Below are 252,016 nucleotides of genomic sequence, written 5' to 3'. Positions count from 1 at the left end.
AGTGTCAATTTATATGCCAACTTTGAGTTTCTTTCACAGCTTAAAGCCTATCCAGCTGACAAATGTTTGGATCTATATCTAGGAACATAAGCGATGGAGTGTAATCACGGCTCTATGCCAAGGATTGTCCTGGCGAGGTTGCCGTAGTTAGTCATAAAATGGTCACAGAGATAAATGCTTCTACACATGCATGACTCACATCATCTGGAGACTCACATCATCCCTTGACAGGTTTCTGAGCACCTTCAATGTGCACTTAATGCTAATGCTAATGCTAATGCTAGGTGCTATATCGGGGTGGCCAACCCTGGTCCTGGAGAGCCACAATCCAGCATGTTTTAGATGTTTCCCTCTTCCAGCACACCTGATGGTCATTATCAGGCTTCTGCAGAGTTTGATGATTGGCTTATCGTTTGAATCAGGTGTGCTGGAAGAGGGATACGTCTAAAACATGCAGGACTGTGGCTCTCCAGGACCAGGGTTGGCCACTCCTGCACTATATATTAGGATTGGTAAACTGTAGAGACTGAATTTCCCTGCATGGATAATAAAGTGAGTTAACATTTATCATAGAAATTAGTTTACAGTGGCTGTTATCATGTATGCAAGAGAACAAAGCAAGCACTTATTTTTGACCCTTTATCGGCAACTGACTATTTTTGGTCATTTCCACATACATTACAAGACAGTGACAGTAACAGTGAGGACAGTGAGTCAACAATCTCAGGTCCAATGTGGTCTACAGGGTCTGTAAGGTCCACCGCTGCATGAACAGTGAGTGTACCTGCTCTGTTAGGTACCATGAAGTAATGGTACTAATGTAAGGAATGAGGTTCAAAGGGAGAATGTGGATGTGACAGGGGTCTGGATCAGCACTAATGTTGGTCTAATGTTCTAAAAGTGATGTTCTTTTCACCTTACATGTTTTTTTCTTGTATTTTTTATATACTTCATGGATTTTTTTTTTTGGACGTCACTTATGGGTAAGGAACCAAATATGGTAACTTCACTGACCTTGATTTTCTATGTAAAAATAAACATTTTGAAAATTTTCACAAAATGAATTTGGGCTGCACGATATTGGAAAAAACTGACATTGCAATTTTTTTTCAACCCTGCATATATATTACGATATGAAAAATACTCAGCAGTGTATAATAGCTGTGTGGTGCCGATGTAAATGGTCGAACTAATAAGTTGTGTTTCCTCTCGTTGTGGCAAAGGTGGAAAGACTGTCGACACAGAACATATATTTCAATATCTTCCTTGTAGCTGAAATAATTCCAGATAACTGACGTTGCTTTTCTTTTTGGCACCAAGTTTTCGTTTACGGCACAGGTGTCAAACATGCGGCCCGGGGGCCAAATCCGGCACGCCAAAGGATCCTTTGGATGAATTTGTGAAATACAAAAATTACACTCAAGATATTAACAATCAATCGTTTTACTTTAGGGGCCATATAAAGCCCTACTTTAGTCTCAAGTGGGTCAGATCAGTACAATACTACCATAAAAACCTACAAATGACAATTCCAAATTTAGCCTTTCACAAAAAATATGAAAACTAGAGATGTCCTAAGAGAAGTAAGTGCAATTTTGCTAATATTCTGCCAGTTACTAAAATTTTTGTATTTGCAGATCCATTGTGATTTGTAAGTTGTAATGCACATTTACAGACGATAAGCAGAGGCATAATATTATTAAAATTGCACTCATTTTTCTTGATAAATTTCAGTTTTTTCATGGTTGTTCATGTTATTCACATTTTTAAAAGGGCAGTTTATAGATGTAAATGCTTCCATAATGTAATTTCACTTTTTTCACTTTAAAACACATTGAAATGTTTGGAGTTGGCATTATTTATACATTATTATGTTATTAATTTACTGGTTCGGCCCACTTCAGATCATATTGGGAGGATGTGGCCCCTGAACTAAAATGAGTTTGACACCCCTGGTTTACGGTGATTTTCTCTTGTTCGTTGCTCATTTTTCAATATTGTTACCAGCGACTGATTAAGAACAATTGTGATTGGTGGATTGCTGCATGCAGTGTGGGTCAGGTACCCTTGAAATTAGACACAAACATGTTGAGTTCATTTGCCTCCTACATTGCAGGACCTGCGATGTGACTACTGCGCATACGTACATTGCGATGTTGATGCTCAACGATATATATTGTGCAGCTCTAAAATGAAGACATTCTTTTGTCCTCAATAACACACTAAGGTTAAAATTTTTAATTTCAGGGTATTTCTATTAGTGTTCTATAAAGGGTTAAGGTACATTACAATCCATTCACAAATCAGAAAAAACAGGAATTAAAACATGCATATTTGATATTATATCTGTTGGAGGGGGTTTATACGGTGCTGAAGATGCCTGTCTGATTTCAATAGACTGTGTGTTCTGATGCTCTAACAGTTAAGGCCCAGCCAGGCTCACAAGCTGGATTCGAGGAACAACCAGCTGAGCAGCACATACGGATTTAATAAATCTTTTATGTACTTTGGAGCAAGGCCATTTAAAGCTTTAAAAGATATAAAGATGGTAATGAAACTGTCTTCTGAAACCACAAACTGTTGGTTTAGCTCACACCACCACCCTCTTCATAGGCACTTTTTTCTTTTTAGGATTATCCAGTAATTTTTTTCATATATATATATTTTATTTTCATTCCTTCAGTCAGTGCTTTCCCTGATGTGGCAGCTTTACATGTGTTTGTCTGAGTGTTATCTGTAGGAACTAAAGGCTGAGTGTTAATATTCCTGCAGCATCCCTGGGTGGTGATGTCTGGCTGACTCAGCACTTACCTTAAGGCTGTAAAGTGTGCTTGTTTACCTGCAGAGACAGGAGAGACGCCTGCTGTTTGATCTCACTCTGCGGAACACAAAGATCTGAATGCTGTATACATAGGCCATCTGTTAAACTCTGCACATTCCAATTTTTTGGCCATATTGTCTTGTTGTCTGCTCACCAGTAACAGGAAACCAATGAAATTAGCACTACATGAAGGATTATGAGATAGAGGAGTTTTCTAGCACTGCAATTAGATTATGAAAAGAACCTAATTTTGACTGATTTCCCATTCTTTTTTATACATTATAACATTTTGATTATTGACAACTGATTGCGTAACATTCACTAGCATCCGGTGGGGGATGTTGCAGATTAAAACTATTTCGGTATTCATCATCTCACCTTTAAAAAAATGTCTAAATGAATAATAAATGAATAATATTCAGATCTAAGGGACTTGTCATATATTCTGCTAATAGGAAGCTAAAGGATAGACTGTTGTGTTGAGAAGGGGTGGGATTAAACAAGTTTTCGTCCTCCCGCTCCTTTTCGAATGCGCAGATGAAGTCATGTATATGTATAAGTTTTGATTTTGTTTTCTTCCATGACTTCTTACTACCTGTTTTATTTCTAAGGACTAAGTAAGATTACTTTGTCTTGTTGCATATTCGAATAAACTAAACTAAAAAAATGTTTAGCCAGTATTTGGTTTGTTCATTCTGACCTACTGTGTTAAAATAATAGGACCTGTTTCCTCTGCAGATATTAAAGGCACATAGGCTGTGTTGTTTTTTGTTAATATATCCCCTAAATCCTACATGCAGCACAATTAAATGAAAATGAATGCCACTTAAACACATTTTGGCTCAGGGAAGTAATATTTTCTAAAATTTGATCAGGCGTGATAATCTGTTGCAGTCATAGCCAAAAGATTTGGCAGTGACACAAATCAACTCTGGAAAAATGTGATTTATTTGCCAATAAAAGTCTTTGAAACTTATAAAAGGCTTATAATTGTTCTGCATTGTAACACAGATATGTGCATCTGCCAGAACTGTTGGCCATGACTGTTGTTTGTTGGTCAGTGTGTCAGCACGGTTTTCACAGTCTGAGTTCCTCTGATCATTTAAAGGAGTGATATTTTGTTTTTTTAGCTTAGGCCGTAACCTATTGTTGTCATGTGGCGTCCGGCGTTGTCGTCTGTCGTCCGTTACAAAACTTTCAATTGTCTTCTTCTCCGAAACTACAATTCTGATTGACTTCAAACTTGGTATACAGCTTCTTTATGATGATGTCAACAAAAGTTAGTGAAATTATTTGGATCCGGATCTGATTCGGGATTTGGTGCGACTTTGAAAAATTTCCCCATTATAAGAGATAGGAAGTGGATCGATGCAATAACTCAGTAAATATAAATGATATCCAGTGTAAATTTCTACAGTCCAGCCCTGATGGGAGATGACCAAAACATAATGTCCACATGCTGATCAGGATCTTCTTCTGGATCCGGGAACTTACGGAAAATTTAACATGGGCTGTTTTGGGGAAAACATTTCAATCGTCTTCTTCTCCCAAACTACAGTTCTGATTGACTTCAAACTTGGTATACAGCTTCTGTATGATGATGTCAACACAAGGTATTGAGATTATTTCAATCTGGATCTGATTCTGGATTTGGTGCAACTTTGAAAAATTTTCCCATTATAAGAGATAGGAAGTGGATTGATCCAATAAATCAGTATCAATGATATCAAGTTGGAATTTTAATTTTTTACAGATCTGATTGGAATATGACCAAACATGGGCTATTTCTGTAATATAACAAGTACACATAACTGGGTGATAATAAATGGCATCTGGATACATTTCCCAAAGCTTTTCATTTGGCCGGTAAGCTACCCAGTGGTCCTATGTTTTTTTCTTTAGTTATAAGCTTTGAAATGTGGTAAACAGGCAAAAATGTATAAATTAGTGAGAAGGAATATGCTAAAGGCCTTTGTACACTGGGACATACTGAATAACACACAAAAGTACAAAATATTCACCAGCAAATATTCTGTGTCAAAACTACTCACACTAGTGGTGATGCAAGCGTGGGAAAGTTGTGACAATGGCCTCATGTGAATGTATTTAATGGACTCAGAATCACCTTGAGTCTCGTTTGCAGCCTGCGCAGTTTCTTTTTTCTTTGGTTTTCTATCCAGTGTCAAGGTGAAAAGACACACACACGGTGCAATATTTGATTCATGAGACATTCACCTGTTCATCTAGATGTCTGCTGATGCTGTCTTTATCATTTATATGTGTCAGACACAACAGAAATCAATACGTCTGGTTCCATCATTACTATTGTCACATGAGGTTAGTCCTGTGATGGATCTGTGACCTGTCCACCGTGTTCCCCTGCCTTTGCCTGATTCCACTGGTTTGGGCTCCAGCTCCTCCATGATCCTCCAGAGGATTAAGTAGTTACAGAAGATGAATGAATGATTGGTTGATGCCCTTCGTCACCCTGTGAAAATGTAGAAAAATCAACCTACTTCTGAGGAAAAAACATAACTTTTTACACAACACAGTATTTAAATTCTATCTAAAAGACGGAAATTAACAATGGCTGGGAAAAATTTGACATGTACATTTCAAAAATGGGGGAAAAAAACTTGTGTGTAAAGACTTTAACCCTTAAAGACCTAGAATTGTTTTTGTGGTGACTTTCAAATTAATTTTTCTCTAATCCCACATTTTTTTTTTTATACTTTATATTTCTCTGAAAATGAGATATTTTCCTATATTTATTTCATGGGTGCATTTTATTGAATACTTGCTGGAATCTTTATCCCCTCAGCTATTTGTGTGGTGACTTCCAAATGACAACTTCCTTACATTTAACTTTGTGTCAGTGATTTATCACAATTTATTACAACATTATTAGAGTTATCAAAATTAATGCGGTAACGCAAATCAGTATATCATCATGATTAATCTGATTAAAAATTTTAACACAATTAACTCATCTGCAGTGTAGAATGACTCTGAATGTCTCTGCTAACGCATTTGGGTCAGTTTGTGCAAGTAGAGTTAGCATCACACATGAACAAATGGGCAGTTGATCCGGTAGTGACAGGCAGCAGAACCAACCCATAAAGATGGACGAGACTAAACAGTGCATTGGCCCTCTGGATGGAAATATGAGGACAAAAAACCCAAGATGGAGCAGTTGTTTCATGTTGTTTTGTTGAAACTGTTGAAGTGTTTAATAAGCATCTTAACTGCATGTATATTCCCTTCTTTCTTGAGTCTATTTGTAAAATGAAATTCAATTAATATAGATTACACACACACACACCATATATATATAGATTTTTTTTTTTTTTTTTTTTTTTTTTTTTACCTTTATTTACCCAGGTAAGCAATTAAGAGCAGATTCTTATTTACAAATGCAGCCTGATCAAAGAGCAGTGGTTCGTTGAGGGATAGGGGGTGGGAGGGCTAGAAGTAAAACAAGATTAAACTAGAAAAGCACTCAGAGAGCACAGACCTCCACCAAGGAAGATCAGCCCCCCCCCCCCCCCCCCCCCCCCCCATTGCCACCAAAGTTTCATTATTTGTTCATTGTGCCAGTATCAACATTTCCTGAAAATTTCATCCAATCCATCCATAACTTTTTGAGTTACCTTGCTAACAGACAGACAAACAAACCCCCCCCCCGATCACCACCAAAATTTCATCATTTGTTCCTTGTGCTGATATCGACATTTCCTGAAAATTTCCTGAAAATTCGTCCATAACTTTTGAGTTGTCTTGCTAACAGACAGACAGACAGACAAACCCTGATGAAACATAACATCCGCTGTGTCACTTGGCGGAGGTAACATATACAGAAACAAACAGTTAATAAATAAGTATATTACAACAATAGCAGTGAGACATGTTAGCAACAAATACTCAACAGGTGCAACAGTCAACTAAAATTTGTTGCAGGTTTTGCTTAAAAACAGTTAAAATTGATATTTAATCATGATTAATCAAAATTAATCCAACACCCCCTGTGATTAATCTGATTAAAATTTTTAATCATTTGACAGCACTAAATATTATCGACTGCATTTATGCTTTTTCAGGGAAAATCAGGTATTTTCCTGTATTTAATTTACTGAACTTGTAGATGCTCATAAAACCTGAGTAAATTCAGAGGTTGTTATATCAAAACTGACAAAACCAAAGGGAAAGTGATTTTTTTTAACAACATATATCATTTACTGAACTCAAAACAAACATTTACAACTGCTGTCATTTGTCAAATTATGTGGGTTTTATTGCTGAATCAGTTTTGCAGGATATAACGGTGTTTCCACGTTCACTGTGGAGCCTCTGAACATCTAAATGAATCATATCTGATGACGATGAAAAGCTGAGAAACTGCATTTTACCTGAATTATTTGAATATGTTGGTGTGACTGGTGGCTCAGAAGTCTTTTTCCTTAGTAATAGTCAGTTAAATCAACTAGTGCACGAAGTGATAAAAATGTGGAAAGCATAGTTGATCATTTGTGGTTAGTTTGTGGTTTATTAATAACGTGCAATGAGAAGCAAAGTGTTCTTGTTGAGTTCTGCTCCGTCCAAATGCCTCTAGTTCCTAGTGTTATTGTAGAAACAACTGGCAGATTTATAATTAATTAATTATAGCCTGAATGTTTAATATTCAGTGACTTTTATTATTCTGTTTACTAGAACGTCTTGTTCTCGATTTAATATTTGATTGAATGACTGAATACATCTAAGCTTTGATTTCTTTCTTTTTTTTCATTCTGCACATCATGGAAACTAGAATCCTGGTTTGAAAGCATTTCTTTTGCTTTTAGGTCAAGCAAACTCCCTAACAATGTCCTGAGCTGAGTGGGCAGTAAAGTTTAACAGCAGGTCATTATTCTCTCAAGTGCATTCACAGAGTTTGCACCTGAGCTAATCATTAAACTTTAAGTATGTGCAGAGTACGGAGTAAGTGCATGTCCTGGGAAAATGCCTTAAAAGTCAAGACCAGGCTGGAGCATCTGAAGTTACATAAGTGGTTTTCTGGGTTAAAGTATCAGAAAAAGAAAGAAGCATATGGAGAAGTAAGGCATATATAGAGATACGAGAGAACCAGCTGTTTTAGGTTGGACATTTGTAATATATTCTTTTTTGAAGAAGTGATTCGTTTAAGTACTTTAGTTTTTCATATGTTATTAGAAAAGGCTAGATGTATAACCAGTATGACATGAACTATGATTTACCTATCAAAGTTCCATACTGAGCAAAGTCATTTTATTCTTTTTAGTCTTCATTTTTGAAGACCTAGAACTAGGATAAAGACTTCGAAATGATTTTTTTCTCAACATATAACATTTTCTAAATGATTCATGACCATTTATTATAATATTATCCTCTGCATTCTGCATTTTTTTAGTGAAAATCAGGTATTTTTACCTCTGCTAAAGAACGGCGGAGGTTATGTTTTCATCGGGCTTTGTCTGTCTGTCTATCTGTTTGTTTGTTTGTCTTTTAACAAGGTAACTCAAAAAGTTATGGACGCATTTGGATGGCATTTTTAGGAAATGTTGATACTGGCACAAGGAACAAATGGTTACATTTTGGTGGTGATGGGGAGGGGGCCTGATCTGCCTTGGCGGGGTCTGCGCTCTCCAAGTGCTTTTCTAGTTCTGTATTTAATTTACTGACCGTGTAGATGTTCATAAGAGGTCAGAGTAAATTCAAAGGTTTTTGTATGAAAACAGAAAACTAGAAAAGCACTTGGAGAGCGCAGACCTCCGCCAAGAACTCATCGTGTTCTGTTTTATGTGCAGGGGTTCGGGGGGGGGGGGGGGGGGGGGGGGGGGTTATGTTACTGTTTTATTACTTCTGCCAAGTGTAACAGCGGAGGTTATGTTTTCATCGGGGTTTGTCTGTCTGTTTGTCCGTCTGTCTTAGCAAGATAACTCAAAAAGTTATGGATGGATTTTCATGAAATTTTCAGGAAATGTTGATACTGGCACAAGGAACAAATGAATAAATTTTGTTGGTAATGAGGGGGGGGTCTGTGCTCTCCGAATGTTTTTCTAATTTATATCTGTTTACAGTGTTTTTGGCCTTTTTATTCATCCATTCATTCATTTTCTGAACCCACTTTATCCTCACTAGGGTCACTGGGGTCGCTTGGAGCCTATCTCAGCTACATAGGGGTGAAGGTGGGGTACACCCTGGACAAGTCGCCCGTTCATCGCAGGGCTGAAATATAGAGACAAACAATCACTCTCACACTCTCTGGCCTTTTTATGTTTATTTTTATTTTTATTAAAATGACACCATGAGTCAGACCTGTAGGTCCAGCAGTCCTTTACCTGTTTGCTGCTGTCAGTCTGTTTTTATGCTGCATTAATGACACCTTTGCTCTTTCAAAGTAAAAGTACTACTTATGCATCTTGAAAATGTCAATATCGTTCTTGTGGTATACAGGTGTAACAACACTGCCCTGAATCAGTTTTAGTTAGCTATGTCAGGGATTACATCAAGAGGTTTCTGAAATAAGCTCCCGACCCTCACTTTGGGAACTCCTGGTATAAACTATCTTCATTTACTGTAACTCAGTTATTAGTACATTCAACTTAAATGTTCTATTCCCTTCCATTGCGGGCTCAAGTACAGGGTGTCCCATAAGTCTCCATACATAGGAAAAAAACGTTTCTTGACATAAACCATTTTTATTTATATAATATGCTCTATATGACTGCCATTTTGTCTGGAACAAATTGATCCAAAACACTTCCTGTTTTTTTGAACTTGACAATAAGTTTTGCCACAGTGTCGTGTGTGATACTCGTCCCATGTTTTCTGTTAAATGCGCTTGCAACCATACGACTGCTTGCTGAACCGGCCATCAGGATGATTTCAATTCGTTGCTCTTTATTCAAATGCATTCTTTGGGTTATCTGAAATATAAAGAAATACATGTTAGAACCATATATGTTTGGAATGTATTATGTCTCCTATGTATGGAGACTTATGGGACACCCTGTACATTGAACAAAGTCCACTTCTCTTATTCAACTAATGCTCCATTACTTAAAAATTTAAGGCCAGGAGTTACCTTGATTTTTTTTAAAGCAGATTCTACTTATCCCAGTTTACAGTGTTGCTGTTGGTTTATTACAATATCACCAAATACTGGCACCTCTAAACAATAATATTTCCACACACATCGTTATGCAGCATCACCCTTAAAAACCATAATATGTCTATTTGATGTAAGCTGACTTTGCTTCTTCTTCTTCTGCCAAACATAAACGTGCATCACCACTGGTTGGCCTTTTCAGCATCACCCGTCAGCCTCATTTCCATTTCACATAAACCTGCGTTGTGCCCATTGTCTTCCTCTCTCCCTGCATTCATTACCTGGTTTTCCATCTCACATGAGCTCCTCATAGCTTTGTTTTAATGGCAGGGGATAGCTGTGATGATTAGAGTCATTGTAATTTCTCTGCTCACCTCAATTTTATGAAAAGGAGACACACACACACACACCACTCTCACACACAAAAATCCTCCTGGTGATTTTAATAATTCATCCTTAACACTATAAATGGAAATCTAAATGGGAGCCCTTACTGTCAGGGCTCTGATGTAGCATATCAGATAAACAAAGACAGAGTGGAGTGTGTGTTGCAGAGTAAATACAGTACTGACAGAAGTAGATTCTTTGGATTTGTGTGGAAGAAAAAAGACAAATAAAGCTCCTGCATGCATGTCGGTTCGTGCTTGTAATTTCAGCGTGTAGATGCGCATGTGCTCCAACACATCACCGAGCACGAACGCACGCATGTTTATTTATACGAGAACGAGGGCGAGGCTCAATCTGGGCTATTTGTGGATTTAACTATTAACCGAGGGCTTAAAACGCAGGATGATATTGACGTAAAATGAGGAGCGCCCGTTCAAATTACAGACAGAGGTAGATCTATCATGTCACCGCAGTTGCTGGGTGTGTGGAGATGCGTCACACACAACGAACATGTCGGTCCAATTAACACCTGAATGTTCCGAAACAGTGAGAAACACAACGTGACATTAATTAGCATTGTAAGCCAGATAACAGCGACTTGAGCGTTTTCATCCAGGCCTCTCAAATTAAATTTCACTGAGGCGACTGGCTGGGTTTTAGCATTAATTTTGTGCCTCCTACATAACACAACAGAAAGAAAAAAATCTTGCACTGAATCTTTTAAGGACAATAATGTCATTTTGACTGATTTATATTACATTAAATGCTCTTGAGTCTGTCAGAACAAAAATCCTGTACTAAAGTTAATCTTTCAGTTAAACAAAGACTTGTCTCCGCTGTGTTGGCATGACAACTGATACAGAATGATGGAATAATTAAGTCCTTTTACTTCTGCATCCTTATACCTGTACTCCACTAGATCTCAGGGGGATAAATATTGTACTTTTTATTCCACTTTTTCTCTCTTAGACTGTGTTTCCCAAGCTTAGGGTTAGAACCCAACATGGGCTCCAGGGCTGTTTTATTGGGTCACCATATGTCAGGGGAATATATAGCAACAGCATGATATGTGAGTTACTGTTTTTAATTTATAAATGTAGAATACTGACTAGAAGGCTCAAATGTAACAAGACTAAAATGTTTTAATGGATAGTACTAAATTAAAAGGGTATTATAGATAGAAAAAGTAAAAGAGACATTAGAAGAGTCAGTAAAAATTCAATTCATTGCATATTTTTTTGCAAGTTTTGATCCCAGTGAAACACACATTTCTCTTTTTGGTATTTAGATGAAAAATTTTAGCACCTGTTGGCCTAAGAGCTTTAGTTAGTTTTTATTGTACAACTTTTCAACCCCTTTCTATCCATTGAAAACCACTGATCTCTAAATGTGTTTGCCATAAACTGATGAATGAAGTTTTTTTTTTATAAGTTGAGGAAAAACATCTTTAAATACCCTCTTGGATTTGCTGGAAGGCACAGAACTGAAACTGGCTAAAAATGACATTTGATTTTCATTAGATAGAAAAAAAATTGACATGTTCAAACCATACAAGTAGCGTTTAATGGACATTTTAATGGATTGTACTAAATTAAAAGGCTATTATCGATGGAAAAAGCTAATGAAAGAGACTATCTGAGACATAAAATTCAGTTCATTGCATATTTTTTTGCAAGTTTGGGTCCCAGTGAAGCTTCATATTTCTCTTCTTGGTATTTAGACAAAAACATTTAGCACCCATTGGCTTAAGAGCTTTTAGTTATTTTTTATACTATCGACTTTTCAACCCACTTCTATCCATTGAAAACCACTGATCTCTAAATGTGTGGATTTTAAATGTTTGCCATAAACTGATCAATAAAGTGTTTTATAAAGTTGAGAAAAACATCTTTGAATACCCTCTTGGATTTACTGGAACAACAACAACAACAACAACATAAAAAGCACATGGGGTCTGTTTGAAATCCCATAATATGCATCACTTACACCATTCAGCATAGTTCAACATCAGTAGACTATATCTCTGTGGACACACTGTTCATGGGGGCACGTAACCTTCGCATTTTACCTAATTTCTTCATCATCATCATCATCAATCAATCTTTCCCTGTAAGTTCCTTTGGAAAAAAGCGTCTGCCAAATGCATAAACATAAACAAAACATCAATCAGAATGTGTGTGATACTATGGACTCTACTGGTATCTGTGCACTATTACAGACTATGTTGCTAATGCTGTCGAAATCGGCTAAAAACGACGTTCGATTTAAAAAAACTGACAGGTTCAAACCATATGAGTATTTGTTTTTGTGCATTCTGTCCATAAGACATAAACCAATTAAAAGCAGTGGTGTAGATATGTTTATTTAAATATCTTAGACCTGTGTCGACACATTACAGAATCAATTAGGTCGATGTCATCACCCTCACATGTATCAGTGTTGTGCTGAAATCTACATTATATACAGGATACACTTACACTCAGGGTGTGATTTGTTAGGGGGGATGGGGGGAATGAATTTCATCCTTGGGGGGGGGACAACCAGCCAATGTAAATAACAGGCAGGTGTGACAGTTTTCTTCACATATATCCTACATTACCGGCACTAACGTTCACTTGAACCGAACTGTTGGCAGTGTCAGAATTCAAGAACGTCCCCATGTTTGACATTGAAATATGTTAAGTTTCACTTTTGTTTCACATCAGCGTTAGTTACCTTACTTATGGACCGCACCCCTACGGATATTGCTGCTGCGCCCTCCCCCCCGGTCTGACAAAAAACCATCTCCCTCTCTGTTTTTGTTTTTTTGACAAATCGCACCTGCTTACACTCTAGTACAGTGTTTCTCAACCTTGGGGTCGGGACCCCATGTAGGGTCACCTGGAATTCAAATGGGGTCGCCTGAAATTTCCAGTAATTGATAAAAATAAAAATAAACTTACTAATAAACAATATATGGTGAGTTGAGAGAGACAGTCACAACATAAAAGACATGACAAACTGTGAGTCTGAAACTGAAGCACTGTGGTTCTGTTTATCTGTCAATGTTCATTGTGGTCAGTTTCAGATGCTGCAGCTCTTTCATAATTCATAGTTTGAGTTATTGTTTGTTCAGTATTAATTGTCAGCCTTGTAAATCCAAGCTGGACTGACTGTACATATCCTGACCAAGGAAAATCCAATTCTCACTTTGTGCAGTAATCTACACCTGGCTTTTCTGCCTCCATCCTAATAATATACATTATATAGACTAAATGTGGGAACGCCCCCCGGAAGAGCTGGAGGAGGTGTCTGGGGAGAGGGAAGTCTGGGCATCCCTGCTTAGACTGTTGCCCCCGTGACCCGGCCCCGGATAAGCGGTGGATGATGGATGGATGGATGGATGGATAGACTAAATGTCATCTAAAATTAACATTTATTTGCATCGTAGTATAGCAAACTATTACATGATCAAAAACAAATTAATTTTAGCAAAAAAAATGTCTCTGGTTTGAATGTCTGGGGTCACCAGAAATTTGTGATGTTAAAATGGGGCACAGGCCAAAAAAGGTTGGGAACCATGCTCTAGTATTATCTTATCAAGTCCATGCTTTAAAGTCTATTAGTCGAGTCAATGTTCTGAACGAAGGTGAACAAAAATGTAGAGATTTTTTTTTTGTGGTTTTACTTTACTCTAAATCCCATCTTTGTCTCATACCATCTTACATGCTCATTCTAATTTCTCCTGCAGGTTTTGTGCTAGTCATTATTCTACCCTGCGTAACTCCAGTGCCTATGAATCGTTAAATTGATGACATGTAATTCTCTCATGTAGTGTCATAAAATACCCAATTAAGACATACTTTGGGGATTTACAGGAACTACATATCTGCATGTGTAAAATATATTGTATCAGCAACTCGACCTTTTCACGGCATGCATCTTATTCCGTCTTTGCTGACATGATACAAGTGTTTTCTTTCTTATTCATCCTTTTATCTGCAGCACCTACTTGGCCCTGCCTTCTTAAAAAAAAAAAAAAAAAAAAAAAACAGAAAGAGGTTCATTCATGCCTTCATTGCCTGCAGTCTGCAAATTTTATGAAAGGATCAAATACGCAGATTATATTTTGTGGACATGACATTCCTCCTCTGGTCTATCTAGTAATGTGTTTGCGATATAATCCTTTCGCAATGAGAAAATCCCCTGTGTTTTACACAAAAGCAGACGTAAATTGTGAAATATGTAAAAGGACAAAAACATGATTTGAGTCGTGCAGTACATTCTGCTATAAAAACACCCCTGATATCTTAAAATAAATATCAGACCTCCACTAATGAAATTTTCATGACATTGTGACTGATTTCGCTCCAGTTGCGTTCTAGAAATAGTCCGATCGAAAGGATATGTTGTGCTATTTTTGACATGCAGGTGCTTTTCCCCTCATTCTCTCATCCTCCCTTTCTCTCAAGTGAGCCCGTTGCGATTACTATTTTTATTTTCCCTTTTTAGTTCAGCAGAGTGGGGGGGGGGGGGGGGATTCAGAGGGGGTTCGGGACTGTGTGTATGTGTGTATGTGTGAGTGTCTGTATTGTAGATGTGCTATCGCTAATGTTAGCACTGAAGTGGGGAAAGAGGACAGCATGTAGAGAAGGGACAACAAGGGGATGCCTCACCTGTCTCTGAAAAGCACTGAAAAATATATGTTCTCACCGGGGCTGCCATGGAGATAATCAAAAAGCTCCTGGAAACGTATTAAAGGAGTGTTTTTCTTTTGTATCAGTTCAGGTGTTGTAATACCTCGAGGCTAGAAAAGCAGGGTTTTTGAGCTGCAGCCTGGGTAAAGCTTCTGATGCTGTTTTTTCTTTTTTTTTTTTTTTCTTTTGACCACTCTGAGTATGGATGTGTGTAATGGCATGAATGAAAATCTGGCTGCTGCTCAACGCTGTGCGCCTGCTCACTAAGCCCTCCGCAGATTAGTAGCGGCTGAAGTAAGTGAGTGTACAGTTAAGGTTAATTAATTTCTGCTAATTTGATTCATGATACATCTCACCTTTCTTCCCGTCTTCATTTAATCTTCTACTCGCTACCATCTCCATCTTTTTCATCCGTCAAACCTTCCTCCTCCCTCTTTTTTTTTTCTTCCCTCCCTCCTCCTCCTCCTCCTTCTCCTCTCCTTCTCCTTCTCCATCGCCATCTCCACCCCCCCCCCCCACCCCCCTCTCTTCCTCCTCACTGGCAGAGACTCAGCTGGCCTCCCTTGACACGAAAACAAGCCCGGTTGTCATGGCAACCTCCTGTAGTCCACATGAAGTGATGCACGTTTATTTTAGATGCCTCCCATTCAAGACAATCAGCAACGGGTTAACGGGTACACTTGTGCCAGAGTTGCAGATATTTCTGACTCTGAAGCACGGCACGAAGCAGACTAAAGCGCTTCGGTTCATGAGTCTGTCCAGGAAGGTTAACGAAAGAGCCGGATTTAGAAATCTGCATAAAAATCTTTCACTCTTAAGAGCCTGAGCTTAGTTGATCTGAATAACACACACTCGATGTTAGCGGCCAGTTGCGATAGTCTTCATAATATGAATCTGCATTGTAAATAATTCATCTTTTTATACTCCTACACTGTTGGATATCGTTAGCTGGCGTTGGTTTCATTCCCCTTAATGGCTCTCAACGTCGTCAGGGAGGTAGTTCACGCACACTTCATTAAATATGGGCTTAGAGTCATATAACGAGCACAAAAGGACTGATGGTGATTTAGAACATGTGTCTTTTATTTGGCACTGGGACCATTTTACCTGAAACAGCTGTAGTTGAATACGCAGTGTGTAATTTCAGCTGCTGGGTGCCTCTCAATCAAAACAATAATAAAAGATGGAGCAGTGGATCATGTAAAAGAGCGTAGGATCATGGAAGGTGTAATTTTCACCGTAACTGCTGATGAAAATATATATGAACTGAGTCATGTTACAGAACAGGTAATGTGTATATTCATATTACCTCATGTTATTATGATTAAATAGTTCACACTGAATAAAATAACAGATTGGTACTAGAGCTGCACAATATATCGTTTGAGCATCGTCATCGCGATGTATGTGTGTGCAATAGTCACATCGCAGGACCTGCAATGTAGGAGGCAAATGAACTCAACGTGTTCTCATCTAATTTCAAGGGAATGTAACACACAATGTGCACAGTGATCCACCAATCACAATCATTCTTAATCAGTTTGGAGTGAGTCGCTGGTAACAACATCAAAAAATGAGCAACGAACAAGAGAAAACCAGCATAAACAAAGACTTGGTGCTGAAAAGAACAGCAATGTCAGTTATCTGGAATTATTTTGGCTACAAGAAGGATGATACTAAAAAAAAATGTTTTGATACTAAAAATTCTAAGAAATTTCTAATGCCTAGTTACTTTTCACCCACCCTGTAGATTTAGAAATACTCATTTGAATGGTAAATAAATGATACTTTAATACCCACTGTTGGATTTTGCTACCTTACTTTACCTTACTCATTCTCCATAATAAGTTAAAAGATTCAAAAAATGTATTTGCCATTTGTGCATACATATACACATAGGAACTTTTGTGCGGTGTCGTCGGGGAGTCAGATAAAGGATTAAATATCTATATCTAGATAGATAGATAGATAGATAGATAGATATAGGGGTATTGATTTTTTTTTTTTTTGGGCAGCAATACTATTGTTTGAATTCATAGATTGCCAGGGACCCAGAATATATATATCATTACATTTTGGGAAAAATAGTTCAAAGTTAGAATTTTTTATACATTTTTTAAAATCTTCTTTCCCCCCCATTTACATAGTATAATGGGTGAAATTTCTCATGTCTGTAACAGCAAAACTATAGGTTGAATTCATATATATATATATATATATATATATATATATATATATATATATATATATATATATAGATATATATATATGTATGTATGTATGTATGTATATATATATATATATTGCATAAAAACCCACCCAGGAGACAATAAAATGAAATAAATAAATAAATCCCAAGGAGGTAGTCAGTCTACAACGAGCTCATATATATACATACACACCTACACACATGCATATACATAATACACATGTACGAGGGCCGTTCAATAAGTTCATGGCCTCACCCAGAACAGAACAACACAGACTGATAATTTATATTTTATTTTTCAACATAATCTCCATTTACAGCAATGCACTTGGTCCATCAATGTTCAAGCATCACTATCCCATCACAAAAGAATGTAACATCCTGTATTATAACAACCAGTATTTGGGTGAGGCCATGAACTTATTGAACAGCCCTCGTACATGTACACATACATTATATGTACTATGCCCAGTTTATTTTGCATTGGCCAGGAGCCTCACTGTGGCAGGGAAGAAGCTGTGTAGAAGTGTGTTGGTGTGATGATGCTGTCCGCTGGTCTGTGTCTGAGGTTGTATGTGCAATGTTTGTGTTTGAGCAGAGAATGAGCTGGAGGTCGTGTGTCTCTGATGATTGTCTCTGCTCTTTTTTGACACCACTGTGTATATATTGTGTTCATGGAGAAAAGTTCAGTTCCAATGATCCTGGAAGTTGTAGCAATTCCACAGAGATAGTTCACTTACATGTCATTAAATATGGTCTAAAAGTCATATAATTAGGGTAGAAGTGTTTAGAATTGATGCTGATTTAAAACATGTCCACATAAGTCGATTTTATGTGTCATTTCAGCAAAAGAAACTGCAACACTTACATAAACTATATACTTTTCTTAAACATTGCACTTGTTTTCACTTTTTCATAGCTTTAGTATTGTCCAAAATGCCATCCTTTGTATTATATCTATTCCTTCTTTCTCTGTCACACATATAGTTGAGTGCTCACACTGTTTCCGGGCCACAAAGCCGTTCTTTTTCTTGAGCAGGTTGCTGAAAGCCTCCTGCTTCTATTGAGACTGTGGCATTTGGCAGTGCCACCAATGCCCCGTGCCCACTCTAATAACAGCTTGTGCCAATACAAAGGAACCCCTCAGGCATTTTGCTGGCATTATCTGAGCCAGTCCCTTTTGAGGGCCTTGTCCCTTTTCCAAGTGTAGCTCATTTGTCACATTTCATTCATGTTTATCTAACGAACACGCCGCTCATCAGGTGAAACAGCTGTTTTTGGCAGTTTGACACGACACCAAGAGTGCTCACTTTGTCTTGGAAGACAACAATGAAATGAAATATTCATGTCTGTGTAGTACAGTTTGTTCCGACCTCAATTTTGTTCCATCTTTTTTCTTTGAAATGTGATTTGCATCATCTCAACAACTTCTTGATATCACAGAAGAGAAAATATAATATAATAATATAATAATAATAATAATAATAATAATAATATATAGAATAATAAATATTAAGCCTTGATGCCACGTTTAGATATTTAATATCTAACAATATAAATATTTAAAACAAGTGGTGGGAAGAACGACAAAGCCCGCCCCCACACATATTGTAGGTTATTTTGGCATCAGTCCAGCTCATGTCATCATGTCTATGTGTGTGCTGATGTCAGTATATCAATTACCTCTATATATGTGCCAAGTTTGAAGTAAATTGAAACAAAATTGATGTTTTTATAGACATGTGAAATTTTGCCCATTATAAGTAAATGGGAGGAAAAAAAAAAACTTAAAAATTCATCAAAAATATGAATTTTGACCTACTTTCCCCAAAATGTAACCATATCTATTGTGGGTCACTGGCGATCTAACCCAATTTGGTATGAATTCAACCAATAGTTTTGCTGCTACAGATATGTGAACTTTTGCCCATTATAAGTAAATGGGGAAAAAAAAAAAACTACATTAAAAAATTCATAAAAACTTGACACTTTGACCTACTTTTCCCAAAATGGAATGACATCTATTCTGGGTCACTGGCAATCTATCAACCCAATTTGGTATAAATTCAACCAATAGTTTTGCCAGTAGAGTGTTATAGACATGACATTTTATATATATTTATTCGCAAATGGGAGAAGGAAAAAGATTTTAAAAATTCATAAAAATTTGAACTTTGACCTACTTTTCCCAAAATGTAATGACATCTATTCTGGGTCACTGGCAATCTATAAACCCAATTTGGTATGAATTCAACCTATAGTTTTGCTGCTACAGACATGAGAAATTTCGCTGATTATAAGTGAATGGAGGAAAAGAAGATTTTAAAAAATGTATTAAAAAAATTCTAAATTTGACCTATTTTTCCCAAAATGTAATAACATATATTCTGGGTCAATACCCCTTGCCTCCCATTTGGTGGACGGGGTAAAAAATATACAGCACCATGATACTATATGATAGTCCTGATTCAACATTAGGTTTGTTGGTTTCTCAGTTTCTGTAAAAACAATGAGTAAACAAACAGTTTCAGGGGGAAAAAAAACAGTTTTTAGTGGTAGTATTTAGTGTGACCTCCCTTTGCACTTATCATTTTTGTTCAGACGATATGAGATTTATTGCATTAATTTTCTGTTGTTTTGTACCAGGTTTCATTCAACACTTGTCTAATGTTTCTAACTCTTTGTGCTGTTTCTTGTCATGGGGTCAAGGGTCACACTAAATAGTGACTTTAACCTTTACAACCCATTTAGTTCAGTTTTTGTGTCTTTTAGTGCTGTGCACATATTTCCTGTATTTTCTTGCTGTATCTGAAAAAAGAGGATAAGAAATAATATGTATGTTAATTTCAAAACCTGCAAAAACTGTGAAGCTAAAGGTGATTTAAGACTTTTCCACAGTATTGCATATAAAAAGTAAAATCTTATCTGAGTTTTTAAAGAAAAACAACTGCTAAGAAGACATCAAGTCCGGTAAAGTGCATAACGATCGTTGGACCTTTTATATAAAGAAAACAATGACTAAAACTTGTAGCAAGAAATTAAAAATCACAGAAACTAATTGAAAAGAGCAGTGTATTTTTGTTTAGTCCTTATTTCTACCTGAATCTTTCATCATAATACCTGAAACACTAAAGAAAACCTCAACTAAATTAGTAAATTCCTTAAATAAGACACTCATTATTTATGCAGTAAAACTAAAACCAAACTGTGAGAAGACTAAAAGTAAAGAGAAAAAAGTTCAGAACTGTAATTACTCAGCCTTTACAAAATGGAAAACAACTTGTCTTGCTTTCATATCCAAGCCAAATTGATCCTAAAATTGGTTTATCAGCTAAAATAAAGCACAGCTTATTTTCAAACAATGTAATTTTACACGTTTGGTTCAAGAATTACAGATTTTCTGCATGAGAATGAGCATGACTGGAGACCATCAGTTTAAAAACAAATAACCATGTGGTTTTCACAAGGTTGGGTCTGCATCAGAGAGTCACCAGCCGAGGTTGATGATCCTGCATAATCATTGTTATTAGACTGTAGCCTCTGTGGGAATACAAATTACATGGGGACGCCAAAAGGACACTCTGAGCCCAGCACTGAATTGTCTCATTAAGTTATGTAAATGTAATCCACATTAACATATGTATGCATGCATGCACGTCCACCAGGAATGCACACAAAGTATAAGCTGCAAACAAGTATTTGCATACATACATATACATTAAAATAGTCCATAAGCCAGTGTTGGATAGATACGCACCAGGAAATGACAGGATCCCCTGGCAGTCGAGATGAAATGCCACGGAATTTAGATGGAGTAAATTTAAAAGAAAATCAATACAGAAATCTAAGTGGGACATAATTGAATCTAAATCCTTATCAAAATAAAGAAAATCCTCTCATGTAATGGACCCACTTTACTTCAAGTGTCAGAGCAAACAAAGCATCTTTACGCTGGCTGTGGAAGCTCTGGAGAAAACTGTTTACAAGAACATTTCCATCCAACCTGAGCAAGAGAAATCCATCTTACAATAAGGCAGTGTTTTTCAACCTTGGGGTCGGGACCCCATGTTGGGTCGCCTGGAATTCAAATGGGGTCAACTGAAATTTCTAGTAATTGATAAAAAAAAAAATTAATAAAATAAAAACTACTAATAAACATATATGGTGAGTTGAGAGAGACAATCACAAGACATGACAAACTGTGAAGCTGAAACTGAAGCACTGTGGTACTGTTTATCTTTCAAATGTTCATTTTGGTCGGTTTCAGATGCTGCAGCTCTTTCATAATTCATAGTTTGAGTTATTGTTTGTTCAGTATTAATTGTCAGCCTTGTAAATCCAAGCTGGACTGACTGTACATATCCTGACCAAGGGAAATCAAATTCTCACTTTGTGCAGTAATCTACACCTGGCCTTTCTGCCTCCGTCCATAATATACATTATATAGACTAACTGTGTCTAAAATTAATGTATATTTACTACATAGTATAGCAAACTATTACATGATCAAAAATAAATTAATATGAGCAACAAAAATGTCTCCGTTTTGAACGTCTGGACCCAGAAATTTGTGATGTTAAAATGTGGTCACGAACCAAAAAGTTTGGGAACCACTGAAATAAGGATTTTACAGTACTTTTAGGGAGTTAGAAATGATTAGATTAGATTAGATTAGATTAGATTAGATTAGATTAGATTAGATAGGTTTAACTAAATTTAGCCAATTCATCAAACAAGAAGGTCCTGGGCTTTAATGCCAGTGGGAGTCTTTCTGTGTGGATTTTGTGTGTTTTCACTGTTTTCATTGTATTTGTGTGGGTTTTCAGGTTTCCTCCCCCATCCAATGGCCTTAACCCAGTGATTCCCAACCTTTTTTGGATTGTCTTAATAGTTTGCTATACTATGTTACAAGTAAACGTTAATTTTAGACACATTTAGTCTATATAATGTATATTATTATGGACGGAGGCAGAAAAGCCAGGTGTAGATTACTGCACAAAGTGAGAATTTTATTTTCCTTGGTCAGGATATGTACAGTCAGTCCAGCTTGGATTTACAAGGCTGACAATTAATACTGAACAAACAATAACTCAAACTATGAATTATGAAAGAGCTGCAGCATCTGAAACTGACTACAATGAACATTTGACAGATAAACAGTACCACAGTGCTTCAGTTTCAGCTTCACAGTTTGTCATGTCTTATATGGACTGGGATTGTCTCTCTCAACATATATATTTTTATTAGTAATTTTTTAAAATTATCTTTATCAATTACTAGAAATTTCAGGCGACCCCATATGAAATCCAGGCAACCCGACATGTGGTCCTAACCCCAAGGCTGAAAAACACTGCCTTAACCCTTTAGGTCACTCATAGAAATACTCTGAAATTCAAAATTTCAACCTCAGTGTGTTATTGGAGGACATAACAAGATGTTATTACTTGTGTGAAATGTTCCTAAATGTTTTATTGCTATGCAGAAAATCAGGGTTGTTAATAATAATAATAATATAATAATAATAATAATAATAATAATAATAATATACTATTATAAATTCTAAAGCGCCTTTCAGGACACCCAAGGACACTGTACAGCAGAGGATAAATAGAAATAAGTAAACAAATAATAAAAGAAAAAATGCAATACATAAAAATGAGAATGCAAAATGGAGGGTAAAACTTGATAAAGTTACCGTATTTGGTACACTGGTAATGAAAAAATATGTAAATAATTACAGTGAAGATGTGTTAATTTCCATAAAATTTGCGTATAAGTGTTTTTAGTTGCTTGGTGCAATTTTAAGACAGTAATATTATTTTAATGTCAGTAAAATGAATCCGTGTTCTTTACGCCTGTGGATACAAGTCAGATTTGAGACAACAAAAGTGTTTTAGTTCAACTCAATTAAGCATTGATGCATTTAGATATTTAGTAGTGTTTAATTTTCTCCGCTGAGATAGGACTGATATAATATGAAACCAGATGGCAGCGCACAACACTGAAATAACTACTCCTCCACCTCACAGACCGTCTCATTAGAAGTGAGAGAGTATGTTGAGCCGATAACAAGAAATGACTCAAAAACCCAGGACAGCGGGAGAAAGCGCACTTCAGTAAAGTTTAAATGAAAGCGGCCAAATTAACGCCAGTGAGTGTTCACAGTCGGTGCTCAGATAAACCACTCACACTTTCTGCTGCCAAAATGCTCTGGTTCTTCTGTCTTAAAAAAGGACGCACCATGTCTCATATCGTTATTAGCTGTCGTTATTCATTAGAATTAGTCCGGTTTAATTGACATGTTCATTAAAACACCTCGAAACTGTAACTCATCGTGCTTATTAAGGTGAAGTTAAATAATAGTAAGTGATTAAAGGATCTCAGTAGAGTTGAGGAGGGAAAATAAGAGATAAAAACCCACTTTTACCAACTGGAGGAAGATAATCAGGGTTCCCATGCATCCTGGAAAACCTGGAAAATGATTGACCAATTCTCCAGTCCTGGAAAACATATGGAAAATGAGAAAAAAGGTCAGATGTCCTGGAAACAGTTAAGTTATACTGGAAAATAATTTATCCTCCCCGTGCCTTCTGACCTTGTGTGCCTAAACTGAGATTAAACCAAGGGAATTGTTTTTCAGTGATTTATTGAAAACACAAATATTTTTGGAGGAAGTAAGAGAAAAAGAAAGTTGAGTTGGGAATTGTCTAATTGAACATTGTAACTCCAGTTTGTCAGGCTGATGAAGTGCTACGCTGTAATCTGTGGGTGTCTTTGCATTATTCTATGATACATTTGTCATAATTTTTTTCATAGATAAATTATAGCCATAGACTGCACATCAAATGTCTGAGTAATAAACATAGAAACAATTCGGGTAAATGCAAGTTACAACTGGAGAAAAGAACACTTCCAAAGAATGAGGGGAATGGATTAGTGTATGATGTGATAACGTGTCTCTGTAGCAGCTGAAAATGTCCTGGAAAAGAGTTTCAGGGAAAGAGTGGCAACCCTGATAATGTGTGCTTTTTGTATAATATGTATACAAATATGTGTCTGTAGGTGGATTTTGGATGTTTACTCCTAATGTTTAAGAGCTGAACTGCATTTGTTCTTTTTCTCAATCAACACATCTCACAAATTGATTTGATCTCATGATCATGTCTCCTAATGTCCTTGTATTTCATTGTATCTATTCTATTCTATCTATTCTATCATTTATTTTTTTTATTTATTTATTGTATTTCAAGCATTTACAGAATACATGCAAATTCAAAATTCCACAATCATTCATCTACACTCGAAAAGGAGTGGGAAGAAGAAAAACTTATTTAATCTCACCCCCATTCTCATCATTAAATAACTTAACATGATAACGTTTTAAATACTCACTCCTGTCCTTTGACTTCAAACCAGAGCAATGAATAAAATAGGTCTATACCAAATTAGAATGAACTCATTCGACAGTATTAACATTATAGAACCAATATGTGTGTGAAAAATAGAAACAAAGTACATTCCTGGTGGTATTACCACGGGTAACAGTTAACCGTCAACTTACATTATAATAATTACATACCAACAATGGTAGGGGAAAAAAAAAAACCCTGCAGTACCATTAATGGTAAAGAACAGCACACACCAGCAATGGTAAGAACAATACCTATCTATTCTATTCTATTCTATTCTATTCTATTCTATTCTATTCTATTCTATTCTATTCTATTCATTCTAAAACCCCTTTAGACATTTAGCTGTGGCCAAAATCTTTGTTTTTAAATTATTCCCATGTTTTTCTGAGGTGCAGTTACAAGCATTTTATAAGTTTCAAAGACTTTCGTTGGCGAATAAATCATATTTATGCAAAGAGGATTTGTGTCATCGCCAAAACTTTTGGCCAAGACTGTATTTAGACTAAAGCTGACAGATTCCAATCTGGTCTATTTCACTGTTGATGAAAATCTAATGGCATTCATTTCCCTGTCACAGTGCTATGGTACAGCAGAGTGGATTTCTAGTAGAATAAAGAATAGTTTTTTTGTAATTTTACTCATGATTTCACATGATTGCACAACGAAACTGTCAGAGAAATCTGAGAGGTGCACTTAAAAATACTAAATATATGCAATAAATAAAATAACAGCAAAAGGAAATATAATGGGAAGTTATAATCATAATAAAACTCCACTTCCACTGATACTGCATTTATTCACCCAATGGGAGGTTAGAAGGGGTGTGTATTGGCAGGAATCTGGCAATGAGATACAAATCACAATACTAGGATCACGATATGATATATCACATATATCATGATACTGTTAAAATCCCAATTTTTTGTTTGTTTCTTTTTTTTAAATGATTATTTCCTTGAAGAATTGAATTACACCAGAAATATGCACAAATACTAAACACATTTTTATTTCAACAGAACAGGATCTAATGCTATATCACTAAATTTCCCTGTTAAAACTTAAATTATGTTATATAGACATTATAGTTTAAGATTCTGCTCAAATGTTCATATTCCATTAGTTCATAACTATCATCAGAACATTTTTGTGCAATCCCAACAAAGGAACAAACATTATTAATAAAAAAAAAAAAAGTGTTAAATAATAATGAATAAATATAAACAAAAAAGAAAAACAACAAAACAAAATTGAACCTCCACAATATCTGCATTTGAATAAATACCTAAAAATATCGATAGAGTACTTTTTAATATCGATACAGTATCGTGAAATGAATATCGTGATATATTGCAGAACCGATATTTTCTTACAGGTTAGTGACATGTTGGTGAGTTTGGATAGTTTTTTCTTTTGATGATAATAAGAAAAAAAAAGATATAAAAATGCACGTGTGTGTGGTTTAGATCATGTTTCATCTTGGTGACAGATTGTAGAGCTGCTGTAAATGTCGTAGCACCTCGAACTGTCTCACAAAACGATCCATTTTCTAATGTCAGGTCTTATCTGGTGCCATTGTAGCTCAGTGTGGCCGAGTCCATGGATAGGATGTTAAAGGTCATCACAGAGACCGTCTGATTGAACCAGCAGTTTGCACATAATAGGTGTTTATTCAGGGGACTGAGCCTCTTCTCCCATAGGACTGCATTGAAACGGATCAGCCTCTGGTTTACCTTCAAAGACCCTGAGGATGTGACATGGTTACATTTAGTCACAGTATCACTGAATAAACAAACTCTGATCTAGAACATGTCAAATATCTAATTTTGTAAGTTTATAATACTTTTTTTGGCATAATTTGGTATGTTAAAATCAAATCTATATATCGAATTCTTTTTACACGAGCCTTAAGACCATGTGTACTTTTATAATGCTATGCTTAGAGGCTTACAGATATGGGATGGCAGCCTGGTTTGGTTTTCTCACTGTTCAGTCCAAGACTAAGACTGAGAAGCTGCTTCAAATTACTGTGAAAATAATACAAAACAAGGAATAACAGACATTTCAAGTCATATATGAGAGAACTATTGTCTGTCAGACCATAGACATGTAAAAGATGCATTCAGTTTCCTTTATTCTGAATATGAGTTATCGTCCTCAGGGAAACATTACAAAACAAACACTACAAGTGCTGTTTCATCCTAACTTCCATAGCACTGTTAAATAAGATACCAGATTTGTATAATAGTTCTTGAGACTCATTTAATGGCAGTTTAAGTGGAATTATTTCAACTTTTTACATGTATAGTCATTATTTTTTATCTTTGTTTACTTACCAGTTTTATCACCTGTGTTTTAGCATTAATTACCTCCACTAGGAGGTATTATGATCACTTTGCTTTGTTTGTTTGTTGTTTGTTTGTTAACAACTTTACGGAAAACTATTACAACCATCTTTTCCAAATTGTACCCACAGATAGGCCTAGGCCCTGGGACAAACCCATTAAATTTTGGGCCAAGTAGGCCAAAGTTCAAGGTCACAGCAAGGTCACAAAATCTCACATTTTCCTATCTCTCATCATTGAGCAATTTTTGAAAATTCATAAAAAATTCAAAACGACTCTGATTAGCCTCCAATTTGATACACCTGTAACTTACAAAAATATCTTGTATCTGGCACAAAATTGTCCACATCCACTGTGGAATGTGGACTCTGTGGACATTTCAATTTAGCATTGAAAATCCCATTTACAACAGATTTTTCATTATAACTCAACAAATACTGATTGGAACTTAATATAATTTGACATACACATGACTGGTACCAAGCTTCAAGTTTTTCTGCTGTATGGAACAACGTTGAAACTGTTTAATTTAAAAAGAAATAGTCGATCCACAACTGCACACCGTTTGGGGTGCTTGGTGGAGGTTTGCACTCTCTGAACACTTGTTTATTGTAATATTTATCATGTTTCTCAGGGATTGATTCATTACGCGTCTGATTTTACAACAATTTGTGTTCTTTTATTTTGCACTGAGATTACAGACCGAGTAGTCTAGTCTAGTCTATCTTGTCTATTTTTACCCTGCCCCCAAAGGGGAGGCAAGGGGTATTATTTTTGGTTTGGTTTGTTTGTTTTTTGGTAACACTCTACTGGCAAAACTATTGGTTGAATTCATACAAAATTGGGTTTATAGATTGCCGGTGACCCAGAATAGTCATTCCATTTTGGGAAAAGTAGGTCAAGTTTCAATTTTTCCTGAATTTTTTAAATCTTTTTTTTTCCCCATTTACTATTAAGGGGCAAAATTTCACATGTCTGTAGCAGCAAAACCAGTGGTTGAATTCATACCAAATTGGGTTTATAGATTGCCAGTGACCCAGAAAAGATATTGTTACATTTTGGGAAAATAGGTCAAAGTTCATATTTTAATGAATTTTTTAAATCTTTTTTTTTCTCCCATTTACTTACAATGGGCAAAATTTTACATGTCTATAAAAACATCAATTTTGTTTCAATTTACTTCAAACTTGGCACATATATAGAGGCAATTCATATGCTGACATCAGCACATGTATAGATGTAATGACATTAGCTGGATCGATGCCAAAATAAGCTACAGTACGTGCAAGGGGCTGGGTTTGTTGTGCCTGGAACCACTTGTTATTATTATAACCTGTAATTAACCAGGAAAAAAAAGCTCATTGAGATTAAAAATCTCTTTTTCAAGAGTGGCCTGGCCAAAACAGCAGCAGAAGTTAAACAAAATAGAAATCACAGCCATACATCCACACTAAAATATACATAAACACAATAAAAGTCAGTTCTAAAACCATATAACACTAAAGAAAGAATATACATATAAATGCCATCATTAATTTAAAAAGTACTAAAGGTTTTGTAACAACAATGTTCCTTAAAAAAACATCTCAAAGCAGAACCTGAATAAATCAATTAGAAAAACATTCAGATTTATCTTTTCTTTTTTATACGCCACCAAGGAGGTTATGTTTTTGCTGCGTTGGTTATTTGTCTGTCTGTCCGTGTGCAAGATAACTCAAAAGTTATGGACGGATTTGGATGAAAATTTCAGGAAATGTTGATACTGGCACAAGGAACAAATGATTAAATTTTTGGTGTGTGATCGGGGCTGGGGGGCGGGGCGGGGGCACTGTTCTGCCTTGGCGGAGGTCTGCGCTCTCGAGTGCTTTTCTAGTTTAGAATGACTTACGTAGAATAATTAGAATGATTAATTATTGTAAGACATTGACAATTCAACCACGAGATTCATTGGTGATTTTTATTATTTTTCATGGGTTCTTTCGGTCAGAAACTCTCACCATCCAATGCACTAATGTGTTTACGTACCTTTGGCTGCAGCCCTCTGGAGTTGCCTTTGTTCGTAATGAAATGCCTTTAAGTCAGTCTTGTGTGTTAAATGATAAATGTTCTTTGTGGAGTAGTTACCTCGGTTAAATGAGGATAATTTATAAGCAGCTGTTTAGTGTCAGGGTTACTTTACTAATACTGTAATGACTGGCGCACTGCAGCCGCAAGAGTGATAATGTGGATAACATCGACAAAATCAGCAGTCCCACAGTTAGTTTCCACCATTAATATAAGAACAATCAATTCGCACCATATTCAGAAAAACATGCCGAGTGTTAGTTGGTAGCATGTAGAAAAGAAATGATTTAAAGCAGGGGTCTCAAACATGCGGCCCGGGGGCCAAATGCGGCCCGCCAAAGGTTCCAGTCTGGCCCATGGATGAATTTGCAAAGTGCAAAAATTCCACAGTCAAGGCTGTTGAACCATTTAGTTCGGTTCCACATACAGACCAATATGATCTCCAGTAAAATAATAGCATAATAACCTCCAAAAAATAATGACTCCGTATTGTCTTCTTGCTTTGATGTGAGAAAAATATGACATTATGCCTATAAATAATACAAACTTCAATTTTTTTCTTTGTTTTAGTGCAAAAAATAACATTAAATCATGGAAATATTTACATTTACCAACTATCCTGTAACAATAAAATGTGAATAACCTGAACAAATATGAACAACCTGAAATGTCTAAAGAAAATGAAGCACAATTTGAACAATTTTCTGCCTGTTATTAAGTGTTTAGTGTCTTTGTCGATCCGAGCCATAATGCACATGTAAGAAATGATAAATTGAGGCATAATATTGTTAAATTGCACTTAATTTTCAAATTTTTTTCAATTTAAATTTCAGTTTTTCTCAGGTTATTCAACTTTTTTTTGCATAGTTTATAAAAGTAAGTATTTTCATAATTTAACTGGGTTTTTTGCACTAAAACAAGACAAAAATTTGAAGTTGTCATTATTTATAGGTTATTACGCTATTATTTTACTGGAGATCAACTCGGGCTGAATAGCAAACCCTGAAAGAAAATGAGTTGAGACACCTGATTTAAAGCAAAGAAATACACCTTTGTCTGTTTTAGATTCTCAGTTTTACGATTGTATTTTTACTACTGTTTTTTTTTTTTTTAAGTTTGTGGATACTGCTGGAACCTGTAAATTTCCCTATGAGATGAATAAAGTATCTATCTATCTATCTATCTATCTATCTATCTATTATCTATCTATCATATCTATCTATCGATATCTATCTATCTATCTATCCATCCATCCATCCATCCATCATCCATCCATCCCATCCTCCATCCATCCCATCCATCCATCCATCCATCCATCCATCATCCACCATCCATCCATCCATCCATGTACTAGCATGCCTGTTTTGTAAATGTTTTAACAATACCGCAACTACTGTATGTAGAAAGTCTTTTTTTTTTTGAAAGTCAATGAACTGTAATTATCCATTACTTTCAGCTGAATGGCAAAAGCAAAATTGACTGAGCAGTATGTTGACGGTTATATAACCAGCATACAACAAACAGACCAATACTACAGCTGGAGGTTTTGTTTTTGTTTTTTTTCCTAAACCTGCTTCTAAGTCGACATATTCCATCGCTGCTGCGTTTTCCAGCTCAGCGTCACCATTTTAGTATCTCATCACATTTGATTCGTGACCCCTGGCCCATCTCTGGCACGATGTTTTGTCATATCCGTTACCACCCTAAAGTTAAGGTGCCATCTGTCAGCTTTTGCGCTCGTGGAGTACGGCTGAGAAGCAGGTGCACTTGAGTCTGCCAACCACCTGGTGTGTACAGAACCAAGTGCCTGTATCTGAACATGCCATTAAAACAAGTCTTCAGTCACACACACAAGGTTTTTACATGCAACAAACAAGCATACGTGCGCGCGTTCACATACGACACATGCTTTTGTTTTTGGTGAGATGAAGGAAGTGGGAAAGCAGCCGTATCCTAAAAGTACATGTTGACACTGTCAGTGGCGCTGGTATTGTTGTGTAAGTCACGAGGTTGTCAGGAAGTCTAATTAAACTGTGCCACATAGCGAGTGTTTCCTCCCACAAATCAGCGACAGCCAGACTGAGCTAAGTGAAGCTGAAAGAGAGGATTTGTTCTTCACAGGCTTGAAAGTGCTGCGCCGAATGAAAACAAAAGTGTACAAGTGATCAGAGCATCTGTATATCCTGCAGGCTTCCCCGTCTCACCTCCACAGTAAAACAGGATGTAAATACTGTAAATGTATGACAGACTCTTCTGGAAAATCAGGATCATGCTGAGTGGTGGGTCATTCACTGTCCAAGGGGGTTTTGTTTGGGTTTGGAAGGGCTCAGATATTGAAACTGGATGTTTGTGGAATGTGTATTAGTGCTTCAACTAACGATAATTTTTTTCTTTTTTTTCTAACTTGTCTTGTCCAGCATCATAAAAGCAGAATGGTAATCTGACTGCCTTTTGGTGCTGAGCACATTTGCTTTGCCAGGGAAACTCATAAAGTATATGAGGCTCCCCTTATATTCTACGTCTTATTGTGAGTTTTGTAAACCACATTCAATGACCAGACCTGAATGGAGGAATGGGGGGGGGGGGGGAGACAAGGAAAGAAGAGATGGCGAAGACCCTCACAGAGAATGAACGATAATTTAACAATCAATTAATCGGTAGATTATCTAACTAATTGATTCATCAGATAAACACAAAAGATTCAATTCTCAAAGCAATATAGGATGCAGACAAGTCATAATGATTACATTCATGCAAGGCTTTTGGTATGTTAGTGAGCCCTAGACTTGTTATGGGTAAAGACTAGCAATAGTTATGTCTTCAACCAGCTCCATTTATAGGCTATCAACTAGTATTGATAGTATAGTTCCAGTCATGATAAGTAATGTTAGTCCGGTGGCCTGATAAATGGAGATGGATGAAAATGTTATAATTACAACGATAGGTCTACAACTAGCTACTGGGCTAAAGTAATCCGACTCGTAGACTATCTTCAAGCTGCGGGAGACTTTCGCGACCAATTTTTCATCAAATCAGTAAAACCCCAGTCATATCTCCAGTATCTGTAAGTCTTTCTGTGATTACTCACCTGAATCTCTTCCCTCATGGTGAACAATTTCTTAGTGCCATCCACCTTAAACAAACCATGTGTTTACAATCACAGCCAGGAGGTAAATCAGGCATCTCCTGGAATTGTGTCGCAACGTGGCATTGTGGAAATGGAGGTTCGCGCAGCACCTGATAGTGGCAGCTGCTACAGACATTACGCGGAAACGGCAGGAGCTCCCTTCCTCCATGCATATGCTTTTCTTGTTATTACTACTATTACTATCTCTAGTATATTACTACTACTACTACTACTCCTATATTATTACTACTGTTACTTACTACTACTACTGTTATTATTACTACTACTATACTAGTACTATTATTATTACTGCTACTACTGTTATTATTACTATACTATTACTAGTACTATTATTATTATTACTAATGCTAATACTACTATTATTACTACTACGACTACTATTACTACGATTACTAGTACTATTATTATTACTGCTACTACTATATTTATTACTACTATTACTATTACTACGACCATTACTATTATTATTATTATTCCTACTACTACTACTACTCCATACTACTACTATTACTATTACTACTACTACTATTACTAGTGCTATTATTAATTCCTGCTACTACTATATTATTACTACTATTACTACTACTACCACTATATATTATTATTACTAATACTACTACTACTTTTATTACTACTAATACTAATACTAATACTACTTTTATTATTATTACTACTATACTACACTGTTACTACTACTACTAACTACTACTACTACTACTTACTATTATTACTACTACTACTCTAGTATCATCATTATTACTCCTCCTACTCCTCCTGCATTTCAGCTGCTGCTTTATGGTCCCCAGCATATCATCCAACTTCCATCTAACCCTGTCTCTCTCCTGAATCTCCTTTTTCACTCCAGCTCCTGCATGTCCTCCTTCACCACATCCATAAATCTTCTCTTCGGTCTTCTTCTATTTCGCCATCCTGCCTGGTTGCTTCCACCTTCATCATCCTTCTCCCAATACATTCATTATTTCATTACAGAGCCAATTTCTAGAAGAAAACAGATGAAAAAAGTAACATTTAAACACTGTGGAAACATTATTTACAATGGAAGGAATTAAAACTCAAATAAATAAATTCAGGAAACGTTTTTGGATGAAATTATGTTTTAAGGCACGTCTTCCAGATCTGACCCCTGACTGAAAAATCTCAGTGCTTTTTAGTTTTCAGTTGGACTTATGGAACTGAGAAAAGGAAAAAAACAAAAAACTGCATACAGTACGGAGAAGTCAAGATGCAAGAAAAGAGGCCACAACGAGCCTTGAGAGTAATCAATAAACCTTCTAATCTTTTCCCAAAACCAGTAGGAGCCAGAGTGAAGAGGCTAAAACTGGAATGATGGGATCATGACTTTTGGTTCTGGTTAAAAGAGAGAGTTCTGTTCAGTCTGGAGTCAATCGGATAGCTTGTTCAGGGTCTGCTCTTACTTCCTGTTGTCACACACTTTAAACAAACACATCATGCAACATCTGTCAGATCATCTATGCACAAATACTCAGCTTAGTCAAAAATAGAACGCCAAAAGTTATGATAAAAACAGATAAAATAGGCAAACATGAGGGTACATTATCTCAGAAAAATGTAGTACATCCTGTCATATTTCAGGAACTATTTAATTATAACTTCTCAAGACACAATACTACAGAAATGAAACTTGGATATAACTTAAAACAGTCAGTTTACCGCTTGTATGACAACATAGATTTTACTATCCACTGAAAATGGACTCAACAAACAGCCATTATTGTCTAAATAGCTCGCAACACAAGCAGACATGTACAAATTGTGCTCAAAGTTGTCAAGGTTTTTGTCAGCACCATTGTTATCCAGCATTTGTGCATCTGTTTTTTGAAGCCCACTTCTGGATATGAAGCAGAGCATGAGTTTTTTCAGGGTGTTTCCTGTGGCCTTGGCCATCTTTAGGAGAGCAACAATTCTATTTGGGTGCTTCTATGAAACTGGTTCCTGAAAACAGGACTAAGGGCTAAAAATTCAAACTAGATGTAGACTAATGTTATGAAGCAAGTTTGAAAGCACTTTGGATCTATTTTAAAAATAATATTTGCTGAGATATAAGAGAAACTGTTTTTTTCAGATAATATGCATTTTTATATGATTTTTCTACAAAAATCCGCGTGTAACACAGTAAAAAAGGAACACAGAAATTATGCGCTACTATGTTTTTTTTAAATATCTTTTTATTCTCTCACAGGTACGTTTGGGGAATTAACTAATTAGGCAAGGTAGAGTGTTTCACAAAAATGACTGCTGTTGCAAAATCACTCACGATTTATTTGTGTTTAAATGGGCAGGTTCTGTATGTAACATCAGTAGACACCGATGGGTTATGAAACCTGGAATGAGACATGTCTGGATTAGAAAACCCCTAGGATCGTCAAATTTAACAGAGTCTCTTTATTTTAGTGGTTTGTAAGACCATTTCAAGCCATGTATCAGATCAAATGCGCTGACACCTAGGTAGCTTTTCCTGTCCCAATTCTGTCCTATTTTTGGCCCCATTATTTATTAAAAATTCATTAATTTTGGGATGGCTCAGAGCAAAAGTATAATTTTTTTTTGCAGTTGTCTGAGGTCATCATTAGGTACATCCTGGGCAGAAATATGTCTGAATTCCTCTTTATTATTGGGTCTACAAAGCTGGAAAAGTGCCAGATACCAAAATGAGCCCAGTTTCATAGAAGCATCCATTTGTCAAATCCTCTCTTGCCATGAGGTGCCATGTTGACATACAGTGGCCAGTATGAGTGAACTGTACCAAGGCACCAAATGTACACAGCCTTTAATCCATGATAAATGAATTTATGTGGACCTGTAAAGTAGCAAAAGCATGAATAGGACAGGTAGCTTTGCATGTTTGAACATGTACAGGTACAATAATGGCTGTGTTGAGTCCTTTTCAGTGGATAGTAAATATAGACCACCAATGGGAATGAATGTTTAGTGTTCTCATGTGCAATATCCTTAAGTGCAATTGTGGATAATATTTATTACAAGTCACTGCGCTACTATCTTTTAATTGATTTTATACTTTGATTATACTTTTATACTGCTTATATATCTGACTTCTGTTTTGATTGGATATTTTATCTTTTATACTTGCACCCTGAGAGACCTCTGCATGATAATTCCTGTGTACCTGAATGTGTACAAATGGCAAATAAAACTATCTTTATCACTATATAAGCTGTACTCTGACTGCTTATCATGTTTATTTATTATTATTATATTATTATTATATAGTAGTAGTAGTAGTAGTAGTAGTAGTAGTAGTAGTAGTAGTAGTAGTAGTGGTAGTAGTAGTGTTATTATTAACAATAAACTATTGGCAAATAAAACTATCTGTATCACTATATAAGCTGTACTCTGACTGCTTATCATGTATTTTTATTATTTATTTATTTATTATTATTATTATTATTATTATTATTATTGGTGTTATTATTAGTAGTAGTAGTGGTGGTAGTAGTAGTAGTAGTAGTAGTAGTAGTAGTAGTAGTAGTTGTGTCATTACCAAATAATAAACTATTTGGCAAATAAAACGATATCACTATATAAGCTGTAGTCTGACTGCTTATCATGTATTACTATATATTTTTTTTTATTATTATTATTATTTTTATTATTATTATTATTAGTTTTATTATTATTATTATTATTAGTAGTAGTAGTAGTATTGTGTCTTGTATGAGATATATTAAAATAGTTGCTGAAATGTGGAAGATGTACTTATTTTGTGAGATACTATATATGAGAATATGTCATCAAAAAATCTTGCATGTTTTTTCTTATTTTCCACAGATGAAAGCGAGGATGAGCAGAGACGCTTCGATGAAGGCAAAGCGCGCTACCTCCAGAATAAGGCAAAGAGACTGTCTAACAACCAGGGCCAGCAGTGACACCATGACGACACACCATCTACCCCAAACAACACATGATGGAAATAAAAGCCCTCTGTTTCTTGTTCCATAATTGTAGCCTCCAGTTAAACCTAAACCTGTGATTATTTCTCTTGTGTGCTACGCACCAAAGTATCTGCCTATAGCTGTGTGTAAAACAGAGTACATATTTTATTTTCCGGATATTTTATTGATGTATGAAGACTATTTATGAACGCTGTCAGCGCAAGGTGAGTTGGACTGTATTTAGAAGTACTACTTATGAAGACTTCGCCATGAGTGTCAGTGCCAAGTGATAGTCTGAACGCAAGGAAAAGCAATGAATAAGTGAGTGAATAATAATGAATAAAAGATTCAAGCGTGAGTCTGTGGCTCTCGCCTCATGTCCTTGCTTGTTTTGATGATGATGATGATGATGATGATGATGATGATGTCACAGTCTTGGACATGCCTTGGCAGAGAGGGCACACGCTATCCGTCTTTTCAGCACTGTGTCTTTCACAGAGATTTCAGGGGGGCTCGGGGGCTTTGACTCAGCTCACATCGCTCCCACGCCTGCACCCCATCCCCCCCTCAGCTCGCCGTGCTCCTCCTCCTCTGCTCTGTCCGTCTGTCGGTCACACTACGACTCCACTGTTTGCTGTCACTCTGCTCCCCCTTACCACTCCTGCTGCGTTGTTTGTTTGTTTGTTTTGTTTTGTTTTTTACATTGTTTCCTCATCGTCTCCATTCACTTCTGTGGTACCATGTTTCTTGCTCTTTTAGTTCCCTTGGGCTTTCTCTGCCCTTTTTTTTGACTCCTTGCAGCTTAATAGAAGAAAGAACTAATAATAATAAGACGGGTTTATCTCTGAATGCGACACTAAAAAACACAGGTAGTTGTTCATAGTCAGGAGCAAGTAAGTACAAACTAATCATTGGGGGAAAAAAGTTTTAATTATACTCTCCTGCAAACAATGGATATGCATAAACTTAATTAATTCCATCACTGAAGAACTGATTACTTTTTGGTTTTCCTCAATGAACATAAAGTGGTCAGAATATGTGATAAAAATAAAATATTTTGCCATTTAGGCAAGAGTTTACATGAAAATGGCAAATAAGACACTTTGTTTAGAGTCAGAAAAATGATGTGGCTGGGTTAAATATTATTAAATATACCGGAAAAAAAAAAAAAATCCCATTGTTTTTGCGGAAATAAAATGGCAGCTGTGGTTACCAGCACAATACTGTAAAAAAAAAAAAAAAAAAAAAAAACATCAAACCATAAACATTTATGGAGTAACATATATTTAACATTTTAAACATGAATATTTAACATTGGATTTCAGTGATATTACATGTTTAAAATGTTAAATTTACTTTTTCATTAATGGGCTGTTATTTCAACATTATGGTCTTGCAATTTAAACGGCACCACAATGTTTTTCAATTTACAGTTTTATTTTCCCAAAACAATAGAAATACATAATTCCTACATACAATCCAGTTTTGTTAACGTATACTTCCTGTAAAAACTACAGCTATATTTGATTTCCTCGTTAACACAAAAATCTTTTCAAATAAGCGACTTTGCATTGTATTTTCAGTGACCAGTTTTTTTATGTTGCAAGTTTTCAACTTTTTGGTGTTAATTCTATGGTCATTTTTAACAGTGTACAATACAGTGCAAAAATCCAACATTAGGTTTGTTGGTTCAGTAAAGTCCATGACCATATATTTGCAATTTTTCAGTCTTTGTATTAAGATCCAATCTGATATATGTGAAGTATGTACAGCAGCAAAAACAAATGTTTCAGCCAAATAACACGCTTCTATAAACAAGAGGTCATATTTTTGTGAGCTCCCTTTTGTTCAGACAAATATGAGATTTATTGCATTCATTTTCTGATGTTTTATACCTGGTTTCATTCAAACACATGTCAGATGGTTTCTAACAGTTTGTGCTGCTTCTTGTCATAGGGTCAGGGGGTTGCACTAAATAGCGACTTTAACCTTTCGAGCCCATTTAGTTGCGTTTTTTGTGCGTCGTTAAGGCTGTGCATCATTTTCTGTATTTTCTTGTTGCATCTGAAGAAAAAGAAATGAGAAATAAATAGGTTTGCTCATTCCGACCTGCTGAAGACAACCCAAGGCTTTTGCAGGTTACTGTTTGTTAGGGTTAAGAGATGTAATACACTATTTATAGCTATGTTTTTATCAGTTTCTAATTAACGAAAGAGGATAAGAATTGCAGTGCTTTTTTTTTTCTTTATCTCAAAATGAGGCTTTTACATCAATAGAGGAGCTAATGGGTCTGTATGACGAAGCAGACTAAAGGGTTTATAAGTGAAGTAACCTCTGGTTCAACCCGAGGTTTTCAGAGTCCCAGATGTGGTTTTTTCTTCATCTGCCTCCTTTAAACCTAACCTGTTCCGCAGCAATTTATATCTAAGATCGTCCTTCACAATGTATAAAAAAATCATGAGTAACTGACCATTTTTTTAGGCTATAGGCTAGGATTGTTGTTTTTGCAAGAGTATAATTATATAGTAGAATGTACATGTGCATTTCTCAGCTCTGTCATAAGATGGTAACAGCATTTACATTTCTAGAACAGAATTTGAAAACAAAACAAAAATGTATTATCTGGTGTTTAGTGTAACCTTCCTTCATACTTAAAATGTCTTGAACTCTTCTGTGCAGATATATGAGACTTACTGAACAATTTTTCTAGTATTTACCAAGTTTCATTCAACACATCCAATGTTTGTTATTTGGGGGGACAGAGATCACACTAAATCCTAATGCCATGTAATTTATGTTTTTTAGTGAGTTTTTAATGCGGTGCCAAAATTAGTTTCCCTCTTTTTTGTTGTTGTTGTGTTTTATTAGAGAGCCTGAGAAATTGATATTATGCTCATAACAAACGTGTAAAAACAACATCATGAGGGTGGCCTAAGACTTCTGCACAGCATCGTAACGGATAAAAGGGGAGAAATGGTTGATGCTGCAGATAGTAAGGGTGTCTGAAGGACAAGGGTTAGGCAGACATCTACAGCAGGTTTTTTATATGAACACACTCATAATCACAGGTGTGGATTAGCATGATATGATGGTTTGGTTTGTTAAACTTAAACCGGTGCCTGGTTTGTTGAACTTGCTTAGTGACATAGGCCACAGATCGTCCTCAATGAGGTCTGCCGTGTTTCTACAGTAGCTCAGAATGATTTTTTTCCATTTATGTTGTATGGTGTCTAGTGTTACAGAGTGAGGCAGGTAAATTTCACCTTAACCATGCAGCGACCAAAACTATCTACAGATCTACTACTGGTCATTGCACAAACACTAAAATAAGATAAGATAAGATAGACGGATAAATAAATAAAGCAGACAAAAACAGCATTTTGACATAAGAATCAATAAATAGAGTGTAATGTCAAATGTATAATAAATGTAAACATTTCAGGTTATGTGTCTTGTTAAATCACATAAAGACCCAAACATTCACCATCTACCAAAACCATCTACTGACCTAAACTGTTTAATACCTGTTGATCCACTAATCCTATCAGTACATGCAAATAATTGGTGTAAAATACAGTTTGTCAGCTTTTCGTGGTCATCAGATATGACTCATTTGGACATTCAGAAGCTCCGTAGTTACCATGGAAACACCGTCATCTTCTACAACATTGATTCGCCGATAAAACCCATGGAGTTGGATCAGTGACAGTGGACAGGGATGCTGTTTTTACATTCAGTTATTGATATACAGTATTTTGCTGAAAAAGTAACTTTTTCTTCAGGTTTCTCTGTTTTGATATAATAACCTTTAAATTTACTCAAGTTTTCATGAACATCTAAATTAAATCTAGTAAATTAAGTATAGGAAAACATAGGATGTACAGTGAAAAATGCAAAATACAGAGGATAATATTATAGAAATGGTGATAAATCACTTAAGGAAGGTTGACTCATTTGGGAACTGCTACATAAGTACCACTGGGTCTTTATGGGTTCAGTAAAAAGCAAACCAGCTTTTCTCATCTTTTGAGTCCAGTGAGAGATGAGGCTAGTTTCCACTACGAATACTGCACTGAGACTTTAAACCAGAAGAATTTAAGTTTTAGGTAATTAAATGAAATTGAATTGCATAAATTTCAAATCAAAAACAGTGACTTATGCAAATCTGTGGTTTGTAGAAACATAAAACAGCTAAATCTGTTGCAGGTCTGTTGGCAATAAAGACCGTATCCATATGATGGTAGGTGATTGTGAACCTCCAATGTTCAGACACTTGGCAGGATTTGTTTTCACTCATGCACCCCTGGAGTACTCTTGGAATCCCATCAGAGTGTTCAGGTGGAATAGAGAGGCTCTGCTCCATTCACATATGGAAGGAACTAACTTGAGATCAAACCCAAATGACATTAAACTATTAATGCGCGGTGAGTGAGCGCTGTGAAGTATCAGTCAACCGCCTTTTGTTTGGACCTTTGTTCTCCTCGTAGTGCTTTCTGTACACAGACAGAAACTGATTTGTCATTGGATCTTGAAGGTTATTGTTTTTGCCTCTGTCCCTTTAGCACAGTATGTGTGCTTTTCATTTCCCCCATGAAAATAAAGTTAGTCTCAAGCAGCACCGGGGGGATATATCTATTTTTAACGCCAGTGAAGTCGAGAGCGAAGGAGAGCACGGGGAGGCAGAACACAATACAGGGAGACAGGATCCATCTCAGATGGCAAGACAAGCCTTCTGGGAAATATGAGCTTATTGAAAACGTCTGCATAATGTACACATCAGCGCAGGCATGCTCGACTGCCTTTGTTTCCGAAAAACATTAAAAAATCATTTCTAATCATTCACAACAATGTTCATTACTGTCTTCAGCCATTTCAGCTGGTAGCAGCTGGCTTTTATACATAGAGACACAATATGGTAACCATGGTTACTTATGTGGAAGAACAGACTGGAAATGGAAGAGATGACATTATCAGAAATAGAGGTTTCTCTTGCAGGTAGAAGCAGAACTGAAATCTGTGATTCTGATCTACAGGGCATCATTTAATCTATCAGTTCTACATGTAAACACTGTTTGTGCCTGAAAAACATTTAATGTCTTTATATTCCATTATATTATTCATATTTCATTTGTATTATTTCTTATTTAGCTTGGAAGTCCTTCCACTGGTGCTGCTCCAGACACCAGCTCAAGCACTATCACATAAAACATTTATTACATGTAAATCACATACAGTATAAAAGCAACAGAACATGATTAATATAAATGACAGTAAACACAATGGCACTGAGGATGGAGCTGCATGTCAGACCTAATCCCCTCCTTCTTCAAAAAACAATGAAATAATAATGAAACAACAAAGGTCAAAAGATAATTTCATATTTGCTCTCGTGTCTTCGCATCTAAATGAAGGGACTAGGACTCGTCTTTGTCCCCGCACAGAGACACTGACAGAGCTACTTAGAAGATGAATGATCCCCTGATCCAGGAGGAAAACCATTAAAGACCGTGAAGGGAGCATAAACGCTAAAGAGAAAACTCTCAGCCTTTATCACCAAGTGACCCGTTTTGAATTTAGAACTCCTGGTGTCTGTGGCACTGGAGCGCTTTTCATCGTCAGTCATTTTCTGACAGCGTCGGCTTTATTTCCACACAAGAGACAAGACACAGAAACCTGATCTACGTACACATTATACATCAAGGTCACCGGTGGAAATAAGTATGTCAATATTTGTATGAGGCTACACTGCTGTTGAGTTTCTTGGCAGAAGTTGTAGTATGCTTAAAGGCTTCAACCACACACACACACACACACACACAGATAAACAGAGAATCAACTCACAGTCCCATTGTTTGTTTTTGTAACAGTGGTTTTATTTGTGCTTCCTGGAAACACCTTCAGAGAGCAGAGACACATTCAGGACTCCTCTGTTATCTGGGCTTGAAGCCAGCAGGGCTTTCCTCACAGAGGAGTAGGTGATGGGCCGAGCTTTAGTCTAGCCTGGAACCTCCCTTTTCTTCTGCCACAGGAGACCTAACTCAGAGTAGGCCACTGCTAAATTAGGCCGCATGGTCCTCTGTCGCAGAAAAGGTGACAACCCCGAGAGGACATGCACAAGAAGACAGTGTGTGCTGCTGTGTTGGGTTTATGTGTGTGTGATGTGATGTGTGATGGTGAAGCTGACGGTGGGAGTGGGGGCAGCAGAGCCAGTGGGCGGGAATGCCTTCTGTTAGATTTTACTTCCAGGTCACCTAGCATAACACAGGAGAGACAGGAGATGGGCAGTGGTGGGAGAGGAATTCACATCCTTTGCATGAGTAAAAGTACTAACACAGGTATGGAAGAATACTCCTGTTGTTAAAAATCAGACTTACAGCAACTGGCAACCGAAACCATCCACTGGTCTGACATATTTAACCCTTTCATGCATGAATTATGAGAACCTTTGTTGAGTTTTTTTCCTGAGTGTTTTTATTCCTCTTTAGGCATGAAAAACAATGTGATTGAATTTTTTATTGAACCTATTTTTATGAGGGTAGATTTTTTTCTTTATCTCTAACCATAAAAAAAAATATTTTCAATTTAAAAAAAACATTGCAATAAAAAAATTCCTTTTCCATCAAAGAAAAAAGTGTTTGAATGCAAAAAAATAAAAATAAAAATTAAGATCCAAAAATTTGCATTTGAACACTTTTTTTCTTTGAAAATGTTTTGGGGTTTTTTTTTTGAGTGAAGTGAATTTTTTTTTTTTTTTGATTGAAAATATTTGTTTTTGGTTTGTACTTGTAGCTTAGTAAATGTACTGTGGTTCATTCCACTACTAGAAAACAAAGTCAAATAAAGCAATTTGGGGTGATTTAACTGGTAAAATATTCATAAAATAATCAGAAATATCATTAAAAGTAACAAAATAAGACAAATGCAAAACATATTTAAGATCCGAAAAAATTGTATTTGAACATTTTTTTCTTTGACTGAGTAGGTTTTTTTTTTTTTTTCTCTTGAAGTGAATTTTTTATTGATTTTTTTTTTTGGGGGGGGGGGGGGGGCATTTCCAGCAATTTTAGCTGGCAGCAGCATACTGCACTTCACAGTCTGTCATGTCTGGTCACTGGTTTCCAGTGGTCTTCTGGTCCCCACTCTACCTGGAACACACAGACTAAAGCTGGGACAAAAGCAGCACAGTCCTGTCTGGGATTTACTTTAGTAATGAGTGGGGTCGGGGTTTTTTTTTTTTTTTTTTTTTTGCTCACTGTGTGTGCGCGTGAGTTACAGAGACAGAGTGGAGCTGAACGACAGACAATGTCAGACAGGGATTTGAACTAGCATCCAGGTAAAAAACTGGAGAGTTTATCACCATGAAAAGGCCTTCCAAGGCCTGAACTGCACAGTTTAGAAGAGGAGAAAAAAGGAGAATGAAAAGTAATCCAATTACAGAGGTATGGAACCTGTTAGAATGTTAAAAAACAAAACAAAACAAAACAAAAAAAAAACGTTTGATGTTACTAGCTACAGCTAGCTGAACTGAAATGAAGCAAAGTTGGCTAATAATGGAACTGGAGATGGTTAAGATATGAGACATCTGCTATGGTGTGGTTTACTGATGAGGAACTGGGTTATATATGTTTCTATATGTTTCTATCTGGTTTAACTGCTGGTTAGCTGGTTTATATATGTTTCTATCTGCTTTAAACTGCTGGTTAGCTGGTTTATATGTTTCTATCTTGTTAAACTGCTGCTGCTTTGTGCATTTCCTCTCACGCTTTGCACATCTTCGCATTGTTTTCACGTAAGTGACGTTGTGTATGGATCACACACACACACCCCCCAACCTGCTATAGGGAATTTATACATCATAATGAACATGTGTTTGTGTCTCTGCTCAGTCAATGAGCCGCCCTAACCCGACCCCCAAATAAGTGTCCAGGGTACCCACTGATCCGCGCCTCACTAATTTCTTTGAATAGGATGGTGAGGAACATAAATATATGAAATAACTAAAACTAATACTAAAACTAAACCAAAACAAAAACTAAGCATTCAGAAAAAAACGATAACTAATAAAAACTAGCAAACATGTTCTAAAAACTAATTAAAACTAACTGAATTAGAGAAAAAAAAGTCAAAACTAAATAAAACTAAACTATAATTAAAAATCCAAACTATTATAACCTTGCTCTTGATAAACCTGATCTGCAGTAACATGTTTTAGTGTAAATCAATTGCTGATTGTTATTAGACTGTAATTAACAGTTTTCTGAAACAAAAAGTTGTTTTTTTGTTTTATTTTGTTTTTTTTGCATATCCTCCTGAGACCCAGCAATGAATTTTGTCCTCTATAGGGGACAAAAGTTTGACAATTTATCTTAAATGCTATTCATTGCACAGGACATTCCATTAAAAAATCAATCAATAAATAAAAATGATTTTAAAAATGTATCTGAAAAAACTGTTGCATTATGCAGTTTCCAAACAAGACAATTCTTTAGTGTAAAAAGCTAAAATTGTCAATTTCCTGGGTCTCAGGAGGACATTATCTTCATGAAATGAGTAATAACTAGTATTTCAGTATGATAAAATGTGAGAAAACATCAGATTAGCGGCATTAGAAATGTTTTTATTTCATAGTTTTCACACATTATATCACTTTCTGATGATGAGTTTTAAATACATGTTCCTTTGCTTCAAAAATTAAACGCATGGTGTCCAGCTGAGTGGACATTTTTGTAACTCCATGAAAAATAGGTTAATAAACAAAAAATTCAATTGTATTCCTTTGTTCATGCCTGAAGAGGAATAAAAACACTCAAGAAAAAAATACTGACTAAGGTTCTCATAATGCATGTATGAAAGGGTTAAATATTGTCATTTGTAGTGTACAAGCGGCTAAAATAATCTGTTGAATGTGCCTTTCTAAATCACTTACATTTACCGATCTAAGTACTACTAGTTCCTGATTGGTTAGTTCAGTCATGTGAGACGATGTTTCAGGAAGTGTTGTGGCAGTAGTTCAGTATGTGAAAAGTAAAGCACTGTTTAAGAAGAAATCCGTCTCCATCCTGTTGTCTTGTTTTATAAAGAATGAACCATTAACCACCAACAAACCCTCAAGTTACACATGTAAAAAAAAATTGGTGTAAAATACAGTTTATCATCTTTTCATGGTCATCAGATATGACCCATTTGGACGTTCAGAGGCTCCATAGTTACCGTGGAAACATTGTCATATTCTACAGCACTGATTCACCAGTAAAACCCGTAGACTTGGATCAACGACAGTGGACAGGAATGCTTGTTTCTGAACTCAGTTATTGATAGATTTTGCTGAAAAAGTCACTTTTCTTCACTTTTCTCTGTTTTGATATAATAATCTTTGAATTTACTCTTGAGTTTTCATGAACATCTAAATTAAATATAGTAAATTAAGTATAGGAAAACACATGATTTACAGTGAAAAATGCAAAATACAGAGGATATTATTATAATAATTGGCGATAAATCACTTAAGAAAGGTTGATTCATTTGGGAACAGCCACAAAAGTACCACTGGGTCTTTATGGGTTAAGTAAAACACAAACAAGCTTGTCTATCATTTGAGTCCATTGAGAGGTGAGGCTAGTTTCCACTACGAATACTGCACTGAGACTTTAAATCAGAAGAACTGAAGTTTTCAGTAATTAAATAAAATTGAATTGCATAAATACAATTGATACATATATACATAAATACCAAAATGAATTGCAGCATACTCCTGTTAAAAATCGTACTTACAGCAACTGGTGACCAAAACCATCTACTCATCTAAAATATTGAATGCCTGTTGATCCATTAATCCTATCAATCCATGTAAATAATTGGTGTAAAATACAGTTTGTCATTTTTTCATGGTCATCAGATATGACCCATTTTGGACGTTCAGAGGCTCTGTAGTTACCATGGAAACACCATCATCTTCTTCAGCATTGATTCACCAGTAAAACCCATGGAGTTTGATCAATGACAGTGGATGGACACAAGTTTCTATGAACATTAACATGATCAGCAATTTAAATACAGGAAAATGCATGATTTACAATGAAAAAACACAAAATATAAAGGATAATATTATAACTAGAAAAGCACTCGGAGAGCGCAGGCCTCCGCCAAGGCAGATCAGCCCCCACCCCACCCCATCACCACCAAAATGTAATCATTTCTTCCTTGTGCCAGAATCAACATTTCCTGAAAATTTCATCCAAATCCATCCATATCTTTTTGAGTTATCTTGCTAACAGACAGAGGAACAAACACAAAATGTTCTGTATTTTGCCTTTTTAATCAGTGAAAATCATGTATTTTCTGATATTCAATTTACTTTCCCAAATACATTTTTCTTCAGGGATTTATTACAATTTATTTTAATATTATGCTTTGTATTTTGCTTTTCTAAATGAAAATAATCTATTTCCCGATACTGAATGTACTGATCATGTAGATTTTCATAAAAGCTCAGCATAAATTCAAAGCTTATTAAATCAGAAACACAGAAAACTGAAGAGAAAGTTACTTTTCAGCAAATCTATCAATAACTGAATGTTAAAACATGGATCTCCGTCCACTGTCCACTTTTCATACTCTATGGGTTTCACTGGTGAATCAATGTTGTAGAAGATGACAGTGTTTCCATAGTAACTACAGAGCCTCTGAACATCCAAATGGGTCATATCTGATGACCGTGAAAAGATGACAACGTGTGTTTTACAGCAATTACTTACATGTACTGATAGGATTAGTGGATCAACAGGTATTAAACATTTATATCAGTGAATGATTTTGGTCGGCGTGGATATTTGGGTCTTTATGGGTTAAACTGTAGGCATTTTTTACTGAACCTTCCTCTGTCAAGTTATTATCAGAAATATGTTGCTCTCAGATTTCTGAATGAAACAGCATCATTTCCTTAAAAAACAGGATTATAATTGTTTCCTTTCCCCCACTCAGCCTTTTTTTCCCCCTCACATACCTTTTGCTTGCGCACAATACCACCTTCTGTTCTTTCATCTTGTTTTCATCTTCAGCTTGTGTTGCATCAAAAGGAACTCCTCCTCTGATTCTGTTCTACCTTTGAGATTTCATGAAAACCAAAAATACTGGAGCTCCTCTAATAGTTTCATACCAGACCCTTTTAAAAGCCTCACAAGTCCAACAAGTGGGCCCTGACACAGCCACAACAGTCAGACATGGTTTGTCTGTTTTTGTCAGAAGAGGTTTTATGAGCAAAGTTTTATGAAGAAGTGTCATTTTTATAGAAACTTTGCTTCAGTAACTTTGATCTGTGGAGACCTTAGATCCGGGGTGTCAAACTCATTTTGGTTCAGGGGCCACATACAGCCCAAATTGATCTCAAACTGGCTGGACCAGTAAAATAATTTGAAATATCACTAAAATGTTTCTTGCTTTAGTGCAATTTTAACAACATTAAATCTCACCCTCTCATCTACACATTTGCATTACAACTTACAGATCACAGTAGATCTACAAAGGCATAAAACATTTAGTATCAGGCAGAATATTGTTAAAAATTTTCTGAAGATATTTTAGTGTCATCATGTAATTTTACTTTTTTCACACTAAAACAAAGACAAAAATTTGAAGTCATCATTATTTATAGGTTATTATGTTGTTATTTTGTCCAATCCACTCCCATAAAGACCCAAACAAGCACTGGCAACCAAAATCATATTGATCTAAACTGTTTAATACCTGTTAATCTACTAATCCTATCAATACATGTAAATATAATCCTACTATAATGCAAGTTCTGTGTCCGTCTGGCGTCCGGTGTCTGATCGATGTTGCAGCACGGGAGGGCGTTTGCACACAATGCTGCTGTTGCACCACAGAAAGGTGTTTTAGCCACAGGTACAATGCTGCTAGTTGTTGTAAAATGCAGTTTATCATCTTTTCATGGTCATCAGATATGACCCATTTGGGCGTTCAGAGGCTCCGTAGTTACCGTGGAAACATTGTCATATTCTATAACATTGATTCACCAGTAAAACCCCAAGGAGTTTATTTAATGACAGAGGTTGTAGATGTTTGGTTTATGTTCAATTAATGATATATTTTGCTGAATTTTTTTTTTTTTCTCTCTTTCTGATATGATAACCCTCAAATTTAATCTGATCTTTTATGGACATCTACATAATCACATAGATAGATAGATAGATAGATAGATAGATAGATAGATAGATAGATAGATAGATAGATAGATAGATAGATAGATAGATAGATAGATAGATAGATAGATAGATAGATAGATAGAAAACTTCATTATTCCAAATTCAGTATTGAGCAGCTTTGCATACAGCACAAAAAGACAAAACAAACAAAACAAAACAGACAAGTTAGTAACTCGATTATCATTAACATTAAGGTTAGTATATACTCTAAAAAACTTTCTAAAAAACCGTACTCTAAAAAACTTCCTGTACAATACTGTAAACAAAACACTGCTAATTTAAAAATCTGTAGAAACTAAATGTATCATCAGTGTACACTATTTACACAGTTCAGGGCACAGTGATTTAAAGTGGAAGATCAGTACATTAAATATAGGAAAATAGGTGATTTTTCACTTAGAAATGCAAAATACAAAGCATAATATTCCAAGAAATGGTAATAAATCCCTGAAGAAAAATGTATTTGGGAACTGCTACAAAAGTAACACTTGGTCTTTATGGCTTAAGATCTAATTGGGCTGAATGTGACCCATGAATTGAGATAAGATTGCACCAGTTGACTGTTAGTATCTTCAGTGTAATATTCGCACGTCAAAACTTCAACCCGTGGGCTGAATCGGACCCTTTTGGCGGGACCGGTTTTGGCTCGTATGTTTGTCAGTCCTGCCCTAGAGGGGGACATGTTTCATTGTCCTCCAGTCGCAGTTACCTACAGTCCTGTGGTATAAATAAAAGTGATGCTCGAAGGAATCAATAGGCATTTAGTGTCAGTCTTTCTCTGCTGTGCACCTTTCATGAGGATCAACCCCCTTGTAAAACTGTCAAAAAGGCTTATGTGTGCACTCCAATAATTTAGGCGAATAAAAAAATGTGTTTTGTTGCAGCCAGGTTTAGTGATTTGCATAATAAGAATAGTGCACACCTTGAGAGTTGCAAGTGTAGCTTTGGGTAACTATTGACTGGATCAGCTGAGAAGCCCAGGGGAAATTTCCTTCCCAGCTTTTTTTTTTTGTGTGTACTGAGCAGTCTGTCTGTGTGCATCATGGGCAGCTCCCAGGTGTGGTTGTGTGTAAAGCTCTCAGTTTTAATGAATGGGAAGTGTGGAGGGTCTAGGCTGCTCATCAGACCATCCAAGGAATTATTGAAAAGGGAAATAATCCTCATAATAGTGGCAAAAAACAACAACAAAAACCCCCCCAAAGCTTTGGGGACCCTTGTGCGTCTCTGCTCACATGTAGGGCCTATTAGTTTTCTCACTGGGTACAATCTAAGCCCTGAGGGAAGAAAGCCGCTCTTACAGAATCATCCAGGGAAAGAGTCTTACATAACAAGTCGTATAATGTCAATGAAAAAGGGCCTATTTAAAGAAGCATGAATAACATGAGAAAACAACCCACGTTAATGTGATTGATACGTGCAACAGCCCACCTATACACACACATCTGCACATTATCAACATAAATGGCTTTTAGAGAATATTCCATGCATATCCAGAGTCTTGTTCAGTTCATTAAATAATATTAGGTTTATTTGGAGTTGCAAAAAAAAAAAAAAAAAAATCCTGTTTATGCTCGTGCAGAATATGCAACATGCAGGCCCACTCTCTCTCTCTCTCTCTCTCTCTCTCTCTCTCTCTCTCTCTCTCTCTCTGTCGAAATGCCGACCTCGTTTTCCATGAATTATTTCTTATTGCGGTTCACTCCCACGGCTACGGAGCGTCTGAGCCGGGGACGCGCCTGTGCGGTCGGGAGCGCGCCGCAGTCATGCCTCGTCCATCGCTCGCATCATCAACACCAGTGTCGGAAAATACAAGAAGAAATCCGTCTTTTTCGCCTTAAAATTCGTCAGCTCTTTCCGGGGGTTGAGTAACTGATCATTTGACCTCAACTCGAACGTGATCTGTCATTTTTTTTTTTTTTTTTTTTACACCAAATGAGATAAAAAAAAAAAAAAAAAAAAAAAAAGGAGAAGAAGGGAACACTGGAGGAGTACAGCTGTGTGTGTGATGTGGTGTTTCTGCTCTCATCCTTCATCTCGGCGCTCATTTCTTTAACTTGATGCTCAAAAGGGTGTTTAGTTTTTTCTTTTTTTTTTCTTTTTTTTTCGGGGATGTTAATGCCGGAGAAGCGGCTTGGACGGATGTGAACTGATGTGACTAAACTAGAGTATTTCCATCAACCATAACGATGACAATAAACGTCTTGTGAAAGGTAAGATGACTCTAATAATCATTATTATAAGATGAATGATTAGAAGATGATTCTAAATTGATTTTTTTTTTTTTTTTTTTTTTTAAACTGAGAAACTCACAGCTTCGTCCAAACAGGTGGTGTCCTGCATGAGTAACCCCACTGATGAGAGGGAAAAGTAAATATTTAACTGAATATTCTAACATTCCTGTGGATCTATACCAACCGTTTAAAATCTGACCTATTTTGAGGAATAATCAAATTACATGCAGGATGAATGGGGATAGAGAAATGTCCTTTCTAAAAGGTTAAACTACTGATATGGCATGCCCCCCCCCCCCCCCCCCCCCCACACACACACACACACACACACACACACACACACTCAGATTGAACTGAATAGCATCTTTTACATTGTAGATATTTGTGTTGCTGGATTACTAGAAATGACCAAAATTAGACAATGAGTTAATATTTAGCAGCAATGACTGAAACAATGCACATGCTGCCATTTCTGCTTAAACTTTTTTTTTTTTTTTTTTAAAGCTGATATTTTCACCTGTATTATAAGGCAGTTTGGACATGTAAGTTTCATTTCCCTGTAAAGTAGCATGTATTTTATTTCAATAACTTATATTTCAGATACTGAAAAAGCTACACAAAGGACATTTTGTACATCTCAGACAATAACGTGGTTGCATTGTGTCACATGTGTTCCCCTCCACACATATTTTAATACTTTTTACACTAGAGATGAGATATTATAAATATTGGATCTGGTGGATTATATGCAGTCACAGGTCAGAAGGTGGCCATGCAAGCCAATAATTACGTTCACAGCTGAAGGGGGAAAAAAAAAAAGCTGCAGCCTGCATGTGACAGTTGGTGCTACACCAACCACAAAGCCTCACTCACATCAGATCTCAATGTTTCACGGGGCATATGTGACATTTTGTTTGTCACACATTTGGCTCTGTCATTTTGTGACCGCGTTAGCCTGTGTTCACACTAGTCTATTTTTTCACTTACCCACACACACACACACACACACACACACACACACACACACACACACACACACATTTGCAATTTACCCATAATGTTGTGCTATCAACAAGGAGGAGAATGTTTGGAAACAATAATCATGGCACAATCCCCTACACTAGTTTTGCATTTAAGTCATTTTCTAATACGGTGTTATTTATGCTCTCCAATGCTTTCCTGCTTCAGAGACTGACTCGAAACCCTCTGCCATATGGTGCCCAGTGATCCAGCTACAGTCATAGCTGGAGGTATCTTAACATAAACAGGAAGAGCCTCTAGGGTTACATTTGTGATGGAAAATTCAGCTACTTACTCTGTAACAAAACTGGTCGCTCAGCTGGAGAAAGTGCTTTCATTGTGCCTCAGAAATATCAAGCAACACGCCGGATTCGAGCTTGTGACCTTTTAATACCTTTAACGCCCTAGTGTTAATGTTTTGATTAAGCGTCCTGTGACACTCATAGGCACCGGTGCAGCTGCTAATCCAGGTGTTTGCTAAACTGGAAAATTAAGTGCAGGAAGGGGGCGATATGGAAATGCCATCAGTCTTTAGTCCTTTTTTTTTTTTGCATGTGTAAATTACCTTTAGCTAAGGACTGATCAGAATAAATGGTTGTTTTTGTGAATTTCTGCAAACCAAACTGTTTTTAAACCAAAAATATGTATCAGCCTTCACAGACAAATGCTGACAATGTTGTTTTTTTGTTTTTTTCAGACACTGTGCTCATATGTATGTGTGACTTGCATTGACACACTATGGCAACATTTTTATTTGGTGACTAGTTGGAAATTTTTCTTTCATTTTTGATTAAAAATCACCAGGAGGCTCTACAGTTACTAATCCAGCTGTTTACTAAACTGTTGTTGTCGTCTGTTAAGTGTTTAACTGTGGGACGAGGTTTGAAATATACATGTGAATGAACCAATGAATAAAATATTGCTATTGCACATTTCTGTAAACCACAGATATGCATTATCTCACTGTTTAAAAACCAAAAATATCTACAATCCGTCACATATTCGTTTTACTTTTTTTTTTTTTTTTCTTTTTTTTTTTTTTAAAAAGACTGAGATTGTACATATCTGTGGTGTGCATGAAAATACAATTTGCTAATTTTTTTATCTGCTAACTGGTCTGATTTGGTTCTTTCTGTTTTTTTGATGGTGCATCCTGTTACACTGGGACACCCTGCAGCTGCTAATCCAGCTGTTTGCTGAACTGGAAAATGCAGTGCAGCAAGGGAAATTTGGAAATCCTATCAGTCTTTTGTGAAAATTACACAATCTTTAACAGTAAATGACCTTTTGTTCTTTGTGCTGGTTGAATGATCAGAATAAAATATTGCTGTAGCGCATTTCTGCCAACCACAGTTATGTATTATCTCACTTTTTAGAAACCAAAAATATCTACAATCCTACAAACACTGAGCTTATACTTATCTGTGGTGTGCATGAAAATCCAATTTGATCATTTTCATCTGGTAACTGGGCTGATTTGGTTCTTTCTTTTTTTTGATGGTGCATCCTGTTACACTGGGACGCCCTGCAGCTGCTAATCCAGCTGTTTCCTAAACTGGAAAATGAAGTGCAGCGAGGGAAATTTGGAAATCCCATCAGTCTTTTGTGAAAATTACACTATCTTTACCAGTAAATGATACGCTGGTTGAATGATCAGAATAAAATATTGCTATTGCACATTTCTGCAAACCATAGATATGTATTATTTTGCTGTTTAAAAACCAAAAATATCTACAATCCGTCACATATTTGTTTTATTTTTTTAAAAGACTGAAATTATACATATCTATGGTGTGCATGAAAATCCAATTTGCTAATTTTCATCTGGTAACTGATCTAATTTGGTTCTTTCTGTTTTTGTGATGGTGCATCCTGTTACACTGGGACACCCTGCAGCTGCTAATCCAGCTGTTTGCTAAACTGGAAAATTAAGTGCAGCAAGGGAAATTTGGAAATCCCATCAGTCTTTTGTGAAAATTACACAATCTTTAACAAAAATGACCTTTTGTTCTTTGGTTGAATGATAAGAATAAAATACTGCTATAGCACATTTCTGCAAACCACAGATATGTATTGTCTCGCTGTTTAGAAACCAAAAATATCTACAATCCTACAAACACTGAGCTTATACTTATCTGTGGTGTGCATGAAAATCCAATTTGATAATTTTCATCTGGTAACTGGGCTGATTTGGTTCTTTCTTTCTTTTTTTTTTTTTTTTTTTTGATGGTGCTTCCTGTTACACTGGGACGCCCTGCAGCTGCTAATCCAGCTGTTTGCTAAACTGGAAAATGAAGTGCAGCAAGGGAAATTTGGAAATCCCACCAGTCTTTGCTAAAGATTACACACTTCCTGCAAGAAAATTATGTTCGAGTCAAGCTGGTAGCTGCAGTAACGACATAAGAGACACTTTATGTCAGACAAACTGATCTGGGTTAAACTTGTAGAGCTTTCTAACAGACCAGAAACATTACAAGTGTCTTTAATCAACTGTGATTAAGGTTTAACGAACCCACGGAGCTTGTTTTGATGGAATTCATTACCTCCACTCAGTAGGTTTGTGTTCACCTGCACCTGTTGGTTGGCTGGTCTGTCAGCAGGATCATGTTAAAACTGCAGCAGTTGTTTTCAAAAGGCCAGTAGAAAAGCTGAATGTGGGACAAGGAGGAACCAGTGTCAGCGGAAAGAAAAATCTTGGAATTGAACTACAGGTCTCCAAGGCTGTGGCTCTACCATATGGTCCTCTAGTTTATTTCCATTTTGGTGAGAAGAAAATAATCCAACTTTGCTGCAAAAGACAGTTGGAGCTGGAGTTTTATGTATCTTCTTTCATAGAGGTGCACTGTGTAGGATTCAGAGCCATCTAGTGGTGAAAATGGTGATTGCAACTACATCTGCAATGATTATTTGATAAATCAATTCATTTTCATTTACTTAATCACCAACTAGTTTGATAATCAGTATGAAAAAAAAGGTCTTTACTGCACTAATTTCAGTCTTTCCTCTTCTATTGAGCATTTGTGGGCTTAGGCTTTAGGAAATTCATCAGCATTAATCAGCATTTTCCTACATTTCACTGACCAAACAACAGATCGATCGACACATTAATCATAGTTAGTTGCCGGCTGAATTGCACCCAACTGAACACCGCTCACATCACCCCCCCTCCTCCTTTACAGAGCCTGTAGAGGAACCTAGAACCCCCTCTAAAGCTAGAATATGTTTTGTCCAATGCTGTAGACACAATACAGTGCTACATTATGGGGACTGTGGAAGAAAAACGGCTCCCTCTGTAGATATAAACAGCTCATTTTAACCTATTTTCAGGTGATTATACCCTAACAAAAGATAATTATGTATATTACACTCAAAGAGTTTCTGGTAAATCATACACACCGGACATTTAAAGTACCTTTGGACTTAAAAGTATTGATATAAACTGATGATTATTTAAGCAGTGGCTTAGTCTAATGCTGTTTATTCATGATCCGCTGGTATAATATGCACTTGAGCAACGTTGAGCACTCTAATCCCAGCCCTATTTAAATGAAGCTTGTAAGACCCAATGCCCAGTACATTATAAATAGTTTGTCATTAATTAATCACCTTATATTGCAAAAATATAGGGTGGTTTGATGCTCTAATTTCCATATATATGTATAAGAATGTATACAAATGTCATTTGGTTTATGGCTGGCTATCTGTTTTTGTTTTTTTGTTTTTTTTCTGTGATAGAAAAATCTTCATTATATACACAGTTGCGGAGAAAATTATTAGACCACCCATGTTTTCTTCAATTTCATGTTCATTTTAATGCTTGGTACAACTAAAGTTACATTTATTTGGACAAATATAATGATAACAACAACAATAGCCCATGAGAGTTGAATTTCAGAGCTGATTTCTAGATATTTTTAATGGGTTTTTTTATAATAACCAAAATCACTTCAGTTCTTACATCAATATCTACGGCATTGTACTGACAAAAACAGTGCTTTTAGGCATTCCATGTTTTCTTTTCTGTCTGTTTTAGTCACGTGATACACACAGGAGTTAGTACTTGATTGCATAACCATTGTTTTTGATGACTTTTGATGGTCTAATAATTTTTTTCACAACTATAAATACATAAATAGTTATAGCTTCACTATTTTGCAGTCTTTCAGTCTGAGCACAATTCAATCATACAAATTTTTCATATAAAACAAACCATAAATGTCATTGAAATCTTCGTCTTATATGCTGATACAGATATTGGTCACATGTCATATGATATTTGGCTGATATATTGGCGAATCCAGAGGTGGAATATTTATTTAAGTCCTTTTAGATTTTCTTACTTGGTGCTACCGCTGAGTTTTCCTGTTGCTACATTGATCATAGCGGCTGCACAGGAGCCATTGCAATTTGGATGAGATTAAAAAGAAAACACACACCAAAACCCTGCAGCAGTGAGATATCGATCCAGCTGAGAAATCATCTTGGCTCAGCTCCGTTGGCAGTAAAGGTCAGAGGTCAAAGGCTGGAGTTTATGATTTTCTAATGGTTATTGGAGCTGATAAAGTTCCACTGTCTTCAGGGCAGCGGAAGCCAACAGAAGCTTGGATGAAGCTCTGCAGGTTTAGGGGCTTTCTGCCAACTCACTTCACCGTCCCACTGTTCTTCAGTGAAAAGCTGTGATTAAAAAGACGGAGCATTTGTATGTGTAGTTAGTACTGTTTGCGTGTGCATAGTATGTGTCTAGGGATGTTTGCATCCAAGGAGACATTCTGGAAGGATCATGATGAAGTAAATGAACTGATAGTTGTTATGATTCTTCACGTCAGTCAGTGTGGAACAGACAAATGGGCCTTTTTGCTTTTACTGGCAGCTCAAATTTTAGAGTGACTTTACAAAACTATGAACCTCATATGACGCCAAATTACAATCATAACAAGTCTATGGTTGTTCTGTAGTCTTTAACCCATAGGGGTCTGAGCCTATTTTGGCCCTTTTTGAGTACTTTTGATTTTGCCTTTATATACTATATAAAGAAATGTTTATTATAACCATGTTTGGTATATTTTTTTCAGTACAACTTCATCTATCTCATCTGCCTATTATTTTTGCACTTTAACCTACTATATCAACACAAAAGGACAAAAAACACACAAAAAATATAAAATCTGATGTAAAAAATCTATATAATTTATTGCATAAATAACACAAAGATGCTTAACAAACCTTTTCAAAGACTTTAAAAGTGAATATTGGTTCCAAATATTAGGTATATAAAATCAAAATTGTAATAAAATAAAACTATACTCAAATATTTGACTTAACAAAGCATATCTTTATATAGGCATTTTCTCCGGTTTTCTCCCCCCCTCCCCCCACCACCCCACCCCTGGTCCTCCCAGTTTCCGCATCCAGTTCAGGTGGGGGTCATCCTCACCCTTACCTGGAATGCTAATGCAGTCTGTGGATTAGAATCTGCAGATTTGTCCAGTTTTTTCCGTTTTGAAAAAGGACAAAAAATTATGAAGATATGGTCAGAAATCTAACACTCCCCCACCTCATTTTCATACTTTTACTCACGTTTGTTTGCTCCAGTTTCAAACCGTCATATCTCGGGTTGTATTTGCTCTAACATCACATAAAAAGTGGGAGAGTGTTTCAAGTTTGCACTTTCGAATGCATTGTCCCCAGTGGTCTACGTGACCGACTTCTGACGCTACAACACGTTGAAAATGTCATGTGATTGAGTCACGGGGCCGTGACCGTGGACCCCTAAGGGTTAAAACACCTAAATAGCTACCGGCAGTCAAAAGCATCTACTGATACAAAATGTTTAATACGTGTTGATCCACTAATCCTATCAATACATGTAAATAATTCAGGTAAAATACAGTTTCTCAGATTTTCATGGTCCTCAGATATGACCTATTTGGACGTTCAGAGGCTCCGTAGTGAACATAAACAACACTGATTCACAAGTAAAATCCATGACACTTGTTTTTACATTCAATTTTGCAGAATTATCACTTTTTCTTCAGTCTTCTCAGTTCTGATATAGTAACCTTTGAATTTATTCTGAGCTTTTATGAACATACACATTATCAGTAAAATGAATATGGTAAAATATGTTGATTTTCACTGAAAAATGCCAAATGCAGAGGATCATATTCAAATAAATGGAGATATATCACTAAAGAAAGGTTGAATGTAGAGGAAAATGCATTTAGATGTCACCACAAAATGAGTCTTTAAGGGTTAAGCTCCACATGATGAATTGTAGGATTTAGGTGGATTTGATCAGAATAACATTTACAGATTCGTGTGTTTTATCCTTCTGCTATTTGTTTCAAAGATCAGACCTTTGTATGTGTTTATAATCTCAGTGCGATTTAACAGTTAAGGTTTAGGCAATAAAATAACTTTCCTCACCATTAGAAAAACATCGTGGTTTGACTTGAGCGTAAACACATTGTGATTTTTTTTCCTTCTTTTTAATCAAATCTTCAAAGTCTTTTTCTGTATAAAACCAATTCCCTGTAGAGCTGACAGAAGGGCTCTCAGAATACTGAAATTAATTGTGATTGATGATATTGCTATTGTCTATTCCTACCACTGTAGTCTAATAATAGTTACATTTTGCATATGCGCCAGATGAAGATGAAGAGACATTTATTGGCATGGAATTCTGAGACATAAAATTAATGATATATCTGTCTGTCTATGTTAATATAACAGATATGACATGACTCAGATAAGCAAAGCCCAATACGTTGCTACTGGACCAAGGTATGAAACCAAAATAAACCACTTCAGTGCCAGGAGAAGAAAGAGATTCAATAATGATATGATTTATTAAAAGAAAAAAAAGAAAGAACAATCACAGTGAAAAATGATGTGGACATAATGTTAAAATATCCTATTTGTATTAGTATTACAAAACTGCTTTTATACAAGTTAGGGAGGCAATCATCACAATCATTTTGACTAATCATTATTATTGCAAATAATTCTGCTTTGATGATTCTGCAAACACTATATCAGGCCCAACATGTAGTGCATAAATATAATCCCAGAGGAAGTAGTTAGAGTAATATCAGTGTAATTGGTGAGACACAGTTGAAAAACGCTGTGAGTTAATAGACGTTGATTAATTTGATATTTGGATATGTTAGAGACAATGGATTTAATGACTTACAAACGTGGAGGAGTGAGAATTCAACACTGTTTAATGTGGTTTGAACGCAGCAGCAAATTCTGTCCATGTATATTAAAGGGGTCATATTTTGCTAAACCCACTTTTATTTGTCTTTGGTTCATTTATTTGTGTGTTTGGACCCTAATAGTTCATAAACTTTGAATTTGAACCCTCCAAAGCTATCTTTATATTCATTCCAGCAAAAATAGAGTGGATTTCTACAACCCATTTCAATTCCTTCTTAATTTGTTTTGTCTATAACTAGTTACGCCATGACATTTGCACATATAAGGTCAAGACTTGTGATGAACATTTCTCCGAGTACGACATAATGGTTTGTCAGCAGCAGCGGTTGTAGTCCATACTGAAAATATGTCCAAACTTTGAGCCTAAAATGTTCAGTTGTTGGTTGTATTAATGAACACAAGTGGCTGAATGGGACAGAAAGCACAGTCAACAACCTGGAGGGGGCGGGGCCTGAAGTGGCTCAGTTACATTTAAAGGGCCAGCGCTCAAAACTACCTTTCTGGTGTCATTACTCAGAAATACATTTGAAGATGGACCTGTGGAGTTGAATTAATGAAGAATTCAGACCCAAGCATAGCATTTACAGTTTATGTAGACCACTGGAAATGTTTTAAAATGCATAATTCCATTTAAAAAAGCAAAATATCACTCCTTTAAGACATGACACTAAGAAACTAATAAGGTTTTATTCAAAACGGTTAAATCACATCCAGTCACGAATCTTTAAATCATTGTATTACTTAAAGTTAGGTTAAAAAGTTGGAGTGAGAAGTAAAAGTGGTGAAGGACTTTATGTTACAGTTGAATGTTTAGATGAACAGATTCACTGTGCAGCTCGTGTTTAAGTTGATGTGTGTTTCTACTGATGGTTGCTTTAGGACTAATGCAGTTGCTATGCAACATTCACAGTAAGAGCCTCAGACTGGTTCCAGTGCAGTGGAGCTGTGTGCACAGTCCTGTCACAGTGGTTCACAGTGGTTAAGATGGCCGGTCTGATCCAGGGATGACTGTGTCAGTTATTTGTGACACAGTAGCCTCTGGTTTTTCTGTTGAAAAAACAGCTGCTGGTTATGTTCTGAAGGATATTCACTCTGGTGGGATGGGCATATGTTTACTGGAGGATGGGCTTGTTAATTTACCACTGCTGGCTGCTTTTTAAACTTCCAACGCTGTCCAGTGTGAACACACTGAGAGGAGAGAGGCACCAGGAAGAGGAATATTGGAAGGAAGAGTTTATTTAATCTTCGGGTCATTTGAGGTTTTAATACCATGGCATGTGATACAGTACGTAAACAACTCAGAGGCCAGAATAAAATACTGCAGTTGTACATTTGTGCAGACCACAGATATATGTAATCACAATGTAGTGTGTCATTGATGGATCTGATACTTTTGTTCCATTTCCTGAACAGACAGGAGGTGGCTGGTGTTGAAACTAAATCCAAGGCTCAGCCACGAGAGAATGAGGTTCACATCCGATACACTTTTAGGTTTAGTCTATAAAAGCACTTCAGGGTTTGGAAAAGCTCATGGTCTGATTTAACTATTACTAAATACTTAGTGAACGTATCATATTTTGTAGACTTTTTCTGTACTAACCACAGCCTGCTATGTTCTCTAAACTGAGCAAGTGCTGTAAGTTTAAAATTCTATCATGACAATGAAGTGATACAAATGTAGTAGGTGGTTCTTTTGGTGGAAAACAAACAGAATGTGTTGTGATGGGATGTCTCACATGTGATGTTGTATCCATGCTTAAGAAGTTACAACACTATGAGGTTGATACATATGTTAGTCTGAAAAGGTGTTAATTTTTTAGATCAAACATGTTGAAATTATACATGTTTCTGGTTTTCAAAAACATTTTTTTCTGGCAAATAGGTTTAAACTGATTAGTTTTTAATATAAAGTAGTTTATTGTTATTTTTGCCCCTCTGTGATATTCGAATAAGTCAAATAGTCCCTATGATGTCATTCAAATCGGTAATTATTGTACATTGGCTTATATTTGCTTACATGTATACAGCTAGTATGAGCCAAAAAACAGAAAAGCACATTTAGGGACATCATTTAGTTTCTATGTTTATGTTTCTAGGGACCTGTTCTATCACATACATAACCCCCCCCCCCCCACCACCATATATAGGTAATCAACAAAAATCCCAATGCATTTCTCCTCTTCCAGTAAATCTATAAATCTCATGTCTTACATATTTAACCAGGAGTCCAACAGAGGTCATAAATATCCCCCTCCCCCCGCGTCTTTAACATAGTTAATCAACTGCCTTGTCAGGTTTTCCGTGACACGTCTGTTGAGCAGTCCTCCTGCTGGACGGTGGGTTTTTGTCGACCCCACTGATCATTTGTCACGCAAGAAGGAACCTCTCCAGGACTCTCATTGATAACTAGAAAATGAGCATTCACTGCTGATGAGTAAGATTGATAGTGTTTTGGCCTCTGAGGTTCCAACCTAATCCCTCATGAGGTGAAGGAGAGCTCTGCACCTTCACCGTCTGGGCGACAAAGTAAACTGGGGATAATTAAGTATGATACAGAAGAAAAGAGCATCATATTATACTGATTTTTCTTTTTTTGGAGCCAGATGCTGGACTCATCCATAAACTCATTATCTGTAAACGTCTGTGTCCTTTTCTTCTATAATATTTTCTGACTCCCCGACTGCTGATAAATTAATTCATGCATCTTTTACATTCACTTTCATCAGGAGGAAAGTTCACATTTTAAATGAGCATAGAAGCAGTAAAAGGCTTCCGTTTAATCATGCTCCTAGCCAAAATATCTTATGGCTCACTACAGCAGGAGAGTTTGCTTAGACTTAACAAATTACAGAATTAGTCACAATAATTAGTCTTACAACGGATGAATAGTAAAACGCTTCACCTGTGATGAATCTGTATTTTTTCCAGCTAAATCATCCCAAGACACACAACCTTGGATGTTTGGATATTCTAGATCACTTTAGTTCAGGGGCCACATTAGAGATGCACCGATATGACTTTTTCAGTTCTGATGCCGATACCGATACTGGGGTCTTGTGTATTGGTCGATACCCGATACCAGTCCGATATCATTGTTAATTTAGAGCAGAGTGACATTGTCATGTGTGCGTGCAGGTGTGTTAGCGACTACTGTTGTTCATCAGAACAGTATAAATCACTCGGCACATACCCCCCACCCTACTCACAGACCTCAATCTGGTCGGAAATGTGTTTTCAGGGTGGCAGCAGGTAGTCAATGATTCTCACTTTCACTTTCACTTTCTCACAGTTTTAACTACCGTGCTATAAAACCACCACGTCTTCCACATACAGGTCCATCACGTTACTTTTAGAATTACGTTCGGCATGCTCGTAGCCCGTATCGCAAAAATTTAAAGATGATAGATTGGTCTTATGGATTGGTTGCTTTTACCGAGCTCCGATTCAGCTAAAATCTTGGGCCGATATCAGATCTTAATATCAGATCGGTGCCACCTTAGGCCACATACAGCACAATATGATCTGATCTCAAGTGGGTCAAACCAGTAAAATAACATAATAACTTAGAACTAATGACAACTACAAATTCTCTCTGTGTTTTATTGCAAAAAAATAAAATTAACCTCTGAAAATTTGCATTTACAAGCTATCCTTTCATAAGACAAGTGAATAACCATGAACAACCTGTAATTTCCAAAGAAAAATAAATGCAATTTTAACTTTTTTTATGCCTCATCTTCTCATTTTCACATGTGCATTACAACTTACAGATCACAGATAGATAGATAGATAGATAGATAGATAGATAGATAGATAGATAGATAGATAGATAGATAGATAGATAGATAGATAGATAGATAGATAGATAGATAGATAGATAGATAGATAGATAGATAGACTGATTGATTGATTGATTGATTGATTGATTTACTTTATTAATCCCCTAGGGGAAATTCAAAATACAAAATACGGTCACCGCTCCACAAACACAGCCAAACGACATCAGCACACAATAAATAAATAAATCCAGAGTATAAGTAGCTGTGAATAACTTAGATTAAAAAGATGTAGACTTAAAAGACAACATTTGTTTTCTACCTGTCTCATAAAAACATAAAAACATAGAAGCATAAAAACATTATATTAAAAAGTGGATCTACAAAGGCACAAAACATTTAGTAACAAACAGAATAATGGTCAAATTTTAGAGTTTGGAACAAAAACACCCTTGTCTTAATATCTTCTGTGTGAAAGTTCATCCCACAGGCCAGATTGGAACCTCTGGTGGGCTGTATGTTTGACACCCCTGTTCTAGATGGTACTGCTTATTGACCTTAATTTGTCATGTGATCTGCTTTTCAGACTGATCATACTGGTCCTGTCATGAATGCATCACAGTGCTGTCCAAACTATTCTCTTAAAATTAGTTCTAACAGGTCTGTGTATGTGTGTGATAACTACGGAGGATGGGTTGTGTAGCATTAATGTTGCTAGGCTAGTCCTTTACAGTGACTCTTCAGCATTTATCTGTATTAAATTGTTGGGTTTCAGTTCATTTTAACGGGTGGTTTTTGTGTTACCATGTTATATAGATGCTGCTGAATAACTCATTATCTGCGAACTAATGTCTGGCAGTGCATTTGGAGTTACTGTATTTAGTTTATGTGAGTTTGGATGTGGACTGGCACCCCCAAAAAACCCCAAGTCACTCAAGACCACAAACTAACTTATCCATTTAGGCAATGGGAAACCAACATCTACTTTAACCCTCCGGTATCCGGGTGTGCCTTTTAGGCACACTTTGCACTTCATTTTAAAAAAACTTCATATTATTTTTCACAATTTAAATAAGGTTAGAATTCAAAAATTCTTCATTTTTGCATGAGCTTTTAAATTCTGGCCACCAACTAAAATTTGTACATTGTAAACAAAAGAAAATTACAAGACTAGCATCTGTCTCCCAAATGTGCCTAAAACGCACTATTTCTTCCATTTGATATGTATGATTAGGACTGACCTTGATTTACAAAAATGAAATCAAATTAGAGCAGAAAAATAAATCAACATATAATATTTAATAGTTTAATTTATAGGTGTGCATTTTACGCACACTTGGTGACAGATGCTAGTATTTTTGAACATTTGACCTTGTGTCAAAAATAATAATGCAAAATAACCAGTGTTGGAGTTAATCATTGACATATGCCAGGCTGCAAAAATCAAATAATACGTGATCCACTTTTCATGTAGTATATTGAAAAAAAAAAATTTTTTTTTGTTTTTGGCATCCAAAAAAAATGGTTTGTTTACATTACTAACGCGGCATTTAAAGGGTTAAAAAAATGTGACAATTATTGAGTATTTGGTATTTTTATTTACGGATCAAGTTGATGAAATAGAAAAAAGTGTAAAAGAATTAAAAACAAACTGTATGAAAACATTTTTCATATTATTCCACAAGTGTGCGAAAAAGGCACACTTGGTGCTTAGTACGGGCCTTGCTGGACAGGATACTGGAGGGTTAATCTGCAGGTGAAATGGTTGTTTTTTAGTATTTATTTATTTAGTTACAGGACAGTGTGTATTGGCATTAGTTACAAAGAACAAGATGCATGCACCAGATTTAGCACAGAAGCTAACTGATTGTTTTTGTCAAAGGAATCTGGTGGAAATGAAGAGGTTGATGTAACAGCTTAAGTTCTCTGTCAGAAACAGCTGACTGACTCCAAGGTAAAGCATAAAATATCCTGATTCTAGCGTAGGCAGCTAAAATACACCCTAATGGTGCTTCAATGCTTTGCTTCTGCATCTTTACTCCAGTCAGCTTCTGCAACCTGGAGGTTTAACACACTGACTATGGAAAAGAACCTCATTCAAGGGCTGAGTGGTGCAGCTAAAAATCAGCCATGAATAAAACTTTAACATCAGTCTTAAGTGATTATTTAAGCGATAAGGTGAAATCCTTATTTATACTTGTGGTTGATTTAGTCCTGAACGAAATAAACCACATGGTTGTTTATGGTTTTAAACAAAGTTATGGTCAGGACATGACAAACACTAGAAGAAATAGAGTTTATTAACAATTATAGTGATAAAATTGGTTTTAACTGTAATGTATGCATGATTATAATTAAATATAAATATATGATTTAAGTAAAAATAAGAACTAAAGACACGAGAAGCCATTATATTGGGATATTTATGGCAATATGAAGATATATGATGATTTCTTTTTATTGTGCAGGTAACTATAGACCTTTAAATTAATCAACATCTCTTAATTTTTAATGGATTATTGGATTTTGTACATTTTAGAGGAAAAAAGAGGAAAGAATTCCCTGATACTGCTTCTTAAATTTGAATATATATCGGTTTTCTTTGGGTTGTGAACATTTGAGGACATTAACTCGGACCATTGAAAATATTTTCTGCCCATTTTCAGATTATTTATGGACCAAACAGTGAATCATCAATGAAAACAGTCATTCGTTGCAGCCCTACTTCATACTACTCTGAGTGGGGCTGGTGAATAGAATAAATGCACGTGTACAAAGTGTTTAACCTCCACAGCTGCTCAGGGCTGTTCCTCTGCTGCACAGCTCCTTGGCGTGACTGTTTACAACTGTGTAGATGTGAAGTGAGTGCTGCTGCAAAAAGCATATCTGCTGAATCAGCTTTGAAAGTAAAGCACCTGTCATGGGTAAGCATCAGGGATGAAAAGTTAAGCATCAGGGCGGCGCTCTGGGTGAAACGGTGCAGCCTCCCAGGGCACAGTATTTTCCTCTCAGACAGCTCCAAGGACGACGGGCTGTGCCGGCCAATAAGAGCTCATACATCACACCTGTCAGCAGGGAGCCTATGATGGAGCCCCCCACCACCACCCACCCACACATGCCAACACTGCAGCCGCTGTCATTTCACCAAAAAGGGATATGGGTCAGCACCAGTGTTGGGAGTAACGTGTTACAAAAGTAATGCATTACAGTAATTGATTACTTTTTGCTGTAATGCAGTAGAGTAAGGCATTACTAATCAATTTTCATTCGTAGTCTAATATTTTTCTTGGTATATGTTCAATAGCGCTTGCATTATAACACACTTTTTGCCCATAATTTAATTGCTCAAATGAAAAAAAAACAAAACAAAAACAGCAAACCGTGACCCTGCTTTCAAGAAGCTAGTTAGCATGATCCCTGTGATCAGCAATGACAAGTTAAGCTAACATTTCCATGACCAGTTAGAATTCTTTATCAATTGTGGATTTATCTACCAGCATCCTCAGTGCCACGCCCCCTGTTTGAACATTGTTACAACCCTGAGGTCGTATGTGTTCATGTGTTCATGTAGGTATTGTGTGTTGCGCTGCAGTAGTTTATTAGTTTGATGTCTGACTTCATTTGTGAAAGAGAGCGCTTCTGTTGTTCTGTATCTGTAAATATTGTAAATAACCTGTACATACTTATAGAGGCACCAGGTAAGGGTGAGAAGCCTAGACCTGTGTATTTTAGTTTTTTTTTTGTGCTTTTTTTGTTAGGGAAGTTTAGAGTTCTTGGACTGGTTTTGTTTATTATTTTGGCACCGTTCACCCTGAAGGAAATAAATTGCTGCTTATTTTTGGATTTAAAAGTCTTGTCACGGTCTTCTTTGGAAGTGGGATTCAAGTGGGAGTCACTTTTATGTTATGTTATGTTATGTTATGTTGTTATGTTATGTTGTTATGTTATGCTATGTTATGTTATGCTATGTTACATTATGTTATGTTATGTTACGTTATATTATGTTATGTTACGTTATGTTATGTTACGTTATGCTACATTATGTTATGTTATATTATGTTATGTTACGTTATATTATGTTATGTTACGTTATGTTATGTTACGTTATGCTACATTATGTTATGTTATATTATGTTATGTTACGTTACATTATGTTATGTATTATGTTATGAGTGATTTAATTGGTTTTCCCCTGTAAGTCGCTTTGGAAAAAAGCGTCTGCCAAATGCATAAACAAACATGTTATGTTATGTTATATTATGCTATATTCCGTTATGTTATGTTATGTTATGTTACGTTATGTTACGTTATGTTATCTTTTAGTACCCCTAGACTAGGTCGTAACAACGTGTAAAATGTTGGAAAAAATACAAGCGTTCTTGCTAGGATTCGAACATGGTTGACTGTAGTGTTACTTACTGAGCTATCCGTCCACATGTACTTCACAGCCCTAATTTATGCGTCCCAAGTCTCTCTTATCTCTTGTATTGAGGGTGGGGGGGTGGGGCATGCACCATTTATGAGGACAGTTTTTATGTAGCTCAGAAGTAATAGAGGAGTCATGTAATGCATTACAATTCTGAGGAAGTAATTCTGTAAGGTAAAGAATTACTTTTAAATAACAGTAACAAGTAATCTGTAATTGATTACAGTTTGGAAGTAATTTGCACAACACTGGTTAGCACCACAAGGCAATAGCAACTCAAATCTGAACCACACCCAGAACACTGACCAGTGTTTAGCTGAGCCCAGTTTGATAAAACCTTGAAAATCCTCCTGTTCCTTGGAACATGTTTTCCTGTAATTACTGGTCTGATCTCATTCATGCACACTGTCATCCATTCTGGTCTTTGCTTTACCACATGACCGGCTGCCAAATTCTGTCGAGGCACACTTCTCTGCTCCTGGCAGTAACTCAGCTGATTATATTTTGAGGAAAAAAAAAAAAAAAGAAAAGAAAAGAAAAGAGCCCAAAATGTGCCTGATGCAAAATGTGATAAGTCATCGAGGAGAGAAAAGGTACAGATTTGTGCAGATTTGCTCCAGGCTTTTCACGGCACTGATACACTTTCTGTAAGTGCATTTCTGCAAACAGTGTCAGCCTTGTACATTTCCATTGACAGGTACATTATGGTTTTTTGTAGTAGATGACTTATGTTGTACCTGGAAAAGAAAATGCAGTGCTAAGTAGTCTGAAACACACACAGTATATCATATACCCAAACAGAGTTGAAAGCTTTGTAATACAAGCTGTCAGGAATCGTGTAATATTATCTGAAGGCTTCTGCACAGAGCTGCAGATTTAATCATGTTGTGAAGGCTGTGTTGATACAGTAACTCTGAAGAAGCAGGCGTTAATAGGATGTTTTTCCTGATCTTTTATATGTATTTATACTCAGTCATATTTTTATTCTGCTGCACTCTCATGGTTGGTTTTAGAGATTTTGAAAAGGTTAGTTTGTGCTGTAAATATGAACGTATTATTAAAAATTGGAAGCATTGCAACTACCGTACATTATTATTATTTTTTTATTATTATTAGCAATTATAGTGATAAAGTCCTTTTTAACTTCAATGTGTGCAGGAGTATTATTAAATGAAATATATAATTTAGTTAGAAATAAAAACTAAAGACAAGAGAAACCAACCTGCGATTTCTTTTTATCATGCAGATAACTATTGGAGATTTTGAAAAGGTTAGTTTGTGCTATAAATATGAACATGTTATTAAAAATTAGAAGCATTGCAACTACCGTACATTATTATTTTCTTTTTTTTTTTTTACACTTTAATTTTATTGTTTGATTTCTGTACAATACAAAACAAACATAAGGGACATTTGGGATACATTGACCATAAAAAAACCTTTGTGACTAACAATTGGTTTTAGTAATGTGACGTTGAAATTCTTCCATTTCTTCCATTTATCATGACACTGCTTTTCTTGAGTCTTCAATCTGTGGGTCCGAATCTCCATCTCAAATATTCCATTCATTATTTGTAGCCAGTGGTTAGTTGTAGATGGTTCTAATCTGCACCATGTTTTCATACTAGCCTTTTTACAGGCTGCTAATAGTATTTTAAACAAATATCTATCATTTTTTCTTACATTTTTACCAATAATACATCCGAAATACATTCCCAAACATGTTTTAGGAATTGCATAACCCAGTATCTTAACAATTGTTGAATATGCATTATCCCAAAATGATGCAAGTTTAGGACATAACCAAAACACATGTACATGCTGTAAATTGATATCTCCACATTCTCTCCAAACTAGACACATATTTAGCTGTTATTTTAAATGTTACAAAAAATTGAATTATATTTTTCCAGCAATGTTCCCTCTATGTTCTTGAAGAAGTAGTGCATTGCAACTACATTCATATCATTTCTATTTTAAGCAGAATTGATTTATTTTTTATACCTGTGAGCATCACCTTACAATCCAGTCTTTATCTCTTCGGGTTCTCTTATTATTTGATTCACAGAAATCTCAAAAATTAATTATTTCTCGTGTCACGGCAGAATGTTCCACCGATTTTCTCTCCCTTTTCACTTACTTAAATAAATCTCGATCGTTGCTGAAAGCCCGTGTGAATGTGATGTTTACCTCATTCAAATGTATTTAAAGCCGCCATGATGCATTTCTTAATGAATCTGGGTCATTTTTTAAAACATTAAATATGTAGATGTTAGAGAGAGAAAGTCTTTTCAATGTGTGTGTAATTGTCAGCGCTGATTTCCCCTGTGTAGAGGACAGATTTGGCTTGAAGGCCCAGGGGATTGTGGGTGATCGAGCTGTTAGTTCCACTACGGTTAGGAGACCCGTCAGTCAAGCGTTTAAATAAAACCACCGCTGCCACTATTCCTGTATAACACCAGGGCTACAGTATCTCCTCTACTATGACTGCTTTCACTGGATTATTACGTTATTAGTGCACAATTTAACATTTTCAGGATGGATTTTCTTTTATAAACAATTATTTTCCTTCAAAAAAAAAAAAAAAAATTAAAATGGTGAAAGCTGTTTGTGTGAGCTTGCTGTTAGCATTGTCCTTTTGTGAAGACAGTAAGCGGAAATGCAAATGAGTCCTTTTTAATGTAGGAAAACAACAAAATAACAACAACGTATTAAACAACAGAACATTTGCTGCGCTCGGTCTTTGAAGGTTTACTAATGAGGCTTAGTAATGAGCAAATTGCAGTTGAAGTTTTCACTGAGGGTCTTTTAATGTCACTCTGGGTCTGAATAAAATCTCCTTAGTTGTTACTTTGTGTATTAAACTGCTGATTTTACACTAAAAGCTGCTCAAATTGGTGGAACAAAATGTGCAAGGAGCTTTTTAGCTTTATGCCTGGAGCACAGAGAATACTACGCAGATTTTAGAGCATTATGGTCGAGGTGGGTTGTGTATAGGAGTAGCTTTGTCTTTGCAATTAGTCCTGATGTGATACGCACAGATCCCGATCAAATACAACAGGCATTTCAAGTACCAGGTTTTTTAACCATTAGCTCCATTAATTGACCTGTGCAACCCCATCTAATTATACCGTATAATCACAGAAGGCTGCAGAATAAAGGTTTAGTGTATGTTTGGTGATAATCTGGGTTCAGTGACACTTTGCAGAAGGAGTTGCAGTAAAAAATATACAAAATGAAAACCACTTTAAGTGTTTTTTATTAGATAATATTTTAAATGTATGCTAGAAAATGTATGCATTTTAATATTATCAGTAAACAGGGAAATTTGAATAACAAGCATCCATCCATTCATCCATCCATCCATCCTTCCATCCATCCATCCACACATACATACATACATACATACATACATACATACATACATACATACATACATACATACAGTACATACAGTACATACATATAAATTCATCCATCCATCCATCCATCCATCCATCCATCCATCCATCCATCCATCCATATATACATACAGTACATACATACATATAAATACATACACACATACACACATCCATCCATACATCCAATAGACCTGAAACACAAATTATTTATGCAAAATTCATTCATTCAAACAAAAGTTCTATAAAATCTGCAAAAATAATATTATGTTGAAGTCTCTTTATTTGTCTTTTTTCCTTTCAGCTCAAAATTAGAGGCAAGTGTTATTAAAATTAGAGATTTGACATCTTGAGATCATATATTGCTGCCATAAATTAAGGTAATCTAGTTTAAATTGTAGCAAATTTAGGAGCGAAATTTGTCATTGCACAAACACTAAAATAAGATAAGACAGATCAATAAATAAAGTGGCCAAAAACAAATCAATAAATAAGAGGAATAAAGTAATGTATAACGTATTTCAGGTTGTGTGTCCTGTTTAACCCATAAAGACCCGAACATCCACCATCGACCAAAACCATCTACTGATATCAACTGTTTAATACATGTTGATCCACTAATCCTATCAATACATGTAAATAACTGATGCAAAATACAGTTAGTCATCTTTTCATGGTCATCAGATATGACCCATTTGGATGTTCAGAAGCTCTGTAGTTACCGTGGAAACACAGTCATCTTCTACAACATTGATTCACCTGTAAAACCCATGGAGTTAGATCAATGACAGTGGATGGACACACTTATTTCATGTTCAGTTAATGATATATTTTGCAGATAAATTGATCTTTTTCTTCAGTTTCCTCTGTTTTTGATAAAATAACCCTCAACTGTAATATAAGCGTTAATGAATATCTGCATAATCAGTACATTAGATATAGGAAAATACTGAAAATACAGGTTAAAAGAAGGTTAAAAATAAAGAAAAATTCATTTGAGAACTGACACAAAAGCAGCACTGGGTCTTTATGGGTTAAGATGATTTCTATTGTTGGTACTTTTATACTTAAAGGGTTCATCTTTGACCTTTGACCTATCCTTTCCAATGAATGGAGACACTCGGTTTATGTTCAGTTAATGATATGTTACTTTTCTCTGTTTTTGATATAATAACCCTTTACTTTACTCTGAGCTTTTATGAACATCTACATGATCAGTGAATTAAATATAAGAAAATGCCAGATTTTCACTGAAAAAACACAAAATACAGAAGATAATATCGGAATAAATGGTGATAAATCACTTAAGGAAGGTTAAATATAGATAAAAATTCGTTTCTCGTCTCTGTTTATGCAGTACAATGTGGAGCAACTTGTGGAAAGACTGTCAGAATAACAAATGTACAAATGTGCTGAAATTCACCACATGTTGACAGTAAATGTTCGCTTATGCTCGCCGTTTTCATAATGAGCAGTTTTACGTCTTGCATCATATACAGTAACACACAATGCCTGTCAACACATTTACTATTGTTTCTGAATATGTACAGGCAGTAACTGTTCACCAGCTGCAAGAAAGGTTTATTCTTCAAAAGCAGAATCATTCAGCAGGTTTTTTTGTTTTGCATTTTTAGAAAACCGCTGTCTTTGTCTGTGCTCTGTTTGTTTTAAGTCTTGCGGTTCCTCCCCCAGAGGTAGAAGAACAGTACTTGCTTGTCAACATCCTGGTATAACCCTGTTAGACCTCACTGCAATTTCTTGTATTTAATTGAAAGCTGCCATTGTCCCTCTCGAGTCTCATGAGGCACCCAAGCAGAGAGGCTTAGAGTTTATTTTCTGCAGCTCTCTACATCTTTCTCTCTACATTTGTGAATTGCAGACACAGGACAGACAGAAAGGAGAATTGTTTTGTAAGATGACTTATGTATATAACGGAGGCCACTGGCACTTAAGTGACATTCTCTGTTGTGTCTTTGTGGCTGCAAAAGGTACGATGCAACGTTATTTATTCAACGTGACATGTAAATGGATGAAAAAAAGCACCTTCATTGAAATCGACTGAAATGTGAGTTTATATTCTCTTTAACCAGCTGGATTTTTCATCAGAGCCTACACCAGCGTTTTTCAACCTTAGGGTCGCCTCAAATTCAAATGGGGTTGCCTGAAATTTCTAGTAATTGATAAAAAAAACAAAAACAAACAATAAAAAAACCTTACCAATAAAAAATATATGGTGAGTTGAGGAGAAACAATCCCAATACATAGAAGACATGACAAACTGAAGCTGAAACTGAAGCACTGTGGTACTGTTTATCTGTCAAATGTTCATTGTGGTCAGTTTCAGATGCTGCAGCTCTTTCATAATTCATAGTTTGAGTTCTTGTTTGTTCAGTATTTATTGTCAGCCTTGTAAATCCAAGCTGGACTGACCGTACATATCCTGACCAAGGAAAATCAAATTCTCACTTAGTGCAGTAATCTACACCTGGCTTTTCTGCCTCCGTCCAGAATAACGTACATTATATAGACTAAATGTGTCTAAAATTTGTGTTTATTTGCAACATAGTATAGTAAACTATTATATGATCAAAAACAAATTAATTTTAGCAAAAAAAAAAAAAGTCTCTGTTTTGAATGTCTGGGGTCACCAGAAATTTGTGATGTTAAAATGGGGTCATGAGTAAAAAAAGGTTGGGAACCACTGGCCTACACACAACACATATGAAGATCTGACAACATCAAATCACCCGAACTCAGACATCATGAATAGGGATGCACCGATACCGATACCAGTATCGGTCCGATACTGAACGTGTGTACTTCTACTTGTACTCGAAAAAGTGCTCCGATACAAACACACCAATACCACTTTGTGGCAGTGTGATGTTCACAGTTAACTTTACATTCTGTACATAATTCTGTCCATTTTCTGGGTGCTCGCTGATGTGTACACAGATAGAGAATTCAGAGCAGTACCACTGGGAACTGTGGAGGTAGCAGATCTGTTCAAAGAGCAACTGTGTGAGTTAGAGAAAAACTACTGACCAGAGGAGATTTCTCACAGACTGCAAGGGAAGCTCGGCTTCCCCTAAAATTATGAAAATTAAATGGTTAAATATGTTCGGTAGTGTTGACATTTTATTGACTACAAATGTGTTAGAACACATTCATCTCACAGACGAGTTCGTTCAGAATCAGCTTTATCACAAATCAACAGACTCGATGTAGTTCACTTCTCATATATTCCTGTTGCGCTGTTTTCTCATTCGATCTCTGCTTAGTTCCATTTGCCCGTAGACGCTCAGCGTCCATGCACTTCAGTGGGACTGAGTGGAACAGTTTTTTTCATTGTCTCAAAACTGGACGATTATTGGATAAATGCCACAATGTTGTCCCGCCCCCGGACGCTCGGCATCTCTGGGGGTGAATGGAGCTGTGGGTGGAGCTCGGCTGGGCTGGACGCTGGGCTTCCACACGCTGATTGGAGGATCAGTCGAAAGGCTGAATCCTGTTTGATTGACAGCTATTTTGAGATCTACTCCTTCACTGACACAGTTCAGTTTAATACCGTTGTATATTCTGCTTGTGAAATCAAGAGAGAAACCACTACGAAATTACTTGTTCATTTCTTGCACTGTAAATAAAACACACTCATTGTACTTCCTTGTTTCAATTTAACATAATTGTTACGTTTTCTTGTTTACTTGGTACAATAAGGTCGCTGACCATTTTCATAAAAAGGAACGGAGCGCCGAATTTATGTTTAAATAACTTGACTTTTTTTTTGATGTAAGCCGACAATGAGCTTCCCCTCTCTGAAAGACAAGCAGCCGCCACTGCTACTAACAATTTTATGACGATACCCTCATCAGTATCAACATTAGTATCCACATTAGTATTACCTCCTCTGTCATTGCCATGTTTGTTATTATTTACTTTCATCTTCTTCGTCTCAAAAAACTTTTCTCTTCTTTGTGATATTTGGCAAGTACGGTAAATTTAGAGCGGCGCCCTCTGGTGGATTAATTGAGAAACACTCATTCTAATGCATTAAACGTCAGTAGCAGCACGTTGTTCCAGTCAGACTAATGACAACGACGATAAAGCACATTTTCAAAAGGAACTAACAACTGGAATGAGATTATTAAGTATTCATATCAGTACTCTGTATCGGCAAGTAATCAGATGTAAACACTTGTACTTGTACCTGGTCTGGAAAAAAGTGGTATCGGTGCATCCCTAATCATGAGCCATGCCTGTTGACACTAGTCACTTTTCCATTCACCCTCAAATTGTGCGAATGTAACTTGCACATAAAAATTTGCCTAATGGAAAAACGACAATTTCGCCAAAACTCTTCATTTTTAATTAAAAGTTTTTGCACTGGCAAGAGGTGGTTTTTCAGGTGTAGCGCAAATGATATATCACACAAAACTGCAATGGAAAGACCTTTTTCTGCAACTAGAGTCACGTGAACAAAAAAAAGGATGCTAACAGATGTTACGACAACAGAAGAAGAAGAGTATGTGTGGTATGTGTGGACACACCAGGAAACCAAATAATTTTTAAATTTTGTACAGGATGGAGGAGTAATATATAATAATAAAGAATATATCTGTAAATCAACATGATTTTTACGTTCGTCGCCATGTTTATGGAATGACTTCTCATGTCACCTTGCTATAATAAATAAACAAATCATCACATTTTTGATTTAATGAAAAAAACGATGTTACGCACTTCTGTTTTTTTTTTTTTAGTAAATATTGGTAAAGTTTTGCACAGATGTCCAAGAGAAAAGCCACGACTGTAACTCTCTGATAACTTTAGTTAAACTGACTCAGATAAGGAATAAACCATGCTTTCATGTCTATGATGTGGAAAAACACTATAAGAAATACAACATAAAGAAGTAAAGGCTTAAAAAGAAAGTTACATCAAGTAATTATTCTCAGAAGGAGGTGTCTTGGTGGTCAAAAGAAGCTCACAGTGAATGTGTGATTGCATATCCAAACATTTAATCACAAATGCGATTCTCATTTTGTGATTTATTCCAGGTTTCTTCATCATATAATGTATGTTCATCTATTATGCAGGATATTAGCATATATCTTCTCGCTGTTTTTTGACACTGATTTCTTTTCCAAGCTGATATTAAGTAGATGTAAGAAAAGAAAGAAGTACAGTGATGACGATGATATATGATGTTATGAAATTATTACATCAGCCTACAATGTTATTCATTCATTTATTCATTTTCTGAAATCCTTTGTCCTTGAGAGCGTTACAGGGTTGCTGGAGTCTTTTAATGTTATTAAAATACAGTAATATAATAATTGTTATATGTATAGCTGATTAATGGGCAAATATCACCACAGTCTTGAAAAATAAAAAATAGACACTGTTTAAAATGAATTATTGTTAACTCTATTATACAATATTTAACTTAATTTATTGAACTGAACATCCAAGTGAAATTAGTAAATACCCAAATCCATAAATCAATAAATCAATATGAAACTCTCAGCAGTTAATCAGTCCATCTGGAACTGAACCACCAAACCAACAATGGAAATTTGGTTGATTTAAAGTACATTGTAGATTTTATTTTATTTTTTTTAGCTATTTTTCATTGTATTATATATTTTCCCTTTAAAATCAACCACATCGATAACAATCAGAACCATACTGTGCTGATACCATGTCTAATTACTGATATGAATTCATTAGTTTTCGTCTATCTCTAATTAACCCATAAAGACCCAAACACCCACTGGTGACCAAAATCATTTACTGATATAGAAAGTTAAATACCTGTCGATCCATTAATCCTATCAATCCATGTAAATAATTGGTGTAAAATGCAGTTTGTCATCTTTTTATGGTCATCAGATATGACCCATTTGGACGTTCAGAGGCTCCGTAGTTACCATGGAAACACCGTCATCTTCTACAACATTGATTCACCAGTAAAACCCATGGACTTGGATCGATGACAGTGGATGGACACACTTATTTTTATGTTCAGTTAATGATATATTTTACTGAAAAGTCACTTTTCCCTCCATTTTCTCTGTTTTTGATATAATAACCCTCAACTTTAATTTGAGCTTTTATGGACATCAATCATGATCAGTAAATTAAATGTAGAAAAATACCTGATTTTCACTTAAGGATGCAAAATACTGACCATATTATGAAAACAAATGGTGATAAATCACTTAAGAAAAGTTAAAACATAGAGAAAAAAATCATTTGGGAACTGCCACAAAAGTCACACTGGGTCTTTATGGGTTAATATCTGTGCCAATACAAATACTTAAATATCTTTGTAATATAATCAACCAAAATACATGCATATGTGTCATTAAAATGTAGAGAATATTGGCAATGAATTGGCAGCAATTTCAGCATACAACGCTCATTTCAAACTAGATGCAAAAGTTGCGGCCCTGATATTAATATAGATGTTTATTTATTTCATTACTTACTTCATATTAATTTATTTATCTAGCTGGGAAACTCTTGTTTGAACATCAATGCCTAAATGTGTTAGAGTTCACATGTGGAAGTAGTTTCAGGTGGGTATCATTTCGACTAGATCCTGGCAACAGTGGGGTTAATTTCTTACTTTCTCGGTTGATAAGAACATACATTACAACCATGTGTTACTGAGTTCAGATATTGATGCTTTAATATATGAATTGATTCTCCCAATGACGGGATGTGGAGTATCAATATTTCAGTATTGATCCCTGCACCACTACTCTACTACTGTGGCTCCTCTGTCTGATTTGATCTGCTGGTTGGGCTGTAATGGCTCTTGATTGGACTGAATAGCTTTTATCAACCTTACATACATCAGGGGAAAGTGAACAACTGTGAACAAGAGTACTTCATTGCACCCTATGGCCTCAAAGGGAATATATATATAGATGGTAATGAAGGAGTGAATGAATAATTTTCTCTGGATTGCATGTATATACAGTACAGTGATTAGCTCCATTATCTTCATGTACTTTGGCTTCATTCCACTGTCTGAAGATGTGCACTTATAGGTTAACCGGTCCATCTGAAGGTGAGAAGGACACAGTGAATGGTTGGCCGTCTGTATATATCAGCCTTGTGATGAACTGGTGATATATTCAGGGTGTACCACGCTCACAGTTCATAAAATGAATGAATGAATGATTACTTTTCACAATCATTGACCAAAAAAGAATTAAGCTAAAGGCAAACTATTATTTTTACGTATCCTATTTCCCTTCCTTGAATTACCCAGAACACCAACAATGCAAAACACACGGACATACATAAATATTCCTCAATGATGTTGTATTTAAATCACTGTACATTATTACATGGTAAATGGACTAAACTTATATAGCATATTTTATACACAATACATGGTGCTGAAAGTGCTTTATAAGGCCTCACATACACCCATTCACACACTCTCATACCCAATTGCATGGGAGCAATTTAGGGTTGTGTAGTGTCTTGCCCAGAGACACTTCAACACATGGACAGTTAGAGCCAGGATTCAAACCGCCAACCCTTTGGTTATTGGACGACCCACTCTACCAAACTGAGCCGCAGCCGCCCATATTATAATTCGTAAAGAGGTCATATTTTTCATATTTTGCTAAACCCACTTTTATTTGTCTTCGGTATATTTATTTGTGCATTTAGTTTATAATAGTTCATAAAGTTTGAATTTGAACCCTCCAGGTGCTGCAAAGCTATCTTTATATTCATTGTGGCAAAAATCAAGTGGATTTCTACAACCTGTTTCAATTCCTTCTTAATTTGTTACATCTATAAGTAGTTACATCACGACATTTGCACATATAAGGTCAATGGCTTTATGTAATACTCTAATTGTCTTTTTTTATGTTAAATTATAGGGTGTTTATTTGTTTAATACATGTGTCAAATGTCATGGAGCTTACGGTACTGATGATGTATAGCACAATGTAAAATGATAAAGTTTATTATCAGTCATATTTTTCCCTCAAATTTAATGGATTGGATGTAAAATTCATTGATGTTATGCCTCTAAATCTGAACTTTTATCAGCTAATATCTCCTTTTGGAGCCAATATGTGCTGTTGCAGTCAGTTAATCTATCCAGCTGTGCATTTGATGGCATGCAGAAATAGGAGACTAGTATGGGAATTTAACAAAGTAGTAGCAAAGAAAAAAACAGAACCATTTTACATAGAGTAGTTATTGAAAACTGCACCTCCTGGTAGAGGCGGGACAGGACCTGACCTCACCTATCAGACCACACCCAACCCTTTAAGAGGACGGATCAAGCCCAGCTGCAGCCTTTTCCTTTGTCTGATGGAGCATGTGGTCTGTGTGGGACTGATTTTAGCCCAGTGACTGAATCTGTGCGTACATTTTTGAGTAAGTTGCATTTTATGTTAAGAGTGGTTTGGAAAGATTTTTTTGATTAACATATATGTGAACAAGTAAAACATAAATAATAATACAAAAATCAACAATCAAGACGATCTTAGAAGGAAGAACAACACAATAGTTTCATTTACATGCCTGAAAAGGGGTGGGAAGAAGTGCAATTTATTTAATCCCACTCCTTCTCCATAAAATGTTAAAGGAGTGATATTTTGCTTTTTTATAAAATGGAATTATGCATTTTAAAAGATTTCCCTTTGGTCTACAGAAACTGTAAATGCTATGCTTGGGTCTGAATTTTTCATTAATTCAACTCCACAGATCCATCTTTCCATCGTTCAGCCACTCGTGTTCATTAATACAACCAACAACTGAACATTTTAGATAATCGGCTTGAAGCTTGGACATATTTTCAGTTTTTACTACAACAGCTGCTGCTGACAAACAATTATGTCGTACTCAGAGAAATGTTCTTTGGAAGTCTTGACCTTATATGTGCAAATGTCAGGATGTAACCAGTTATAAAACGTAACAAATTAAGCAGGAATTAAAACGAGTTGTAGAAATCCACTTGATTTTTGCCAGAATGAATATAAAGATAGCTTTGCAGCACCTGGAGGGTTCAAATTCAAACTTTATGAACTATTAGGGTCCAAATACACAAATAAATGAACCAAAGATTAATAAAAGTGGGTTTAGCAAAATATAACCCCTTTAATAATATATATTTATTTCCCTCTTCCTTTTATATTACTCTTTAGAATATATATATATATATATATATATATATATATATATATATATATATATATGTATATATATGTATATGTATATATATATATATATGTATATATATGTATATGTATATATATATATATATGTATATATATGTATATGTATATATATATATATGTATATATATGTATATGTATATATATATATATATATATGTATATGTATATATATATATATACATATATATATGTGTATATATATATATATATATATATATATATATATATATATATGTATATATTCACACACACACTCTCACTTATACATCCATATACACATACATATGTTTATACACAACATACAATGACATTGTTAGTTTATTTTTTCCCTTTTCATCATCTATATCTGTCCTGAGTGGAAATCTGTAATAAATCTGACTAAAAACTGTAGTAAAATCATCAAACTCAATCCCTGATGTCTTCATACTTGACCATGTGTCAATGCAGAAGCTTTAGGTATGTCAGTGTCAACCAGGCCTTTACATCATTCCCTCTGCCGAGAAGATTAGGTTTTCATTGGGGTTTCTCTGTTAGCAAGATAACTAAAAAAGTTAGAAAGAAAAGAAGGAAAAATGTATTTGGGAAAGTAAATTGAATATCAGAAAATACATGATTTTCACTGAGAAAAAGGCAAAATACAGAGGATTTTTTGTTTGTTCCTCTGTCTGTTAGCAAGATAACTAAAAAAGTTGTGGACAGATTTGGGTGAAATTTTCAGGAAATGTTGATACTGGCACAAGGAACAAATGATTAAATTATGGTGGTTAATGGGGGGGGGGGGGGTTGATGAAATTTTCAGGAAATGTTAATACTGGCACAAGGAACAAATGATTAAAGTTTGGTGTTGATTTGGGGGGGGGGGGGGGTTTGGTTGTTTGTCTGTTAGCAAGATAGCTCAAAAAGTTATGGAAGGATTTTCAGGAAATGTTGATACTGGCACATTTTGGTGGTGATCGGGGGGGGGAGGGTTGATGAAATTTTCAGGAAATATTGATACTACTACAAGGATCAGGGGGGAGGGTGCTGATCTGACCTTGGCAGAGGTCTGTTTCATGTAAACACCATCTGGGACACCGATAGGGGGGGGTAAACATGACAAATTCATGGGGCCCAGCATTTGTGGGGGGCCCGTAGAGCAGTGGAGGGGGCCCAGTGGATACAGGATAGAAGTTGTGAAAATTTTGTGTAAGAGCTGCTGTATAAGAGAGGTGTAGAAGTTGGGAGTCTGACACTGAAAGTATTTAAGTTTTGTTTTCACGCTAGCATAAGTGTCGTTATGCATGGACAGCACCCCCAAATACATACCCCACCCCCCCACTCCAACAGATCACTGAGATACTGAATTTTAGCAAAGGGTCCATAACGTTTACCTTTCATGGGGCCCACAATTCGTAGTGGCGCCCCTGAACACCATCATATAATTACCTGTTATATGTATTTGGAAATAAGTTCAGTTCTTATTTTGCAAAGTCACTCACAGTTTTGTGGAGAGCAGGTAGACGGTACATGCGGTAAAATAAAAGGGTCGGGGTGAAGCTTATTTATTCTGGGTAGAGACAGAGAACTAAGAAGTAGTAAGAAAATTCAGGTGCTTCAGTGCTAGCAGCGTCTGCCTGTGATTCAGGGGTTGACAGATGTGAGAAGGTGAAATTATGTGTTATCAAAGTGTGTACCAAAGGCTGTGAGGGAGTTAGTGATCCTCTTTGGGTCCTGACCTGAAAAGGCATTGAAGTGGAACTCCTGGCTGCCAAAGACTCTCAGATGAACACATCTACTGCTGAACTTTTGGTCTGTTCTGTTGTCAGAGTTAAAACAGGAGGAAACTTAACTTCCAATTAAGAATCCCCTGAAACCTGCATAGGCTGCCAGTGCAAACGTACTCGTGCACATCATATTAACTGTGTACAGATCAGTAGTTGTGGGGTTCCAGGGTGTCCAGGTAGATGTGACTCATGGGGTAAAATTATGTCTATTCATCATATCATCTATATCCCTCATTCACTCCCTCATTGGTTTTGGTACAATAATAAATCTGATATCCTTGTTACATATCAGCGGCTCTTCTCTATTCTCCCTTTTTCACCTCCTCCCCTCTCGTCTCAGTTCTCCACTTGTAACTCCTTGAGTCCAGAGGAGAGAGAAGCCGAGCAAACAGCCATTTAACAACTTGAGACAGACCTGCCTCGTCATTTTAACCGTCATTTTAACCCATAAAGACCCAAACACCCACCAGTGACCAAAACTATCTACTGATCAAAAATGTATAATACCTGTTGATCCACAAGTCCTATCAATACATGTAAATAATTGGTGTAAAATACAGTTTGTCAAATCATATATTGCTGCCACAAATTAAGATAATCTAGTTCATATTGTAGCAACTTTATGAGCAAAATTTGTCATTGCACAAACACTAAAATAAGATAGGACAGATAAATAAAGAGGACAAATACAGTATCTTGACATAAAAAAATCAATAAATAAGAGGAATAAAGTAATGTATAATGTATTTCAGGTTGTGTGTGTTCTGTTTAAGCACATAAAGACCCAAACATCCACCATCTACCAAAAACATCTACTGATCTAAACTGTTTAATACCTGTTGATCCACTAATCCTATCAATACATGTAAATAATTGGTGTAAAATACAGTTTGTCATCTTTTCATGGTCATCAGATATGACCCATTTGGACATTCAGAGGTTCTGTAGTTACCATGGAAACGCCATCATCTTCTACAACATCGATTCCCCAGTAAAACCCATTGAGACAGTTGGTTTATGTTGGGTTTCTGTAAATTGGCTTGAGAGTCTGGTTTCGATCAGCTCAATTTGTAAAGTGCCATGAGGTAAATTTTGTTTTGAATTAGCGCTATATAAATAAAATTTGATTGATTATGCTCAGTTATTGATATCTTTATTGAAATAGTCACTGTTTCTTCAGTTTTCTCTGTTTCTGATATACTAACTCTCAACTTTACTCTGAGCTTTAATGAACATCTATATGATCAGTGAATGAAATACGGGAAAATACCTGATTTTCACTAAAAAATGCAAAATATAGATGATAATATTATTATAAATGGTGATAAATCATTTAGGAAAGGTTAAATACAGAGAAATTAATTTGGGAACTGCCACCAAAGTAGCACTGGGTCTATATGGGTGAAACAAATGTCTGTTAGATATGACATTAGTAACAGCTGCATCATCACTTGGCTATTTTGTTAGTTGGTACTGTATGTTGTGATCTGTCTGATGATTATTCCTGTAAACTTATGATTACCCTGCCCCCCGAAGGGGAGGCAAGGGGTATTGTTTTTAATTTGGTTTGTTTGTTTGTTAACACTCTAGCAGCAAAACTATTGGTTGAATTCATACCAAATTGGGTTTATAGATTGCCAGTGACCCAGAAAAGATGTGATTACATTTTGGGAAAAGTAGGTCAAAGTTTATATTTTTTTATGAATTTTTTAAATCTTTTTTTTCCCCATTTACTTATAATGGGTGAAATTCCACATCTAAATAAACATCAATTTTGTTTCAATTTACTTACATATATGGAGGCAATTGATATGCTGACATCAGCACATACATAGACATGATGACATCAGCTGGATCGATGCCAAAATAAGTTACAGTACGTATGAGGGGCAGAGTTTGTTGTGCCTGGCACCACTTGTTAACTTTTAATTCAACTTGCGTCATTGCACAAAGTGTCAGCAGGTGATGCAGGGCTGTTGTTTGATCATTTTAATCAACTACTACAACGTAAGAATGAGGAAAACTTTTAACTCCGGCTTCTGCCATGGTTTATACAATGCAGATCTATGTTGCTGAAAAAAACTTTTGGAAGTCCTTAGAGTATTTTTCAGGGAATTGAGACATCTGTAGGCTTTTTTGCCTGGTTGCCCCCGGTACCGGAGGGAAGCACACTTTGTCTCTGTTGCCATGGTAATGCTCCATGGCGCTTGTAACAACATACACGTTCTACACACCCGAAGAAACCCAAAGAACATCAGCTAAAAGCTCAATGAAACCAACTTTTGGAGAACGGAACATAATTCAAACAAGCACTTAAATAGGCAAATATCTAAGACGAGCCAAGAGCCTGAGACCAGCGTATGTCATGAATAATTTCATAAAACAAAAGACCAATATGACAAACTTTGCAGCATTAAACTAACACTGAACAGATCCAACAGTAGAAGTTAAAACTTCCTCCTCTTAAAATTTAATGAATGAGACAAAGAAGAGCAAAAATAAAGGTCACATTATGCAAAAGAAGAAAAATCTTGTCTTTTGCAGTTTTCCGATCATGAGTTGGTTTTATATGAATGAAGCTTCTGCTATCAGCTAATCCATAGTTTTTTGTTACATTGAAATGATTCCAACTGGAAACAAATGGCCCAGAGCTTTAAAGAAGGTCCAGAACTGAAGATCAACCAGTCAAGGAGGAGCCATGACCCAAAATACACAAGTGCATTGTTTGCAAAAGTTGATTCAGTGGCATACATGTGGGTTATATAATACACATATACGTCACTGAAAAAAATATTTTGCAAACACTATGCTTATGTATTTTGTGTTATGGATGGAAATATAGTTTAGGGAATTGGGCCATTCTTAAATAAGATGCACCAAAATCAATTTCAGGGTCACAGTTGAGTATCGAGAAGTCAAGGAGGTGAAAAATAACAAATTGAGAAGAGTCTCTTGAGGCCTTCTAGGCTGTAGAGGAGCTATGACTCAGGATACACAGGTTTAGTTTTACTCAATTTAGCAACACATCGGAATTATACAAACTGCAGCAGAAATGGGACTTTATAAATAAATGTTGTCCTTATTTTAAGTTGTATTAGCTACTTAACCCATAGAGACCCAGCGCTACTTTTCTGGCAGTTCCCAAATGATTGTGAATGAAATTTTTCTTTTTATTTAACCTTTCTTAAGTGATTTATCACCATTTATTACGATATTATCCTCTCTATTTTGCATTTTTTCCCCTCTATGAATCACTTATTTTCCCATATTTAATTTAGATATTCATAAAAACTCACAGTAAATTCAAAGGTTATTATATCACAAAAGAGAAAACTGAAGAAAAAGGGATTTTTTTTTTTTTCAGCAGATACATTCTTAACTGGGCATAAACCAAGTGTCTCCATCCACTATCATTGATCCGACTCCATGGGTTTTACTGGTGAATCAATGTTGTAGAAGATGACGGTGTTTCCACAGTAACTACGGAGCCTCTGAACGTCCAAAACAGGTCATATCTGATGACCATGTAAAGACAACAAATTGCATTTTACACCAATTATTCACATGTATTGATAGGATTAGTGGATCAACAGGTATTAAACAGTTTAGATCAGTAGATAGTTTTGGTCACCGGTGGATGTTTGGGTTTTTTATGGGTTAAACTGATCAAGTTCACAATCAACCATGTGCATGTTGGGTAAAAAAAAAACAAAACTGTGACACCCCTACATAGTTATTAATGTGATAACTATTGGGATCCTAAGTAAATAATCACCTACGAAAACATAAGACATTATGAACTAAATGAAGAGTTGATCCTGAATTTACATGAATATTCATCTGACAAATCATAACATACACTAGTAACTACAAGGGGTGTGTATTGGCAAGAATCTGGTGATACAATATGAATCACAATACTAGGATCACAATATGATATATCATGATACTGTTAAAAAGGTAATTTTTTGTGTTTCTTGTTTTTAAATTATTATTTCCTTGAAGAATTGAATTACACCTGAAATATGCACAAATACTAAACACAATATTTATTTGATCAGAACAGGATCTAATGCTATATCACAAAATTTTCCAGTGTTCAAACTTAAATTATGTTTTACAGACATGACAGATTAAGATCCTGTTCAAATGTTCATATTCTATTAGTTCTGTGTTTTTGTGCAATCCCAACAAAGGAACTAACATTATTTAATAAAAGAGTGTTAAATAACAATAAATAAATTATAAACAAAAAAGAAAAACAAAAATGAACCTCCCCAATATCTGCATTTGAATAAATACCTAAAAATATCAATACAGTACTTTTTAATATTGATACAGTATTGTGAAATGAATTATCGCGATATACTGCAGAATCGATATTTTCTTACACCCCTAGTAACTACAACAACATAATACAGATGATGTAGTTGTTACGCATGTGATATTTAACCAAGGTTTATGAAAAATGAAGGCTCCGAGGCTGGTATGTCATCTGTTTCCTCAGCTTCTATATCCTTCAGTTTCTTTCTCAACTCCACTCACAGCTCTAGTGGGCGGGGCCAAGATGTGCAGCGAAGACTTAAGGAGCTAAAATGCAAGAACTGAGAACAGAGGCATGAATCATTCACTTCACTCAAAGTGCAATGAACTGTTCCTGCAGCTCAGCGTGGCTCATTAGACGTCTAGCTATCTGCATGGAGAAATATTTGTGAAATAACAGGCTTAATTACCATAATCTATTCTGGAACTTTTCTTATGATCTATTCACATCTTTCTAATATTATACGGATGTTCATTATTTTACTCGGTGAAAATAAAATAATAAGTCAGCTTTAGACTGTGATGCTAAGACTGACCTGGTTTTATTAATTTTTCATCCTTTTAATCCTCAAACAGCCACTGGTAACCGAAAACATGTACTGATTTAAAATATTTAATAACTTTTGCACCACTAATCTTATCAATATATTGAAATAATTCAGGTAAAATGCAGATTCTCAGCTTCAACATTACAACATTGATTCATGAAAAAAAAAAAAAAAAAACAAGTAGTTTGACTAGTGGAAGTAATTGTAGATACTTGTTTTTGTGTTCAGTTAATAATATATTTTGGTTTTAAAAAAGTCAGTTTTTCTTCAGTTTTCTCTCTTTTGATAGAAAAAGCAATGAAATTACTCTGCAGTGGCAGCACCAGGATTTTAAAAGTGGGGGGGCAACTGGAGGGCAAAGAAAATGTTGGGGGGGGGGGGGGGGGGGGGCAGACAAAAAAAATTTTGCGCATAGTGCGAAATTAACGCTTTGCGCTTTAGCGGCTGCAATATACATATATATATATATATATATATATATATATATATATATATATATATATATATATATATAAAATGTGTAGCCTATCCGTTACACTTTATATAGAGGGCAATTTTAGGTAAAATCAGGTAATACTTCATGTATTCAAGGCATTTGTTAAAAACTACAGCATGAACAACTCAGACTTTCTGTTCTGATTATTTAATAGCTACAGTCTACTTTCACATATTTCTCTAAACACATCAGAAAAACATGCAGCAAACAAACAGCAATGCCAATGTATGCAAGTTAATAAATGTTGAAAACAAAATAAAACTAATAGCCCAACCAACTAATCAAACAAAATGTATTCCACTACATGCACATGTATATAATCACTGACAACATCTCTTTGTTTAAGTGAAAAAAGCTAATTTATATAAAAGTGTTTACATTTACAAACTATCCTTTCACAAAAAATGTGAATAACCTGAACAAATACGAACATGAAATGTCTTAAGAGTGCAGTTTTAGCCATATTCTGCTGTTAACCACTGTGATCTGTAAGTAGTAATGTACATGTATAAATGCTAAACTGTGACATAATATTCTCAAAATTGCACTTGTGTCTCTTAAGTAGAAATTCCGGGTTCATGTTATTCACAGTTTTTTAAAGGATAGTTTGTAGATGTAAACATTTTCATAAAGTAATTTAACTTTTTTTCCACTGTAAAACATAGAAGTTAGACATAAAATAGTTTGAATTTGACATTATTTATATATTATTGTGTTGTTACTTGAATGGTTCGGCCCACTTCAGATCATATTGGGCTGAATGTGGCCCCTGAACTTTAATGAGTTTGACACCCCTGTGCTAACAAATAAATAAATAAATTAAAATAAGTAAATAAATAAAATAATAAAATAATCTCATATAAAATGGCTGCTGTCAGAGTTTAAAAGTGTGATAGCTGAAGGAATAAAAGATTTTGAATATCTTTTACTTCTCCTGAGAGTTGAGAATTCCTGTTCGTTGTGTTGGGTTTCATTTTCCACTTGTAAAGCCGGCATTTGCCTCTAAAAACAAATCACAGCAGTATTGTCCTGGAGGAACCTGTTTGGGTGAAGTTGGTTTCTTTGAAGCCTCTGCAGTTTGGCTGTTGCACCGTTCAGCGTTTGACTCATCTTAGATTTCAGTCAACAGCCAGATTACAGCTCAGCCCATCCCAACCACCTGGGGATTCCAGGATCAAAGCTATGAATCACTCTTTTTACATCTCAGTCTGGTTAAATGTCTTTTTATCCCTTTAAACGTGTGATAGCACTTTGTAACTTTGTGTTTCTTTCATGGTCTCCATGGTAAAACTTCTCAGAAATGAATGCAGTCATTTTCTTTTTTATTTCTATTTTTGTTTTTTTTTTCTTTTTTTGTGAGTTGTGAATTGCACAGGAGTGGGTTAGTGAGGCTTAAAACACTGACCATAAACCAAAATTAACAAATCAAATCATTTTTATTATTCTATCCTTTATTTAACCAAGTGAAATCCTTATTGGGGTTAAAAATCTATTTTCTAAAAGTGACTTGACCCAGATAGCAGCATCCATATTGTAACAACAATAAATATAATCAGAACAAATAATGAATGAATGATGAATAAATGCAATATCAAGTAACTATACAATGACAGAAGATCAAGACAATAGAGTTTATTGTTTTCTTAATCAGACTTAAACTCCTCCAAAGTAACATGTTCTGACAGTTTCAGACCTTTTTGTAAATTATTTCATTAAGAAGATGCATGGTATTGAAAGCAAACAACGGTGACCATATTACTTTTGTTTTTATATTTAACAAAATTACATGCATTATATTTAAGAACTTCAGTTTTTTTTTTTAACATGATGACGTTCTCAGTAGTTTGGAGGCATAAATAAAAATCAGAATCAGAATCTCTAGGAGGTGTTGGACAAAATAGGTCAGCAAATTGCCAAAAATGGATGCAAAATTCAAAATGGCAGACTTCCTGTTGGTCTGACATCATTTGCCCCTCTGACTTTTTTGTAGATCTCATTAAAAAAAAAACCTGAATGTACCAAATTTTATTCCAGTTGGAGAATGTGGCCTGGAATAGTGGTCTTTAGGGGGTGCTACAGAGCTGTTTTTGAGGGTTTGTTGACAAAATCTATAAAATATAAAGAATTTTGCTGCCACTCATGATTTTGCAAAAAAAAAAAAAAACCCAAAAAAAACACAACTGACTTTCCACACATGATCAGGCCCTCAAAAATGTGAAGATGGGTCCAAAATAATAAACACACGAAATATAGTGCTCGGGCCCTAATAATATACATCAATAACATAAAAAAAAGAAGAAGAAACACCTGGTCCAGCTTCTGCTCACCTCTTATTCCTGATCTTTTACCAGAAATTTGCTGTATTTGATTTGTTCTTATGACATAGTTTTCACCAGTCTAGTATTTTACTCCAGACCAAGTGTCCTATTTTGTGTTTGGGGCTGTAGTCAGACTTTAATCTGGTTCTCAGCAGGTGTCTGGGCAGTGAACAGTCAGGGTCAGATCTGGCTCAGTTGGGAGGGAGGGTCATCCACAAACTGGAAGGTTGTCAGTCGATCCCTGACCCCTCTCACATGTTGAAGTGTCTCTGAGTAACACCCTGAACCCCATGTTTCTTCCAATGGTGTGTGAATGTGTTCAGTGTTTGTGTGTAGAAGTGTTTAAGGTAGAAACTGTTTTAGTGTAAGTCTGTTCACCATTTACAGTTTAGTACAATCACTAGCCAAGACTTTTCCTGCAAATAGAATTACCACCTCTGTCAAACTGTGGACTAAATCCAGGTTTGTGGCTCTTCAGAGGTCTGTTTTCTAACAAGCATTAAACTCTGTGTATTTCTATTGTTTGTAACAACAGTAAAGTGTTTCCCATAAACCACACCACATACAGAAACGCAGAAATATACAGTATTTTTAGTATAAAAAACAATGTCCTGCTGTCTCCTATGTCCTTTTGATGGAGAAATTTGTTGTTAGTATACATTATATTAACTCTCAATCAGCCCTGAGTATCATAAAGACAAGTTAATAATATTATTTATTACCTCCGCCAAGGAAGTTGTATTTTCATCGGTGTTTGTCTGTTTGTTTGTTTGTCTGTTAGCAAGATAACTCAAAAAATTATGGAATGATTTTGATGAAACTGTCAGGAAATGTTGATAATGGCACAAGGAACAAATGTTTAAATTTTGGTGGTGATGGGGGGGTGGATTGCCTTGGCGGAGGTCTGCGCTCTGAGTGCTTTTGTAGTTTGTTTTGTTTTTTGTATGAGTTTGCCTTGTTTTATTTGTTTTTAAATGGTTTTTTGTATAATTTGTTTTTTTTTGTATTGTGTTTGTGTGGGTTTTTTATGTCTAAGTACATATTTATGTAAATGTATAAATTACAAAAAAAAGAAGAAAAAAAGAAAGAAATAATGTCCCACAGACACTTGTCACTTCAGTTTCATCTTCTGATGACGATATTCACATGGTAACTCTGGACCACTGATTTAAGACTTAAAATTACAACACAATATAAGAAATAAATGGTAATTATCATAACAATACTGTAACAAGTAAACCAAATGTCAAAAATGTCATAGTATAAAATACACTATTTATACATAAAGTAGAAATAATTTTGTTTTCAGACACATTTTTCTTCTTATTCCTATTTATACACATCATTAATCACCTTTGACCAGGTATAATGATTACATACTGAGCCCCAGTCATACTTTATATCTGAAGAATAAACCACAGTGTCACAATTGTTTCATGAGAAGAGGTAAAAGTATTTTAATCCAACTTTACAGCCAACAGTGTAATATTAATGTAATTAATGTAATGTTAGCTACCTACGAGCCAGCACGCAGCCTTAGATCCTCAGGCAGAGGGCTCCTGGCTGTTCCAAAGTCGAGGCTTAAATCTAAGGGTGACCGGGTCTTTTCCATCAGGGCCCCTCGACTTTGGAACGGCCTGCCCGAGGAAATAAGGCTTGCGGAATCAGTGGCATCCTTTAAGTCACTTCTTAAAACATACTTTTATAGACTTGCTTTTATGTGATGTTTGTCCCTTTTAATTTTTAATTTTTTAATTTTTTAATTTGAATCTTATCCTGTTTGATTGTTGGTTTATATTCTCATACATGATGTTGTTTTATCTCACGCCTCTACTTCTGCATTGATTTAACAGCATCATGTTACATTACCCCTGCCCTCCTTATTCCGATTCATTTAATCTATTTGAAGTGTCTTGTTTCTGCATTGTTGTACACATCTCTCCTATTATGTTGCTTCTATTTTAGTGTTTTTAGTGTTTTTATTTACATCTTGTATCCTGCTGTTGTGCCCTTTATTTGTTTGTCAAAGCACTTTGTAAACTTTGTTTTAAAAGGTGCTATATAAATAAAGTTATTATTATTATTATTATTATTATTATTATTATTATTATTATTATTATTATTATTATTATTATTATTAGTTTATGAGTGTAGGCTTTACAGGATTTGCCAAACTGATCAGTGTTTTCTTCAAAACCTCCAAAAAATATAGCTTTCTTTTTGGTGGAGATAACAGATAATGAGCAAATCTGTAAACAGACACTGACAGTAAAAGCAGTTATCATGTATAAATATAATGTCATGTCCCTGTCAGACTGTAACACAACAGCGTAACCCTGTCCTGTATGTGTCTCAGCTGTACTGTCTGACATTTTGCAGTCCCTCTCTATTGTAAATATGTATGTAGTCTGTATAGTTTTTATTACTATTATTATTTTTTATTTTATATTGTTTGTTTTTGTCTTGTTTTTTTTTTATTCATACCCTTTTTCTTGTACAAATTTTCTATCATGATGCTTGGTTTGCACAGTAGCATTAATAGTAGTATCATTCTTTATAGATAGATAGATAGATAGATAGATAGATAGATAGATAGATAGATAGATAGATAGATAGATAGATAGATAGATAGATAGATAGTGCAGCATGACAAACAATAAAAATACAATATAAGAACAAGAGCAAATACACTTTACATAATAAATTAGAAAAATAAAAAAGAACTGTAGAAAATCTGGACAAACAGGATCAAACGGTAAGGTGCAAAAATAAACTGTAATGTGCAAAATAACATAATTTTTTAGTAAGATGGAGGTGGATACATATTAATAAAGTGCACAGTGGGAATATGTTGGGTGTTTTTGTAATCAGTTTTTTTTTTTTTTCATTGTGCATCTCCAAAACTACTATACAAAAAAAAGAAAAAAAAAGAAAAAGAAAACAAAAGAAAGAAATTCACATTTTATGAAATGATTTTGTGAAACATCAAAGTATAACCACCCCCCAGACCAACCCAACCTGGATCTCAAAATGCGAAAACCACTAATAAAAGCAAATACACATATATAAATGAAAATGAATATAATTTACAGATATAAACAGATTGGTGAACAGTATAGTCCTAGACAATTATGTTGCACTCTTTTTTTTAAATCATCCCACATACCAAAGGTTTTTCAACTGGCTGCATGCATCCGGGCCACTGACTTCTCCATAACTGATCAATAACTGATCCATTATTGCAGTGATCAAGTATGAGGCAGCTGCCATCTTAATGCCACCATTTTCTTGGCTGCAGATAGAGGAAATATGTTAATGAGCAGGTTTAAATGTCAGGCAGAGGGGAGTTTATTGTACAGTGAAATCTAATCTAATTTAACATAATATAATCTAATCATATTCTTCAGCCATAATTACTAGAACTCCTAAAATATGTTTGTGAAATACTCGATCCAAATAAAAGTGTTGGTCACAGATTACAATGGTACCACTACCAAGAAAAACCCTGGCATTTGAAGCAAACATTTAGTGCAGTGTTTTTCAACCTTGGGGTCGGGACCCCACGTGTGGTCTCCTGGAATTCACATGGGGTCACTTGAAATTTCAAGTAATTGATAACAATTTAAAAAAACAACAACTTACTAACAAAAAATATATGTTGAGTTGACAGAGACAATCCCAAATACATAAAAGACATGACCAACTGTGAAGCCAAAACTGAAGCACTGTGGTTCTGTTTATCTGTCAAATGTTCATTGTGGTCAGTTTCAGATGCTGCAGCTCTTTCATAATTCATAGGTTGAGTTCTTGTTTGTTCAGTATTAATTGTCAGCCTTGTAAATCCAAGCTGGACTGACTGTACATATCCTGACCAAGGAAAATCAAATTCTCCCTTTGTGCAGTAATCTACACCTGGCTTTTCTGCCTCCGTCCATAATAATATACATTATATAGACTAAATGTCATCTAAAATTGATGTTTATTTGCAACATAGTATAGCAAACTATTACATGATCAAAAACAAATTAATTTTTGCAAAAAAAATGTCTGGGGTCGCCAGAAATTTGTCATTTTAAAATGGGGTTAGTGATGTAACAATATGAAAATTTCATATCACAGTTATTGTGACCAAAATTATCACGGTTATCATTATTATCACAGTATTGTTGAAATTGTGCTCAAAATGTTCAAAAAGTACTAATACACACACTGAAATAATTTAACCAAGTTGTATTTTGAAGAAAAAAAACAAATAAAATAATTGGCACAATGTACTTTCTCTTGGCAGAAACATTCAAGTATTAACCCTTAGTGGTCTGAGCCTATTTTGGCCGTTTTTCAGTACTTTTGATTTTGCCTTTATATACTATATAAATAAATATTTACTATACCCATGTTTGGTATCTTTTTTCCCACACAACTTCATCTCTATCATCTGTCGATTAGTTTTTTCCCTTTAACCTACTATATCAACATAAAAGGACAAAAAACACAAAAATATATATGAAATCCGATTTGAAAAATGTATATAATTTATTTTATAAATAACACAAAGATGCTTAACGAACCTTTTCATAGACTTTAAAAGCGAATATTGGTTCCAAATATTAGGCATATAAAATTAAAATTGTAATAAATTAAAACTATTCTCAAATATTTGACATAAAAGCATGTCTTTACGTAGGCGTTTTCTACGATAAAAGTGCGATAATCAAACACAATTATCATGATAATTAGAATTTAAACGGTACTACTAACCATCTGCAATTTTACTGCGGTTTATTGTTATACCGTTAATCATTACATTCCTAAATGGGGTCATGAGCCAAAAAAGGTTGAGAACCACTGATTTAGTGTATTTGCAGGATCGGTCGAATCTATGCATGTTATTAAACAGGTTTTGAGTATGATGTAGATGCACAGTAACCTCAGGAGTCAGTAAAGGCACCATTGAAGGGACAGAGGGGCTTTAGACCGGCGTGAGTGTGAACATGACGGCGATGATGAGGTGCTTCTTGTCATTTCCAGTGTCCCCTCCCAGAGGGTTTGCCCACAGTAAGCCACACAGTGGGTGCACGAGCCAAAAGACAGGAAATAGATGTGACAACACGCTCCAGCTGCGCAAAGCATTTTTTTGCTTCTCAGTGGAGGGAGATACGTCATTCTCTTCGGATGCCTCTGTGGATGGAGCTTTGTTATGCAGAAAATGACCCTTAACCAAAACCATAATGACCCATTTTCTGCACCTGCTTTCAGCCGTTCCTTGTGCAGATTGCATGAGATTCTGTTTATTTCTGTCATATAATAGGGGCTGCATATTTTAACCCTTTATCAGGCAAGGGACTATTTTTAGTCATTTCCACATACATTACAAGACAGTGACAGCAATAGTTACGGTGAGGACAGTGAGGTGACAATCTCAGGTCCAATGTGGTCTACAGGGTCTGTAAGGTCCACCTCAGCGAGTGCAGGGGAGTAAAGGTATCAGCAATATGTAATTAAAAGGAAAAAGAACTGTCAACATAATCTGTTACAGTTACAGAGAAAATATGGAAGACATTTACAGTGAACAACTAAGAGTGACTGCAAAGGAGGTGACCTTGATATGGTTTATTTCAATGTAAAGCTTATATTTTCAATTATAACTGCACAATTAATCAAATCATAATTGTACCAGGAAAAGACAGTGGTTTAAAGGTCCAAGGACAGAAGTATTGGGACTGATGGGATTCATTTATTATTTTTAACCCTTTATCTGGCATGTGACTATTTTTGGACATTTCTGCATACATCACAAGACCGTGAGGCGACAATCTCAGGTCCAATGTGGTCTACAGGGTCTGTAAAGTCCACCTGTGCATGAACAGTGAGTGTACCTGCTTTGTTAGGTACCATGAAGTAATGGTACTAATGTAAGGAATGATGTTCAAAGGGAGAATGTGGATGTGGACAGGGGTCTGGATCACCACTGATGTTATTGTAATCTGTTAAAAGTGATATTCTAATGTTCTAAAATACATGTTCCTTCCATAACATGTATTTTTCTTGTATTTTTATATATATTTTTTCTTTTTTGACAGTTACAGGCAAGGAACCAAATATGGTAACTTCATTGACCTTGATTTTCTACATGGCAGTAACTTTTTTTTTTTTTTTAATTTCACAAAAGTAATGAAGTCTTTTCATGTTCTCCAATAACACACTAAGGTTTTAATGTAGGTAATGTAGAATTTCACAGTATTTCTATGAGTGAACTATAAAGGGTTAACACTGGGCTATAAAACAATAATGAATATTGTGAAAAACATCATTGCAATCAACACTTTTTTGTCTTTATTGTGTTGCCATCTAAAATGCTTACAAGATGATTTAGATTGTTTTATTTAACTTAACATCAGATAGATTTAATCAGAATTATTTTAAATCTTCTGCCTCTAGACTTGATATATTTGTCACGTTCTGATCATAAATTACCATCTGTTGTCATCAGGAAGCAAAAAATAACCTTAGGAATACTTATTTGACATTTATTGAGGTAATTACTGAAAAATATATGAACATTTTTTATCATGATAATATTTCAAATTGACAAGAATGGAAAGTCATACAAGCTGTGGGCCAATATTTATTTTATGGTTAACTTTGATTGTGTTGATGTGTGTATTGATCAGCATTTATGTTGTTATAATGTTCTAAAAGGGATGTTCTAATGTTCTAAAATACATGTTTCTTTCAACTTACATGTGTTTTTCTTGTATTTTTATATACACTTCTTGTAATTTTTTTTTTTTTTTGACAGTTACTGGCAAGGAACCAAATATGGTAACTTTATTGACCTTGATTTTCTATTTGAATTTGAAAAATTTCACAAAAGTAATAAAGTCTTGTTCAGTCCTCCACTGAGGTTGAAAATTAAAACTTCATAGTATTTCTTTAAGTGTCCAATAAAGGGTTAAAGGGGGGAAAAATAACACAGCATTAGCATGAACATCATAAAACTGTTAACTTTATATACAGAATCTATATTTTCCTGCACAACTATACTGTCTGCATTCAATACTGTGATTTATTTTTTTTTCTGTCAAAGAGCGGGTGCAGTACATTTTAGTTTTATGTTCATATGGCTGTCGATTGATCACACTTTTGTCTTATTGCTGCAACATCAGTAGTTAAATACTAACATTTTATTATTAACTGCTGCTGTGATAAGTATCTGGAAAATTACTATTACAATTAGGGGAGTGAGAAAATATTGGTTCCATGATAAATCGCGATATTTCACTTCACAATACTGCATCGATATTAAAAAGTACTGCATAGGTATTTCTAGGTATTCATTCAAATGCAGACATGGCGGACGTTCATTTTTGGTTTTTATTTTCTTTTTAATTGTAAATGTCTCTAAAACATAACTTTATTAATCTATTTGTTTATATTTGTGTGTTTTGTTTTTTTTTACTGGTGAAGCCGGATGTTAAAACTTTATCTATCGAAAGTTTTTATGCAGGAATGTTTTGAGATATAACATTAGATCCAATTTTGTTAAGTATTTGCGCATGTTTCTGGTGTAATTCAATTTTTCCAAGAAATAACATTTTAAAAAGTAAAGAAACAAAAAAATATCGCCATGTTAACAGTATCGTGATATTTTGCGATATATATCATATCGTGATCCTAGTATTGTGATTTGTATCGTATCAACAGATTCTTGCCAATACACAGCCCTAATTACAATGTAGTAAATTAAAGTGTCATAGGCTGTAAATAACCCTTTTTTGCAAATATAACTCATTACATGTGACTCGATTTGATTAATTAAAAAAAAAAAAAAAGGCCTAAAAACCTACATTTAACCAAGTAGTGTCATAACAGTACTCAACACTGATCACTGTGAGACCTTTGTTAAACTCTCTCGACTGTTTGGATGCATTTTCAACAGTAAAAACAAGCTTTACACCGTACAGTATCACCCTTGTTTGATCCTGGGAGGAAAATGTGGTTCAGCCTGATGAACTGAACGACCTCCTTGTCCAGCGACATGACCATCTGCTTTGGGGTGGTCAGTTGGTCACAGCCAGGTCGGACAGGTGGCTCAGACCGATGAGCATTGATTTTATTGGTTGATGAGAGTCGGTGATTATTCAAACAAGAGCCAAACGACTACAGCGCAGACAAATGAGTCGAGCTTGTGTAAATGTAGACAAACCTCCATAATCCGTCCTTTTCTTGAGGGATTTCTTGATTTTTTGTTCATGCAGTTTTGCTGGTGACCCACACTGACCATAAATTCACCAGAAATGTTATTTTTGCCACAGAATGATCAGCTGCTTGATTTGGTGAAACGGTCATATTATAATTATTGAAGTCGACGTTAAGATCTGTAATCTGCAGTTTGATTCTACTTGCTTAATTATTGCAATACTGACCGTCTGATCTTTTTGTTTTCTTCTAATTATTGCCACTGAATCCAAAATACATGATAAAGGGACAAAAATATTGGCCTACAGCTTGCATGACTTTCTATTCTTGTCAATTTGAAATATTATCATGATAAAAATGTTCGTATATTTGCCAATAATTATCTCAATAAATGTCAAACCAATAATCCTAAGGTTATTTTTTGCTTCCTGAAGACAACAGATGGTAATTTATGATCAGAACGTGACAAATATATCAAGTCTAGAGGCAGAAGATTTAAAATAATTATGATTAAAAATATCTGACATAAAGATAAATAAAACAACCTAAATCATCTTGTTAGCATTTTAGATGGCAACACAATAAAGACAAAAAAGTGATGTTTTTCACACTATTCATTATTGTTTTATAGCCCAGTGTTAACCCTTTATAGTTCACTCATAGAAATACTGTGAAATTCTCCATTACCTACATTACAACCTTAGTGTGTTATTGGAAGACCTAACAAGGCTTCATTACTTTCGTGAAAATTGTCAAAATGTTTTATTGTCATGTAGAAAATCAAGTTACCCTATTTGGTTTCTTGCCTGTAACTGTAAAAAAAAAACCCAAAAAAACAAGAACATGACAAAAACATAAGTGCTGATCCAGACACTTGTCCACATCCACATTATCCCACATTATTATTACTTTTGTGAAATGTTTAGAAAATAAATAAAATGTATTTTCATTCTGAAAATGAGAGTCAATGAAGTTACCATATTTAGTTCCTTGCCTGTAACTGTCAATAAAATAAAATAAAATAGAAGAAGTATATATGAAAACACAAGAAAAACACATGTAAGGTGAAAGGTGCATGTGTTTTAGAAAATTACAAAAACATTAGTGCTGATCCAGACCCCTGTCCACATCCACATTCTCCCTTTGAACATCATTCCTTACATTAGTACCATTACTTCATGGCACCTAACAAAGCAGGTACACTCACTGTTCATGCAGAGGTGGACCTTACAGACCCTGTAGACCAGTGGTCCTCAACTTTTTTTGTACTACAGACCAGTTTCATGCATGAAAATTTTCTGTGAACCGGTAAGAGGTGCAGGGGTTCCAATCACAAAAAACTTTCAGTTCAGAGCATGTGATCTGAAACACTTACACTGTATATCAGGCAATTCCAATGATTCTACAGTAGAATATCAACTCACCCTAATGCAGAATCAGTTGGAACCCTGGACTTGTTTCCCTGCAACTAGACGGTCCCATCTGGGGATGATGGGAGACACACAGTCCAATTGTGTTCCGTAGATCCAGTCTACTACTTAGTAATTCATCATCGCAGAAAACCCAGCCACACAAAAATATGAGGTTGGAAACAGAAGAAGGACTTTCAGGGCTTTTGTGGCGATATCCACATATTCTGCTTTGACTTTAATCCAGAATGCACAGAGGTTTGAAGTTGTATCAAACACGGATTGATGTACTGGAGCAGGCGCTTGTGTGTCACCTGTTGCAATGAACCTGTAACTGAGGCAGGAATCTTGATATTTCCTTATAATACATTCCCTACATACATTTCCTCGTTTCTTCCCGAAAAAGTTCTCCAGTGAATTTTGTTTTGGCTCATTTCTTTAGCTTGTTTTACCATTGATTCATGAAATGGCGTAGGAGCGGTTGTGAGGCGAGGACGGAAACAATCCCTTTTCAAAATAAAATCGCTGGAAGACTGGTGGAAAAAATTGCTTTAATATTAACCACAATTTTTTTTCTTTGCGGCCCGGGACCAAATGGTCAGTCCCCGGACCGCAGGGGTTGGGGAACACTGCTGCAGACCACATTGGACCTGAGACTGTTGCCTCACTGTCTTGTAATATGTGTGGAAATGACCAAAAATAGTCACTTGCCAGATAAAAGGTTAAAAATAGTGAATGAATCTCGTCAGTCCCAATACTTCTGTCCTTGGACCTTTAAACCACTGTCTTTTCCTGGTACAATTATGAATTGATTAATTGTGCAGTTATAATTGAAAAAAAAAAAAAGATTTACATTGAAAAAAACCATATCAAGGTCACTTCCTTTGCGATCACTATCAGTTGTTCACTGTAAATGTCTTCCATATTTTCTGGGTAACTGTAACAGATTATGTTGACAGTTCTTTTTCCTTTTAATTACATATTGCTGATACCTTTACTCCCCTGCACTCGCTGTGATTAATATAACCGCATTAGTCGACTCGGATGAGGGATTATGTATGATGAAGGATTATTTGCCACTGACTGTCTAATGTTCATTACACCCTCGTTCTGATCTCCGTGCTTCCTCTTTTCTCTCTTTCCTCTCCAGTGTCAGAGTTGTAAAGGATCTGGCTCGGCTCTCCGTCCTCCCCCTCTGCGTCACGCCGCTCCCATGACCTTTTCCCGCCGCGCCAAACCCATGGAGAGTGCACGCCCACCCAGATAGGATGCCTGACCTGCCCGACTCCCAGCGTCCCCTCCTGCCCGCCTTCACCACCTCCTCCTCCTCCTCGTGTCTACCTGCTCTTACCATCGGTTCCTCGCGGCCCGCCAGGCTCCGCCCAGCCCCGCTCCAACATGGTGGATGAAGTAACCACCATGAAGGATGACGTCATCAACGCCAACACGCTGGCTTGGCTGGTCTGCTCGGGCGTGTCCATCCTGGCCAACACTTGGAGCATCCTCAGCGTCAGTGCCAAGCAGAAGAAGTGGAAGCCGCTAGAGTTCCTCATCTGCACGCTGGCGGGCACGCACATCCTGAACATGGCCATCCCCATCACCATGTACTGTGTCATAACGCTGCGCCGCCAGCACTCCAACTACGAGTGGAACGAGGGCCTGTGCAAGGTGTTCGTCTCCACCTTCTATACGCTCACGCTGGTCACATGCTTCTCTGTCACCTCTCTGTCTTATCATCGCATGTGGATGGTACGCTGGCCCGTGAACTACAGGTAAGGCTGCTGTTAGATTAGATTGGATTAGATTGGATTACACTGGATTACATTAGATTACATTAGATTGGATTAGATTACACTGAATTACATTTGCTTGGATTACATTGGATTACATTACATTGGATTGGATTATATTGGATTACATTATCTTGGATTGAAATAGATTACATTAGATTACATTACCTTAGATTGAAATAGATTACGTTAGATTACATTAGATTGGATTGGATTACATTACATTGGATTAGATTACATTAGAGTACATTATCTTGGATTGGAATAGATTACATTAGATTACATTGGATTGGATTACATTAGATTAGATTGGATAAAATTACATTAGATTACACTGGATTACATTAGATTGGATTGGATTAGATTTGATTACATTAGATTGGATTGGATTGGATTAGATTACATTATATTACATTACATTGGATTGGATTGGATTACATTAGATTGGATTAGATTACACTGAATTACATCAGATTGGATTACATTAGATTGCATTATCTTGGATTGGAATAGATTACATTAGATTACATTGTATTGGATAAGATTACATTAGATTACACTGGATTACATTAGATTGGATTGGATTAGATTGGATTACATTAGATTGGATTGGATTAGATTAGACTACATTGATTAGATTACATTAGATTGGATTGGATTACATGATCTTTAATTAGATTACATTAGATTACATTTAATTACATTGGATTGGATTACACTGTATTACATTGGATTGTATTAGATTGTATTGGATTACATTAGGTTACATTAGATTGGATTGTACTATATTAGTTTGGATTGGATTACATTATCTTGGATTAGATTACATTTGATTGGATTGGAATAGATTACATTACATTGGATTGGATTAGATGAGATTCAAAATCCATGCTGCTACACCATACATTTGATACAAAAAATCATTACTGTCACATTACTTCTTATACATACTGTATGTATAATATATATATATATATATATATATATATATATATATATATATATATATATATATATATACACACATATATATATATATATATATATATATATATATATATATATATGTTATGCCTCAGGGCTGGTTGTGGTTGTGGTGGTGGTGGGGGGGGCATAAACAAATGTCCTGCCCCCGCAAAAGAAAGTTTGCGAAGTTTCAGGAGGTAGGGAAAAGATAAATGAGCTTCACAACAGCGGGAGATGTAGAGGAATTATTGTGTGTTAAATTTCACTTTCACTTTGCGCATACCCATTGTGAGGTACGCATGACACGGACCACACCGCCCCATATATACCACCACCACCACCACCCTACCCCCTCGCCAGTGAATAAGAAGGATGGAAACTGGCCAACCGCTCCCAAGAAACACTGAATTAGATTGGACTGGATTAGATAGAACTTTATTGATCCCATAGGCAGATTTAAAAAATTAAGGTTCCAGTCGCAGCAAAACCCTGAATGTACACAAGATAAAAAGGGAAAGAAAATGAACAATAACTATAAAAACTAATCGTAAAAACAAGCAATTGCACATTAAAAGTACTAGTAGTAATAAATAATAGAAGTAGTAATAATTAATCATAATAAAAATAAAAATAATAAATATTAGAAAAAATAAGAGAAATTATTATTATTATTATTATTATTATTATTATTATTATTATTATTATTATTATTAATAATAATAATAATAATAATAATAATAATAATAATAATGATAATAATAATAATAATAATAATAATAATAATATTGTCACACCCACACTGTGCTGTTTATCCTGTTCAGTTTGCAGTTTTCACCCTAAAAGTAAAAAACCCCAACAGATTATTACTATATTTATAAAGCACTAGATTTGACCTTCTTTGTCGTCACTCCCATTAATAAGATGAAGTTGTTTACGAAGTTAAGCTGGACTGGTTTTGTCCTTGAAAGCTTTTTGTCTCTCATCCAAGAGACTTCATCTGTTCACTGAACTTTGAAAAACAAGGATGAATGATGAGCTGGATAAATAAGACCTTACACAGATACGAAGGTGAATAAAAAAGTAACAAAAGGGATCAAAATGTAGCTTCTGTTGTTTGTTGTCCATCCAGGAATATACGTCATTTTAGGATTTACAAAGTCCTTTTTTATCAATGTTGTGTCTGGAGTTTCTGACCAGGAGAAACATAAATGCCTGAAAACTACATCATTATTCTGTTTTCATTCATTAATTTCATTTCTATTTCTGCAAACAAATTCAGAGATGACAGATATATTTATAAAGCTGTTGAATTGGCTTTTATTTATCATTGATATTTGTAAGAATCATGCATGAATCCCATAAATAACAGCCAGATTTTAAGGCATGATTCATGATGATGAGGATACAGGAAAATAGAAATGAATGGCAAAAAAATGGCATATTTTGAGTCTTTTATTTTAGACACCCCCAGTATTTCACACGTTTTTTAGGGTGGTACGGTGTAGTGGGAACCAAGAGGGTCCTGCATTGGTGGGAATTTGCACTTCAATAGATTATTTGATCTAATTCGCCCATAGGTGTAAATGTGAGATTGAATGGGTGTTTGTCTTTATATTAGGGTTGCACGATTAATTGATTTTTAATCTAAATCAGATTATTTAACCCTATAATGCCAAACGTATCATATTTGATACATGTGTTTTGAAGCCCTCTACATGATTAGTGTGATATTATCTTTCTTGAAAAACCTGATGTATGCAATTAGATACATGCAATACACGGATAATCCACCAGGGGGAGGAATTCGTTCACCAGAGGCCTTTCCAGTGACACTACTAGATTGTCATTAATGAGGAAGGAGGAAGAACTTTGACAATTTTGAAAAGGAATTACCCATTTGTTAGACATGTTTGTGTTATATTATGTCTTTCTTTGTTCAAAAATAATATTTGAGCATTGAGACCCGATGTATCAAATATGATACAAAATGGAAACTCATACATGGAAATTGATGTTTTAAAAAATGTTTAGGTTGTTCAGAAGGACCAATAAAGGCTCCAGTTTCAAAGAACTGGAATTTTCTGTCAATGATTTAATAGTTAAGGCTTTACAAGGTTAATTAGGACGATGTTTAAAAAAGGGTAACTGTCAAATCGAATTTCATCTCTCTCGTGTCTCCAGGCTACCGTAGGCTCCTCCTCCTAACTGTGAGAATGGTCTCCACAGTCTTTGGTCTCCACACACCAGTACAAAAATGCCGTTTGCTAAGGAGAGTATGAAGTTTGTGGCTAAAAATAGTGTGAGCAAGTCGAAGTTTCCGATGAAGACCAAACCATTCCTCGCTGCAAACTCAGCAACACAACAAACTTATTTCAGCACCTTAAACTTCATCACACGCCAGAGTGGCAGCAGTGCGTTGCATTGCGGACTGCACACGAAAACGACGTGTTGGCTAAAACACCACCACCAGCCCGAATCAAAATGGAGTTTTTAGAGGAAAAAATCTGAATTTTATTTTGGCCTAAGTCGTGCAGCCCTTTCTTTATATGTATATATGATAAACTGGAGACACATCCAGGGTCTACCCCGTCTTCACCCATTGGTAGCCAGGTTATGCCCCCCCCCCCCCCCCCCCCCCCCCCCCCACTCACAACCATCTTGAGGATTAAGCAGTTCAGAAAATGAATGAATGAATGAATGAATGTCTTATTTATAGTCATTAGTTTCTTCCTGTTTGTCTTTTGTCTGTTTTCTGGTTAGATGATTTGAACCATCTGGTAAAAACATATTTTCTTTTCTTGGATTATAATCATGCCACAGATTTTGATTTCATTTTTGCAGCCTTTTTTTTTTTTTTTTTATTAAGTTCTACTGCATTCTTTAAAAAGTACCAATAATAGAGTGTTGTAGCTGATTTTAAGAAAGTATAGGAATTCTCTATTGCAATTAAAAGTAAAAGTACAGCGATATTAACAGCAAAATGCTAATAAAAGTACCAACTATAAAAGTACTCATTATGCAAAATGGCTCTTTTCAAAGTGTTATATTTATTTTATTCAGTTTTTATCACTGCTGTTTCATTATCCGCCTCTTTAACTTGTTCTTTAGAGGAGAAGCTCTTGCATCAGGTGAACTCTTTCTCTCGCCGTCACATCTGCTGGTTGCGGTTATTTGGGGTAACACCATGTAAAACCCTCTAGACTGAGCATCTGCCATCTCTAGCTTCCAGCTCCATTTGGCGCCACACAACAAGTGATATTACAAAGTAACGCTGAATAATAACGATCAGGTTCACCTCACATTAGCAGTCAACACCCCGCCACAGTAACACCACTCTGGTCCTGTTAGAATCCTGAGAAGACATATCTGCTGTTCACACATAATCAGATGTTCTGACTGATGTCGTTGCTTCCTTCGCAACATTTCGCGCCTATTTCTGTCTTTATGTAGGGATACACTAGCGCTGCTTTAACAGAAACTGCTCTGATTTAACTGGTCTACAAGTAAAATGCTTCCAGAATGAAAGTAGTTGAACTTTACTAAATTTGAGGCACTAGTCCACAGGTGTCAAACATACGGCCCGGGGGCCAAAACCGGCCCGCCACAGTTTCCAATCCGGCCCGCAGGATGAAGTTGCAAAGTGCAAATTAGGGCATCAAACTCAAAAATAATATCATAATAACCTATAAATAATGACAACACCTTTTTTTCTCTTTGATTAAGTGCAAAAAACATTAAATTCTGAAAATATTTACATTAACAAACTATCCTTTAACAGTAAAATGTGATTAACCTAAACAAATATGAACAACCTGAAATGTCTAAAGCACAAGTGTCAAACATGAGGCCCGGGGGCCAAATCCGGTCGGCCAAAGGGTCCAGTCTGGCCCTTGGGATGAAGTTGTGAAATGCAAAAATTACACTAAAATATTAATCATTTTAGTTCAGGTTCCACATTCAGATCAATTCTATCTCAAGTGGGTCAGACCAGTAAAATACTATCATAATAATCTATAAATACTCACAACTCCAAATTCCTTTCTTTGTAAATGTAAAAAATTTCCTGAATTTACACTAAAACAAAGTATAATTTCACAAAAAATGTGAATAACCTGAATAAATATGAACAACCTGAAATGTTTTAAGAGAAGTAAGTACAATTTTAACAATATTCTGCCTGATATTAAATGTTTTGTGTATTTGTAGACCCGCTGTGATCTGTAAGTTATAATGTACATGTGTAAATGATAAACTGAAGCATAATATTGTTAAAATGACACATATTTTTTCAATTTGTTCATGTTATTCACATTGTTTGAAAGGATAGTTTGTAGATGTAAACATTTTCATTGTTTAATTTCACTTTTTTCACTATAAAACATGAATGGATGGATGAATGAATGAATGAATGAATGAATGAATGAATGAATGAAATCTTTATTTTGAACATGTAGACACTGAAAAAAAAACAAAAATCAACCAACAAAATATAAGTACTGGTACATAAATGATTGGTACATAAATAGGTACATAAATAAATAAATAATAATGAAACAAAGGAAATGAAATTATACATGCTCAAAAAGGAGTAGGAAGAAGTAAAAACTTATATACTCCTACCTCCAATTTCTATTCCTTATGATCATTATATAGCAGTTATTATTTTGTATGAATATTGTAATAATAATAATAACAACAACAACAATAGTATAACAATATCACACATCCTTTTACCTATGTACACTAATATGATAATACCCATTTACAACTTTTCCTACAAGATATTAATACCAGATATTAATACAAACTAAAAAGAACAAAAACAAAACAAAAACCAGACAAACAAAAACCCTCAAATGAAAACACATATACATACATAATATAAAGACGTATAATATTCCATATTGTCCTATATAGTAATAATATATTCATATATCCATATTTAAACTAGATATTATCAGCACTTATGTGGCAAAGCCCCACTGTGAAAAACATCGGATTCCCCCTCAGGCCCCTTCTTCTCTGTATTCTGGAAAAAGTCATTTGTAGAGAAAATTTTTGAGCTGACATTATTTATATATTATTATGTTATTTTACTAGTTTGGCCCACTTCAGATCAAATTTAGCTGAATGTAGCCCCTGAACTAAAATGAGTTTGACACCCCTGGTCTAAAGAAAATTAAGGGCAATTTTAACAATATTCTGCCTGTTACTAAATGTTTAATGTCTTTGTTGATCTCATCTGTAATGCACATGTATAAATGATAAATCGAGGCATAATATTGATAAAATAGTACTTATATTTCTTAACAAATTTCATTTTTTTCAGGTTATTCACATCCTTTTTGTTTGGATGGTTTGTAAATGTAAATATTGGCATAATTGAGAGTTATTTTTTGCTCTAAAACAATTTGGAGTTGTCATTATTTATTGGCTATCATGCTATTATTTTACTGGTCCGACCCACTTCAGATTAAATTGGGCTGAATGTGGCCCCTGGAAAAAAATGAGTTTGACATCCCTGCACTAGTCGCTTTGCCACTGACCCTCATGATCATTTGGAAGTCACCACAAAAATAGTTTCAGGTCTTTAAGGGTTAAACCGTCACTAGTGGTCGACCTCTAAAGGGTCTGATTCACACCAGACATTTTGGCTCGTGTCAGCAGGAAAAGTTCGCAGGTGATTAAACGTCTCACAGAGTCCTGTCATGGCGTCGGCCTGCACAAACCAAAGTCCTAAACTCCCGCAGTCGTTGAGAATTCAAATCATTACTCTTCTTCATTTTCTGCCTGAACAAGTCAAAATGCCTGCGATGGAAAGTGTCTGAAGTAAAACTCAGGTTCTCCAGAAACGGTTTAACCCTTTCATGCATGAATTATGAGAACCTTAATGGGTCAAAATGCAGTAATGTCCCATCAGAGAGCTAAATTTAATTGATTGCCATTCCAACATTTATTTCAGTATAAAGTAGCTCCTTGTTTTTGATAATCCCTTATGGTCCAACTAAAGCAAAAATGAATTTAAAAGTAAAAATGTGGGTCAAATCGTCTCTAAAATGTCCCTTCAGAGAGATTTTGAATACCGTTTTTTGACCCTAATCATGATATTTTTCCTGAATGTTTTTATTCCTCTTTAGGCCTGAAAAAAATAAAACAATTGAAAATTTTTTTATGAACCTATTTTTCATGGAGTTGCAAAAATATTCACTCAGCTGGACATCATGCATTTTAATTTTTGAAGCAAAGAAACATGTATTTACTGATACACTGTGTGAAAAGTATGAAATTAATTTTTTTTAATGCTGCTAATCTGGTGTTTTGTCACATTTTAACATACTCTAATATTAGTTATTATTCACTTTATGAAGATATTATGCAAAAAAAAAAAAAAATGTTTTGTTTAAGAAAATGGTTAATTACAGTCTATTAACAATAACAAGCAACTGATTTACACTCAGACCTGTTACTGCAGATCAGGTTTATCAAGAACAGCAAAGTTACAGTAACGGTATGAATGTCAGTGTATGGGATGATGCACAGGCGCCCACTGTGTTGGCTGATACAGAACTAAAACAATAAAACCCATGACTATACAAGAGAACAGCTGTAGAATAACTGTCCACTGTAGTGACCAGTATGCATGAAAGGGTTAAAGCCTATGATTCACGCTTATTTGGGTAGGTTATGGATGTCTATATTGTCTGGAATACATCATGGCATCAGTATAGACATAAGAGGCTGAATCATGTTCATCTTAGATCCCAGATTCCATTTGGACTGAGTAATGACATAATAAAGAAGGCTGCAGAGTAATAAATCTGAGACCATATTGATCACATACAAGGTTAGAGCTGTGGAAGTGAAGAACACTTCGAAGCACAGCGAAGATGCATTTTACCACTACAAACTGTTACTTCGAACCAAAAGGAGCTGTGTTTGGAGGTGATCATGGGCAGTAAAATGGAAATGCACATTATTTTAGCTTTTTTATGTGTCTTCCCGTGTCTGCCTGAAATATGCTTGAACCACTGTCTGTTTTTTTTATCCAGTGACAATAAAGTGTTGAATTGAAATGAAAAAAAACAAAACGAAAAACAGACAAGCTACACTATGTGGACAAAAGTATTGGGACATGTTGAATTCAGGTGTTTCTTTTCTAATGGGTCTGGGCAAAAAAGCAATACTGATAAATGCCATTAGTACCCTGACCCCCAAAGGGGAGGCAAGGGGTATAATTTGTGGTTCAGTTTGTTTGTTAGCAGCAAAACTATTGATTGAATTCATACCAAACTGAGTTTATAGATTGGCAGTGACCCAGAATAGATCTAATTACATTTTGGGAAAAGTAAGTCAAAATTCAAATTTTTAATGAATTTTTAAACTTTTTTTTTCTCCCCATTTTCATATAATTGGGGAAATGTCAAATGTCTGCAGCAGCAAAACTATTGGTTCAATTCATACCAAACTGGGTTTATAGATTGGCAGTGACCCAGAATAGGTCTAATTACATTTTGGGAAAAGTAAGTCAAAATTGTAATTTTTAATGAATTTTTAAACTTTTTTTTTTCTCCCCATTTTCATATAATTGGGGAAATGTCAAATGTCTGCAGCAGCAAAACTATTGGTTGAATTCATACCTAATTGGGTTTATGGATTGCTAGTGATCCAGAATAGATGTGGTTACATTTTGGGAAAAGTAGATCAAAGTTTAAATTTTAATGAATTTTTTAGATCCTTTTTTTCCCCCATTTACTTATAATGGGCAACATTTCAAATGTCTGCAGCAGCAAAGCTATTGGTTTAATTCATATAAAATTGAGTTTATAGATTGCTAGTGACCCAGAATAGAGGCCATTCCATTTTGGGAAAAGTAGGTCAAAGTTAAAATTTTTTATGAATTTCTTTAATCCGTTTTTTTCCCCATTTACTTATAATGAGCGAAATTTCAAATGTCTGTAGCAGAAAAACTACTGGTTGAATTCACACCAAATTGGGTTTATAGATTGCTAGTAATCCAGAATAGATATGGTTTCATTTTGGGAAAAGTAGGTCAAAGTTCAAATTTTTATGAATTAAAAAAAATATCTCCCATTTACTTATAATGGGCGAAATTTCAGATGTCTATAAAAACATCAATTTTGTTTCAATTTACTCCAAACTTGGCACATATATAGAGGCAATTGATATGCTGACATCAGCACACACATAGACATGATGACATCAGCTGGATCGATGCCAAAATAATCTACAATACATATGAGGGGTGGGGTTTGTTGTGCCTGGTACCACTTGTATAATTTTATATTGTGATAAATATCATTGCATTGCATTGGTTAGTTTTGTTTAAATTGTTCTATTTGCTTCCAAAATCCCTCAGAGATGGTTTTTACTTAATTTCTCTCCACACAGATTTAGTATTTTTTTTGTTGTTTATTAATTCATGACTATGATTTTAAAAATGTCCTACCTCTAAATTTCTAAAATACTTTCCATGCTCTGACTGTTAGTAATAATCTTCTACCACAACTCACCATCTACTTTCCTCACATCTCACTTAGGAAGAAAAATCTCCCATTAAACTCTCAAGAAATATTGATGTTTCTAAACTACATGGACAAAAACATTGGGAAACATCCTATTCATGCTGATTTGAGATATAAACATCAATATTTCCCTGTACTTTTGTGTACTTTGTGGGTTGTTGATGTGATAAAACTGCGGTTAGATTCATTGTTAGCTCTCTCAAACACATAAAGTGCCTTCATGTCCTGTGGTAACGGTCTGCACAAAGCCGGGCCAATTTTGCAGCTCCGCTCAGATAAGCAGACGCTCAAATAAGATATGCAAACTTCCTTTTTAATCAATGCTCAATCTTGCTATCTATATTGCTTGTGCAGCTGTCTCTACTGGCTGATGCCCACATGGCGATATCAGGGCTTTACACAAATACTTTTATCTCCCTCATCTGTTCTCTCCCTCTCCTCGTCTTGTTTTCAAGTCACTTTTAACACTACAGTGCGGTGGAGTGATAGCTCAGGTGATGCACTGTGTAATTGCTATTCATCTTTCATTTACATCGCTCCACGTTCGCCCTGCTGAGCTAGCATGGCTGCCTTGTCTCTGACACTAACACACACTGAAGGCCTGAATTATGAATTCCAGCCTTGTACTTCGGCATCTGTTCTCATCACCCTGCGCTCGCTATCTCTTAGGAGCTTTTCCCATCGCAACGCTCTCTCTCTCTCTCTCTCTCTCTCTCTCTCTCTCTCTCGCTCTCTCTCTGTCTCTCTGTTAATAGATTCAAGCAGCTTGGTGACGTAACCTCGCCATCATATGTACCCCAGGCACATTCAGGAAAGGCTGGCGTTATTACTCACAGTGACAACAAGACCTACTTGTCTTTGCACAAAGATAGAGGCTGCTGCCCCCTCTGTGCCGCTCATACATCATTAGCTTACTTGAACTGACACAACATAAGTTACAAATATTAACTGTACTATTACACAGAACAATAACTTTATTTATAGTGCGCCGTTCACGTCAAGGTCACAAAGAGTTTCACGCAAAAGACAGAAAGTAGATGTTAGAAAATCAAAGAATCAGATGAAAACCAGCAGATAACAAAAAGAACAATAAAAGGGACAAAACACCATGACTTTTAGGGGAACTTTTATTTATCTTAACAGCAGTGGTGTAGTGGTCCCTGGAAAAGTGGGTATACTTTCAATTTTTGCCTTTTTTTTTTTTTTTTTTTCAGTAGTCCAGAAAAAATCCCTGTTTTAGAAATAGTGACATATAAGACTACTCTATTTACTACTCTGCTCTATTTAGTCAGTGGAATTTGCTCACTTTTATAAAATGATCATGACTTGATCAGGAGCAGTTTGTAGGTTTTACTGGTCACACAAGCAGCTGCATGAATGGAAATGTATTCAACATGAGGCAAACAAAGGATAACATTTAACATTGGTTTGTGGTAGCGCTCTAGTTGGAGCAGCAGCCCGATGTCCCTAATCATCGAACTCAGTTTCGTTTGATGTATTTTGTACTGTCAAATGACAATAAAGGCAATTCTGATTCTGACATTAGCCTTTCATAACGTTAGCCTTTCATAACGTAAGCCTACACCAATGTTTTTCAACCTTTGGGTCGGGACCCCACGTGGGGTCACCTGGAATTCAAATGGGGTCGCCTGAAATTTCAAGTAATTGATAAAAATTTAAAAAAATAAATAAATAAATAAAAATGTACTCATAAAAAATATATGTGAGTTGACAGAGACAATCCCAATCCATAAAAGACATGACAAACTGTGAACCTGAAACTGAAGCACTGTGGTTCTCTTTATCTGTCAAATGTTCATTGTGGTCAGTTTCAGATGCTGCAGCTCTTTCATAATTCATAGTTTGAGTTCTTGTTTGTTCAGTATTAATTGTCAGCCTTGTAAATCCAAGCTGGACTGACTGTACATATCCTGACCAAGGAAAATAAAATTCTCACTTTGTGCAGTAATCTACACCTGGCTTTTCTGCCTCCGTCCATAATAATATACATTATATAGACTACATGTCATCTAAAATTAACATTTATTTGCAACATAGTATAGCAAACTATTACATGATCAAAAACAAATTAATTTGAGCAAAAAAAAAAAAGTCTCAGTTTTGAATGTCTGGGGTCGCCAGAAATTTGTGATGTTAAAATGGGGTCACAAGGCAAAAAAGGTTGGGAACCACTGGCCTACTCACACAGTTTAACTATTGGCGACAACATCTCCTCTCCTCTAAATGTGCAGTCATATGTCCAGTAGTTTAAAACAGTGACTCATTCTGAAACCACCTTAAAACTTACCTCTGAGTTATGTATTCCATGGAAGTAGGTTCTCTCGATATGTGTCACTCACTTGAAAGTCATTTATTCTGCCTTTTTGCTCATATTTCCAATAATCGGGCATCTTTCAACGAGACATGCAGTGACCTGTCAATCAGGTTCCAGAGGTGGCCAGCGCTAGTTAGCAATATTTTCCTTGGAATGACCTGCCCTACTCTGCCTCTGATTGGTTCATCAGTCCTCATGCCTAAAGTTAAGCAATCTAATCAGTGAAGGCAGCGAGTATTAGCCAATTAGAGACAGAGTAGGGCAGGTCATGACTTCACCATCCAAGGGGAAAAAATGAGCACTTTGGCTCGCAGATACTACTGAATGGTGCACATCAGGGTGATATTAACAGTGGGTATACGCAATGATGACTGAAAAATAAGTAGGTATACGTCGTGTACTGCCGTATACCCTGGACTACACCACTACATAACAGCATGTCTGTACACCGACTACAATGAGGCCCAAGTTTGTACGTCTATTTTATGTACAGTCGTGGAAAAAATTATTAGACCATCAAAAGTCATCAAAAACAATGGTTATGAAATCAAGTACTAACTCCTGTGTGTATCATGTGACTAAAATGGACAGAAAAGAAAAAATGGAATGTCTAAAAGCACTGTTTTTGTCAGTACAATGCCATAGATATTGATGTAAGAACTTATCCCTGTAAAGCCTGAACCATTACATCATTGACAGAAAATTCCAGTTCTTTATTGGGTCTTCTGAACAACCAAAACATTTTTTTTTCAAATATCAATTTCCATGTATGAGTTTCAATTTTGTATCATATTTGATACATCAGGTCTCAATGCTTAAATATTATTATTTTTGAACAAACAAAAACATAATATAACACAAATATGTCTAACAAATTGGTAATTCCTTTTCAAAATTGGGAAAGTTCTGCCTCCTTCCTCATTAATGACAGTCTTGTAGTGTCACTTAAAATTGTTTCTTAGCAGTTTTTATTCCATTTTGTCACTTTCTGATGCCCTGTGGTGTACACTACTAGCATCTTTAGCATAACTTCAGTGCTCTTTTAGGTCATTTTTTTAATATATCAAAATATAAATACCATATAAAACCCCTTTAATAAGGCAAGAACTCCCCTGAAAACCTGATCATGATCTAAAATATTGACATATGCTATTCCTGTCAAGCATTTTTATTTTTTCTTCCCTCTTCATCATCATGGATCATCTGTAAAATTAGGTTATCATTGATGCATGATTCACACATGGGAGAAATAATTCATTACTAATTCACTTTAATGAAGATGCATGCGATGCTCACCATTACCTTTGAAGCATGATGCGCAGTATCATGAATTTCAGTCACTTTTCCTCAAAGACCTACAGTCGTGGAAAAAATTATTAGACCACCCTTGTTTTCTTCAAATTCTTGTTTATTTTAATACCTGGTACAACTAAAGGTACATTTCTTTGGACAAATATAATGATAACAAAAATAGCTCATAAGAGTTTAATTTCAGAGCTGATATCTATCCATTTTCCATGGTTTTCTTGATAATAACCAAAATCACTTCAGTTCTTACATCAATATCTATGGCATTGTACTGACAAAAACAGTGCTTTTAGGCATTCCATGTTTTCTTTTCTGTCTCTTTTAGTCACATGATACACACAGGAGTTAGCACTTGATTGCATAACCATTGTTTTTGATGACTTTTGATGGTCTAATAATTTTTTCTGCAACTGTTTTGCTGAAAAAGTCACTTTTTCTTCAGTTTTCTCTGTTTTTGATATAACCTTCAACTTTAATCTGAGCTTTTATGAATATCTACATGATCAGTAAATTAAATATCAGAAAATACAGGGTGTATAAAAAAAACAATAGATTTTGAAAATTACGCCCAGTTCCGCATTTGATAATTTTTGGAGTTTTCTTTTCTGGACGTCGGTAGGTAAGGGATTGGTAGATATTTGTCCAAATTTACAAACCCAGGTCAAGACAGGCCTAACCCAAACCCTAACCCTAACTTGGCCTGTCGTCAGTGACATTTTCAGGCCTAAACAAGTTGAATTAACTTTGAAAAGCATGAACAGCTGCCATGGGTAAAGAAATGAAATTGACATGGTGGCCAAAGTGTTAATGCTGTAAACTGGCAATTTTGTGGAAAACCAGACGGATGCCCATTGTCCCCTCCCATGACCTTTGATTGGATTTAAATCCCACCACTACTTTGTGCAAACCAGTTTTGCCTTGGATTGCGCAGTTTGCCCCTGCTCACTCATGCATGAAAACCTGGGTCTGTAAATTTGGACAAATATCCACCAATCCACTACCTACTGACGTCCATAAAAGAAAATTCCAAAAATTATCAAATGCGGAACTGGGGGGGGATTTTTTTTCAAAATGTATAGAGTTTTTTTGATGCACCCTGTACATGATATTCACTGAAAAAACACAAAATAAAGAGGATTATAATATAATAAATAGTGAGAAATTGCTTAAGACAGCTTAAAAAAAAAAATCGAAAAAAAAAAATTTTTTTGGAGTTGCCACAAAAGTATCTCTGGATCTTTATGGTTTAAGAGTAGGTAAAAAAAATCATGCGATCACAGAAATGTTAAATGGAAGCCAGACTGGATTAATGCCTTCCCATTATAGAGGAAAGAAACAAATGATGCAGAATAGATCCTTGTATGTTAACTGTCCCGTCACATGTGATTTTGTTTGCCTTTTTTTGACCTTTTGCCCTTTGTATTGAAGTAACTGATGCTTTTCTCTGTAATGTGACTATTTTCCCTTCAAGCTAGACACTTTTGTTTACACTCCTGATTTGTTGCTGAAGTGTCGAACAGCTCAGCACCACTTTAGGTGCAAATGTTTTGGCAGGATGGCACAATCTTTCATCAAGTTTTGAACATAAGAAGGCCGGCCTTGCCATCCTCTCAGATGCATGCGTGCTGTTGCGAGCTTTGAAAGTGTTGCAGCGCCAGAGGACACAAACGCATTCAACAAATTGCTCGACTGTAACAATTACTTGGAGGTGAGAGGAAATAGAAATCCCCTCGCGCTGAAATAGACCTAGATGACAAATAGACCAAGGGACATGAAAAGCAATCTTTTACCATCAGTAAAGCTGCGGTTTTCTTCTATTCAGCTCCGGTTTTTCAAAGTGATGTCTGCTTGGCATATTGTACTTTTTTCACTTTTTTATTTCCCAGGAGCAGCTCTGCCATTTTACAGCCTTCAGAATGTTCCCATAGGTTAAAGTAAAGTGCAGTGTCATTTTACAGGTTGTCACTATTGTACTCCTCTGTTTAAGCTTTTTTTAGACATGTCCTCACTGTACTCGTTGAATTATTGAAGTAAAGCAGCTGTAATTACAGGCTCTACCTCTTTATATCACTGTCTTTTGTTTTTGCTCTAGCTACACTTTGGGTGTAGATTTTTTTTTTTTTTTTTTTTTTTACTATTTGCATCGCATAGACAATAATCTTGAAATGTTAATAGCTGTGACAGTTGAATACATCGTATTTGTCCATGCACTTTTCTGATTTGTATTAAATTCCGTGCAGTTCTAGTGCACCATTTCCAATGCACCAGTATGTCAAACTGTTTTATGAGTTTATTTATTTTTTCAGTTTAATTTATTTCACTTCAGCTATAGTCAGTGTTTTCCATTGCATGTGCATTTAAAAAAATCTTTTATCTGAATTTACAATTTTTTTGTTTAAGAAATTAAGAGGAAAGCCTTGATTATAAAGACACAGAAAAAGATAAGAAATATAATTACCTTGAAAGACCTAAACAGCTGCTGGCAACCAAAAGCATCTAATGATTTAAAATATTTAATAACTTCTCAACTAGTTATCCCATGATTACATTTAAATAATTCAAGTAAAATGCAGTTTTGTATCTTTTCATGTGGATCAGATCAGATGTATCTTTTTGATGGAAATACCACCATTTCCTGCAACATTGATTCAGCAGTAAAACCTGTGTACTTTTACAGACGATAATGGTTCAGAAATGTTTGTTTTTACATCCAGTTAGTGATATATTTTGTTGGAAAAGTCATTTTTCTTGAGTTCTCTTTGTTCTGATTTAATAAAGTTTGAATTTACTCTGCACTTTTGTGAACATCCTCGTGGTCAGTAAATTAAATGTAGAAAAATACCAGATTTTTACTGAAAAAATGTTACATTTAGAGAATAATATTATAACTAGCGTATTGACCTGAGGTTCACCATGGGTTCTAGATCCTCTGATCCAGTTCATTCCTTTACTTTCTTTACTTTTTTGGTAAATTCCACTGGCATTTTCAGTTGGATAACCTTTCAGTTAGGTCTTTAAGAGTTAAATTAAGTAATATTAACTTGATAATTACAACTGTGGTTCATTAGTCATTTTATTCTAGTAAACCATGACTGATAACATTTAGGGAAAACTAAACCAAAGCTCATTTAACCTTCAGTTGTTTCCTTAAATTCATGCTACATTCTTTTACTTTTTTTTTTTTTTTTATCAATCAGTAATTTAAAAAAATATATATATTATTCTGTAGCTATTTGGTATTTTGAGGGTAGAAAATGCAGGAAGAAAGAATATGACATTATATATGGTTTACAAAATTGTTTATTAAAAGTCCCATATTTTGCAAATATGTTTTACTCCTTTACAATAAGAATTATTGTCGATAAATCAAAATCAAAGTGATTTTACTTTTATAAACCAGTATCCTAACTAATGCACCACTGGAGCCTGTTAGTGACCATCTGACAAAAGCATTGAAACAACCCGGAACACTTTAGGGAGCATTTATCAGTGACTTGGGAATGTCCTTAAACACATTTTAAGCAACAGGGGAATAACCGTAAAGAAAAATTTTGGTTTGGTATGTTTTCGGTACAGGGGTTCGATAGATTTTTTATGTTTTAGTAATGTTTTTAGTAAAGGAGACTGATTTCAATAAAAAAAACTTTAAATATAACCGATCTTCACGAAACAATGCTGGCACACCGCTCTTGTTTTGTTGACTTGTCTTTCTCCGTTGACATAACTGTCAGGGAATCTGAAATGTTCCCAAATTGGAGACCTTAGAGAAGATGGAGGGTCTTCCAGCTCTGGTTTTGTACCTGTAATGCTGCTCTGAGCGGCCATACTGGTTCATGTTCAGCATGTGTATAGTGTGTGTACCACTTAGACCACAGGTGTCAAACATGTGGCCCGGGGGCCAAATCCGGCCCACCAAATGGTTGAATCCGGCCCTTGGGATGAATTTGTGAAATGCAAAAATTACACTGAAGATATTAACAGTCAAGGATGTTCAAATCATTTTAGGTCAGTTCAATCTAAAAATGATCAGACCAGTAAAATACTATTATAATAATCTATAAATAATGAAAATGGTCTCTTTGTTTTGGTGTAAAAAAAACAAAAAAAGTTACATTACAAAAGAATATTTACATTTACATACTAGCCTTTTATTTAAAAAAATGTGAATATCTGAAATGTCTTAAGAGAAATATGTGGAATTTTAATAATATTCTGCCTGTTATTTAATGTTTTGTGTATTTGTAGATCCACTGTGATCTCTAAGTTGTGATTCACATGTATAAATGATAAACTAAGGCATAATATTCTTAACACTGCACTTATTTTACTAAAGAATTTTCAGGTTGTTCATATTTGTTCATGTTATGTTTGAGTGCAATTCATAGTCATTCAAAGTTATTATTATCCTGTTATTTATATTATTTTACTGGTCCGGCCCACTTTATATCATATCAGACTGTATGTGGCCCCTGAACTAAAATGAGTCTGACACCCCTGACTTAGACGTCGGTCTAGGATATCAAATATTGCACATGAGTTCAGTTTGCGTTCACCTTACTCATACTGTGTGCATTCCGCTTCAAGGTTTGTGTGGAAACTGAAGGCGAGTGTTTGTGTTCTTCACATAGGCTATATGTATTTGTTCGATACACCTCCATATTGTATTGAAGGCCCCAAACCGAAGTGATTCGGTACAAGCGAGTGCACCATTACACCCCTATTAAGCATGTTAGAAAATTTGTCCAAAATGGCGGTTTGTGGAGCTCATACTATGGCCTTAGTGTTAAACCAAAGGCAGCTGTTGGTGACCACCTGAAAAATGCTCTAAAAGTTGTTGTTTCTTCTTTCAGGTTGAGTAACACTAAGAAGCAGGCCGTCCACACAGTGATGGGCATCTGGATGGTGTCCTTCATCCTGTCGACACTTCCCGCCGTGGGCTGGCACGACACCATCGACCGCTTCTACACCTCCGACTGCCGATTCATCGTCACAGAGATCGGCCTGGGCTTCGGCGTGTGTTTTCTTCTGCTGATCGGAGGCAGCGTGGCCATGGGCGTGATCTGCATCGGCATCGCTCTCTTCCAGACCTTCTCCATTCAGGCCGGCCACAACGCGGACAAGAACAAGTTCAACGTCCCCACCATCGTGGTGGAGGACGCCCAAGGGAAGCGCAGGTCGTCTATCGATGGATCGGAACCGCTTAAAACATCGCTGCAGATCACGTACCTGATCAGTGGCATCGTCTTCATCTATGACTTCCTGACTGGCTTCCCCATACTGGTGAGTTCACACCAGGAGTTTTTTCACCTTTACATTTGTCATAAATGTATACTGTTTATACAACACCTGTTTCCTGTTTTTGTGCTTTAATTTTCTATCAAGACGCGTGGTTTGCACAGTAGCATTAATAGTAACATCATTCTTTTAATAGATATATATCTCTTGATAATTTTTGTGCATTTTTATCTGTTATTCTTCCAATAGCAAATAAAAAGTTATCCCTCTTATGAATTATAATAAAGGATTTTAACTTTTGCTCCAAGATGTCAGGCTGGAGTAGACATACAGTCACGGAAAAAATTATTGGACCAGTCATCAAAAGCAATGGTTATGCAATCAAGCACTAACTCCTGTGTGTATCATGTGACTAAAAAAAAAGATTAAAATCTACAGCAGTTTTTAGAATTCTACAGCAGATGTAATCAGACTATTTTAGTTTAATCAGAATGAGTGGGACACGGAGACTGTTGAGTTATAAGAAGGCGTATAAGATGGAAGACGTAAAGATACACTGCCATGACAAAAAAAAGTCACGGAATTTCTTGTTGGACTACCAGTAGCTTCAATTATAGGACAAATATGGTAGAATTTTTGCCATGCAGTGCTAACGCAAGGTTAAAAATAAAGGTTAACACAATTTCCGTCCAGAGCTGCATCAACTTTCTGCAAAAATATTCTACTGATGATGGGAGAGTTGCAAAACTGCCCAAAGTCTTCACCCAAAGATTCTCATTGGGGTTCAGATCTGGACTCTGTGGTGGTCAATCTACAGTCACAGAAAAAATTACGAAACCGTCAAAAATCATCAAAAACATTTGGTTATGCAATCAACTCCTGTGTGTATCATGTGACAGAAAAGAAAACATGAAATGCCTAAAAGCACTGTTTATGTCAGTACAATGCCACAGATATTAGGGCTGAAAGATATATCGTTATCGTATCTATATCTAGATATGAACATTCAAGATATTAATATTGAAAAAGCAACGATATAAACAATATAGATTTCCCCCGCGCTCGCCCTACATGCCCAGCTCTGGTAAAGCAGAGCTGCAGTAAAATGTTTGATTTGTAATTTATTTATTCGTACTTTATGTTAATGTTGATGACTGGCAGGGAGTTCTTATTAATAAAACTGCACTTTCCACATTCTTTTGTATTATAATGTTTGTATTTTTCTGAAAAATGCTTGGTTTTCACTGAACCCGTAGTCGTATCGTATCGAGATATCTGGCATGAATATCGAGATGTGAAATTTTGTCCATATCGTTCAGCCCTAATAGATATTGATGTAAGAACTGAAGTGATTTGGGTTATTATTAAGAAAACCATGGAAAATGGATAGATATCAGCTCTGAAATTAAACTCTTATGAGCTATTTTTGTTGTTATCATTATATTTGTCCAAACAAATGTACCTTTAGTTGTACCAGGCATTAAAATGAACAAGAAATTGAAGAAAACAAGGGTGGTCTAATAATTTTTTCCACAACTGTATTTCTTAGCTTGTCTTGTTTGCTACAAGCCAAATACAAACACATTTACACATGAATAAGGAATATCATTAATAATTACATCTACTAAAACACACCAACACAACACACAAACTATGTTGAGAAAGACATCTAAAGGGTCAACGTTTCATGAGCTCAGAAAAACAGGCCTGTTTTTAACTACCAGAGCACACTTAAGACCAAAACCATCAACAAACCAACACTATATATCTACAAACTGTATCACTCATGGAATAAAGTATAAAACTCATTTTTTACACACAAATTTATTATCATATCATCAAGTTTTCTCCTTCAAACTGAAACTCATAATCACATAATTTTTTTTTTTTTTTTTTTACAAAATCCACATTACTCTGTTTTATAATCTTATAATCATGTGCTGCATCAGCTGATAGTTTACATTATAGCTCTGTTTTTAGACAGAAAACACCCACAGTAAAACCATAAACCACCTCTGTTTTCTGTACGGTTTGTGTTGTCATTAGCTGAACTAAAGATCTGTTTGGACTTGTACAAACAAGATCAGAACTGTCACAGTTTAGTCTGAACCATAGATCAACAAACAGCAGCTTAGAAAAAATAATATCTCATAATAACTTTATACCTTCATAAGCCTCAGAATCAAACTCACCTGTGTAGAAGAAATGCTTCAGTTCAGCATCAAACTCCATTCTTTTGATGTGGAGCAACAGTGCTTCTAGCTTTTTTATCACTTTGTCACGTTCTTTTATGTTTCTTAGTGGTTCTCATCCCATCTGGTCACTCTCTGATGCTTTGCTCAAAGGCCCTGTGGCACCAGAGAGACTCATTACTCCCTCTAGTGGTCACATAAATCCCCAAGATTTACTTCATGTCTGTATAATCTATTAAATTTGTGCCTTTATTGCAACTTCAGACCTCTTTATTGTAAACACTATGATAATTTTAGACTTTTTTTAATATTTGAAAGGCTAATTACTATATATATATATATATATATATCCCCATATGTAGCTTAAGGAGGAGTAGAATTGAGCTTATAAAGGAACACTTCATCCTTCGGTGTGTCATAAACATTCCACATTAAGACATTTGGAGGTGTGTAGTTTTCAATGGACAGGAAGTGGATGGAAAACTGTATCCTGAACAAAAAGTGTGAAACAAAACTCATGGAATAAAGTATGAATAAAATGGAAACGCTCAAGTAAATCACAAGCAAATTTGTACTTCAAATGAGTGATATTTAGCTTTTTTAAATGGAATTATGCATTTTAAAACATTTCTCTGTGGTCTACATAAACTGTAAATGCTATGCTTGGGTCTGAATTCTTCATGAATTCAACTCCACAGGTCCATCTTCAACCCTATTTCTGAGTAATGACACCAGAAAGGTCGTTTTGAGCGCTGGCCCTTTAAATGCAAATAAGCCACTTCAGGCCCCGCCCCCTTCAGGTTGTTGCCTGTGCTTTCTGTCCCGTTCAGCCACTTGTATTCGTTAATACAACCAACAACTGAACATTTTAGGTAATCGGCTCGAAGTTTGGACATATTTTCAGTTTTTACTACAACCGCTGCTGCTGATAAACATTTATGTCGTACTCGTAAGTCTGGACCTTATATGTGCGAGTGTCGTGACGTAACTAGTTATAAAACGTAAAAAATTAAGCAGGAATTAGAACAGGTTGTAGAAATCCACTCGATTTTTGCTGTAATGAATATAAAAATAGCTTTGCAGCACCTGGAGGGTTCAAATTCAAACTTATGAACTATTAGGGTCCAAATACACAAATAAATGAACCAAAGACTAATAAAAGTGGGTTTAGCAAAACGTGACTCCTTTCAAGTAGAAGCATTTAATCACATTCCACCTCTGGTTGTGATGGAGACAGTTGTTCAGATTTCAGTTTGTTTTTCTTCCTGTTGTTGTCTTTTTGTGGCTTGTGTTTGCACATACTTCCATGCATTCTGCAGAACAGTGCAGTGTTTTCATCTTTCGTTCTTGATGTGCTCATACAGGCTGAGATTCAGTCCTAGCAGCCATTTTGTGACCTCTGTGTCCTTTCTTTTCTTAGGGTGTGAGTTTTATAAGGGGCGAAGGAGGTTAATTGAGTCAGCTCTGAGGAGAGAGAGAGAGAGAGAGAGAGAGAGTAGCGATATGGTTAGACTGGATAAAAATGAAAAATTAAGGTGAAAGAAATGGGTTGAGGGTGAAGTAAACCCACAGTGTGTCTGTAACCATACCATTCTGATGTATTATTTACATCAGTGCTTTAATGTCTCTGTTCAGTGGCTGTAAGTAGGGCATGCTCAGTGTGTATGTTTCTGCTTATAGAAGGAGGGCGAGTGCATTTTCAGAGATGATTTTCACTGACGTCTGTCCAAACTAAAACAATATTAATCATCCTAATGTAGAATTACAGCGCAATTACACAAACTTACACATACACTTTAATGGTGGCTGTTTTATGTCTTGTTTCTGTCACATTCCTTGGGACTGCAGATGAAAAGTAGTTTTATATTTTTACCAATTCTGGCATATTTACATGGGTGTACTTTTTATAAATATGCATGGTCCCTATTAAATAAACCAATAAATAATTTTTTAAAAAGTCAGTTTCATCGATCATACATTGGTGGCCAAAGTTTTTAGAACGCTTGGCATATTTAAGGTGTTCCATCTGTTTTTGTTTTGCTTTTATAATTTGTCATTAACCCATAAAGACCCAAACATCTACTGTCGACCAAAAGCATCTACAGATCAGAACTTTTTAATAAGTGTTCATCCATTAATCCTATCAATACATATTGATCATTGAGGTAAAATGCAGTTCATCATCTTTTCATGGTCATCAAATATGACCCATTTGGATGTTCAGAGGCTCCGTAGTTACCGTGGAAACACCGGCATCCTCTACAACATTAATTCACCAGTAAAACCCATGGAGTTGGATCAATGACAGTGGATGGAGACACTTTGTTTATGTTCAGTTAATGATAAATTTTACTGAAAAAGTCACTTTTTTTTCTTCATTTTTTTCTGTTTCAATACAATAACCTTTGAATTTACTCTGAGCTTTGACGAACATCTACATCACAGGTGTCAAACATGTGGCCCGGGGGCCAAAACCGGCATGCCAAAGGATCCAATCCGGCCCACGGCATGATTTTATGGAGTGCAAAAATTACACTGAAGATATTAACAATCAAAGGTGTTGAACTGGTTTTAGTCCAGTGTGATCTAAAGTAAAATAATAGTCTAATAACACTTCCAATAAAATGTGACCAACCTGAAAATTAAGTACAATTTTAACAATATTCTGTCTGTTCCTAAATGTTTTGTGGATTTGTAGATCCAATTTGTAAGTTGTGTTAATAAATTGATACATAATATTGTAGACATTCTTATTTTAGTTACACATTCCAAACGCCAAAATTTCAACAATATTATGTTTGTGAAACATTGTGTGTAATGCACATGGACAAGTGATAAGTTGAGGCATAATATTGTTAAAATGTAGCCTATTTTTCTTAAGAAATTAAATTTTTTTCTGATTATTCACATCTTTTTTGTGAAAAGATAGTTTGTAAATGTAAATATTTTCATAATTTAATGTTTTTTATTGCACAAAAAATGAAGGGAAAAACTTGGAGTTGTCATTATTTATAGGTTTTTATGCTATTATTTTAGTGGTCTGGCCCGCTTGAGATCAAATTAGGCTGAATGCGGCCCCTGAACTAAAACGAGTTTGACACCCCTGATCTACATGATCAGTGAATCAAATGTAGGAAAATAGATGATTTTCACTGAAAAAACACAAAATGCAGAGGATAATATTATAATAAATGACAATAAATAACTTAGGAAAGGTTAAATAGAGAGAAAAATTAATTCAGGAACTGCCACAAAAGTAACACCGGGTCTAAAATATCCATAAAACAAATGAAATATCTATGAAATCATCATGCTCAGTAAACCACAGACTAAACTTTCATAAGGATATTTAGGTCATTTTCCTTACAAAAATCATACGAGGCCTATATTTCAGTGTCAGTGTCACACAATCATGTTCCTTCACAGAAGATCGTACCATTTTTCATGAACTTTATCAAATTAAATCATGTTTTGGAGGCAAGGAATGTTAATATTTTCAGATCTGTCAGGTGTTCTATTAATTTTGGCTTCCACTGTACCTGGGATGTGATGCTTGTAGATCACCGACTGTTGCAGATAGATTACAGATCACATGCGGAACAGATTAACACAAGTATCATCTTTTAGGGAACTTCGGGCTTTAAAAGTACGGTGTCGCTTGTCTTTCCTTCCGAAGAAACTGATCCCTCAAGTGCATTATCACTGAGTGGAAGAGCAAGCTCTGTTTCAAAGTGTTGCCATTTGGTTTGCAAATTCCCCCCTCAGGTTCTCATTTATTTTTTAACAAGCCATTTCATTGGTTTTCTATGAGACCAGAGAGCCTGTAGAAAGCTCAAGGCTGCCAAACCAGTCATGCTGTCGTCTTAAAAGCAAGCCACAGTGGTAGTGGTTCTTCCATAAGGGCTGGTGTTCGTTAAAGTAGAACAATCTAATTGCAAGAGTCTGTTGTAACGGTTGGAGTTTTGTTAAATGCAGCTTCACTTTTGTAGAATATCACTTACAACATCCAAAAATGAGAACAGTATCTACACTACAAACAAAAAGTTAAGGATATTTCTTTTTCTTTTTTTTTTTTTCCCCTTTTTTTTTGTCATTTTTGCTATTTGTAAATAAAACTGTCTGGTCATTAAAAAAATGTGTTTCAATTCACACAAAAAAAGTAAAAAGCGATGTGTAAGAATCCCAACTGAAAAAAATTGCCCAAAAATTAAAAATATCCTTATCTGTTTGTTTGTAGTGTATGTCATAGTTGTTTATATGCAGCATAATATACTGTCTTTGTATTTTTATTTTTTTTTAATTAAATAAGCTTTTGCATTTTCTTCTTCCCATTCCTTTTGGAGCAATACATACTGAACTTATTTTGTTATTACAAGTGTACAGGGCATTTGCTATATCGTCTTGATCACCTCTATTTATTAATTTATTTGCTCTGCTATTAGTTCCTTGTACGTGTGAAAGATTAGTTTTTTCTCCTGCTTGAAACAAAGAAAGAAATGACTGAAAATGAATCTACACTACAAACAGTATCTACACTACAAACAAAAAGTTAAGGATATTTCTTTTTTTCCCTTTTTTTGTCATTTTTGCTATTTGTAAATAAAACTAAACTAAAAAAATGTGTTTCAATTCAATTCACACAAAAAAAGTAAAAAGCGATGTGCAAGAATCCCAACTGAAAAAAATTGCCCAAAAATTAAAAATATCCTTCACTTTTTGTTTGTAGTGTATGTCGTAGTTGTTTATATGCAGCATACACAATATACTGTCTTCGTTTTTTTTTGTTTTTTTTTCAAATTAAATAAGCTTTTACATTTTCTTCTTCTCATTCCTTTTGGAGCAATACATACTGAGTTTACTTTGTTATTACAAGTATACAGAGCATTTGCTATATTGTCTTGATCGCCTCTATTTATTAATTTATTTGCTCTGCTATTAGTTCCTTGTACGCGTAAAAGATTACTTTTTTCTCCTGCTCAAAACAAATAAAGAAATGACTGAAAATGAATGAAGCTTTATTTGTATCAGCTTTAAAAACCATCACTATCTACACATGCTTTCATACTGATACATGGAGCAGACAGATAGATTACAGTGGTCTACTTTTTTTTTTCTTTTTTTTTAAGAAATGATCTACCTCAGAGATAAAATGTGCTAAATCTTACATTAAAAAGATAAGCTGGGAGAAAAATTACAAAAGTGCTGGTTAGCTCATGTTTTCAATGTATGATAAAGTGTTATTATACATATATCGAATTATGTACATTTCTATAGATTTGTAAATCCATAGTATATATAAAAGTATAAATCACTAGAAAGAGCCTGAGAGGTGAATGTATTGTAATGTGCAGACATGACTCACTTTTCCATTGACCCTCAAAGTGGACGAATATAACTTGCCCATAAAAGTTTGTTTAATGTAAAAACAACTTAGTTTGTTTTTCGATGTAAAGTTTTTGCGCTTGCAAGAGGTGGCTTTTTGGGCGTAGTGAAATTGGTATATCGCGCAAAACTAAAATGGAAAGAACTAGAGTCTCACGAACAAAAAAAAATAAAAAACGTGATGTTGACGGATGTTACAACAAGCGAAGAAGAAGAGTTTTAAAAGAAACATGGCACGGTATGCGTGAACAGACGAGGAAACCAAATAATTTTTTAATTTAATACAGGATACAGGGGTAACGAGCAGTCTAGATTCAAAACAGATATTTATATTCGTTGCCATGTTTATGAAATGACTTGTCATGACATCTCGTGATAATTACTGGATAAATACTGGAATTTCCCCTCGTAGGACTAATAAAGGCATATATTATCTTAATAAATAAACAAATCATCGCATTTGTGGTTTAATGTAAAAACCAACATTACGCACTTCTGTTTTTTTTTTTTGTTTTTTTTTTTTACATTTAGTAAATATCGCTAAAGTTCTGCTCATATGTCCAATGGAAAAGCGACTAGTGTTTTGAAGCAGATCTGGTAACACATTTTAACCTAAGACTGTATTTTGGAAACTACAGCCAAGCAGCATTTTTGACTTTTTCTTTATTAGTGACTCAAACTTAGTCGTTTCTCTACTTTTATTCTGTAGGTATTTTGCTTGTAGACCGGTGTTATCAGTTCTTTGTTGTATAATCACAGGGGAAATATGGGACTAAAGCTTTAATGTTCATTGTTTTGTTTTTTATATTGTTTTCTTTGTATCTTCTTCCTCAAAGTTACCATTTCATTCATAAAACATATGAGTTTCTAAATGTAGTCAGACAAGACAAAGCTCTTCTATTAAAAGTTGGAAGCTTCAATCATCTTTTGTATGTTCCTTATATGGAAATACTTGCGCCTTGTTGTAAACGATCCTAATTTAGGCCTTTAGTCATAGTTGGTTTTTCCCTTAAGTTGATCTAAACCTGTTATTTGTCATGTCTATTCAACAACATTCCTTTCCAAAAATGCCTCAAACAATGACATTATTTTCTCGTTAATCTTCTAACAAGTTCATTGCGGTGTAGATACATTAGAAATTAACATCAGTGGAAAACACTAAGGTTCTGGTTCACATGTTATGTCAATGGCAGCCCGTTGTAGTTAGTGCAGAAAGTGAATGTGAATATACTGTATTTTCAGAAAGTGAATGAAAGTTATGATGAAAACCTTGTGGTTAAAGCAGTGATTCAGCTCTGATGAACTCACAGGCCTTTAGGCATCGCAGCTTCTGTTTGTGCTGTTTGTTTAAAAGAATAACATGGAGAAATTATTTTTTATGAATTACTGGATTTGAGGAAAATTAACTGGAAAAAAAAACACCATTTCCTCATGCTGTTTGTATCTGCTGTGTATTTTTTTTTTTTTCATCAAATGTATATTATGTTTGGTTTAGGTCAAGATAAGACTTGAAGTTGCATATGATGGATATTTCTTGATGCGTAAGCCTGAGGTTGATCAAAGACTTTATTTTTAGGCTGAGAACTCCCTGTCTTGTCTGAAGTGTATGCACATGTATATCAGGGAGAGAGGTACAATACTAATGAGAGATCATATTTCCAGTGACAGAGCCAACAAAAAGGCCTCTAGCCCTCTTTATGACCTTATGTAATGAGCTATTTAAATGCATGAAAAGCAGTAACACACATACAAATGAATGAGAACACAGAGGGAAAGAAAAAAAAGAGCCGCTTTGTGGGAAAAAAAACATTACAAGTTCTGTAAGAAAAAAAAAAAAAAAAAAAAAAAAAGATTTATGTGACCGTTCACTTGAGCCTGGTATAATAAACCCTTAGACGGGACAGTGAGCCGCTATATCTGCTGTAAATATTAATGCACAACTTTACATGTTAATTAAGATTTAAAGCCTGACACGACAAGAAAACTGAGAGGAATGAATGTCTTAACTCAGTGGTGTCAAACGTACAGCCCGTGGACCAAAACTGGCCCGTTGAAGGTTCCAATCCGACTGGAAATGCAAAAATCATTTTAATTCAGGAGTCACATACAGCCCAATTTGATTCCAAAAAGGCCAGAACAGTAAAATATTATCATGATGTCCTAGAAATTAGGACTGCACGATATTAGAAAAAACCAACATTGTGTTTATTTTTTTTTTTAACCCTGCAATATACACTAGTCAACATTTGCTAGGGATCAGGACTATAACTTTGCTATATTCGGGGGTGTAATTCTGGAAACTTGAAAATTTACTTTCCCAGTGGAGTACAGCCTGCGGATGTGGATGGTGGCCACACACATTATTGACATCACACCGTATGTGTTTCAGAACATTCTGAGTGGTTTCAGTGAAAACAAAATTGGAAGAGTAATTGTTGTGAACTCTAATTTCTAGGGTTGTATCACCCTTTTGCCAGAAAGTGCAATAAAAATGTATGTTTTTTTATCTTTTGGTCCATTTTTCTTTACAAGACTAGCCAAAGTACACACATAATATATGAAGTCACCCAAAATATTATACAACATCAATTATTGTGCAAATATAAAACTGATCCCTAGCAAATGTTGACTAGTATATATTGCCTGGGATGCTGATAAAGGGGTGGGGGGGGGGAGTAAACATGACAAATTCATAGGGCCCAGCATTTGTGGGGGGCCCCTAGAGCTGAGGAGGGGGTCCAGTGGATACAGGCTAGAAGTCGTGAAAATGTCCTGTAATATGTTTACCTGATCAATACAAAGGCTTCTTCCAGTTCAACTCAGACATTCATCACCATAGTACAAGACAGCAGAATCTACTAAGACCGATCATGACAAAATCCAATCAGAAACAATTTATAATACTGTATAGGGGCCCCATCATATGGAACAATTTAACCCAGTCACAGCAAACCTGTGTGCTTTTACCCAGATTCCAAAAACTTTTAAAACTGGATTTCATAGAACATCCAAGCCCTACTTCCACCTGATCTGTTTGCTCTTCTTGATTCATTTATCATTTTTCTTAGTTAGATAACTTATTAGTTTCATTCTGAATTTCATTTTATAGTTTTGTCGATTCTTATTTATTTCTACGTGCACTGCTTACGATGTATTTAGTTTAGTTTTTTGGGGTTTTTTTGTTTTTGACTTATTTCCTTCTTTTAATTAATTTTGTTTATTTATGATTGTATATCATATTAGACACTGTAAATACTTTTTTTATTTCAAGTCTTTGGGGAGGCCCACGATAAACCACTTTGGTTTTTGGCTTCCCCAGCATGTCTTTTACTGTTATTATTATTGTGTTTTTATTGTCTTGTATACATGCGAATAAACAATAAACAATAAACCTGGCATAGAAGTCTGGAATCGGATGTTGAAACCATCTCAAGTTTCAGTTTTAGTTTTTACGCTATCACAAGTGATGTTATGTGTGACCCCCCACCCCCTCATTCCTGTACAAGTGCTCCAAGCCTCTGAGAACACACAATTTGTGCACAAAGACGGGTACGCGCAGAGGTGGGAGGGACAAATGACAGTTGAGTTTGATAGACATGTCACCAATCAGTCATTTCGATGGGCTGGTTAAAATGATTGGATGGTGTTTTTTCAGTCCTGTCTGTTCCACAGGTGACTAAAAAATTTTATTTTTGTGTTAGAGCATTTAATTAATTTGTTGTAATCGGGGTGCGAAAGGGATTTTAAGCAATATAGTAAAAAATGCTCCAGGAAAACATCTCCTACCCTACCTTTAAGTGCAATTCAAACATAATTAAATATATTGAAATTGTAAAAATCTTCAACAGTAACTACTTAACCACTTAGCTGGCTTGTCCCACTGTCTTGTCTTTTGTCTGTTTTGTCCCACTGTCTTGTCTCGTCCTGTCCCTGTACACCTTTGTCTATATGAGCTCTCCCTCTATGTATATGTATACAAGCAAGGAATGGATGAACATGTGAATATAAAGTTTGAGATTGTTTCTTAAATACAAGCTGTAATTAAAAATAAAGTTGTCCTCTGAAGAGGAGGGGTGGTGGCGGGTTAAAAAAAAAAATAATAATAATAATAATTGCTCAGGATGTGTTTTTTCCAAGGCAGCCTACTATGTCTGACTCCTATTGCCTACAAATTCTGTATTTGCATTATGTTTTTATATCTCATTTACTGTCTTTGAGGACCTTATTTCATTTGATTAGTGTCTTTTAATACTTAGAAATGTGATTAACTAATACATGAGTGAGAGCTGGGTTACTCATAAGTGTTTTACTGTGTATTTATGGTCAGAACGACTGTAACCCGGTGAAAATCATTAGGAAACAACCATTATCGCCTGCATTGTCTGTCTTTTTAAATGTGTCGGTTCAGCAGATAAAGAAGATCAATAACAAGCTGACAGGTTACAACTTCATCAAATCAGTGAGTGATCTGGATTTGTGTTAAAGTTCACGACCTAAGGAGGTGACACCAGACTTAATGAGTCTGAGGTAATCGATCCGATCAGTTTCATGGCACTGAAACGTAGAGATAAGATATGATCAGATAACGCCCTTGGCTGCCTCACTGCGGTAAATAACATTTACCAGCTGTTATAGGCAGTTGTGTCCAAACTAAAGTCACCTGTCTGTTCCAAAACACATTCCAATGGCTGAAGTATTGCAGCAATTACAGTTAATAACACTGTATCATTATTATTATTATTATTATTATTATTATTATTATTGTCAAATTCTGGCCTTTGAGTTTAGTTTTTGAGGTTGTTGCTGTGATATTTGTCTTTTTAAAGATGAAAAAAGGTTGTATTTGGATACAAAAATACACAAGTCATAAATGTGTTGTCCTTATTCCTTCACCGTCTCCTTAACAACATAAACAAGAAATCACTAAATAAAATTACTAGCTACATGTTTTGATTTGGAGTCCATGTGCTGGGTGGCATTTCTCAGATGGTACTTGGGTTGAACTGTGATGTTAATATATAAAGTATGCCTTACTGTTTACTCTGCTATAAACTTACTTCACTTTAAATGGTAGTTGAAACACTGACAGTGGAAAAAGACGGCTCTTGTATTTGTCCTATGAAAATGACGTCGTGGTAAACTGGCTACTCGTACAGAGATGAATGCCAAAACCTGGGTTTGTGTATATGGTGTGAACTACAGAGGAACCAGGGGGGCTTGGTACCTTGAGCTCCAACGAAAATGTGATTTGTCAAGTTTCAGGGGCTTCTTAACTAATTAAATATTTACTTTTATGTTTAGGTGCAGTTTAACAATGCTGTTTACTCCGGGCTTACTCCTAGCACAGATTTCTGTCGTGATATAGTGATCCTTTATTATGTCTAGTGCACTGGCAATGACTGAGGAGGGATTATTTTATGTACAGTTTGTTGTTTGCTCTGTTTTGCTTTTTTGTTTGTTTGTTTTTTTTCTATGGTGCTAGCTGTGATTGATTTACACCCATGCTTACTTAAGATTTCTATAAGGACCATTCAGCTTTGCACTTGTATTATATTGAGAAAACTTCAATAAAAAGATCTTGATCAAAATTTTTTACATTTAATTACTTAACCCTTTCATGCATGAATTATTAGAACCTTTGTCGAGATCTTTTCTTGAGTGTTTTTATTCCTCATTAGGCATGAAAAAACAATGCAATTGAGTTTTGTTTTGTTTTTTTTCATGGATTTACAAAAATGTCCACCTGGCTACACCGTGCATTTTATTCTTGAAGCACAGAAACATGTTTTTAAAACCCAATATCAGAAAGTGATATGAAAACAATGAAATAAAAACATTTTAATGCTGCTAATCTGATGTTTTCTCACATTTTAACATAGTTTAATACTAGTTATGACTCACTTGACTGATAGATTTGATTGATTGATTGATTGATTGATTGATTGATGTATTTATTTTGAATATGAATGTTAAAACAGAAGAAAATAAATAAACAAAACACTTAAACATAAGACATATAAAACATATTTGAAAAGGAGTGAGAGGAAGCATAACTTACAAAATCCCACCCCTTCTCCTTAAATAATTAATAACAGTAATAATCGTCCTAGTTCATGGAGATAATATGCAAAAAAAACTTTTTGTTTTAGAAAAAAAAACAACAAACTGTTAATTACAGTCTAACAATTAATTGATTTCCGCTCGAACATGTTACTGCAGATCAGGTTTATGAAGAACAGCACAGTTACAGTAATGGTCTGAATGTCAGTGTATGGGATGATGCATAAGTGTCCACTGTGTCGGCTGAATATGCAACTAAACCAACAAAATCCATGAATATACAAGAGAACAGATGGAGAATAACTGTCCACTGAAGTGAACACTATGCATGAAAGGGTTAATAATAATAATAATAAGAAGAAGAAGCATTAGTTAAAAAGTAGCAGTAGTAGTAGTGATTGTTTTAGCACAGTTGCACTTTATTGTTGATGGAAAACATGTTAAACAAAAATATCGTTTCCGTTTACAAAAGCTAGAAGGTGAATCGAGTTGTTTATAACTATATCTTCCGTTTCTAATGAGCAAATCAAAACTGTCAAAACTGTGTCAAAACTTTTTGGTCTTTCATTTGTACGATTCAGAAACATCCGCCACATTAATATGAATAAGTATAAACAAAAGCTAAATCAAGTGCTTTATGAATGTGGCTGACATTTCTTAAAAAAAAAAACTTTTTTTTTTGCTCATCACAGTTGGCAGATTGTTTATGAATGACTTTATTTACCATCTTGCTTTTGTAAAAGGAAAAAAAAATAAGCAGATTTTCTGTGAGCAATAATGTGCTACTGTAATTCTTATCAATCATATTCTTATTAATACGAATAGTTATAAATAAAACCTCAAGTACATGTTTAATCTGTTATTTCCACTTAAGAAAAAGTCATACACTGTCTGTTTTGTAAAATTTCCTCACATGATGGAATGGATGTGATTCTTCCTTGTATCTCTATTGTTACTGTATTTAATATCTCGTAATCTAAATGTAAATTCAGTATTATGTCCTAACTAAAAGTGCAATAACTTCAATGTCAGCTCATGTTTTGTTAGACCAACTTTCATTTTAGTTCCCTGAACAACGGGAAACAGCAATAACATGTTCAATGATCCAAAATCTCCTGTTAAAGTTCACAAAATGCTGCTTTTCACTAAAACCGTGTATATTATCATCTATCTGTGGGAGGTTTCCAGAGGCTCTGTCACTTTGCTCCTGTTTTTATAAAATGTGTAAAAAAAACCAAAACAAAAACCTACTCTATGCTCACAGACTGAATTGATAATGACGCTGTTTGCTTTTGTTCACAGTTATATGATGTGTTTTTCCTGATTTCAGTGTTGTGAACACCACGGGGTCCTTTATGTGGAGTCATTTAACAGAGTAGGCAGTGAAAAGGGCCCACCGTACAATAGCGGATTATGTTGATGGTGTTTTTTACGGCTTTGTTCGCCCCGTCCAGGTGGTCAGCTTTACCAGTCTGAAGTTTGACCGCTCCTATAACTGGATGGTGCTGTGCGTGCTGTGGTGCTCCATCGCCCAGTCCATCCTGCTGCCCATGTTCCTCTGGGCCTGCGATCGATACCGGGCCGATATCAGGATGGTGTGGGAAAAGTGCGTCGCCATCATGTCCAACGATGAGGTGGACGAAGGTAAGCCGCTGGCGCCTGTCTCCTCCCCGTCCCGCCTCCTTTGTCCCTCCTGTTTCACCTGATGATATGGATGTGAATGATGATTCTATTTCCAAAGACAGCTCAGGGTGCACTTCTACTGTTACTACGACTACGGTTACAGTTTGCACAGTATTGTATTTATGGCTGGGCAATATTTTGATTCTGATGTATCACGACTTGTTCTCTATGGGATTTAAGACTCATACATGGATTCATTCATTTTTTATTCAGTTAATTGTTTTTTAATCTAGCTGTATAGGTTTTTTTTTTAAATTTATACTTAATTTTTTACAGTAATATTAGATTTTGATCTTAAACTTTAGACTTTTTCGCAGTGAGAGCCGAGTTTTGCATTTCAATCACATGTTCTGGCATTAAAAATGACAAATAATGTGTATTTCTATGCATATGGGTGCTTCGATGAAACTAGGTTCATTCTGGTTTTAGACTGAATAATAAAACAGAAATTTAGACATATTTCCCCCCCAAAATGTACCTAATGATGACCCTAGATGAATGCAAAAAAAATTATACTCTTGCTCTGAGCCATCCCAAAATTAATGAATTTTTAATAACATATTGGGCCCAAAAATAGAACCAAAATTGGACATGAAAAACTACCTATGTGTCAGTGCATTTGATCTGGAAAACATGGCTGTAAATGGTCTTATATACCGCTATAAATAAAGACACTGTGTTAAATTTGACGATCCTAGTGGTTTTTCTAATCCAGACGTGGGTTTTTCATGAATCAGCAGTCTCATTCCGGGTTTTGTGTGTAACCCATCATGTCCACTCACGTTACATGCGGAACCTGCCTATTTAAACACAAATAAATCATGAGTGATTTTACAACAGCGGTAATTTTTGTGAAACACTCTGCCTTTTGCATAATTAGTTAGATTTCTAAAATGTGCCTTTGAGAGAATAAAAAAAATACTTAACTTTCATGTCCTTTTTACTGTTACATGCGGACTTTTGTATAAAAATAATATCAAAAAATACAAAAATGTGTTTTATCTGAAAAATAGTTTCTCTTTTATCCCAGTAAATATTTATTTTTAAATAGACCCACAGTGCTTCCAAACTTGCTTCATAACATTAGTCTACAGCTAGTTTGATTTTTTAGCCCCCATGTCCTGTTTTTAGGAACCAGTTTCATAGAAGCACCCATATATTCTTAAAAAAGGGGCTATGTTCTAGTGTGAATACGATATTTTACAGACAGCACTGCATCCTGGGTCATTTTCAGTAATAATGTTGCTAGGCTAGAGAGCATATTTAAGTTTAATGTGAGTCTTTCAGCGCTAAAAGTGTGTAAGTATCCTGTTTTTAACTGCAGGAGCATGTATTGTGTTTTAGTTTCTGGCTTTCAGGTAGAAAAATATCCACATATAATGGCATCACCAGACAGGCAATTTATTGAGATGTGATTTTTCTTAATATTGCCCAGCCATAAAACCAAATTCTTGCCCAGAAGTGGAATTGCAGATAAAGTATTGAAGTTCTAATTTGACTTTATCGTCGAAGTGCACTCTACTGACTAAAGTCCAAGGCTTTTAGTTTCAGAAAATGCTCTGTGTTGAGGAGCACTCTGCACTGTCTTTGACGATAGAAGTTACAGTGACATATATAATTTACCAACCTGAACAGTTTTGTCTTTTAGCCTAGGGAATAAAAGTAATGAGAAAATTTAGGGTAGCAATACAGCAGGAAGGGAAGTGAGGTTAGTATGAGAGCCAGTCTGTGGCCTGTTTAATGGGCTTTGAGATAAGGTGTCACCTCTGTGATTTACCATACAGTCCTCAGAAGGACGTCTGCAGCCATCCTATTTGTACATTAGCAAATTGGCAATATATTAAAACACCAGTTTACGATACTGGAAGAGATGTATGCTACTGTGACACCTTATGTAATCATCATGTTTCCATAAAAGCCAGTTTACATCAAAGATTTGTGACAAGAAAACAGCTGTTAACGGTAAAGATGCAGCAATTCATTTAACAATACAACAAACTGATGGCATCATATTATAAAAAGTGACTTAATAATCTGTAGTTGCTTTTCCATTGGACATCTGAGCAAAACTTTACCGATATTTATTAGATGTCGAAAAAACAGAAGTGCGTAATGTCGGTTTTTCCATTAAATCACAAATGCGATGATTTGTTTATTTTTTATCGTGAGATGACACGAGAAGTTATTCCATCAACATGGGGACGAACATAAATATGGTGTTGATTTACAGATATATTCATTATTATTATATATTACCCCTCTGTCTCGTACTAAATTAAAAAATGATTGGGTTTCCTGGTGTGTCCGCACATACCGCAACATGTTTCTTTTTCTTCGCTTGTTGTAATGTACGTCAACATCTGTTTTTTTTAATTCACCTGACTCTAGTTGTGAAAAAAGGTCTTTCCATTGCAGTTTTACGTGATATACCATTTGCGCTATGCCCGAAAAAAACACCTCTTGCCTGCACAAAAAAAACTTTTATTCAAAAAATGACACTTTCGGCAAAATTGTTGTTTTTCCATTAGGTACATTTTGTGCAATGTAGAAGCCAATAATGTAATAACAACCAGTAACATAATAACGGCCAATAATGTAATAAATTTGTTATTTTTAAAATGTAATAGGCCAATAACGTAATATCTGGCCATTAATGTAATAAAAGTCCTGAACCGATAATGTAATAGCTTTTAGCCAGTAACGTTATAACTTATTACGTTATTGGCTCAGTTATTACATTTGCAAAGAACTTTTTTTTACCAGATCAATAATGTAATAACCAGCCAATAAGTTATAACGTTATTGACCCTAAGTTATTACGTTATCGGTTCAGAACGTTGTTGGCCAGATATTACGTTATTGACTTATTGCATTTTAAAAATGGCAAATTCATTACCTTATCGGCCGTTGTTGCGTTATCAGCTGTTATTATATTATTGGCTTCTGCACACAACTTATATTTGCGCAATTTGAGGGTCAATGGAAAAGTGGCTTGTGTCAGTAACATGGACATATAGAACAAACTTTAGTAGAAAACAGCCCTTTTCTGTCAGACTGTGCCTCAGTGGAGGAATATTTATTTATAGGGTAGACTAAATATGAAAGAGGATTAAACCCACACTGGAGATTAACATAAGAATAAGGTCATAATATATAACTTTTAGAAAAAAAAAAGTCATATTTGTTCAAGGAAAATTCTAATTATTTGAAGATAATCATAGTATTTTGAGGAAAAAACTCAACCAGTCAAAATTACCAGCTGAACACTGTAAGTTCACATTTCTGAGTCTAAAACACTGACATTAAATTGTAATCTAAGATGACCTGGAATCCTCATTTTCACAAAAGCGACAGTCATTTCCTCTGTTTTATCCTCACGAAATTGCCTTTTTTTCTCCAAATATTATGACCTTACTCTCTTAACATTATGACTTCTTCTTGCAAAATTACACTGCTCTTGTAATATTTTGATTTTATTCTTGAAATTTCATGCGGCTTTAATCCTCCTTCACACCAAATAAAATCAGCATATGATCAAAATGTATTTTATTACCAAAAACGAAGAAGTGCCGTGCCTGTTTTGTCCAAACATTAGCCCATTAGCAGTTAGTCTTTTATGCAAAAAGATCTTAGACAGGAATTGGACATAAAACACTTGGTGTCTGGATGTGTCTCACAGTAAATATCACAAGGAAGGAAAGAGACAAGACAGTGAATGAACTGTAACACTATTAACTTTACGGTATTTTTATCACTAAAATCAAACATGGGCCGTAAAAAGTATTTGTTAACCGTCATGTTTCCAACAAGAGCAGTAATGACGTCCTTATGTTATATCTGTGATATTATCAGCACACATAAAAGTTAAAGATAGGAACTGCTCTGTGATTTCACAATATTGACACTTGAAATGAAGCATCATAAAAAAGCGACAGAAGTCCTCGTGAACGTTTGAGTCACACAGCCTCCGTATAGAACCGGTCAGCTTATGTAATTGTTTGCAAAAGCCGGAGGTTCATCCCACGTTAACATCAGAGGAGAATTTATGACATGTCCCACTGCCCCTCCGAACATCTACGCACGTCCTGGACGCATAAAATGTGGTTTGAAGAGGTTTTGATAGATGTTTTGACACCCTTTTCTGTCCTCTTCAGTCTGGAGAGGGTGAGTGTTTCAACCTCACAAAATAGATTTTTTTTTTTTTTTTGTGAAGTGTTATTTGAGAACAAGCCTCTCTTTTTTTTTTGACAGCTGACTCACTGAATGTAAGCTGTCTTTGCTCATCCGCTGCCAAAAAATCAGAGTTTTATTATACAGCGCTTTCAGTGTGAGATGTAAGTGTTATTTGGTGGATGACACAAGTGCTTCCAAAAAGTCAGTCAGAATTTAATGCAATAACACACACAGTATTCCTTCATGTTTCAGATTAAGGAGCATTAATACCACTTTAGAATGTTTTAGAACTAGAACAGGGTTTTCTGCAGGTTTTATCTTTTTTTTTTTGCAAACACAACTATCACTTTAATATGCTTTGAATAATTTTATGTTTTTATTATCATTTTATTTGTGTTTTAAAATGTCCTCACAGTGGGTCACATTAAAGAGCAATAACACATACAGTATTCCTTTATGCTTCATATTAAGGATCATTAATGCTACTTTAGAATGTGTCAGAACTAGAACTGGGTTTTCTGCAGGTTTTATCTTTTTTCTTTATTGCAAACACAACTTGGCTAGCTATAAGTTTAATATATTTTGAATAATTTTAGGTTTTTATTATCATTTTATTTGTGTTTTAAAATGTCATCACAGTGGGTCAGATTACAGAGCAATAACACATATAGTATTCCTTCAGGTTTCAGATTACGGAGCATTAATGCCACTTAATGTTTTAGAACTAGAACAGGGTTTCTGCAGGTATCAGTGAATCTATTTTAATGCTTTTTAATGCCACTTTAAACAAATTTAATGCCCATGTCCAACTGCAGATACAGTTTTATATATAGTTTTACGACAGTTTGCCGTCGATAGGCTTTAACCAGGTTCTGAATAGTTCCTCCTCCAGTCACTTCTGCTGAAACTTGCATTTTCCCATTTTTCCAACATTTACTAATATTCCTCTTTCGCCACAGCACATTGCATTCCAAGCATCCGATGTTGTGACTTTGTGTATCGGCCATAAACAATAGTCAATTACAGGGTTCCAATCATCACACTATACTTCCAATCAAAATTATTAAATGTTTATATAATCAAAACAAATCATGAATAACAGTGCTTTTTTTCCCATCAAGTGTATTTATTTTTTTAATGCCTCTGGACATTGAATTGAATGCTTTTTAATGCCATTTAAGGCCTTAAATTTCACAAAATCAATCTAATGACTTTTAATGCTTTTTAATGACTTGCAGAAACCCTGTAAAACTATTTTTGTAGTGACTTCCAGAAGAATTTTTCTCTACATTTAATCATTCCTAAGTGATTTATCACCATTTATTCTAATATCATCCCCTGCATTTTGTATTTTTTAGTGAAAATCTGAGAAAATTTTGTGTATTTAATTTAATTAGTTTAATATATTTTCTGTCCATGTACTGATCACAAACACTCATAGCAAATGCAAAGGTTATTATATCAAAACAGAGAAAACTGAAAAAATAAATAAATAAATAAAATAGATTACAGCAAATCAATGTTGTTGAAGATGACAGTGTTTCTACGTTCACTACGGAGCCTCTGAACGTCCAGATGGTTCATATCTGATGACCATGAAAAGCTGTGAAACTACATCTTATGTGAATTATTTACATGCATTGATAGGATTAGTGTTTCAAAAGTTACTTAACATTTCAGATCAGCAGATTCTTTTGGTTTCCAGCGGCTGTTTTAAGTCTTTGAGGGTTAAACAAACACACTTTAAGTCCGTCATTGCCATCAGTTTGTTGAACAGAATAGTTGCTGTTTGTCTCAGTTTGTCCCAAATCTTTGATCTAAACTAACCTTAAAGTAAAATATAGAATGAAACCAGAAAATCTATGTTTAATAAATGTGCTGAAACTGGCATTTTTAACATGGTAAGTTTATTTTTGTTATGAAGCAACTGATGTTTAGTCTAAAATCATTACCTTTCTTCACTGGACTTTAGGCCTGGACCCGACACTTAAAGATTTTAACAGGCATTTGTTAAACACTGTTGCTCATAAAATTGGAATAAAATATATTTAACCTCTTTTCATGAAATGATTGTGAAAATGTGATTTATTCTTGATAGATAAAGTGTAACCATGGCTCAGTATGTAATCATTGCATTAAGTCAAAGGTGATTACCGATGAATATAAATAGGAATAAAAAGAGAAATGTGTCTGAAAACAAAATTATTCCAACTTTATGTGCAACTGTGTATTTTATATTATATATTTACATTACATTTTACATTTGCTTTACTTGTTGCAGTATGGTTATGATAATCACCATTTATTTCTTACCATTGTGTTGTAATTTTAAGTCTTAAATCAGTGGTCCAATGTTATCATGTGACCTATCATGTGACCTTTGTTGTCAGAAGATGAAACTGAAGTGGCAAGTGTCTGTGTAACATTATTTTCTATACTAAAAATACATTTCTGTGTTTCTGTACGTGGTGTGTACTCTCTATATAAAGTGCTTTGCTTTACCATGATGTCGTTTCAAAAAAAAAAAAAAAAAAAAAAAGAAAAAGACATATTCCTGGATAAAGGACATATTTACCTCGGAGCTCTCTTTCATTTTTTTCTACTTCAATGCATTTAAAGCGGGCAATCTTCATCCAGAATGCCCTGGAAAGAGACGATGATAACATAAATGGTTTCCCATTTATTTGTTGGGATCCAGAATGAACCTCAAACAGTTGCACTGAAGCTGAAAAGCACTTTCATGTCATTATGATGGTCATATTTCCCTCAAGTCACGAAAGGATACTGTATAAACACAGGTTTTATCTTTTTTTTTTCTTGCAAACACAACTTGGCTAGCTATCAGTCTAATATGTTTGGGATAATTTTATGTTTTTATGATCATTTTATTTGCTTTAAAATGTCCTCACAGTGGGTCAGATTACAGAGCAAATCAAACACTGCTGTCTTTAAAAGCAGAAATCCACTAGTATCTGTAATTAGAATATATCAGACAAATAGATAAAAGAGATACAGTTAAAGTGTTCACAGGCTCAGCTCTTTTATAACAGAAATGTGAAGAGGGTTTTAACAAATTCACCAACGAATCACAGACACTTAGACAAAATTTTGGTCCCAGAATTAGGTCACATGATAATCATAGAAAAGGCTTTTGGACCGGTTCCATGATGAGACCTCGGAAATTGATGCAAATTTCGCTACGTTTTTTCTATTGGCACTGTTTAAACTCAACCCACTCTGAACCCCTTCTTTCCTGTTTGTAACCCTCCAAACCTTTTGATCCTCTCCCTCTTGACACCCCTTCCTGATTACTAATCGTTGTCCAGCAGGAGCCATAAAACGACACAAAGCCGTCCGTATTCTGTGTGAAAATTAACACTGCCAGTTCTCTGCTTTTTTCCAGAGGGCTTGCCATGTATAACTCATCACAGTTGTATGTATAAGGATTGTTTCCTGTTTCCAAAGCTACTGACGTGCATGCCAAGCTGCTTATGCAAATAGCTACTGTCATCTTTCATCCTTTTGGCTGACATTTTGCTCAAGATCAGCATTTTACACCCATCTTCAATTGATCTTTAATGAACATGAATGCAGTGATTGGGAAAATCAACTCAACAGATGGGTTTTTGTTCAATAAAACATTTGATAACTTTGCACATTCCCCTGTCGTGGGACTAATAAAGGATTATCTTATATTGTCCGTATGATAATATTATAATTCAGAATGTACCTGTGCTGCTTACTGACATTTTAACCAACATGGGGCTTTTTTCCCCCCAGTGATAACTATTGAAATTCTTAGTCATTTTGCATTTTTTGATCCCGGCTCTAAATTCTCCAAACAGACACATAGAGAAGACACTAAACCAGAGAACAATTGAACTTGTCTCTCTTATCTATTCGTCTGTCTGTCTGTCTGTCTTGTGTACTGAGTTCGTTGCTCTCTAATCCTGACGCTCGTGCTTTTCTGCACTTTGCAGAAAACAGCCAAGATGGAGGAATTCATGCCGACTTAATATATGACAGACCATATGACTATAGCTCGGCGCCTGAAATCGTGACGGTAGACCGTAATGCCAAGTATGAGTTCTCAACCTTAGAAAGGGGGGTTCCGCAAGGGTATCCATTGAGGGAACAACAGGAAGATAAAATGCAGTATTTGCAGGTATATTTTTTATTGATTTTCTTCTTTTGTTTTACTTGAAATATTTTAATGTCACCTCATTGCTAAAGTGCATGGTGAAATGGCCTCATGAGCCTTTACAGTATCTTGATTTTTCTGGAATCCTCAGACATTCTGTGATGCTACCTCTCCCGAAAAGATTTCTTTTGTCTTTTTTAAAGAGTCTAAATAAACTGTGACTGACTAATGTTTGGTAAATATGACCATCTGCAGTTTCATCAATATATTAAATGTGCTTCAACTGCTGTGTTCCTGTTAAGGGCCTACAAGAAAATGACTTCAGTTTTATTTTGTAAGAGGGTAAGAGTTCAGTATCCAACATACCTTCTGCATTTCAGGAATCCCTCAGCGTTTGATGAAAGTATATAAACAGCTGCTCATGTTCTGCTTAAAAGCATTGCTTCCATTGGATCCAGCATCCATCCTAGTCTGATGCAGAGCTGTGAGAGGCTCATCTCCAGCCTGCATTAACACATAAACATGCTCTGACATGCAGCCTTCCTGGGCAATTAACCAAAAGCCTTATGTCTGATTCCAAGTCTGTAAACTAAACAATCATATACTGGATTGACTTAAGTTAAAAAAAAAAAAAAAAAAAAAAAAGAACATCAATGATTGAACTTGGCCTGGAAGACTGTGGTGAGGATTTGTACTGCCCTAACCCTAACTCATGATCTTAACATTAATATTCTTTTCAAAGGCATCTTAAACCTGTATCATCTTTAATAAGAGCTTTTAAATACAGCCCGAATTACAAAACATTTTTAAAAGATTCGTATAAAAAATATAACCCCACATACCCCAAATTATAGAGGCCAAATAATGAACTCCAATCCTGTTTTTGAATTGGATCTGTATACCAACATTTAAGAAGCCTTGAAACAGAGATGCATACAGTAGCTGTCACTCCATTTGATCAAATCATCATTCCTTCCATCATTTTTGTGTCTGACATCATTACATGACATTTAATTCAACTGTAAGGTTCCATTTAGGTGTCTTATTTAATGATATGCCTGGGGAAATGTGTTAACGGGAACTATGGGTTCTATTTTTTTAATTTCTCTTACAGTACAACTGGATAAAATATAATAACTGATTACTTCTTGCCTCTACTGAAACCCAGCTATACTTCAGATCATTATAAGGTAACACCTAAAGTGGCTGGATTTCAGAATAAAGCCCTTTAGAGGCTTTATTGGCTTACTGTCCGAGTTTTCTCCTTCTCTCTTTTTTTCATGCTACCTACTCTGTCCTACTACATCTTTAACTCATTCTAATGCTTGTGCTGCCCTCTGCTGTCCAGTCCCTCACACCTTACATACTTACTTTGCTACTGTATCGTCTGCTGTCTTATTTTTCTGCATTTACTAAAAGCGACCACAGGGGGTCAGGCTGATATCAATCTTGTGGCTCTCGACCTCACCTTTACAAACCCTGACTCTGTTGCATAGTTGTCAGAGCAGAATGGAATGTGAGTATTAAAAAAAAGCAGATAATTAACCTTTTAAGTTAGAAGAGTTTAAGCATACAATAGTGTCCAGTTTAGATGAAAAATGTTCATATATAAGGGATACAATAAAGAATACATGCTATATAATGTGGCACCAGTGTTGGGAAGATTACTTGAAATGTGAAAATTAAAATTACTAGTTATCTTTTTAAAACTGGAATACTGTTTGTGCTTCAGTACTGTAACATTTGATTACGTTTATGATAAATATTTTACGTAAACCAGACCTCATCACATCATAAAAAAGACATTTATTTGCTTTATAGTACTGTGCACAAGTTGTTGTTTTTGCAGGGTTGAAATGACCTTCCCAAATACGAGAAAACACAGTGAATATGTGCCCACATTTAAAAGACTAAACACTAAATGGGTTTTAAAGGTTAAAATAACTATTTAGTGTGACCTCTGACCCCATGATGAGTGCAAATAGAAACATCTGACATGTATTGAATGAAACCTGATATAAATATCAGAAAATAATGGTGTAAATCTCATTTTGTCTGATTAAAAGGGTCAAACACATGCTAAGAACAAAGGGAGGTCACAATAAATACTTTTTACTGCTGTATATACTTCACATATACCCAGATTGGATCTTAATACAGAGATTGAGAAATAATTCATAACTTTACTAAACCAACAAATCTAATATTGGACTTTTGCACAGTACTGCATATAACCCTTTTGTAATTTGCATTTACATTAGTAACTGACAGCTTATGGTTTTATTTACATACTTTTTCTAATTAAGTGCAATGGATTAGTGACATTTATTTTGTAACCTTATCATTTAATGTTATTATATGTAAGTAGTTTCTCCCCAACACTGTGTAGCACTTCATTATCAAACCTTTCTATTCTACTTGTAGGATTTTCTGCTAAAATAAGTAATTGTAACATTTCCTAATCATAGATACTGTATATGTATTGAAATGTAGAAGTTGGTAACAGTGTTTTCTATAGAGCTATATTCACTAAAATATTCATGCAAAAAAAAAAAAAAATGTTACCATGAAAAATCCTACAGGTATCTGATAATGAGCTACAATGTGTTGTAATATGACACAGCATGTTACTTAAAGTGTTGCACCACAAAGCCCTGATTCTGTGATGTTAGGCTATGAGGATATCGTTGAATGGCGAACTGACTAGTGGCTTTGGTCTGTGTTTTCCGTCCAGGTGCCCCCTACAAGAAGATACTCCCACGACGAAACCGACATGTGGACCAGCGACCGGATCCCCTCATACCTTCACCGATGGGGATCCACCGAGGACATGATAGTGACTGCCCACTACAGCTCCACCTTACCGCGCCACGAGAGGCGCAGGAGCAGCCTGGTCTCCTACCACGAGGAGAGCCACCATCACCATCACCCTCATCGCAAGCGGCGACGCTCTGAGGATAGTATGCACTCTCTTAAGCACCTGCCGCGCGTGGTTTGCGGCGGGGAGCTTTACGAGGACGAACTGCGGTGTTTCAGCCGCGATGAGGTGATCAATTTTATAGATGAGACGCCGCTGCCGAGCCCGAGGAAGAGCCCGCGGCGCACATCTACCATTTCACTTATACCCAATGTGTATGAACAGCACACAGTCATCCTCCCTCACTTCCCGCTCACAGACTTCGAGCGTGAGCCTCAAGCACTGAGGCGGCTCTCTGAACACAAAAGGAACAGCCATCGAGGGAGCTCGCCTGAGGGTTCGCCAAAACCAGACAGGCAAGTCGGAAAGAAGAGTCCCGGGGCTTGTAGCTCTGGGAAAGGCTGCAGGGAGCGTGCTCAGGATGGGAAACGGCAGGGGGAAACATCCTCACCTGGACGCAGCCAACACACAGCCGGGCACTCCGCCTGTAGGCCACAGACAAGCCTCGGAGCTAGAGCGGGTGGTGGGTCCGAGCGGGGGCATCAGAAGGACCTGAAAAAAGCTGAGAGTAAAGGAAGCACAAACAGTTTTGTAAGCACACCCTCGGCATCGTCCTCGGGCTACATCACATTTCACTCTGACTCTGTAGGCTCCACCACCTGAAGAAAAGTTCTGCCTGTTAATATTAACATTGTTCTAATGTTATTATAGCAGCCACTGGAACATCAGTGGTTATGGAGAAGTAACATACTGGATTATTTGGCCTTTTTAATCGTGCCACTACTATGTTTTACTATATATACCGCCAACAAATACCTGTAATGCGTAATGATGTTGGAAGATTTGGATATAATGTCTGAACAGGCCTAATGTTGTTTTAATATGTAGGCTTATTTAAGGTTTTGAGGTGGAGGTCCTCTTATTCACCTTTCCAATCACAAAATATCCACAGAGGACACTTTTTTTTTTTTCCAGCACTAACACAAATAACTGTTTTTAAATAGCGTGAACATTCCCACACCTTGTTTTTGCTGTTTGATGTTGTTTCCTATGAAATGCTTAAATGCTCAAGTAATTAAAGGGGACTGGTTGAGTGGTGTTTTTTTCTTTTTTTTTCTCTCTTTTTTTTTTTTGCACTTAAGAACTCAAATTGTAATATTTCTGCCTCTTAATGACTGCTTGTTTTGTTCAATAGAAACATTTATTTTTTATCACAAACACTGCCGATGAAAGGATTGGACACTTAATACATATCCAGTTTACTTTTATCATGGTTATGAACATTTGTTGTTGTTTTATTAAGCATCCTTTGTTAAAGTAAACTCAGAATGGTCACATAGATTTACAGTTGCTGTATTGAGATATTGAGATTATCGTGTGAAAACCCTGAAGTTTATAAGGTTGGTTTTTCAAGCAAAGTGATGTTATGTATAGAATTTATGAAGGGTATTGAATTTATGGTTTTGGTGTTCTTTTTTTGTTTAATAAGACCTTGTATACCTATATTTGTCTTATCTTTGAAGAGCATCAGGCAAAACAGTTGATCACATTAAATTTTTATAAACAACAAATTAAACCAGTGCAACAGAAAATGATACTTTATTCTCATCAACTAGTATTCCATACCTGTTGTAGAGTACCAGTATTGGGTTTTTTATCTTGTAAAGCATGATGGAAGGGCTTAAGTGTTTTTTTTTTTTTTTTCTGGAATTAATCCAAATCCTCTGGATGAATCCAAATCCTCACAAATATGGAAAAGTCAGAGTGAATAAGAAAAAGTATGAATGCAAAATATTTAAATAATAATCAGTTATTTGCTTCAACAAAAGCAGGCACTGTATTTGATATGTTATCCCATACATATATCAAAATTATACTTCTGACGTTATTATTATGAGAGGGGTTTTTTACTTGTTCTGCTGATGAGGTTAATTTTCTATACATAAAAGGTACTGAAGAAGAAGAGGAAAACAACATAACTGAAGTGAAAACCTACTAAGATAGAGAAATTCTCTCTACCCTCAAATAAATTCATTAGACCTATAATGCTATTGTTTCCCTGTGGAATAAGTGATGATGATGATGCCAATGATGAAGGGACTATGAACTCTACTAAAGCAAATTAAAGTAAAGACATCTTCTGGTTTTTCAGCTCATCAACATTTAGTCATGACTAAAAGTTTTGGGAATGATACAAACCGATTCACTGCTTAAATGTGATTTATTTGTCGATAAAAGTCTTTGAAACTTGTATAATGCTTCTACTTGTCCTTTAATGTACCCCAGAAACATGTGGAAATATTTTTAAGACACTTAGGCAACAAATTTTGTGAAAATAAAACTTGTTATTCCCAAAACTTTTGGCCACTACTGTACTTCTATCATGAATGTATTTGCACAAATTAGGTATGGGTTTGCAGAAAGAATATCAAAATTATAATGAAAAAATATAATGGGAAAAGAGATGCCCAGTGAAAGCCTTATAAATTCTTTATTTTCAGTAATAATGTTGCACGTGTTTGGCATTTGTGTATTCACCAATCTATTGTCATTTTAATCTCTGTTTAATTTTTTATAGCGCACCTCTCACCCATGGCAGTCTATTTGATCGGAATATTGAGCTTTGGAAAAATGCCGTCATATCCCCTTGGCTATGTCATAGAACTTTGAATTTTGTTGTGTTTACAATATAAAATATAATTTGTAACATATTCAAACATTTATGACTCAGATATGAATGATGTTAAATGTTATGATTTTCTTGTTGAGATGATGACTTTGTTAAAAAGATATGATTAAAATCACAAAGCTTGAACGTGTGTTTTTAGAATCCTACAGCAGATGTAATCAGATTATTTTAGTTTAATCAGAATGAGTGGGACACGGAGACTGTTGGGTTATAAAATGGAAGAAGTAAAGATACACTGCCAGGACAAAAAGAAAAAAAATCACAGAATATTTTGTTAGATTACCAGTAGCTTCAATTATAGGACAAATATGGTGGACTTTTTGCCATGCAGTCCTTACACATGGTTAAAAATAAAGGTTAACACTATTTCTGTTCGGAACTGCATCAATTTTCCACCATCTTCTACTGATGATGGGAGAGTTGCAAAACTGCCCAAAGTCTTGGGTTCAGATCTGCACTCTGGTGGTCAATCTACAGTTGCGGAAAAAATTATTAGACCATCAAAAGTCATCAAAAACAATGGTTATGTAATCAAGTACTAACTCCTGTGTGTATCATGTGACTAAAACAGACAGAAAAGAAAACATGGAATGCCTAAAAGCACTGGTTTTGGCAGTACAATGCCACAGATATTAATGTAAGAACTTTGGTTATTATCAAGAAAACATGGAAAATGGCTAGATATAAGCTCTGAAATTAAACTCTTATGAGTTATTTTTGTTGTTATCATTATATTTATCCAAACAAATGTACCTTTAGTTGTACCAGGCGTTGAAATGAACAAGAAATTAAAGAAAAAAAGGGTGGTCTAATAATTTTTTCCGCGACTGTGTGTGTAAAAATGATGTCTCGTGCTGCCTGAACCACTCTTTCACAATCAGAGCCTGATAAATCCTAACATTGTCACTGTGGAATAATCCTGTGCCATTAGGGAAGGAAAAAAATCCACTAATATCACTGGTCAACAACAAATTTATTAAGTTTTTTGAGCTGATTTAGGATCATTTTGGTGTGCTGAATCCAAAAATCACATTAATTTTGCTCAATCAGGTCAACTTTCTGAACTATGCTACATATTGGCTTTTTAACATTTTTGCTTACATTTATGGGCATTTTCACATCATATGATACAAAATTCGTTCATATTTCTTGCAATAAATGAGTTCTGAAGATTTTACTTTTGCCAATTTATGATTAATGTTTTTTTTAATATTACAGGTGAATGAAATGGCTTCGACTAGAAAATCTTGCAAAAATAAGCCTGACGTATTCTGCTACATCTGCGATGAATACACCATTGTACCTAACAGGAATCCTGTTAGAAAATGATTTTTTTTCTCTTAAAACCTATTTTGGGTGAGAACTATATAAAAAAAAATCAACTGATAAAGTCACAAACATGTAATCAATTTTGTGAGAAGATCAAATTTTTCAAAATCAAATTAGCAAAAAAACCTGAGAAAAACAGATGTCATTTTTGGATTTAGCGGTGCAAAATGGTCCTAATTCAGTTGAAAAAACCTAGAAAACTTGCAAAAAGCATTATTTTGTAACCCAGTGTATTCAGACCTGGTCATTCAGTAGCTATATTCAGGTAGTCAGTTGATCCCATTTTTTGGAACGTAGACCTGAACTGAAACAATCCAAAATCATAACACTGCCCTCATAGGCTTCTGCTGCATTTACTAAAGGCATGATGGGTAATCACATCATCCACATCTCTTCTCACCTTCATGTGCGTATCACTCCAGAACAGGGTTAATCTGGACTCATCAGACCACATGACCTTTTTCCATTAAAACACAGTCCGATTTTACACTCTCTGTTTAACCAATGAGAAGTTACTCACTAGCCTACATCATTTAGGGTTAAAAAAAAAAAAAAAAAACTTGCTCCCAGCTGAAACTTATTAGTCACTGCAGTAATTATCCAATGGAAGGATCTGAACTATTTGCTTAATTCAATTCAGGTGGTGACTTTTTTTTTTTTTTCAGCCAGGCAGTGTTTATGCTTTTGCAAGGATGACATCTAAAATCTCAATTCACAGCCATCAGTGAATTTAACACAGGTAATGTATGTCATATATTTTATTTATTTACTAGCTACAGGTGGATAAATTACACTGGAGAAGAAAGGGTAACATAAAAACTGAAAAAATAGTTTACTTCTATTAATTTATTAATGATAGCTTTTAAGTATTTCAATTATGAAGCAAATACAGGCTAAACAACCAAGTAGGTCAGTGAAGCTACTAGTTTGTGGTTTATAAGATGTTAAAGTAGTAAAATACAGGTGTTAGCCAAGACTTTGTCCCATTTCCAATTGTAGCTTGCAGTTGTTGTTTTTTTTTTTGTTTTTTTTGAATTTATGAATAATACTAACACATGACGACAATATAGTAATATAATACAACATTGAGAGGGGGAAAAAATGTCAGTTTTCAGCTCTGTTCAGTCTTTGACCAAGTTATTGTATGACAGTAAAGAAACAAACAGGACTGAGGTGAGTATAATGGGCTTTGTCAGTCACTTTGTTCTAATTCTTTTAGCACACAGGTGTCAAGCATGCGGCCCGGGGGCCAAATCCGGCCTGCCAAAAGGTCCAATCCGGCCCCTAGGATGAATTTGTGAAATATAAAACTTACACTGAAGATATTAACAATTAAGGATGTTGAAATCATTTTAGGTCAATTCAATCTAAAGTGGATCAGATTAGTAGAATATTAGATAGATAGATAGATAGATAGATAGATAGATAGATAGATAGATAGATAGATAGATAGATAGATAGATAGATAGATAGATAGATAGATAGATAGATAGATAGATAGATAGATAGATAGATAGATAGATAGATAGATAGATAGATAGATACTTTATTGATCCTTTGCAGGAAATTGCTTATAATAATGAAAACTGTACATTTTCCTTTGTTTTAGTATACAAAAAAGTAAAATTAGAAAAAAAAAAGTTTACATTTACAGACTATCCTTTTACAAAATATATGAATAACCTGAACAAATATGAACAATCTGAAATGTCTTAAGAGAAGTATGTGGAATTTTAACAATATTCTGCCTTTTACTAAATCTTTAAGTTGTGATGCACATGTACAGGGTGAGGAAGCAAAATTTACAATGAACATTTAGTTGTTTTTTCTCAGCAGGCACTACGTCAATTATTTTGAAACCAAACATATACTGATGTCATAATCATACCTAACACTATTATCCATACCTTTTCACAAACTTTTGCCCATATGAGTAATCAGGAAAGCAAACGTCAAAGAGTGTGTGATTTGCTGAATGCACTCGTCACACCAAAGGAGATTTCAAAAATAGTTGGAGTGTCCATAAAGACTGTTTCTAATGTAAAGAAGAGAATGACTATGAGCAAAACTATTACGAGAAAGTCTGGAAGATACTATTAAAGAAGAATGGGAGAAGTTGTCACCCGAATATTTGAGGAACACTTGCGCAAGTTTCAGGAAGTGTGTGAAGGCAGTTATTAAGAAAGAAGGAGGACACATAGAATAAAAACATTTTCTATTATGTCAATTTTCTTGTGGCAAATAAATTCTCATGACTTTCAATAAACTAATTGGTCATACACTGTCTTTCAATCCCTGCCTCAAAATATTGTAAATTTTGCTTCCCCACCCTGTATAAATGATCAACTTAGGCGTAATATTGTTAAACTTGCATTTTTTTCAGAAGAATTTTCAGGTTGTTCATATTTGTTCATGTTATTCTACGGGTCGAAGGTGTAAACATTTTCTTAATGGGATTTTACTTTTCCACTCAAAAACATAAAGAAAAATTTGGAGTTGACATTATTTATAAGTTCTTATCCTATTATTTATATCGTTTTACTGATCCAGCCCACTTTATGTCATATGAGGCTGTAAGTGCCCCCAGTACTGAAATGAGTTTAACGCCCCTGTTTAAGCACAATGGCAACAATATTAACCTCAGCTGGTCACGGATTCGATTCCATTGTATGACGACACAATCTCAATCTTTCCCATTGTAACTTCTCCTTATTATCAACTGTTCCGGATCCCTTCCATGGAGTAGACTGAAATGAAAGGCCTATGTCATATTTTTAAGTCAAACTGTAATATCTGCGTAATTTTCCTCCTAACACTGCTGCTTCATTTTTCATTATTAGCTCTACACCTGAAAACACGTTACTTAAGCTAATGTGTTATGAGGCTAACGATATGTTTCTTAGTGGCGTGAACTTGACTCATTTCCTACAATGTAAACTTATACAAATATTCCTCCGTACATCAAGTAGTTATGTGCACAATTACATAAATATATTTGCTACACTTTTAACGTATTTAAGCTAACTGTTGACCTGCAAGTTGCCGGATTCCCACAAAACTAGTAAAACAAAAGACGCGAATGTGCCGGAATGAAATGAGGTTAACTTTACAAAAACATCAATTAAGCTAGCAATCAATCACTTAGCTACATTGTTGAGGTTTATGTCTTAAAATATGAACGTGTCTGCTATGAAAATGGAAAATTCAGATGGCAGACCTAGAAAGCAGGTAACGGAAATGCTGTAAATACTGTGGTAACGCTACGAAATATGATTAAAATTTAATGTAGCTAGTAGCATCTTGCTAGTTAGCTGCTATATGTCTATGGTTAGCTGCAGTTCATCCTCTAACATTTTTATGATAATGTGCGGGTTGTTCGATGTAAAACACACAGCGGATAGACTGTGTCTTAAAACAGTGGGTCATATCCGTGCAAACCATGTGGAATACATAGACTCTGAAGAGAAAAGCAGCCTCTCTGCTACAATATCTAAGCACCGGAAAGTATAGAGTATGTGTAAGCAGAGTGGCGCAGCGGAAGCGTGCTGGGCCCATAACCCAGAGGTCGATGGATCGAAACCATCCTCTGCTAGGAGTGTATTTTCATTTTTATTTACAAGAGAACGTCATCTATCAGTAAAAAGCTCAATGACTTCACTAGATTTGATAGAACTTCATTCATTCTTTGGGCAGAGTCTCTGAGAAAGGTTCCAGTGGCAGCAGATCATCATGTAGTCCTTAGATATAAGAGGAATTAGAAGGTAAAAAAGATAGATAGATAGATAGATAGATAGATAGATAGATAGATAGATAGATAGATAGATAGATAGATAGATAGATAGATAGATAGATAGATAGATAGATAGATAGATAGATAGATAGATGACACACAATAAAAATACAATACAAGAGCAAACACACTATATATAATAAATTGGAAGTAGCCTATTAAAATCAACCTGGGCAAAAAAACAAACAAAAAAACCTTGGATGATTAGCTGTAAGGTTCAAAATTAAACTGTGATGTTCAGTATAATGAAAGGGCAAATAAATAAATAAAATAAGAATTATAATACATTTTATTTGATGGCACCTTTCAAGTCACCCAAGGTCACCTTACAGACAATAAAAAGCATAAAGTAAAAATAATAACTATGAAGACAATAGTAAAAACAGGCAGTTGCACATTAGAAATACTAGTAGTAATAAATAATGGCAATATAGTAGGCTATAGTGTAGAAATGATAAATAATAGAAATAGGCCAAATAATAAATAAATAAAAGGCCAAAGTAATAGTCAAACAACAGTATCAGTAACACTGATTAGACCTATAGTGATAGTTATAATACTGATTGTCAAAAAGTAATATAAGTATGTATTAATGAAAAGAACGATCAAATATGGGCTTGCGTAAAGATTCATAACTTTGATTCATTCCAATATTACCTTTGTGTTTTTCATGAATATTCTCAAAACACGCAGCATGAGGAACATTTTAGGAGCATCTCCATTACCCTCCTGTGATGTAGCTCAGTGGTTCTCAAACTTTTTACAGTGGAGTACCCCCTGAAATATACTTTTTTTTAGCAGAGTGCCCCCAACTCTCACTTCAGCATTTTTGATTGAAAAAAAATGTGGTAAAATTTGTTCCTGTGCCAAAGGCCTCTGTTTATATTTTTAAAACTTTGTAAACAAACAACATATATGTAACTGCAATCAATCAATCAGTCAATCAATCAGTCAGTCAGTCAATACCTTTATTTGTCCCTAATGGGGTTGTGCAACAGTGGGATCAGCACACAAGTACACGTCTATTGATCAAATGGCATAAACAGGTAATAGAATAAATGTACTCAATCAGCAAGGGTAAAAATATATAAGCCACAGGATTTCAAACCAATGAAAAAAAGAGGGTTAGAAACAACACTACAGGTAAACTATCTTTTTCCCCTGGAGTTTAGTGGGGCAATAGCTGAAAGTACAAAAGGAATGTTTGTATCTGTTACTTGAAATTTAAAAAAAAAAAAAAAAAAAAAAAAAAGTAAATTTTGTGTGGACAATATGAACTGAAAAGTGCTCTCTTTCATTAAGAAAAATAAATAAATTGCTCATTGATTCATAAATGAACCTTTCATCAACAAAAAATTATTAGCCACTCAAAAAAAGTCATTTTGAATAACATAAAATAAAAGATGTTCTTAAAATGCTACCAAAGCTTAAACAAGATGATTACAATAAAACTATTATATGAATGTATTTATTGTTGTATATTTTAGTATTAATTCTCAGTACTAATGTTTTATTCAGCACATGATGACTTATTTATGGAAGAGGATTAGGGTCACTGGGGGAAAAAAGAATGTATTATTATTATTATTATTATTATTATTATGAGGAAAAAGTCAGAATTCTGACTTGAATCTCAGAATTCTGACTTTTTTTTCTCAGAATAATAATATAAAATATATTGGACCTTAACTTTTTTCCCCAGTGGCCTTAATCCTCTTCCATACGTATTTAATATGTTTCTCCAAAAACCTTTCTAGTACCCCCTGGGCTTCTTCCAGTACCCCACTTTGGGAACCCCTGTTGTGTCTGATCCTGCATATCCATTCCTTTTACCTCAGCAGTAAACATGGACACGCCTGATTCCACCCTGTGCTGTTCACAGTCAGGAATCACCACCATATACTGCAGTGCCTTTGCACTGACCCTGACTTGAGACCATCTGAAACAGAGAAATGCGCACAGCTTTGCGCGCTTCTTGCACGTCCCGTCCCTTAATACCGCCTGACTGAACCCAGTCTAATGCTAATCAGTCATTCTGTCCCTCTCGTAGGTTCTCAGCTCTAATCTGCGTTGCTCTTATGGGGGAAAACCAAACTAGGCTCCTTAAACAATGCTGAGAAGAGTTAATAGAAAGTCTTAGAAAAAGTTTAAGGGCATTCAGTGTGGAAGTCACGTGGCTTTCCTTTTCTTGGATAAAACAAACTCTTCTTGTGCCGTGGGCCTCTGTGGGTCTCATCAAAAGGGCAGCTTTGACTCTCAGGCAAAAAGAGCATTAAGAAGATTTATAGACTGAGGTTTTTAGAGGATGGACAAAAAAAAGCTGCTGCAAATCCTTGACATACGGAGAGTTGGAGCTGTGAGTTTAGTTGAGTTTAGTTGAGTGGGCTGCATGGTGGACTTTGTGCCCACCACACTCCGGCCCACGGAGCAGCAGTGCCTTTACAACATGTGCCTTCTGAAAGAGCCGTGGGCGTTTCAGTGATTCTCCTCGCTGTGAGGTGCCATCCTCTAGAGCTGTGCAGAGCACTTAAAGACTGAAAGACTGAAGACCTCCAAAATACAAGAAAGCTAGAACCAAAAGGAATATGCCCTGAAAAAACACACATCAACCAAAAGAATTATCTTTAATTCTATACTTTTTATCTGGGAATTATATATTTAGTCTATATACAGAAGAAAAGTGTGTTTTAGCCAGGTAAATCAAGATTAGTTGCAATGTTTGGTATAAGAATATCCATTTTGCGCACCAGTGAGTCCACAGCCAAATGTGTGTGTAACAATTAAAATCATGACCCCCAGTTTTCCTGTCAAAAACGTAGCCCCTTATCAGCTGTAATAAAGCAGACAGTGGGGTGTCCCTGGACGTCAACAAGCAGAGCATGACATGTAGAAATTAGCAGCAGAAAATTGTTGTGCTGTCGGACACGCTTCTAATTTGCGCGCCACTGTTTCGGTACTTAAGCGTGAAAGCAGAGAGGAGTGGAAGAAGTGACCGTCCAGACCTGATGTGTCCCTTCTTCCTGTTATCATGAAATATAAAATAATTTCGCCAGAGTGATCATATATAGAGAAAAAACAAAAAACAAAATCTGAATATTTGGAAACTTGTTTAAGTGGTGATTAATCAAACACAATTGAGATTTTAAATGAGATTTATTTGTCTTTGTCATAGTGAATAAAATGTAATCAAATTAAACTATGGATGTTGTTGTTGAACTCCCAGCTTTTAGTGTATACCCTCCTGAGACCCATGCATTTTTGACTTTTGTGGGGACAAGAGTTTGACAGCTTTACTGCTAAGATTAATTCTACAGGCGTTATTAGTTCCATGGTGGTTACTTCTTTCCATGTCTGGATTGCTATTGTACGATTGGCCTATTTATTTATTTATTTATTTTCCTGTTCTTTCCTCCTCTTTCTCTCCTTCTTCTTTCTTTTATATCTTATTCTTGGAAATATTCATGTACTTTTAGAATGTAAGCCCCTTTTTATGTATTAGGCTGTAACCATTCAGCCTGAGCAGACTTTCCTATATCTGTCATGTTTAACAGTTTTCTTTCAGTACATTAGTACTTCGTAATCTGTGTGATGTTTTATTATGTTGGTCGTTTGTCCAGGACAACAGACGGAAATTTGTTTCTCTGCTAAACCTGGTGTATGCATGTTGTTCTTCCACAGGGAAAATTACTGAGTATTTTTTTCCACAGTCAGAAGTATTTTCCTCAAAAAGAGTAAATTTGGCTCTGTATTGAGTTTGAAGAGCTCCACCCACCCACCCCAAAAAAACTTCTACTCTTTTTACAGAGGGACCAAATGTTATCTGAGTAGAGTAAAATTTTCTTCAATTTGAGTAAATTTTACTCAGGCAAATTTCCTGTGTTGTAACTAATGCGAATACACACTGTCCTGTAACTAAATAAATAAAAACAAATAAGAAAAAGCTTTTACTTAAAAAAATAAATACATTTAATTGAAATAAAAAACCCTATCCACTGCAAAGGACAAATAAATTATCTGGAAAAATAAATAAATTAACTGTTGCATCATGCTGTTTCCAACACAATTAGTCATTGTAAACGAGCCAAACCATTTACATTCCTGGGTCTATTCTAACTCTATTTTACATATCAAATAGGCTTTAATGACACAAAATCTTTCCAAACTATACCAGCTCCATAAATAATGTTAAGACTGAGGCTGCTATTTGAAACTGCAGCCTTAAATGGAACAAAATGATGGGTGTATTGGTTTTAATAGTAGGAAAAAAAGAAACCAACTTCTTTATTTCATCTATTTTATTTAAAAAAATAAAAATCTGAAACACATTACATAAAAGTCATAACATATTGTACAAATCTATACAGTGCAAGTTTAACATAGAGTGTGGACACAGTTCTACCAAGGCCTCCAGACAGTGTTCTGACTGTTTACAGTTTCATTCCTGCTGTGGACTGAAGACTGAAACTTAAGACCAGAAGTTTTTTCGTGGGTTTTTTGTGCTTGTTTGGGTCCAGAACAAAGCTTTCCGTCTCCACTCGGAAGAACATTAGACATGTCTGCGCCGTGGGTTTTACATTTGGCCGTTTTCACCTCCTCAGATGCCGGTGTCGGTGTACGGAGCATGCGCGCCTCCTCCTGCGTCTCCGCTTGGCCCGGGCCGCTGTCCATGGTGCTGGAGCTGAGGTTACCGGAGAGCTGCGACAGCATCCAGCGGTCACTCCCGTTCAAGTTATCCGCCATCAGCAGATACTGGTTGACGTTGGCCAGACAGCTGCGGAATCCTCTGTGGTAGTCGGTGCCTGGAAGTGACGGAAAGATGACTTCAGGTGAGAAACAATGCGCTTAAGTCGTGCGTAAAGTAAGATCTTCTAGGCGAACTTACATTTCTGGATCTTTTGGAGGTTCCTCAGGTGTTTCACAGTCAGCTCCAAGATGTCAGCCTTCTCCAGTTTGCGCTTTCGAATCTGTAAAACACGCATTTATTTCATGTTACTATCACTGTCAGCAGTACTAGTCGAAAAGCTTGATGTGGAATTAATATTACAATAAAATCCCACTTACACTACTGCTGTAATAACTTTCCAGAAGGGATTTTAACTGATCCAAACACTGGTTTATTCGAGCTCTTCGTTTCTTTTCCATGAGTGGTTTGGATACCTGTTAAAACACAAAGTATGTTTAATTAAAACCCCACGCAGCACAATCTGTGACACTCAAAATCCAGTTTTCCTGCATATTTTTTTTCCTCTACAAACCTTATTTCCCGAGATGGGTTTTGACTTTTCGCAGTCTGTCGTCGCCACCATTCTCTGTATAGTCCCTTTTTAGGTTCCTTGGAGTTAATCTCTTTGCTTTTTGTGGTGCGTGTCTGAAGGAGTTGACCCCCAAGTGGATTTATATACGGACACCCACTTAACATCTCAATGCCACAGTCCCGCCTGTCTCTTGCGCTCAAATGAGCAACTGATGCGTCATTTAAGAGTCTGAACCATGTTTATTTAGAAACATAATCTGCTTAAAAATGAAATATATTGTTAAATCTCCACATTTCCTGCCATAACCTTAAGTTAATACACCTTTATTTAAGTGTGTGCAGCTTCACATAGTTTTAGAAGTCCAGATTTTATTTTTTTTTTAATGATAAAGCTTGCTTCACAAACCAAATTCTACAGAATAAACCGGTGGGTCCAGATTCTTAGAAGCATTTTATGGCAAAAAACAGAGAAACAACGTGTGAGGTATACATTTAAGAGAAGTGTAAACGGCATAAACATAATTGGTTATCATGCTGGTTGTACTGTGGGAGCAGTTTGGGGATTCGTGTGGACTATAATGTCTTTTATGTCGGAGTTTCACGCCATCAGGTTGAAGGCAGCACCGTGGTAATTCCCTCCTTGTCCCCACAGCATTTCGATTTTCTGGTGACCATGTAAGAGAATTCCTACCACTTGTGAATTTTTTTTTTTTTTTTTTAGTTTGTACTTTTGTATAAAGAGTGACGCGTCATTTTGCGCATGGAGAATACGCATATAAGCAAAAGAGATGGGAGCAATTTTTTTGAAAAATGTTTACAATTTGTCAGTCTTAAGCTATTGTGCATCTCAGGTTTTGTCTTCATAGGAGGCACAGTGAGGCACCGAGGAAAATCGAGGGCCGCCCCCTGTCCTCGGTCCCTCGCCTCCCGATTCTCCACACTGCTTCCTGAAAGGGGCGAAGGCTTGGGAAAGTCAGAGCAGCTGAGACAATGTGTTTGACCACAGGCTTATGCATTCTGCTCATCTTACACACACTATCAGGACATGTCGAAATACTGAGTAGACGCACATTTAAAGGTGGATGCAGCATGTGTTTACTGAGTGGAGCTTCTTACCTAATTTCAGAACTTAAGCCACAAAGAGTTGGCAATTCTAAAATATTTTTTCTCTATATTAAGTTTTTCTGAAGTGATTTATTGTGACATAATCATCTGTATTTTGTGTTTTTTCAGTGAACATCAGGTATTTCTGTATATTTAATTCACTGATCATGTGGATGTTCATAAAAGCTCAGATTACAATTGAGGGTTATTATATCAAAAATAGAACAAACTGAAGAAAAAGTGACTTTTTCAGCAAAATGCATCATTAACTAAACATAAAACAAGTGTTTCCATCCACTGTCACTGATCCAACTCTGGGTTTTACTGGTGAATCAGTGTTGTAGAAGATTGTTGTGGACAATTTTTGCTTGTTTTTACATGTTATTTATTATTTTTGTACATTTTTCTCCATTTCATTTACCATTTAGTATGTATAATCAAAAATTTCAAGTGTTTACATCCACTGTCATTGATCCAACTCCATGGGTTTTACTGGTGAATCAATATTGTAGAAGATGACAGTGTTTCCACGGTAACTACGAAGCCTCTGAACATCTAAATGGGTCATATCTGATGACCATGAAAAGACGACAAACTCCATTTTACATCAATTATTTACATGTATTGATAGGATTAGTGGATCCACAGGTATTAAACAGTTCAGATCAGTAGATGGTTTGGGTCTTAAGATGACAAATTGAAACACACTGTAGAGGCTGCAGAAATGCTCTCACAAGTTTCCAACTACTCTTACCCTCATATGCCTTTTTTTTTTGGTGCAGAACACAAAGCCTGTGTTCAAATGACTGAGGGGCCTCGTAAAGCAGGTATGGGGTAGAGTGCACATGAAAAGAGGCCAGTTTATAGTTCAACGCCATTGATCTATTCTTTTGGTTTCCTTTTGTGGCGGCAAACATGTGGCATCAAAGATCTGCTCAACATTAAATGACAAACTTTATAATTAATCACTAACTTAAAGGTAATTGCATCATACATCAGGTGGACTTTCATGAAATAAAATCTTTAAAACAGCACAGATTTGCATTTTAAAGCACCTGAATTTCCCCTATTTGATTTTATTGTTTTATTTATAGTAGTGATGTACTTATTTATTGTTTTTAGTGTATTTCTTTTAATTGTTTTATGATGTGCAGCACTTTGGAAACATTCTTGTTGTTTAAATGTGCTATGTAAAGTGGATTGGATTGAATTTACTCTGTTTATTGTGATTTTTTAATTTATTTATTTTTTTTGTAAATTTTCTTGGTGCGTGTTAAAATCCTCGGTAACACTTTACTTGAAGGTCTAGTTTATAATGCATTTAGCGCACATTCATAAGACATTATATTGCATTTATAATACATTATAAAAGTCATTACAACAGTTTATGATCATGTAAAACGACTTATACCAAGGTTAAGAAAGTATTATAAGTGTAGGCAGAATGTATTATAAATTCAGCTTTCATGATGTTTTATACATCCATACCAAAGTGACAACAGTGTTTGTAGGAAGAATCTCAAGTCCTGGGTTACAGAACACATTATCAATTGTATGATATAACACAAGTATGATGACGTATGAGCAGTATCTGCTGACTCTAAGTAAAGTGTAAGTCAAAAATATACATCAAAGTGTTCTTAATAACTCTTTATTTTGCAAAAACAAAACATTAAAAGAACAGAGACAGTAAATAGAAGTGTTACATGTTGCTTTATACATAAATAAAAAATAATGTGGCAGCTCTAAATCTTTATTTCAAACACATCCTTTTTTTTTTTTTTTTTTAAATAAATATGAAATCCCTAAAAATAGATGTGTATAGGGACCAGTGACAAAACCTAACAAAAGTTCCCCACCTAAAAAAGAAAATTCCTTCACACTGCTTTGGTATGGATGTATAAAACATTATGAAAGCTGCATTTATAATGCATTATGCCTACACTTATAATACTTTATTAACCTTGGTATAAGTTGTTGTACATGATCATAAACTGTTGTAATGACTTTTATAATGCAGTATAAATGCACTGTAATGTCTTATGAATGTGCGCTTAATGCATTATAAACTAGACCTTCAAGTAAAATATTACCAAATTCTCATTCCATGCTCAGACACTGATGAATCAAACTTTCTGACCCACTTAATCCACGCACACGTCTGATTCACCCATGTCTGCCTGTCATCTGCTAATTGCGTAAAATCTACCGAAAAATTGCGAACCACAATTTCGGTGCTAGATTCTGAAGCGTTTAATCGGTATGAAATCCGGCCGAGATGCTGCGATGTACGTGGGCTCTGTGGTGTCCTTTGTCCTCCGTGGACGCCGCATTATCTGCGCTTTCACGCTTGGCTTTAACACAAGACCGTGGAGCGTCGATTTCAGCATGGAGTCAAGGCGTCACAACAGTGGCCTGTGTTGGTATTCTCCTGCACACAGAGCACATTTCACCGCTGATTACTCGGTTTAATTCCAATTAGTGTTGGCTCCTGTTTGGGAGGAAAACCAAGCTGATATAGAAGAGTTAATGAAGGAATGAATTTATGGTTTGATTAAAACAGCCACAGGCCAACAGAGGATGTACCCAGGGTTTGACCCAGAAAGACCCAATACTGCTTTTGTGTCAGTTCCCAAAGGATTTTTCCTCTATATTTAACATTTTTGAGTGATTTGTCGTCATTTACTGTGATATAATCCTCTGTATTTTGCATTTTTCCGGTGAAAATCAGGTATTTTCTAATATTTAATTTACTGATCAGTCACGGAAAAAATTACACTGGTCTACAAGGAAAATGCTTCCAGAATAAAAGTAATGAAATTTTACCACATGAGAGTCACTGATAAAGAAAAATCAAGTCAAAAATGCTGGTTGGCTGCACTTTCCAAGATACAGCCATGGGTCAAAATGTGAAATTCAAGAATTAACGAGAGAATGGGTTTGACTCAAAAGGAATGTTTGTCTCAGAGCTACAAGATCTACTTCAAAACACTGTCTGCACATGAGAATACATTCACTTTACAGGTTCTATTTAGTGGAAGATTTATAAAACTATTATATAAATGTACATAAATCAATATATATGTGTAATAACACTTAATCGTATACCTTGAAAACTTCAGCAAACCGGCACTTTTGTCTTTTATTTTCCAATTAATCTTATTAAAATACGTAACATTTAGCACATTTAATCTCTGAAGCAAATCATTTCCAAAAAAAAAAAAAAGTAGACCAGTGTTATTAGACCATCAAAAATTAGCCAAAACAATGGTTATGCAATCAAGTACTAACTCCTGTGTGTATCATGTGACTAAAACAGACAGAAAAGAAAACATGGAATGCCTAAAAGCACTGTTTTTGTCAGTACAATGCCATAGATACTGATGGAAGAACTGAAGTGATTTGGTTATTATCAAGAAAACATGGAAAATGGATAGATATCAGCTCTGAAATTCAACTCTTATGAGCTATTTTTGTTGTTTTCATTATATTTGTCCAAATAAATGTACCTTTAGTTGTACCAGGCATTAAAACGAACAAGAAATTGAACAAAACAAGGGGTGGTCTAATAAATTTTTCCGCGACTGCAGATGTATGGAGGAGTAAATCAGTCAAAACAGGTATAGAGTGTTTCTCATAAGTTTTTAGTGAACTCCAACGAATAGGACAGACGACTCACGACTCTGTCTGCCCCCCCCCCCCCCCCCCCCCCCGCCGGAATCCGTGATAACAGAATATCAAGCAAAGTAAATAAATTGTATTTGTATCCTCCTGAGACCCAGGAAAGTACATTTTTTGTCTTTTTTTTTGTTTGTTTTACATTGAATAATTGTCTTGATTGGAAAAAGCATGAGGCAAAAGTTTTTCCAGATACAATTTTTATTTGTATTTTTTTATGGAATGTCCTTTTGAGGTGGACAGTAGTGCAGAGAAACAGACGATAACACAAGTTCATAAAACATCAATCTGGGCTAAACGCCTGCCTAAAAAGATCAGTTTGGAGCTCCTTCTTAAAGGGGTCAATGGAGTCAATGCTCCATACAGTTAGAGACAGTGCAACTTAACATTACTGTAAACGTATATTTACAGCAAATATCTAAGAACAAACTAAAACCATGTCTATATGACATCATAATAATCATGTGTTTACTATTACTGTGCTTATGTTTACCCATCTCATTTTCACTCAGCTCAGAATAAATTTGAGGGTGATTTTACAAAAAAAAATAATAAAAATAAAAAAATATATATAAAATAAAATAAAATATCAATCAATGTTGTAGAAGATGACGGTGTTTCCATGGTAACTCCGGAGCCTCTGAACGTCCAAATGGCTCATATCTGATGACCATGAAAAGATGACAAACTGTATTTTACGCCAATTATTTACATGTATTATTGATAGGATTAGTGGATCAACAGGTATTAAACAGTTTAAATTAGTAGATTTTTTTTTTTTTTTTTTTTGGTCGCTGGGGGGTGTTCGGGTCTTTATGTGGTTTAAAACTGTTTCCCTCCACTTTCTGTCATCATATTTCCATGAGAATGGCGCAACGAGAAACTTGTGTCCCAACTGAACATAATAATGCCGGTGCCATTACAAGACAAGTTAAGTGTATGTTTATAAAAAGGCTCGTACTTTCAGGAGCCACTTTCACTTTTCAGCCCCAGGTCATTCATTAACCCTTGAGGGTCTTTGTCATGGATGCCTGCCAGTGGGGTCCTGACAAAGCTGCTGTAATAATTGGACTATTGGAGGACTTGTTAACAACAATTAGTGTAGCAATTACGCAATTACTGCAATAAACTATTTTATCTCAAAAGGCATTTGCAAACCAGTGGTTAGGGCTGTATCAAACGGTGTAAGTTGGCTGAAGTGCAGAGGACCATCTTTCACCAACATGCAATAGAAAAACAAGCAAAGAACCTACATGTACATACATATATATGTAAAGGGAAATAGTCACTGGATTATTAAACAATATGGTTATACCCTTGGAGATTAACTAAACCTGAATCAAATGTCTGTGGGAACGTCTAAATAATTTTCTCCTCTACGTTTTAAGTTTCCCTAGTGATTTATCACCATTTATTATAATATTATCCTCCTTAATTTGCATTTTTCAGCCAAAATCCGTTTTCTTCCTATATTTAATTCACTAATCATGTGGGTGTTCATTAGTCCAGAGTAAATCATCTACAGATAGAAACTGTTTAATACCTGTTGATTTACTAATTCTATCAATCCATGAAAATAATTGGTGTAAAATGCAGTTTTTCATCTTTTCATGGTCAGCTATGACCCATTTGGACGTTCAGAGGCTCCGTAGTTACCATGGAAACACTGTCACATTCTGCAACATTGATTTAATAGTAAAACCCATGGAGTTGGATCAATGACGGTGGATGGAGACACTTGGTTTTACATTGTTAGTGATATCTTTGCTAAAAAAAAAAAAAAATCACTTTTTCTTTGTTTTTCTCTGTTTTTATATAATTACCCCATAAAGACCCAAACATCCACTGACGACCAAAACTATCTAGTCATGTAAAATATTTAATACAAGTTGACCTATTAATTCTATCAATGCATATAAATAATTGGTGTAAAATACAGTTTGTCATCTTTTCATGTTCATCAGATATGACCCATTTAGACGTTCAGAGGCTCCGTAGTTACCATGGAAACACCGTCATCTTCTACAACAGGGGTGTCAAACTCTGGTCCTCGAGGGCCAGTATCCAGCAGGTTTTAGATGTTTCCCTCTTCCATCACACCTGGAAGCCGTTACATCATTATCAGGCTTCTGCAGAGCAGGATGATGAGCTGATCATTAATTGAACCAGGTGTGCTGGAAGAGGGAAATATCTAAAACCTGCAGGATAGTGGCCCTCGAGGACCAGAGTTTGACACCTGTGTTCTACAACATTAATTCACCAGTAAAACCCATGGAGTCGGATCAATGACAGTGGATGGAGTAAGCAATATATTGAGTGAAAAAGTCACTTTTTCTTCATTTTTCTCTGTTTTCATATAATTAACTTTAACTTTGCTCTGAGTTTTCATGAATATCTACATGATCTGTGAATTAAATATAGGAAAATGCATGAATTACACCAAAACATGCAAAATAAAGAGTATAATTGAGATAACTTTTTTTGTTGTTATCTGGCGCTATATAAATAAAATTTGAGTGATTTGGTTGGTTTTCCCCCGTAAGTCGCTTTGGAAAAAAGCGTCTGCCAAATGCATAAATGTAAATGTAATATAATATTATTAAAAAATTGTGATTAATCAGTTAAGAAAGGTGGAAATAGAGAACAACTCTGAGTCTTTATGGGTTAAATCACAACAGAGAAAACTGAAGAAAAAGTGACTTTTCGCCCAAAAAAAAATATAATTAACCGAAGGTAAAAACAAACACCTCCAATCATTTCCATTAGTCAAACTACATGGGTTTTTCTGGTGAATCAATGTTGCAGAAATAGTGATAGATAGATAGATAGATAGATAGATAGATAGATAGATAGATAGATAGATAGATAGATAGATAGATGACACACAAAAATACAATACAGGAGGAAACACACCATATATAATAAATTAGAAGTAGCCTATAAAAATTGACCTGGGTAAAAAAAAAAAAAAAAAAAAAAAAAAAAAACCTGGACGATTAGCTGTAAGGTTCAAAATTAAAATAGATATATAAATTAAAATTAATAGATAGATAGATACTTTATTAATCCCGAGGGAAATTCAAGTTTCCACGGTTACTGTGACGCCTCTGAAGGTCCAAATGGGTCATATCTGATTATTTGAATGACCATGAAAACCTGAGTCTGCATTTTTCCTTTTTTTTTTTTTTTTTTTTTTTTAAATTTTTTACATGTATTGATGAGATTAGTGGTTCAGATGTTAAATAGTTTAAATCAGTGGACGTTTAGCTTTTTGTGGGTTAATCTCTGGGTGGATGCTGCGCTAAACGCTGTTAAAATACGCAAACTGGATCAGAATTCGTGACACCAAGAGCGAAGCAAATCGATGTAACGCCTCTATTCATGCAGACCCAGGGCAGAACTGGTGTGACCAAAACGGCCATTGTCAGCAACAAGGCGACAGTAAAAAAAAAAAAAAAAAAAAAAAAAAAAAAAGAGCAGGTACATGGGCAGGTGCAGTGGAAAAAAAAATATTCCAAATATTGGCAGGATTTCCTGAAAAGCCACGCGACGGACCTGTGGACGAAGCTCTGATCAAACATCAAATAGAAATAACGTCATGAATTTCTATAGACTGACGCTCGGGTTATTTAAAGAGTGCGCACTTTGGTTTGGGAATACAATGGGCACTGTGCGCCTGTGTGTGCCGGGGTTAGCGCCTGAAAGGATGAGAGGCGCACATTAACATCGCTTAAGGTTTTCTCAAGGGCCGAAATGAACTGACTGGAAAGTAACTTTATAACTCGCTGGAGGATGAAGCCTTTGTCGAACCCTGAACTGAAAGACACAAGCGCGTAACAAAAGGCCAGCTCCATTGTTCAACACTAAAAGCGCATGGGTATTGATACGCCTTGAATTGCAAAACATCTGCCATTTACTCCGGAATGGATTTGAATGAGAATAACCAAGCAGCTCTTTGGTCCTGCGTAAACACTTTCCAACACTGAGGCGCATGGTTACAGATGAGAACATGGATTATTCTACAATAAATAAGACGCGTTTAGTCTTCTGTCCATACTGTCTTATCCCATAGAGACCCAATCCTACATCTGTGGTAGTTCCCAAATGAATTTTTCTCACTATTTAACCTTCCTTAAGTGATTTATCACCATTTATTATAATATTATCCTCTGCATTTTAAATTTTTTTTTGTCAAAATGAAGTATTTTCCTATATTTAATTTATTCATAATGTAAATTTTCATATAAAGTCAGATTAAAGTTGAAGGTTGTTATATGAAAAACAGAGAAACCTGAAGAAAAAGTGACTTTTTCAGTAAAATATAACATTAACTGATAGTTTCCATCCTCTGTCATTAATCCAACTCCATGGGTTTTACTAGTGAATCAATGTTACAGAAGATGAAGGTGTTTCCATGTTCACTACAGTCATATCTGATGACCATGAAAAGATGACAAACTGCATTTTACAGCAATTATTTATATGGATTAATAGGATTAGTGGAAACAGTTTTAACCCATAAAGACCCAATCCTACATTTCTGGTAGTTCCCAAATGAATTTTTCTCTCTATTGAACCTTCCTTAAGTGATTTATCACCATTTATTATAATATTATCCTCTGCATTTTACATTTTTTAGTCAATATCAGGTATTTTCCAATATTTAATTTATTCATCATGTAAATTTTCATATAAAGTCAGATTAAAGTTGGAGGTTGATATATGAAAAACAGAGAAACCTAAAGAAAAAGTGACTTTTTCAATAAAATATATCATTAACTGATGGATGAATGAATGAATGAATGAATGAATGAATTCATTTTTTGGTTTTACATCAGTCATTGTACTCAGTACATCAATTGTAATAAACATAAAAACCAAAAAAGGAATAGGCTAGAAGCAAAAGCTTATTTTTTGCCTATCCTTTTCAACTAATATACTGCTTACGTCAACTTAAATGTGTACAGCATCCAGCATTTACACCATAATAATGACAAATAAAAAATTAATTAAAAAAAAAAAGTCAACAACAAAAACACATCTACCATCTCAATTCAATATTTCTGAATAATTGAAACTTAAAGTCCTTTTTTTTTTTTTTTCTAAACTTTGCCAAAGGAGTGAATAACTTAAATGCATCATAAGGTCCATTCCATAATTTCACACCCACAATCCCCATTCATGTAGACTTCACATCTGCCCCCACTCTAATCCACTCACACATATCAGAAACTCTGAAATCAAATTACTCGCTCTTAATTCCAACTGATTGTTTCCATCCTTTGTCACTGATCCAACTCCATGGGTTTTACTGGTGAATCAATGTTGTAGAAGATGGTGTTTCCTTGTTCACTACAGTCATATTTGATGACCATGAAAAGATGACAAACTGTATTTTACACCAATTATTTACATGGATTAATAGGATTAGTGGAAACAGTTTTAACCCATAAAGACCCAATCCTACATTTCTGGTAGTTCCCAAATGAATTTTTCTCTCTATTTAACCCTCCTTAAGAGACTTATTACCATTTATTATAATATTATCCACTGCATTTAGCATTTTTTTAAAAGTCAAAATCAAGTATTTTCCTATATTTAATTTATTGATCATGTAAATTTTCATAAAAAGTCAGATTAAAGTTGAAGGTTGTTATATGAAAAACGGAGAAACCTGAAGAAAAAGTGATTTTTTTCAATAAAATATATCATTAACTGATTGTTTCATCCACTGTTGTTTATCCAACTCCATGGGTTTTACTGCTGAATCAATGTTGTAGAAGATGATGGTGTTTTCATGTTCACTATGGAGTCTCTGAACGTCCAAATGGGTCATATCTGATGACCATGAAAAAATGACGAACTGTATTTTACACCAATTATTTAGGATTATTTGAAACAGTTTTAACCCATAAAGACCCAAACAGCCACCGGTGACACAAACCATCTACAAATATAAACTGTTTAATACCTGTTGATTCATTAATCCTATCGATACATGTAAATAACTGGTGTAAAATGCAGTTTGTCATCTTCTCATGGTCATCAGATATGACCCATTTGGACGTTACCGTGGAAACACCATCATCTACAACATTGATTCACCAGTAAAACCCATCAATGACAGTGGATGGAGACATGGTTTTACATGTAATAAGAAATATCTTTGCTGAAAAAGAAACTTTTTCTTCATTTTTCTCTGTTTTGATATAATTAACTCTATATTTACTCTGAGTTTTCATGAACATCAACATGATTTATGAATTAAATATAGGAAAATACATGATTTGCGCCAAAACATGCAAAATACAGAGGATAATATTATTTTTTAAAAAATGGTGAGAAATCAGTTAAAACAGGTAGAAATAGAGAAAAAATCACTTGGGAACTACCACAGAAGTGGGTTTTATGGGTTAATATTTGCCTTTTCATGACACTCCAACATTATTATTATCTTTCCAGTGTAATCCATCTCTGTTTGATGGGTTTATGAGGCTGCAGCTGTTTTACACACAACACCAATCTGTACATTAAAGACCCAAGGATAGTTTGGAAGAATAGCCAAGGGCCTAAAAATGAACTGTCTTATTGTCATGGCTGAAAGGAGACCAACTCAACTGGCAGAAAACTTATTAAAATCCACTTAAACATGAATTAAAATTGTCAGTAAGCCTTTTCAACATAGTGTAAGCATTGAACTGGTGCAGCCTGCAGTTCATTATTCACCTACCACCTGGAAACTTTAGGTAAATAAAAGGAATTACGCGCGTAAACGATTCAGAGAAGGAGGGTTTTTTCTTTTTCTTTTCTTTTTTTTTTTTTTTTTTTAAATTTAAGACCATCTCCATATGGACACCAAACGCAACTGGCCTCCACCCAAAGTGCGTTTTGTTCCTTCTATCCGCGCAAAAGGAGGGACCAGTTGCCTGCAAACGTTTTCCCAGGCTCTTCCCTTTATCTGGCCAAAGTGGAAAATTGAAAGTTACAAGTGAAAAGCCATGGGGCGTTCCTCCGATTTTCCTCGCTTCATATTTTGTTTAAGAGAAATATGTGTCCCCTCAGCAGAAATACTGGCTCCTTAAAGGTGAAGTGAATTTTAAAAAAAAACAAAAAACAACATATTATATCCAAACATATCAAGAAAAAGAAAAATCAATGCATTGTTTTGTACATTTTGCAAGTTTTAACAATTTTTAAATATAAATCAACAATTTTAAATACTGTACGTGTGCGTGGAAATGTGTGTGACTACGTGTGTGGCGAATGTGACTCTAAAATTGGTATGAAATCGTCAATTTGTTGGTGTCAGCGTCCTGCGCCCCAGACGCACCATATGCCATGCTAAGTGGCACCATTTACCGATTCGTTCCTACTTTCACGGTCCATCCTCCCTTTCTCCCTGCCAGGAAACTCAAAAGCCTCAACAAAATGGCAATTTACCCTGTGGAATTGTCACATACCCCCCGCGGGACGCTTCCCACTAAGACCCCTTTCCGTTCCACTATGTGGGGCACCGCAGCCAGGGCGTGAAACTGACTTTCAAATGGAGAGGAAACGGCCCCACACGGTCCGTGGGCCGCTGTTGGTGTGGACACCTGTCACATGGGACTAAAGGCACGTCTACATCTCACTGAAAAAGAAATGGAAAAGTAGCTTATGTTTATACACGGTCAAGGCTGGAACTGTAGACTTATGTGTATTGAGCTACTGCGTAAAAACATGATGGTTAAGGTGTATCCCAGGGGTGTCAAACATGCGGTCCGGGGGCCAAGGGTCCAGTTCGGCCCCTGGGATGTTTTTGCCAAGTGCAAAAAATTCCACAGTCTTGAATTGAATTAAGGAAAAAAAAAATTGTTTGAATTAAGGAAAAAATCTTGAATTAACCCCCCCCCCCCAAAAAAAAAAAAAATTAAAAAAAAATCTCCAATTAAGGAAAAAAAAAATCTTCAATTAAGCAAAAAAATCTTCAATTAAGTAAAAAAAAATCTTCAATTAAGCCAAAAAAAATCTCCAATTTAGCAAAAAAATCTTGAATTAAGCAAAAAAAAAAAAAAAAAATCTTCAATAAAGTAAAAAAAAAAAAAAAAAAAATCTTTAATTAAGCCACAAAAAATCTTCACTTAAGTAAAAAAATCTTGAAGCCAAAAAAATCTCAAATTTAGCAAAAAAAAAAATCTTGAATTAAGCCAAAAAAAAAAAAACTTCAGTGAAGTTAAAAAAAAAATCTTGAATTGAGCCAAAAAAAAAAAAAAAACTTCAATAAAGTAAAAAAAAAAAAAAAATCTCAATTAAGGCAAAAAAAAAAATAAAAAAATAAAAAAATCTTCAATTGAGTTTAAAAAAAAAAATGAAAAATTCTAGAATCAACAACTTAAATTTTTTTTTGTCTTTGTTTTTAGTGCAAAAAATAACATTAAATTATCAAAATATTTACATTTACAAACTATCCTGTAACACTAAAATGTGAATGACCTGAACAAATATGAACAACCTGAAATGTCTAAAGAAAATTAAGCACAATTTTAACAATTTTTCTGCCTGTTCCTGAGTGTTTAGTGTCTTTGTAGATCTGATCCATAATGCACATTTAGAAATGATAAGTTGAGGAATAATATTGTTAAAATTGCACTAAATGTTCTTGCGTTTTTTTTTTTATTTAAATGTCAGTTTTTTAAGGTTTTGTTTTTTTTTTTTTTGGATAGTTTATAAAAGTAAGTTTTTTGATAATTAAATGGGGTTTTTCTTACACTAAGACGAAGACAAAATTTGGAGTTGTCATTATTTATAGGTTATTATGTTATCATTTTTCTGGTCCGGCCCACTTCAGATCAAATTTAACTGAATATGGCCCCTGAACTAAAATGAGTTTGACACCCCTGGGGTATCTAAAAATGCAAACTTAAGCCATAAGGACCCAGTGTTTTCTCTTAAGTTAACCTTCCTTAAGTGGTTTATCACCATTTATTGTGATATTATCATTAGAGCTGAAACAATTAATCAACTCAAAGTGATTTAAACAAAAACAAAAAAAAACATTCAACCACAATTCTTCTGAATCAAAGCTTTGTTTCCTTCATTTCTCTGCTGTTAAACATTAGTTCCACTGTTGTGTTTCACACAGATGCTTATTGTGACACACTAAGAACCTTCAATTCAGGAAAATTGCAATAGAATATTTCCCTTCAATCAATTTGAGTTGATTAATCGAATCGTGAATTTTTGCATTTGCTTCAAGCACCTAATCGATTAATCGTTTCAGCTCTAATTATGATCTGTATTTTGTGGGGTGTTTTTTCCAGCAAAAATGGGATTTTCCAATCTTTAATTTTCTAATCATGTAGATCTTCATAAAAGCTCAAATTAAAGTTGAAGGTTATTTTATCAAAAATAGAGAAAACTGAAGAAGAAGTGACTTTCAGTAAAATCCATCATTAACTGAACTTAAACCCAGTGTCTCCATCCACTGTCATTGATCCAACTCCATGGGTTTTACTGCTGAATCAATGTTGTAGAAGATGATGGCGTTTCCATGGTAACTATGGAGCATCTGAACATCCAAATGGGTCATATCTGATGACCATGAAAAGACGACAAACTGCATTTTACACCAATTATTTACATAGATTGATAGGACTAGTGGGTCACCATGGATTACACAGTTTATATCAGCAGATGATTTTGGTAGATGGTGGATGTTGGAGTTAAGACAAAATAAAGGAATGTGCAAGAGATTCCTGAGTCACAGCTGAGTTTATTTGGGGTAAAATATCTTAACTTTATCTGATCATGGCTAATGATGTTCATTTTGTCTTCTGTTAATGTAATTATACAGTTTCAACTGTCAAGCAGGTAATATCTAAAAGCTATACCTTGTCTGAACAAAAGAAAAAAGAAAAGTACAATTTATCTGATCATAACCAACAGAATAAAACAGCAGACACTGGAAAAAATAATGCTTGTCAGTGTAGTAGTAGTAGTAGTAGTAGTAGTAGTAGTAGTAGTAGTAGTAATAGTAGTAGTATATAAAGCAACACTTCATCCTTCACTCTATCACAAACATTCACAATGAAGACATTGGGTTATACATCATTTTCTGTGGATAGGAATGGGATGAAATAATGTGACAAGTACAAAGCTCCCAGAGAAATGTAGTCTAGTAAAAAGTACTATAATTGCCTCGGAGATGCAGTAGAGTAGCAGTATATAGTTGCATAATACTCCTCAGATGGCAAAATATTTGACTAAACCTTCCACCTGTTTTATAATAATGTGTGTTTCTTTTGAAAATAAGGTCTACATTGTCAGTAATGAATAGCACTGCATAATGTGTGTTATATCCTGTTAAATAATGTTATAAGTAATAATGACAGTCCATATAGTGTTAAAGTGCACACTATGTAGACAGCATTTTAGTGGTGCCACCATGTGGTGAAATTATTGTTACAGCAGCTTTACATTCCATTTTAGGTTTTTATTATATCACACTTTCAGCTTCATACATACATGTAATATTACATTTAAACTGGGTAAAGGACCGAACAGGATCAGTTTCATGTACACAGTTACTGTTTGTGTTAAAGCTGTGAACACAATAATTCACTTTCAACAAAGTGTTCAAAGGCAATACAGTGTCATTCACCACATACAATACTGTGTAAAAGTCTAGGCCAACATTAGGTTTGTTGGTTTAGTCAAGTTATAATGGCACATATGCCTTTCTTAATTTTTGTCTTAAGAAAGGCATATGTGGATCATATCTGGATAGATGGGAAGTATTTACAGCAGTGAAAAGTACCAAATAACCTTTAGAACCAATTTGGTTCAGTTTTTTGTTTGTCTTTTGTTTGCACATATTTCCAGAATTTTGTGGTTGCATCTGAAGAAAAGAGAATCAGAAAAAATTATGTATGTTCATTTCAACCCTGCAAAAACTACAAAGCTAAAGGTGGTCCTAGACACTTGCGCAGTACTGTAAACTATATATTAAAAAAAAAAAATACAGTCTATGTATTCATAGATGATCACCCATATTTCTAACATGTAGTCTTAAACTTTTAGTAGGGTGGATTGCCCTAATGGGGACAATTTTTGTATTTCGGACTTCTGTAGTATATTACAATGTTAAGCCAACATGGTAATAATAATAATAATAATAATAATAATAATAATAATAATAATAATAATAATAATAATAATAATAATAATAATGAGTGGAACCCCACCCCTTGTACATATTTTGCCCATCATAAGTATCATAAGTAATTGGGGAGATTTTAAAAAATCATAAAGTTTGAACTTTGACCTACTTTCCCAAAATGTAATCATATCTATTCTGAGTCACTGGCAATCTATAAACCGAATTTGGTATGAATTCAACCAATAGTTTTGCTGCCAGAGTGTTAACAAAGAAACAAACAAAAAAGCAAACTGAACCAAAAGCAGTACCCCTTGCCTGCCTTTCAAGGGGGTAATAATATATAATATAAAGCTTAATTGTCCCACATTAGGTCAATTCACCCTATTAACGAAACTGTAAAAAACATGAAAGCTGTTTCTCTACACATTCATCTCCTCAATTTTCACCTGAAGAACGAAATAAGATAAGAAAATTTGCATAGAAGTGCAAACTCTTGCTCATTTTTATTTGGCTGATAGTAAAGCTTGTCTATAATGGCCGTACATTATACAGTACATAGATACAGTACAAAAGGACTTTTAAATACGACTCGCGTACAGTATGTTCGTTTGCTTGCTAGCATTGAAAATTAATATAAAAACAAGCGTTAAAACTGAGCAGCAGCATCAAACATGACTTACATTTCTAGTCATTAAAGTGAATTTTGTTAAAGACCAGACCTATTTACAATTACTTTCTATGTCTTTTAATAGCTAATATGATTTTCTTATTAAAACCACGTACGAAAAGGGCCTATTACTGACTAATAGTTTTAGTATAACTCTGAATGAGGCCCTGAAAGTGCTGCTGTGTGTTCTTACTGGGCTGAAAAATGATAATGTAGCATTTTGGGAGGAAATACCACAACAGAAAAGAGTAGAGACTGGAGAGTATTGCCATGGCATTCAGACTTTGTAGGTGTCTCCCATGGTATAGTATGTTGGCAGTGGCAGAGATGATCCAGGTGAGAATCAGCAGGACCAGACAGAAGGTTATGGCTTTGGCCTCATTGTAATTCTTTGGAAGGTCTTTCCCCATGTAGGAGAAAATAAAGCAAAAGAAGCACAAAGATACAATCAGGAGCAAAGAAACAGAGCTTCCACTTAGATTCATGTCGCAGCTGAGTATGATTTTGTTATACGCCCAAGTAGTTTCATTGAAAGGCTTAGGCGGTGCATGAAGGTACTCAACAGTAAGTAAAAAAGCCTGAGTCACAAACACAACTGGAATGAACAACCACTGTCCGTGATATTTCATCCACCAACTCTGGAGTGCAGGGTATTTGGCAGCTATTTTGAAGATGCAAACAATCTGAAAGGACCGTACAGCAAAACAAGCCAGACAGAGTGTGTAGAAAAGAAAAAATAATAAATACCTCATGATGCAAAAAGAAGCACTTGGCTTACCAAAGTAAAAGAACACGCTAACGCTACACAGACAGAGGCAGGCTAAAATCAGGAAGCACATGGGTCCTCCAGCTGATCTGACCACAGGAGTGTTGTAGTTGATGGCAAAGAGCGCAGACACGGCCGCTGTGAAGCCAACGAAGGCCCCGGTGGCAATCAGGTTTATTATAGCCCCTCCGCTTGTGAATGGGACGTACTCCACCAATCGCAGGTTGCATGAGGTACTTCCTTCTCCGGACCATTCTGTCTCACTGTTACATTCAACACAGTTTTCTGGATCCACTGTGATGGAAAAAGAGAGAAGAACATCAGTAGCTTTATTCGTTAATTTGCTTCAAAGCCCCTATTCTTTCTGTTGTCCACAAAAAAACAAGCAAAACATTAAAAATTACCGGCAACAACTTATAACATGTTAACCCACAAAGACCCAAACATTCACCAGTGACCAAAAGCATCTACTGATATAAAATGTTTCATATTTGTTGATTCACTAATCCTATAAATCCATGTAAATAATTGGTGTAAAATACAGTTTATCATTTTTTCATGGTCATCAGATATGACCCATTTGGACGTTCAGAGGCTCCGTAGCGAACATGGAAACACCATCATCTTCTACAACACAGATGTCAAACATGCGGCCCGGGGGTCAAAACCGGCTTGCCAAAGGGTCCAATTTGGCCCCTGGGATGAATTTGTGAAATGCAGAAATTACACTGAAGATATTAACAATCAAGGATGTTCGAATCATTTTAGGTCAATTCAATCTCAAGTGGGTCAGTAAATTAATAATAAACAATAAAAAAAAAACAAAAAAACAGTAAAATACTATTATAATAACCTATAAATAATGAAAACTATAATTTTTTTCTCTGTGTTGTAGTTTAAAAAAAAAAAGTAAAATTACACAAAAATGTTTACATTTACAGACTAGCCTTTTACAAAAAATGTGAATAACCTTAAAACTCTTAAGAGAAGTATATGGAATTGTACCAGTATTCTGCCTCTTACTGAAAGTTTTTTGTATTTGTAAATCCACTGTGATCTGTAAGTTGTGATGCACATGTATAAATGATACACTAAGGCGTAATATTGTTAAAATTGCATTTATTTTTCTTAAGAATTTTTAGGTTGTTCATATTTGTTCGTGTTATGTTCAAGTACGGTTCGTAGATGTAAACATTTTCATTACGGAATTTGACTTTTTTCATTGAAAAACAGAGAAAAAAACTTTGGAGTTGACATTATTTATAAGTTCTTATCCTATTATTTATATTATTTTACTGGTCCAGCCCACTTTATATCATATTAGGCTGAATGTGGCCCCTGAACTAAAATGAGTTTGACACCCCTGTTCTACAACATTGATTCACCAGTGAAACCCATGGAGTTGGATCAATGATACTGGATGGATACACTTAGCTTATGTTCAGTTGCTGATGCGTTTTACTGAAAAAGTCACTTTGTTCAGTGGGTTTTTTTGTTCCTGATATAATAACCCTCAAAATCTGAGTTTTTATGAACATCTACGTGATCAATAAATTAAATATAGGAAAATACCAGATTTTCACTTAAAATGCAAAATACAAAGGGTGATATTGTAATAAATCACTTGAGAAAAGATAAATTGAGAGAAAAATTCATTTGGGAACTGCCACAAAAGTAGCACTGGGTCTTTATGGGTTAAACCACAGGTGTCAAACATATGGCCTGTGGGCCAAAACCGGCCTGCCAACAGGTCCAATCCGGCCCACAGGATGAATTCATGAAATGCAAAATTTCCACAAAAGATATTATTATTATTATTATTATTATTATTATTATTATTATTATTATTATTATTATTATTATTATTGATAATGATGATGATAATGATAATGATAATGATAATGATAATAATAATAATAATAATAATAATAATAATAATAATAATAATAATACATCAGTTTTATATAGCTCTTTTCTAGGTACTCAAAGACGGTTAATATTAACAATCAATGGTGTTAAAATCCTTTTAGTTCAGGTGTCACATACAGACTGTTATGATATAAAGTGGATCAGAGCAGTAAAATACCAGCATAATAACTTATAGATAATGACAAGTCCACATTTTTCTCTTTAGTGCAAAAAGTAAAATTACGTAAAAATGTTGAAATTTACAAACTGTCCTTTCATACAAAATGTGAAGAACCTGAAAAAATATGAACAATCTGAAATGTCTTAAGAGAAGTAAGTGGAATTTTAAGAATATTCTGCTTGTTACCAAATATTTTGTGCATTTGTAGATTCACTGTGATCTGTAAGTTGTAATGCACTTGTGTAAATGATAAACTGAGGAATAATATTGTAAAAATTGCACTTATTTTTCTTAAGACATTTCAGGTTGTTCATGTTATTCACATTTTTAAGGAAACTTTGTAGATGTAAACACTTTCATAATGTAATTTTACTTTTTTCATTCTGCTATTTTACTGGTATGGCCCACTTCAGATCATATTGGGCTGAATATGGCCCCTGGACAAAAATGAATTTGACACTTCTGTCTTAAACCCTTAAACTTTGCGATAAGTTATTTGAAAAATCTCTAGATTGGACCAAGAATGTCATAACAGAAGGTGATCTATAGTGATGTGTATATATCAGCCTCTAATTTTTTACCTGTTTATATTTACCTGTGCTGTTGATGTAAGTTCCATTTGGGCAGATTTCACAATTGAAGCAGCATTTGTGGATTCCATCTTGGTGTTTTGCATGTCCCACAGGACACTCTTTAGAACATAGTGATGTTGGTGCCTGTGCAAGACAGTTACATACACAGGAAAAATTACTGAGCATTTTTTCCAGAGCCAAAAGTATTTTCCTCCAAAAAAGTAAATTTTACTACATTGAGTAAATTTGGCTCTATATTGAGTAAATTTGACTCTATATTGAGTAAATTTGGCTCTATATTGAGTAAATTTGACTCTATATTGAGTAAATTTGGCTCTATATTGTGTAAATTTGACTCTATATTGAGCAAATTTGACTCTATTGAGTAAATTTGGCTCTATATTGAGTAAATCTGACTTTATATTGAGTAAATTTGGCTGTATATTGAGTAAATTTGGCTCTTTATTGTGTAACTTTGACTCTATATTGAGTAAATTTGGCTCTATACTAAATAAATCTGACTTTATGTTGAGTAAATTTGGCTCTATATTGAGCAAATTTGAGACTCTATATTGAGCAAATTTGACTCTATATTGAGTTTGGAGAGCTCCACCCAAAGAGTAACTTTTACTCTTTTTAGAGAGGGACCAAATATTATCTGAGTAGAGTAAAATTTTCTTCAGTGTGAGTAAATTTTACTCAGGTAGATTTTCTGTGTAGCAACAGACCAACATGAGAATCACACTCACAGGTTAACAGGGAATCAAGGCATATTTATCTTTTTACTTTTCTTTAAACGTCTATTATAGGAATGTGTGTTGGTATGTTGGACTGGATATGCATCTTAGTGTTTTGGTAATGAACCAGTACATTAAAATTTACATCTAAGCAACTACTAACCTTATGGTGCAGGACTTCCCTGGTCATAAATCCTAAATTTCTTCATAAATGTAACTTTGGTGCAGTTTTTATTTCAAAGATGTGTTTCTCTAGTGCTGCAACTCAGTAGCGTCTCCTCACTGAGATGTAATACTATGTAGTTTACTTTATACCAGTGTTTCTTTCTTGTTTTGTCTGCAGTTGCAGTTACAACACACTGACAGTTGTGGAAATGAGACACACTTGAGGAAACATTGTAGAGAGCGGAATGAACCCACCGGAAGGTATGCAATTGTAATAATACTGAGCTCTACTATGAGTTATGTAGAAATAAATTGGAAAAATGTTAGAAATTATGCATTTTGATTTCATGTAAACTGTATCTTACGCATCTTTTTTAAAAATTTTTAACTGGGGCTTTCCAACATCCAATATAAATCTTTCAACCCCTAATCTATTATATTTGGCTTGTCCATGTTATGTTTAAAGTTATAGTTTTTGCATGAGTTCACTTCTGTGCATTCCCAGTCATTTATTTTCCTTTATGGAGAATGCAAATAGGAGTCAATTAGCTAAGGAGTGATAGGTATCAAAAACAGGTGGGTTTTTTTGTTTGTTTTTTTCACTTCAAATGAAATAAGACCATGAAAGACAGAGGTCTGGTAGTTTTTTTGGTTTTGATTAATAAGTCGTACATGTCTACTTTCATTATATGATGCACTTCCCTTTATTATCCAGGAAAAGTCTTGAAATTATACACAAACAATGCTACAACAAACTTCCACATCTCTCTGTAGTGATGGATTTTTTTTGTGATAATATAAAACTTGATGAACTCATGTACTGTAATATATGTTACACCTGAGTACAAAAAAGAACCACATACCTCTCCATTTGTGTACCACTTAATTTTGCTGTTGTTGATGAACAAAGTGACTGATGGTTCAGCACGATAAAACCCAACTTCCTCTGCCTCACCACTCTGGTTCCAGAAAATAATAGAATAGGATCCAAACTCTGGGTTACCATCAGCATCAAAATGGATCCTCTGGTTTAAAAGTGTGAAGTTGGACTTCCTCAGCTGTGCCAGAACCTGAAACAGAGCACAAACACACTCATGTATTTCTTTGACTTTAACAATAAGATGATAAAATACTCCCAGATCTGCACTTTGATGCCCGTCTGGTAGTATTTCCATTACATCTACCTCTGTTATCATGTTTGTGCAACAATTGTACTCTCAAGATGTCCCTCTGGGTTACAGGAGATTATGAGCAGCTTTAATCACATTTTCATTTAACCTTTTATACATAGTTTATGAATGAAGACAAAACAACCAGCAGATTAATCTATAATGGGAATAAATCAGTGGTTCCCAACCTTTTTTAACTCGTCACCCCATTTTAACATCACAAATTTCTGGTGACCCCAGACATTCAAAACTGAGACTTTTTTTGCTAAAATTAATTTATTTTTGATTATTTAATAGTTTGCTATACTATGTTACACATAAACATTAATTTTAGACACATTTAGTCTTTATAATATATATTATTATGGACAGAGGCAGAAAAGCCAGGTGTAGATTACTGCACAAAGTGAGAATTTGATTTTCCTTGGTCAGGATATGTACAGTCAGTCCAGCTTGGATTTACAAGGCTGACAATTAATACTGAACAAACAAGAACTCAAACTATGAATTATGAAAGAGCTGCAGCATCTGAAACTGACCACAATGAACATTTGAAAGATAAACAGAACCACAGTGCTTCAGTTTCAGCTTCACAGTTTGTCAAGTCTTTTATGGATTGTGATTGTCTCTGTCAATTCACCATATATTTTTTATTAGTATGTTTTTTTGGTTTTTTTTAATCAATTACTAGAAATTTCAGGGACCCCATTTGAATTCCAGCTGACCCCAAGGTTGAAAAACACTGCAATAAATGCTTAGTCGCAGCTCTAGAGTATGATTAGTCATATTCTTACCATATATGGCTCCACTGTAACATTCCTTTGACATTCTCCACTTCCACATTGCAGCGTATTGTGCAGTGCATGTGCGATGGCATATATGGCCGAGTAAACAGGAAAAGAGTAAGAAGGATCAGCATCAATGATTTCTCTTGCACTCAAGTCACTGCAGTTGCAAATCTGATTACAAAACCGTTGGTCTTCATTTTCACAATAACTCTGTTCTTTGAAAGAATAGACAAACTCATCAAAGCCCGGTATCATCACCATAGGTTCAGAGATCCCGAGTACAGTTCCAATATTTTGGATTCCTTTCTCCTTGGGAAGCTTCTTGTTTAAGGACCAGGCCTCCACTGCTATCCACACCTTCTTTGTCACGTTCAGCTCTATCGCTGACTCAATGAGTAGCTCAGCATATCTTTCTGGAGCAAAAACAATAATGACATAGATGCTCTGTTCGTCTATCTGTGTGAGCACTTGAGAGTAATTTGTGTTTTGACTGAGCTCTTTGGTGTAAGCCAGGCAAATCTCTGTATCTTTAATTCTCTTTATAAAAAGATCCCGGCCGTCATTGCCATAATTGTTGTCACTGTTAAGAAAAGAGACCCAGCGCCAGTTGAAGTGCAGCAAAATCAGTACAACCACTTCTATCATGTGTTTATTGGAATGCACTGTTCGTAGAAAGGAGGGATACATCAAATTTTCTGAAAAGGCGGAAGTAGAAGATCCATAATTGACCTGGCAAAGGAGTTTAGAGACATTTGTAAATTGACAAATGGCACGCAATGTTGTATTAATATAGGAAAAATAACTTCAAATAGGTAAGAAAATGTACCATAGGAATGAGGTCCATCATAATCAGAGGAGCTACAGTCAAGGCTTGATTACTTGTCCGTGGACCAACCACTGATATTACTTTAGGCACCTTGGGCTTGTGTTGTTCCTGCTTTTGTGGATCACCCCAAGGGCGGATCAAGCCGTTGACTGAGATGAGGTTAAAAATATCTGGGAAACTGTGAGTCTCGGAGCAGTGGTCAAATACCTCATAGCCCAGAGAGATATTTGGCAGGAGGCTGGTAGAGTTGTTGATTTCCTCCACAGAGAATCTCATCACCTGAAACCTCCGATAATTTGTCAGACTGAAGAGCTGCCTAAGGACAAAAAGAGGATAACAACAGGGAGAAATGAATGTAGAAATGTCTGTTTACTTCAGAATTATTAGCAGCACTTGTTTTAATCTATTAAAAATGGTAGACTACGTTCACATCTAACAGCAGGTTTCTAAAATACAGTTGCTGAAAAAATTATAAGACCACGCTTGTTTTCTTCAATTTCTTGTTCATTTTAATGCCTGGTAAAACTAAAGGTACATTTGTCTGGACAAATATAATGATAACAACAAAAATGGCTTAAAAGAGTTTAATTTCAGAGCTGATATCTATCCATTTTCCATGGTTTTCTTGATAATAACCAAAATCATTTCAGTTCTTACATCAATATCTATGTCATTGTCCTGACAAAAACAGTGCTTTTAGGCATTCCATGTTTTCTTTTCTGTCTGTTTTAGTCACATGATACACACAGGAGTTAGTACTTGATTGCATAACCATTGTTTCTTATGACTTTTGATGGTCTAATATTTTTTCTGCGACTGTACAATGAAAACTAATGTGTAAGCGGTTTGAACTTTTATTTACTACCTACATTACAAAGAGGAGATATTCAGCATTTTCTCTGACCAACTAAATTGTATTTTGTGAATATATTTATATAATATATTAGTTACTATTGTGTCCAATGGCCTTTTAATCATTTGGAAACTGAGAACACTGATGCAGTTTTCCAAGTGGAATTGTTGTGGTTTATTATTTCTGCAGCTGCTCAACAGTACGTGATGGCTGATCCTCTTAGAAGACACACGCCCTTGCTCTGTGGTTTTGAATCTTGCCATTGTCCAACTAAAATACCTACAGACTTCCATGGAAAAGACGTCGACTTGATGGCAGTATATGTCTTTAAAACTCCAATATGTGCAGGTCAGTCATGTGAGCACTGATGCACCCCCAGATTATCAAAGCTACTGTTTGTGCACCCTTCATGTTGTCTCATCTAGCCAGAGCTACAGTATCTCCACACTTTGTTTGCGCTGTGTCAGTGCTAGAGATAGGTCTTGATTATCTGTGTTGTTTATAGCTCTTCAAAGTATACCTGTACTGGTCATGCTTACGATATTAATTGTGCTTTGTGTAGAGAGGCACAAATTCAGTAAAAAATCACCATAGATGCACCACACTGGACCTTTTTTATTATGTGAATTACACGCAGGGGTAGAATCTATGAGGAGCAGCCATTGTCGACCAGAAGTGATGAACCCGTGTTGATTCCAGGTGATCGCTTGTTGTTTGTGCCATAAGCTTTGAACTCCGCCATTGTCCTATGGAGGCGACCCAGCACTGGCTGATAATGTGTCATCTTAGACTCATGTCTGCTGCACGGGGTCAATGACCAGTCCATCACAGCCCAGGTAGTCGGACAATACAATGAATCTGCGTCACTACCAGTGCTGGAACAGCCCATGAAGGAGGCAACATGTCACTGACCATGGATGACCAAGTAGTGATTTAGTACTTGCACATACTTGACAAGGGACTTTGATGTATGTTACCTGATGGAACTGCGAGTATTATACGTGATCTTTTGAAATAGCTAGTAATGAAAGTTCACTCCAGATACCCTTTAAACCAGCGGTCTAAAACTCAAGTTACCTGAGGGCCACTAGAGGTAGAGTCTGTCAGGCTGGGCTGCATTAAGTATTCCACAAAAAAAGGGTTTCTTTACTTTACTCACAGTGAGTAATGTGCACTTTTTGATGAACTCGCCTTCTTTGAATGCCTCTCCGGTCCTAGTAATCATCTCACTCACCATGTAGTTAGCTTCAACTGCTGCTTCATTCTCTTTACTTGCTTTGTTGAATAAATCTTGTGGCCTCAATAGACATTTTTTAAGATTGGCAACCAGGTTCTTTTCCTCATCTCTGTGGTATTTTGTAAACTAGAATGTCTAGTTGAGTAATAACGTCAGACGTTGTATTCCTTATACACCACAACTTTCTCTTTGCATATGAGACACGTAGGGGTACCCCTGTGCTTGACAAAAAATATTCTGTCTCCCACTTTTCCTGAAATTGCCTGTGCTCATTGCCAGACTTCCTCTTCACGGCACGTTTGGAGAGAGACATGACTGGAAACAAGTGATGGCATATATTTTCCGTCCACTTGGAGTCACTCCTGAATATGTTTCAACTAAGTGACTGACGTTCATACTTCCCCAGGTACTTTGTGGTTGGCTAGCTTGACAACCATTGAAAACAAATGCCACCGGAAACTGCTAGACTATCTAGGGTAGCCCATAAGTGACAAAAATAAATAAAATAATAGCGTGGCAAGACTAAGCAAAAATATGTGTTTGAGAACGACGTGCAGGCTGCACTAGTAACGCTAAACTTTGATGCCATGTAGGGGGCCACAAAATATCATCCCGCGGGCCTCAATTGGCCCCTGCACCGTGACTTTGAGACCCCTGCTTTAAACAAATCACACCTGACTTGGCTGGTGCTGAGTGCAGGATTATCATGAGAGAAGTGTTTTTGGTAGAACGTGCACATGAGGATTGCCCTGTGGTATTAAAATTAGGGCAAAACCTTAACAAGGAGATATTAGAAGACAGGAGAAACATTTTTGACATCTTTTTTGCACAGAACTGACAAGAGTGAAAGTTTTAGTTTGCGTTTGATGATGTAGTTGTGGACTGACAAAGGTAGTCAAAAATGCTTCTCAGCCCATGTTCTGCTGTATTTACCACAGTTTCTCATACAACGCCATCTGAGGGAAAGTAACAAACATTCATTATTCCTTTTGCCTTTGCACACTGAGGTTTATTTCCATAATATTATGGACTGTAGTTGGTGAATGACCTAAATTCAGTGCAGCTTATATTATTTGAAAGTGGTTGACAAAGGCAATGAATTTGTCTGTATATACAAAATTCAAGTAAGTTGGTCAGTGAAAACATTACAGATCTCTTGTCAGTTAAATGAAGGTTCAAACAAATTAGAAAATAACAGATTTTAATTTCTATTGTCCCCAGTGTTCTGGAAATGGAGTTTGAAGGCAGCAATGATTGATTAAGATGAGTTGTAGAATGGAAAGACTAACCTGGAGCAGTCGATGGCCTCTGGTCTGCCAAAAACCACAGGGTCTCTGACATCATGGATATCAAAAAGTCCACCTATCAAAAAATCTCCTTCCAGATGAAACTCTGAGGTTGGATTGGTGCATTGAGTCACTGCCTGCAACAAATAATCCAGTAGAAACAAAGAGATGAGGTAATGTTTCATTGCTGCAGTCAGTGTTTATCAATTAGATGTGAACTCTAGTGGGTTTTGTGTCTGCCTTTAATAAGGTACAAAGCTGGTGAAGTTGTGGTTGGGATTTACAAATCAGTATGCAAAAGCATCATAAATACACAGTCTCCCTGTCTCATGATAAGTAACAAACTAAAAACTAAACGCTCCCTCACAATTTTTTTCCCTGCAGTTTGGAACAACTTAGACTTCTCCTTTTAGAAAGAGTGAAAATTAAATGTAAAAAAAAAAGTTTCTTAACCCATAAAGACCCAAACAGCCACCAGTGACCAAAACCATCTACTGATCTAAAATGTTTAATACCTGTTGATCCACTAATTCTATCAATCCATGAAAATAATTGGTGTAAAATACAGCTTTTTATCTTTTCAAGATATGACCCATTTGGATGTTCAGAAGCTCCGTAGTTACCGTGGAAACACGGTCATCGTCTACAGCATTGATTGACCAGTAAAACCCATGGACTTGGATCAATGACAGTAGATGGACACACTTGCTTTATGTTCAGTAAATGATATGTTTGCTGAAAAAGTCACTTTTTCTTCAGTTTTCTTGGTTTTAAAAATAACTCAACTTTTATCTGAGCTTTCATGAACATCTACATGATCAGTGAATTAAATATAGGAAAATACTCGATTTTGACTGAAATATGCAAAATACAGAGGCTAATATTATAATAAATGGTGATAAATCACTTAAGAAAGGTTAAATAGAGAGAAAAATTCATTTAGGAGAAGAGTAACACTGGGTCTTTATGGGTTAAAATGTTTTATTTATTTGAGCATGTAAATGATGATTCAGTACACAGCCAATTTTGAGTGCAGCTGGACTTCGTCATAGTAGATTACAAATTGTATGACTGAACCTTACAATTTTTGGTAAAGATGCAATACAACATTGACACCCAGTAAAATCACTGAGAAGAAGTAAAGAATAATACATGACATGGTGTAAGTTCCAGTTTGGAATGGGTGATGTGGACACACCTTATGCTGTTTACTTTTTTATTATTTATTATAATTTTTTAGGGACATTAGCAAATGGATAATTGTCAACTCTTTTGCCTGTTGTCTTATATGTTGAATTAACCATTAAAACGATAAACGACACTTAAAGTTAGTACAGAAAATACAAAAGCAACATACAAACTAAGAACATTTGGCCTCCTGTGGAAACTTACACCACAGGTAAATGCAGACCGGTGCTAGTTCATATGAACTGAATGTGACCCTGAAGTGACCCACATGTGCAAAAGAGGTCCTGCTGTAATATGTGAGTACACAGGCATGCACTGCAATTATGGAAATAAGTATGTTTTTCCTGCCGCTCCTCCTCCTGCGACGCAGAATTATGATGTTTGTTGCATTTCAGTGAGGTAAAGGTCAGATAAAAGCCACCTGGCTGTCCAGACTGAAGTTGCATTGTAAAATATCAGATACGTATCGGATTTAGGCCCACATATGAAAGTGGCCTGGGTCGAATTTGAAAAAATCAGATTTGTGGTGTTCAAAATGTCTTTAACAGATTGGATACAGGTCACATATGGGCAAGTAAGTCAGATTTGGGCCACATTTGCCTGCAGTCTGAACGTAGCTGCTGGGTTGAGATCTGGTGATTATGACGGCCAAAGTCATTTTCATATTCATTAAACCATTTACTGAGCCCTCGTGCCGGATGAATGGGCACAGCGTCGATCTGGAAGCACTCACTCCCATCATGTTTCTTACTTTAATGTGAGTGTGTGTGATTCTGTTGGGTTTCTGTAAATTGGCATAATAATAATAATAATAATGATAATAATAATACATCGGTTTTATATAGTGCTTTTCTAAGTACTCAAAGACGCTTTACAATAAACAGCCAAGGGACAAACATACGTCAAATGCGTAAACAGATACGGAGTTAATACTAAATGGTATTCAAAGAACAAATACAGAGACAAATACGGACGAAAGAAAACTCACAAGAGAAGGTAGATGAGAGTGGATGAGGTTGAACAGGCAGTCTGGTTTTGACCAACTCTATATGTAAAGTGTCATGAGATAACTTTTGTTGTGATTTGGTGCTTTATAAATAAAATTTGACTGATTGATCGATTTGATTGGTTTTCCCCTGTAAGTCGCTTTGGAAAAAAGCATCTGCCGAATGCATAAATGTAAATGTAGTGTTTCAGCTTTCTGCATGTCACGTTTTGTTGCATTCATCCTATTTATATTTTGCATCAACAAGGCAAGGCAAGTTTATTTCTATAGCACATTTCATGTACAAGACAATTCAAAGTGCGATACATAAAACATTAAAAGCATTACAACAGGGAAGCAATAGCAAGTATAGGCATGAGAAAAAAACAAACAAACAAAAAACAGATAAAACAAATAAACAGATAAAAACTTTAGGCTTAAAAGAAACGGTACAGATCTGAACTGATGACTAAAATCTCTGTTCAAATGCAGCTGAGAACAGGTGGGTCTTTAACCTGGATTTAAATAAACTGAGTGTTTCAGCTGATCTGAGGCTTTCTGGGAGTTTGTTTCAGACATGTGGAGCGTAGAAGCTGAACGAGCTTCTCTGTGTCTGGTTGTGACTCACACCAAGTCACACCAAATTCCACCAACACACCAAATGTTTCAGTAGTCATAGAATACTAGTGTGGCTGATGGATGGATGACAGTTTACGCTGAATATCATCATGTTATTAAATGTATCAGACTGCACTGATGCATTTAAGTGAGGCAGAAATTAAGGCATTTATATATATTTACTCTTTATGATAATTTTTATTTAATTTCTGTAAAGCCCTGTGAGGTGACTTTGTTGTGATATTGGGCTCTATAAATAGAATAGAACTGAATTCATATTTAACCCTTTCATGCATGAATAATAAGAACCTTTGTCGAGATGTCTTCTTGAGTGTTTTTATTCCTCATTAGGCATGAAAAAAACAATGCAATTGAGGTTTGGTTTTTTTTCATGTATTTCCAAAAATGTCTACTTGGCTACACCGTGCATTTTATTCTTGAAGCACAGAAACATGTATTTAAAACCCAATATCAGAAAGTGATATGAAAACAAAGAAATAAAAATATTTTTAATGCTGCTAATCTGATGTTTTCTCACATTTTAACATACTCTAATACTAGTTATGACTCACTTGATTGACTGATTTGATTGATTGATGTATTTATTCTGAATATGAATGTCAAAACAGAAGAAAATAAACAAAATGCTTAAACATAAGACATATAAAACATATTCGAAAAAGATTGAGAAGAAGCATAACTTATAAAATCCCACCCCTTCTCCTTAAATAATTAATAACAGTAATAATTGTCCTAGTTCATGGAGATAATATGCAAATAACTTTTTTTTTTTTTAAATGTTAATTACAGTCTAACGATTAACAATGGATTTACATTCAGACATATTACTGCAGATCAGGTTTATCAAGAACAGCAAAGTTACAGTAATGGTATGAATGTCAGTGTATGAGATGATGCATAAGTGTCCACTGTGTCGGCTGAATATGCAACTAAAACAACAAAACCCATGAATATACAAGAGAACAGCTGTAGAATACCTGTCCACTGGAGTGAAAACTGCATGAAAGGGTTAATATTCACTACATGCCTCATTGTAAAAATGTTCACGTATATACACCATCTAACTTCATGTTGAATTTTGCTGACTTCCACAATGGGCCGTTTCATTACATTGCATTTAGTATTAATTAAACAATCTGATTAAAAAATAGTTTTCTTAACGTAATTATGGATTTATTTCTATTTCTGTCAAATCAGGGATGCTAGATTATTACCTAGCATTGTAGGATATTTCCCTCATGTTTTATGGCATCTTATTGCATCTTTTTTTGCCTATTTGAGGACTTTTTATGTACTGGACGTAACAAAGTACACTATTTATTAAAAGTGAGAATAAAAACTTAATATAGAATTCATGTTTTCCATGTTTAGGATCACACAAAGTACAAACTAAACTACAGACTTATAAATCGCAATATGCAAATACACTCAAATTAAACTAAATCATCCCAGTATCATTGGTTTGTGGTACATCTCCCTCCTCTTACAAATAAGCTTTGTGTGATAATATGCTGGACCACAGAAGCCATTTGAAAGAAAATAATTTGCAATCACAAAGCAGATAAAAAATGACAAATGGTCAGGGCTGTCACCAGAATTTGAATCCAGGTCACCACCTGAGGAAAAAGCGGATGTCCTCATTCTGTTTGGTTACTTCATATGCAAGTGAGACAGGTTACAATATGATGTGGTGAAGGATAAAAAATGAGACTTGGCCATGATCCTTAACCATGACTCAGCATTTAAACCATTGTATGTGCTCAGTTAAGGAGCAAAATCAATGTATAATAAAGTAAAGTAAAATCATATTATATATTTATGTGACTGTAGGATTTCTATTAGATAAGGCTATCACACAAATATGTTTTAGTTTGTTTAAATAGTTTATTATTCATTTGATTTCACTGTATGCTGATCATGCATCATAATTTAATGTGTATATCTATCTTTAATACAGCATTATGTATTTTCCGCAGCAGTTACAATCCAGGCAAAAAATACTATTGTTATTTTATTTCAGATTTAAAGCACACAGGATTTTTACACTCAATTTTCCAAAAAAGTGGTTCCAGACATAACAAACCCCGCCCCTTATTGTAGTATTGTAGCTTATTTTGGGATCAATCCAGCTGATGTCATCATGTGGTGATGTCAGCATATCAATTGTTGCTATATATGTGGCAAGTTTGAAGTAAATTGAAACAAAAGTTTTGTTTAATAGACATTTGAAGTTTTGCCCATTATAAGTAAATGGGAGAAAAAAAAGATTAAAAAAAAAAAAAATCATTTAAAAAATAGAACTTTGACCTACTTTCTCCAAAATGTAATGACATCTATTTTGCGTCACTGGTAATCTATAAACCAAATTTGATATGAATTCAACTAATAGTTTTGCTGCTAGAGCGTTAACAAAGAAACAAATGAAGAAACAAACAAACTGAACAAAAAAATGTACCCCTTGCCTCCCCTTTGGGGGGTGGGGTAATAATATTTAGCTCTATGTGAACTGGAAAATAGTCAAAATGACAACTGACGGCTAACATCACTTTGTACTTAAAGATTCTTGTTTATGGTTTTACCCTCAAGTGTCGTTTATTTTTAGTTTTACTTAATTATCTCATGTAAATGTCAGTAAAGCAAGGCAATGCAAATTTATTTGTGTAGGACAATTCATATACAGGGCAATTCACAGTGCTTTACAAAAATGGAAAAGAAATAAATTAAAAACACAATTACAATTAAAACATAATCAATACAACATGAATAATAATCAATTAAAATAAAGTAAAAGGTCAGAGTGCAGATAGAACCCTTTCAGTTGTTCTATGCACAGTTGAACAGAGCTGTTTTCAGCCTGAACTAAACAGCAGGAAGTAAAGTATTCACAGGGAAACTTAAAACTCACAAGTGTATTGAATATGTACCTGCAGTGAGGTCTGTTTACAATGTCATGACAAAATGGTGCCATCATGTGGTCAAATCCACATAATTGCAACCTGAAGTACCGCTTAAAAGAAAACACTCTTATTTAATAGTATGTCTTTATTAATCCAACCTTAATATGACTGTTATACATCATGTAAAAATATCAGAAGAGCAATAAACACAATTAAAATACACACATTTTTAGAAAGTGTTTTATGCATTAAACATAGAATACATTTTAATTACATGTGTTAACAGTGTTATAATTACATTGTTTTTGGTTTAGTTGTACAAATAGTGCAAAAATTGGAGTCTGCATTTATAATTAGGGAGTGTCAAAATGTACTGATGCATTTAAGTAAGGCAGAAGTTTATTTTTTATTTATATATAATTACTAAGTGCATCATTGTAGAAAGTTTCTATTTGTACATACCATGTAACTTCATGTTGAATTTTCTTGACATCCACAATTGGCTATTCCATTACATTGCACTTAGTTTTAATTCAACAATCTAAAAGAAAATATTTTTAACATAATTACCCTGCCCCCGAAGGGGAGGCAAGGGGTATGGTTTTTGGTTTCGTTTGTTTATTTAAGACTCTAGCAGCAAAACTATTGGTTGAATTCATACCACATTGGGTTTACAGATTGCTAGTGACCCAGAATAGATGTCGTTACATTTAGGGAAAAGTAGGTCAAAGTTAAAAAAAAAAAAATATATATATATATATATATATTTTTTTTTTTTTCCCCATTTAAAATAAGATAAGACTTTATTGATCCCACCATAAGGGAAATTTCACAGTTGACAGCAGCAACATACAACACACCAGTACAAAAAACAGGTAGAAAAAAAACCAAAAGTGAGAGTGAAATATAAAGGAAAATGAGAAATTTGGTGTTTATATAAATAAATATTTATTATTCATATAAATAAATATTTATATAAAGAGAGAATTTAGAATTAAACATTCTTAAAATTTAAATGTTATTTACATATTTACACTTACTCATTTTGGTTGAAATTTGTCTATGCTGTCTATGTCTATGCTGACATCAGCACATGCATAGACATGATGACATCAGCTGGACTGAAGCCAAAATAAGCTACAATACCTGTGAGGGGCGGGGTTTGTTGTGCCTGGCACCACTTGGTATGGATTTGTTTCTATTTCTGTCAAATCAGGGGATGTTAGTCTGATTTATTACCTAGCTTTGCAGGATGTTTCCCTCATGTTACGTGGCATCTTATTGGCAAGACAAGGCAGGTTTATTTATATAGCACATTTCATGTACAAGACAAGTAAAAGTGCTTTACATAAAACATTAAAAGCATTAGGCAAGGCAAAGCAAGGAAGATTTATTTGTATAGCACAAGTCATACACAGGGCAATTCACACTGCTTTACAAAAATGGAAAAGAGACAGATTAAAAACACACAATTACAATTAAAACATAATCAATAAAACATAAATATCAATTACAACAAAGTAAAAGGTCAGAGTGCAGATAGAACCCTTTCAGTTGTTCTATGCACAGTTGAACAGAGCTGTTTTCAGCTTGGATTTAAACATTGTCAGAGTACAGGTCTGCCTCACATCATCAGGAAGACTGTTCCAGAGTTTAGCTGCATAGAACTGAAATGCAGCTTCACTCTGTTTAGTCCTGACTCTGGGCTCCAGTAAAAGACCAGTCACTGAGGTTCTCAGGATTCGAGATGGTTCATATGGGGCCAACATGTCAGAGATGTACTTTGGTACTAGACCATGAAGAGATTTACAGACCAGCAGAGCTGTTTTACAGTCTATTCTCTGAGCCACAGGAAGCCAGTGCAGAGAACTGAGCACAGGACTAATATGGTGGTACAGGGAAGCAATAAAAAGTATAGGCATGAGGAAAAAAACCAACAAACAGATAAAACAGATTTTTAAAAATGCTAACAATTTTTTTCATAAATTATTGTGTCAAGTTTTGGCCTATTTAAGGACTTTTTATGTATATATTCCATGTAGTAAAAAGTACACCTAAAATAAATTGATGGGGTAATTTTTTCAGATAACACCAAAAATCAGAAATGGACTATTTAATGATTCAAGCAAAAAAAAAAAAAAGATGTATTTGTTTATTATTATTATTATTATTATTATTATTATTATTATTATTATTATTATTATTAATTAATTAATTAATTAATTAATTAATTAATTACAAAAAACCGACTTGGGCAGTTTCTTTAAGAAGGTGTTGATATGGAAGTGGACAAGCATACTTTGTGTTTTAGAAATAAAAAATGGACATGTAGACAGGCTTTTACTGGCTAATAGTTTTAGTATAACTCTGAATGAGACCCTGAAAGTGCTGTTGTGTGTTTTTGTTGGGTTCAAAAATGATTATGTAACATTTGGGGAGAAAATACCACAACAGGAAGCAGTAGAGGCTGGACAGTACTGCCAGAGCGTTAAGAGTCTGAAGGTGCTTCCCACGGTAAAGGCTGGATTCAGTAGCAAAGATGATCCAGGTGAGAATCAGCAGGAGCAGACAGAAGGTTATGGCTTTGGCCTCATTATAATTCTTCGGAAGGTCTTTTCCCATGTAGGAGAAAATAAAGCAAAGTGAACACAAAGAGAACAGGAAAATCCCAGGAATCAGGCATGACGGGAGATTGATGTCACAGGTTAGAATGATTTTGTCATGGTACGACTGTGTGTCATTGAAAGGTTTGGAAGGTGACAACGAATTCCCTAAAGTAAGTAACAGTGCCTGAGTCAGAAATGCCGCTGAAATGAACAGCCACTGTCCATGATATTTCATCCACCAGCTGTACAGCGTGGGATACTTAGCAGCCATTTTGAAGACGCAAACAATCTGAAAAGATCGCACAACAAAACAAGCCAGACAGACTGTGTAGAAGAGTAGGAATGGTAGAAACCTCATAATACAGAAAGAAACACTTGGAGCTCCGAAATAGAAGAACACACTCGTACTACACAGAACGAGGCAGCCTAAAATCAGGAAACACATCAGTCCTCCAGCTGATCTGACAATAGGTGTGTTGTAGTTGATGGCAAAGAGCACGAACACAGCTGCGGTGAATCCCACGAAGACCCAGGTCACAATCATGATGAGAATAGCCCATATGTCAGTCAACGGGATGAACTCCACCACTCGAAGGTTACAGGACGTACTTCCTGCCGGAGACCATTCTGTCTCCTTACAGGCGACACAATTAAATGGATCATCTGTTTTATTCAAGAGAAGGAGAGAATAGTTCGGGTTATGAAGAACAGAACTGCATTTTAGTTTGTGTGAACAGGTTCGAACACCAGATATACTTCATGGCAAACATACACTGTTGCTCATAAAGTTGGATTAATTTTGTTTTCAGACACATTCCTCTTTTTATTCCTATTTCTACACATCAGTAATCACCTTTGACCAGGTACAGTGATTACATACTGAGCCCTAGTTACATGTCATCTATCAAAATTAAATCATACTGTCACAATCATTTCATGAGAGGAGGTAAATATATTTTATTCCAACTTTTTAGGTGACGGTGTATTTATGCCAATTAGGAAAAATCGGAATTTTGCTCTTATAAAGCACCACAGTGTATAACAATTATGATCAAGAGGGGTGAAATGTTACTGTTATAAATAAATTGCTATGTTCAACCCATGAAGATCCAAACAGCTACCGGTGACAAAAAATATTTACTGATATAAAACATTAATAACTTCTGATCCACTAATCCTATCAATCCATGTAAATAGTTGGTGTAAAATGCAGTTTGTGATCAAATGTGACCCATTTGGATGTTCAGAGGCTCCCCTGTGAACATGGAAACATCATCATCTGAAGCGTTGGACATTGACTCACCAGTAAAACTCATGGAGTTGGATCAATGTCAGTGGATGGAGATGCTTGAAATTTTTGATCATATATATATTACCCCTTTCATGCACGAATTATGAGAACCTTAATCAAAATTTTTTCCTGAATGTTTTTATTCCTCTTTAGGCATGAAAAAAACAATGCGATTGGAATTTTTTTTTCTGAAAAATAAAAAAAATAAAATAAAAAAAATAATAAAATAAAATTAAAAAAAATACATAAAAAAAATAATAATGAAAAAAAAAAATTCTTAAGAACCTATTTTTCATGAAGTTGCAAAAATGTCCACTCAGCTGGACACCACACGGTTAATTTTTGACGAACAGAAACATGTATTTACTGATAAATTGTGTGAAAACTATGGGGAGGGGTTGTGATTCTGGGGGTTTATGCTCAGGAGAGATCTACATGATGTTACCAATTCATGCCAGAAAGATATGTAGTGTCTTAAAACTTTAATAAAGATATGTGTAAAAAAAAAAAAAAAAAAAAAAACAACAACAAAACCCATGAATATACAAGACAACAGCTGTAGAATAGCTGTCCACTGTAGTGACCACTATGCATGAAAGGGTTAAATAGTACATGAAATGGAGCAAAAAATGTACAAAATAATAGATAACATTTAAAAACAAGCAAAAAAAATGACTCAAGTAAGGTAAAAAGGAATGAAAGTAAGCAGGAAAATGAAGAAAAGGGGGGAAAATAGATTTTAAAAAATTAAAAAAAAATACAAAACAAGCCACAAGCTCAATGAAATTGAAGAAAAAATAATAAACCCATGGCATTGGATCATTGACAGTGGATGGATATGCTTGTTTATATGTTCAGTTAATGATAGATTTCACTGAAAAAAGGTAACTTTCTTCAGTTTTCTCAGGTTTTTTTGCACTTTATTTTTTTAAATTTTTATTATTTTAGTATATGGTACAAAACAAACATAGAAATGGTCACAGGTACATTCAGACATTTACAAAGTTTTCTCTGTTTTAGATATAATAACTCAACTTTATTCTTAGCTTATATGGACATCAATCATAATTAGTAACCTAAATGTAGGAAAATACCTGATTTTCACTTAAGAATGCTAAAAACTGATCATAGTATTAGAATAAATAGTGATAAATCACTTAAGAAAGTTAAAAATATAGAGAAAAAAAATCATTTGGGAACTGACACAAAAGTAGCGCTTGGTCTTTATGGGTTAGAATTGTGTAGGATCTTCTTTTTCAGATTTAAGTAAACTGTTTAACACAACTTTCAGAAAAGCCAGCTAATCTATTCAATTATAACCTAAAGATTCATTTGACACTAAACACTTCAGTGATTTCCTGCTTTTGGTTTATTACATAGATATGTTAGATAACTGAATATTTTTAGTTATAGTGACAGTTGGAGCTATACATTGGATGAATAACCAGCTGAATCCAGATTAGCATAAAGGCAAGAATGATGCTAATTTAATGTGTATCTTATGATAATATATTTACACCTTTAAAGACCAAAGTTGCAGCATTGTGACAAGCAACATAACTGAATGAAACGGACAGCTTTTTTGAAACCTTGATATCGAAATTGAATAAAAAAAAAAAAAAACACAAAAAACAAAAAAAACCCTCCAGCTCTGAAAGGTTTAAATTTGTGTTGCACTTGCAATTAATTACAAAGTGTTACAACAGCTAAAAATCCAGTAGAATGACAATAACATACAATCATTATACAGACACAGAAAACATCATCAAGATAAAGTGACTAAGTAATACATGTTAAAAAAAAAAAAGAGGGATTGTTTTTGGTATCATTGGACACTAATCCTGTATCCTTAAGTCTTCTTTACCAACAAAAATAAAATACCTGTGGTGTTGATGTAAGTTCCGTTTCGACAGATCAGACAGTTGAAGCAGCATGTGTGGATTCCATCTTGCTTTTTCGAATATCCAGCTCGACACTCTTTGGAACAGAGTGATGTTGGGATCTGTGGAAGTATTATTATCAACTTCAGCTTCAGGAGATGTAGCGTTTTTTTTCCCCTTAAGGTAACTCATGTAAAAGTCTAGATATCCTGTTATAAATAAATGAGTACAAATTTCTTACGTCTCCATTTGTGAACCACTGGATTTTGGTGGTGTTGATAGAAAAAATGATAGAAGGGTAAAATGTGTAATATCCAACTTCCTCTGCTTCACCACTTTGGTTCCAGAAAACAATGGAATATGATCCAAATGTGGGGTCAGTGTTCCCATCGAACTGAATGACCTGGTCTAAAAGTGTGAAGTTTGACTTTTTCAGTTCTGCCAGTACCTGTGGGAGTATAAAAACACATGATCAGCCTAGTTTCACAATTCACAAAGCTATGTTCACATGTCCAGAATTAAGGCTCAGTTACAAAAGATCTAAGGGACTTTACATATATTCTGCTGATAGGAAGCTAAAGGATAGACTGTTGTGTAGAGAAGGAGTGGGATTAAATAAGTTCTACTTCCTTTCACTCCTTTTCAAATGTGCAAATGAAATCATGTATATATATTTAAGTTTTGTTTTTTTCCATGACTTCTTACTGTCTGTTTTATTTCTAAAGACTAAGTAAGATTACTTTGTCTTGCTGCATATTCGAAATAAACTAAAAAAAAAAAAAAAAGGCTCAGTTAGGATTTATTGCTGCAGATCTCTTCTTTATGCTTTGTTATTTAACACTTTTTTTTACGCTTTATTATCAGATTCCGGTGTGAACAGGTCATGGTCCTGAACTGAAACACTTGCACAAATGGTGCATTTAACACGTTAAACCCATAAAGACCCAGCACTACTTTTGTGTCTGTTCCCAAATGAAAATTTCTCTATATCTGACCTTTCTTAAGTGATTTACCACCATTTATTATAATATTACCTTCTGTATTTTGCATTTTAGATATACATATAAAACAAACTCTGGAATTAAATTAGCCTATTTTTTCCCTTAAATATCACATACAATTTTTTGATGATGAACAGTTTCAGTCTTTTTTATATAGGACTTTGTGCATAGTGGTGACTGTGTAACAAGTTGCTTTGTAACAGACTCATTTTTACCCCTCGGCCAAAATGGCCGGAGGGGTATTGTAATCGTTTTGTCGTCTGTCCATCTGTCTGTCTGTCCATTCAACTATGTAATCGTATAATCTGAAGAACGCATTGAGATATCTGCACCAAATTTATGCTGTGAATGCATCTTGGCATGAAGCAGAGGCCTACTGAAAATCAGTGACCTTGACCTTCTTTTTCAAGGTCAAATGGCATTGTGCAGTTTTCATAACTGATTACTTTCAAATACAAATATGTACGTAATAAGTTTTACACAAAGACAATCTAATCTATATTATAGAACAGTAACTTTCAACAGAATCTTACACTATATTTGGCTGAGGGGGATCAAAAGTGCACAGTATGTTACATTTATATCTATTCCAGTGACCCTATGATCAATTAAAAAAAAAAAAAAATGGAAGTATAGCAGTGTCTGTAAGTCTGTCTTCCTCCAGGTCAGACAGAGACTATTTTATATTTATATTTATGCATTTGGCAGACGCTTTTTTCCAACATAACTTACAGGGGAAAACCAATCAAATCACTCGATCAATCAAATTTTATTTATATAGTGCCAGATCACAACAAAAGTTATCTCATGACACTTTATATAGAGAGTTGGTCAAAACCAGACTCTAAGCCAATTTACAGAAACCCAACAGAATCCTAGGAAACACAACAGTAGGAGTTGTGTGTGAAGAAATGTGACATAATTTAACTGTGATAGCCAATTTCAAAAAGGATGTGTTAGACTGGTTTAATGTTTAAGATTTTTTGCCATAGAGTCTGTCAAGGAAAATTAAATCTCATTGTGTCACTTTTGGTTACAACACTTTATAAAAGCTATAATCATATTTTATACAATTTGCAATTTATCCATTCCTAGACAAAATGACCAGCATATCCATCTGTAATGTGAATAACTGTTGAAGAAGTCAGTCATATTCTTACCATGTATGGTTCCACTGTAACGTTCCTTTGACATCCTCCACTTCCACATTGCAACGTATTGTGTAAGGCATGTGCGATGGCATATATGGCCGAGTAAACAGGAAAAGAGTAAGATGGGTCAGCATCAGCGATTTGTTCTGGGCTCACATCACTGCAGTTGCAAACCTGATTGCAAGAGTGTTGGTCTTGGTTTTCACAATACATGTGTTCTACTGTGGAATAGATAAACTCATCAAAGCCTGGGATGTTCACCACTGGCTGTGACACCCCGAGTACAGTCCCAATATTTTGGATTCGTTCGTCCCTCAGAAGGTTCTTGTTTAAGGACCAGGCCTCCACCGCTATCCACACCTTCTTTGTGACATTCAGCTGGATCGCTGAGCCGATGAGCGTTTCAGCGGTTCTTTCAGGAACATAAGCGATAATGACACGTGCCCCCTGCTCCTCTATCTGCTGGAACACTTGGGAGATGTTTGTGTTGTGGTTTAGCTCTTTGCTATAAGCCAGGCAGATGTCTGTATCTTTAATTCGTTTCACAAACAGATCCCGGCCGTCATATCCGTAATCATCGTTACTGTTAATGAAAGCAACCCAGCGCCAGTTATAGTGCAGCAAAATAGTGACAATCCCTTCAATCATATCTTTATTGGAATGCACTGTTCGGAGAAAGGAGGGATATTTCAGTTTTTCTGAAAGGGAAGAACTAGCAGCTCCATAACTGACCTGTTGAAGGAGTAAAAAGTAGAAGTAAAACACTTAATGTTACATGGACAGAACCAAATTATGTGTGCATACACTGTAAGCCCGGGCTTTGTATTTACTAAAATGCTTTAATTACTGTCCTTAAATGATTTAAGTTTTATTTCACTACTATAAAATGTTCAGTATATTCTACTAATTTGGAGACATAGTTGAAAGTACAAAAAAGTTTAAGTTGAATGGATTTAAATCACTAAGTTTTAGTCATGACCACACCTTTTTATCTCCGCATTGCATTGTGGGTATTGGGCATGTTGTTGAAAATATGTTATTTTTATGTGCAGCGGGGGTTGTGGCGTTAATGTTAATTTTGATTTAATGTGTGTATGACAATGTTTATTGGCCTTTTTGTGTTTGTTTTTGTATTTTTGTAGAGCTGCACCATGAGTGAGAGCCATAGGAAGAACAATGGCTTTCCTGTTCATTCCAAGAAATTTGTTTTTATGTAAATTTTTATACCTTGTCAAATCAAAAGCACTTCCTGTACTGTCAAATTACATTGAGCTAACTTCTTGCCTAAATTCTATCCATGCCACAATATATTCAGTTGAATAATTATACAGAGCGATTTATATTGCAAAAGATTTTAATTTAAAATAACGTGGAATTTAGTACAATGAACTGATGATATTAAGTCTAACAATGATTATACAAAGCAATTGACATTGCAACAAATTATAACTTAAATTAACTTGGCATTTAGTGTGTTGTACTTAAAATAGCAATTCCATTCAAATCAGGCATTTAAGTTTAATACACTCAAGTTTTCATTACTCATTACTTAAATTTTTTAAGGCAACCGATTACCTCAGATTTTTTAAGTAAACTCAACTTATCCGGTCTTACAGTGTATGTTAACCAACCAACCAACCAACCAACCAACCAACCAAGTCTAGACCAGACTCTTAAATAGATGTATTCCTATTTAGTGTGGTGTCAGAAACCAGTATTTTAATCAAAAGTATTTACAAGTGTTTAACCAGTATTCATTTGCATTCCAGAACTTATTTTTAGTGTAATGTGAAGATTGTACCACAGTATCTGACTTTTTTTCCTGGGAGAACCACTACAAAAAGACATGTGCGCCAATGGAAAGTTTTCAAAACGTGGTGGACAAAAGTACACGTGAGTGGAAATTTTGGACATTCTGGGAAATAATTTACATATTCTGGGGAAAAAGTGACATATTTATATATGATAAATTAATACTGGGAAATAGTTGTATGCGGCCCAATCCAGACAGACACCAGTAAAAACTTACCCTATTGGAGACAAAGCCAAGAAGGAGGGGCTTCTGATGTGACTAGATTAATGTTCAAAATATGATAAAAATGGAACATGGGGATATGGTCTATACCTAAAACCCAACCTATTTTTGGTCAAATAAAAGTGGTCTCCCAGAGCGAAAAGTCAGTTGTCTCTGCAGATTTCAACTCAGTGTTTATTTTGTGTATGAATAAACACTTTATGTGGCTCGAATTCTGCTCGATCTCCGACTTTAACTTGATTCTGTGTGCATTTACTTGAGGAAGCTCCACTACATAGATTAGGGAGTACAGGGACATACATTTAACATTCCAGAGTATGGTTGGGGAAGAGACCAAAGATGTCTCCCAATAATATGACAATAGGAAAATGTGTAAAATGTGCAATTTAGAGCATTTACTTCCTTCTCAAAATGACAAAAAGAGCAAAATAATGCAAATAACGCAAACTATGAATGATGCAAAGAAAACAAGTTCATGTGAAGTTTTAAACAGAATAATAATATGGCATTACATTTGTTGAAATAACATTCATCTTTCAGTGCTGTCCATCAGTTTCAATATTTCATATTACTGTTGGGTGCTTTATGTCACTGTTAGAGCAAAAACACAAGGAGGTTTAGTTTGTTTGTTTTAAATGTTTGGTTTGTGACTGTCGATCAATCAATCAATTTATTACAAAATTACTTCAAACAGTCAAAATCGACAATTCATTTACAAGATACATTTTGTAATAGGACACCCCAGAAGCAGTCCTCAGCTTATAAATGGGGGCCTTTGACATGTGATGAAAGACTTAATTTACATTATAATCTTTAATAAATTAAAATGTTCTAAATAACTACAAACATATTTTAAAATATTTGCCTATCTACCCTTAGACATGTGATGAGAACACAATTTATATTATAATCTTTAATAAATTAAAATGTTCTAAATAACTACAAATATATTTTAAAATGTTTACCTATCTATCCTTAGACATGTGATGAGAAACACAATTTACATTATAATCTTTAATCAATTAAGATGTTCAGAATAACTACAAACCTATTTTAAAATATTAACCTATCTATCTAATGATGTTTCATTTCATGTCCTTTTCCTCAGTCCTATTATAGTCAGCATATTATAATATTCTCAGATAATGTAATAGTCGACCTTGCTCTTGATCACATCCCAAATGTTTTCGTTTCAGTTCAGGTCTGGTAGTTTTTAAGTGGTTGGTCATATTTTTCCAGAGCAGCATGGGTATAAAATCAAGACATATGAATCAAATCCATTTATGTAATACAATAAACCTACCAGAGGAATGAAATTCATCATTAACAGTGGATATATAGTCCGAGTTTCCGTGCTTGAAAAAGGCCCGGCCACTGCGATCATTTTCGACACTTTGGTTGGATCCCCGTGCGGTTCATCCCAAGGCTGGATTGTATCGTTCACAGAGATCAGGTTAAACATACCTGGGAAATTCTGCGCAACTGAGCATTGGTCAAATATGTCATAGCCAAGGGACACATTTGGCAGGAGGCTGGTGGAGTTATTGATCTCCTCAACAGAGAATCTCATTAACTGGAACCTCCGATAGTTTGATATGACAAAAGGTTGACTGTGGATGAACAAAAACAGAGGAATGAGTTTGCAGAATATTTACAGTTTCAGCATGTTGCTTATAGTCTCGATACATAGACAGACATACAGAGCTTTTCCTTCTGTTGGCTCCAGTTTTAGCTGAACATTTGTTCAAACCTTTGGGCTATGAAGGATCAGTTCAACCACGTAACAAAACATGCATATTCCTCTTAATAATGTCTAACTTTGCACACAGTTTAGAAATTACATTTTGAGGGAAACGAAACAGATGTTTGACAGGTAAATAGAATGTAACTTTTAATACTGAATTGCATAAAATATTTCTGTGCACTTAGAGGTTCACAAAATATCCTTGCTGACCCACAATTTAGCTTCATAAGAGGTCAGTAAGGAGATTCAATGAGCAATAGATCTACAAAACCTAGTGAATTTTGCTATAGATATAGACTTTATTGATCTCATTTCACTGGAAAAAATCTAAATCATACCAAGTGTATTTTTCTCATTTCTAGTTAAAATATCTCATCACACTTAAAATAAGACATAATCACCTAAAGAGCAACTCTTCAGTGAGATAAAACAACTTATTTTTAGACAAAAGATCTTGAAAATCTTATTTCAAGAAATCTTAACAAGATAATTTTGACCTGTTCCATTGGCAGATGTTTTTTTTTTTTTGCTTAAATTCAAGATTTTTTTTTTTTTTTGCGTAATTCATGAAAAAAAAACATCTGCCAATGGAACAAGTGAAAGTTATCTTGGTAAGATTTCTTGAAATAAGATTTTCAAGATCTATTGTCTAAAAATAAGTTCTTATATCTCACTGAAAAGTTACTCTTTAGGTGATTATGGCTTATTTTAAGCGTGATGAGATAATTTGACTAGAAATTAGAAAAATACACATAAGATTTGGATTTTTGCAGTGTATGGAAGGTACTGTGAGCAAAACTCAGGTAATCAATGTTTTTTTAAACTGTTCAAAAAAGTTAAGGCCCGCTTTTGCTCCATAGCTATTTTCATGAAAATGCTCATTGCAACTATTTTACTCTATATCCTGATACTTTAAAGCCAGACTGTTGTCTACATGGTGACCTCACCTGAACCTCAGAGCCATGTGGTGGTGAGTTCCACCTGTCTGAATCAGACCAATAGCGAGAACCCTCTCTTTCACAGTCAAATGGGCTTTCTTTTGGTTCTAAAATTAAAGCTTTTTTCCAAAGTAGGACCTGTTTTGGTCATTGGTAGGATATCAAGTGACTTTTCTTAAAAATGGTTGTGGTTCAGTATTTTAAAAAAAAAAAAACCAAAATGCTATTGGGAAAAATCCAGGTTGAATTTTCAAGATAAATGCTGTTAGTTCATGGTGAAGACTAGGGATGCACCAATACCACTTTTTTCCAGACTGAGTACAAGTACTTACATTTGAATACTTGCCAATACTGAGAACCGATACGACTACTTAATAATAATATATATATTTTTTAAATTGATTTATTTCGAATATGGATATGATACAAGCTTCCTTATTACTACTATTTGACTTCTTTGCACAACATAATATAGAAATGAAAGTTCAAGGAAGCATAAAATAATGATACACGCAAAAAGAAAAGAAAGGAAAAAAAAAAAGTCATATTCGAAAAGGCGTGAGAAGAAGCATTGGTTATTAGCTCTCACCCCTTTGTCTAAACCAACAATATGTACACATATACATACATACATACATATGTACACCCATATACCTACACATCTATCCATCTGTACACAAATACATATATATATACACATACACACACACACACACATATATCATATACACATACACCTGCATATACATACATACACATATATGCATATACACTTACATATACATGTACAAATTCATATATACACTGTTCCATACATACACATATACATTCCCATAGGCTTCTCTGCCTCTAATCCCTATGCCATATCAATAAGTAAAGGAAAATAGTCAGTAATGATAATTATCAATTATAACTGCTAAACAAAATAATCCCATTCCAGTTGTTAGTTCCTTTTGTAAATGTGCTTTATTGTCGTTGTCATTAGTCTGACTGGAACAAAGTGCTGCTACTGACATTTAATGTGTTGGAATGAGCGTTTCTCAATTAATCCTGTATTAGTTATATCTTGCCTAGTCCTTTGTGCTCTGTTGTCCAGTCTGATTTAGTTATTTATTTTTCTTTCTGCTTCAATACTTTCATTATACCTCAAATGTCAAAAAAATACTATTATTATTATTATTATTATTATTATTATTATTATTTGTTTCTGATAGTTGTAATAGTTGTGTTTAATCATTCCACCATGTGTCAAATGTATTTCTATATTTCTCTTTTGTAATGTTTATTCCATTCTTGTTCTGTAAATTTGCTTTGTGCCAATAAAAAATAAAGAATAAATAAATAAATAAATAAATAGTATGATTATTATGCCGTGTTTCCACTACGTGGTACCAGCTTGACTCAACTCGGCCTTTTTGCGTTTCCATTACAAAAAAGGACCCGGTACCCGGTACTAGTTTTTTGGTATCACCTCCGCCGAGGTTCCAGGACTGGGGACCAGATACTAAAATGTGACGTATGAACACTGCAGACCTCTGATTGGTCAGACAGTTTTCTCTGTGACCCGCCATTTTCCAAAAAACAGATGCGGAAGTTGACAGTAAATATAGCGGTAGGTTAATCCACATGATGACAGCCTGAAAAACTACACTATGTCGAGGAGGTTCAGACGTAAAAATTCAGCATGAGCTTGACGAGACAACACGCAATGAGTGAGTTTATCAGCGACTCTCTGAGAAGACGACACGGAAGTAACGGGCCTCATCACTATGACAACCAGGTACTGTAAAGTCAGTAGTATCCTGTAATGGAAACAACATAACTTTTCCCCTCACAAATATTATATATATGGAATAACTAGAATGTATGTTTCAAACGTAAATCATTGTTTTTAAAGAACTGGGTTGATAACAGAATACTGCTTGACTGTCTGTCAGTTGTTTAACCGTTTCATGCTTGAATTGTGAGAACCTTAGACAAGATTACATTTTGTTTTTGTTTTTTTTATTCCTCCTTAGCCATGAAAAAAACAATGCGATATTTTTTTTCTATGGAGTTACAAAAATATCCATGCATTTAATTTTTGAAGGAAAGAAACATGTATTTAAAACCCAATATCAGAAAGTGATATGAAAACAATGAAATAAAAACATTTTTAATGCTACTAATCTGACGTCTTCTCACATTTTAACATATTCTAATGCTAGTAATTACTCACTTCATGGAGATAACATGAAAAAAAAACCCAAAACCTTTTTGTATCATAAATAACAATTGATTTACACTCAAACATGTCACTGCAGATCAGGTTTATCAAGAACAGCACAGTTACAGTAACGGTATGAATGTCAGTGTATGGGATGATGCATAAATGTCCACTGTGTTGGTTGATATGGAACTAAAACAACAAAACCCATGAATATACAAGAGAACGGCTGTAGAATAACTGTCCACTGTAGTGACCTGTGCATGAAAGGGTTAAGAAGGAAGGTCAGTTGTTTACTTATAGTGAATTTTTGTTAGAATGTAAAATTCAGGTACTCCCAAGAGAATACGCCATTGTGTTTGATACTATCCCTTCAGGTTTAAAAACCTTGCTATCTTCTACCGTTAGAACTTCAACAACCATTACCTCTCAAATTGTGCAATCAGAATTATACATAGGAAATTGAGATCCATTCTTGAATAAAAAAACTAATAATAAATTCATTAGAGAACTGATCCAAAGGGATACAATTTGTAAGCCAACTTCCATCTTTTTCTGGAGTAATTTATATTCCGATGTGGAATGGGAAAAAGTATGGTTATTACCAAGGAATTTTTTTATTTCAAATAAGGTGAGAGAAGTATCTTTAAAACTATTACACAGGTGTTATCCAGTTAATTCAGTTTTAGGTAAGTATAAGACCAGTGTTGACCCTCTTTGTTCATTTTGTCATAATTCAGATGAAATATTAACTCATTTGTTTTGGGAATGTGCATTCTGTCAAATTTTTTGGTGTGATTTTAATCTTTTTTTAAATAGAAAGCTGGATATTTCTTTTAACTTCAAAATTGAAGATATTTTATTTGGTTTCTTTATTACTGATCTGCCTGCTCAGAAATTGTATATTCTTAATCTCATTTCCTTATTAGCCAAATTTCATATACATGCCAGCAAGTTTGCCAATCAGAAACCCAGCTTTGTGGTTTTTAAATCTTTCTTAGAATCCTACCTAGACACACTTCAATTTTTCACTAACCCTAAAGCTGTGAAGACTAAAGCCTTATGTGACGAATTTTATTTATTTTTTAAATTTAATTTAATTTTTTTTTCTCTTCTTGTTTATTCCTTTACTTTTATTTACTTAATTTACTTACCTATTTATGTATTTATATTTAATTTCTTCCTGCCTTACCTCGAGCATTATGTTATGTTTTCTCCATGCCATGTTCTGTTCTATGTGTATAGGGTATTATGTAAATAAAGTATTAGGAAAAAAAAAAAAAAATCCTGCAATGGAAACGGTCTCCAGGAATAGTATCTAGTACCAGAGTTGAGTTTAGCTGAGCCGAGTTGAGCCAGTTCCACTACGTTAAAAAGTTTCTGTATCACCATCTGTGGAGTAAAATTGTGGAACAAATTGTGTGTGGAGATAAAACAAATATCAACCATAATTTAGTTTAAAAAAATATATAAAAAATGATTCTTGAGCGGTACGGTATTTAATAATGACAATGAGGCCTGTTTGTTTATGGATGATGTTGTACTGATAAATCTACTGTAATTGTTGAAGAAAATGGTTGACTTGTTGAGTCTGTTTGTATGACTGGACTGACATGATCATATTGTTGTATGTAATTCAGTTACTGCATTATGTATTTGTTGTGGTTCGATGCCAAAATTAGGAAAATAGTATTGTTTGATTCTCGTATCAAGTTAGTGATAAAGGTGTAAAAGCACTGAGGGGTAGGATTAAATAAGTTCATACTTCTTCCTACTCCTTTTCGACCATACAAAATTCAGAATTGTATGTGCTTGAAGATAGATTCTGTCCATTTAAATGTTTTATTTTGTTTATTTTGTTTTGTTTTATTTTGCTTCTTTGCATGTTCGAATTAAATAAATCAAATCAAATCAAATTCCATCAAGTGGAAACGTGGCATAAGTAGCACGGACACGGCCGAGCCCTGGGTAGTTGCCATGAATCTGTCAATAGTTTTTCTCTAACTCACACAGTCGCTCTTTGAACAGATCCTCTACCTCCACGGTTCCCGGTGGTATTCTCCATCTGGGTATGCATCCATGAGCACCTGGGAAACGGACTGAATGTACGCAGAGTCTGTATCTGTCTGTGTCTTTGACGTTACTTGCAGTCGGCGTTACTTTTATCACCGTCATTTATTTTGAAAAATCTCCACCCTCTTCACACTCCCCGCACATTATTCCACCGCCACGTACTTGCTGCACTGAACTGTGAATGTCACGCTGCCGTAAGTGGTATCGGTGCAGTTGTATCGGATTACTTTTACGAGTACAAGTACACACACTGAGTATCGGAATCAGTGCATCCCTAGTAAAGACTCTCATACTTAAGTGAATATCACTAATATTTACTCTTTGTCAGTGTAACAACAAAATTAAAATTGAGTGAAATATTGTTAAATACCGGTGCCAAGTTACTGCGGGCCTTTACTTTTACATAGTAGAGGTCGTGTATGAAAATGCAACTCTGAGTGCTGGTTAACAAATATGCATTCAAACAAATATTTGAATCCATATAAATAACATTAAAATAAGAAATGAGTAAAATTGCAAGACAATGAAAACACATAAAATAAAAGCTGGACTAAAAAGATGTGACATTATAAATGCAAACATAGATTGTGACTGTACATAAAAGGATTTAGATTAAATTTAAATAATTTTAATCCGGGGGTTCCAGGTGAATAGCTGTGGGCCACAGATGCCGTTTGTCAGTAGGTCAAATGAGAAAGTATCCACCCAGATGAGACTCACCTGGAGCAGTCGATGGCTTCCGGTCTGTCCTGAGAAACAGCCTCAGTGACAGAGTGAACATCAAAAAGGCCCCCGATCATATAATCACCATCCAGATGAAACGCTGAGGTCGAAACATCACACTGACAGAGAACATTCAGAACCATTTCCAGCAGACGCAGAAATAAAAGTAAATGTTTCATGGCAGTAGCGTTCTCCAACGGGATACTGGATGAACTCATGAGACATGAACATGCCTTTAATAAGTAATGTGATCCTTGAGACGACAAAACCCCAGTCATCATTTCCATCCATTTAGAAATGCATGAGTTGAGATGTCATAAATACATTTGTGTAAATGGTTGGACGTTTACAAATCAGTATGCAAAAAATGTCTTAAGTTGGGCTGAGACATGCTATGATGACTGTGCAAAAGATTTAACTGAAATGAAAGTGTCGTGAATTCATCTGGTAATGCAGGAAATTACATCTAAGTACTATCATTTAACCAAAATTACACATTTCATTTATTTTCATTTATTAACATCCCCACCTGAAACATCAGTTGCTATTCTTCCTGGGGTCTCCTCTACATTACAATTTTAATTATTTACATTAATCTTACACCATTCACACACACACACACACACACACACACACACACACACACACACAAATGGGATATATAATACAACAGCCAAATGCAATTAAAGTAAACAAAGACAACAAAATAAGTTCTATACATTTATACTCATTCACCAAACAACAGCTGTCTGATACAAATCATAAGACATCCTTCAATATTATCAGTACTCTTTCCATTCACATTCACATGCACATGCAACGTGATTTTATAAATCTGGTCCTAAAGGTGAGAAGATATTAATAAATGCAATGTATTTAACCCATAAAGTCCCAGACATCCACTGGCGACCAAAACCACCTTCTGATCTAAAATGTTTTAATACCTGCTGATCCATTAATCCTATCAATCCGTGTAAATAATTAGTGTAAAATGCAGTTTGTCGTGTTTTCATGGTCATCAGATATGACCCATTTGGACGTTCAGAGGCTCCGTCATCTTCTACAACATTGATTCACCAGTAAAACCCATTAAGTTCGATAAATGACAATGGATGGAGACACTTGGTTTATGTCCAGTTAATGATAGATTTTACAGAAAAAGTCACTTTTTTTTAATTCAAATTTTTATTCAAAGCAGTCTCACAACATATTACGCAGGACATCATTGACACAAAGTACACTGTTCTCCCTCTCTCTCTTTTTTTTTTTTTTTTTTTGAAAAGAGAAAAAAGGGTGTCAACATTGCTCACAGAAAGAAAGAAAACAAAAAAAAGATACTTTGTGAATCTTTGTTGCATGAATATTACCATATAAATATAGACTTTCCAGTGTAATATAAAACAGGTGTAATTTGTGAAAAAGTCAATGCTTTTCATGGTCATCCTACTTTTGCAGAACAATAACATGAATAGTAATAAAGATTATATATGTAAACAAACATATTTACATTTACTTTACATGCACACACATTTATCTACATGTATAAATGATTATGGAAGTGTCCATGAAGTACACACATGCAAAAAAAGTAGAAAAAGTCAGTTTTCTTTTTTTGTTTTTTTTGTTTTTTCATTTTTTTCTGTTTTTGATGTAACAACTCCCAACTTTAATATGAATTTTTATGAATATCTACATAATCAGTAAATGAAACAGGAAAATACTTCTGGAAAAATTCAAAATATCGAGAATATTGTAATAAATTATGATAAATGACTTAAGAAAGGTTAAATAGAGAGAAAAAATTATTTGGGAACTGCCACAAAAGTAGCACTGGGTCTTTATGGGTTAATGGTAATAGTTTTTCTTTTAATTTCCTTTTGTTTCTTTTTTTTTAACACATAATTTGTCATTCTATCAATATTAGGATGATAGATGTGATGTTTATAGTAGTATTACTAGAACACATCAGGTCAAATGCAAACATACACAAAGCAATTAATTCAACCACACTTGGTTTATGCTAAAATGTTACATCCTCTTCCAAATAAGTTCTGCATGATCGACAAATGGGCCACAAAGGGTAGGACATTTGAAAGAACATGATTTGCAATTGCATTGTGGATTGGATTCAGACATGCTATAGGGCGGCTCCTGGCTCTGTTTTGTAACTACAGTAGATCTTGAAAGTCAGACAGGTAACATCACTTCTCAGACATGATCAATTTATAATCTATAAACTAAAAGAAGAGCGTGTTTATGTATAAATGACCATGCTGGAGATTTCAGACCATTTTTACTACTGTTTCTGTATTACCTTATATAATCTTAAACAGTTAAACCAGCCATTTTCAATAGATGTATGACTGATACACACAACTTGGTGCATCTGTTATTAAAAACATACACATTAAATATTCAAATGAGACCAAATACATGCATTTAGGCAGAGATACCAAGCTATTTCTTTGTTTCACTGCATATAAACTAATAAAAAGAACATTCTTCACAAATTGGTATTAACAGGCTCTTGATTTTCTCCCTTTTCGGAAAACAAACACAATATACGACTAATAACAGTTCATACAAGAGTCAGTGATATGAATATTTTTATTAGAAGGGAACATTCTGTACCTATGTTTCTTGTTGAATGTTTTCTAACATATTTGAAAAACAAATTTACTTTGCAACCCAAATAAAATCTCCTGCAACCCAATCTATGGAAATGGATGGAATACACAGTAAAATGTATATCTAAAAGTGACAGAGAGGGTTAACTATCCAAGTACTGTACAGTGGTTTTTGGTACTAACTGGTCACTTATGTGATGTCTTTGCGTGTTTTATTTCTATTATTACCCTTGAAGTTATGAAGTATTCACAATTGGATCTCTGTGCTACTCTTATTTTCCAGGAATCTCTGTATTTAATAAAGAAATGATGAGGCATATTATTAAAATAAAATAAATAGTGCGTGGACTAAAGATGATTTTGAGTCCTTGCAATAAAAACAAGTTTAATTTCTTATGTTTTGTGCTAATAGGAGCCCTCGGTGTGCCGGATGTTCAGAAGTAGAGCTGAGTCAGTGAAGACGACATCGACATTTCAGGGATGATTCTTCTTATTCAAACCCAAGGTAACAAACTATGTATAACCTATCATGTAAAACTGAGCATTTAGGCCTTGCAAATGTCGTCGTTCGCTCACAGAAACAACGAGAGACATGGGGTCGTCTCAAAGAGGGAGGATTTATTTGGCATACAGGGTAAACTGAGTATCAGCATCTGAGTCCATCTGAGTACAAGTTTGCATTTGGAAACCGGTGTTTTTATGGTTGTTAGACATGTGTTATGTGTTATGTGTTATGTGTTGTGATATGTGTTTATGTAAATTGTAGATAAGTCCATGGCTTAGTTGGCACCACTGTATTCTAGAAGGCCTTGACACACTAAGATAATTTCTCACAGCTTGGATCAACTTTATACAGAGTATAAGTGTGTCCAAAGTTCACATGTAGTATAATATGGCTAATTAATGACATAATAAAAGTAAAAGTAAATAAAAGTATAGATCCACAATTTCCCCCTTTGATCACATACACACGTGATTAACTTCAGCAAGTCACAGAGCATAACATTCTCAACACGTATGAACACGTACACACAGGATCTTTTCGAAACAAAATAATTTTACATAAAATATAAATCAAATGAATAACTCCAAATTATTAACTGATAATCCAAAACTTTTAATTAATTTAACCAAACTCACTGAATAAATCAAAACTTAAAATAGTCTTCTGATCCCAAAAGTTTGAAGCCTGAAAACCCACATGCAGTGTTTATTGCCGCGTCACAACTATATGTAACAGCTGGAAAAAGTTATTAATGTGGGAAAGACAACCTCATCGTGCTGTTGCACCCAACCAACCAACCACCAGACACGTCCGGTTATGGGATCCCTTAACGGGCACCCTTGAGATCAGACCAGACATCACAAATGGGAACTATTAATCAAAAACCAACAGTTTGGAGCTGTCCATAGCATATTCTGATGTGTATGTTGTATGTTTCTTCCTGGCCACTCTATTAGGTACACCTCACAACATTAAAGTGGTTAGTGAATGCACATGCTGCTGCTGTAGCCCATCTGCTTCAAGGAGTGATATGATGTGCAGTGCTCTTATTTATTTGAGATACTGCCACCTACCTATCTGCTATATTTTGTGCTGAACAACACACAGATACACTGATTGTACATCTTCATTGAATACTTTTTACTGTTGTTTAACATGTGAATAAGCAGAAGAAAAAAAAACAGCAAATGACCCAGTTGAAGTAACGTAAATGGAGTTTATTGATAAAAAAAATTACTTAATAAGCATACAATGATTTCCATAAATGTGTCACAGTTCTCTACAGAGTTGACATTTTACTGCATCTGTAAATTGATGTATTTATATTTTACATGTACAATAATGCACTCAGCTTTTCTGAATACTTGCACATACATGGCATTTCATTACACACACATATATAGTTATAGCATATAAGTAATATAGCAGTTATAGATGAGGTGATTATTGTTATACATCATTTGCTTTGGCTACTCATGCCACGTTTCCACTACATGGAACTGCCTCGGCTCGGCTCGACTCTGGTACCAGGTACTTTTCCTGGAGACCGTTTCCGTTACAGGATACTACCGACTTTAGAGTACCTGGTCGTCATAGTGATGCGGTGCATTACTTTTGTGTCATCTGCTCAGAGAGTTGCTGATAAACTCGCTTGTTGCGTGTTGTCTCATCAAGCTCGTGCTGAATTTTTACGTCGGCCACCAAAGACTGAATCTTCTCGACCGACCATGGTGTAGTTTTGCAGGCTATCATCATGTGGATTAACCTACCGCTATATTTAGTGTCAACTTCCGCATCTGTTTTTTGTAAAACAGCGGGTCACAGAGAAAACTCTCTGACTAATCTGTGGTCTGCAGTGTTCACATGTCACCTTTTAGTATTTGTTCCCCAGTCTTGGAACCTCGCCGGTGGTGATACCAAAAAACTAGTACCGGGTACCAGATTCCAGATCCTTTTCGTAATGGAAATGCAAAAAGGCCAAGTCTAGTCGAGTCGAGCCGGTACCACATAGTGGAAACATTAGTCAATGTAAGAGGAAAACTGGATTTGTGGTTGAGTCAGGAAATGGAAACAGAGCCTTTGAATGCTGAAATGTCAAACAACAATATGAAAAGTAGACAGTATATAGTATATATGCTCATGATACTAATGATCACATTATTCATAAAATGATATACCTTAAACCTTCTTTACACAGGGGTGGCGATCATTGAGAGATCATTGAGCGATGAAAAAATGGCCAGATCTCTCAATGATTTGTTAGTGAGCGCCCAGCGATCACCAAGATCTCTCAATGATCTTCCAGTTTTCTCCACAGTCACCTCAAAGTTTTGACTCGGTCCAAAACAGTCTCTCAACGACAGAAGCAATGGAAACGATCTCTCAACAAATGCCCAAGGTGCTCTCAAGGAGCCTTCAACCATCTCATCGATCTCCCAATGATCCCTCAGCAATCTTTTAAAGAACGCCAAATTTTTCCGCCCTGAAGGTAGAGAAGGTTGAGAGATCAGTGAAGGAATGGGTATGACTATCTTAATGACCCCCCCCACCACTACCACCTGATCCAACTGACCAGACAATTTAAAGTAGGGGCCAAAGGCACACAAGGATCTCCTAAACATTTACACAGAAACAGCTTTTTTGAGGCTCAGGAGATCGTTGAGAGATTGGGCCAATTTTTGATCGCTCAATGGTCACCCAATGATCTCCATGCAATGTTTAATTTAATTTCATTCATTAATTCATTCCAATCTAAATGATTGGAAAGGAGCAGAATGAAGAAAACTTATACCTGCCCCTTTCTTGAAACATCTGCTTACATCAGATAGGTTGCCGTTACAGCTATTGCAGTAAACAGTTAGTATGATAGTCAATGTAAATACAACAAATCCAAAATCCACAAGTTAAATTATTTCATTACATGCTTTTATAAAGCTTCTCTATTCTTTCCTTATACAACCTCTTAAACTGACATTTGTACAGCTTTATTCTTCCATTGCCAAGAATTCCACATTCTGACACCCACAAGACAAATACACATTTGCTTCACATTAGTCCGAACCCTTTGCTGTTTAAAATGAAACCTCCTTCTATGTTCTTCATCCTGTGATACTAAAACAAATAATCTCTGCAAATTTGCAGGCAAAAGTCTGTTTCTTGCTCTAAACACAATCAACAATATCCTTAATTCAGCTAACTCTTTAAACTTAAACAATCCTGATTTAATAAACAACTCATGTGTATGTTCCCGAAATTAACATTATACATGATTCTTACTGCTCTTTTTTGTAATGAAAACAATGGTTTTGTGTTACCCATATATGTGTTGCCCCATACTTCAATACACTATCTCAAATATGGCATGTTAATTTATCGTCCACTATTACACCCAAAAAACTAATTTCTGAAACCTTCTCAATCGTAACACCATTAATAGACAATGAAACATGTTCTTCCTTTTTTCTATTTGTGAACACCATAAACTTAGTTGAATTCCAATTCACAAATAATATGTTTATATCAAACCATTTTTTGAGTTGAACCATCTCATTCTCTGTTTTCTGTACTAATGTTTTTAAATCATCTCCTGAGCAAAAAAAGCTTGAATCATCCGCAAACAAAATAAACTGCATTACCTTTGATATATCACATATGTTGTTAATATATAAAATTAATAATTTTGGCCCCAGAACAGAGCCTTGTGGAACTCCACATTAAATTTTTAAACAATTAGACACTTTCCCAGCAAACTGTACATACTGTTGTCTGTTTTGTAAATAACTTGTAAAGTGGCCCTTAGAGTTTTAACTCTAAAAAAGCCTAATGATCTTTTTATGACTGGCTAATTGCTTTGGTATAACTCTGAATGAGGTCTTGAAAGTACTGCTGTGTGTTTTTCTGAGGTTGGTAAATGATAATATAGACTTTTGGCATGAAATACCAGACCAGAAAGGAGTAGAGGCTGCAGAGCACTGCCAGAGCATTCAGAGTCTGGATGTGTTTTCCGCGGTAAACGAAGTAGAAAGTGGCAAAGATGACCCAGGTGAGAATCAGCAGGAGCAGACAGAAGGTTATCGATTTGGCCTCGTTGTAGTTTTTAGGAAGGTCTTTGCCCATGTAGGAGAAAATAAAGCAAAGTAAGCACAACAATGTAAGAAACAGAAGAGAAACAGAGGACATCTTTAGACTCACATCACAGACAAGCATAAGTTTATCAAAGTACCAGGATGTTATACTGTGAGCCTTTGGAGGTGCAAAAGAATACACAAAAACAACTAGAAGTAACTGAATAAGAAATACCGCTGTAATGAACAACCATTGTCCATTATATTTGACCCACAAACTGTGGAATTTAGGGTATTTGGCGGCTATTTTGAAGATGAAAACAATCTGAAAAGATCGCACAACAAAACAAGCCACGCAGACGGTGTAAAACAGAAGAAACGGCACATACCTCAAGACACAAAAAGAATCAGTTGGCACACCAAAATAGAAGAACACACTAATACTACACAGAATGAGGCAGGTTAAAATGAGGAAACACATCGGTCCTCCAGCTGATTTGACAACTGGTGTGTTGTAGTTGATGGCAAAGAGCACAGACACAGCTACTGTGAATCCAACGAAGGCCCAGGTCCCAATCATGACGAATATAGCTGCTGTTTCTGTGAACTGGACGTACTCCTCAACTCGACGATTACATGATATACTTCCTTTTAAAGACCATTCTGTCTTGTCGTTACATTTGATGCAACGGTATGGATCCACTGTAATATGCACACACACACACACACACACACACACACACACACACACAGAGAAAGGTGGTGAAAAACAGCAACGATTAGGCGTGGGAATCTTTTACTATCTTATAATTCGATTTGATTACGATTTTTGGGGCTACGATTTCAATTCAAAACGATTTTCATTTCAAAACGATTTGATTCATAATAATTTCTGCTTCAATCTATAGGTGTGCAAAGGATCTTCATGATCTACTCCAGTCTGATTTGCAAGACAGAATGGCAAATGCAGACATTAAAATGTCTTTTTCATATGTATTAAGTTTTAAACATTTATCCATGCTTGGCAGGGAGTTTGGTGAGGCACAGCAGTGTGTGTTGGTTTTCCACTGGTGGCTGACTCTGCACCATGTCCTTAAACTCTGGGTGATGCAGCTGACAGACTGATCTCATGAAATCCCGTTGTATGTGAAGCCAGTTTATTGCACTTGACGTGCTATACGTAAGCATTTTCATCCTTACGTGTCTTACTTAACACCATTTGATTTTGTGTCAGTGCGCTAGCCACTAATTGCTAATGGCGCTAATCGTTAACCCTAACCACTATTTGTGCTAGCTGCTAATCACTAACCGCTAACTGTACCTCTTCCATTAGTTTCCTTTTTGTTTTGGTGCTTACCAAACCAGTTCCAGAACCGGCTGCGTGATGACGTCAGGACGTCCCGCGTACAAAACGGAGGCAGACTGGCGGCGGATTTGTTTTATTTTTTTAAATGGATTTTGGGACATTTTAAATCGATTTTGAATCATAGTAAATGAGAATCGCAATTTTTATATGAATCGATTTTTAGGCACACCCCTAGTAACCATTTATAGCTTTAGATAAAGTTTTGAATCCTTTTTGCACAAAACAAGGTGTCTGTGGTTCCTTAACCCATAAAGACCCAGTGCAACTTTTGTGTCCCTTTCCAAATTCATTTTTATCTATATGTAGCCTTTCTGAAGTGAATTATTACCATTTATCATAATATTATCCTCTGTATTTTGGATTTTTTTTTTCATTGAAAATAATGTATTTTTCTGAGAGATTACATTTCAGGATTACCATTCTAAAAAAAAAGAGAGAACTTGACAGAAAGGGACTTTTTCAGTCAAATCTATCATTAACAGAACATAAACCCAGTGTGTCCATCCACTGTCATTGATCCAACTCCATGGGTTTTACTGGTGAATCAATGTTGTAGAAGATGACAGTGTTTCCACGTTCACTGCGGAGCCTCATAGAACAGCTAACTAGCACTTATGACAAAATCTTTCTGTCTTAGAGACCAAGAACTGGTAATGTTTTCTTACTTTTCAAAAAATGTTGTTTGTTCTTAGCAAAATTTACTTAAAATATGAAGAACTTAATTTCATTATTATGCAGGAAAATGGTTCTTGACATTGATTTAATATTACATTTTTATATGATAGATAACCTTAGAGATTAAATGTGCTAAATCCTAAATTCTTTAACCCTGGTGTTTGGGTCTGCGGGACCTGTTTAAATTTTTTATTAAAAGAAAAATGATGAGTAATTATTTTTTTAACGTATTTTTTCCTCTCACATCTTGATTATATTACATTTTATGAAAAAAACAAACTAAAAATGAGTAGCACTTTAATTCATAAATGCGATTTAGCAAAGGCAAAAGGCAAATATTAAACATAAATGCTTTTAATGTTGCTTGTAATTGGGAGGAAGTAAACATCTGTTGAGTATTTTAAAATAAACTTGTTTATGTTGAATTAAAAACCCACAAAAGCAGCAGGACCACCACACCCACAAACACTGGCTGAATAACAAAAATCTGAACACCACACAAGGTTTAAACAGATGAATTGGGGGAAAAAATGACAAAAGTGCTGGTAAACTGATGTTTTTTCAGTGTATATAATAATGTCTTATTACATACACAGTATATATATTGGTTTATGCACATTTATACAATAGATTTATAAATATTCCACTGGAAAGAACTTGAAAAGTGAGTGTTTTATACACAGTGATTGTAGCTATGAGACAAACATTCCTTTTTCTCATTAATTTTCACAGTTCCACATTTTGACCCATAATTGTATTTTGGAAACTACAGCCAACCAGCATTTTTGACTTAATTTTTTCTGTATTCGTGATTGAAACCTGGTAAAGTTTAACTCCTCCTTTTTCTGGAGGCATTTGACTTGCAAACCAGAGTTATTACTGTTGCATTATGGGGTGTGTTGTCATCTGGGAAATAACTAAGTCTTTGTTTGGGTGGAATCTGCAACATCTGTGACTAAATATCACACATAGAATATTCAGCCACTGCCAAACAAGAATATGAAAATAGTCTGGTTGAGCTGGTTTTACTGGTTTTCTAATTTACCTGTGGTGTTGACATACGTTCCCTCTGGACAGATTTCACATTTGAAACAGCATTTATGGGGCCCATCTGGTTTTTTTTTGTATCCTTTTTTACACGATTTAGAACACAGTGAAGAAGGCACCTGTGAAAGAAAACCATCCATTAGAAAATCAAATTCAAGAAAGATTAAACGGTGGAGAGTTGAGGCAGAAATAGAAACTTCATTCGTAGGTTTTTGTGAAATCAATCTGAAAATACCATAACGAACCAGCACGTCTTTATTTCTTGCCTTTCAACTTTCCTAAATGCAAAGATGACTTAAAATATTCAGTGTTAGACTTGGGGAAAACAAGTAAAAAAGTAAAAGTAAAAGTCTTGATTTACTGCCACATTCTTTTAAATAAGCAAAAAAATACTTACAGTTTCATTTTCATACCACTGGATTTTGCTGTCGTTGACAAAGAAGTCGCACAGTGGATCAAATTTGTAAAAGCCAACTTCCTCTGCATCACCTCTTTGGTTCCAGAAAACAACAGAATAATATCCAAATGTGGGGTCTCCGTTGCCATCAAACTGAATACTGTGGTTTAAAAGGGGGAATTTGGACTTCTTCAGTTCTTTCAGGATCTGATGCAGACACACAATATTCAGATTAGCATCATTTACTTGTTCACAGGATCAGGATCAACTTGATTGTCCCATACAGGAAATTTATATTGGACAACAGTGCTATTCACACTCGGACACATACAGACCTGATCAAAATCTTAAGACCAGTTGAAAGATAGCTAGAATTTACTTTTTGGACATTTGGATCTTAATGAGGTTTTAAGTAGAGCTACAATATACAAAAGCAAGAAGGGGGAGTGAGACAAAAAGCACTTTGAAAAAGTAATTTATTGAAAACAACAAGTAAACTGAAATAGGCTGTTTATCAGCTGATCAAAAGTTTAAGACTGCAGGCTATAAAAGCCAAAATCTGCTCAAAATTCTCATTTTCTGTCGGGCATTCACACGGTCATGCCCTCCTGATGGCTAAAGGTAAGAAGCTTTCTCTTCTTGAACGTGGTCGGATCGTCGAGCTGCATAAGCAAGGCCTCTCGCAGCGTGCCATTGCTGCTGAGGTTGGACGCAGTAAGACAGTCATTCTAAATTTTTTGACAGATCCTGAGCATTATGGAACAAAAAAGTCAAGTGGTAGACCCAAAAAAATTACACCTGCGCTGAGCCGGAGGATCCGATTGACTGTCCGTCAAGACACAGGGCGGTCCTCGACCCAAATTAAGGCTCTTACTGGTGCCGACTGCAGCGCAATAACCATCAGACGGCATCTGCGGGAAAAGGGTTTCAAAAACAAAAAACAAATTCAAAGACCTCGTCTCCTACAATGCCACAAAACTGCCCGTTTAGACTTTGCCAGGGAGCATCAAACATGGGACATTGAAAGGTAGAAAAATGTTTTATTCTCTGATGAGAAAAAATTGAACCTTGACGGTCCAGATGGCTTCCAACGTTACTGGCATGACAAGGAGATCCCACCTGAGATGTTTTCTACCCGGCACAGTGGAGGGGGGTCCATCATGATCTGGGGTGCTTTTTCATTCAGTGGAACACTGGAGCTTCAGGTGGTGCAGGGTCGTCAAACGGCGGCTGGTTACGTGCAGATGTTGCAGCGGGCATCCCTCATGACTGAGGGCCCTCGTCTGTGTGGTAACAGCTGGGTTTAAAAACAGGACAACACTGCAGTTCACAATGCTCGCTTGATGAAGGACTTGTTCAGGGAGAATAACATCACTCTTTTGGACCATCCTGCATGTTCCCCTGATTTAAATCCCATAGAGAACATTTGGGGATGGATGGCAAGTGAAGTTTATAAAAATGGCCATCAGTTCCAGACAGTTGATGCCCTTCGTGAAGCCATCTTCACCACTTGGAGCAATGTTCCCACCAGCCTCCTGGAAACACTCGCATCAAGCATGCCCAAACAAATTTTTGAAGTGATTAACAAGAACGGTGGAGCTACTCATTACTGAGTCCTACTGAGAAAATTTTTTGTTCTGGTTTGGAGAGTTTTTTGTAATTTTTTGGGCGATGGTCTTAAACTTTTTATCAGCTGATAAACAGCCTATTTCAGTTTACTTGTTGTTTTCAATAAATTACTTTTTCAAAGTGCTTTTTGTCTCTCTCCCCCTTCTTGCTTTTGTATATTGTAGCTCTACTTAAAACCTCATTAAGATCCAAATGTGCAAAAGGTAAATTTTAGCTGTTTTTCAACTGGTCTTAAGATTTTGATCAGGTCTGTACGATAAAAAAACACACTCAGTCACAAAAGATTGAAGGAGTGATAGTTAGCTTTTTTAAATGGAATAATGCATTTTAAAACATTTCCCTGTGGTCTACATAAACTGTAAATGCTATGTTTGGGTCTGAATAAGACAATTTTCACTTGTTCCATTGGCAGATTTTTTTTTGCTTGAATTAAGAAAAAAAAATATCTTGAATTCAACAAAAAAATCTGCCAATGGAACAAGTGAAAATTATCTTGGTAAGATTTCTTGAAATAAGATTTTCAAGATCTATTGTCTCATAATAGGTTCCTATATCTCACTGAAAAGTTGCTCTTTAGGTGATTATGTCTTATTTTAAGTGTAATGAGATATTTTTTATTAATATTATATTATATATATTTTATATAGATGGAGTTATAGAAATGCAATTTTTTTTTTTTTTACTGTTTTTTAGATGTTTTAGTTTTTATTAATGTCTTTTTTTATTATAACATCAGTCTGCCCAGGGACTGCAGGTGGAAACTAGCACTAGTGCCACAACTACATCTCTCCTTTTTAAGGTTAATGTATATTGTGCTTTGTCCCTGTCTAAATAAATAAACAAATGAAAACTTTGACTAGAAATGAGAAAAATACACTTGCTAAGATTTTGATTTTTGCAGTGTTCAAGCACTGCATTATAAATTTTTTTTTTTTTTTGTATGAGTTTACCTGGTTAAGTCAGCCGACGGGTGTTTGTGTTACCTTCACCACTTAATTGTTTTTGAGCGGTAACCCTGGGATGGCCCCTGGCGTGCCCGGGAAAGCCGACGAAGATAGTTAGGTTTTAGTAAGATAGGGTAAAAGTCAAAGGTAGAGAGGAAACCAGCTAAGCTCCAGAGAAGGTTAGTTAGGAATGCCAATTTCTGATTCAGTGATAGCATGTGGTGTCATGTACTGGCCTGGGTTTTCACTCACACTGTGTGTTGTGAGTTAGAGGAATTTGTTTTACACGCAGTAGTTTAAATGCTAGGCTGTAGTTGTGTTCCTCTGGAACATTTGTAACCCTGGTGCTCATGTTTTTTTGTGTGAGTTGTGTGTTTTTGTAGTCACATGGTTTGTGGGACTACATTTTGTGTAATCTACTTTCTTCCTGTGGGGAGGGGTAGAGTTTAGTGCTTGAGTTGTATTGACTCATGTAAGGGTGGCAGTAGTCATACTATTTCCATACTGTGTGCAGGGAATAGTTGTGGAGTTATCAGCCTAGTGTGTTTTTTATTTTTATTTTTTGCAAGTTTTTGATTGCTCACTTCTGGCTTTATGTAGGTCTATAGTGATATTAACTACGCTTTGTTTCATAACACTGGTTCTGAGTGGAAGTGTTATGTGGAGTTGTGCTGGTTTGTTTCCAGTTTGAGGCTGTTAATTGCACTTTTTCGTGCCACTTATCTGTGTGGTAGTGTTACATTGTGTTGTACTGGTCTGACGTTTTGTGGTTAATTAAATTTCTCTTAGGTTCCCCAGTCCTACTTTTTGCCTTAGCAGACTCATTCTTGTTAGTTCTGATTTCAGTATGGATGTTGATCTGAAAAACTTTTGTGAAGCTCCTACTAGAGGGCAGCTGTTTCAATGTACTAAAGCACAGCCAATGTCCATCACAAAGCATTATCACATTGCAGTTGCATCAACTTCTCCAAAAAGTTCTCTGCAGCTCAATGTAAGTATAGCACCACTGAAAAAGAGACCTTAGCCATGCTCTGGGCCCTCCAGCATTTTGAGGCTTATGTTGGCTCTGCGTATCAGCCATTGGTGGTCTTTACTGATCATGATCCCCTTGTCTTTTTAAATCACATGTATAATAGTAATCAAAGGCTCATGTGATGGGCTCTTTCGGCCCAGAATTTTAATGTCGCATAAGAAGGGGCGCTATAATGTTGTGGCCGATGCCTTTTGACGTGTTCAACCCATTTTAGAGATGTATCTATGTAGATGCCCAGGTACTTATGCGAACTAATTTGCTCTATAATTGTACTGTTTCCCATTACCAGTGGGTCGTGTGCACATACGCCCCTGTTGGTTGTTTAGAATATTCAAATGAGGAACGGAGCTTCCTTTTTAGTCCACAGCTCTGTTTACATTTTATTTGGATTCAGACTCCAGTTTCACAAAGTCTTAAATCAGCTGCATACTCACCACATGTGGGTACGGTGTAATATTTCGATTACATTCGCCACTTCCACACTGCAGCGTGTTGTGCAGGGCGTGAGCGATGGCGTAAATGGCCGAATAAACTGGAAAAGAGAAAGATGACTCCGCACTGGTGATGTTTTCTGGCATCAGGCCACTGCAGTTGCAAACCTGATTACAAAGCCTCTGTTGTTCCTCATTGTTGTTGTCACTTTGGCCTTTTGACGAATAGATAAAGTCCTTAAAACCAGGTATGGTTATTTTTGGTTCAGAAACCCCGAGGACAGTTCCTATATTTTTGATTCCTTTCTCCTTGGGAAGCCTCTTGTTTAAGGCCCAGGCGTCCCCTGCTATCCACACCTTGTTTGTGATGTTCTGTTCTATTGCTGACATGATGAGGTCCTCAGCCGTCCATTCAGGAGCAAAAACAATAATGACATTTATCTGCTGCGTCTCTAACTGTTTGAAGATGGGGGTGTAATTCGTTTTTTCATCCAGCCCTCTGGTATATGCCAGGCAGATGTCTGTACCTTCAATCATTTGTATGAACACATCCCGGCCGTCGTTGCCATAATCATTATCAATGTTAAGGAAAGCAACCCATCGCCAGTTAAAGTGCACTAACATCCTATATATAATCTCTATGACGTCTTTATTGGGGTGCACTGTTCGTAGAAAAGAAGGGAAATTAAGTTTTCTTGAAAAAATAGAACTAGCTGCTCCGTAACTGACCTGTGAATAGAGAAGATTAGATTTTTAGGTGAGATTTAGTGATTTATTCTGAACATGCAACAACAAAACATAAATAATAATACAAATATCAACAATCATAACAATCTTAGAAGAACAGCACAATAGTTCCATTTACATGCTCCAAAAAAGGGGTGGGAAGAAGTGCAACTTATTTAATCCCACCTCTTCTCCATAAAATATTATTATTAATATATATGTCCCTCTTCCTTTTACATTACTCTTTTATATTTATATGTCTATTCACACACACACACTCATACATCCATATACACATACAAAGGAACATACGTTTACACATACCCACAACAAACAAGTACACATACATGCATACAAATACACATATTATCTTTTACCTATACATTTCTTAATTGTGCTGGTAAATAAAGAAATATTTACATAAACAACAGTGAACATATGGTGACGTTTAATAACCCTCATCCCTATATCTTGTAAAAAACATTCTCTTATAAGTTTTTTTTTAATTGGTTTATGTTTGAACATTCCTTGTGCTCCTCCCTCAATCTATTCCATACTTCAACAACACACAGATGTACTAAAACTTTTCCCAGTAGTGCACACCCTCTGAATTTTGAAATTAAATATACCCCTTAACTTATAAATCCCCTTTCAGTAAATAATTTCTGTATAGAGATGAGATGATTGCAGTTATTCGTGGTACTCTTCGAAACATTAGAAAGTATCTACTGATTTAAAATGTGTAATAATCCTATCAATACATGTAAATAATTCAGGTAAAATGCAACTTTTCATTGGCATCAGATATGACTCATTTGGACATTTACAGGCTCTGTAGCAAACATGGAAACACTGTCATTTTCTGCAATACTGATTCAATAATAAAACCCATGTTTGATAAATAATAGTAGTTGTAGATCAGTTAATGATACATTTTGCTGAAAATGTCACATTTTTGTCTAGTTTTCTCTGTTTTGATATAATAACCTTTGAATTAACTTTGATGAACATCTATATAAATTTTACACAACAAAAGAACCTGAAAAGTGAATGTATCGTAATGTACAGACACTGTTTTGAGGTAGATCTGGTAGCTCTGAGACAAATATTCCTTTTGAATAAAACCCATTCTCACATTAATTCTCAGATTTTCATATTTTGGCCTAAGACTGTATCTTAGAAACAACCAGCACTTTTGACTTAATTTTTCTTTATTAGTGACTCAGATTTGGTAAAGTTTAACTACTTTTATTTTGGATGATTTTACTTGTAGAGCAGAGTAGTTCAAGGTCTCTTAAAGGAGTGATATTTTGCTTTTTTAATGGAAATATGCATTTTAAAACATTTCCCTGTGGTCTACATACGCTATAAATGCTATGCTTGGGTTTGAATTCTTCATTAATGAAACTCTACAGATCCATCAAATTAAGCAGGAATTAAAGCAGGTTGTAAAATAGGTTGAACAGGTTGGAAAGAATAACCTAAATAAATGTAAATGTAAATTTGAAGATGGATTTTTTTGTGCAACACTGGGAGGGATGGGTGAGATATGTGAAGCCTTTGAGATCTGATTTTGCTGAGATGACTGCATGAATATGAACCCAAAGTCCTCTGAAGGAAATATGTTTTTGTGTTTTTGTTTACCTTTATTTATACATTGATTCTTTACTTTTAGATGCAGTATGCCAAGACAATGATAAACGGCTGTAAATGTTTTTTTAGTTAGTTTGTTTTTTTACACCCACTCTCTGGATGTGTATAGTTTGTGTATTTGTCAGATTTTTCAATGTGTGAAAAAAAATCTAAATTCTTTCAATAAAAAGAGAATTAAAAGAAAAGCCATAAATAAATAAAATGGGTTGTAGAAGTCCACTAAATTTTTACCAACATGAATATAAAGACAGCTTTGCAGCACCTGGAGGGTTCAACTTCAAATTTTTGAACTATTAAGGTCCAAATACACAAATTAATGAACCAAAGACTAATAAAAGTGGGTTTAGCTAAATATGACCCCTTTAAATGAAAAGATGGTTTTTATATTTCTTGAAAAAAAAAAAAAAAAAGTAAATTTACCATGGGAATGAGATCCATCATGAATAGCGGCGCCACAGTCCGTGTCTCTGGACTTGTAAAAGCACCAACCACTGCGATCACTTCTAACATTTTGGACACGTTGTTCGGTCGGATTGAGCTGTTGACTGAGATGAGGCTGAAAATACCCGGGAAACTGCGCGAGTCAGAGCAGTGGTCAAATATGTCGTAGCCAAGAGAAACATTTGGCAGGAGGTCGGTGGAGTTATTGATTTCCTCAACTGCGAATCTCATCACCTGAAACCTCCGATAACTCGACAGCAGAAGTTCTTTGCTGTGAATAAAAAAAGGACAGTAAAAGTGTATTTTTGTCATTTCTAGTCCAAATATCTCATCACACTTAAAATAAGACAAAATCACCTAAAGAGTAACTTTTCAGTGGGATATAATAACTTACAGGGTGGGGAAGCAAAATTTACAATATTTTGAGGCAGGGATTGAAAGACAGTGTATGACCAATTAGTTTATTGAAAGTCATGAGAATTTATTTGCCACAAGAAAATTGACATAATAGAAAATGTTTTTATTCTATGTGTCCTCCTTCTTTCTCAATAACTGCCTGAAACTTCCTGAAACACACTTCCTGAAACTTGCGCAAGTGTTCCTCAAATATTCGGGTGACAACTTCTCCCATTCTTCTTTAATAGTATCTTCCAGACTTTCTCGTAATAGTTTTGCTCATAGTCATTCTCTTCTTTACATTATAAACAGTCTTTATGGACACTCCAACTATTTTTGGAATCTCCTTTGGTGTGACGAGTGCATTCAGCAAATCACACACTCTTTGACGTTTGCTTTCCTGATTACTCATATGGGCAAAAGTTTCTGAAAAGGCATGGATAATAGTGTTAGGTATGATTATGACATCAATATATGTTTGGTTTCAAAACAATTGACGTAGTGCCTGCTGAGAAAAAACAACTAAATGTTCATTGTAAATTTTGCTTCCCCACCCTGTATTTTTAGACAATAGATCTTGAAAATCTTATTTCAAGAAATCTTACCAAGATAATTTTCACTTGTTTCATTTGATTAAAGTAAAAAAAAAAAATCTGCCAATGGAACAACTGAAAATTATCTCATCACCATTTTCCTTGTGTTTTTGTTTTCTTTTGTTTTTACTGCTGTTTGCAGTGTTGTGGTGATTTTCCTTTTTTTTTTTTTTTTTTTTTTTTTTTTTAACCATGTTTTACCAAGTTTTGACCGTGTGTAACTGCTTTCTGGAGTTCAACCAGGTGTCAAAAAGCAGCAAAACTAATTTAGAAAAAAACAAAAAAACAAAACAGCCCCAAAACAAAAACTACGGGGACTAAATATTCAAATATTCTAGTTCAGTGTGTTCCAGTTCACAGTTCATGTTCAATATCCTAAATCTTTTATCGATGTACATTCTGAGGGCATTATTTAGTAAAAACCTGTCGAACTTCAATTCCTCTCTTTGTCTTTTTCTGTTATTCCACTCTATTTTGACCCTAAAACACACAGTAAAACAAAACCACTGAAGAAAAGGAACATGGGTACATACTCACAGCAGCTTTTATGACACTGAAAAAGATGCAAATTTACAGCAGTAGGTTTACCTAGAATAGCGTCTCAGGGGTTAAAGGTTAACTCCAAGTTTCAGGCAAATCTACGCTAAAAATATAACCTATTCATCATTATTCGCTGTTTTTTTTTGTTTTTGTTTTTTTTTTAACCTAACTGTACTCACCTGGAGCATTCAATAGCTTCTGGTCTCCCATAAGGAACAGGGTTACCATCATGATGAACATTAAAAAGTCCTCCCACCATATAATCTCCTTTCAGATGGAACTCAGAAGGCAGGACGGTGTATCCAGTCACTGTTTGCAAAAGAGACTCCAGCAGACACAGGAGTGCCAGTAAACGTTTCATTTTTGTTGTTAATGTCAACCAAAGTCTAAAGTAAAAAGCTTCTGTCTGTAAAATCTGAAAAAACATATGAGAGCAAAAGCCCAGACATCCTTCCTTACAGCCTGAATTGTCGCAAATGCATCTACGGCTGGATGGAAATTTACAAATGAATATGCAAAACTGCTGCTGCACGGATACTTGGTGACGTATACACACGGTAAAAAAAATTTAGTTAAGAGAATGGAAACAAAGTAACATGTAGATTTTTAACTACACATACGAGGGCCGTTCAATAAGTTCATGGCCTCACCCAGAACAGAACAACACAGACTGATAATTTATATTTTATTTTCCAACATAATCTCCATTTACAGCAATGTACTTGGTCCATCGATGTTCAAGCATCACTATCCCATCACGAAAGAATGTAACATCCTGTATTATAACAACCAGTATTTCTGGGTGAGGCCATGAACTTATTGAACGGCCCTCGTACCTGTCCAACTTTAATATAATTTAATATACATCACATACATTTCACCATTAAATAAGTTCAAACATTTGACAAGATTTAGATAAGTACCTCTTTATTCAGGTATTTAATTTACTAAAGCTTTAGGTTAACATTTATTTCACCGTTTTCATACATTTTAATCAGTTTTCCAAGCAATTTCAATCTCCTCCATAATGTTAAGTGTTTTGCTGCCACATTGTCTTTTATTTATTTGTGAATTTGCTCTCCACTGTCACAAAATAAAAAAATATTTTACGTTAAATAGACAACAAAAATAAGTAAATGGTGTTTAAAAATATTTTTTTTAAAATGTGTATAAATAAATGTAATAAACTGAAATGAAAATCCAAATTGAAATCGATTTTCTTTTCTTAAATAAAACTTATATTGATCAGAGTAGCAATAAAATCTTTTATTTGTCAAATAGTTAAGACCAATGAGGTCAATTATAATATTTTCTTACTGTTTGATAATTAAAGTTTATGTATTAGTTCGGTTTTTCCTATTGTAATTGCGTTTAATCTATACAATATTTAATTGCTTACGTTGACTAAATATTTGTTAAATCTTACATTTTGATTTTTTGACAGTCAATTCAGTTCGGTCTGACTTTTTACAGATCAAAGAATGTGACAAATTAAAGGAAAAATGTGAGTAAATGAAGGACAAAAATAACAAATGTGCACTACATGGTATAACTGAGTAAGACTCAATATAAGGAAGCAGCAAATAGTTTCAAACTATGACTGAAAGTGCATTTGATAACTGAGACGCTTGTGCATTGGAGTGATTTGTGAAGAAAAACAGCAGACTCTCTTCAGGTCAATAAGAATGTCAGCACAGAACTGATTAGATATTCCCCCATTATATACAGAGAGATAGTAAAGAGAGAGAGAGAGCAGTGTTTTTCAACCGCATGGTCGCCTGGAATTCAAATGGGGTCACATGAAATTTCTAGTAATTGATAAAAAAACAAAACACTTAATGTATAGTGTATATAGAATATATAGTGAGTTGACAGAGACAATCCCAATCCATAAAAGACATGACAAACTGAAGCTGAAACTGAAACACTGTGGTTCTGTTTATCTTTCAAATGTTCATTGTGGTCAGTTTCAGATGCTGCAGCTCTTTCATAATTCATAGTTTGAGTTCTTGTTTGTTCAGTATTAATTGTCAGCCTTGTAAATCCAAGCTGGACTGACTGTATATATCCTGACCAAGGAAAATAAAATCCTCACTTTGTGCAGTAATCTACACCTGGCTTTTCTGCCTCCGTCCATAATAATACACATTATATAGACTAAATGTCATCTAAAATTAACGTTTATTTGCAACATAGTATAGCAAACTATTACATGACCAAAAATAAATAATTTTAGCAAAAAAAAAAAAAAAAAAAAAAAAAAAAGTCTACAACACAAACACACATTAGACAGTTTAATGGCACAGAAACCACAGCTACAGGTTTGCAGAGAACTGGATAAAACTGATGTGTTGGGGTTAGAACATGTTCTGAATGTACTTTCAATAATCCATTACTTACTATAACATCATAATACTCTGTAATTGGTCTGAATTTGAAGGATGGATTCGATGTGTGATGATCCTGTGTAGTTCAGTAAACATTTGTTACTATTTGTTTATGACTTTACAACATTAAACCCAAGTCACGTTAACTTGATACAGGTTCCCTCAGGCCGCAACCACCTCGTTCTGAAGAACAGTCCACCAACTTATTTGCATGATTTTCTTTTGACTGGTGCCTGCCAGAGGACAACAACTGACAAATAAGATGGTACTCAGACTGTAAAAGCCTGGTTAGTAACAGATCCTACTTCTGCTGCAAAGCAAGGACGTTGTTTTTTTCAAATATACAGTCACGGAGAAGCTTGTTTTCTTCAATTTCTTGTTCATTTTAATGCCCCAACCTATTTTTGTTCATATAAAAATGGTCTACCAAGGCAAAAACAGCAGTTGTTTCTTGTGATTTCAATTCAGTGTTTATTTTGTACTATAATAAACTCTTAATGCAACTCGATTTCTGCCCGATCTCCGACTTTAACCTTGACTCTGTGTGACTGTTACTCGACAAAGCTACACTACATACAGTTGTGGAAAAAATTATTAAACCACCCTTGTTTTCTTCAATTTCTTGTTCATTTTAATGCCTGGTACAAGTAAAGGTACATTTGTTTGGACAAATATAATGATAACAACAAAAATAGCTCATAACAGTTTAATTTCAGAGCTGATATCTATCCATTTTCCATGGTTTTCTTGATCATAACCAAAATCACTTCAGTTCTTACATCAATATCTATGGCATTGTACTGACAAAAACAGTGCTTTTAAGCATTCCATGTTTTCTTTTCTGTCTGTTTTAGTCACATGATACACACAGGAGTTAGTACTTGATTGCATAACCATTGTTTCTGATGACTTTTGATTGTCTAATAATTTTTTCTGCAACTGTATACACCTGCCCTCTTAATTTAATGTCAGCAAAATAAAATAAAAAAAAAGTAAAATATTACAATGACTTTACCAGGTTTGTTTTTGATGACTTTTGATGGTCTAATATTTTTTTCTGTGACTGTATGCTAGAAACATTTACAATGTCATTATGTGGTTTTTACCCTCAGCCCTCCGGGGTATTGTTATCAGTTCATCATCTGTATGTCTGTCTGTATGTGCAAAAACGTTGGCATGCACTGAAGGCAGAGAGTTTTTAAGCGTGGGCATGTTACGTTTAATTTAGTGTGCATTGATAAACAGAATTAACACAGTGAGAATGAATCAACTCAATGTCCACATTTATACTCTTGAGTCTGAATCATAAATTTATCCCATCTCTTTCCACCTGCTGGTATCACTACTGAAACAACCACCTTATTCTACATCTTTCACGCGTCAATTTTTTTTTCTTTTTTGTTATCTTTTTAAGTACACACTATTTATTCAGAGCTGCTGACACACTTTTGTCATGACCCACCTGAAGTTCTGTTGTGATAGCATGTGTTGGATCGACACTTTATGTTTGCCTTTAATTTGTCTGTATATGATGAAATGGATAATAAATAATATACAGTTGCAGAGTTTCTGCCAGTATCAGCAAATCTAATTTAATGTTTTTTAATGCCCTTTTAATGCCACTTTAAACAAATTTAATACGCATGTACAACTGCAGATGCAGTTTTATGTATAGTTTTATAACAGTTTACCGTCGACAGGCTTTAACCAGGTTCTGAATAGTTCCTCCTCCAATCACTTCTGCTGAAACTTGCATTGTCCCATTTTTCAGACATTTGCTAATTATAGGAGCTATTTGTCTGTTTAGTTTTTTGTTTAGAGTTAATTTATTTTTTTGTTTACTAATTTAGTATTTTTTTTGCTAATTGTTTATTTTGATTTGTTTGTTTTTTGTTTAATATTTAGAATATATTTTTTGATTTTCATGGTTATTGCTTTCATTCTTTAGTATTTAACACTGTTTGTTTTGTGTTTTCTTATTGGTTTAGACCGTGGGCACCTGGGTATAAATCAGTGGCGGCTGCTCATCTTTCAGAGAGGTGAAACTCATTTTCAGCTTACATCAAAAAAAGTCAAGTTATTTAAACATAAATTCGGCCCTCATTCCTTTTTAAGAAAATGGTCAGTGACCTTATCATACCAAGTAAACAAGAAAACGTTGAAATTATGTTAAATTGAAACAAGGAAGTACAATGAGTGTGTTTTATTTACAGTGCAAGAAATGAACAAGTAATTTCGTAGTGGTTTCTCTCTCGATTTCACAGCAGAATGTGCGACGGTATTAAACTGAACTGTGTCAGTGAAGGAGGAGATCTCAAAATAGCTGTCAATCAAACGGGATTCAGCCTTTCGACTGATCCTCCAATCAGCGTGTGGAAGCCTGGCGTTCAGCCCGGCCGAGCTCCGCCCACAGCTCCATTCACCCCCAGAGACGCCAGGTGTCCGGGGGCGGGACAACATCGTGGCATTTATCCAATTACCGTCCAGTTTTGAGGCAATGAAAAAAACTGTTCCACTCAGTCCCATTGAAGTGCATGGACGCTGAGCATCTACGGGCAAATGCACTGAGCAGAGATCGAATGAGAAAACAGCGCAACGGGGAATGTACTGCATGAGAAGTGAACAACATTGAGTCCGTTGATTTGTGATAAAGCTGATTCTGAACGAACTCGCCTGTGAGATGAACGTGTTCTAACACATTTGTAGTCAATGAAATGTCAACACAACCGTACATATTTGACCATTTAATTTTCGTAATTTTAAGAGAAGCCGGGCTTCCCTTGCAGTCTATGAGAAATCGCCACTGGTATAAATAGGCAGCACCAAGTTAGACCAGCATGCACCTGGGTGGGCCTATGTTTTTTTTACCAGGCAACCAGATAACCAGTCATTGACAGACAGACAGACAGACAGACAGACAGACAGACAGACAGACAGACAGACAGACAGACAGACAGACAGACAGACAGACAGACAGACAGACAGACAGACAGACAGACAGACAGACAGACAGACAGACAGACAGACAGACAGACAGACAGACAGACAGACAGACAGACAGACAGACAGACAGACAGACAGACAGACAGACAGACAGACAGACAGACAGACAGACAGACAGACAGACAGACAGACAGACAGACAGACAGACAGACAGACAGACAGACAGACAGACAGACAGACAGACAGACAGACAGACAGACAGACAGACAGACAGACAGACAGACAGACAGACAGACAGACAGACAGACAGACAGACAGACAGACAGACAGACAGACAGACAGACAGACAGACAGACAGAAGACAGACAGACAGACAGACAGACAGACAGACAGACAGACAGACAGACAGACAGACAGACAGACAGACAGACAGACAGACAGACAGACAGACAGACAGACAGACAGACAGACAGACAGACAGACAGACAGACAGACAGACAGACAGACAGACAGACAGACAGACAGACAGACAGACAGACAGACAGACAGACAGACAGACAGACAGACAGACAGACAGACAGACAGACAGACAGACAGACAGACAGACAGACAGACAGACAGACAGACAGACAGACAGACAGACAGACAGACAGACAGACAGACAGACAGACAGACAGACAGACAGACAGACAGACAGACAGACAGACAGACAGACAGACAGACAGACAGACAGACAGACAGACAGACAGACAGACAGACAGACAGACAGACAGACAGACAGACAGACAGACAGACAGACAGACAGACAGACAGACAGACAGACAGACAGACAGACAGACAGACAGACAGACAGACAGACAGACAGACAGACAGACAGACAGACAGACAGACAGACAGACAGACAGACAGACAGACAGACAGACAGACAGACAGACAGACAGACAGACAGACAGACAGACAGACAGACAGACAGACAGACAGACAGACAGACAGACAGACAGACAGACAGACAGACAGACAGACAGACAGACAGACAGACAGACAGACAGACAGACAGACAGACAGACAGACAGACAGACAGACAGACAGACAGACAGACAGACAGACAGACAGACAGACAGACAGACAGACAGACAGACAGACAGACAGACAGACAGACAGACAGACAGACAGACAGACAGACAGACAGACAGACAGACAGACAGACAGACAGACAGACAGACAGACAGACAGACAGACAGACAGACAGACAGACAGACAGACAGACAGACAGACAGACAGACAGACAGACAGACAGACAGACAGACAGACAGACAGACAGACAGACAGACAGACAGACAGACAGACAGACAGACAGACAGACAGACAGACAGACAGACAGACAGACAGACAGACAGACAGACAGACAGACAGACAGACAGACAGACAGACAGACAGACAGACAGACAGACAGACAGACAGGATGAACAGGATGAACAGGAGAGACAGTACAAAAGGCCTTGGATGTTGTTTGTCTGCAAAATCCTGAAAATAAACGACTTGAAATACATCTGTAGTATAGATGTATTTTTGACTGTGTAAACCACAAACCTATGGTGCATCTAGTGGTTATTTGAGTTATGTTAAAGTCTTAAGTTCAGTCACCTTTAAGTTGATTTAATTTTGATGACAAATAACCGCTACAACAGTAAAAAACCTGCCCTCGGACCCAAAGGAGGATTCAAGTGAAGAAATTACATGTGGATCATTGATGATTAGGGATGGGAGGATTATCCGATACACATCGATATGCCAACACATGCATGCACGATCTGAGTGCACCGGTAGAGAAGCTGCGAGTGAATGAAAAGTTTTGAATGATATCGCGATGCATCGGTTATTGAATGTTTGTAAAGATAAAATTTGATCCGTTCAATAGAATATATTTTTACTTGCATTTAAAAGTGTTACTATTTATTTGGGCAAAGTTTTTCTTCCTTCAGACCCATGTTAACATGCGCCGCGGATTCGTGGATGTGTACACTGCACACTAACAGTCTGAGCTCCGTGGATGGAATATGGTACAAGCGCCGCGGATGACTACTGTAATGTCTGTATGTGAATGTGACAGACATAGAAAGAAGGTGACGACATGTGGTTTATGAACGTGTACTTCTTACCATATCAACTGTACTGAATACTGCCGTACATACTGGAGATACTCCCTTAAACAGTGTCATACATATCCAACAGCGCATCCCAGAATACCTTGCGCAGGTGTCTCTTAAAGTGACAGAACCTTTTTCTGTTTTACCTACATTACAAATACATTACATTACAAATTGATTTGGCGAGGGAGCAAGAAGTCGAGTGTTAGAAACATACAGAGAAACGACTTTGGAAACAAAGTCCTAACTTTTTCACTGACTGAACGTGAGGCACCTGTTCTGAAATTGAACTAAAGCCACTTTGTAAAAAGTCATGGTCTTATTTGATAAATAAATAATCAGCTCATTCAATTGCACTGCGTTATTTTTTGAAAAGTAGACAGTATATCTACTCATGATACTAATGATCACATTCATAAAATGATATACCTTAAACCTTCTTTACACAGGGGTGGCGATCATTGAGAGATCATTGAGCGATGAAAAAATGGCCAGATCTCTCAACGATCTGTCAGTGAGCGCCCAGCGATCACCAAGATCTCTCAATGATCTTCCAGTTTTCTCCACGGTCGCCTCAAAGTTTTGACTCGGTCCAAAACAGTCTCTCAACGACAGAAGCGATGGAAGCGATCTCTCAGCAAATGTCCAAGGTGCTCTCAAGGAGCATTCAACAATCTCACCGATCTCCCAATGATCCCTCAGCAATCTTTCAATGAACGCCAAATTTTTCCGCCTCGAAGGTAGAGATGGCTGAGAAATCAATGAGGGAATGGGTATGACTATCTTGATGACCCCCCCACCACCACCACCACTACTACCTGATCCGACTGACCAGACAATTTGAAGTAGAGGCCAAAGGCACAACGGGCACACAAGGATCACACAAGGATGGCTTTTTCGAGGCTAAGGAGATCGTTGAGAGATCGGACCACTTTCTTATCGCTCAGTGGTCACCCAACAATCTCTGTGCAATGTAAAGGGGCCCTTAGAGTTTTAACTCTAAAAAAGCCTAATGATCTTTTTTGTTAATAGGTAATTGCTTTGATATAACTCACAATGAGGTCTTGAAAGTACTGCTGTGTGTTTTTCTGAGGTTGATAAATGATAATATAGACTTTTGGCATGAAATACCAGACCAGAAAGGAGTAGAGGCTGCAGAGCACTGCCAGAGCATTCAGAGTCTGGATGTGTTTTCCGCTGTAAACAAAGAAGATGGTGGCAAAAACGACCCAGGTGAGAATCAGCAGGAGCAGACAGAAGGTTATCGATTTGGCCTCGTTGTAGTTTTTAGGAAGGTCTTTGCCCATGTAGGAGAAAATAAAGCAAAGTAAGCACAACAATGAAAGAAACAGAAGAGAAACGGAGGACATCTTTAGACTCACATCACAGACAAGCACGAGTTTATCAAAGTACCAGGATGTTATACTGTAAGCCTTTGGAGGTGCAAAAGAATACACAAAAACAACTAGAAGTAACTGAATAAGAAATACCGCTGTAATGAACAACCATTGTCCATTATATTTGACCCACAAACTATGGATTCCAAGGTATTTGGCGGCTATTTTGAAGATGAAAACAATCTGAAAAGATCGCACAACAAAACAAGCCACGCAGACGGTGTAAAACAGAAGAAACGGCACATACCTCAAGACACAAAAAGAATCAGTTGGCTCACCAAAATAGAAGAACACACTAATGCTACACAGAATGAGGCAGGTTAAAATGAGGAAACACATCGGCCCTCCGGCTGATTTGACAACTGGTGTGTTGTAGTTGATGGCAAAGAGCACAGACACAGCTACTGTGAATCCAACGAAGGCCCAGGTCCCAATCATGACGAATATAGCTGCTGTTTCTGTGAACTGGACGTACTCCTCAACTCGACGATTACATGATGTACTTCCTTTTAAAGACCATTCTGTCTTGTCGTTACATTCGATGCAAAGGTATGGATCCGCTGTAATACGCGCACACACACACACACACACACACACACACACACATAGAAAGGTGGTGAAAAATAATAACGATTAGGGGTGGGAATCTTTTACTATCTCACGATTTGATTCAATTCCAATTTTTGGGGCTACAATTTAATTCAAAATTGATTTTCAATTCAAAATGATTTGACTCATAATAATTTCTGCTTCAATCTATAGGTGTGCAAAGGATCTTCATGATCTACTCCAGTCTGATTTGCAAGACAGAATGGCAAATGCAGACATTAAAATATCTTTTTCATATTTATTAAGTTTTAAACATTTATCCATGCTTGGCAGGGAGTTTGGTGAGGCACAGCAGTGTGTCTTGGTTTTCCACTGGTGGCTGACTCTGCACCATGTCCTTAAACTCTGGGTGATGCAGCTGACAGACTGATCTCATGAAATCCTGTTGAATGGGACGCAAGTTTATTGCATTTGGTGTGCTATACGTAAGCATTTTCATCCTTACGTGTCTTGCTTAACGCCATTTGATGGTGATGGCATGTCAGTGCGCTAGCCGCTAATTGTTAATGGCGCTGAGTGCTAACCCTAACTGCTAATCGTGCTAACCCCTAATCGCTAACCGTTAACCCTACCTCCTCCATTAGTTTCCTTTTAGTTTTGGTGCTTACCAAACCAGTTCCAGAACCGGCTGCATGATGACGTCAGGACGTCCTGCGCACAAAACGGAGGCAGACTAGCAGCGGATTTGTTTTATTTTTTTAAATGGATTTTGGGACATTTTAAATCGATTCTGAGTCATAGTAAATGAGAATTGCGATTTGTATGCGAACCAATTTTTAGGCACACCCCGAGTAACCATTTATAGCTTTAGATAAAGTTTTGAATCCTTTTTGCACAAAACAAGGTGTCTGTGGTTCCTTAACCCATAAAGACCCAGTGCTACTTTTGTGTCTCTTTCCAAATTCATTTTCATCTATATGTAGCCTTTCTTAAGTGAATTATTACCATTTATCATAATATTATCCTCTGTATTTTGGATTTTTTTTGTCATTGAAAATCAGGTATTTTTCTGAGAGATACATTTCAGGGGTATCATTCCAAAAAAAGAGAATTTGACAAAAAGGGACTTTTTCAGTCAAATCTATCATTAACAGAACATAAACCCAGTGTGTCCATCCACTGTCACTGATCCAACTCCATGGTTTTTACTGGTGAATCAATGTTGTAGAAGATGACAGTGTTTCCATGTTCACTATGGAGCCTCATAGAACAGCTAACTAGCACTTATGACAAAAGGTTTTCTGTCTTAGGAACCAAGAATTTGTAACATTTTCTTACTTTTGGAAAAATATTGTTTGTTATTAGCAAAATTTACTTAAAATACAAAAAACTAATTAGTTACCATGAAGGAAAATGGTTCTTGACTTTTTTTTTAATATTCAATTTTTAAATGATAGATAACCTTAGAAATTAAATGTGCTAAATCTTAAATTCTTTAACCCTGGTGTTTGGGTCTGTGGGACCTGTTTAAATTTTTTACTAAATGAAAAATGATGAGTAATTATTTTTTTAATGATTTTTTTCCTCTCATATCTTGATTATATTACATTGTATTAAAAAAAAACCAACCTAAAAACGAGTAGCACTTTAATTCATAAATGCGATCTAGCAAAGGCAAAAGGTAAATATTAAACATAAATGCTTTTTATGTTGCTTGTGATTGGGATGAAGTAAACATCTGTTGAGTATTTTAACATAAAATTGTTTGATTATGTTGAGTTAAAACCACAAAAGCAGCAGGACCACCACACCCACAAACACTGACTGAATAACAAAAATCTGACCACACAAGGGTTTAACAGATTAAATGGGGGAAAAATGACAAAAGTGCTAGGAAACTGATTTTTGTTTCAGTGTATATGATAATGTCTTATTACATACACAGTATATATATTGGTTTATGTACATTTATACAATAGATTTATAAATATTCCAAACAACACAAAAACATTCCTTTTTTCTCATTAATTCTCACAATTTCATATTTTGACCCTTGACTGTATTTTGGAAACTACAGCCAACCAGCATTTTTGACTTAATATTTTCTGTATTAGTGATTGAAACCTGGTAAAGTTTCACTCCTCCTTTTTCTGGAGGCATTTGACTTGCAAACCAGAGTTATTACTGTTGCATTATGGGGTGTGTTGTCATCTGGGAAGAAACTCTTTGTTTGGGTGGAATCTGCAACTTCTGTCACTAAATATCTCACACAGAATATTCAGCCACTGCCAAACAGGAATATAAAAATAGTCTGGTTGAGCTGGTTTTACTGGTTTTCTAATTTACCTGTGGTGTTGACATACGTTCCCTCTGGACAGATTTCACATTTGAAACAGCATTTATGGGGCCCATCTGTTTTTTTTTTGTATCCTTCATCACACGGTATAGAACACAGTGAAGAAGGCACCTGTGAAAGAAAACCATCCATTAGAAAATCAAATTCAAGAAAGATAAAACAGTGGAGAGTTGAGGCAGAAATAGAAACTTTATTTGTAGGTTATTATGAAATAATCCTGAAAATACCAGTAACGAACCAGCACCTCTTTATTTCTTGCCTTTCAACTTTCCTAAACGCAAAGATGACTTAAGATACTCAGTATTAGACTTGGGAAGACAAGTGAAAAAGAAAAAGTAAAAGTCTTGATTTACTGCCACATTCTTTTAAATAAGCAAAAAAAAATACTTACAGGTTTATTTTCATACCACTGGATTTTGCTGTCGTTGATGAAGAAGTCGAACAGTGGATCAAATTTATAAAAGCCAACTTCCTCTGCATCACCATTTTGGTTCCAGAAAACAATAGAGTAATATCCAGATATGGGGTCTCCGTTGTCATCAAACTGAATACTGTGGTTTAAAAGGGTGAAGTTGGACTTCTTCAGTTCTTCCAATATCTGATGCAGACACAATATTCAGATTAGCATCATTTACTTGTTCACAGGATCAGGATCAACTTTATTGTCTCATATAGGAAATTTGTATTGAAAAACAGTGCTATTCACACGGACACAAACAATAACAAAACACAGTCACAAAACCCTAAAGGAGTGATATTTAGCTTTTTTATATGGAATAATGCATTTTAAAACATTTCCCTGTGGTCTACATAAACTGTAAACACTAAGCTTAGGTCTGAATAAGATAATTTTCACCTGTTCCATTGGCAGATTTTTTTTTTGTTTTTGCTTGAATTAAGCAAGAAAAAAAAAATCTTGAGTTCAGAAAAAAAATCTGCCAATGGAACAAGTGAAGATTATCCTGGTAAGATTTTTTGAAATAAGATTTTCAAGATCTATTGTCTAAAAATAGGTTCTTATTTTTCACTGACATATATGTGTGTATGTATATATATATATATATATATATATATATATATATATATATATATATATATAATTACATTATATATATTTTATATAGATGGAGTTACAGAAATGCTTTTTTTTTTTTTTTTGTACTATTTTTTGTATGTTTTAGTTCTTATTAATGTCTTTTTTTTTTTTTTTAATGGTAACATCAGCCTGCCCAGGGACTGCAGGTGGAAATTGGCACTCGTGCCACAACCTGGCACACTACATCTCTCCTTTTTAAAGTTAATGTATCTTGTGCGTTCTCCCTGTCTAAATACAAATAATAATAATAATAATAATAATAATAATAATAATAATAATAATAATAATAAAAAAATGACGAGGAAGGTTTTGATTTTTGCAGTGTTCAAGCACTGCATTATAAAAAGCATGCTTGACCTTAGAGCTTGTACAGAACAGTCTGAACCTATGAAGAAAATGCAGTCTTTGAGCCAGTTTTGCACACAGAAAGTTCACATGTTCATCCCATTTCAGAGATATATCCATGAAGATGCCCAGGTACTGATGTGAACTAACCTGCTCTATAATAGTACTGTTGCCCATTACCACTGGGTTGTGTACAACCACATGCCCCTGTTCGTTGTTAAAAATATTCTAATGAGGAACGGAGCTTCCTTTTTAGTCCACTGCTCCGTTTACATCAGGGGTCTCAAACTCATTTTCTTTCAGGGGCCACATTCAGCCCAATTTGATCCCAAGTGGGCCAGACCAGTAAAATAATAGCATCATAACCTATAAATAATGACAACTCCAAATTTTTGTCTTTGTCTTAGTGAAAAAAACCTCCATTAAATTATGAAAATACTTACTGTTATAAACTATCCAAACAAATGAGATGTGAATTACCTAAAAAAAGTGTCATTTCTTAAGAAAAATAAGTGCAATTTTAACAATATTATGCCTCTACTTATCATTTCTACATGTGCATCATGGATCGGATCTATAAAGACACTAAACACTTAGTAACAGGCAGAAAATTGTTAAAATTGTGCTTAATTTTCTTTAGACATTTCAGGTTGTTCATATTTGTTCAGGTTATTCAGATTTTATTGTTACAGTATAGTTTGTAAATGTAAATATTTTCATAATTTATGTTATTTTTTGCACTAAAACAAAGACAAAAATTTGAAGTGGTCATTATTTATAGGCACAGTGTAATATTTTTTTCATATCAAACCAAGAAGAAAATATGGAGTCATTATTTTTTGTAGGTTATTATGGTATTATTTTACTTGAGATCATATCAATCTGTATGTGGAACCTGAACTAAAATGAGTTCGACAGCCTTGACAGTGGAATTTACACTTTGCAAATTCATCCCATGGGCCGGATTGGAAGTTTTGGCAGGCCGCATTTGGCCCCCGGGCCGTATGTTTGAGACCCCTGGTTTACATTTTCTTTGGATTCAGACTCCAGTTTCACAAAGTCTTAAATCAGCCGCTTACTCACCACATGTGGGTACGGTGTAATATTTCGATTACATTCGCCACTTCCACACTGCAGCGTGTTGTGCAGGGCGTGAGCAATGGCGTAAATGGCCGAATAAACCGCAAAAGAGAAAGATGACTCCGCATTGGTGATGTTTTCTGGTCTCAGGCCGCTGCAGTTGCAAACCTGATTACAAAGCTTCTGTTGTTCCTCATTGTTGTTGTCACTTTGGCCTTTTGACGAATAGATAAAGTCCTTAAAACCAGGTATGGTTATTTTTGGTTCAGAAACCCCGAGTACAGTTCCTATATTTTTGATTCCTTTCTCCTTGGGAAGCCTCTTATTTAAGGCCCAGGTTTCCACTGCTATCCACACCTTGTTTGTGACGTTCTGTTCTATTGCTGACATGATGAGGTCCTCAGCCGTCCATTCAGGAGCAAAAACAATAATGATATTTATCTGCTGCGTCTCTAACTGTTTGAAGATGGGGGTGTAATTTGTTTTTTCATCCAGCCCTCTGGTATATGCCAGGCAGATGTCTGTACCTTCAATCATCTCTATGAACACATCCCGGCCGTCGTTTCCATAATCATTGTCAATGTTAAGGAAAGCAACCCATCGCCAGTTAAAGTGCACTAACATCTTATATATACTCTCTATGACGTCTTTATTGGGGTGCATCATTCGTAGTAAAGAAGGGAAATTCTGTTTTCTTGAAAACATAGAACTAGATGCTCCATAACTGACCTGTGAATAGAGATGATTAGATTTTTAGATTAGATTTAGTAATTTATTGTGAACATGAAATGAAATTTAACATACATGCGAACAAGCAAAACATAAATAATACTACAAATATCAACAATCATAACAATCTTAGACAGAAGAACAGCACATTTACATGCTCGAAAAAAGGGGTGGGAAGAAATGCAATTTATTTAATCCCACCCCCTCTCCATAAAATATTATTAATAATATATATCTCCCGCTTCCTTTTACTCTTTTATATTTATATATCTATTCTATGGAAGTGATTAGCTACCATAATCTAAATTAAAATGCATTTGAAGAAATGCTTTTTCATTTTAAGAATATGGCAGCATTATTTGAGTCATAAATAAAATTATTAATAAATTATCCAATCTGCATTCTTACATCAATATCTATGGTATTGTACTGCCAAAAACAGTGCTTTTAGGCATTCCTTGTTTTCTTTTCTGTCTGTTTTAGTCACATGATACACACAGGAGTTAGTACTTGATTGCATAACAATTGTTTTTGATGACTTTTGATGGTCTCATCATTTTTTCCACGATTGTAGATGGGAGTACAGAGACATAAATTCAACTTCCAGATTTCGGTTTGGGGAAGAACATCAAAGAGATCAGAGATGTCTCACACCTGTGGCCTTAAATTTTACACAACAAAAGAACCTGATGAGCAATTGTATTGTAATGTGCAGACACTGGGCTGGATCTACTGCGATCCCAATTTGCGTGTAGTAATTTGCTTGTGCAATCTAGAATTTTGTGTGTGGGGTGTGACCATGGTTTGTGGGTGATTTACCAAGATTGCTTGTGCAAATTACAACAGGTGCAAAGTCTTGGAGACTGCCCTATTTAAATTTGGGTTTTGCGTGCGCTACTGGAGACAATACGCAGTAAAAACTGCTCTGGGATACAGCAGCATTAATGGGAACAGTGCACTGAATGATCCAGAAGCACGGAAATGTGACGTTGGAGGAGTTTTGACATAGACGTAGAGTTTTGACTCATTCATTCATCCATTCATTTTTCATTTTAAAGGTGTGTGTGTGTGTGTGTGGGGGGGGGGCACATAATTTTGTCACACTGTAGTCGAATGTCGGTGCGTATTTTTAATCACAATCATCAGGAGTGGAAAAGACTCCCATAAAGTATGTGTGTGTGTGTGTGTGTGGGAGGGGGTGCATATATCTCAATTATTTTTTCTTCTTTCCCTCCAAAAATGTTCACACGAGGGTGAAAAATGCATTCTCTGCATTTCGTTTCATCATTTCTTTGTCTCCTAACCGCAACCACGTGTATGCAATTATGCATCCAAACCATTTGCACCTCCTTTTGAGACGTATTAAATATAGACGTAGTTTCTATGAGCAAAATGGCTTTTGGGTTCGATAAATCACTTTGCGTGTGCTAAATTCATATATTTACATTTTCTACCCCCACCACACGCACAGCTGCATGTAAACGCCTCAAATTGCATATTAATTGTGGCAAATATACTAACTGGATGCAGACGTGCTATTTTGCACCTTTGAAAGACAAAACCCTTATTGCGCACTGTTAGTAAATCAGTTTGTACATTTTTTTGCGTGTGCAATGAGTTTGCACAGGTTTTAATAAATGCAAACCTTTGATAGATCCGGCCAACTGTGTTGAGGTAGATCTGTAGCTCTAAGACTAACATTCCTTTTTAATAAAACCCATTCTCCCATTAATTCTCATATTTCCACATTTTGGCCTAAGACTGTATCTTAGAAACTACAACCAACCAGGACTTTTGAATTAATTTTTCCTTGTTAGTGACTCAAATTTGGTAAAGTTTAACTACTTTTATTCTGGATCATTTTACTTGTAGAGCAGAGTAGTTCAAGGTCTCTGAAACGAGTGATATTTTGCTTTTTTTTTTTAAATGGAATTATGCATTTTAAAACATTTTCTTGTGATCTACATAAACTGTAAATGCTATGCTTGGGTCTGAATTCTTCATTACTTAAACTCCGCAGGTCCATCAAATTAAGCAGGAATTAAAACAGGTTGTAAAAAAGATTGAACAGGTTGGAAAGAATAACCTTTACTTTAAATTTGAAGATGGATTTTTTTAGTGCAGCACTGGGAGGGATGGATGAGATATGTGAAGCCTTTGAGATCTGAGTTTGCTGAGATGACTGCATGAATATGAACCCAAAATCCTCTAAAGGAAATTTGTTTTTGTGTTTTTATTTATCTTTATTTATACATTGATTATTTACTTTAAGATCCTGTATGCCAAGACAGTGATGAGCAGCTGTAAATGTTTTTTTGTTTTTTTGTTTTTTTACGCCCACTCTCTGGATGTGTATAGTTTGTGTATTTGTCTGATTTTTCAATGTGTGAAAAAAATCAAAAATTTTTTTCAATAAAAAGAGAATAAAAATTAATAAATGAATAAAACAGGTTGTAGAAATCCACTCAATTTTTGCCAAAATGAATATAAAGATAGCTTTGCAGCACCTGGAGGGTTCAACTTCAAACTTTATGAACTATTAGGGTCCAAATACTCAAATAAATGAACCAAAGCCTAATAAAAGTGGGTTTAGCTAAATATGACCCCTTTAAATGAAAAGATGTTTTTTATATTTCTAAAACAAACCCAAAAAAACAAATTTACCATGGGAATGAGATCCATCATGAATAGCGGTGACACGGCCCGTGTCTCTGGACTTGTAAAAGGACCAACCACTGCTATCACTTCGGACATTCTGGACAGATTGTCGTAAGGTCGGATTGAGCTGTTGACTGAGATGAGGCTGAAAATACCTGGGAAACTGTGCGAGTCAGAGCAGTGGTCAAATATGTCGTAGCCAAGAGAAACATTTGGCAGGAGGTCGGTGGAGTTATTGATTTCCTCTACTACGAATCTCATCACCTGAAACCTCCGATAACTCGACAGCAGAAATTCTTGGCTGTGAATAAAAAAAGGACAGTAAAAGTGTATTTTTGTCATTTCTAGTCCAAATATCTCATCACATTTAAAATAAGACAAAATCACCTAAAGAGCAACTTTTCAGTGAAAAATAAGAACCTTTTTTTAGACGAGATCTTGAAAATCTTATTTCAAGAAATCTTACCAAGAGAATTTTCACTTGTTCCACCGGCAGATTTTTTTTGCTTAATTCAAGATTTTTTTGCTTAATTCAAGCAAAAAAATCTGCCAATGGAACAAGTGAATAAATGCATACAGAAATAGATAAAGGACAAGCAGAAATGTTAAAAAGATCAATCAATGATGCTTTACATATTGAGTTGGTCGAAACCAGACTCTAAGCCAATTTACAGAAACCCAACAGAATCCTCCAGGAGCAAACCCGTGTGATTGGTGACAGTGGCGAGGAAAAACTTCCTTTTAACAGCAGAAACCTGGAGCAGACCCAGACTCCTCGAGGATGGCCGTCTCCCTTGACCAGTTAGGGTTGAAGAGAGAATAAAGGAGGAGAAAAACGAGAGAGCGATAGAGAGAGACTGGGGGAGAGGGGGAGAAGGGGGGAAGTAGGGGGGAGACACAAGACAAGCAGAAATAAATAGGCTTGTAAAAATAGAGGAAGTAAATGCAAAAGGAGGTATATTTACTTCTTCAGTATTCCCCCTTTTGCATTTTCTTCCTCTATTTATTTCTGCTCTGCCTGTTTATTTCTGCTTATCCTTTTTCGATTTCTGTATGCATTTATACCTCATTAGGCAAATGAGGGGGGTGGTCTTTAAAGGCGTGTCGTCATGTCAGCTCTTCTCCTGTTGGTTAATTTCTATTCGGGGGGCTGTTCTGTCAGTGCTGAATAGACCAAGGAGTACCTGGTCCTTGTGGTCTCGGTAGAGGGACACGAAGGTGTGTTATCTAAAAACCAGCAGGATTACTGCTGCAGAAATCCCACAGTCACTGAGGACTTGACTGTTTGGTGTGGATACAGGAACTGAGAGAGTGTTTGGGTTCACTTCACGGACCGACCTCTTGGACCACATAACATGGGTGATCCAGATGCAGTTTTATTGGAATCGGGATTCATGTGGTTCACATTAGATCAGTGATCCAGATTAGACTACTGCAAACTGAACCAAGACTGACGAGACCCAACGGATCGGGCTGGGTTTGGACAAAAAGGAGTCCTGTTGTGGTTCGGTCCCTTAATTTGCAGTGAACATTTGATGTTTTAAAAAATACTTATCAGATGAGCTAACATAGACCTACTTCATTTCACGGTGTTAATTGCTTTTAAAATACATTTAAAACATAGAGCCGTCTTCGGTTCTGTTTCTGTAGTGGTAGTGTGATGGAATCATTTCATTCAGGTTCTGTTCACAGACCACAAATGTGTAAACCAGTACATTTAATGACAATCTATAACACAAATATGGGAACCACTGGATTTAACTGATCGGGTTCGGACACCAACATTGAAGTGTGGGTTGAGTTTGGACAGAAATTGAGAGACAACGGGGGTATATGACGGCACAGGGGCTGTGGCTTCAAGCCACAGTTCATAATTGTATGTAGCTAGTACCAGTGCCTCTGAACGGCACTCCTAAGTTTTCATCCAAACCCAGCCCGACCCGTCGGGTCCCGTTGGTCTTGGTTCGGTTTGCAGTGCTCTAATCTGGATCACAGATTGAATGTAAACCACATGAATCCCCTGATTCCAATATAACTGCATCTGGATCACCCATGTTACGTGGTCCAAGAGGTCGGTAAGTGAAGCGAACCCAAACACTCTCAGTTCCTGTATCCACACCAAACAGTCAAGTCCTCAGTGACTGTGGGATTTCTGCAGCAGTAAACCTGCTGGTTTTCAAACAACACAGCTTCATGTCCCCTTATCGACATCACGAGCACCAGGTATTTCCTGCTTTATTCAGCACTGATAAGCACAGCAGCCAAATACACATTGACCAATAGGAGAAGAGCTGACTTAAGGACATGCCTTTAAAGACCGCCCCCCTCATTTGCCTAATGAGGCATAAATGCATAAAGAAAAAGAAGAAGCAGAAATAAATAGGCAAAGCAGAAATAGAGGAAGAAAATGCAAAAGAGGGAATACTGAAGAGGTAAATATGACTATGAATAAAAAAAAAATGCCAATAAATTTATAAGATGTCAGATGAAATAAATATAGAAATAAATAAGAAAAGAGATAAAGAAAATGTAAATAAAAAGCCATGCAGAACTAAATAGGTGAAGCAGAAATAAATAGAGGAAGAAAATGCAAAAGCGGAATACAGACGAAAATGTAAATACAAAGCAAGGCAGAAATAAATAGGTGACAGAAATAAAGAAAATGCAGAAGTGGAATACTGACGAAAATGTAAATAGAAAGCAAAGCAGAAATAAATAGGTGACGCAGAAATAAATAGAGGAAGAAAATGCAAAAGGGGAATACTGAAGAGGTAAATATGACTATGAATAAAAAAATGACAAATTAATAAGATGTCAGTTGAAAATAAAATATAGAAATAAACAAGAAAAGACATAAAGTAAATGTAAATAGAAAGCAACACAGAAATAAAAAAATAAATAAGGAAATAAAAATTAAATAAGGAAAAATATAAATAAGGACAAAATAGATAAATAAATGGTACGGAAATGAACTTATCAAGCCATTTTTATATTTCTGTATGTATTTTTCAATATGGCAGGTTCAGTCCTCCATAATTTTGACCCTAAAACACGCAGTAAAACAAAACCACTGAAGAAAAGGAACAGGAGTACATACTCACAGCAGCTTTTATGACACTGAATCAGATGCAAATTTACAGCAGTAGGTTTACCTAGAATACTGTCTAAGGGGTTAAAGGTTAACTCCAAGTTTCAGGCGAATCAATGCTAAAAAATGTAACCTATTCATCATTATTTGCTGTTTTTTTGTTGTACTCACCTGGAGCATTCAATAGCTTCTGGTCTCCCATAAGGAACAGGGTTACCATCATGATGAACATTAAAAAGTCCTCCCACCATATAGTCTCCTTTCAGATGGAACTCAGAGGGTGGGATGGTGCATCCCGTCACTGTTTGCAAAAGAGACTCCAGCAGACACAGGAGCGCCAGTAAACATTTCATTTTTGTTGTTGATGTCAACCAAAATCTAAAGTAAAAAGCTTTTGTCTGTAAAATCTGAAAAGACACATGAGAGCAAGAGCCCAGACATCCTTCCTTACAGCCTGAATTGTCGCAAATGCATCTACAGCTGGATGGAAATACAAATTAATGGAATGATGGAATTACAAATGAATATGCAAAACCGCTCCCTAATCACATGACAAGGGGTGCAGTGCCATGGTGGATGGCAAAAGCGACAAACCAAACAAACGAATGAGCGACGGATTATGGCCACCAGCACTGAAAATAATGTTTTGGAGTTGTCCTGCAACGTGACTAACCTTACTGGATGGCACAATGAACGCTATTTGGAGAAGCTAGCGATAGCAGGGCTAGCTACCGACCCATACCTTCTCCTTCCTGATGTGTTTACAGATCTAGCAAAATCCTCCAGTCTACCGGAGTTTAATGCACACGATCTGTACTATTCTGTTCTAAACGGAGCGTCCCCATACACAAGTGCTGATCTAAAAGCATACAAAAGTTTGGATGATACCAGTTCTTAGTCTCAGGTTAGATTACAGAGTCGCTGTACTGCGCTCACGACAGAGGAATGTATCTCATAATGGTAAAGGAAAGATACAGCTAACGTTAGCTAGCTAGCTGTGTATGTTTTTAACATGTTTCCCACAGCATGCCATCAAAACTCAAATAGACTGTAACCAAAAGCAGCTCTAATGAACTAACATTGTGTAATAATGTCAGTGGCTGTCATAAGTAGCCTACAGTATTAGCTCTGGTGTTGAAATGGCTGCCTTTCGACTATCTACACACAGTAATATGTACAGTTCCACCACTATAACATATGGCACAGCATAATGACAATAACAGTATTTCATATACCATAGTGTACCTGGTTAAAAAAATAAAAATAAAAAAATAAAAAAAATAAATAAATAAATAAAAAGGCCACTACAACAGAGCTAATATTGAAGGCTACTTATGACAGCCACTGGAACATAGTGGCTCATAATAGTTAACCCAGTCTAGCCACCTAGCTAGCATTTAGTGGAGCTAATGTGCTATGGACACAAACAGAGCCTGCTCTGTCTGTAATATCAGGTCCATCATATCCAGGCTCTGTCTGTAACCCAGCTGAAAGCATGGGTGTCTGTGAAGAAGGATGGAACTGTTGTGTGCGACCACTGTACACGTAAAGCAGGGTTAAAAAAACGAACAAAAATGAGCACGTTCAGATCAAATTCGATATTAGCCAGTTTGCCGTCCGGTGGGCAGTCCGGCACTTCATGTCCTTGGTGCGAACAGAACGTGACGTAACGTGCAAAGGGTCAATACACACTGTAAAAAATCTAGTTAAGATAATGGAAACAAAGTAACATGTAGATTTTTAACTACACATACCTGTCCAACTTGAATATAATTTAATATACACACTTACATTTCACTATTAAATTAGTTCAAACATTTGACAAAATTTTAGATAAGTACCTCTTTATTCAGGTTTTTAATTTACTGAAGCTTTAGGTTAACATTTACTTCAACATTTTCATTCATTTTAAACAGTTTCCAAGCAATTTCAATCTCCTCCATAATATTAAGTGTTTGCTGCCACATTGTGTTTCATTTATTTGTGAATTTACTCTCCACTGTCACAAAAATAAAAAATACTTTACATTAAATAGACAGCAAAAATAAAGTGCTTAAAAATATTTTTAAAAATGTGTATAAATGAATGTAATACACTGAAATGTAATTCCAAATTGAAATTCATTTTCTTTTCTTAAACCTATACTGATCAGAGTATGAATAAAATCTTACATTTATCAAATAGTTGAAACAATTGAGGTCAAATATAACATTTTCTTAATGTTTGATAATTAAAGTCTATATTAGTGTGGTTTTTCCTATTGTAATTGCCTAGTGTTTAATAAATACATTATTTAAACACTTAAGTTGACTAAATATTCGTTAAATCTTACATTTTGATTTTTTGACGGTCAATTTAGCCGAGCTCTTTCATAATTCATAGTTTGAGTTATTGTTTGTTCAGTATTAATTGTCAGCCTTGTAAATCCAAGCTAGACTCACTGTACATATCCTGACCAAGAAAAATAAAATCCTCACTTTGTGCAGTAATCTACACCTGGCTTTTCTGCCTCCGTCCATAATAATATACATTATATAGACGAAATGTCATCTAAAATTAACGTTTATTTGCGACATAGCATAGCAAAATATAACATGATCGAAATCAAATTAATTTTCGCAAAAAAAAAAAAAGTCTCTGTTTTGAATGTCTGGGGTCACCAGAAATTTGTGATGTTAAAATGGGGTCATGAGTAAAAAAGGTTGGAAACCACTGTTATAGAGGAAGATACAACACAAACACACATTAGACAGTTTAATGGCACAGAAACCACAGCTACAGGTTTGCAGAGAACTGGATAAAACTGATGTGTTAGAGGTAGAACATGTTCTGAATGTACTTTCAATAATCCAGTACTTACTGTAACATCATAATACTCTGTAATTGGTCTGAATTTGAAGGATGGATTCTATGTGTGATGATCCTGTGTAGTTCAGTAAACATTTGTTACTATTTGTTTATGACTTTACAACATTAAACCCAAGTCACGTTAACTTGATAAAGGTTCCCTCAGGCCGCAACCACCTCGTTCTGAGGAACAGTCCGCCACCTTATTTGCATGATTTTCTTTTCACTGGCGCCTGCCTGATGACGACTGACCAATAAGATGGTACTCAGACTGTAAAAGCCTGGTTAGTAACAGATCCTACTTCTGCTTCAAAGCAAGGACATTGTTTTTTCAAATATACAGTCACGGAAAAGCTTGTTTTCCTCAATTTCTTGTTCATTTTAATGCCCCAACCTATTTTTGTTCATATAAAAATGGTCTACCAAGGCAA

The 252,016-nt window shown here is 35.5% G+C and overlaps 5 protein-coding genes, 1 non-coding gene and 1 pseudogene across 6 annotated transcripts; 2 read left to right on the top strand and 5 right to left on the bottom strand.

The window, feature by feature from the left end:
- Positions 1-50,053: 50,053 nt before the first annotated feature.
- Positions 50,054-148,218, top strand: LOC115422848 (probable G-protein coupled receptor 153). The gene is made up of 6 exons (XM_030139435.1): positions 50,054-50,545; positions 99,829-100,450; positions 118,471-118,900; positions 133,944-134,133; positions 142,326-142,510; positions 145,221-148,218. The coding sequence occupies exons 2-6, from the start codon at positions 100,077-100,079 to the stop codon at positions 146,064-146,066; spliced, it is 2,025 nt and encodes a 674-aa protein (XP_029995295.1). The 5' UTR covers positions 50,054-50,545; positions 99,829-100,076; the 3' UTR covers positions 146,067-148,218.
- Positions 148,219-152,941: 4,723 nt separating this feature from the next.
- On the top strand, positions 152,942-153,013 carry trnam-cau (transfer RNA methionine (anticodon CAU)). Its single transcript has one exon. It is a non-coding gene; the product is annotated as a tRNA-Met (tRNA).
- Positions 153,014-155,271: 2,258 nt separating this feature from the next.
- her3 (hairy-related 3) lies at positions 155,272-158,517 on the bottom strand. The gene is given in 5 exon segments (XM_030138190.1): positions 155,272-155,324; positions 157,828-158,010; positions 158,052-158,175; positions 158,273-158,368; positions 158,467-158,517. Coding segments are annotated over 5 exon segments (507 nt in total).
- A 16,662-nt stretch (positions 158,518-175,179) lies between these two features.
- On the bottom strand, positions 175,180-185,724 carry LOC115422803 (taste receptor type 1 member 1-like). The gene is made up of 6 exons (XM_030139352.1): positions 185,543-185,724; positions 182,164-182,479; positions 181,344-182,066; positions 180,244-180,450; positions 178,502-178,622; positions 175,180-176,111 (listed from the first exon to the last, which is right to left on the bottom strand). The coding sequence occupies exons 1-6, from the start codon at positions 185,722-185,724 to the stop codon at positions 175,180-175,182; spliced, it is 2,481 nt and encodes an 826-aa protein (XP_029995212.1).
- Positions 185,725-193,588: 7,864 nt separating this feature from the next.
- Positions 193,589-209,039, bottom strand: LOC115422116 (taste receptor type 1 member 1-like). The gene is made up of 6 exons (XM_030138189.1): positions 208,894-209,039; positions 202,516-202,822; positions 199,187-199,909; positions 197,267-197,473; positions 197,027-197,147; positions 193,589-194,517 (listed from the first exon to the last, which is right to left on the bottom strand). The coding sequence occupies exons 1-6, from the start codon at positions 209,037-209,039 to the stop codon at positions 193,589-193,591; spliced, it is 2,433 nt and encodes an 810-aa protein (XP_029994049.1).
- Positions 209,040-215,203: 6,164 nt separating this feature from the next.
- LOC115421825 (taste receptor type 1 member 2-like) lies at positions 215,204-228,409 on the bottom strand. Its single transcript, XM_030137766.1, has 6 exons — positions 228,143-228,409; positions 226,414-226,705; positions 223,618-224,343; positions 219,578-219,784; positions 219,179-219,299; positions 215,204-216,794 (listed from the first exon to the last, which is right to left on the bottom strand). The coding sequence occupies exons 1-6, from the start codon at positions 228,388-228,390 to the stop codon at positions 215,860-215,862; spliced, it is 2,529 nt and encodes an 842-aa protein (XP_029993626.1). The 5' UTR covers positions 228,391-228,409; the 3' UTR covers positions 215,204-215,859.
- An 8,564-nt stretch (positions 228,410-236,973) lies between these two features.
- On the bottom strand, positions 236,974-249,091 carry LOC115422115 (taste receptor type 1 member 2-like; annotated as a pseudogene).
- Positions 249,092-252,016: the final 2,925 nt, after the last annotated feature.

This window comes from Sphaeramia orbicularis, chromosome 7 (genome assembly GCF_902148855.1).
Source record: "Sphaeramia orbicularis chromosome 7, fSphaOr1.1, whole genome shotgun sequence".
In the NCBI taxonomy this organism is placed as follows: domain Eukaryota; kingdom Metazoa; phylum Chordata; class Actinopteri; order Kurtiformes; family Apogonidae; genus Sphaeramia; species Sphaeramia orbicularis.
This window is presented reverse-complemented; position numbering and strand designations above follow the sequence as displayed.

Coding starts and splice junctions, on each gene's coding strand:
- LOC115422848 (XM_030139435.1), top strand. CDS start 100,077: ATGGTGGATGAAGTAACCACCATGAAGGATGACGTCATCAACGCCAAC. Junction 100,451..118,470: donor CGCTGGCCCGTGAACTACAG/GTAAGGCTGCTG, acceptor TTCTTCTTTCAG/GTTGAGTAACACTAAGAAGC. Junction 134,134..142,325: donor CAACGATGAGGTGGACGAAG/GTAAGCCGCTGG, acceptor TGCACTTTGCAG/AAAACAGCCAAGATGGAGGA.
- LOC115422803 (XM_030139352.1), bottom strand. CDS start 185,724: ATGAAACATTACCTCATCTCTTTGTTTCTACTGGATTATTTGTTGCAG. Junction 182,480..185,542: donor GAGGCCATCGACTGCTCCAG/GTTAGTCTTTCC, acceptor TTTTGTCCTTAG/GCAGCTCTTCAGTCTGACAA. Junction 176,112..178,501: donor AACTTACATCAACAGCACAG/GTAAATATAAAC, acceptor TTTCCATCACAG/TGGATCCAGAAAACTGTGTT.
- LOC115422116 (XM_030138189.1), bottom strand. CDS start 209,039: ATGGTTCTGAATGTTCTCTGTCAGTGTGATGTTTCGACCTCAGCGTTT. Junction 202,823..208,893: donor GAAGCCATCGACTGCTCCAG/GTGAGTCTCATC, acceptor GTTCATCCACAG/TCAACCTTTTGTCATATCAA. Junction 197,148..197,266: donor AGTGGTTCACAAATGGAGAC/GTAAGAAATTTG, acceptor ATACTTCCACAG/ATCCCAACATCACTCTGTTC.
- LOC115421825 (XM_030137766.1), bottom strand. CDS start 228,390: ATGTTTTTTCAGATTTTACAGACAGAAGCTTTTTACTTTAGACTTTGG. Junction 226,706..228,142: donor GAAGCTATTGAATGCTCCAG/GTGAGTACAGTT, acceptor TTTTATTCACAG/CAAAGAACTTCTGCTGTCGA. Junction 219,785..223,617: donor TTACACCGTACCCACATGTG/GTGAGTATGCAG, acceptor TGTCTGCATCAG/ATCCTGAAAGAACTGAAGAA.